This window comes from Opisthocomus hoazin, chromosome 21 (assembly GCF_030867145.1).
Source record: "Opisthocomus hoazin isolate bOpiHoa1 chromosome 21, bOpiHoa1.hap1, whole genome shotgun sequence".
Classification (NCBI taxonomy): Eukaryota; Metazoa; Chordata; class Aves; order Opisthocomiformes; family Opisthocomidae; genus Opisthocomus; species Opisthocomus hoazin.
In genome coordinates, this window is record NC_134434.1 from 2,196,727 (window position 1) to 2,414,369 (window position 217,643).

Sequence of the window (217,643 nt, forward strand, 5' to 3'; positions counted from 1 at the left end):
TCGCCTCACAGAGGCACGATAATGCCAGCTGCCTGGAGGAGCTCTGGCTGAGCAGGCCTTCACCTTGGCTTCGCCCCCTGCGCAGAAGCAGGCAGCTGGTCCGTCGCCTTCGGTAACGGCACCTTTGCCAGAGAAGAGCCAGCACCATCCCTGGTTGCTCCGCTCAGCAGGCAATTCCTGGCCGTGGCTCCCTGGCTGTGCGGGTGCCGCGGGAGGGAGGGACGTCTCCACCAGCTGGGTCGGACTCGCCTGTGTCTCGGCTGGTCGCCAGTCTGTGTGGAGGTCTGAGGTTTGGCCGCTCCCTGCGGACGAGAACGATCTCACAGGCACTTCTGTCGCTGGCAGCACGGGAAGAAGCAGTAGGCAGAGGCCGAGGCCTTACACGGCTGTGTTTCGCTGAGTTTGGCAGCTGAGAGGGGCCTGGAAAGGGTCTGGCACACCGCGTCTGTCCGAGGTCTCCGAGCTTATTCCTGCTCCTGGGAAAGCTGGAGGATGCCGCAGAGCATGCTCGTAGGGAGGCGGCATCTGTTGAGGAGAGAGGAAGAGCATTACAGCTGGTCAGAAATCAGCAGGGGATTGTCCCACCTCTGCTCACAGAGCGGGTGACAAGGCGTACGACCACCACCAGCCCGAAATTACACTCCTGCAGCCCTCGGAGCAGCGAGCTGCTGGCTGGATGAACACCGGGAAGATCGGCGCTCAGCACCAGTTTGCAACAGGGCAGGGCAGAAATCCACTGGAGAAGCACATCCCCTGCTCCCCCCTCACACTGTGCCAGGTTCCTGCTCCTCCCTGTCCCCCCTTCACGGACTTGTCACTACCTGTTACAGGGCCAGAAAAGACTTTTGTTGAAACAGGATTGTTGTTTGCTTTCCTCTGACCAAGGATCAGTTCTGGGATTTACACAAGCACCTTCAAACCAGGCCTTCTACCCAGGTTTTGGTAGCCAGCCTCACTGCACAGCAGCAGAGAGGAACCTCTGGCTGTTGTTCTGTTTATTTTGGCAGAGCTGGGCTAGCTTTGTCCCCGTAACGAGTGACAGGAGTGGCACAGGGATGTCGTGGAAGAGCTCCCATTGCAGTTCCTCAACCACTCGTCGCTGGGTGGCCTTGCCCTCCTGTGCCCTCAGTGCTCTGGTTTCCAAACACCGAGAGACTATGCCAAACTTAATGGTGCAGCTTTAAGATCCCCAAATCCAGGTAAATTGGTGAACCTTTAGTGCTTTCCTCAGGGTTTCAAATGTTTCTGTTCTGCGTTAGTGAGGTCTCTTCGTTCAACAGGAGTCTCTCGGGCCACTGCCACAGGACCTGCTCGGCAGAGGCACTCACTTTTCCCTGTTCTGTTGCAGGAGTACAAACCTTAGATGTCATTACAGGCAAAGCCTCCTGCTCATAAATAAGCCATAAACACTTCAAGGTAATAGCGAGGGGCCTCCCAGAGCTGTCCTGCAGGGAGAAGGGAGCAAGGAACTGCGGAAGCCTGACAGGTCTAAAAATAATGCTCCCAGCTTGGGCTCGTGCCAAGCAGACGACGCGAAGGGCCTGCCCTTTCAGCAGCGGCTCTGCCCTGCCTCCTGGCACGGGCGTTTGTGCCAACACACCGGGAGGGATCGGTCATTAACCAGCCCAGAGGAACACCAAAGGAGCCTCCTGGTACGCTTTGTGCCCCTCCGAGAGAGAAAGGCTATCGGAGCGAGGCAGTCGCAGAGAACGGAGTCCTAAGCTACCGCAGGCTGCTGAAGCAAGACCCAGACCCGAACCGGAGGGGGGACTGCCCCCGTGCCTCTGCCAGCACCCCCGTGCAGGGGGGGGGAGAGAGCTCACCTCCTGGGAGGGCTCTGCCCACAGCCCAAACCTCTCGGCAATCATCTGATGGATCTCCCGCTGGCGATCCTTCTTCCGCACGCTCTCGTAGCTTGGCAGGCGGGGCTGCTCCCAGGAGGGGAGCTGGTAGCTGCTGGGGGGCCCGACGCAGAACAGCTCGTCTCCCTAGAAATGCCCAGCCCAGAAGAGAAGGGGTCAGCGTGGTGGCAGCTCTCTTCGCTGGAAGCTCACGGCCTGGTGCCACCGCAAGTTACTTCAGGGTTCAAAGGTGTGGGTGCCTTTCCTTGAACCCTGAGAAAGGAAATCCTCCCTCCCAGGAGGTCATTAGACCCTGACCCGCGTTGCAAGACCCCGGGCCCCGAGGGATCTGTCTGGCGCTTCGTGCCCGCACACCCCAGGGCACCGTGGTGTCCTCTGCAGCACCCCTGGCCCTCCCCTGCAGGGTTTCACATACAGGCAGCACCTCCCAAGGTCGCTCCTGCTGTCCAGCACCTTCTCCCCACGCCCAGGAGCTCCCCAGGTCCCCATAACCACAGTCTTTCCCCCGAATCATCAGGGTCTTGGCTCCCGTTTCCCCCCCTGCTCCCGTCAGGGACCCAGCCGTCACCTGCACGCCGGGGTTCTCGGCAGCGCTCTCCAGCCGCGATGCTCCGCTCTGGGGACCCACCAGCCGCTGGCTGCTGCTGAAGTAGGGCGGGGGGCACTCCTGTAACGGGGGGGCGAGGGAGGAGGACATGAGCAAAGCTGAAATCCCTTGCATCCCGCCCGGCAGCGAGCCGGGCTCAGCCAGCTGGCACGGGACAGCCTGGGAAGCGGGAGGCTGGGCAGGGGGGGGGAGCCGCTACCTCTGCCCGTTCGGGTCAGGCGGCTCTGACAGCCTCTGCCTGCCTCTCCACCGACAGCTCGGGCAGATCTGCAGCGGGCAGGGCCCGAGCCAGCCGGCACCGCGACGCAGCGCAGCCAGAGGGACGGGCAGCCCGGGCCCAGGGCAGGGTTTCATTCAGACTCAGCAGAATCACATCTCTCTGGGACCCAGCTACCCCGCTGGTGCAGATAAGAGCTCCGTCACATGCTCGGGGTCACAGAATTTGTAACGCTTATCTACCAAGAAGGTCACATCAGAATAACCTCGCAAGCAAATCTGCAGAGCAACAGCCGTTGGGCTCCAGTCAAACTCCATCCCCTGTCGGGGCATTGAGCAACAACAGAGATCCCTCTCGCGGGGAGCAGCCCCTCGAGCAAAAGCCAGGACTGGAGCCGTGGGCCGTTCCTCGCTCGCAGAAAAGCCCCATCTCTGCCAGCAGAAAGCAGGCCAGGGACTCCCAGAGCAACCAGGAATCCGCAGGGAGAACTACGAGTGACAGATTTACTTTTGCTCTTAACAACCGAGGAACCGTTTGTCTCGGCCCCACGCGCAGTTGCAGAAGCTGCAGGAGACCAGGCTGGCTGGGGGTGCAGCTGTTTGCTTTAATAACCGACCAGCAAAGCCAGCACAGCTACACCTGCTCGAAAGCTGCCTCACACTGCTACAACCGGTGGAAGTACATCGTGTATACGTTCCCTTTCCATATATAGTTCCTCGCATCCACATCCATCTGTCCGCGCAGCCCTTTGCTAAAGGCAAGATGCCTTCTCCTTCACCCACCCACCCGAGAGCCAGGCCCCAGCGCAGCGAAGCCTCTGCAGCTCGCGGCGCACCCCGCACTGCCTGGGGGAGCGGCTCTGCAGGGCGAGGAGCGCGGCGTCGGGACCCTCTGCCCCACGCGTGCCAGGGGCAGGGAGGAAGAGGGGGAAAGGAGCAGACGCGGCGAAGCGGGCCGGGGACACCAGCAGCGCAGCCCGTTCCCACTGTGATTTCTGCTGGGAACTTCCCAGCCCGTGCTGGACCATTAGGTTGGCCTTTCACAGCACAAGTCTCTCCGTCCCCTGCTAGCCGACGCTGGGTGGCCCCTCTTCTCGTGAGGACCCCGCAGCAGTCCCCGGAGCAGCCGTCCCCATCCCCGCAGCCATTGGAAGCCGAGCCTTCCCCGGGCAGCCTCCACCACAAAGGCAGCGCTGGCGGAACACGCTGCTCTTTCTCCATCGCCGGTTTCCCCACTTGAAAGCCAAGCCCCAGGAAATCACAGACGCGAGGGAAAAGGGCTTTGTCTCTCTCCGCTCCTCCGGGAGCTGGGCACGAGAGAGCCACTTGCTGGGGACGCGAGCGGCTTTTGTCTGCCTTCGCCCTCGGCTTCCAGCCCCCTTCCCTGTAAAGCGGAGCCTGACCCCCACCATGACTGCGCTGAGGGAGGAGGAGGAGGAGGAGGAGGAGGAGGAGGAGGAGAAGACCCCTCCTGAGCTGTGTGGGGAGCCTGCCAGCGCCCGGCATTACCCCCACCGGCCCAGCCAGGTGGGGTTGGGTGGATGGATCTCTCGGGCAGAGCAGGAGGTGTCGGGGCCCCGCTTGGCTCGGAGATCCTACGTCCATCAGCGAGCGCGGCGACGTGGCCTGGCAGAGCCCAGCAAAGGGAAGGAGAGCTCGGGGGGCTGCCGGGAGGAGGGGGAGAGGGAGGACACTCACATACTGGCCGGGGGTCTGGAATAAGCGGCAGGAGCAGAGGAACTGGCAGCACATGGGGTCCCGGTGGTAGAGGAGCAGCAGGAGGATGAGGATGGCCACGATGAAGACGGAGGTGGACACCGCTGGCGGGGGAAGGGAGGCGAGGCGAGGTGAGCCGGCGGCCCGGTGGGCCTCCCTGCCCGCCTCCCCCCTCCCGGTGCCTCGGCAAAGAGCGGCTTGGAAAAACCCCGCGGGAGCCGGTTTTGCCCGCTGCCCGGCCCCGAGGAAGCCGAAAACCCCATTGCCCCCAACATCTCCCTCCCCTACGACACCAGGGACAACACCAGGGAGCGGCTCAGCCCCGGACCCCCCCCCGGGACCGAGCCCCCCCTTCAACACCCTCCCGGTTCCCGTTCGGCACCTCGGCACGGTGCCGGTTCTCCGGCTTCCCACCCAGCCTGGCAGCCCGGGGCCCTTCCCCGCCACTCACTCGCGGCGATGACGATGGCCAGGACGTTGCCGTCCATGGCCGCGCTGGGGTTCGCCATCCCCCCGGTCACCGGGAGCCCCCGCCCCGGGCGGCCGGGAGGGGCGGGGACGGGCGCACGGCGCGGCCGCGCCGTGCGCCCGTCCCCGCCCCTCCCGGCCGCCTATTGGCTGCCACGCTGCCCCCGCCTGCCCCCATTGGCCACCGGCGGGACTGGCTACGTTCGCGGGACGGAACGCGAAGCCGGCGGTTGCCGTGGCGACGCGGCGGGGCGGGGCCGACCGCGGGCCCGATCCTGGGCGGGATGCCCGGGATGCTCCCAGCCCCGCAGACACCCGGGAGGTGCCCGGTCATTAGCTAATTAACGTGTAAAGGCTGAGTTAATGGGATCACGCAGTACCCGCGGGGCACCTGCTGTCGGGGCCGGCGCCGGGCGCGCCCCCGAGCCCTCACCCCGCAGCCGCGGGCCGAGAAAACCCAACCACCCGGGTCCAACCACCCCCACCCCACGCACCCGCACCCTCACCAGGGTGGCAGCTGCAGGCAAAGTCCCCCCCGGAAGCCGTTCGGACACCCAGCAGCTCCCCTGGCCCCCTCCACAACAAAAACCCCGACAGGCCGCACAGTAGAGATATAGATATGTATATTTTATGGCGATGTTGCATATTTAAGACAATTTTACATTAAATTAAACTCCGACACATCGAGTTTTGGCATCTTCCCCCGCGTCCCTCCCCAGCCCCGGAGCACCCTGCGAGGGAGCGGGCGCAGGAGCGGGGCTGCTGGGGTCCCAGCAGGTACCTTGCCCTCGCACGCCAAGGTCTCTGTCCCCTTTCAGCGCGAGGAGGAGCCTGTCCCACAACCCTACCTCTGGCAGCACCAGCATCCTTCAACTGGGGAGACTGGGAACGTGAGCGTGCCTGGCGGGGAAGCCAGAGGAAGGTGAAGGATGGCACAGATCTTTGGAGAGAGCAAAACCCGACAGGCCAAGCCGTGAGCCACCAGGTCCCGCTGGGCTGCGCGGTCTCCAGGTGGTCTCCAGGTGGTCCCCAGCAGCTCCTCGGCCCCAGGCTGGGGGGCAACGCGGCTCCCCAGGCTGCAGGCGAGACGTGACGGGACTTCCCGGGGTGAAAACCAAACCCAGACTTCTCCACACGGCGCCGGTGTTCGTGACAGGACGGTGGCGGGTGGTCCCCAAGCCCGGGAGGACGGCGGGGAAGGAGCTGCTCTGCTGCACCCCTTCCCTGGGGGCATCAGCGTCTCTTCCCTCGGGAGGAGGAGGAAGCAGACTCAGCGGAGAGCGGATGGACCCGGCCAGTCCTCATTTCGCCTCTTTGCTTTTTGGCCAGGGGAGCACAGCAGATCCCAAGAGCTTCTGCTGACCCAGGAGAAAAGGCTGGGCCTGGGGCGGCGGCACGGGGCAGCTCTCCGGCCCGGCGAGCTGCGGTCTCACCGGCAGCACGCCGCCAGCGCCGCGGGTGGCATTTCGGCAGGGGACGAAGCGGAGACGGAGGCGACGGCGTCTGCAGCAGCTTGTTGGCCTTGAACCACGAAGCCAGCTCCCCCCGCCTGCCATCGCGCGGCGCGGAGCGGCAGCTCCAAACGTTTGGCACAGGCGGGCGGCTGCCTCGGAGCGCGGGCAGCACCCCGCAACCGAGCCTGCCCGACGGGCGGCGGGGTGCAGCTCCCCAGCAGGAAATGGGGAAACAGCGATAAAACAATAATAACAATACTAATAACAAAAAAAAACCACGTAAACAACCCAGCACCCTGTCCTGTAGCGCCAGGACACCCCACAGAACAAGGTATGTTACAGTCTGAGGGGAGATGGAGACGCAAGGACTTCCCGGCCAACGCGGGGTCTCGTCTCTATTGCACTTTGCATCATATATATTTCTCTCTATATATGTTTATAAAAAATACAAACTAAAGGGCTGGGGTGGAGGGGATGAGATGCAAGCCCTGGGCCAGCCGCAGCTCGGTGCGCACGACAGGCTTCGACCCTTCCTGCTCCCGGCTGTCCCCAGGGTCCCTCGCCAGCCCTTGTGGGGGCAGCCAGCAGCACAGGGCCTGACCCTGCAGAGCTCCAGCCCGGGCCAGGCAGGGAGGGCAGGGTGCTGAGCTGGTCCAGAGCCTGCCCACCCGCCGGCCTCCCTCTCCCATCGCCCCTCCCCAAGCTTCCAGTAACAAACCCACCGCTGTTCCCAGCCGCCAGCGCCGGCCGTGACCCCGCAGCGCCGGCCGCCCCGGCACGCTCTCCCCGGCCAGCAAGCGCCCGTTCCTGGGGGAGGTGGGGAAGCTGGACCTCACACCCCCCCACCCCCCAGCCAAAACACCCCACAGGAGGTTTTCCCCCACCGAGGGGGTGGAACCCACTCTTCCTCGAGTGACTACGGTGCAGACCGCACGGGGTGACGCAGTCCGGAGACCCCCCCGCCAGTGACGGGGGATGCTCCTCGCTCCCAAGGCCGTCCCCGGCTGCTCCTGCTACCTCAGCCGCCCGTCGGGTTTGACGGGCCCCAGTTCCGATTTGGGGTCCGGGGAGAGGGAGCTCCAGGAGGTCTTGCTGCAGGTCTCCAGCGAGGCGCAGGCGGAGGGGCTGCCCACGCAGACGTCTGCCACGGACCAGAAGGCGCCGATGGCCGCGTCCGCCCAGTCCTCCAGCGCCTTGCCCGTCAGCTGCGCCTTCCGCCCCGCGTCCTCCTCCGCCGCCTCGGGGTGCGGCAGGCTGAGGATCCCCCCCAGGCCCTGGAAGCTCTGCTCCATGTACTCGTTGCGGGGGGGGCCACCGTGCAGCCAGTTGCTGTCATCTGGGCAGGACAGGGAGAGAGAAGGGAGATCAGCAGCGTGGCCACGTCCCGGCACCCTGCCCTTCCCACTGCCACCCTCCCAGCGGGGCGCAGCACCCCAGCCCTTCGCAACCCCCGCCCGAGGAGAAAGGTGCTGCTGCAGGACTCGGGGATGGATCTGACCTACAAAGAGGTTGCCACAGCTGCCCACGGGGCTGGTTTGAGGACTCACGTAGGAAAGGGGACACCAGTGGGAAGGATGGCTCCTGCCTTGTCCTCAGCAACAGCCCAGAGAGGCCATCAGGCAGCAGACGCCTCGGACCGCCCGCAGGGAGACCACCCCCACCATGCAGCCCCAGCCTCCAGAGCATCCTCCTCACCTTTCCTGAGAGGCTGCTTGCGGTTGAAGGTCTGGGGCACCACCAGGAACTGGTTCTCCCCGAGGGGCTCCCAAAACTGGAGGAGGCGGATGGTCCAGACACCGGGGCGCAGGGGCCGATTGAGGGGGGGCTTGTACTGGGTGAACTCTGCCTCGGCATCCACCGTGATGTCGTAGGAGGCGGCGATGACGTAGGTGGGGTCGATCCACACCACCGTGGCCGTCAGGTTGGGGCCCCGTGACCACTTCTGCATGGCCACAGGCTCGTCGAAAGGCCCCATCAAGCCTCCAAAATTGCGGAAGAGCCTTTCCTTGGGGTCCCACTCTGTGCCCACCTGCAGGGATGGGAGGCATGAGCTGGGCACGGAGACGCTATCAGCTCAGGTTCTGTGTTCCACCTCCCCAGTCCAGAGAAGGCACAAGCTCTGGAGCCCAAAGCAATGCATATCCCACCCTCCATGGCTCTCCTGCCTGCCTGCACCATTCCACTGCCAATCCAGCTGTGCGTGATGGCCCCTGCAGCTGCGAGGCACCACAGCCTCAGCTTTCCCCTGAAAGATCCGCTTCAGGCCTTCTCCCCACCCCGCACAGAAGCCAAGCTCCTGGACAGAGGTGTGTCCTCCGTCCCCGCAGCGTGCAGGTGGAGCAGAGGAGGAAGGGCAGCGCGGCGTGGGGAAGCCGGGGAGGGAAGCAGGCGCTGTGAGGGAAACTTTCCGCGTTTACCTCAAGGTTTTGTAAGCGGTTTGCCTGCCCTCCATGACCCGCCAGCTTCAGAGCTCCTTGGGGCATCATCCACACCTCCAGGGATTCTGCCTGCCCAGTTGCCAAATTCTGCACTTCCTGCATCACCAGGTAACCTTGGAAACGGTCATCATAGAAATATAAGTGCACACTCGACGGGAAGCCCCGGGGCTCAAACCTGGAGAGAGAGACAGACGGAGATTCCACGCCTGAGCGTCAGCGTCCTCCCAGCACGAGCTGCAGGCCACCACTCGGCGCCCGGCTCGAGCCTGCAGCGAATACCCCACCTGCAGAGCTTGTCGGCCTTCGCTGCCGGCGCGGACGCGGCTTTGCGGAGCCCCAGCCTGGAGAAGGCCGTGTAGAAGGTGAGGGTGATGTCGCTGAGGCCGCTGAGCCCGTCGACGCGGTCGTAGACGTTCTCCCAGTACGCCTTCAGGGCTGGCGTGTTGGGGGGGTAGCTGCCGTAGAGGTGCGTGTCCAAGATCTCCAGCACCTCCTGATTCACTGTCGACTCAAACTTGCGGGCGAAGAAGGTGGGTCTGGAGAGTTGCTGGAAAAGCACAAGGTTCGGCAGGGGGGTTGGACTAGATGACCCACAGAGGTCCCTTCCAACCCCTACTATTCTGTGATTCTGTGATTCTGTATTTCTGTCGGCGTTGGCTGCACCCGCTCTGCCCTCCCACCTCAGCGGGGCAGCTGGGAGAGAGACAGACTGGGAAGAAACGTTCTGGGATCCATCCTGCCCCCTTTGATGGCACAGGCTAAGGAGCAGCGAAGCAGAGCCAGTCTCTGGGGTAGGATCAGTGGGAGCATACTGTGCGGTTACTGGTAATGCAGATGGGTTCCCATCTCTCCCACTGCCTCCGCCTTCCCGCGCTCCCAAGCAGCCACGTGTCATCCAGCTCCTTCGCTGCAATCTCTGCACTCAGCCGGGCCCCCACCCTGCAGAGCCCTGCACGAGGCCTGGCCGCACGGCACAGCTTGCAGGATCAGGGCCCCGCGCTACGTGAGCCCAGGACTTCTCAAAAATCCTGCTAACGTCTCTTTTCAGGGTGGGTGTACCTCCCCCAAACCTCCCTTGTTCAATCTACGTCCCTAGGCACTGAGAGCATGGAGGACAGGTCACCAGAAGGCGTTTTGTCCTGCCAAAGAGGACAGCACTCTGGAGCGGCGTTACCGAAAAGGTGTTTGCCCAAGGAAAGGAACAGATCTGCAGGGAAACAGCAGGAAAATGGGAGAGGTCTGGGAAGAGGAGCAGCACTGCGAGGAAAAGCCCGGCTGCCGGGAGGAACAGCCCGTGTAATCCCGCTGCCCCAGCGCCTGCAGACGCCGGAACTGGGAGCCAGCCCCGCTGCCGTCCCTCGCGGGGAGGCTCACGCGGGCGCGCACGGCGGCTGGCACCGCACCCAGGGCAGAGAGACGGGGAGCAGGGGAGAGAGCAGGATGAGAAAGGAGGAGCTTTTTCACCTGTAGCCGGAGGAAGTCCTGGGGTTTGAAGTCATTTGGGGAGCACCCGCACCAGTCGACTATGTGTTTGTATTGGCACTTACAGCCCAGCTTCCGGTTCCAGTTGGTCACTCGGAGGTTGTTATCGACCAGCGTCTCGCAGGCGTGACTGTTCTCCAGGACCGTGTGGAAGAAGGACTGCGTGGCAGAGAAGGGACAGGAGACCCAGTGGGGATGGAGGACGGCCGGTTAAAGGAGACCCCCCCACCCCTCACTCACAGAGGGAAGAGGACAGGCCTCGACAGTGCTGAGCAGAAACCCATCCCCGTTCCCAGTGCGGGGACCAGGCTGTGTGTCCATATCTGCTCCTGCCCAGCCCAGAGGGGCATCTGGACCTAAAGCAGGGCTGGATATAAACACGACCCTTGGCCTCTCTGCTCCCCTCTCCTCTCTTTCACACTGGATGAAGGGGAGGCACAAAGCTGCCCCAGCAGAACCATCCACACCCTTCGCCGCTACTCGGGGCAGGGATGGAGGGGGACAGCGATGTTAAGCACAGTGGGAAGAAAACACAGCCCGTGCCCTGCCGCCAGCACCCACCTCGGCTGGCAGGAGCGTGTAGGTGTAGAACTGGCGCAGCTGGGACACCAGCTGGTCCTCGGCGTAGACCACGTACTCCACGAAGCTGCGCGTCAGCGAGAACCAGTCGGAGCCCCCGTCCACCACGATGCCCTCGGGGATGCGGCGCTCGCCCAGCCGCCACATGTGGGAGTCACACTCGTGGAACAGGCGGTCCAGGCCCTGCTTCTTGATAAACCTGGGCACGGGGACGAGGAGGAGGGGTTAGGGGTGTCACCCACTTTGCTGGGTGCGGCTGCAGCCAGAGCATCCCCCTACCCCAGCTGTTTCAGTTCTTTTCTGAAATCCCTCCTTTTTCTGTTCCTCCAGCTGGGATTACCTGGCGTTGTCTCGGCCGTGAGACTTCAGGAAGTTCTTATCTCGGTATTTGGAGAGGAACATCACCAGCTCCTCGTTGGTCCTGCGGTGCAAATTAGAAAGCATTAATGGCCCCTGGGGTAAAGCAGCCCAGTAAACATTCATGCTGTCCCAGCCATCAGACACAAGGAGCCTAAAGCTGCCTGGGGAGCGCTGACTCAAACCCTGGCCCCATCGCTGGGGAGACACAGAGGTGGTGGCCTCTCTGCCATCTGGCGCCTCACACTCATGTTTGCCTGCAACACCCAGACCGCAGGAAAAAACAGCCTCTGAGGTACCAGCTGGGCTCCTCTGCAGAGATGGGACCAGCCTGGCCCTGGAGCATCATCACCAGCACGTGGGTGCAATCTCCAACCCCATCTTCCCTCAGGTCCCTGCTCCTCCCAAGGCTGCTGCAGCATCACACAGCCCGAATGCCTCCGTCCTCCTCCCCTGCCCCAGCAAGGTCCTCACCTCGTGGGGTAGTCAGTGGCGCTCAGGTTGATGAAAAAGTCCCACGGCCACTCGGCCAGTTCCAGCAGGTCCTTCATGCTACGCAGGTACATCTTCAGCAGGCTGGCCCCTCCCCAGATGGTCACCATGCGCCAGGGCGTCACGCGGATGTTGGGGTAGTGCCGGGCCAGCTCCACCGCCTCGCGATGGAGGTAGTTGGAGCGCTGCCGGGGAACACAGCTCACGGTCAGCGGGGAGCTCGTCCTCCCGGGGCCCTGCCCTCCTTGCTGCCAGCCTGGGCTCAGCCCTTACGGCAGCCTCCGCAGCGAGGAGAGCAGCAAAGATAAGATTGCTCTGGGCAGGGGGGACAGATCCCGCTTCTCTGGGGTTGCACAAACAGGAGTGGGATGGTCACAGCTCCACTGGCCACAAGGACAAACCCTACCCCGCCACCTCCTCCACCCACCGCCCACCCGCACCCCAGCTCGCTGCCCCACCCCGGTGACGGATCCAGGCACTGTCAGCATCCCCCTTCCCCTCGTCCCCCCCGCACACCTTGTCGACGTGGATGTAGAAGAAGTGCTGCTGGTGGTACACGGCCTTGACGAGCCGTTTCAGCTGGCGAACGGCCCTGCCGTGCACAACCAGCATGTAGGCGATGCGCACAGGCTTGCTGGGGGGTGCCTGCTGCAGCCGGCTCTCGTCCCACTGGATGACGGGGCTCACCTTGCCTGCGCAGGGAGGGAGAGGGCTGTCAGCCGCCCCCGGCCTTGGCACCCACCGCCCCAACACCCGCAGCTCTGATAAACCAGGGAGACCCGAAAAAAGCAGGGGACAGCAGCAAAGAGCTCAGCCTCAGCAAATCCCGTCACGCTGAAGCGCCAGGGCACGGCAGCACATGGAGCCCCTCGTGTTAAATTGACTGGGCCACGTTGGAGAAGGGGGGGGGTCGCTCTCTGGCCCCTCAAAGCAGAGGATGCAGCTTGGTCTGGCCCTGACCTCTGCAGGCACCGCGAGTCGGGACGAACAGCCCAGTTTAAGGAGGCTGGCACAGCTTTGATTGGATTACAGAGACAGCGGTAATCTGGGAATCAGTGACGGATCAAGGCTGCTTTTCGCCAGGCGGGACGGTTTGGTGACATCAGGAAGGTGGCCACGCGCCTGGCTGGGATATTCCCGATGCCCAGCAGGACTCACCCGAGAGCTGGCAGTGGCGAGGCACAGACTGGGGCATGAGGCTGCCGGCCCGGTGCAGACACACCGCGTTGGCGATCTCCTGTTGGCACTGCTTGCTGCTGGCCCGAGCCAGCGCCGAGAGGGCGTCCTTGCCCGTGATTTCACACTTGGGGGTGAAGCTGTTCTCGGTGGGCTGGGGAGCCCCCTCCACGCTGCCCGTGTCGCCCTGCTGGAAGACGGCCAGCTGGGCCTCCCCATGCGGCTCCGTCAGGTTCCTCCGGCTGGAAGAGTCCGGTGCCGCCGGCAGCCTCCTCCCGGGTTTGTGTCTGGCCGTGACGGCTCTCACGACCTTGGACGCCATCGCCCCGGGGCTGTCCGGCCGTCCCCGCCATCGCCCGTGCTTCCGGCTGGCGCTGCCCCGGCGCCCGGCAGAGCTGTCCGAGTCCTTGGAGCCGTCGCTGCTCTCGGGCAACCTGGCTTTTTTCTGCCGCTCCTGCAGAAGTTCCAGGTGGAGGCAGCACAGAGGACAGACAGCGTTACCTTGGGCCTGCTTCCCCCCCAGTTCTGCCAACACGCTGCTCGGAGCATCCCTGCTCCCAGAGCTCCATGCTCCCAGTCCCCGTGTCGCTCAGTGCTACACAACAGCAGGCTCTCCAGGAGCAGCCACTGTGCAGCACAGGACATTTCACTGCCCCGCTGCCACTTGAGACCCCACAGCAACTCCCTGTATGGTCCCATGCCCCCCTCGTAGGGAGAGCCCCCCACATGCCAGCAAGGGAGACCTCGATTTGCAGATCCCATCATCACAGCACCCCAGATGCACAGGGAAGGTCACAGAATCACAGCATGGTTTGGGTCGGAAGGGACCTTAAAGCTCATCTGGTTCCAACCCCCTGCCATGAGCAGGGACATCTTCCACCAGACCAGGTTGCTCAGAGCTCCATCCAACCTGGCCTTGAGCACTGCCAGGGAGGGGGCAGCCACAGCTTCTCTGGGCAGCCTGGGCCAGGGCCTCACCACCCTCATGGGGAAGAATTTCTTCCTAATATCTAAGCTAAATCTGCCCTCTTTTAGTTTAAAGCCGTTGTCCCTTGTCCTGTCACTCCACACCCTTGTAAAATGCCCCTCTCCATGCTTCCTGTAGGCCCCTTCAGGTACTGGCAGTTGCTCTAAGGTCATCCCACAGCCTTCTCTTCTCCAGGCTGAGCAGCCCCAACTCCCTCAGCCTGTCCTCGTAGGAGAGTACTCCAGCCCTCTGATCATCTCCGTGTCCCTCCCTCTGGACCCACTCCAACACATCCATGTCCTTCTGATGTTGGGGGCTCCAGAGCCGGACGCAGGACTCCAGGTGGGGTCTCAGGAGAGTGGAGTAAAGGGGCAGAATCACCCCCCTCAGAGGTCCTGCTCTCTTGCCACAAGACTAACTGGCCAAGGGTGGTTGCGTCTGTGCCAGCCACCCTCCGGGGTCCTGCGTGGGCAGGGGCACCCTGGGACAGCGGGGCCGAGCACAGGGCTGCTCTGCTGGCGGTGGTTATTTCACCGGGAGGCAAACGCACCAGCTCCTCCCTGCCACGACCACGCCGTGAGCCCAAGCCCAGCACACCCGTCCGGGTGCCGGGGTCCCAGGCGGCCGCAGCTGCGCTCCCTGGGGCTAAAAGCACTGGAGAGGCACTGAACTGGGTCCTGCCTGCACTTCCTTCCTGGGCTGCAGCAGTCGCTGCGATCGCCAGCTTCTCTAGAAATCCCTTTAACGAACCCTCCCGCCGAGCCAAGCGGATGTGTGAAGGGAGCAGTTAATTACGCTTCGTTACCTCTGCCAGCCTGGCCGACGAGCAGAACCGAGTCAGCCTTGGGGAGAGCAGAGCTGAAGTCTGGATGCCTGCGACAGCCACGCTCGGAGGAAAGCCCTTTCCCGGCGCGTGGTGCCCGCGGGGCCGTATGCCCCCAGCCCACCGCAGGTGCTCCCAGCGGGCAGCGCAGCAGCTGCCCGCTCCAGCCAGGCCTCCCGGGGCTATCCCACACCGCCCTCAAAACCCTGCCCGCCCGGGCACCGGGCACCGCGGGAGGCAGCGAGCGCATCGGGGGCGATTCCTGGGCAGCGGCGTCTTCTGAGGACGGGCAGACGCCTCGCAAGGACAGCGGGACCGAATCACAGAATCACAGAAATCACAGAATCACAGAATAGTAGGGGTCAGAAGGGACCTCTGTGGGTCACCCAGTCCAACCCCCCTGCCAAAGCAGGGTCACCCAGAGCAGGCTGCACAGGACCTTGTCCAGGTGGGGCTGGAATATCTCCAGAGAAGGAGACTCCACCACCTCCCTGGGCAGCCTGGGCCAGGGCTCCGTCACCCTCAGAGGGAAGAAGTTCTTCCTCCTGTTCAGACGGAACTTCCTGTGCCTCAGTTTGTGCCCATTGCCCCTTGTCCTGTCACTGGGCACCACTGAAAAGAGCTTGGCCCCATCCTCCTGACACCCACCCTGCAGATATTTATAAGCACTTATTAGGTCCCCTCTCAGCCTTCTCTTCTCCAGGCTGAACAAGCCCAGCTCCCTCAGCCTCTCCTCGTAGGGGAGATGCTCCAGTCCCCTCACCATCCTCGTAGCCCTCCGCTGGACTCTCTCCAGTAGCTCCTCATCTTTCTTGAACTGGGGAACCCAGAACTGGACACAGTACTCCAGATGAGGCCTCACCAGGGCAGTGTAGAGGGGAAGGAGAACCTCCCTCGTCCTGCTGGCCACACTCTTCTTGATGCACCCCAGGATCCCATTGGCTTTCTTGGCAGCCAGGGCACACTGCTGGCTCATGGTCACCCTGTCGTCCACCAGGACACCCAGGTCCCTCTCCGCAGAAATCAGAATCAGCCCCCTGCACAAGCCCCACTGCTGGGAAGGTCACGGCCAGGAGACACCACACCGTACAAAGGCTGGAAAGCATCTGGCAAGATCTACCCTCTCCGGTGCCCCCAAACCACCCACGCAGCGGTGGCACAGCCTGCAAGCCATGGCTACCCAGGAAGGGGCCAAGCCAGCGCTTAGCTTGCCAGGGGCTGGCGTCGGCGCGGGTCGGCCGAGCCCCGCTGCGCCCAGACAGGCGGGGGGGCCGTTCATTAGTCACCACGCAGGACCCTCTGCTCGAGAGCTATAAACCTGTCCTCTCCTCCGAGCATCACAGCAGAGGGGAGTCAGGGGGTGACAAGCGAGGAGCCAGTCCCTTCCGCGGGCTCGGCCCCGCTCCCCAGCACGCCTGGCTCCGGGGACGGCCCCCGCACGATGCCCACCCTCGGTCACATTCCCGCTCGTACTCCTGGAAGGAGCCCAGTTCCCAGCTCGCAGGCGCACCCGGCTGCCTTCCCCAGGAGGGAAGTCGTTAGAAGCATCGCCAGCCTTTCCGGAGCTGCCAGCTAACGAACTCGATGGCTTCTAATTACTGCAGCACAGCAGAGCGATGCCTCCACCCCAGCCTGGCAGGGAACCACCCGGCCACGTTGCTCTGCTGTATTTAAGACCTGTGCGTGGGACTTCTGGCGAGGCTCCCCATCCCTCTCCCGACACGGACAGATGACAACAGCCAGAGATCGGTTCTCCTGCCCCCTGATGTGACACCACTGTCCCCAGAGCTGCGGGGCACCCCATCCCCAGCACAGATCTGGCTGCGACGACGTCTCCAAGCTGCCTGCTATTGCGAGGAGCAGGGCTAACAGCATCTGGTGTCCTGCAGGATTCCCCCTCCAGTCCGTTGACGCTGGTGTCTGCCACATATGAGCGCTCACCAGGCACAACCAGCACCGAGATGTTCCCAAGTCCCCAGAGGAATCCAGATGCTTGATTGCCAGTTGCAGCAGCCTCACAATTAAAATGGCTGGAGACAGCCCCCTAAAAACAAGCTCTTTAGGGGGAAAAATAATAATCGAGGAATCTCAGCAAAGCAGGAAGAAAAGATGTCTCGTAGGAAGCTCCTCTAGAGGCCGCAGCACGTCGAGGACAGCCACACCGAGGCCCCAGAGAGGTGCCACCTCCTGCCTGGAAGGAGGAAGATAGGAGACACAGTGGGAGAAGAGACGTGGCTGGGCTGAAACACTTCTGCCAAGTGACAGGTCTTCTTCGCCCACGAGGACACTGCGGTTTGCGTTCTCCTGGCGCCAGCTCCACTGCAGACCAAGCGCTCCAGGAAGCTCCTGCGCTCGCTCGGGAGCCGTCGGTGTCACCAGGACGGAGGCGGGATCGCTCTGGTCCCTCGGGCTCCCACCTCTGCGTGCAGACAGGCTTGCAGCGTCGCAGGGGTGTTGTCAGCAAAGGGCTAGGAACTGCTGGGAATTTCCTGTCCTGTCTGTCAGTCCGGACAGGGGTTGTGGTGTTTGATCCCGGTGGAACAAGACAACCTGGCTTCCTGGAGGGAGGAAGCTCGGTGCTGACCTGGGTGGATGGAGACTGACCCAACCTCTGCTGGTCCACACGCCACAAAGCATCTGTTTGGTGAGTAAAGGGAGCCAGCAGGACCCTGACCTGGGCCTTGCAGAGGGAAGTGGAATAGAATCATAGAATCATTAAGGTTGGAGAAGACCTCCAAGATCATCAAGTCCCACTGTGACACTCTCCAAGCAGCACGGCCTTCTCCAGGAGGGCTGGGCTGGTGGCTCTGGTGTGGCTGAAGCCCATTACAGGGCAGCGAGCGGTCGGTGCTGCTGGTGCGAGATGGGCTTAGAACCTGCTCCGGCGAAGGGCAAAGATCCTCCCTCAGCCTCTGCTCAGCTCACAGCAGGGAACTGCCAGGGATGGAGCCTGCCAAGCAGGGGAAGCCCTGCCCTCCCCTATGAAGGGAAGAAAAGGAAACCAGCAGGCTCTGAAGAACCGAGCAGGACAGAGCAGGGGGCTGCCAGCAGCAGAGATCAGAGCAGCCCTTTTGGGAACACGCAGGCAGCCGTCAGCCCGAGCGCTGCAGGTGCCCCGGCTGCAGGGGCTGGTCTGGCAGGGAAGGGGACCTCAGAATCACAGAATAGTAGGGGTTGGAACGGACCTCTGTGGGTCATCTAGTCCAACCCTCCTGCTGAAGCAGGGTCACCTACAGCAGGCTGCACAGGACCTTGTCCAGGCGGGTCTGGAATATCTCCAGAGAAGGAGACTCCGCAGCCTCCCTGGGCAGCCTGGGCCAGGGCTCCGGCACCCTCAGAGGGAAGAAGTTCTTCCTCGGGTTCAGCTGGAGCTTCCTCTGCTTCAGTTTGTGCCCGTTGCCCCTTGTCCTGTCACTGGGCACCACTGAAAAGAGCTTGGCCCCATCCTCCTGACCCCCACCCTTCAGATATTTGTAGGCATTTATAAGGTCCCCTCGCAGCCTTCTCTTCTTCAGGCTGAACAAGCCCAGCTCCTCAGCCTCTCCTCGTAGGGGAGATGCTCCAGTCCCCTCCTCATCCTCGTAGCCCTCCGCTGGACTCTCTCCAGTAGCTCCTCATCTTTCTTGAACTGGGGAGCCCAGAACTGGACACAGTACTAACACCTCGCCCGACTCCAGATGCTCCACGGCGTTTGCAGGACTCGAGTCTCATTTCTGCTCCACACAGCAAGTCACAGCCCGTGCGTGGTGGGGATGAGCCGGGTTAGAGCTATGTCCATTAGTGGGAAGGAGCCATTTACGCTGGCAATTAAGAGATCTCAAGGTTCCCCAAATCCCTCCATGCCTGCAAGGCCAGGCTCTCCGGGGACGGTTCCTCCGGCTTTACCAGAAGTGCCCCTGGGGAACAGCGGCTCCTCCAGGTCTGGCCAAAATCAGAAGCTGCAGGAGGGCACAGAAATCAAAAGCTTTGCCATTTTATAAGAAATGAAGGTTAATTGGACTTTTCCAAGCTTGCTGATGGGTTTGGGCTGTCCGTAAAGTTCAGGATGGTTCTTGTCTCTTCCAAAGAGGCTTGTCCAATCCCAAGCCTTGGAGTCAAGGCTGCTGGTGATGAACCATCCCCTCTCCAGGCAAAGGGGACTCATGGTCAAACCTGTCAGCTTCCCAGCTCAGTTTTGGGAAGAGACCTGGGGAAAACAGGCGAGGACTGAGGCCACGCAGGGCAAGAGAAGAGAAAAGCTGACGAGCGGTGAGGGATGGTGCAGAGAGCAAAGGAGAAGCTGGGACAGGTGAAGTGGTTTGACCAAGGTCACGCGAAAGGGGCAGTTGGGCACCCCTGCCTGCCAGATCCGCCTGCTCTCACGCTCCCAGTGCCTCTGGATCACAGGCAGCTCCCGGTCCCCGCTCCTTGCCGCATCTCTTCCCTGGTTCTGTTTTGGTGGTGGACATACGGCAGCACACGAGGGTGCTCACGACTGTTCTCAGCGTCCCGAGAGGAGGCCTGGGGCTGGGAACTCATCTGCTGAGTGAGTGGTTGCCTTAGAGGCATTCGCTCCTGCAAGGGGCTGCGCACTTCACCTTCTCACCTCTTTGCTCTCACTCTCTAGCCCTGTGAAAAGACCTGCTGACCAGGGGGTCCACCCTCCACACCAGGGAGGCACCCCAAGACGCGGAGGAGAAGCTCTCACCCCTCCAGAGCTCCCCACCTCTCACCTCACGGCCACCGGCTTTGTTCCGGCACAGCTACGCTGCTCACCCCGCGCCTGTCCCCACGCAGCTCTGCCACACGCTGTCCCTTCCCCACCATACGCAGCTTCACCCTCACCCTGGGGCTTGTCAGCAGCCGGTGGAGCGTCTCTAGGGCCCCTGAGCACGAGGGTCCTGCCTGAGGGGCTCCAGTGCCACCCGGACATTTGCCCAGGAAGCCCACACAGGGACTCTCAGGTCTCCCCCAACTCTCTCGGAGAAACCGGTCGACCCCAGCGCAGCGGGCCTGGCCACGGCCCAGGCAGCTCACAGCAAATAAATACACTCAAACAGGCAACCCAGAGGTGAAGAGCCCGGTTTGCAGGTGGCAGCAGGGTTCTCCAGAAGCCTGGGTCCTCCTCGACACCAGCTCCGTGCCTGACCTTGGGCAAACCCCGTGCCTCAGCTTCCCCACTGGAGACACCTCGGCCTTTCTCCTCGGCGGAGCGTGGTGGTACAGAGACAGCGGGCGGCCGCAAAGGGCCCCGTACCCCGCACTTCACAGGGACAGCCCTGCCCCCCGAACCCCCCCGCGCTGCTGGGCGCGCTCTCCCCAGCCCCCCCAGTTCCCCCCCCGGGGCTGGGGCCTTCCCACGACACCCCCAAGCCACGGCCCCCCGGTGAGCCCCCACCTCCCCACCCGACGCCAGACCCGGGCACACAGCCCCGGGGCGGAGACCCCGCGGTGCTGCAGCAGGACCCCCCCTCACAGGCGGCCCGGGGCCTGCGGGACCCCCGCCCCCCCCAGGGACCCCGCCCGGGGACGGGGCCTCGCCAGCCCCACAGAGCCCCCCCCGGTGTGTGTGTGGGGGGGGGGGGGTGCACAGCCCCCAGCCCCAGAGCACGGGGACACGCCACCCCCAGGCGCTGTCCCCCCCACCCCAGGAGCCCCCCCCAGCACGCACCGCCCCCCCGCAGCCCCCTCAGCGCCCGCGTCCCCCCCCCCGCAGGCCCCGCGCCGGCGGCCGGGCCTCCCCGCGGCGCACCTCGGCCGGGCCCTCCTCTTCGAGGCCGGCGGAGCTCCAGAGGACGAGGCCCTGCAGCAGGAGGATGGCGAGGGCCGTGGCCAGCGCCAGCCGGTACCGCCGCGCCAGCGTCCGCGCCCGCCCGCCGGCCACCATCGTCACGGGCCCGCCGCGCGCCGCCCGCGCGCACGCGCCGCCGGGGGCGGGGCCGCGGGCGGGGCCGCGGGGGAAGGGGCGGGGCCGCGGGGGGCACCGGCGGGGGCGGGGGAGGGCGTTCGTGCGCGGCGAGGAGCGAGGGCGGGTGCGTGAGTGTGAGCGCGAGTGTGTGCGCGAGTGTGAGTGCGAGTGTGCGTGTGTCTGTGTGTGAGTGCGAGTGTGAGCGTGAGTGCGTGTGCGTGAGTGTGTGCGTGTGCACATTTGTGTGCGTGTGCACTGAGGTGTGCGTGAGTGAGTGCATGTGAGTGTGCATGTGTGTGTGCAATGAGGGGGGTGTGCACGCGTGTGCACCGAGGTGTGTGTGCGGGAGTGTGTGTGAGTGTGCGTGTGAGTGTGCACCGAGGCGTGCGTGTGCACATGTGCGTGCATGTACACATCCGAGTGTGCTTGTGTGCGTGTGCACATGTGCGTGTGCGAGCATGCGTGTTCGTGTGCACCGCGCCGTATTTGGTCACCCTTTCGGGGCACGCGCAGCGAGCAGACCTCCGGGTACCCCCCCGGAAAGGACTCCGGGGTCCAGGGCAGAGCCCCCCCAGCACCCCCACCTGCACCCCTGCCTTCCCCCCGCTGTAAAAGCTACGGGGGGGGAGGGTATTTCAGCAGGGGGGGGTAAGAAGCGGTGCCCGGGGGGGGGGTATTTCAGCGGGGGGGGTAAGAAGCGGTGCCCGGGGGGGGGTATTTCAGCAGGGGGGGGGTAAGCAGCGGTGCCTGGGGGGGGTATTTCAGCAGGGTGGGGTAAGAAGCGGTGCCCGGGGGGGTATTTCAGCGGGGGGGGTAAAAAGCGGTGCCCGGGGGGGGGTATTTCAGCGGGGGGGGGGTAAAAAGCGGTGCCTGGGGGGGGTATTTCAGCAGGGGGGGTAAGAAGCGGTGCCCGGGGGGCGATGGCAGCCCCGGGAGCTCCGTGACCCCTGAGCTTCCCGGGCAGGTTCTGCAGAGCCGGGGAGTGGAGCGAGCGCCGCGGCCTCAGGAGGGTTGGAAGGGGAAGGGGCTCGAGGAAGAGGGGCTCCCTGGGCTGCGGGGGGGCTTCGAGCAGCCTGCGGAGCTCCGAGGGGGCTTCTCCAGGACGTGGATGTGTTGGAGCGGGTCCAGAGGAGGGACACGGAGATGATCCGAGGGCTGGAGCACCTCTCCTACGAGGACAGGCTGAGGGAGTTGGGGCTGCTCAGCCTGAAGAGAAGGCTCTGGGGTGACCTTAGAGCAACTGCCAGTGCCTGAAGGGGCCAACAGGAAGGATGGAGAGGGGCATTTTACAAGGGTGTGGAGTGACAGGACAAGGGACAACGGCTTTAAACTAAAAGAGGGCAGATTTAGATTGGATATTAGGAAGAAATTCTTCACCATGAGGGTGGTGAGGCCCTGGCCCAGGTTGCCCAGAGAAGCTGTGGCTGCCCCCTCCCTGGCAGTGCTCAAGGCCAGGTTGGATGGAGCTCTGAGCACCCTGGGCTGGTGGGAGATGTCCCTGCTCATGGCAGGGGGTTGGAACCAGATGATCTTTAAGGTCCCTTCCAACCCAAACCATTCTATGATTCTCTGATTCTCCTTGGATGGGAGCGATTTGGTCCATGCCCGTAAAGACCAAGAGCTTTAGGGCTGCCTCAGCGTCTCCACGCCGGTGGGGAAAGGCTCACCGCACGCACACGTGGGACCTCCCTGCGGATGACAGATGGTCAGCCTGCTTCGGAGGTGGCCTCGGGTACCCCGTCCCTGGGCAGGCTGCGGTGCTGGGGCCCGGAGCCTCCACAGCCACCGCTCTGCCCCAGCACCGCTCCCTCACAGAGCTCTGACCAACGCACGCTGAGGCTTAAGCCAGAAAATGCACGGCCTGTCAGGAAAAAGGGAAAAAAAAAACCCCTCATCTTCAAAATCGAGAGCCGTGCTCCCTCGCAGCCCTGCTTAGCCAGGGTACCTGCCCGGCACACGTCCCTGGGGAAGGGGGAGCCTCCGGCAGTGGGCTTGCTGATGGAGAGGAGGGAAGAGCTCCAAGGAAAGATGGAGGTGCCCCCCAAATCCCGCACTCCTCCCCGGACAGGCGGGAGCAGGAAGCTGGGTGCACCCCTAGTTCGTGGTGGAGGGGGGTAAAGCATGTGACCCCACCCAGCACCCCCCAGATAACCCCCCTCCCCTGCATTAGACCTGCCACTCACAGAACACTCAGCTTCCTACCAGATCATGGCCTAAACTGAATATTACATGAATTATTTAAACTCTGTTATTGCACAGCTTCCTTAGAAAACCCCCAGGCAGCAACAAGCACACCCCAGCCCCAGCACGGGCTCTGCTACCTGCACAGCCCTCTGCTCCTTTCACCCCATGTTCAAACTTAAACCAGAGCCCAAGGAGAGCCCAAGGAGAGCCCAAGGAGAGCCACTCACCACCCGCTCAGGGAGCCAAGGCTTCCCCACTGCCCCAGCCCGGCTGCCCAGGGATTTGTAGCCCTGGGGCTCTGCCTCGTTTGCTCTCCTGCTGCTGAGGGGGGGCATAAAATCAGGCTTGGCAGCAGCACCCCATCTTCTCAGTGAGGATTCCGTGCTTCGCTGCTCTGATGGTCTCCCCTTCCTTAAAATCTTGCTGCGGCAGGAGTGGAAAAGCTCCTTCTCTCCTGGGATCATCCTATCCACTCATCTCTCACTATGTGCTAATTGGGGGCTGCAGTAATTCATTAACAAGCCAGGCAGCAGGAGCTCTCCTAGCTCTGTCCTGCTGGGGTTTGTCTCTCCCCCAGCTTCACACGGGCTCCCCATTTGCCCAGGAACCAGTTTTCTCCCCAGCAAGGCTTGGTTGTTGCTTCCGACTCTCTGCCTTCCCTCCCTGGCCGGGGGAAGGCTCTGCTGCTGAGCACCCCTGGGTACCGGCGAGTTTTCTTATCGAGTGCAAATGTGTTCCAGAAGTCGTGCCCTTCACACCGAACGGGTCGCAGGGGCTCCCTACGTGAGGTGCAGGTGCGATGGAGGGAAGGTGCAGAAGGGAGCTGGGCTGTGTGGGACAAGGTGGACATCAGGGAGCATCCCTGCCTGGCTGTGCCCAACTCCCCGGTTTCCTTCACGGCTGGGTGCACGCAGTGGCACTAGAAACTGAGCCTGGCTCTGAAAATTAATTTCTAAAATACATCTGTCCTGCTGTGGACCTTCCTGCATCCAGTCCCCCTCCTGCTGTCCCTCCTCGCCCAGGCTCTGCCTTGCAGATCCCCAGAAGCAGCCGCCCAGGGCTGGCATCTCTCTGGAGCAGGTGGTGGAGAAGTAGTTCTGGGTGCTTCCAGGAAAATCCACGTTGCCATTCAGGAAGGGGCGAGTTACAGGAAGGCTTCTGCACCGGGATAGGACACCCCCACTTTCGGCCGACTCCCGCAGCCGAGGCTTGGACATCGTGATGGTAGGGCAGAGCTGGCTGCACGGTGTAAATCGGCATCCCTGCCCCTGAAACCGGCCCGGCCGCGCGCAGCTACAGCACCCAGCTTCCCAGGGCAAGGGAAAACCCGGCTCTCCAGGCAAAAAAACTGCTTGTGTGGGACCACGTGCGTGGAAGAGCTCAGGATTTCTGCTCCCAGCCTTGTTTCCGTCGGGAGTCAGCACTTCCAGCGCCGAAAGCGTGGAGGTTTCACCTGCCAGGCGTTATTTCTGTCTTCCAGGCAGCTGCTCGAAACCACCACTAACGCTGGAGAAAAGGCAAATTTCTTATGCTGTTAAAATTACCCGAGAAAGCTTCAAAGTCTTCAGATATGAAAGCTTTGGTGCCCAAAACGGCTGTTGCAGAAGATACTGCTGAACGCCCCAGCTTTGCACACCACGAGAATCCCACCCCCTCCGCCCCCCCGCACAGCCCCATCACGCAGCCGGTGGCTATTTCTGCCTTCGCGCTGCGGCGAGGGCTTTAATTTAAGAAAATGATTTAGTTCCTTTTTTAAAGCGTGAAAACTACCTCCAGATATGGCACAGTGGGACTCGGTTACCTAAAAAAATCCAACTGATTCCTCCTCCTGACTCCTTCAGAGAGGACTGTTATTATCTCCAGTACTAAGAGTTGGAGCAGGAGGAGCAATATGGGATTTTTCTGGTTTTTTTCCCCTGTTCCACGTGAAATTTGCGGCAGAAGTTTGTCTGTGTGGGTGCGGAGGGGTTTGCTTTCCCTTTTTTCCCAGCAATGGCTGGAATCTGGCTGGATGCAGGTTTTCGTCACACATCGCAGCGATGCTTGGTCTGTGCCGTCGCTGTTTGCTCCCCGTCTGCGTTCAGCTCCTGACCGAACCGGAGGGATTTCGCTTACACAGAAATGCAACCCGCTACGGGGACAACCTGCAGCAGTCACCGCAGCTGGCGTACCACAGACATTTATTTGCAGCTGCCTTTGGTTTTGGCAGAGCAGGGATGCTCCAGGTGGCTTCTCGAATAAAATAATCACAAAAATACCGAAACAAAGCTTTGCAGCAGTGAACAAAATTAACGAATTCTCTCCGAATGAGCCCCTGAAACACACTCGACTCAGCCCCACAAGTAGATGCCCACCCCCTGATCTGGTTTTCGGGGGAGAGCGTTGTCACGACGGATGAATTGCCCGGTGCCGGGCAGGAGCAGAGCCAACGTGCACGGAGGACGGCTCTGGGGGGGCACGAGCGTGCCCAAAGCGCGGCCCCGTGGGACGTCCCGGGGGGAGCGGTGCCGCGGCAGCCGGCGGCGAGGCTGGGGAAGAGGAAGGACAAGATGGGGGTTTGCGCTGGAGCAGCAGAGTCCTTGCCCTTGAAGATCTGAGTTCCCACGCTGCTGGAGTCCGGCTGGGCACCAGCGAGGGGCCAGACCCGCTTGTGGGGTGACACTGCAATAAACCCTGCAGTGAGGTGCAAAACCGCCACGCAAATACAGCCAAACACGGCGCCAGATTCTACCCGATTCTCAGGTGCTGTCCCTGGATTTGCTGACATCTGGACGCTGTCACAGACATAACAAATGCGTTTGGGTATGACATTTCTCGCTGTCCTGCTTCCCGGGAGCTGCCAGCTCTGCCTGGCATCGGCATTAAAACAGTCAGTCCGAGGTGACCAGCGGGCTGGGGAGCTCCAGCCCACGCGAATAACGCAGCCAAACGGGGCAAGCGGGGTGGGCGCTGGGTGCAGGGAGCCAGGCAGCCACCCGCAACCCCCAGCCCACCCTCGCCTCCCACTGCCCGGCCCTTCCACACCCGGCCTGGACGCTCTCTGGCCTGGGCTACCCCAACGCAAGGAGCAGGTTTTTACTCCCAGCACCATGGCTGTAGTGGGTGTAGGTCGTAGTGGTAGTAATTAGACAAGGTCTTCAAACGCAGAGGGATGATTTCATCCTCGTCCCACTCCGCTCCTCCTGCTCAGCCTCGTCCTTTTCCAGGTTGCTCTGAGGAGATGTCTGAGCCTACCAGAGCAGCAGCTCCGTGCCAAGCCAGCTCCCTCCCGAGCAGAAAGCCATCCCGACCTTCCGTGCACGTCCCGCTGGCGCGGCCGGCAGCAGGAGCAGCCCGCGGGGCCGGGGGCCGGCTCACACCCCCTGCACTGTGCTGCTGTGGGGCTCTTCTGTGGGCCGGGGGGCTGACGGCACGTTGGCATAGATCTCCTGCTGCTCCGGCACGGACTTCTGCACGCCAGCACGTGTGGCCTCTTTTTCCCCTTCCAAATGCTAGGAAAGGACAGGGATAAACAAAAAACACCCTTTGTGGGGTTGCTCCAGGCCAGCACCGTCTACTGGCTGGAAAAGCTGGGCAGAGAGGAACCTGATGAGGTTCAACAAGGGCAAGTGCAGGGTCCTGCACCTGGGGAGGAACAACCTCATGCACCAGTACAGGCTTGGGGTGGACCTGCTGGAGAGCAGCTCTGCGGAGAGGGACCTGGGTGTCCTGGTGGACGACAGGTTAACCATGAGCCAGCAGTGTGCCCTGGCTGCCAAGAAAGCCAATGGGATCCTGGGGTGCATCAAGAAGAGTGTGGCCAGCAGGACGAGGGAGGTTCTCCTTCCCCTCTACACTGCCCTGGTGAGGCCTCATCTGGAGTACTGTGTCCAGTTCTGGGCTCCCCAGTTCAAGAAAGATGAAGAGCTACTGGAGAGAGTCCAGCGGAGGGCTACGAGGATGAGGAGGGGACTGGAGCATCTCTCCTACGAGGAGAGGTTGAGGGAACTGGGCTTGTTCAGCCTGAAGAAGAGAAGGCTGCGAGGGGACCTTATAAATGCCTACAAATATCTGAAGGGTGGGTGTCAGGAGGATGGGGCCAAGCTCTTTTCAGTGGTGCCCAGTGACAGGACAAGGGGCAATGGGCACAAACTGAGGCACAGGAAGTTCCAGCTGAAGATGAGGAAGAACTTCTTCCCTCTGAGGGTGACGGAGCCCTGGCCCAGGCTGCCCAGGGAGGCTGTGGAGTCTCCTTCTCTGGAGATATTCAAGACCCGCCTGGACAAGATCCTGTGCAGCCTGCTCTGGGTGACCCTGCTTCGGCAGGGGGGTTGGACTGGGTGACCCACAGAGGTCCCTTCCAACCCCTACTATTCTGTGATTCTGTGATTCTGTGATTCTGTGATACTGGAACGTCTCTCGGCTGCTTTACGCACCCAGGAGCAGCCCTAGAGAGGGCACCCGCATTACCCAGGGTCATTTGCAGCCCCCCCGCGCCCACCAACCCACCCCGCTGCCCACGCCGTCACCCACCCAGCCCAGCTTTCCACCCACCGCCTCGAGCTCGGCGCTGCTTTGCCCTCTCCTACCTTATCTCTCCACTTCACCTCCATGTATTCGGCCGCGGTGTTGGCCACGCAGCGGGAAGCCTCGGCTCTGCGCCCGGGGTGCCTGATGTCCGCGTAGACCAAGGCGTCCGATCCCTGACGGGCAAAGGAGAGGGATGGGCTCGGAACCTGCTGCTGCTCCCCTGCCTGCAGCCCCTGCCTGCACTCCCTGCCCGCAGCCCGCCGGGATGGGAACATCTCCCAGCCCTCTCCTGATGAGAGCCGAGACGGCTGCGGGAGAATTTAACCTGCAGCAAGGGCTGGCTCAACATTTCCCAGGGAGAATATCGTTAGTGACACTGGCCCTTCCCTGAAAGCTGGCAGAAAACATTAGAAAATACTTTCCAAGCAGTGACCAAAGCTCAGCTGCCCCACAGCCTCCCCAGGTGTGCTCTGCTGCCGGGTCCCAAGGCTGTTTCACCCAAAAAGCAGCTCCCCTGCTTGGAGGGGCTTGGGGAGAAACCTCTCAGCTCAATCCTAAATTCGCTTCCCAGGAATATTCTGCAGTAATCGCAGGAAACCCCTGATCGGGTCTCTCTGTCGGTGAACAGAGCCCGAAGGATCCCTCCCAGCCTCAAAGGCCAGGAACCCAGCTGAAAGCCAGCGGGTCTGGCAGCTCCTTCGCTCAGGGGGGAAGGTTCCCCCTCCTCGGAGCGCGTCATCCCGAGACCTCGCGCGGTTTGCCTTACTGCGTGCGACGTGCTGCGGGTCCTGGCCATCTCCACAGCTGCTTCGGGGAGGGCTGGAGGAAGCACAGATATGGTTAGACATGAGTGAAACCAGAGGAAAAAAACATGTATTAAAAACCTGCCCTGCTACTGTGAATCTCATGGTAAAGCGGAAGGGAACCCACTGCCCCATCAACCACCTGAACTGGAGCAGTTCTTCAAATAAACCCAGACCCCACCTACCAGCTGGTGACTTCCCCTCCCGTCCCTTAAGTTTAAGTGGCCTTAAACTTTGCATCAAGCCTAGCGCAAGCCTGGCCTGTGCAGCTGAGCGCGTCTGGAGCAGCCGATGGTGCCCAGACAAACTCGAGCGGGTGCCGTGCCGGGCAGCACCCATCCCGAGGGCTGCCATTCCCCGCTCCCGAGGCGAACAGACCTGTGGGACGGTCCCACCACACCCTCGAGGGAAGGAGACCTCCTTGGTGGAGGTCCCAGTGACGGATCCAGGAATTGGATGGGTCAGGGAGGGAATGGGGGAGAAAGAAGAAATATAGAGGAAAAAACCAAATACAGCAGCAGACTGGCTCCGGTGCAGAGACGGCGTGTGTGGGGCAGCGACAGCTTCGCTTACCCTTCTTCCTTTTCCTGGACAGCGCCATCAAGATGCCAGCAGCAACTGCCAGCAAAAGAAGAACCACGACGATGCCTGGAGTGAGGATGTGCTCAACCGTGTCCAAGCTGCAAGGAAAAAAAAGAGTCTCTGCTCCCGCGCTTCTCCTGGGAAGCAGACTCGGGGGAGCCAGCACGGAGCAGGCGGGGAGCGGGCGCGGGGCTTGGCCTCGGGAGGAAGGGCAGCCGGCACGGGGGTGGCCAGGAGCAGGCTGGGCACGGAGCAAAGCAAAGGGAAAACGGCGGCAGCAAACGGGCGCTCGGGTCGGGGAGCTGCTGCGTCTTCGCTGTTTTACGGATCCGTTCCTGCAGCTCATTTTGCTCTGGTTTAGCTCCGTTATTTGTTGACGTTGTTGTAATGGGTGACTGGGCAAGCTCGGTGTGCCAGCTACCCCTTGTGTAGAGCCTGAGCTCTGCCCGCTTCCTCCAGCACCTCCACGAGGCAGAAGAGCAGGGAGGAAGCTCTGCCGCTCTAGCCTCACGCTTTCTCAATTACCTCCACGTGACTACAACGCAGAACGGGGCCCGGCTCGGCACTTGGTTTCCGACAAGCAAACGGCCCCTCTCAGCTTTGGGGAAGGAAACGGCGTCAGCGCCGCAGCCAGAAACCGTTTATCGCTCGGTGAGCGTCTGTGCGGTGCTGAAGCTGCAAGGCGGACGGGGCCTTGGGACAGGGCGACCAGGGCTGCTGGGATAATTTTCCACGCGCAGCGGCTGGCTGGGAGGATGGAACGCTGGCCTCTAAAGGCAAAAGCAGGAGGTCTGCATCCTGAAGGGAGGTGTGAAGAGCCCGGAGGGTTGCAGGGCTCCAGCTGCACCAGAGAGGCCTCATGGAGGGAGGTGGCCGCTGCGGGCAGGAGCTGGTATTCATGGTGGGGGGCTGGAGCCTTCGTGGTGGGAGAGAGGTGATGGCGGTCACAGAGCTTACCGCTGGGGAGCTGTCTGTGTGAGCACTGGTACAGAGCTAGTGAGACTGGGGTGCTGGGTGGTCGGGTGCTGGGTGGTCGGGTGCCGAGTGGTCGGGGAGTAGGATGGTGCCGGGGGGGAGGAAGAAGGAGCTGAAACAGAAAGAGGAGAGGCTCAGTCAGTCTTCCTGCCTCCGCAGGGGGAAATGCTGAGGGTTTTGAAGTAGAAGTGACCCACTTACTGTCGCACCAGGAGACCCTGGGTCCCCCCTGCCACATCCAGAGCACGCTCCTCGAGGTGGGAGGGCTGTAATCCCCTGCCCAGGAGGCTTTTCGCAGTCCCGGTCCCCCCAAGATGCGCACACAGCAGAGTTCACCCGGCAGCAAGGGGCTCTGGGCACCCTGTGCCCAGCCCAGCACCAACACAACAGCCCCAGACAAGCGTCCCGCCGCAGGGGCTGGTCCCTGGCGAGGGGACGGAGAGGGACATTCCCTAAGCCCAGCGCCTGGTGCCCACAGGCACTGGCTGCTCCACCGTGGGAAATGGGGTGGCACAGGGAGGGGGTGAGGAACTCCCTGGAGTTATAAAATAAGGCAAGGGGAGCACGGGCAGGGCCAGCAGGATCTGATGAGGGGGGGAAATGGGGCACGGAGAGCAAGGTGGTGCACCCCAGTGATGGGACTGGTTGACCCTGGGGCACCAAGAAGGGGCTGTGGTGAGGCCTGGGCATGAGGAATGGGTGAAGGTGGCATCTGCCACAGCAGCCGCCCTGGTGACACGTCCAGGGCTGCCCCACGGCGCCTGGGCACCCACCTCCTCCAGGCCACCCCTCCCTGCAGCCCCAGCTCCCAGACCTTGGAGGGGGGGACACACCACCACTGCACCCGGGGGACCCACAGGTACTGACCTGGGAACACGAGCACCTCCACTTCAGCACTGTCGTCAAAACTGAGTTTGCCCGTTCGCACCCCGCAGCGGTAGACGCCTTCGTCTGTCTCGGCCAGGTCCTTGATGGTCACCGTGAACATCCGCCGTGTGCGATTGTCCCGGATGGAGAACCGGCCCTGCTGCACCTCGGGGTGCAGCTCCGAGGTGATGACGATGTCATCAGCACAGGTGACAAGTATTCCCAGAGAGCACCAGAATTTCGGCTTTGTCTCATGGCCGGCCCGGTACGTGCAGCTCACCGAGAGGGACCCCCCCACGAATCCCCGCACGTTGCCGGGCCCCGTCACCGCCCCGCAGCCTGCGGAGACACACGGAGCCGTGGGCACGGGGCTGCCGCCGCGATCGTCCCGCCCGTCGGGTCCCGTCCCCCCCGCCCGGATCCTCTCCGGGGCGCGGGGGCTCCGTCCCGGCCTTACCTGGCAGCAGCAGCCAGGCGAGCAGCGGCAGGAGCTGCATGGCCGCTCCGGGACGGCGGGGCTCCGCTTCCTGCCGCGCCCGCTCCCTCCCCGCGGGGCCCGGCCCGGCCCCGCACAACCGCCCGCCCCGTCGGGGCGGAGCGCGGGAGCCCCGGGGCTGCCCGCCCGCGGGGCCGAGGGAGGGGCCCGGCGGGGCCGGGGGCTGACACCCCCCCTCCTCCCCGTCGGGGACCTGGGGCTGACACCCCCCCCATCATCCTCGCCGGCGGGGACCCGGGGCTGACACCCCCCCCCTCCCCGTCGGGGTCCCGGGGCTGACACCAACCCCCCCCTCCCCGGCGGGGCCCCGGGGCTGACACCCCCCCCCCCCCTCCCCGTCGGGGACCCGGGGCTCACCCCCCCCCCATCATCCTCGCCGGCGGGGACCCGGGGCTGACACCCCCCTCCCCTCCCCGTCGGGGTCCCGGGGCTGACACCAACCCCCCCCTCCCCGGCGGGGACCCGGGGCTGATACCCCCCCCCTCCTCCCCGGCGGGGCCGGGGGTCCCGGGGCGGAGCGGCGGCGGGGGCGGCCGGGGGTCCCTGCGGGGGCTCAGCCGCCCCGCAGCCCGCCCGACAGCGCGGCTGCGGTCACGGCCAGCAGATCCAGCACCGGCAGCCCCGCCGGCAGCGGGAAGCAGCCGAAGGGACCGGGGGTCTCCCGCGGGCGGGCGGGGGGGGCCAGGCTGGGGGACGGGGCTGCGAATGCGGAGCGGGGAGAGGTGCAGGGGGGCCCGCCGGCCGCTGACCCCCACCTCGTCCCTCTCCCCCAGGTGTCAGCTCCTCCCGCAGCCCTGCCCCGGCCCCCCGACGTGGGGGTCGCTGATGCTGTGGGAGGGGGGGGACGTGCAGGGACTGACCTGGGGACACCAGCCCCCCCACACCGGCACTGTCATCAAGGTCTCGAGACCTGCTGTCCTGCTCCTGCCCCCGCTGCTGCCCCTGCCCCGGGGGCTCCCCTTCTGCCCCCGGCACAGCCCCCCCGGCGGGGTGCCGTCCTGCCTCTCCCTGCCTGGCTGCCACACTGCCCAGGCTCTGCAGCCGGGCAGGGCACCTGGGCGGGGGGATCTGCCTGTCGAGGGGGGGCTCAACCCTGCACAGGGACCCCCGTAGAGCGGGGTGCAGGGCCCGTGGCCACGTTCCCCTGCCCGTGACCTCTCGGGCAGCCAAACTGCTGCGTCTGCGGCGGAGGGCTTGCCACGTGGGGCTGGAGTGGGCTGTGGGTTCCTGGTTCGACCCTGCTCCCAGCATCTCATGCATCTTGGTTCCTCAAACAGAGCTGAAGACAAACAAGTCTGCTCCAACGCTTTCTAGCGGGACGCCGGTGAAGCTGCTGTGCCGTGAGATGCGGGACGTGGCACAGCCCCGAGGAGGAGGATGGCGGTGGCCACGCTGCTCTCCCAGAGGTGGCTGCTGATGCCAGCCACCCCGTGGGACACAGGCACGCGTAACAAGCAGGGTTTCTGCAGGGTTTCAGCAGCATGCAAGTGCTTTTCGGAGATGCAGAGCTTGGAAAAGAGTAGGAGCAGTGGGAAAAGGAGCCCGGGGTGCAGCCGGGTGCGAGGTGAGCTCTGCTGTCGGGCTGAGGGTGGGAGAGGCAGCTGTGGAAGGACACTGTTCCCTGGCTCCGGCTCAGCTGGAGACGGGGGTTTGGTTGCGTCGGGCAGGGCTGAGGGCTCCTCTCCCCGCACCAGGGCTTGGCCGGGCCGTGGCGGAGCAGGCGCCCGCGTGGCACCCTGTGACCCCATGTCCCCCCCAGCCACGCTGCAGCGTGTCCCCGCACGGCCCCACACAGCAGCGTGGCAGCCACCAGCGCCCCGGGCAGCGCTGGCAGCTGAAGGAGGGAGCAGGTGGACAGACAGACAGACAGACAGACAGACAGACAGGCAGACAGGCACCTGCAGGGTACCCAGGCTTTATTGCCATCTCGTCTTCAGCTGGCAGCTCCGGTTCAGCAGCTCCGGCGCTCCATGCCCCGAACCCTCCGTGCCCCAGCGCGGGGGCTGCCAGGAGGGGCCGAGGCTCCGCAGCAGGAGAAGCCCCCGGAGCCGAGCAGCTCCCGGCGTGGGGCGGCCATGTCGGCTAGCACAGCCCCGGCTGGGTGGGGGGCTCGGGGGCAGGAGGGTGTCCCTCTGGCCCTGGGGTGGGTGGGCAGCCCGGTGCCCCCCCGGTGCTGCCGGCCACCTCCCAGAGCTGCAGGTTTCCCCGGTCGCAGCTCCTGCGCCGGCTCCTCACCCAGGCAGCCCCGCACGCCAGGGCCACCGCCACGGGCACCTTCACGCCGAGCAAGAGCAGCAGGGGGGTGACGCCGAACTGGGACCTGGGTAGGAGAAAGGAGATGATGCCAGGGCTTGAGTGGGGTGTGGGTGATGAGGATGGGGACGGGGGCACTGTGTGTCTGCCAGACGCCCTGCTTGCCCCCGGGGTGCTCCCTGGGGCTGCTGCAACCTGGAGGGACCCGGGGCTGGGGGATCCATGCGAGGGAAAGGGTATTTTAGGCTGGAGGATGCTGTTGGGGGCTTGCCTGGACCCCACGCCCTGACTCACAGCACTGGAGGCTCTCCACAACCCGTGGGGCACAGGGGGTTGCTGGCCAACAGGTTGACGTTGCTGCCCTCGGTTGTGGTTGAAACAGCTGTGAAGAAAGCACAGAGTCAGAGCAAAGGTGTAGGTGTGCTGTAGGTGACCCTGCTTTAGCAGGGGGGTTGGACTAGATGACCCACAGAGGTCCCTTCCAACCCCTACTATTCTGTGATTCTGTGATTCTGTGATTCTGTGAAAGTGGAGACCCCTCTTCCCTGTCCTGCCCCCTGTGTTGGGGGTGTCTGCCCCAAGACTCTGGCTGTGAAGGTGCAGGAGGTGGAGATGGGGGTCCCCGGGCAGTGCACCGGGCACTGGGGAGGAGGAAGAATGAAAAGGGGGTTTAACTGGCAGGGAACCCCAAAAAATGGTCTCGTGGAAGCAGGGACCCTAAATGAGAGCGAGGGAGAAGCTCCACTCTGCACGAAGTTCTGGGCAACCTCCTCCATCCCTCATCCAAATTTGCCCTGGGGCAGCCTCCAGCAGGTCTCGGTGCCTGCAAGGAGCTGGCTCCTGCTTTGACAACCCCGGCGTTCCCCCGTCTGGGGAAGCCCTGTCCCCAGCGCTGTGACCCTGTGACGGGCTCCATCCCACGCCTCTGCTTTGCTCCCAGCCCAGCTTTACCTGTGGAGACCATCACCTTGGTGTTGTGCCAGAGGCTGAACCACAGGCTTGTCCTCACCCCGCAGGAGTACCAGCCCGCGTCCCCCGGTGTGACACTGCCCAGCGTCACCATGAACGAGCACGCCACGTGGTTGTCCCTGATGGACACCCTGCCCTGCGTCACCGTCACCTCCGAGCCGTTGGTTTGGGCGACGTGGCTGAAGCAAAGCCAGAGGAAGCCCGAGCGGCACCAGTACTTGGGGTAGAGCTTGTAGCCCGGCTCGTAGCTGCAGGACACCATCAGCGAGCCACCCTGCTCGGCTGTCACCTGCTCAGGGCCCGTCACTGCCCAGCCGCCTGCGGGAGACAGGGAGAGCAGCACGTACCGGCATTGCCTCGGGGAACCGGGAGGGATCCGAGCCCGGGATGCTCCGGGGCACCCTGTCCCGAGGGAGGCCGTGTCCCTGCACCCGCCGCACTGGGGAGCAGTGCTGAGGTGAGAAGTCCCCAGTCATTAAAAGAGCCCCCGTCCAACGAACGTGTTATTAAACAGCCAAAAAGCTTACTGCCAGGGGTTCCTATAACAGCAATACAGGCGTATCGCAGAGATCAGCCCCTGCAGCCGTCCACTGGCCGCAAGAAAAAGACAGCATCGGCTGTGACTGTCATGGGTTTCCTGGGCTGGCTCGGTCCCAGCCGCTCCGCAGCTCTGCCGGAGCCCATGGGGTGGGAGCTGCCTGAGCTGTGTGCCCCGGGTCTCACCTGGGAAAAGGGTCCAAACCAGGAAAATCCTCATTTTCCAGCTGCTTGCTCCCCATGCAGATTTTTCCCCGTGGTTACTCATGAAGCACCTGGAGGGATGGAGCCAGGTTCACATGCATCTGGGCATCCCAGGAGTTTTGGAAGCCTCCTTCTCCTGTCACTTCCTCGGGCAGTGTTTATGTGCAGACCCTGGATGTCTTTTTTAAAGGCAGCCGCTTCCTCCCCTTCACCCGGGGACCGTGACTCACCCTGGGGGTGTTTCATAGAGAGACTCTCTGCTTTTTCTCTGAAACAGCCTCTGGTTCCGAGCGAAACACCAAAATGCAGTGGGTTCTTCTGCCACGATGCCCGTCCCAGCGGGGGGCACAGCCCCTTCCCTGTGCACAGAGCCCAAAGCTCTCCGGGGGGCTCTGCAGGGGGCCGGGCCAGAGCCGGGCTCCAGGGACGGGGGTAGAGTGAATGCGGATCAGCCCCTGCGGATGGACCGGTTGGGACCACCGGGATGCTCTCCCGGTCATGATGGACTGGGGTGATGGACTGGGATGAGGAACAGCCATCCCTGCTGCACTGCTGCTCCCCAGCTCCCGAGCCGGCTGCCAGGGCGAGCTGGGCTGCTTTTGGTTGTTTTCTCAAGCAGAAGCGTCTCATTTCCCCCAAAACGCCTTTTTTGGCACGACCATGGGTTTTGAGTGACAACGCTGGTTTTCTCCTGAAATAAATGTTTCCACTCAAAGTTTCAGAAACCCAAACACAAAAACAAAGCTGTTTCCCTGGCAGCTGCCTTGCTGACAGCTTCCTTCCTCGATGCCCCTTGGAACGAGAAGAAAACATCAACTCCTGGTCCTGCTGGAGGCTGAAGCGGCTGCTCCCACCCATCCCATCCCCTCCTTGTCCCCCCACCCTGGCCAGAGGCAGCTCTGGGTTTTCCTTCCCAACACCAGGTGACCCCGTTCATCCCCAGTGACCCTGCTGACGGGCTGCGGGCTGGGTCACCGCAAACAGCAGCAAGCTCTGGATTGGAGAAGTGGCTGGAGATTGCAAACCTGCTTTCTCCTGATAAGCCTTCCTGGAAAGGCTGGGCAGCCAGGCCTCCAGCCACCTCCCCAGCTGCCCTCGTCTTCTTTGCTTCGAGTGTTGGTTCCCATTGCCCGCTCCTCATGCGGCCCCGGCAGTACTGGGGTGCCCCGGGGACACCCAAAGGGGATGGCAGCAGCAGAGCGGCTCAGTGGGCGCACTGGGTTGTCCCCTCTCCCCTCCAGACTGAGCTGACACAGGAGAATTTCTTTATTGGATTTATCTGAACCCAAAGTGATCTGTTTGCTGCGGAGCTGGGATGATGAGGGGACTGGAGCATCTCCCCTACGAGGAGAGGCTGAGGGAACTGGGCTTGTTCAGCCTGGAGAAGAGAAGGCTGCGAGGGGACCTTATAAATGCCTACAAATATCTGCAGGGTGGGGGTCAGGAGGATGGGGCCAAGCTCTTTTCAGTGATGCCCAGTGACAGGACAAGGGGCAATGGGCACAAACTGAGGCACAGGAAGTTCCGTCTGAAGATGAGGAAGAACTTCTTCCCTCTGAGGGTGACGGAGCCCTGGCCCAGGCTGCCCAGGGAGGCTGTGGAGTCTCCTTCTCTGGAGATATTCAAGACCCGCCTGGACGGGGTCCTGTGCAGCCTGCTCTGGGTGACCCTGCTTCGGCAGGGGGGTTGGACTAGATGACCCACAGAGGTCCCTGCCAACCCCTACCATGCTGTGATTCTGTGATTCTGTGATTCTGTGATTCTGTGATTCTGTGAAAACGTCCTGCTCCTCAGCCTGCGCGGGGATGGGGGATCCGGTCTCTTGCCAGCCGGGAGGTGCTGCTCAGTCCGCCAAAGCAGCGCAGGGGCAAGGGGCTCTCGGGGTCCCGCGGGCCGGGGGACGGTGCCAGCGGGGCCTTGGGCTCCAGCGTCGCAGGCAGAGGCTGTCACACCGCCGAGATGTCGCAGAGATGGGACAGCAGCAGCCACCTCCTGCAATGCTCCTTCGCCTCCGCTGCCGCAACAAGGACGCCCCTGGACGTGACCACGAGGACATCCCCGGGGCTGCCCACGAGAGATGCTCTGCTAGGACAAGCAGGAAACCTCTTCTCCCAGGAGCTGTTGGCATGGCGTCCCTGTCACCTCCTCCTGGCACAGGGTGTTTGTGTAGACACTGTCATCCTCCGGCTCGGCGTCCTGCTCCGTGTCACCGCAGCCACCCTGGCGAGGGGTCAGCGTGTCCCCGCAGCCCTGGGGCACAGCGGGGCAGGGCAGGGGCTGCTCAGTGCCCCTGCCCGCGCTGCCCGCGCTGCCCGCACTGGAGGCCCTCACCTCTGCCAGCTGCAGCTCGTTGCTGTAGATGGGGCTGGGGTCCGGCAGCGTGGCAGAAGGAAGAGACTCGGGGTGAGGTTTCCTCTGTCGCTGGGAGGGGGGGGCTCCCCGCAGCCCCGTGCCCAGGGTGGGTTTGTCCCCCAGGTCCTGGGACGGGCAGCGGGATGTGCCGGGGACAGGGCACGCGCGGGCACCGTTACCTCCCCTCCTCCGGTCCAGGGTGCAGAGGAGCCCGGCGGAGCCGGTGGCAGCCAGGAGGGAGAGCAGGACCGCGCTGGGCACCAGGGCACTCAGTGATGGCCCCCCCGGGGCTGGAGGCGAGGGCAGAGGAGCGGGGTTTGTTCTCTCCCTCCTAAGGCTGGGGCTTTGCTTTTGCAGCACCCTGCGTGCTGGTGCCCCGCTGCATCCCCTCTGCAGTCAGTCATGGGGTGGGATGCAAAGCGGGGACAACGGCCTGGGACCCCGCTGCGTCACCCCAAAAGCCCAGGCTGGCACGAGAAGACCCTGCGTGTCCCTGCGAGCCCCCTCACACAGACGCACCCACTTCTGCCCGCGGTGGTGAGAACCATCCCCTTCCCCGTGCCCACCCTGCACCCCAGGGCCCCGGGCTCACCCCGCGGTGGTGCTGGGGGGATGCTCTGTCACGGTGGTGGAGATCCAGGGGGTGGGGGTAGCTGGGGTAGCTGGTAAGGCTGGGTAAAAGCAGGTCTTGGTGGGAACTGGGGGCTGGAGGTGACCGTGGGCCCCCCACAGCTCCTCCAGCAGCAGGCGAATCCTTGCCCGTGTCCCCTCCAGCACGTGCTCCTGCCCCACCAGCATCCCTGTGGGACGTGTCCTGCCTGCGCCTGCCTGCCCAGCTGCCCCCCCCATCACCTCTCTGCGCTCTGTGTCCCCAAGGCGAGACCCCTGCCCACCAGCTGGGAACCAGAGGTTTCCCCGAGGGCAGGGAGGGGTCAGATCTGCCCCTTTTCCTGGTCCAGAAACTGAACCTTCAGCCGCTGGGCTGTCAGAGGCCGGGTTTGGCAGGCGCTCCCTGGCCTCAGCACTGGGGCTCAGCTCTCGCTGCCGCGTGTAACCGGCCACTCTGCCATCCTGCCCGCGTGGTGAGGGGTGCTGGGAGCCCCAAAACCAGCCTGGGGCTGGACCCTGCTTTGGGCTCCAGCACACTCTGCCTGCATCTGCGAGCATCCCCAAAAGAAAGCAACCTTTCATGCCTCCCAACCTCTGCCACTGGTTTATACTGGGTCCCAGGGGTGTTTTCCAGTGTCGCTGCCTCCTCCCAGGCCACTGCTGGCCCACGAGCCAGCGGCCTTTCCCAAAAGATTCCTGGCCAGCAAAACCTCCAGCCAGCTGGGCACCAGGGCTCACCTGGCATCACCTTCACTGTCACCGTCTCCATCAGGTCCCTGCCCGTCTTCTCGACCCCACACCAGTAACTCCCAGCATCCGCCTCAGAGAGGTTCTTCACGGTGAGCAGGACCACGCAGAAGAAGTGGTTGTCCTGGATGGAGACCCAGCCGTGCTGCTGGGGCACTTCCCTGCCCGCCGTCTCCACCAGCTTGCGGCAGGAGTCCCGGCTGGCCCCCCGGCACCAGTACTTGTTGTAGCCCTCGTAGCCCCGGGGGTACCAGCAGCGGAGGGAAAGCTTCTCCTCCGCCCGGCCGCTGACCTCCCTGGGGATGACCAGCGCCTGGCAAACTGCAGAGAAAACCACCGGGATGCTGGAGAGAAGCAGTGCCTTCCCCCAAGCCTGGCCTTCTCAGCTCCCTTGGGAAAGCTTTGGGGGAGACCCAATCTGCTGGCTTTTAGCCCCAGAAGTGAGGCCGTGGTGATGGGAAGCCTTGACTCTCCGCTCCTGCCGTGGCTTTTTCGCTCGTGCAAGAGGCGGTGGCGAAGCGCACGGCTCCGCTGCCGGGTTATTTTTATCTGGCCGGCCTTCGCCTCAGGGCTGGGGGTTTTCTGCTACCAGCAACAAGTTGCTGAGATGCTTTTTGCAGATTGGCACCTCTGAAGGACACCGGGGAGGGTGGGCAGCCACAGAAATGGGACATGGGACCCCGTGCACCCTACTTGGCAAGAGGGTTTAAGGTGGGAGGGGTCTTCACCCAAAAGAGCCAAGCTGAGCAGAGCTTGCAACGCCAAAATGGGGCAAAACCAGCACGGGAGCTGTGGTCTTTGCTTGATCTTTGCAGAGCCCACCTTGCGTTCCTTGGGGGGCTGTGTGTCCTAGTGCTCCCCCTCAGCCAGGGTAAGAAGTGATGCCCAGCTGGGTGCAGCCTCTCGGGCACTCGGAGGGCGTCAGCTCAGCCCCGGGGCTGTGTTTTGGCTGAGGGGGGTACGCTGGGGCTCTGCCAGCACTTGGTCAAGCCCCTGGCTCTGCTGGGGTCTGCAGCTGGTCTGGGGGGAAGTGGGAGAGGTGGGACATACGGAAAGGAGGGAGCAGGAGTGATCCCGACATCGCCCGGAGCTGCCACGGGGCACTGAGGGCTGCGGCTGGGTGGCTGGAGGGCAGCTCTGCCAATGGTGCTTACTGGGACAAAGTGGTTTGGAGGATGTGGGGCTTCCTCCTCCTCCTCTGGCTTTTTTGTCTCAGGTATGACCATGCTGGGGCTCAGGGGAAAATTGGGAGCAGAGCTGCATGGCTGGAGCTGGTCCAGGCAGCAGGTCCCCCCCGTGCTTCTGCTCCCCATTTGGCACCAGAGCTTCTTGCAGACAGTGGGGCTGGGGTTGCCCTTGGGAGCAAGCGGAGCCCAGAGGAGCTCTCCTGGACTATGGCAGGGCAGGGATGGAGCTGAGCTTCCCCCCGGCTTGAGCTCCAGCTTGGGCACCCACTGCCTGGGCTGGTCCCGCAGGGCTGTCCGCAGGCCCTCTGTGCAGCGTCTCCCCACTGCTTTTTCTTTCTGCCCTTGTGGTTTTTCTTCCTCTTTCTACAACTGCTGCGTAGGTTTTCATTTCGCAGCAGCGTGATTATATTTGGGTAGATGACGAGATCGACCTAAAAGGGCTTTTTTTTCCGCAGCTGCCCTGCATGGGATAGCTGGCTGAAATCCTGACATCTGCACAGGAGAAGGGGCTGGGGGGAGCAGGATGGGACCCCCTGAAGCCAGGGTCTCCCAGGACCCTCTCTCCTCCCCACCCTGCCCTTCAGCTCCTTCGCTCTGTGCATTGACCGGGAGGGAAGGGAATGAGGCGCCAGGAAAAAATAAAGAAGCAGAAGTCCGAGGGCTGTGTGGGAACAGGGCTGACCGCAGCGGCCATGGCGGCACCTCCTTCCTGGGGCACCTCAGAGTCACCCGGGGAGGAGATGGAGGTCATATCTCCCCATGTTCTCCTTAAGAGCCATGGAAGATAAGAAGGGGCTGCCAAGATGTCACATCCCCTGGTCCTCTGGACTGGGGCTGCTGGGCTTTTAACCCCTGGTTGGGGAGTATTTTAAACACATCCCAAGTCTTCAGCTTTCATCTTGTTTAATAACCTCAAGGCAGGGTGGGGATGAACAGCGCTGCTGGCCTGCTGGCAAACGCATCCCACTGCGGGACCCCATGGCACGCTGGGGTCCCTGGTCTTGTGCGGTACGGCGGGGACAGGGATTGATTCTGTGGGGTACAGGGAATCACAGCTGGAGTGGCCGAGAGAGCTTGGGCAGCAGTGGGGAAACACGTCCCAGACGGTGGGAGAGCTGCAGGAGGTGCCTGGCCCCAGGCACGGGGCTGTCTGGCAGCAAATGGCCAAAATGTGGACCCGCTCAGCGCGTGTTCATGTAGATCAGCTGGGCTTCTGGAGCTCTGGAAATGGGAGCTTCATCTCCCTTTTCATAGTCCTGAAATGGGGGAGAAATTTGAAGATTTGGGGCGCTTTGCAGGTCTGCCTATGCTAGAGCCATAGAAGTGGTGAATATGTAATGCCTGTTCCTACAGGGTGTGATAGCTGCTGCCTGGGACAGGCAGTTAAAGGGAAGGCAAAGGCTGATGGGGGGATGGAGTGTGACCCCAAAGCAGGGCAGCTCCTCCTCGCTGCACCCCAGAGCAAGGTGCTGCTCCTCCTTGCTACACCCCAGAGCAAGGTGCTGCTCCTCCTTGCTGCAGGGCTGGGAGCGAGGAGCACCCGTGGGGTAAGTTGCTGCATGCCCCAGGAGATGCCCCAGCCCCTTTACCTGCCACTTGGCCGGGCTGTTCTCATAGTCATCCTCGGGCGAGCTGAGCTCCCACTCCCTGTTCATGTAGATGTTGTTGGAAGCAGCTGCTCGCTCCCAGCTTGCAGTGACCTGGAGGGGCCAAGGTGGGTTGAGGACGAGGGGCTCCGAGCAGTGGCTCCCTCATGGTGGAGCCATCACAAGACCCCCCGTCCCACTGCCCTCCCACCCATGGTACCTGGAGGTCCTTGGTCCTCTTCCTCTCTGTGGCCCAGGCTGCTGGGGGAAGAGGAAAAGAAATAGGTCAGACCAACGTGGAGCTCCCTTTGCTGAGGGGAGCGTTTTGGGGGGGTCCCGAGCCCTTCCCCCTGGGTGCCTACATCACCTCCTGTGCAACCTCAAGCCTGGCCTGACTTTGCCAAGAGCCCCTGGACTGTGGGGCTCGGTGGGTTGGGGTCCTGGGGAGGGCTTCAGCACCTGTCACCCCAAGCCCTGCTCACCCCTGGAAGGGGAGCGGGAGGGCAGCCAGCGGTGTGCTGGGGTGGGGACATGGGTTCTGAGGAGCAGCACAAGGACTCCCACAGCCACCCCACAGAGGAAGGCCACAGCTTGGGCCCCCAGATCACTTGTACCTCTGCTCTTCTCCAGCGATGCTCTTCTCCTCCTGTGGCAGATGACGACGACCAAAACCAGCACCAGTGCAGCGGAGGGTGTCAGGACCAGGACAAGCAGGTTTGGGGTGCTAAAAGGAGAGAAAAGGGTGTTACTGCCCTTCTCTGCTTCCCCTTCTGCAGCCCTGTGCCCTGGAGAGGGCTTTCATGCCTGTATTTAGCACAACCCCGGGGGACCATGAGACTCTACGGGCTAGCAAAGATGTTCCAAGGACTTCTCCCAGATTTCCTGGCCAGGGATCCATGCACGCGTGCACGCAAAGTCTGGCCAACTTGGCATCAGCCAGCTGCACACGTGTATCCCCCACGTCCAAGGACAAGTGCCCAGATGTGACACGCACTTGCCTTGGGTGTCGGGGACCCCAACAGCCCTGCAGGAGCTCGGCAAAGACTCTGGAAGCCCCCACCAGTGCAGCCCTAGGGCATGCAGGGGTACAGCAGCCCCCTTAGCATCACATTTTGCTTTCTCCAGAGACGCTCCGTTGGCCCCAAAGCCCTGTGGGCAGGTTGGAACTGGAGGCTGCATCCTTGGGCTGCCTGGCCCTTGTCCTGGGGACGGTCCCTCTCCTCTCCGGAGGCTCTGGCACTCACCCAGCCTCCAGGCTTCTGACTTTTGGCGTGGACGTGGTGCTTTCCAGCTCCAGGGGAGTCCATGGGAAGGTGGGAGGAGATGTGGCCTCTTCCCCCTGTGTCGTGTGGAGGTCATAGTGTGTTGTCTTGGGCACTGTGGTGGAAACAGATGGGAAGCAAAGCGCCATGGTGTGCGTTACCTGGTCCTAGGCTGTAGCTGAGGATGGTGATGGTGCTCTGGGGCTGCTGGCGGGGAGGTGATGGAGGGTGGCCAGGAAATGCCAAGCATGGCCCCAGGGAGGCTGCGTGCACGATGGGAGCAAGAGGGGGGCTGTGCTGGGAAATCACCAGAGGCAGCAGGGAGAGGGATTTCTTCCATCCTCAGCTCTCCCTGGCCCTCTCAAGCCTCCCCTGTCTCCATTCCCTCTGCCCCTCCAGCCTCCACCACAGCAGAACAGCCACGCCAGGCACTTACCTGGGAGAACAGACACCATGACAGGGAACATGGGGTCATACCAGGCCTGCTGGATCCCACACCAGTACTGATCCCCGTCCTCCACTGTCAGGTTCTCCATGGTCACCACGAACAGGTGCTGAGTGGGGTCATCTTGCAGGGAGACCCTGTCCCCCCATGCCCTGTCCCCGGGGGCCGTGGTCTGAATGAGGATGGAGCAGAAAAGCCAGCTGCTGCCCCTGCACCAGTACTTATTGGCATCCACCAGCTCCGGCGTGTACTCGCAGGGTACCTCCACGGACCCCCCCGGGAAGCCGCTCACCTCTGCTGGGCCCTGCAGAGCCCAGCATCCTGCAGGGACAGAGACCATGGCAGCCTTGGGGAAGCACAAGCCCACGCACAAGCCCTCCTGCCAGTCCCCAGCCCCCCGCCCGGCCCCCCGCCTGGCCCCCCGCCCGGCCCCCTGCCACGCGAGCTGCTTCGTGCTGCCCCCAGAAAACCTCTCCCACAGCGAGCGGGGCTGCAGCCTGGGGGTCCGGGTTTGGGGTGGGGGGATGCTGTGTGGGGCCAGGGGCTGAGGAGGGAGGGAGGGCTTGGGGGGAACCGGTTGGTCTCTCTTTGCCTCCCCATGAAACCCCAGTGCCTGGAAACCCACTTCTGCTTCTGGCAGAGGGCTCTCCCGAGGAGAGCTGTCCCTCCAGTCCTGGGCAGAGCAGGTCCCCCCCAGGGGATGCCAGGTTTAAAAGAAAGGAAGAAATGCGAAATGTCCCCCCTCTCTGCTCTGCAACCCACTGTGGAGCTTCACCTCTGCCCTCCCCCAAAGCCAACCCCCCCTGGGACGCTGCTGCCCACCCCAAAGCGTTTAAGTTTCTGTTAAAGCCATCTCTGCTGGCTAGCACAAGGTACAAAGCCCACCCTGCCTGCCCTGCCCACTGCTCACACAGCACTGGGGGGTCGTAGGATTCACAGGCTCCCCACAGCCTCCCATGGGGTGTTTTTAGGGATCTGTGAGTTGGAAAAGGTGGCCAGCCTCTGAGTGGGATTGAAATAATTAATCAGTCCTTGGCAGAGGGGAAAGCAGGGAAGAAATGTATCTGTCGGGCATTTCCACCCCTACTGGGTGAGGAAGCAGATGTTGGAAGGCTGGCACAGCCCCGGTGAGCCCTTACCCTCTCCCATCAACACGAGAAGATCCCACTCTCACCTGGGAGGAGAATCCAGGTCCAGACCAGGAGCCTTTCCCCCATGCTGCTCAGAGGGCGGCTGCAGGCTCAGCCCTCGCTCCCCGGAGCTACGCGTCCCCGGCAGTGGCCATGTCCTCACTGGCCACCCTCGAAGGAGCCTTTCACTGCCGCCTTGCCGCTCCTCGGCTTCCTGCCCCGGCTCCACTTCCCCCAGGGCGCGGGTGCTGCCTCGCTGCTCTAGCACAGGGCATCACGTATGGCTGCTCCTCTGGGCCAGGGAGACCCCCCCAGCCTCTTCCTTCTGAAGTTGCTCAGCCTGAGCCATAACTTTGGCATCTGGGGTGCTGAGAAGGGGGTCAGAAGCGAGGGGATGGCTTAGGCAAAGACCTCAAGAGGCTAAACTCAGCCTTCACTTTCTGTTTAAGAGTTTCACATCTGATGGGAAATTAAGTTCTGCTTTTCAAAGGGGAAAATCTGATGCTGAAGAGAAGAAATATGCTGAGAATGGCCAAACCACGACAGCACTGTGTCTCGTGCTCTGCTCCTGCTGGTGCCCGTGTGTTGGGCTGCTCTGGGCTGCACGCATGAGGAGCAGCAGCTGGAGGAGCTGGGGTTTAGTTTCCATCTGCCCTGGAGCCTGTGCTGCCTGGAGCCAGCCCTGGAGTGACTGGGAGCACGGACTTGTTCCCCAGCAAGATGTCACGCACCAGCTCTCCTGGTGATGACACACAGAGCTGCGGGATATGGCAGAGGACCGAGCTCTTCAAAGCACAAACAAGAAGGTGTTAACCCATCTGGGAACCCATCAGGCAGGAGAGGCAGACACCAAGTTACCCTGCAAGGGTTTTTTGCGGCTGCACCAGAGAGATGAGGGAGATGCATCCCTGCCACTGCCCAGCGAAGCGCAGTGAGCCCTTCCCAGTTCCCTTGGGGTCGGAGGAGGACTGGGAGAAGCAACTCAGAGGTGGAGGCACCGGCTCGAACATGCGCAGGGAAGGTGCCTGCAAAGGAATTTGGTGGCCTGGGACTTTGAGGGCAGCTCGGTTACCCAAAAGCAACCAGAGTCACTTCTTCAAAGAGCCACTTTGGTAGAGAGCCTGGTGGAATCTTCCAGGCCACATCCGTGCTGTCGCCATCAGATGAGAGGTATCGTTTCCCCTTCCCTTTCTCTGTTTCAAGTTTGGTTTCTGGGCAGGACGAGCAGCTGCCTAGCCCAGCGCAGGGGCTGAGACCCCTGGCACAGACCGGGGCTGGTTCTTCCCCATCGTCGCAGCTCTCAGGACCATGTTACCGTCCAGAGAGTTCCCGACTCCGTTGCAGGGGCTGAAGGCAGGTGTCCTTCCATCCCCTGAGGACACAGCTGTGATTTACTGCTGCCCTGCACCAACACTGCAACTTCCATGTGGGGTTTTACCCTGAGATTTCTCCTTCCAGCTGTTGGGTGAAGGGGCCCTGGCTGCAGCGGGGTTGCTGGCTGCGGGGTGTCGATGAGGGCTTTGCTCTGGCTCGGTGCCTTGGCCCCAAACCACCTCGGCAGCCTGTGAACATGCTCCTGGAGGGGGAGAGCAAGATGGGAGTAGGCAGGAGTGAGGAACCCCGGGGCGCTGTCGCAAGAGGTTCTGTTACACAAGGGGTTGTGATATTTATCCCAATTAAAGCGAGTGTCAGATTGAAAGTGATGAAACCGGAAAGGGAGTGGAGCAATTCAGACAGAAACCAAAGCAGCAGAGCGTGGTGTGGAGCCTCACTGCCTGCTCCCCTGCAGAAACGGGGTGATCCCTACGCAGATCCGCCCCAACACCCTCCAGCTGGGGCACAGGCATGGGTGCTGGGGTGCTGCAGAACCCCCCCGGGGGGCAAAGAATGAATAAAGGCAGCTGCCTGCACAAGAGGCTGCAGCGAAGAGCAGGGGAAGGCACCAGCATCTCTGTGGGGTGGCTGTGGCTGGGCAAAGGGGCTCTGATGGGGAGAACTGGGTCTGCCTGCCTGGAGCTGGGTCCTGCCCTGCTCCTGATCTGATAACCCCTCTCTTTCCGCAGCAAGTGGCTTGGGAAACACAAGGCGAGGCTGTTCTGTAAGAGAAGAATCGTTGCTGAAACACTTCTCAGGAATCCCGGTGATGCATCCCGACAGGAACAAATCAGTTCATCTTTCATCTCAGCCACACTCAGGGCTGGAGCAAGCACTTGCTTGGGGCTCAGTAGCTGTGTCGGCGAGCAAAGCGGCCCCGGCAGCGGCAGAGCGATCGCTGGCGATGGGAACACGGCGGTGGGAGATGAGCTGATGCCTGCTCTCCTGCAGCCCAGCGCCTGCCTGGGGGTAGCCGTCCCCAACCCCTGCCCAGCACGGAGTGACACGATCGGACGCTGCTTTAGCCCCAGCTCTTGCAAGATTCTGGGTCCGGGTTCAGTCTCTGGCGGTGGCCTTAACAAAAAGGCTCTCAGCCCTGCTGGGACAGGCTGTAATTGAATCAATCAGTGCGTGCTCCCCCTTGGTGCACGGCCCCGCACCCCGCCTTACTACCCACCGTCCTCCCTTGCTCTGGGCTTCAATCACATTTCCAACCTCCGATTCTCTTCTTTAATCTAGGACCCTTGAAAAATAGTCTGGGTGTTTCAGACCGTGCTTTCGTGGGCCGATGTGGCAACTTTCGTGAAATTGTCCTTAGGCGATAAGGCTGAATATAATAATCGCTAATGCAGCTCCTTTAGTGCTGGCTGATTGAGCACGTACTGTCTGATCTCTCCGTTCCGCTGTCGCCTCAGATAACCAAGACAAACACAGATCATTCTCAGACCTGCTGGCTTAGCAAGGCTAGTAAGAGGGAAAAATCCTTGCAGAGTTTGTGGTGGTGGAGGGTTTGCTTTGGGCTGTACCTTAGGCTGGACTCCTCAGCCAGAAAGGGCAAAGGCAGGGGTTAGCCAGTATGGTGAAATTAAGAACACAAAATTCAACAGACTCAGGGGATGAAATTCTGGCTCCTTCCTAGTTCACAGGAAGAAATTAGTTTGGCAGGCCTCAGCTCTCCCCCAAAAGTGTTGTAAGGGCAGGTCAGGGAGATGTTACAGTAGGTTAGCGGGACTGGGCTGAGAATGAGCAGAACCAGGCAAAGGGGACAGTGAAGAAGCAGCTCCCGAGCCGCTATAAATCGTCCACTGTTGTGGCTGTACTTCCCACAGCAAACAGACAAGCAATTAAGCTATCAGAGCTACAGTCTAGAGCAAACCAGATCTAACAATGGGGCTAAACTGCAGGTTCATTTGAAATCATGCCTGTCATTTGTAGGTCATTTCCTCTGATTTCATTGCTCTGCACTGATTTCAGCTGCGCAGCACTTGCTTGGGGCTATAAACTGCTGGTTGGCTCCCGGGAACCTCTGCTGGGGTCTGGGGGAGGCTGGGAGAGCAAGTGGTTTGTTTTGGCTGGTGGGGAAAGGCATTCACTGGTGTGTGTGAGGGGAGGAGGGTGATGCTGGTGTCAGGCTGCTGGGCTCCAATAAAGCTTCTGATACCACTTATCTGTAATGGGTCAGGTGCCCCAGAGCCATAAAGCAATATAAAGCCCTTGGAGCAGTGCCAGCCTGTGCCTGTCTTTTGCCAGCAATCTGTGTTGTCTGATTAGGCTGCATTACACTTGGTGATATCATGATAGACAGGAAAACTCTCTTCCTCTTGAGTGCTGTTAAACCCATGGGGCCAAATGTGTCTCTGGTGTAATGCCAGTGCCTGCAATAGGAAAGGAGAATTTGGCTTTACAAGGTTTTTCTTCCTTTTCTTCTGGCTGGGCCCTCGCTCAGCAGTAGCTCCTCGCTGCTCTCCTTCACGGCTCAGAAAAGGGAGATGAATGTTTCTGGAGCTGAGATGCGTCAGAGGACACCCTCGGAGCCCCACCTGCAGCAGGGATGTGCCAGGAATCCCCCTCCAGAGGTAGGCAGGGCTGGAGCCTCAGACCCATTGGTGCATTGGGGGCTTCCTCTCCTCTTCACTGTGGGTTAAGTTCATCCCATTGCGGGGGGAGAGATTTGTCTGAGCACCAGCACAGCTTGGGTGCCCACAGCAGAGCCACACATTGCTTGCAGCAGATATGGGTCTGCAAGATCTGACTCAGCAGGCAGCTCAGGGCAGGGCAATACCCCAATTCTCTGTGAGTACTGTGGCAGGAGAAGGCTCAGCAGGCACTTGGGTCACAATAGCATGAGGTCTCCATCCTCAAGGGACCATTATAGCACCAGGACACCCATGAAAAGACTTGTGCTGGTGCCCAAATGCCTTTTGCCAAGTGCTTGGTGTATTTCAGAGAACAGAGAGTTGCCTTGGCTTCGTTGAAGTCCCCTTGAGGTTTGCTGCTTTCATCTTCCTGGCCCTACCTGGTCTGGAGTGTGTGCACTATGTTGAACCGTGATGCTGGCATCACCACTGATAAACCGTCTGATCCGGACACCGTGGCTCATGATACTGCTGATTTTTGCCCTGTGGGTTGTCTTCCAGTGCTTGGGACCAACGGGTGGTCTGGTTGCAGGATGGTCTGTGTCAGGCCTGGGTTTGGCTACTTGGTCTCTGGCAAGCCTGAAGACCCGCTGTTCCTCTGGGTTGTTTTTCATCTTTTCTGGCTGTTGTTGTCAAGACTGATCATCTGACCCAGCAGAACCGCCTCTGCAGGGTCAGATATAATTAGCAACATCAGGCCCAGGCAGTCAAACGGCAATTGGACGGGTGCAGATGGCTCTCAGAAACGTGGTCTGTTCCTCTGGCTTGGGGCCATCGTCTGATTTGGAAGGAGGGAGCTGGAGATTGAGTCGAGTGTCTCTTAAACAAACTTCTCAGTAAAGACTGATTTCTTTCCACTCTAATCAACAACACCAGATTGCTCTGAAGGGAGTTGTAAATAAAAGGATCTCAGTGAGATATTGACTGTCACCTCCACATTTAGGCATAGATTCCTGCTATTTCTAAATTCAATTTATTTTTCACTCCAAGCAGGCTCCTAACCGGGCTCTGTGAATGCAGCGGGTTTCCGAAGCGGAGCTGCTGGGGTAGCCAGGCTCAGGTTAGTGCCAGTTTCATAAAGAAGCTGCGATGGCCTGGCTGGCACAAGCTGCTGTCCCTCCCTGGGGTGACACACCTCTAGCCCTGGAGACCACCCAGGTCTGTGCTTCGCCACTGCCTGTGCTCACCCAACGGCTGTACGGGCTGGAGGGGTGTCAGCCCAGCAGCCCTGGTGCAGGCGTGGGGGTCCCCAACACGAGTGCCCCGGGGCCGGGTGTGAAGCACAGCTCGAGCAGCACAGCGGACCTGGCGTCGTGCTCTCAGCTCAGCAACTGATGGGAGCTGGCAGCGAGAACCCTCCCTGCCCAGGGCTGCCTTCCAGCCCCGCCTGGCCGTGCCCATGGAGGGGAGAAGGGCAGCGTTTCCCGGTGGCGAGGGCAGGGAGCGCCGGGTTCTTGGCAGAGCGGCGGGGGCCTCTGTCACGTCTCTGGGAGATGGGGTGGGGGGGCTGGAGAGGGACCAGCGGCTGTGTGGAAGCTGCCACGGTCCTGCCTGCGTGGAAGGGAGCTCCCACGGCCTCCCCGCCCCCAGGCGGGACCTCCTCCCTGCCCACCCACCCCCCCTCCTCTAACGGGCGGGGGAACCCTGCGAGCGCGGCGGGCACGGCAGCGGCTAGGAGCCGAGCACCGCTCCGCTGTCCTGCGGGGCACCGGGCCGGGCCGAACAGAACCCAACCGGGCCGAGCCCAGCCGTGCTGCGCTGCCCCCGGGCCGGGCCGAACCGCGGCCCCGGCGGCCCCGGGCCGGGACTGGCGGCGCCGGGCCGGGCCGAACCGGGGCCGGGCGCTGTCCGCGGTGCTGAAGGCGGGCGGGCGGGCGCTGTCCGCGGTGCTGCAGCTGCCGGCCCATGCACCCCGGCCATGGAGGCCCGCGCCGCCGGCTCGGGGGCCGCTGGCTACGACGAGGCCCTGCTGCACAAGGTAGGGAGATCGGGGGGGGGGGGGGGGGGGGGAAGGGGGCTGCAGCGGGTACGGGGTGAGAGCAACCGCACGGCGCCTGCCTGAACTTCCCCGGCGAGCTCGCTCCCTCTCCCCTCCTCGCTCCTCTCGTCCCGGCGGGGTCCATCCGCCGCCCCTCATCGTGGGCGGGGGGCGCGGCTGCAGCTCGTCCCCCACCTCACCTCGCCGCAGCCGGCGCTGGGCAACCCGCGGGGCTCCGTCCCGGTCCCCGCCACCTCCCGCGTGACGGTGGGGAGGGGGGTGGCGGGATCGGGGGTGTTTGCAAAGCAAAGCGGGCGGGAGCGCTGGAAAGGGGCCAGCCCCGCGGCACAGCCCGCAGCCGGCGTTCGGCCGCTCCCGCTGTCCGGTGCGTGCTCCGGGGGGTCGGGCGGAGCTGCACCCGGGGGGCTCTGTTTGCCAGAGCCAGCCTAAGGAGCCAAGGCTTCCCTGCCATGAAACAGCGGTGTCCCAAGAGACGTCCATCCCTGCCTTCCTCGCTTTAAAATCCTTCTCGTCTGCGGGGTCCCTGGGACCGCGTTTTGTAACTTCACATGGCACTGAGGGTGGCCGGGGCTGATGCCGTCCCCGCAAGAACTGGGTGGCTCAGGCTCTGCTGCAGGCTCTGCTGGAGCAGGGCTTTTGGTCCCTGCAGTCAGACGCTGCCCAAGCAGCTCCAGGAGACACGGAGGAGACGCTGATCTCTGCCAGATCCACCCGTCACTCCTTGCTGTACTCCTGCTGCTTTGCTGCAGTCCCCGGTGACGGTGCAGGGACCGACACCCCTGGGGAGCAGGAGAAAAGCAGGGGCAGAGCCGGGCAGGGAAAAGGGCTGGGGCTGTGTGGATGCCTGTTCACAAATCCCAGACTATTTTACATCCTGCTCTGCTCAGGGCAATGTGCCCAGCACTTGATTAGAAGGAAAATATCAATTACTAGCAACTCTCATTTCTATTGTACACCGAGTACGTAGGACATGCCTCCAGGGATGACTCGAGAAACTTTAATTCTTTGCAAAGCCTTAACTCTGTCTTCTCCAGCAATGAGCTGCTACAGTTAAGGAAAGACATTGGTGGAAATGAATTTCTGGGCAGAAGAGCTGCCCGGGCAAATAATCATCTGAGTCCCATGATCTCTGCCATTTCCCTTGGTATTTTGCTGCCGCTTCTGGCTGGGATGCTTGTTGTGCAGAAGCAAGCCTGATTTTGCTCCAGGGATGTGAGGCAGCAAATACCTCAGTAGATCTTGTTTCTGAGTGAGGAATCACATTTCAGATGTGCTGAGAAACACTGAGAGAGGTTTGCACTCCAGAGCCAAAGGTTAAGTGATTTCTGGTTGGTGGCTAAACTCAGGCCTGGGGAGGAAATAGGCTAGGAGAAAATCAAAGTGGGAACAGCAGAGGTTTATTCTGGGCTGTTTCAGTAAAGTTCCACTTGGCACAAAATGACAGATTCTGCTTTCAGGTGTTTTGACCCATTGCCAGATTGCTGTTCATCTCGTTGAATGCTTGGAGCCATTTGGCTGGAGCGAGCCCCAGGGGCAGAGGGCCGTGGCCGATCCGAGGTGCTAGCAGGAGGGTTGCAAACAGGGATCCCCTGCGTGTTCTGAGCCACAGCCTTTGTTTGATGCACAGCCCTAGATCTCATGTCTACTGGGCTGGACCACAGCCTCTGCCAGGGCCCAGCAGGGCTGGCAGCGGACCCTGGGCTCCGTCTCGAGGCAGCGTAAGGGGCTTGGCTGTGGCAAAACAGCAGCTGGGCAGGGTGGGGACAGCCCTGAGGTGTCCCTGTGTCACAGGACAGCTCAAGGCAGCATCCAGCAGCATCCAAGTCGCCCTGGAGCAGGCAAGAGGCAGTGCAATTTTGTACATAGAGCAGGCAAAAATAATTCTCAGTAATGCATCCCTGAGAGACCACGAGAGCAGGGAGGTGAGGGGCTGAAAGCAGCCACAGCTTCACTCTCAGACCTCTCCCAGTGCCGCGTCTCGGCTGAGCTCTGCAGGCAGCTGTGCTGGGGTGTACGTACACAATTGCCACAATTTGTGACAAATCCTGCTGACCTGGGAGCAAACCTTTGGGTTTGGGGCTTCAGCAGCTCTCTGAGAGCAGCAAGAGCCTGTGTATGGCACCTCTCTCCTCCCTGCATCCCCCAGGACTGGGGTTTTACCCTGTCAGGCTCCTGCTAGCTATATTTAGCTCAGGTCCAGCTACCACATGCTAAAGCTCAAAAATCAACTGGGAAGATAACCTCAACACATATGTGCTATCCCAGACCTCCTCCCACCTGGCTGGCACTGGAAATGCAGCAATGGCCTCTCCATGCTGCCTTGACAGCCCTGCAAAGCTTCTCTTCCCCAGGCACGTTAGATCAAAATATCCCCTCTACTCGCTGGCTGCCGGCGCGGGTAGGGGAGCTCAGAGTGGGTTTGCCCTCGCTGCCCCATCGCTCTGCTTTGACTCTACAACCTACTCTCAGCCAGCAGCAATTCTGAAGAGAAGCACTTTGTCTAGGTCTGAATTAGCTCAAAGCCCCTAATCTGAGGTGTGGGGAGGGATATTTGCTCTTTCCCTAAGGCAGAGCTGGCAGACAGGTCAGCTGGGGGTGCAGTAAAAGCTGTGCCCGCTTCTCTGCTGGGGCTGTGGAGCAGGCGAGCTGTGGGGTGGGGGGTAGTGAAGTTACCTCCGCTCATGCAGTGGAAATAATTTGCTTTAGCAGGAAACAAGAATTGCTCTCATTGTGCTGGGGCTCAGGAGCGGTGCTTTGGGACTGCCACGGAGCAGCTCTCCCTGTCTTGGCCGGGTTTCCCTCTGCGCCTTGGCCAGCCCGTCTGTGCACGCACCCCAGCAAAGCACCGCTCCATCCCCACATCACCGTGTGGAGAAGAACTGCAGCACCAAAAGGAATCTTGCAACTTTTGACCAAAGTTTTCCTGGGGAAAAAAAAAACCCTGGGAAGACCCAGGGGGCTGAGGAGGTGCTGGCAAGGGGCAGGGCAGGTACAGAGCTTTGTCACTGGGAGGTTTCTTGCTAGCATGACTCGGGCATGTCCAGCCTGAGGTTTCGACAGCTGGCTAGCCACATCCACTCCACAGTGGGATTTTTATTCTGCTTTTATGTTTATTTCATAGCCAGGAAGGCCACAGTGGTTTCCACTGTGCTGTACCTCCACAGAGGTACTACCACTAAAGTCAGTAGGAAATTCTCTTGCCTGATTCAGGCCAACTTTTACTGTTGTTATTATTAAGTCATGAAGCAATTCATGAGTTGTCTCTGTTACAAATCCCAATGAAATTATTGATAAGGGAGTCTGCCTTTTATGCATGTTCTCTGTAAATACTGGGCTCTGGAGGCTTTCTGGTGCTTGTTCCAGCCAGCTCTTCTCCCTCCATGATTAATGCTGTTCTCTGCATTAACTGCTCCCAGAGACAGTGCTGCAGGGGTGGCTGGTCTTGTTGCACCTCTCAGTACCAGTATTTTACCTGGGAATAGTGTGCAGCACCAAAAAATGTAGCACTGTGTTGTGGGACCCCCGTGATAATGAGCTCTTGGGGTGTTTTCCTAGGCGGCTGCTCCGGGGCAGATCCTGTCCTCTGCATGGGGGATGCACCTGGGCTCCAGGGCAAAGCCAAGGGGGCCTGGAAAAGGAAATTTCCCACAAGGAAAGGGGTGATCCAGCTCCTCTGACCCATGTGCAAGGGCTTTACCCAGACATTTCTGCCTCCCAACGTCCTCCCAGCTCCCGTGCAGGCTGCCAGCCAGCGAGGCCACTCTGAATACACAAGTGACCTGCAAACAGCCCGATATCTAGGCAGGGAGGAGGGAGAGAGCTCCGGCTGCAGGTCTGTGCGCAGGTTGCTGCCTCTCAGCACACAGGTCTGTGCAGCAGCATGCATCTGGTGGAGGGGCAGGGCACCCTCCTGCCAACAGCTCCGCTCGGCAGGTCAGGCTTTTCCCAGGAGATGTTTGGGGTTTGGGATGTTTTTTCCGAGGCAAAACGCTGATTCACTGAAGCGAGCGATTCACTGAAGCGAAGCAGCGTAAGCAGGCTCCAGGTTGTGGTGCGGTGATTTATGCCAGGATGTTGGTCTCCTGCCAGTCCACTTTCCTGCTTTGTTTGTAGTCCTCAAGCTCCCTGGCTTTTGGTTTCAGCCCATTCCTTCGGGGTCCGTGGGGTGGCAGGAACCACGGTGCCGGTTGCTGTGGCATGTGCCTGGTGGCTGGACCCCCCCCATGGCCTCCCAGGTCAGGTCTTGATCTTCCAGATCAGGTCTTGATCTTCCAGGGCTCTTCAGGCACTTGGTTAACCATGTTTGTCCATGGTCATCCACCCTGCACTTCACTAGGGGGTAAGTACCGAGCCCAGAGTGGTGCCAGGCTGGGTTTCACCCCGGGGCCCCTCGGTGCAGGGGAGGTGATGGTGGAACAGGACCAGCCATGTGTGGAGGCTTCCCTGGCCATTGGGAAGTTGCTGAAGCAGCAGCTCACTCCCGGCAGGTGAAGGGTGACCTCGATGTCACCAGGGGTGGGGACGAAGGGCTGAGGTGCCCTGGGATGGAGCAGGGCTGCTGAAGCTGCGTCGGTCTAAACACAGATCTAGAGGGGGAAACAACAGATGGAGACTGTGACACAGGTGGAGGCAGAGAGGGGGGAGGTCCAGTCCCAGCACCTCGCTGGCGCGGGGGTGGCAGGGCGACCGGGGACAGGGGGGACACTGCCCCAGGGCTGGCGCAGGGCTTACCAGGGCTGCAGCTGCAGGAACACCCACGTCCTGCAAGGCAGGGCCAAGACCTCTTCTGAGCAAGTCGCCCGTTAGCAGAGTGTTTATTATTTTAATTTCTGTCCCTGTGAAAGGGCTGAAAGCGCATTGGTTTCCTGAAAGGATGGGAAAGTTTGCACCGGCAGCTCTGCCAACAAAACCCAGACACTGGCAGGGGGGTGGAGGGGTTTGTGTTTGCACCGTTGGTCTTCCCAGGGATTTGGAGGAACGAGGGCAGGAAGGGAGGATGGGCCCAGGGACACGGAGTGGGTACCACGGGCATGGGCTGGCAGCTTGCGAGCTGCTCAGGAGGTGATGGCAATGCCCCAGCTCTGACCCCCGCACAGCTCCCTCGTCCCTTCTGCCGGGGGGACAAGCAAGCTTGGCTCCCTGCAGGAGAGCCCCGGGGCTTCCCGCGAAGGGGTGGAGAGGCAGAGAGGCTCTGTGACTTCAAACCCAGTGCTCTGCTGGGGGGGAGCACTGGGGGTCCGCAGCATCAATGCAGCCTGAAGACAGCCCGGTGGCCCGGAGAGGCTGCGTGGCTGTGGCAGTGGCCGTGTGCTGCAGCTGCAGGAGACACTTTCTTTATTAAACAGTTTTGGACCTAATCCAGTGCCTCCAGAGTCCTCCCAAAGAGGTTTTCTGCCAGGGCTGTGTGAGCTAAGGCTGTCTCTGCCCAGCAGCTTCCCAAGCCAGGGCAGGAGCATCTCTCCGTGACGGGTTGCTCTTCGCTTTCTCTCCCACCTCTCTTTTCAGAGAGGGCACAGCGGGGCTCGGGCCCAGAGCTCAGCCTGGGACGTGTTTCATTTACTACAGAGATGGTCAGAGGGGTGGAAATTCCTCCCCGAGCAGGTGGCAGGACCAAAGATGACAGCGAAGGGCAGGGCGCAGCGGGACGAGCCATCTGCCCACGGCGCTGGCCCCCAGCAGCCCATGGGGACAATCTGCTGCGCTTCTGGTCTTGCCACGGGCTGGGGCTGGGCTGGTCCCTCCCGGTCCTGCAGTGGTCACTGCTGCAAGCCCTGGCACCTGCTCCCCAGACGCCCGGCCCCTGGCTGCATGCTGTGCCCGCCGGCTTGGGCATCGCCAGCTCCCATGCGCTGATGCCTCTTTACCCGGTCATTGCAGACAATCCTGGTCGGAGACAGCGGTGTGGGGAAGACGTCTCTGCTGGTCCAGTTTGACCAGGGCAAGTTCATTCCTGGCTCCTTCTCTGCCACCGTGGGCATTGGGTTTACGGTAAGAGCCCTGTCCCGTGTACCCTCGCTCACCCTTGCAGGAGCAGTTTTATCTGGTTAACCATAATTTATGATTATATCATTCTAAGTGGTGCTAAACATAAAGAATTGGGAGAATTTGGTTTTGTGCTGCTGGATGAGGGGGACAGTTTGGCTGCGTGCTTGCTGGCAAGCTGGGGGCAGGCGTGCTTCAGGCTGCTTGGGGGGGGATGGAGGACGGATGAGGCTTCGTGATGCAAAACAGGTGGTGGGGCCGTGCCCAAGCAAAGCCCTTTGCATCACACATGGAAAGCTGCCTTCAGAGCAGCCCCCTCTTGCAGGGAGAAGGCAGCCTGTGTCCTGCTTGTACGGCCCGGGGCCCTCGCGAAAAGTCAGGCAGATGGCAGCAGCGCCTGGGAAAAGCGCTGGGCCACCACCCAGCGCTATTTGCAGAGCTGCCGCGGGGCCGGCGAGCGGCTCCGACACGTGTGTGTCCTCTCTCGGGGGACCCCAGGACAGAGACAGCGCTTGGGACCTCACCACACAGCGAGACCAGCATCCCTCCAGCATCCGTGGCAAGGCCGGGGCTCAGCGAGAGGCTGCTGCCCGCGGGGACTTTCTCCCTAGTCCAGGCCAAGGAAGCAGGGAAACACACGGTACCGGCACGAGGAGTCTGGGGCCAAGCAGCCCAGAGCCGCCGCTGCGGGACTGCCGAGCCCCGGGCAGGCAGCGGAGGCTCGGCCGTGCTCCCGACCTTTGCCAGCTCCCGGCTGCCTCGTTTCTCCTGCAGCAAAGGACAGCGTGCGGAGGGGATGCTGAGCAGTGACAGCACGCGGAGGGGATGCTCAGCAGTGGCAGCGCGCGGAGGGGATGCTCAGCGCGCGGAGAGGATGCTCAGCAGTGGCAGCGTGTGCAGGTGATGCTCAGCAGTGGCAGCGTGCAGAGGGGATGCTCAGCGCGCGGAGGGGATGCTCAGCAGGCGGAGGAGATGCTCAGCAGTGGCAGCGTGTGCAGGTGATGCTCAGCAGTGGCAGCGCGCGGAGGTGATGCTCAGCACGCGGAGGGGATGCTCAGCAGTGGCAGCGCGCGGAGGGGATGCTCAGCCAGGCGTTTTTCCTGCCTTGGCAACTGCGTGAGCGCCGGCGCGGTTTGCCGTATCCTTCGAGCCCCCCTCCCCAGCAAGCCGCAGGGGAGCTCAGCCGCTTCCAGGAGCTTCGAGCACCTGCAGCTCCGGGCACTTTCCTGGCCAAAGAGCGTGTATAAACTATAAATCCCCCAGCTGGGTCTGACTGCAGTTATGGGACTGGAAATACAGGTTCCCTGTCCTGAGGGGCAGCGAAGGCTTGGCTGGAGCAGGAGCTGCAGCCGGGGAAGGCGCGGAGGCGGGTGCCATGGCTGAGGGCATCGCCGCCATCGGACCTCCCGCAGCCACACGTGGTCTTGGCCCAGAGAGCAGCGAGGGGCACGGCTCTGAACTGCAGCCCCCCGCGCCTGAATCCCCGTGGTGCGAGCGGGGCTGGGGGCTTCGCGCTGAGATCAGCCCTGGCACAGGGGAGAGGGGCTGGGTGTCCCGGGGGAAACAGATCAGAGGGGGCTGAAGGTTCCCGTCCGTGGAGCGGAGCTCGTAAGCCTGAAGACCCCGAGCAGCCGTAGCACACGGACCTGGATGGGGTTTTGAGGACCGAGTTTATCGGTAACACGACGTCCACGGCTCTCCCACGGGACTTCTCCCACATTCCCACGCTTGGGCTTTTCCCGAATGCGGTGTGGAGTGAGCCGTGTCCCCGCGGCTGGTGCAGGATGGCGGGAGCTGGGAGCAGCCGGGGGAGCGGGAGCCCCGGGGGGAGCGGGAGCCCCGGCAGCCATCCCGGCCGAGACGAAGCGGCTCACCGCAGCGCGCAGCTTCCGGCTAACGGCCGCTGCTTCGGGTTTCCTCCCGGCCTCTCTGCACCTCGGTGCTGGCCCTGGGGCCAAGCTCGGCAGCCGTCGGGGCTGCAGCGGACTGGGCAAACCCCCCACCCTCGGGTGGGCTGGTGGGGTGGGAGCGGGAGCTGCCATTCCCACCACCAACCCCACCACCATCCCCACCGACCCGGGGTGGCGGGGGGGTTGGTTCGGCAGCATCGGGGTCTCCATCCCCACACCCCATGGGGGTCGGGGGGCTGTGAATTTGCGGGGTGAGCGGTTCCTGCTCTCCCCATCCATGTGCCTGGAGGGTCGTGGCAGGGCTCTGCCCACCCTCCGGTGCCGCCGAGCCACTGGGGAACTCAAGCACCCCAGGGTCCACGGTGGGGGGGGTGGGGGGGAAGGTTTCCAGCCTTGATCCTCCTCTTCCTCATCCCGTGGCCAGGCCGGGCAGGGAGACGGCCGGGGCACAGCCTTGGGGGTGGCATCGGCGGGGCAGGAGGAGGAGGAGGAGGAAGAAGAGGAGGAAGGCGGGCCGTGCCGGGCTGGGTGTGGCCGCGGATGAACCATGAGCGGCCCCGGCGGGGCGGCGGGGAGCGGGGACCCCCCGGCGGGGTGCGGGGACCCCCCGGCGCTGCCCCGGGACTACGAGCTGGCCGGCAAGGTGGGACGCGGCGCGGGGTGCGGAGGGGAGCGCAGGGATGGACCCCCCCAGCCCCGACGGGGGTGGAGGTTGGGGCAGGCCCCCGGCCCGGGGGAGACCGGGAGGGGTCCGGGGGGTTCCCGGGGGCCGCCCGCTTCCTCCGCTGCCGCGATCGGGCCGGGGAAGGGGAATAAGGCGGTGGCCCCAGCAGAGCCCCCCCAGCCCGGTCCGCCCGTGTTCTGGGGATGGGGGGTCCCTGCCCCGGGGATGGGGGGTGGTCTTTGCCCCAGGTGTGTCCCTGCCCCGGGGGAGGTGGGGTGGGGGGTCCCAGGCTCGGTGGCCCAGCTGCAGGAATGGGGCTTTTAAGGGTCTCGGCTCGGTGGGCGGCGGGACTCCCGGGGGGGCAGGGGGGGGCACCGCCGAGCTCTGCCCTCTGAAAGCCCGTCCTGCCCTTCCCCGGGCAAGGGGGTCTCCTGGCAGCCAGGGAAGCGGTGCCCCCCATGATAACAGGGCAGGGGGAGCAGGACCCCATCCAGCCCATCGCAGCATCCCGAGGGCACTGCTGGCACCCCGCAGCCCCCCGCACTGCCAAAGCCCCCATGCCCCTGCCAGATACTGGGGTGGGAACCCTTCTCCCCGAGTGCCCCCCTCTTCCCCAGCCCAGCTCGGGCGAGGGTCGCCCCGGGGAAGCACCCTTCTCTTCCCAGCAGCACAGGGCAGGCACAGGGCCGAGGAAATATTTACCCGAAAAATTTAATACGCAGCCCCTGGCTGAGCCCAGAGCTGATGGTGCCAGCCCGGAGACCTCCCGCTGCCTCGCTGAACTGGCTCCCAAAGAGGTCCCACTCGCTGCCATCGTCCCTCAGCCGCTCTTATTCCTTTGCCTTTATCCTCTGAACCCTGGCTCCTTTCAGCAGAGGGCAATTTTTGTGTTTGAGGGAGGAAATCAGTTGGTAGCTCGATCTGGAGCGACGTGGAGGCAGAACCGCGCGGTGTTCCCAGCTGCTCTGCAGCGTGGGCTGGGTCAGGGTGCCCCGGCGAAGGGTTTGAGCAGCGGAGTGACTTGGCAGGAGGCAGAGCATTTCCAGCCCCCAGCTCCGGCTCTGCTGGCCGGCGGGGTGTTTGCTGTGCCATCATCCCTGCGAGGGTGGCCACGGCTCGCTGCGCTCCCCTGCCGCGGGGCAGCAGGGCTGTGTGGGCGTGCTTGGTGGGCTCCGGCGTCCCCGCAGGGTGGGCTTGCAGGGATGGACCTGCTGGCTGGCTGGCATTTTTAGGCAGGGGATAGATGCGGTCAGCGTCAGGTTAATTATTGGTGGGTGGCAAAGGGCTGCTGCCGGTGAGCATGGCGTCGGGGCAGCAGGTAAGGCTGTGCCTACGGAGAGCAGCGTCGGTCCTGGCTGCTGCCTGCCTGGGTCTGGAGGTGCTGGAGTGGCTGAGGAGCCCGGGCTGAGCCTGTTTGCTTAGGAGGAGGGGAAAAGGCACCATGTTTGCTTTGGTGTCTGTGGCAGGCAGAGCCCTGGGCACCAGCAGGGCGAGAGTCCGGGACACGGCAGGGTTTGCCCAAGCCACGCATCAGCCCTTCGGCCGGGCACGCCTGAGCCAGGGGCGAAGCGTGGGCGAAGGCGACTCCGCGTGTCCAGGAGCTGCGGCCGGGTCTCCAGGAGCCTCCTGGGCTGGGAGATGGGCAGGGGGCAGCCGGGAGACATCTCTGCTTGCTCCAGCACCTGCCTTCCCACCAGCTCTCCTCTTCTGCTCTGCTCCTCTCCAGTGGCTGGGGGCTGCTCCGCTGCCCTGGGGCACCGCTTGGCTTCACCCTCGGGGGTCCCATCCCACTCCCAGCACTCAAGGGGCTCCCCAGACCCAGCAGGACCAGCCCTGGGGAAGCAAACAGAGGGACACAAGGGACTGTGAGGGGCTCAGCACCACCCAGGGGTGCTGCCCGCTCCCCGTCCCGCTGACACCCCTCCCTGCGCCCATCTTGCAGGTGATGTTACTTGGAGACTCGGGCGTGGGGAAAACCTGCTTCCTGCTCCAGTTCAAAGACGGGGCCTTTCTCTCCGGGACGTTCATAGCCACCGTGGGCATAGATTTCCGGGTGAGACCACTACGGCTGCCGACCCCTCGCCTTCCCCAACCCACACCTCGGCCAAGACGGGATGCTGGGAAGGGGGGCCGGGGGGTTTCCAGCCTCTGCACCCCAAATAATCTCCCAACCAGCAGCAGGCACTCGCTGAAACCCTTCCACCTCTCCCTGGGAGAGCGGTAATGGACAGAAGAGCCCACTGGGAGCATTGCCTCTTGCCTTTAAATCAGCAAACAGCCTCGGGTTAGCCCGTCCCGGCCGGGTGCGTGAGCTGGGGGTGTGCGGTGGGCAGCCGGCACGCGCCACTGCCGGGGCTGGAGCCAACGGCTCGGTGGGGCAAACGCTGCTTGCTGTAATTTTGTGCCTTGAAAGGGCTGAAATTGGCTGTCAAGGATGCCTTATAAATGCCTACAAATATCTGAAGGGTGGGTGTCAGGAGGATGGGGCCAAGCTCTTTTCAGTGGTGCCCAGTGACAGGACAAGGGGCAATGGGCACAAACTGAGGCAGAGGAAGCTCCGTCTGAACCCGAGGAAGAACTTCTTCCCTCTGAGGGTGACGGAGCCCTGGCCCAGGCTGCCCAGGGAGGTTGTGGAGTCTCCTTCTCTGGAGATATTCCAGCCCCGCCTGGACAAGGTCCTGTGCAGCCTGCTGTGGGTGACCCTGCTTCGGCAGGGGGGTTGGACTGGGTGACCCACAGAGGTCCCTTCCAACCCCTACTATTCTGTGATTCTGTGATTCTGTTAAGGTTACCGGATCCCATGTAAACTCTCCCGCTGCTCTCTGTTCGCCAAATTTCAGCCGCGGGCTCTCTCTGGGGACGCTGGGGCAGGCAGAGCTGTTTGCGGCACAGGGCAGAGCGGTGTCTCGGCGGGCTGGAAGTCACGGGGTGTCCCCGGTCTGGGCTCTGCCCGTGGCTGCCCACACGTGTCGAGTGCGGTCGGCGCTTCCTCTGCCTTCGCAGCTGCAGCTGCGCTGGTTTTCTGCTGCCTGCGCTGCCCGGGCTGCTCTCGGCTGGCAGGGGGAAATTTGGGGGTTGGTGAATGGGGGACGGGGGGAGAGGGCTGGGGGTTCACTTTGGAGGGGTCTCGTAGCCTGTTCTTCCAGTAAAGTCACAAAAGAAGGAAAATCTGCTGCATCCCAGTGCTGGGCTCAGTGCTGGTGGCCCTGGGGGTGTTGCCAGCTCGTAGGTACCTGCTCTGCCTCGTGCAAGCGTCCCCTCCAGCAGCTCACGGCTTGCTGCTGGTACCTAATTTCCAGTGTCTCCCAAGGCACATTTTTTGTTTTATTCCATTTTCTCAACTTTTATCATCTCCACATGGGCTGAATTTCCACTTCAAACAATTCCAGGCAACCAAATTATTTATAGGGGTCTTCTCTTTCCAGAATCATCCCTCCAAGTACAATTCTTGAAGAGTCTTAAAATAGCCCTTCAGTAACTCCTGTTTTTCTTTTCTCAAGCCTCTGGAGAGAAGTCCCTGCGCTTCCGAGCTGGGTACAGCGATTGCTTAAGCCCTCTCTGATAACTGCCTTCCCTCTTCCCTCCCCTGGTCCCAGCCCAGCTGCCCGGCTGCAAACCACCCTCACCCACGAGGTTTCCTCCCCCCGTGCTGGATAAAGCTACGTGCTGCCTGCAAGCCCCTGCTCAGTGTTTGCAACCGCCTTTAAGGGCCGAGCAAGGCTCCTACCAGCAAGGAAACCCGAGCAGGACACCCAGCATCGCCCACTGAGCGTCCCCAGGCAGCTCGTAGCATCTGGAGGCCTTCAATTTCTGAATTTAGCCCGAGTTTTTAGTGGAGCGGTGGTTCCTTTGGCACGTGGAGCAGAGGAATCCTGGCAGAAAGGTCAGGGCTTTATGCTGGGCAAACATTATAAGAGCAGGCCAAGATGTTGTTAATAAATGCACATTTGCATTATGTTCATGCAAGACCTCCCACACTCCCCAGCTCTGCCAGACTTCCCCTGGCCACAGAGTGGGTTGGCCTGCATCGTTAGCCGGCTCGTTAGAGGGGTCGGGAGCCACAGGACAGGGGCGCTGGCTGGCGATGAGCAAGGCTGTGCAGATGTGAAGAAGGCTGGGGTCTTGCTGGTCTGTCTCCATCAGGGCCTGATTCTGCCCTTTTCCACCCCAGTACGAGGGGATGCTGCTCCGGGGCATCGCTGTAGCCACCACCCGGCATCGCAGCCCCCCAGCAGGACCAGGGTTTGTAGCAATGAGGCTTCGACGTCCAGCCCACGGGCAGCCTGGCTTCATCTCCCCGGCCGGGGGAGAGCAGCCGAGGGGCTGGGGCACGGCCGGCTCCATCGCCGGGGCTGGCCGGCACCCGTGCCAAGGTGCCTTTTGGCTGAGAAATCTCCTCTCTTTCTCCTCTGCAGAACAAAGTGGTGGCTGTGGACGGTGTGAAGGTGAAGTTGCAGGTGAGCTTTGGGAGGGGGTGAGCAATTCCCAGCCAGATTGCTGGAGAACCCCCTCGGGGCTGAGCGCGGTGGTCCGGCAGGGCCGGGAGCCGCAGGGACATCCCCAAATGGGGGGTTTCCCCTCCCTGCTCTCACCGGGGCGGCTTCTCGGCAGATCTGGGACACGGCAGGACAGGAGCGTTTCCGCAGCGTCACCCACGCCTACTACAGGGATGCCCAAGGTGGGTTGGGGGTCCGGCGGGGACGGGGGAGACCATCCGGAGGGCATCCCTGCAGCGGGGCAACGCCTCTGCCTCTTCCCTTCCAGCCCTGCTCCTGCTCTACGATATCACCAGCAAGATGTCCTTCGACAACATCCGAGTGAGTGCCCTCCGTGGGCTGGGGACGTGTTTCTCCCCAGGGGTCGGGGGGTGGGTGCCCCACATGGCTTGCTGGGTGTTTGGGCAGTTTGAAGCCTGTGTTTCATGCGAGCGCCAGCTGTTTTGGCCAGACCCAGCCGGCTGGGAGCTGATCCCTGGGGCGCCTGGCTGGGTGCTGCGTGGCTGGGTGAGTCTTGTTTAGGGACACAGTAAATTGGCTGGAGGGAGAAAATGTGCTTTGGGATGGACGTGAACTACGTGTAGGCTTGGGGCACAGCCAGGAGACGGGGCGTTTTCAGAGCTGTGATGCTGGAATGGTTCCCGTGCCAAAAAAAAAACCTCATTTTTGCCATCCTGGTTGGGGGGTGTGAGGGCTGAGAGGGGAGGGCTGGGGGTACGGCTCACCCCGACACAGCCCTGCTGCCCCGCAGGCCTGGCTGACGGAGATCCACGAGTACGCCCAGAAGGACGTGGTCATCATGCTGCTGGGCAATAAGGTGGGTGCAGGGTCCTCCTTCACCTCGCGGTGTGCCGTGCCGTGCCGTGCCGTGCCAGCCCTGCCCTTGCTGTCCCCGTGGCTGTCTGGAGGGATGGGGCTCGGTGGGCACCTGCCTGCCAACTGGGTGCACCCTGCCCGCACCCACGCCGGGCTCTGCTGCTTTCTGGGCTCAGACAGGCCCAGAGGTGACCGCAGAGGTTTGGGGGGGTCGGGAGGGAATGGTGTTCCTGGGAGCCAGTGAGGGGTAGCACGAGGCTGAGGCTCCTGGTACAGGATGCTGCTGGGTACGGGATGCTGCTGGGTACAGCATGCAGCTGCGTACGGGATGCCCACCCAGGATGTGGGTGCACCCCCAGATCCCAGGTAGCCCCATGTCCCAGTGCCCAGCTGGGTCCCAGGTTCTCTCCTGGGGTCCCAGATGCTCCCAGGTGCTCGATGCCCAGCTGGGTACCGGATTTCCCCTGGGACTGGATGCCGCCTGGATCCTGGGTGATGCTGGGTACTCAGTGCACAGCAGGGTGCCAGAAGCCACCCAGGGTTCTGGATGCCCCCAGCTACTGGATGCTGCTGCAGCTCCCCAGTGTCCCCAGGTCCTGGATGCCCCCCTCACATCCTCGATGCCACCAGGTCCCAGATGCTCAACAGGTCTCGGATTCTCCTCTGGGTGCTGGATGTTCCCAGGTCCCTGACACCCCCAGCTCCTGGCAGCCCCCTGCGCACCCCACACTGCCTGCCTGCCAGATGTCCCCAGCGTGCCAGCTGGCCCTGGTACACAGTGACGCTTTGCTTTATTCGGCAGGCCGACGTGAGCAGCGAGAGGGCTGTGAGGACGGAGGACGGAGCATCGCTGGCCAGGGTGAGCCATGCTGGGGTCTAAAGCAGCTGCAGCCACCCCCCCCCGACAATTGTACGTCACTCAGGGTCCCCATGCAGCCATGCCATCCCCTCTGATGGGTGCTGAGATCCGCCTGGCTCTAGCACAGGCCGTGTGGCAGGTGCTTGCACATGAAACCTGGGGCAAGGCAGGGAGGGGATGGCACCTTGTCCCCAAGCCTTGGCCAGGCATTAATTTGGAGGGACAGGAGGGTGTTTTGGGGCTGGCTGCTGACAGGGCCGTGCTGGTCTTGCAGGAGTATGGGGTGCCTTTCATGGAGACGAGCGCCAAGACGGGCATGAACGTGGAGCTGGCCTTCCTGGCCATTGCCAAGTGAGTACCTGGGGACCAGGGGACTGGTCAAGGGAGGTGTCCCCTGCAGCCCCACCGCCTCCCACACCAGCACTGGAGCAGGTGGGGGGGCATAACACGGCCCCACCACCTCAGGGAGCTGAAGCAGCGCGCGGTGCGACTGCCGGACGAGCCCCGCTTCCAGATCCAGGACTACATCGAGTCACAGAAGAAGAAATCCAGCTGCTGTGCCTTCGCCTGAGAGCGGCCGGCAGGAGCCAGCAGCCCCGGGGACGTGGGCAGGCGGGAGGCAGAGCCGGGGCCCGATCCTGCCCTCGAGCGCTCGAGGGAGCCAGGCTCTGACAAGCCAAGCGTGGATGGGACAATACGGTGGAGCAGACGGTGCACGAGGAGACATCTCCCCAGCGCCAGGATCCATGGGCCGGATCCTGCTGCCCTGCAGGGCACTGCCTGGAGCTCACCGTGTGCCACTGGAGGAATAACCGTGGTGTGATGACTGCCAGCCTGGCCGGCGAGCCACGGTGATGCCTCCATCACCCCAGCAGGATGCAGGACACGGCCCCGCACCCAGCTGAGGGCCCCTTGGAGCAGCTGGAGGGGCCACGTGTGTGCCACGGCCAAACCCCCCTGCAGCCCCCAGCCCTCTCCTCCCCTGCAGCCATCCCGCTCTCGGTGCTGCTCTCATCCAGCTGGAAGGGCCTGATCCAGCACCCTACATCCCTGGGGCTGCTGGGCTATGGCTTCCCTCCAGGGAGCCTCAGCTCTGCCCCCCGAGCTGCCCCGTGCCCGGGTGCAGCCGGTGCCCACGCTCAGCCGTGGCTCCTTGCTGCTGCCAGCTTTTATGCTCCTGCCGCCACGAGGGCAGTGACATCCCCATCGCGTCCCGGTTCTGCCAGAGGGAAGGGCCGGGACGGGGAAGCGTCCGGCCAAGCCTGCTCCCTGCCCCTGCAGCTGGGGTGAGGGATAGATCCCCCCTGGGAGCACCCAGGCAATGCTTGGGGCACTTCTAGGGCACACAGCAATTTGGAAAAACCTTGATTTCCCCCTCTTGTAGCCACAGGAATTAGAGATTTTTTTTTTTTAAATGACAAAAGCCTTTTTCTTTTCGGTTCCTCCAGACAAAACTGTCTCCGGCCTCACGCAGGCTGGAGCTGGTGGGGTGGAGGTGCCCGCGGTGGCCTGGGGCTGCTGTGCCCGCCGGGTGCCGGGGCGAGCTGGGCTTCTGTCCCATCGCTGCACGTGTAACGCAACTGTTCCCTCCTGCCGCTGGCAAACAGCAGCTGAAACCCACTCTCTGGCGAGCAGATGCTTGAGACGCTTCAGCCAGCGAACGCTGCTACGCTGGGCACCGGCGGGGAGCGGGGTGCGAGGCTCGGGTCCCACGCTGCTGCGTGTCGGGGTGCTCAGCCTGGCCCTGCCGAGCCCTGCAGCACGCTGCCGGCTCCCCCGAGCGCTGCCTGGGGCGGTGGGACCGGGAATATTTGGCTGTGCAGCTGAAGGGCAGGTGCAGAGGGCACGGCACCGGCACTCGTCCGTCCCCACCGGCACCTTTGCTGGCCCCGCGCCCGAGCTGCCCGTCCCTCACCGACCCCGGGGCCTCCTTCGCCTCCGCTTTGCTCCCGGGTCTCTCTTTGCAAGTTTACAGATTAAAGCTGGGTATTTTCGAGGCTTTGCATCTGCCTGGGTTTTTTTATTGCGTGAGAAATCCCTGCCCCGGGTCTGCAACGTGGGAGGCTGCTGCACCCGGGCAGGGGCGGGGGGGTCCCTGGGAGCAGCCGTGGGGAGGGGGAAGCACCCACGGCCCCTTCCTCCCCACCGGGGCTTTCGTTGCACATTTCAGACAGTCCAAAGGTGAGAGGGGAAGAGTAAACAGGGCCTGTTAAATTAAAACCAACCTCCTCCCCTGCTGTTCTCATGGTGCGGAGTTCAGCATTCCCCAAATAACTCCGTCTTCCCACCAATGGCATTGCTGCTGCCGCTTGGCTGATGTCTGCAAAAAATGCTGGATGGCTTCAACACAAACAGACGTCGGCTCTTCTCTGCTCCCCCCCCACCTCCAGCCTGAGCTCCCCGAACGTCACGCCGAGCCACAAAGGGCCCTGGCAGAGGAGGCAGCTGGGGTGCAAGGGTGCTGCCCGCACCCTGCCGTCCCGCCGGCGCTGCCGGACCCAAAACCAGCTCCGGCTGCTTCCTCTGCCGCTGCCTTGCTTCCTTATCGCGGCTCCGTGCTCCAACCAGCCCTCCTGGAGCTGGGTTCTGTTTCCTGACTTGGGGCAGCGTTCCTAAAAAGTGTCCTCCCCGTTTCCCCCCGCCGAGCACGCTCGGCCGCGCTGCTGACAAAGCCCTGCCGAGGGGAGGGCTGTGCCGCGCTGGTGCCGCAGGCGATGGACCCCCCCCATACTGGGGCCGTACCATGGCACGCTTGCCCCGGTTTTCCCATCTTGCCCCGGTTTTCCCATCCGTAGGCACCCGCCGCCGTGGGATTCCTCTCTGCCGCCTTTCTCAGGACCGAGCGGCCACGGGCCAACGCTCAGCCGAGTGGAGGAAACAAATGAGCCCACGCTCCGCTCCCGGCTCGGCTCCACGGAGCCGGAGTGCGGCCACCCCCCAGCTCACGGGGGGGTTTCTCGGCTGCTGGGGTCCCGCTCAGGGGGAGGGTTCGGCGCAGAGCTGCCCGGGAGGGCCCTGTCCTGCGGCGTGCGGCTGCCGTCACCTCCTTGCTCGCCTGCTGCAGCGTGGTTAAACGTGGTGCCAGCTGCCCTGGGGACCTTTGGCCAGCCTGAACTTGGCCAGGCCCCGAAGCCCAGCGGTAAGAGACAATGACGGGACGTCCATGCCACCCTCCCCGGGACGACCCTGACAGCCGGGGGCCAGCTCTGCCCGGCCCCAGCAGCCCCGCCATGGCCACCTCGCCCTGCCCTGGCCAACCCGGCGCTCCAGGACCTCGCCCTCTTGTAACCCCCGTCCGCCACTTTGGCTTCCCCAGACGGTGAACGGGGCCGGGGCAGAGCAAACCCCCTCGGGGGTCTCCCCTTCTTGGGCCCCCCAGCTCCAGCGTTCCGAGCAGGGGCTGGGGGCTGCTCCCCCCGCCGCCGCGCAGCGGGTCACCGGCGAGCGCAGCCTCCCGCTGCTGCTTTCCCACGCGGTTTCGGTTTGCGTTTCTGTTTCGCTTTTGACGCTCCGAGCGTCCCTCCAGCCCCGGGGGACCGGGAAGGAAGGGCCCCGAAACGCCGAGGTGTGCCCGCGGGGAGAGCCCCGCCGGTCCCCAGCCACCCTCGGGGCGGCCTGCGGTGACCCCGGGGGGGGGTGGGGGGCAGAGCCGGCCCGCGGCGGGGGCGCGGCGGGGACAGGCGGAGGTGGCCGCGGGGGAAGGCAGTGATGCGGCCCCACGCGGCGCGCGGGACCCCGGCGCCACCGCGCCCGCCAGGCCCCGACAGCGCGACGCAACATTTGCATAACCCCACCCCCTCCAGATTTGCATAACAGAGCCCGTAAAATTTGCATGGCCTCGCCCCTTGGATCGCCTTGTGTGGCGGGTGTCGCCCCGCCCCGCTCCCCGATTGGCGGGCGGCGGGCAGGCGGCCCCGCCCCTGGGTTTAAGAGCGGCGGGCGGCGGGGCCGCGCGTGCGGAGGCGCTCGGCGCGGTGGCGGGGACGGGCGGCGGAGCCGCGGCCGCCATGAGCAGCAGCGGGGGCCCCGCGGCTCGGCTGTGCCGCCTGGAGCGGGGGCCGGACGGCTACGGCTTCCACCTGCACGGCGAGAAGGGCAAGCCGGGCCAGTTCATCCGGCTGGTGGAGGCGGGCTCGCCGGCCGAGCGCTCGGGGCTGCGGGCCGGGGACCGGCTGCTGGAGGTGGACGGCGAGAACGTGGAGCGGGAGAGCCATCAGCAGGTGGTGGAGCGCATCCGCGCCGCCGCCGGGACCGTCAGCCTCCTCGTCGTGGATCCGGTGGCCGACGAGCAGCTGCAGAAGCGGGGCGGGGAGGGCACCGAGCCCCCCGGGCAGGCGGCACCGGAGCCGGTGGAGCCCGCGGCGAGGGAGCCCGGCGGCGGCGGCCAGCGGGTAAGCGGGCGGGGAGAGCGGGTTGGGACCTCCCGGTACCGGCCGTCGCCTTCCAGCCGAGCGAGCGGGAGCAGCCGCCGCCTCTGCCCCGGCCTCCCCCGGGCGCCCGGTGCGGTTTTTACTCTCGATTCTTTCTTCTTTTCTTTGCTTTGAACGTAGCTCCCGCCGCGCCCTGCTGCTTTTCTTTCTCTTTTATTTTTTTTATTTCAAATGTTGAGGGTTTTTTTTTTTGCTTAACGTTTTTCTCCACCAGCCGCGTTGGGTGCGCGGGGCTGTTGGGACCCCCTGTCGTGTCCCGGACCCCTTCGGCCTCTCCTGGTGCTCCAGGGCTGGTAAAACGGGGTGAGAAAAGCAACAGGGAGCAAGGGCGAGCTCCGACGAGCTGGGCTGGGGGCGGAGGGCATTAACCCGCTCCAAAATACAACCCAAAAAAGCTGCGGGAGAGGGTGTTTTTGGGGGGCTGTGGCTGCAGGTGGCCACTCGTGCCCTGAGCGGGTCCGGTCTCCGCTGCGGAGCGGAGGTGGTGAAGCCCTTCCCGGGTCGGGGGGGACTGATCCCATGGCTGGGTCCCCATCTACAGACACTCACTAATTCAGGAATGTCGGGCGTAAGCGGCGCGGGGGAGGTAGCGGTTGCACAAACAAAACCACGTAGAAAGGTGAGGAATTGGGAAATAGCTGACCTTTCCTGGCCGGAGCAGTTCCGAAGAGCCGCTCTGGGCTGCCGGAGAGAATACTGCTTTTTGTTTACTCAGCAAAAACATGTGTGTGGTCACGCCGGAGGTGAGGATGGTCTTCCTGGGAAGCAGGCTCCTGGTGTCCCTGGGGTGAGGGACCTGCTCAGGAGCTCCGATGACCCTGCTCCCATGGACCAGCCGTGGTGGTGACCGGTGGGATGGGCTGAGCCCCAGCTTCTGGCACTGGTGAAGGGCTGGTGCCACGGGGCCTTCCCAGTGCGGGTGCTGAGCCCCGGGTGGACTTTGGTGCTTTGCTGAGCTGTTGTCACGCAGGGTTTTGCTGAGGATCAGCTGTTTTTATTAGCTGTGTCTCCTGTTGGACTTTAGCCCGGTGCCGGCCGCTCGTTGCCCCCGTTCGGGCTGATCCGCTGCCTGGCCAAAGCGCTGCTCCGGCACCTCCCTGCCGGGCTTGTTCGTGTGGGAGCGACCGGGCTGTGCCCCCATCGCTGTCCCCCGTGGCATCCCTGGTCCCTTGGGTCTGGCCCTGTGCCTGGTTACGGTGCTGTGGGGGGAGCGTCCCTGCCCTCCCCTGTGTCACGGGGCCAGCGAGACCGTCTGTGCTGCGCTTGCTGCTCCCAGATCTCTCCGTGGGCTGGGGAAAATAAAAGGGATGTAGTCCGTGTCGCTTGGGCAGGTCCCCTGCCGTGCCTGGGGGGCTGAGGACGTGCAGTCCCCAGGGGGGACAGGGCAGCCACCTGCGTGCAGAGGCTGTGCTGGCCGGGGCGATGCAAAGGGCCTGGGAAGCTGGAGATGCCCTGTGGGTTTTGGGGGGCAGCCCCGGCGGGAGACACCCCGCAGTTGTGGGGGGCAGGCTCGGGGTGCAGACCATGCAGAGCTACCGCGGGCGGTTTCTCTCTGCGCGGGAGCAGGAAGTGGGTGACACAGGGTGACATTGCTGCATGGCCCGGGACGGTTTCTCAACAGGTAGCAGGAAATCTGGTGGCTGGGGGGCAGGGCTCAAGGCAGCAGAGCAAAGCCGAGCAGGTTTGGAGACGTCGCCCTAGCCGAGCACCCACTGCCCAGGGTGGGAAGATGCCGGGCGAGATGCTGAGCCAAGCCGGAGCGGGCAGACAGGGATTCCTCTACGGCGAGCCAGGAATGTGCTGGCGTGCCAGTTCTCCCGCTGCCCCGTCCCCCTGCAGCCCCCACGGCCCGGTCCCAGTCCCACGGGTTGGTGGGCTTCCCCCAGGCTGGCTGCGGTGGGGAGCGGGAGGTTTGCATGTGTCAGAGTCCTGTTTGCTTTGTCGGGCTGGACGTGCCTTTATTTGCTTAATGAGCCTGGAGACACTGCTGCCCGGGAGAGCCAGCCAGCAGCACCCGCACCCTGCATGGGGCGAGCGAGGGTTTAACATCTCCCACCCTTGAGCAGGATCCAGCCCCTCCGCAACCCTTCTGGGTCCTGCATGGTCAGGACCCTCCCTGTGCCATGGGGGTCGACACCCCTGCGGCTCCCAGTGCTGGGCATGGGCTGAGGAGGTTTTGGGGGGGGCGGGGGGTGTCTTCATGGGCTCCCTTCTCATTTCTATAAAACCCCGGGCATGCAAATCCCCGTGATGCTGGGGTGGAGATTTCGAGCCTCTCCGGAGGCACCCGGGGAGCTGATCCGTGCACCCCGCTTCTGCAGCGCTGAGCCAGCGAGGGGGCCGTTGTACACCCCCGGCGTCGGTGCTGGGTGGCTGAACGTGGGGACCAGCCCCGCTTCGGGGCCCCTGCGCCGCGGGGACCGTCCCCGGCGCTCGGCTGGGAGCCCTGACACCTTGTCCTCCCCCCGCCTGCGTTTCCGGAGGCTTCGGCCGCTCGGGAGCGTCTTGAGAAAGTTTCGTGCAAACCGCACGGCGTGAGCAGAGCGGCACCGGCTGCTTTCGCCAGGGCGAGGATTTTGCTACCGGCCCCGGGCTCCCCTCTTGCAAATTTAGTGCTAAATTAGAGCTCTCCCTGCCAGCAATGCTTGCCCCTCCTGGTAAAACCCGGGTGAGCCCCCCAGGCCTGGGTTTTGGGGTGTAACAGGGAGGAGATTTCCCCCCCCCCCCCATTTGGGAGCGTTGCGCTGGGGGTAGCTGGCGTCTAATTAGGAAATGAATTAAATTTCCTCTCAAGGCAGCTGCATGAAAAGCAGCTCCAGTCAAACGGGACGTGACGGGGATGCTGTGAGGAGGCTGCTTTGCATCCCCTTTGTATGAAGCCCGAATGCGTGCGCCAGGCTTCGGCACCCGTGTGAATTCGCTGGCCCGGGCGTCCTCGGAGCCGTTGTGTTTCTCTCTGAGTAACCCGGAGTGCTGCTGCCGACGGGCTTGTTGCTTCTTGTAGGGCTCCGGGGAGTTTCCTGGGACTTGGGGCTGCAAAAGCTGTCCTGAAATTGCTGGGAGCTGGGGAGCGGGTCCTGGCACACTGTTCAGTCGGGGTCCCCGTGTCCCTGCGGTGACTGGTCCTGCCGGGCGGCCAGAGGTGCTGGGGAGGGATGGTCCGGCACGCTTCTGGAGGGAGAAGTGTTTGGAGGTGCCCCAAGTCCTGTTCCAGGGCAGGACTAGGGATGTGACGCCGCTGAGCTCCCCATCCTCATCCTGCAGGCAGAGGGTCCCTCTGCCACCCCTGGGTGCAGAGGAGAGGGGTGGCACGGGGAGCCCGTGCTGGGGGCTCAGTCCGGCTCCCCTCACCGCCCTCCCCACCTGAAGCTGTAATTTTCTCCTAATGAAGCTCTGCCAGCTCATCCATGCCCCAGCTCGGCGGGAGAGCTGCTGGCGTTGGAGGAGAGGATGCAAAAGCTTATAGAAATCAGGGGCATTTCCGTTCTCCTGCTGCCCAGCTCCCGGCTCCACAGCCGTGGGCCAGCTCTGCGTCCCGGGTGTTGACCCCAAACTCTCTCATTTTGAGTCCCTTCTGGCCAGGGGCACTTTGGGGCTGGAGGGGTGCCCAACTGCGGGGTGCTCACCCGTGGACGGGCAGGATACAGCTTTGGGGGGGATCCTGCAGGGTTGGGTACGGCCGCCGGCGGATCGGATGCGTTTATGTTTTTCTCTCGGGGAGGCAGAACGGTGGCTGCCCGCAGGGTTTCTGCCGGCACGAGGGATCTGGGGAGGCTGAAGGTGGCCTGGCACGCTGGGCTGGAGGAGCTGCCAGCCGCTGGCCGGGGGTTCCTGGGGGGCCGGGTCGCGGCTCGGCTGGGCTGCCATCGCACCGGGGGCTCCTGCCTTGCTTGGTGCCTCCCTCGCTGCCATGACCTGTCCCCCTGCCCCGAGGCATCTGTCTGCCCTGCAGGGCCAGCCCCCCACCCCAACTCATGGCCCCAGTGTCTCGGGGAGCCCGGGCTGCCAGGGCTTTGTTGGAATGGGTGGGAGCGAAGTCCTCCCTCCTCCTTCTCCTCCTCGCCCGGGAACGCTGCCAGCGCCGCTTGCCGGGTGCTCCCTCCGGCTTTGTCCCGAGCTATCGGTGTGGAGCAACCCCGTGGTGCTGCCAAGGGCACCGGGAGCGTGGGTGCTCGCAGAGCCCAGACCCCCTTCCCGGGGCCAGGCTGGGGAACCCGGGGAGGTGCTGCCTTCCTCCAGGCTCCACCAGCTCCTGCTGCTTGGCCTTGCTTCGGGGCTCCCCATCCCTACGCTCGCTAGGGGTTGCTGCCTGGGTGGAGGGGGCAGCACCTTGGGTGCTCCATGAACCCGCTGCCACCCGGGAACGGGGACTGAAGAAGAGAAAGCTGCGAGGGGACCTAATAAATGCTTATAAATATCTGAAGGGTGGGTGTCAGGAGGATGGGGCCAAGCTCTTTTCAGTGGTGCTGACAGGACAAGGGGCAATGGGCACAAACTGAAGCAGAGGAAGCTCCGTCTGAACATGAGGAAGAACTTCTTCCCTCTGAGGGTGACGGAGCCCTGGCCCAGGCTGCCCAGGGAGGCTGTGGAGTCTCCTTCTCTGGAGATATTCCAGCCCCACCTGGACGCGGTGCTGTGCAGCCTGCTCTGGGTGACCCTGCTTCAGCAGGAGGGTTGGACTGGGTGACCCACAGAGGGCCCTGCCAACCCCTGCCATGCTGTGATTCTGTGATTCTGTGACTGGGGCAGAGCCCGCAGCCGAGCCCCCCCAGCACGGGGGAGCCAGGGGTGGCTGGAGCAGAGTCGAGGTGTTGCCGTACCCACCCAGGCAGGGAACCTGCGGAGGAGACACCACCAGTTCCTCGGGGTGCAGCCGGGCTGTTGCCCCGGGCATTGCCCAGCCGAGCCGTGGGTGCAGCGGGCCCTGTGTGACTGCCAGCGCCGCGACATCCCGCGCTCACCTTCGCTCCCCGGCAGGGTGCTTGGGTGCACCTCCCTCCCCGGGGCGTTGGCGAGCGGCGCCGGGGCGGCAGCCGGCCTTGACCCCGCAGGAAAGCGTTGTGCAAGAGGACGGGGTTTTATCTCAGCGTTGGGCTTGGAGGTTGCCAGTGCGTCACCCCGGCCCGCGCGGGACCCTGTGCCACCGCGGTGCTGCCAGGCATGGGGTGCCAGCACCCCGGGGACCAGGCTTTCCTGGCACGGGGCAAAGGGGGTTTCATAGCAAGAAGCGAGCGTGCTGTACAGGGGGTAAAGAGCAGCACGGTGCAGGTATGGTAGGGGAAATTCCTGCCGTGCACCTCCCTAGTGATGCTCTGGATACCAAAGGAGAACAAACAATCTCAGAAGAAAGAATAAATATTAACTCCCCCCCTGGTGAGGAACATTTCAGGAGCTCGAGCGTGGCTTGGCTGCTGGGAGAGCCCTACCAAAGCCCAGGAGCTGACGGTCAAGGCAGGATCAAACCATTTCCATATTGTTGTTATCTGGAAGTGGTGTTTGAGTGCTGGGGTCGGAGCAGTTCCGACAGCGCTGTGTGCAGGCAGCTCGTTCGTGTTGCCTGTTCCTCTGATGCTTCCCAGGCATCCCGCTGGGCGAGCGAAGGCAGCTCCTGTTTGCCAGGCTCCTGGGGATGCTCCTGCTTCCCCCGCTGCTGCAGTGTGGGGAATTGCGCTGTTAGAGGGCTCGTGGGGGGCCCTGGCTGCCCCAGTCGGGTTCCCTGGCTCTGGGTACTGGTCGATCCACGGGTCAGGGTGAAACTGGGCGCAGATGAGCTGGGTGTTGGCTCCTGGAGAGGTGAATGTCCCTTGTCACGCCGCCCCGGTCAAGCTGGTTTCTCATTTTGCAATCATGTAGGGTCGTGCTGGGGCATTGGGTTGTGCTTCGGTATCGGGGCTGCTCCATCTGGCTCCCTGCTTGAGCTCCTTGTGCCCCTTCCCTGCCAGCAACGGCTGCAGGGTGCTCTGGGGTGGGGGTCCCACAGGTCCCACTGCTGGATTTGCCGTGAAGGGAGGCTGGAGCTTGAGGGGGTGATGGAGGGGGTCTGCTCTGGCAGCTGAGGCTCCCCTGTCAGCAGAGGCTTCCCGGGTGGGGTGGGGGAGCTTCCCAGGCTGTGTTTCCTCCTCCGCCTTCACGTGGCTGTTACAACCCTGATCCCAAAAGGAAGAGTGTGGTCTGGGGACACACATAATAACGTGTTTCTCTAACGTTTCGCTGCAATTAGTGTGCCCTGCACGTAATTAATTAAGTAGAGCCTGGGTTCGTAGGGTGTTTTGGCACGCTGTGTCCCAACTCGAGGTGTCTGTGGGTGCAGGTGGCCACCCGAGGATGATGTCCCTGCCACCCGAGCAGATGTCTGGTGGTCCCAGTGCTGCCCCTGGGTGTTGGGGGGGGGGTCCGGGAGCGGCTTTCCCACGGGCTGTCCCGTTGCAGGAGGAGCTCCGGCCTCGGCTGTGCTGCATGAAGAAGGGCCCCAACGGCTACGGCTTCAACCTGCACAGCGACAAGAGCCGCCCGGGGCAGTACGTGCGTGCCGTCGACCCCGACTCGCCGGCCGAGGCGTCGGGCTTGGCCCCCCAGGACCGCATCGTCGAGGTACGCCGGGGCAGGAGGAGTCTCCCCAAAAAGCTCGGTGCTCCTCACGTCTCGGTGCCCCGGAGGGAGGTGTCCTTCGCTGGAACGGTGTCCCCGGCGTCGGCGGTGACTCACGGCACAGCCACCCGACCTGTGCCAGCCTGCCGGTCCCCACCCAGGGCGCAGCCGGCGGGAGCAGCACCGCGGAGGGCTGGGGCTGGGCACTGATGAGCTGGCTGTGGGATAAGCAGTGGTAGCACTGTCCCTTCCCTGGTGCAGGAGTTGTCCCTGGGCTGTCCCTGGGGTGGGGCAGGCTGAGGACAAGGTGCATGGTGGCACCAAGCCTTGCTGCCGGCCGTGACCGGGGTGGGAACGGGGACAGGGTTTGTGGTGGGTGGGGTGGTGACCCACGAGGGCAAGGACTGGCTGAGCCCCAACCCCACTGCTCACCAGGGTGTGGGGCTGCTGCCTCTTCTGGGGTGAAACTCTGGGGTCTCTGGGGACCGTGCCATGGCACAAGGGCTTTATGCCTTGCCCGTGCTGCCCACCTCCTGCGCCAGCCCCGGTTCCGTGCCCTGCTGGGTGCTCCCTGCCAGCTTTGCCTGTTCGATCCCGTGCTAATCACTCGCAGGAAAATCTGCTTTTAATGAGGTTTTGCTGGCTTCACCGCTAATCCCTGCGAGGCTGCAGATACCTGCAGGGGCTGTGGGGTGGCTGTGCCGGGGTAGTGACTGGTACCAGGGCTGATACCCGGCCCCTCGGTGGAGCTCCTGAGGGTCGGATGTCCCCCGGCCCCAGCGGTGACGTGGTGCCGTGCCTGCAGGTGAACGGGGTGTGCATGGAGGGCAAGCAGCACGCCGACGTGGTGGCAGCCATCAAGGCGGGCGGCGACGAGACCAGGCTGCTGGTGGTGGACGTCCTCACGGATGAGTTCTTCAAGAAGTGCAAGGTGGTGCCGTCGGAGGAGCACCTGGCAGGTGGGCTGGGGGCTGTTTGTGCCACCTCTGCCAGCTCTGTGTCACCTTGTCACCAAACATGGGGGGTGCTAAGGGGATCCCTGAGCTCTGGGAGGTGGAAGTCTCATCACCCTGGGGCCAAGCTGAGTCACCCAGCTTTGGTGTCTCCCTGTACTGGGGCGGTGGGGCCAACGTGGGCTCTGCGGGGTTGCACTTTGGCAGGGTTTATGGCTTGGGGAGCAAACAGGCAGCATCCCCCCTTTGCTTTCCTCCACAACCTCAACTGAGCTGTGGCCCCCTTCCTGTTATATGGTGGTCCCCGGGACGATGGGGGGGTCTCGCTGGACTCCAGATCATGGCTGTCACCATGGGGATGTGCCTGGCAGCATCCCCCCGTGCTGCAGGCTGTTGCGAGGGGTGGGTTAACAAATTCGGGACCTGGGCGGTGTTGGGTGAGTGTTGGCCACGTGCAACCTTTGCTGGGCACCGCTGTGCCCCCCGATGAGGGGACACGGGGAGGAGGGGACAGAGCACATGCATCCTCACCCAGCACCTGTGTCCTCACCCTGCAGGTCCCTTGCCAGAACCAGTTGCCAATGGTGACATAGGGAAGGTAAGAGAGCCTCGTCTTGCTGCTAATCCCATCTAGGCCAGTCTCAGGTGTCCCCTCTGCCCATGAGTGGGTGATGCCACCAGGGACCACAGTGCTCCTGGGCTGCCACACAAGAGCTGGTGCCACCGGGAAGGGGGTTGCCTGTGGGGTGGGGTGTCATGGAGGTGGCTGCAATGCCTGCCTTCCTCCTCATCCTCATGATGCTGCAGGGCTGGGAGCCCCAATGCTGCAGGGAAGTAGCATCCAGCCCTGCAGCCGCCTTCCTCCTCCTCCTCCCGCTAAAGCCAGGGCAGTCAGGCTGGGCTTTAATCCTTCCCCGCCCCGGACGGGCCGCACGGAAGGTATTTATGAGCCTGGAGCTCGCAGGGGATTATGTGTGGGGAGGACGGATTTTGCTTTTGCGGCTCCAGGGGCCGTTCCCAAACCCCAGGGCTGGAGCTGCCCTGCTCACGCTCCCTCCCTGCCCCCTCCCAGGAAAACGGTGGAGAAGCACGGTCCAACTCGGTGTCTGAGAGCCCGCCCAGCCCCAGGCCGCTGTCTGTGTCCCCCGACTCCGGCGAGACCCACAGCAAGGTAGGGCTGGGGATGCCAGGGGTAGGTGGTAGCTGGAGAGTGGGGTCTGGGCTGTCCTGGGGGGGGGGCATGGCGGGGCTGACGCAGCCTCTCACCCCCCAGCCTGATGCACAGGAGAGTGACAAGCGCCATTCGGCACCCGGCTCCCTCCTGGACCTCGACATCCCGCTGGCGGTGGCCAAGGAGCGGGCGCACCAGAAGCGCACCAGCAAGCGGGCACCCCAGATGGACTGGAGCAAGAAAAACGAACTGTTCAGCAACCTGTGAAGGCCCTGGGGGGGGTGGTGAGGAGGGCGAGGGTCCACCGACCCCCACCCGGCTTCGCACCAACCTCTCCTGCATCCCTCTCCTCCCTGCTGCGGGCTCCTGGCGGGGCTGCAGGGCTGCTCCCCACCACCCTGACCTGAGGGATGGGGCTCGGTGGCCAGTGAGCATCCCTGCAGCGGGGTCCTGGGCGGTGGTTTTAGGCTGGAGAGAGCTGGGGGGTGCTGGGGGGGTGCCCTCTCCTGTGAGCCCATCCCCAGGGTGCTCCTCCAGCCCTGCCTTGAAGCCCTGCACACCCCCATAGGCACCAGCCAGGCGTTTGGGGGGGGTCGGGGGTTTGGGGTGGCCCCATGCCCAACACTTTTGATCCCTGCTGCTCCCTGGTCTTCCCTCACCCCAATGCCCATCTCCATTTGAGTGTCCTGCACCCCCCTGCCCCACAAATTGCCCTTTAACTGCAAAACCTGAGGCTTTTAGTGACTTTTAGCAAACCCCACCTGCCCGGCCACTGACCACAGCGATTCCTCCCCGGGGTGTTTGACCCCGGCCTGGCAAGCTCCGTCCATGATGACCCTGTCCCTTCACCCCTGGGTCCCAGGGGGTTCAAGGAGGGACACGGGCACCCAGCACAGCAGGGAGCTCCCAGTACCCTGCCCCGGGGCTCTTCTGGGAGAGGAGAGGGTGTCTGGAGCCAGCACAGCAAGCAATAATTATCTCCTTTGTTCCTGCTCACTCCTGGAGACAGAGCTGATCAGGGTTTGAATCCAACACTGTTTAATTTAAAGGCTTCTCAATAGACTCTGTTTTTTTCCAAAATAAGAGTTCTCCAATCACACTGTTATTTTTTTTTTAAATGTATTTTGTGGAAATTCTTCCTGTGGATGTTTTGTTTCTGTGTTTCGCGATCGGGTGTTGTTGTACTGTCCAGCTCAAGAGAAATTCTGTTTACTGGAATAAACCTTCCTGACTTCACGTGTCCGGTCTAAGGTTAATCCTTCCGAAGCCCACCGATATGTGGGGCCTTACTGGGGGCTCCCTATCCCACCGGTGCTGGGGCAAGAGGTAGGTAGTGCTCCCAGTGGTGGGTGACACTGGGGCTGGTTTGGGTGCCCTCAGCACCCAGTGGGGCCAGGCAGAGGGGTTGGGGAAGGACCGGCTGGTCCCAGTGCGGGTTAATGCCTCGGGGTGATTAAAGGGCTCTAATCCCCTGGGCAGTGCAGGAGGGGTGGTGTGAGGCTCTAATCTGTGTCTGCTGGCCTGGCTGGAGGGTGGCAGCTCTGCTGGGGTAGCCCAAACCTGCCCCAGCCCCTCTCGAGGAGGGGGGGGGGGGGGGTTGGGGTGAGCCTGAGCCCCCGGGTGGCATCCAGGGCTGGGGGAAGGCAGGGGGGGGACCTGTGGGGAGAGGGTTGCGTGTCAGATTGGATATCAGGAAAAATTTCTTTACTGAAAGAGCGGTCAGGCATTGGACCAGGCTGCCCAGGGAAGCGGTGGAGTCCCCATCCCTGGAGGGGTTCAAAAAACGTGTGGATGTGGCACTTCAGAACATGGTTTAGCAGGCGTGGTGGTGACGGTTGGACCTGATGATCTTAGAGGTCTTTTCCAACCTTAACGATTCTGTGGATCTTAGCCCTGTCTGGGGAGTGACGCAGGGGAAGGTGGGGCAGAGAGGTGTTTCAGCGTGCGGTTGGTGATGGTGCTGGGGGCTGGGATGCCCCCGGGGCTCCGTCACCCTCCCTGCTTCCCTGGGTGATGTTTAAGCCCCTGTGGGGCAGTTTATATGCGGCCAAGCTAAGCCATGCTACCGTGGTGGGTGAGCGTGGGGCCATGCTGCGGTTGGGTAGCTTGGCAGGGCTGGTGACACCACGGCTGCACTGGGGAGGGTGGGACAGTGGCCTCTGGGGGACAAGGCAGCGCTCTTGGCAGTGGCCATGGCATGCCGTGGACCCCTGGCTTCTGCCTGGCATCCTCGCTTCCTCCCCTTCTGCGCACTCCAAGCCTCCAGACAAGCCCCTCCACCTGCGCAGATGAGTTGTCACAGAGGTCTGCAGCTCAAGGGATGCCCAAGTGACGAAGGCCACCACATCTGCAGGGGACATGTAGGCTGTTACTTCCCCCTGGGACCTGGGGGAGCCCATTTCAACCTGCCGTGTCCTCTGCAGCAATGCTGCCAAATGGAGGTGAGCTTCTGTCCCCCCCTGCACCCCACTGGGGCACGCAGGGTGCCCCTGTCCCCTGCTGTCCCCCCACACCTCCTTGGGCCATGCAGGGTGTCCCTGCCTGGGACGGGGTGCCATGCTGCGGGCTGGGGCTGCCTGTGCAGGGCAGGGGTGGGGGCACCCGGTGTGTCCTGGTCACATATTTTGCACCTTTACCCAGTCGGAGAAGCCTGGGGACTGGTCCCTGTGGGAACCCCGGTTGAGCCGGGCCGGGTCCCCCTACCCGGGGGAGGGCCGTAGCTCCGGGACAGACCCAACTTTGTTTCAGGTTTCCAGGGCAAAGGCTTTTCCCAGGCGCCTGTGGAGGTGGGGGAGCGTGCCGGCGTTGCCGGGGGACCGGGGATGCCAAGCGGGGTGCTCGCCGGCTCCGGAGCAACCGGTCGGGCACGGGGAGCCGCACTGGGGCCAGGGAAGAGAGCACGGTTTCACTGTGCCCCCCTCGGCCCTGGCAGCAGAGGTTAAAAGAAATTATTTTTCCCACCTTTGTTGCCTTTTAGCGGAGCAAATCCTGCCCCAGCTACCCCTCTCCTGCCAGTCCGACCTTGCTGCTCTGGCAGAGGGATGAAATACGGCACGGACGGAGCGCAGAGCGGGCAGCTCACCCGGCAGGTTCGGCAAATCTCATTCTGGGGGACAGAATCCACTCCTGCCTGCAGCAGGTGACGAAGAACACGAGGATTAGTAGCCTTCATCACGGTAATCCCAGCTGGAAGTAGAGCCGCTCTTCACTTTAATACAGCACAAAGCTTTTGCTGCAACTAAATCCACGCTAAGTACTTGTTTATACCATGATACGCTGTCGCCATGCTCGGTTTTAATATTAGTCACAGGAATGATGTATTTAATTAAACTAAAATCGGAAAACTAAAACCCCCAGGCCCTAAAAATACAGGCATAGCAACACTAAAAATTCCACAGTTTACCAATCTTGGATAAATGCATCCTCGGGCAAATCTGAAAGCTATTACCTGATACTCTGCAATTGGAGCAAATAATTTCTGGTCTGGAATTAGCCATTGCGGCTGCTATTGCAGGGGGAAAACAGGCAGGAGTGTCAGTCACCCTCCTTACCTTCTGGCCTCTCTGAGCAAGCTTCCCCGCGGTGCAGGGCAGGAAAGGTCAGGCTCAGTGACTGCATTAAAGAGTCTCTCCAGTGGGAGTCAGGCAAGAGCCTCTCCTCCAGCAACAGATCTTTTGTATCCCACAGCGGAGGCTGGCAGCTAACTCCTGCCCTAAATATATCCGCCCTCAGTAAGAGATATATTCCTCCCCCCCCCATCTTACTACAGAGCAGTGAACAGAGCCTCCTGACTCGGCAGAGCAAGTCCTGCGCTCCTGGAAGAAGGGGATCGCTGTTCTGTCTCCTTTCAGCTGTGTTCTCCTCCTTGCTTTCATAAAAGCAGCCTGGTAAAATGCAGTGCGATATCCCTTCACTCACGGCCTGAGGTTTCCAGGTCCAAAGCACGCCCTGAACCTCAGCAAGGGGTTTTGTGGCAGCAGCCTCCTGCAGCTGCCAGTGCCCCTCCTGACGCAGCCATCGCGGCGAGGCTCCGCTCCCGTCTCGGTCAGCCAATACCAATAATTTTCATCACATTAACAGCACTTGCCCTTTGGTTGTGCTCCCTCCACAGCTGGGCCTCTCGCTGCCAGGACCCGGCAGTGCCCCCCAGAAATCAGGGTTCAGAGAGTCTCTGCTCTGCTGTCCTTCACAACTCCTAACCACCCTTTCACCAGTCAAAGGGAGCAGCTCCCACTGCTCCCACATAGCTCTGGGGAAACACCAGATTTTTGTCAGGTTTTTTTATTCAAAACAGACTGAGCTACCAGCGCACGGAGACTGCCTCTGTTAAGCTGCTGAATCCTCCTCTAAGGGCAGCGGAAGAAGGGTCAGCGGGTGCTGCTTGTCCAGAAACTGGTCACACCAGGAATCCATTAACTGCTGGTGACTTTAGGCTCTGCTGCAACAGCGTGTTAAGGTTACAGTCATTCCTAGGCAAGCCTGTGAATTAGTGGCTGTTCTCCAGGTCCAAATTTCAGGCAGTAATCCTGGCTGGTGCATCAAGGTGCGAAGTTGACAGGATGGCAAAGAACCGAAAGGCGGCAGATCAAAACGGTCAAGAGCAGCGTTGGCTCACTGCTGTCCTCCACACCCAGACCACACAACAGCGTCCAACTCCCCCCTGGGAACCAGGCCTGGGTCTGGATGTGTCTGTCGGGTCTCCAGCAGCCCAGCTGGCAGCTTCAGCTCAGCGTAGCTCTTCTCCTCCACGTGGTTCGTCTGCTCCAGGAGCCATCGTCTCTCCTGGTCTCTGACATCCAGCCGCAGTGTCACCTCTCGGAAAACGTTGTTCGCAGCAACCTGTATCGTGCAGAAGAAAAGCATCTCAGTCCCAGTCACAGGGCAAACGCTGCTCGCGTTCTCTGGGTAGAAGACAGGCTGCTACCGCACCTCCTTAAAATGAAGCTTTTTGAACATGCAGATACTGGCTTCATTTTCCTGACCGATCTTAGCCTCAAATTTAGTGATCCCCAGGTTTCTCACTCCTGCAAAACAAGTTGGAAAGAGAAGCATTTCTATTACCTGCTCAACTGCCACATCTACGAAAGCACAGGACTCCAATTCTGGGGCAGATGCACCCCTTGCTACCCTGTCTGTATCACTGGGAATACGTGCTGCCAGATCACATCCTGACTGCACTCCCATTCCCATGCACTGAGCCACCCTTACCATAGGACATCATCATCAGAGTTGCCTCCTTGCCAAACCCTCTGCCTCGGTAGCTGGGCTCTGAAAGAGACAGCCACAGAAGTCAGCATCCAGTTACGCGAGACAAATCAGCCGTGCCGGGCACTTTTCAGAAGTGACTGTGACCTGGACTGGCAAAGGATGCTGATGAGAACTGAACAGCCATGGTAAAGCAATGAGAGTAAAAAGCTGCTGTTTGTAACATCTGTCTGCAGCTGCCTTTAGCCACGGACACAAAGGTCCAAGCGAGGAAGCAGAACTTGACCTGCAATCATAATTTCAATCTCGCCCAAAGTCGGATCCTCAGCGTCGGTGAGGAAGAGATTCACGTCCCCCACCATGCAGTCCTCATCCGCACGCGCCTGCCCGGACCACCGCTCCGCGTCCAGCACGATGAAGGTGCACTCTGGGGAAAACAAAAACATAGCAGCATTTTCAGGGCGTGCTGAGAATTGTTCACAAATTACTGAAAGATGAGATTAAAGGCATGCAATGGGCAGAGGAACAACAGTTTCCACGTTAACAGTGACAGAGCTACTAACTGGGCTTCCCACACCAAGTGTGCCTGCTCCCGTCCATAGAAATGTAAGAAATATTTTGAAATACCCACTGTGAGGGTGACACAGATACCAAGACTAGAAACAGCTTATTTCAGGAGCACGAGAACTTTCATTCCATGTCTGACATCTCCCTTCCTTGTCTCACTCAGCAGCAAGTTTGGGCAAAGAATTGTTTGGTGCACAAAAGACTGAGACCTAGTGATTCACCTAGTGCATGTTATTTTTGCTTTTAGTAAGGCTTTTAATGCCAGCTAAGACAAATGTTCCAGACTGAGGTCTTTGCCAGCTTCAGTATTTTGCAGCTCACTATATTTCTACCAGGCTTTTATGGGCAGTGATTCATTACCTGCAGGAGAGCCAGGGAACCAATTCAGTCAACACACCTCAACCAGGTAATTATAAAGTCATTCGATTTCTCAGGGAAAAAAACAACCCCTTTCCACATTTTTACGACAATCAGACCTGGGGAGTGTTGACTGTGCAGCAGCAGCTCAGCAGATAATGCTGTGGGAAGTAAATCACCATAATCTTTGAAAAACTGCATAAAATGGACATCAAAAGCCCTGGACATTTTCTACTTCCCTGAGCGTACACCAGCTCTAAACAGAAAGCCAGTTCAAAGCTGCTGTCGCAGCAGGTCTCACAACCCCTCTGCTTCAGCAAGCAGAGCCCACTCATCGGGTGCTCTCAGCCCACGGTGGGCCCTTGGCAGGACAGAAGGGACCTGTTCACCACTCCCACCCACCCTTAGGAAACGTTTAAGATCCTCACTGTCTGCGTCGTCCCGCCAGCTGCGCTGCATCTCATACTCCTGCTCCAGGCTGAGGGGTTCAGAGGCGGTCAGGCGCTGCAGCTCCTCTGACTGCATCCACTCATGGTACCTGACAACAGGACCCGGAGCCAGGTCACTGCCTGAGCTGCAGCATCGCAGTCTGATTTCCACAAGTGCTCTAAGGGTCAGGCTGCTATTAATGAGTTCTGGAAACACCAGCCTGGCATTCATGGCAACTTAAAATTATCTGCAAGCCTCTCTCCCTTACCTAACACAGGAATCAGTGTTCTCTGTGGAAATCTAGCAAGTTTGTCTGTCCTGTAGCTTTGTCTGAAGAGTGCTCAATGCAAACCTGATGTTTCTAAAAGTACTGAACACTTGAGTTCTGGCGCATTTCATCCCAACTGAGATCGACACCGCATCTCCTGCACACTGACAACATGACTAATACTGGCATCTTTGTGCTGAGGCTGCAGCTGCCCAGGCCAACACTTTACAAACTGCCGGCACGCCTGCTTCTAATTTATCAAACATCCACCTGGCTTTACACACTGAAGTTTTGCTCTTCCACTGTCATTAGAGAAAGACATCAATGAACAAGAGAACTGCTGGCGGTTCACTCACAGCCAGGTATTTCCCTTTCTGTGGGTACACGGTGGCACTGACGAAGTTCTCTTTGTCAGCAGACCTGGCAAACAGCACAGACCTGCCAGGGATGTCTGCTGCGGAGCACAGAGGGCAAAACTGATTGCCTTTCTATAAGTGCTCTTTCTGCTGTGCAGCTCCCAGGGGGAAGAGGGCCCTGCAGCTGTCAAGCCAGTGTCCTTTCTGAACACCGTGCTCCTTTAAAAAGAGAACTGAAATCAGACAGTGCAAGAGTATCAGAGCAGGACACAAGCCACGTACCGGGACACGTGTGCAGAAGTGTATGGCACCAGGGTCACCCTCTGCCCTTGCAGCACAGTATTCTGGTTAATCTTCATGGCCTCTGCACTGAGGGAGAGACACAACACCCTGCTGTGTCTCCAGCGAGGCTGAGGGCTGGGACAGCACCCCTGGAGCCCTTCAGCTGCTCTCACTGTGCAGACAGGCCCCAGCTCTCGCCAATCCCCCCGCCAGTGACCTTCCCGCGCCCCCAAGCTCCTCCGGACCTGGGGCAGGGCCGCATGGGTGCCGAGTGCCCCCAGAGGCCCAACATCGGCTGGGGGTCTGCTCTGACAGGGGCCACTCAACACTTCAAGACCCAGGCGGTGGTGGAGGTGCCCTGCTCCACCACACTGCGGGCCTTGGGGCTGAGGGGAGAGCCGGGCTGGGGGGTGAATGGGGCCTGAGGGGGGATTCGCAGCTGAGGGGAGTCCCGGGGCCTGACGGGGGGATCCAGGGCTGAAGGGAGCGCCGGGGCCTGAGGGGATATTGGGGCCTGAGGGGGGATCTGGGGCCTGAGGGGGCATCCGGGGCTGAGGGGAGTCCCGGGGCCTGAGGGGGATTGGCGCTTGAGGGGGGGATCCGGGGCTGAGGGGAGTCCCGGGGCCTGAGGGGGGATCCAGGGCTGAGGGGAGCCCCGGGGCCCGAGGGGATATTGGGGCCTGAGGGGAGTCCCGGGGCCTGAGGGAGGATCTGGAGCCTGAGGGGGGATCCGCTGCTGAGGGGAGTCCCGGGGCCTGAGAGGGGACCCGGGGCTGAGGGGATCCCGGGGCTGAGGGGAGCCCCGGGTCCGGAGGGGCGGCAGGGCCCAGGGCCGAGCGGAGCCCCGGCACCGGGAGGAAACGCCTACCTGCCGCGTCGCCCTTCCGCGCATGCGCAAAGGCCCCACCTACCTCCCCGCTCCGAAACGGGTTACGTCATCTCCCCGCCCATTTCCCGCCCCCCGCCCCTTCCCCCGCGGGCGCTGACGTCACTCCAATCGCGGTGGGCGAGCTTTTCCCGCCCCCGCCCCCGCCCCGCCGGGCCGGTCACGTGCGCGGAAGATTCCGCGTGGCCGGCGCGTGCGCCCTGAGGGCCCCGCGATGAGGGAGGTGGCGCCGCCGGCACGAGCCGCCGCCGGTGAGGTCCCGGGCTGTGGGGGGGGGGGGTGTCCCGGTGTGAGGGGGCCGTAGGTGTCCCGGTGTGAGGGGGCCGTAGGTGGGGTGTGAGGGGGGGTCCCTGTGAGGGAGAGTGCGCGGTGAGGCTCGGGGACAGCTCCCGCAGGCGGGGGCGCGGGGAAGGGGGTCCCGGCGCGGGGCGGCGGCGAGCTGGAGCGACGAGGCCCCGGCGGGCCGTCGGGGGCTTCTGCGGGGCGGAGAGGGTCGGCCCCGGGGGCTGCAGGCCCGGGGGGCTCCGGAGGCCTTGGCGGGCTGCGGGCCCTGCGGTAGCGCCCTCCCGGGCTGGTGGGTGCCCTGCGCAAGCCCGCTTTGCTGGGCCGTGTCCCGGCGGGGGCTGGCTGGCGGGCCCGCGGCCTTGCTGCCTTCTCCTGGTTTGTTGAGGTTGGCTCCGTGGCTTGGGTCGAGGAGATGCTTGGCCTCTGCTCCCAAGGGCCGGCCCAGCTGCGCCCACAGCGAGCTGCACTGCCTGGCGCGCGCGTGTGTAAGCTGAGAAACCGCTTGGGTTTCTGGTTAGTGCTCTTGGCTTGTGCAGTTTGTGCCGGTGGATTGTCCCGGTTGGTATGGCGCAGTCGGGGCATGTGTAGAGGTAGGAGAAACTTGATAAAGCTCATAACCAATTCAACTGTGCCTAATTATTTATTAACTCTGAAACCTTTCGGAAGGCTTGGGTTCTCCCTGTAGTTTTTCTAAGATAATGTGAAGTTCCCCAAATACTTCTGCTTTGGAAACCTTGGTACATGCAACAAAACTTCTTGGGTTTTTTTTTTTTCACAGGTCCAGTATTTTCATTTGTCTGCTTGTTTCTTTACTTGAGATTACGAGGAGAGACTGTAGGCTGGTTTTTTTACTGCTTTGATTTGCAGGCGGCGTGTGCTCTCTAGCAGTAGTAGCTGCGTAAGAAGCAGCGATATGAGATCATCCTCAAGGCAGGCGTTCTTCCTCATGAGGTTTTAGTGTCTGAAACGGCCCCTCTGGCTGTTTGGGGATGGTGAAATTTGGTCATCCCGTGCTGAGAAAGGGCAGGGCCTTTTGGTTACTTTTAAACTCATTTAATGGGTATAAGAACTTTTCAGTAGAGTATTGAACCAAGTGTTGCTGCTGGGTGGGGTATATCTGTCCGAAGTGCAAGATCCTGCTGGAATCCTCTTTTGTCCAAATATTAGAAGACCGATGTCCAAAAGCTGACTCAGCAGTTCCTCCTCTTTCCGACAGAGCTAACACAACTTTACGATGTTTCCCTAGGTTAAAGGCAATAGAAGTTGAAAACACCCTCCTCGCTTTGCTCGCAGCCTCCCCACCGTCCTCGCCATGGCTGGTGGCATTACCGACACAGGAGAGCTGTACTCTCCCTATGTAAGTGCTGCTCTTTGTGGGTTTGCTCACAAGTCTCTTCAAAATCCTCTTCTCTTAACGTTGTGTTTTCATTTCCTACTTCCCCATGGGCATAACCTCAGTGTTTCAAGAGGTGACAGCGGTCAAAGGGTACTTAAAAATGCTTAATACTTGTAGTTGTTGGGGTTTTTTTTACGTTGCAGATCACTTTATATATTGTAAAGGGACAGTGTCTGCTTAAGGCATAGTTCTGAAAGTGTTAAAAATTTGAGCTTCATGTCCCATACCAGCTCTTGCATCCTTCTGCCCACTTTCCTTACATTTTGTTAATGTTTTCATCGACCCAAATTGTCACATGAAGCTAGCAGAAGGAAGGGGGATTGTGATGTGGAAATTATCCCACTTCTTTTACTTTATATAATGCTTCTCTCTGCATTTCTCCAAGTTTACTTATTTGTAGCTGTTGCAGTAATTGTTTTAAACCGCTGCACTTATAACCAGTAACCAAGACATTTCTTCCTTGTAATGTGGTGTCCTGTGAAACTACAGAGCTAATGACTGTTTTACCTCGTTACCGGAAATACTGGCTTTCATAGCCACAAGCGTTTATATAGTGCCAGCTCTTCAAAACAACGCTTTGCATACACTTTTTTTTCCTGGAGTGAACTCACAGATCACTAGCTATAGAACCGGTCCTGAAATTTGTGTATTGGCTTTCAAATGCTCTAAGATTTTCATCCCCGTGTTAATGACTAAATTTAGAAGAACTGGATATTAGGCTGCAGAAATAGGTCACAACTGAGAAAACAGAGAACGAGATGGGAACTGGGATGTCTGGACCCTAAAGCATTAGTGTCACCTGCTCGTATGTTATGCTAGTGTTGCATGAATTTCCTGCAGTCTAATCTCAAAGGCTGTAGCTCTCTCCTCTTTCCCTGGAGGTGTCTAGCCAGACTGAATACACAGGCACTGTTCTCATCTCTGTCTGCTTGACCAAAGTCAAGGAAAATCACCTGAGGTGTTTTTTCAAGAGTCCTTCACTGAAGAGTGAGTCATGGCCCTGGGCACTTCAGCTGTGTGGTCGGGGAATGACAGCTCTGCCAGCTGAATGAACAGAACTTTCCTGCAAGCTGCAGTGGCTGATTTTTTTCATCCTCCTGGGAGACCCATCAAAAGATGATTTTGCTGTGCTTATGTCAGTGAATGTAGGGCGTAAGCGCTTGCAGGGTCTTTTGGGAATAGTTCTGATATTAATTGCTCCACACCCAGAGAAGTGTACTCAGACACAGTTCTTTACTGGCTTTCCTCTGGAGAGACTCTGACCTATATAAAAAAAAACAAACAAAACTTTAGGGTGATTTTTGATCTTGAGTTCAGCTAAATTCATACTGTGGGGGGTCCTGCCCAGGTGCACTACTATTTTTTTGCTACTGGACAGAAAAAAAACTCATTGCCAGAGAGGATAAAATCCTTTCCCTTCCACAAGTAAAAATTCCTGCTTCAGAGTGTGCTCAGCTGCTTGCTGGTAAAATGGCAAGCAGGCTTTGAATTAGAATTCTCTTCTCTAGAAGAGCAAGAGACTCTAAAAGGTAACTTAGGTATGTGTCATCACAGCTTAGGTTCAGGTCAGAAAACAAGGAGACACCCCAACCCACAGTGTAGACCCTTCAGGTAGAAGGTGGTGGATTTGAAAACAAACAGCTCACGTACATTCTAACTTTATAAGTTGGAAAGACAAAAAAAAATACGTAAAACTAATTAGAAAAATGGAGAGGAATATCAGTTTCTCCAGAAATGTGCTGACGCTCACTTTGTTCTCTTTGGTTATCGATCCCCTCCTATATTTATTTCTAGCATGGACCTGCTCCCACCCTGCTTGCTTGCAAAGATTGCTCTCTGCTTTTAGCTTAGTATGTGTGTGAGCTGTCTTGGATGATCTCTGGCCAGCTGCAAACTTTCACATTGGATTATGTGGATAATTGCAGGTTGGTCTGGTTTACATGTTCAACCTCATCGTTGGGACAGGAGCCCTAACCATGCCAAAGGCCTTTGCGACAGCAGGGTGGCTCGTCAGCCTTGTTCTCCTGATGTTCCTGGGATTTATGAGGTGGGACGTGGGTATGTGTCTTCAGCGGATTGGGGAGTTTGGTTGGGTGAGGCTGGAAGGACAGCGCTAGCATTTTTGCCACTTCTCTGAGTGATCCTGTCCCTCTGCTCCTTGAGCACTGGTCTCTGCAGTAGTGTTGCCTGTGGACCTTGTTTGGAGGGATGCATTTTCTGAATGCCAGCAATGTGGTGCTACATCCCATCTGACTGATGGGAAAGACTTTTTCCAGTCCAGAGTCTCTTGGGACCTTTCTCCCAGCTTCCTTTTTTGACACTGGATACATCCCATGCTTGCCTCTGTCATGGATCGGTTCCCCAAACACTGACCAGGTCACAGGTGACAGCATCACTTCTTTGCTCTGTGATCTGCAGATGTGATGCAGATGTGTTGAGTTAGTTTGCTCTTGGTTTCTGGCAATGCTCTGGGCAGCTGCAAGAGTGTCAGGAAAACAAATTACTGTATAGCTGGGCCCGTCTTATGCCCCTGCACCTTTGCTGCTCGAGACCTAGGAGCTGGTCTCATGATTTTCACCCTGGCTCGCCATGAGCTGCTGCCCAGATGTCTGCCTGCTGGAGCAGCAGGTGGAGCTGAAGGCTGTTGATACAGCACTGATGTCTGAGTAGTTATTAATAGAATTGCCATCTTCTGACAGGCTGTGAATCCCTGCTTGCTTGGTTTTAAAATAAAACAAACCAAAATCCCCTCCTGCTGTTTGTAAGAATGGAATTTAGAAGTCTTGTGTCATCGGTAACCAGCTCTGTCAGCCTGAATGTGCCTTTGATTTGGAGGCAGTGCTTTTCAGAACTGCTAGCTGCTGCTGTATAGAGCTACTGTTCGGTCAGTGCTGACTGTAGTAATGCTTCCAAGTTCCCCACCTTGATGCTGTATGCTGCAAAGGCTTGATAAAATGTAAACTGTGGCAGCACTAGTAACTGGGAGCTTTGGAAGCAATTCCTTTTAGATACGTAAGTTTAAAAATGTAAATTCGTTATATGAAACTCTGCACCAGCAGACAATCCTTCAAGGTCAGCAGAAGAGCACAAGCCTCCAAACCTACATGCCAAAACTGCACCAGATTAGACTGAGAAAACGCAGCTCAGAGCACTACGTGTCTTGGGAGCTGCCTTGCCCTGTTGCTTTTGTTCTGGTGCTTGTGACTTCCTCATGTCTGCTGGGGACCCTTCAGTGCGGAAGGAGTCTGTGCGGAAATTGCTACGTGGGCCTCGGGACAGGGCTGCCTCCTTTTGTTCTCACAAAACTGATCCCTCGTTTGAGCTTGATAAGGGAGTCCAGTTCCTGAAGCAGCGAGAAACCAATTTAAAGCCTTAAATAAGATTGAAGTGTGGGGGTTTGTGTTTGTGGTTTTTTTTTTTTCTATTATGGTACTGGTTTTAGCTGAGATAAGAATATTCCTTCCGTCTGTGGCTCTTGCTGTCTCCCTGGACAGCTTTTCCTCTGGCCTCCAGCCAAGTGTATTTGCATGCACCTGTCATCTGCACCTTGGTCTTGCTTTGTTTCTGATGCCATTTGTAAGATTCTTTAAGGGACCGTAGCACCTTTGCCACAGGCTCTAGTAGATAAGCTTCACAATAGTAGTGTGTTGGTCCTAGGCCCTAAAAAGAGGAAGGCAGCTTGCTTTCTCACAAAGGGGTATGTCCTCTGGCTTTTTTCAGCCCACACTAGGAAGGTGCCTTCCAGATACCTGAAGTGTCTTCTTGTATCAGAAGACATGTTATGTTTTACTGCATTTTGTGGTCTGCTTGAGCACCTCGGTCTCAAGGACAAAGGGGAGCAGCAACCTAACATGAAGCACTATCAAGAAGGTGCTGTGTGTGGGGAGTTGGTGAAAGGATTATTTTGGTTTGTTCGCTCCTACAAACAGATCAGAATAATTCTCCATGTCTCTGCAGTGACAATTCTTGACTATTATTGATATCAGTTGAATTTGTCTCTAGCTATATGACTACGACCTTTGTGGTGGAAGCCATGGCTGCTGCAAATGCCCAGCTGCGATGGAAGAGAATGGAAAAACGCAAGGTTTGTGCGGTGTTAATTTTCCATTTTCTCTTGTTCTTTTATCCTGTAGGGCTTGCCTGAGATTCCTCTGCATCTTTGCCTTGCCTCATTAGTAACTCTAAAGGAATAAATTTCTACTGTACTTAACTTTGCCATGTAAAATGTCTGTTAGTTCCCTGTGGGGTTTGCTCATTAAAGACAGGATTTTCTGCTCATACTTTGAAAATCAATCTCCCTTGTGGCTCATATTTCTTACTGATTGTGCTCTCCTTGCCCAGAAGTGCTGCTCAGTGAATGTGGAGAGGTGGCAGCCAATATATTGGTGCCACTTGGAGTGTGCTGAGGTCTATAAATCCTTACTGATCTCGGGTCATTTAACTGGGACAGGCTGGAATGTGCTTGCTGCCACTCAGGCTGTATCCCAGGGAGTAGACAGTCCTGAAGTATGTCCTTCCTGTAAAATTTACTTGTGACTTTTTGGATCCTGGCTTTAGTGGCTTCTCTGGATCAGTGTGAGGCATAATTGTTTGCACTGATTTAGAACCCTGCCTGTATGTTGGTGGGTTGGAGTTAGGAGTTAGACATGTCTGCTCTGACTAGCTAAGACTGTATATGTTTGGATTTTTTTTTTACCAGTTCTGCAACCCTGCAGATCTGCCAGAAGTTTCTAACTTCTTTGTATCATGTACCACTATATGAATTGGACACTGTTGCTGTGTGCATGACCTGCTAGGTCAGCGGAGCCTGTCACTCACTTCAGCCTGCTCTGCTAGTGCCCTCTTCTGCTCTCCACGGCATCCCAGGCCAAGGGCTCCCTGGTACTGCCTTTGCTTGAGTGTCCTGCCCATCCCTGTTTGTGACCTTCCTTGGAGGAAATGAGGTCATGACGCTGGTGGTGCTACAGCCTGTACTGTGGGTAGCAGACATCTCGGCAGTGGTCTGGTCTTTTCTTCCAGGAGGATGATGAGGATGAGGATTCTTCCTCTGGAGTATCTGACAGTGACGTTCTCCTGCAAGATGGCTACGAGCGAGCAGAGACACGACCTATCCTGTCAGTTCGTAAGTACCCAGTTCATGCTTTCACTGGATCCCAGGACTCTTTTCTGTAGACAGTGTCCCCAGTGGGCTCCAGCAAGGGGAGCAGGACTCTTCTGTTCACTTCACCCTTAATTCTGTGTGTTTGCATTCCAAAGTCCTTAGCACTTGCAAGATAAGACTCATTGAGAATTCATTTCACCTCCTACAGTCTGATAAAGATCTTTCCCTTCTAGGTCACTAAGATGAGAATATCTTACTTTGAAAATGCTTTAAATTAGCTTCAGCAGAGTAATTGGACCAGTGACTCTGCAGCTGTGGAGTCGAATAGACTGTCCTTCAGGCTGTTGCTAGAGCTCCTTAAGTGTCTTCAGATAGCCTGGCCCCTGGGTTTACTGGGGGGACTTGTTGAAACTCTTCTTGTTTTCAACTTGCAGAGAGACGTGGCTCAGCCAATATCTTTGAAATCACTGAGAGGGTGGAAATGGGCCAGATGGCTTCCATGTTCTTCAATAAAGGTAAGTGATTCATGTTTTCATAAGTCCCTTCGGATCCTCCTGCAGGCTGTGCGTATGGCTTTCCTGAAGTCTGCGTGCTTCTCAGTGTGGGTTTACATCCTGAGTTTGTGGTGATTCCACCCAAAAGTGTCGTTCCTTCTCTCTGTGGACTGTATGCATCCCTCCGTGTGGTGTTTCTGCAAAGCAGAGTATTTATGGGTCAGGTGGGCCACAACCTGCATGAAGGGGAGGGTGCTGTGGTGGGAGAAGAACTAGCCAAAATACTGCAGGTTATGGGCCCAGTTTCTTGAGATGGGTAAGTGTCAGTCATGCCTCTTCTGACTGCCTTTGACCTAACTCTGAACTGCATCTATCCTCTGTGATCTCCACTGTCTAAGGCAGTAGAGCCCAACGGTAGTGTTTGCTGGTTTCATCTTGGTTGTGGCATTTGAGAATAAGATGTTTGGGCTTCCCTGACCCCTGTAAGTATCATCTGAAGGAGAGAGACTTCAGGGGACAGCTTCTGAGAATTGCGTGTGTCTGGGGGGTCACCATGAGAGCTGCTGGGATGTGAACTGCTGAAAGGCTCCCTGGTGTGCGTGTGATAGGCAGATGTTTTTTAAATGTCTCGTGTGAGCCAGGGAACAAACTTGTAACCATACTGCAATAAAGCCATGTCCATTGCTGCGTGCAACAGAAATGCAAGCTACAATGGTAGGTATTCTTAAGCTTGTAAAATAGTACACTTTAAATGCGGTGCATAGCCAGAAAATCATCAGACACCATGACTTGTGCAGTTTTGAGTCTGTTGGGCCCCATTTCTTGAGGAAAGTGACGTTTTCTCTTGTTCACTGGCCACCTTACAAAGATGTGTGACGGGCTGGTTTTTTGCACTGCATTACATCAGCTTTATGCCAGTGTAAGACTGTTGCCTCTGAAGGACAGCTGGGCTTAAGGAGTGAAGATTCTTTGAACTATATTATTGCTGATTTTAAAGACCAATTGCAAAAAACTTCATTTCTCTGCATGCCTCTTCTGGGCCTTTGAAGATTTGAATCATTGGGGTTGTCAAAATAATCCACCTTGGGTCAGACTGCCACTTGTCTAGTCAGAGGAGAGGTGACTTCATTGTGGGTTGGAGACTCAGAGATGTCTTGTTCCTAGTCTTGCCTGTAGCACTGGGTTGCTCTGACTTTAGGCAAGTTTTCTTGTTGTAAAGAAGCACTGAACACTTCCCTGTCTCTCAGTCATCCTTTGGGGAGTGACATTTGGGAAGCTCTTTGAGAGCAAGCACCGTAGAACAGGGCTCAGCAGTATTGCTGAGGATTCAGCTGTCGAGGCCTGTTCGGCTGCAGGAGGGCTGGGGGATCGCAGGAGGCCGAGTGCTCCCATAACGAGTTCCAGAAGGCCCCTGCTTTGCATGTGCTTTGCAGGGGAAGGTGGTAACGACCCCTCAAGCCAGCCAGACGTTGGGCAGTTGCCTTCCAGACCTCTCTGCCTCGCTGCTGGCTGCTGCTCAGTCAGTAGAGGGTGCTGGAAATACACGTCCTTGCTCCCATCAGGCGCTGAGGTACTCTTCATAGCAAAGTGATATAAACTGCTTAGTACTCCAAATCTTAATCTCCCTTCTTCATGTTGCTTTAGCCAGAGTTATCGGATTTCTGTGTTGGGGATCCTCCCCAGGACCTACTCAGCCCAATGCAAAGGGGTGAATCTCTGCAGGAAGGCAGCTGGAGCAGCTGCACACCATAACTTGAAACAACTCGTGACTTCCAGATGAGATGAGGTACACACAGCAAAGGGTCTGGGGCAGCTGTGCCTCTCTTGCTGCTTCCGCCTCCTCGGTGCTCAGCAGAGAGGCTCCATCCCTGTACTGTTTCTGAGTTCTAGTTCAGAGACACCATCTGGTCTGCTGAGTGGCTGCAGAGAAGAGAAGAGCACTTCCCTCTGCAGATCCTCGCTGAAGTACCTCCTTCGGAGGGTCGCACAGAAAGACCTTCAGTAAGGGCAGCTGCTCAGTGGCTGGTCGTTAGTGCCTAGGGCTGAGAAACTGGGCTGCAGTTGGGAATTCCCAGTTTCGAGCACCAACCTCTGCAGTTTCACAGCTAGCAAACGTCTGGGTGGGTTTTTGCTCACAATATATGAAGTATGGTTCCAAACCCAAGGTGTCTGAGGGCTACAGAGCCTGCAGAGGGAAGGCTGCTGAAAGCTTTGCTGTAGACCTCAAAGCTTCTGATTTCTAGCGAGTTCCCTGCTCCTTTCTCTTGACTGATTTTTATTTTCAACAATCTGACAGGAGTTGAATCTGCAGTCCTGGGAGGTAAGCTGGGGATAAATCTCAATTTCAGACTGTCTGCTTTCTTAAAGGGAGCTGCCTTAGGTTTAGGCTGTGAAGGGTCTGTATGGTCTTTCAAAAGAGCTGGCTCCGAAGAACTGCTGGTTTGGATTTTTTTTTAAATTTGCAATGTTGGGTGCTTTCTTCTGGGACCGAGCAGTCGTTTATTGCGATAATGGATTCTAGGCCCATCTATCATACTGTTTGCCCACAGGAAGTCATTGATTTTTTTTTTTTCCCGTTTTGTGTCCAGTAATGAAAGTATTGATTAAGGAGGGTCAGTAGCAGTTTATAAAAGAACTGATGCTAAAGTCTTTCTGCCTTCGAGAGGATGAGTTTGGCAGAGGACTGCTGCATGGACTTCCCACAGACAGAGATGCTGGCACTGGCACGGGGAGGTGGTGTGTGCTGGTGGGTACCTGGTGGTGCTGTGTGGTTTAACTGGTTGTGTTAGCCTTATTTTTTTTTGGAGGGGGGGAATTAGTGGGGGGTGGTGGTGCAGCTTAGGCCTGACATCAGTATCAGATCCCCAAAACAAAATCTATATCTGAATTGGTGTAGTCCTGTGCCTGATATGACTTGCAGCTTCTGTCCTCTGTCAGATATTTGGTATAATCTTTAACCTTTTTTAGTAGGAAATTTGAGAAAACTGGTAGGTAGCTTGTCGCCATCTTCAGAACAACGCAGAGAGTCCTTAGCTGTGAAGCCGTCATTAATCTTTCAGAGGAAGAAAACAAGGGGGGAACTATATGAAATGATCTGACAGCTTCTGCAGGATCTCCATTTGTCTGTTTAGACAGCCCAGGAACAACTGTAGCGTGCTGGCCTAGTGTGCCGCTTCACAGAAGCGGGGAAGTTTCCTTGCTGCTTTCCCAATACAGCCCTTTTTTTAGGAATGTTATATGCTAAGTATGCTCAGTTTATTGAATAATTTATTTAAAAGAAGGGAGAATGTTTCTTAATATTTCCTGACATCCAGAGATCTAGGGGCAGCACGGTAAAGCTTCAGGGCATGCAAGCACTGTAGAAGTGTTAGTCCACATTCCTGCAGTAGTGCTGTCCTTGTTTGATAGTTGTCGTGTGTGAGGCTTGGAGAGGGGAACTGATTTGCCCGAGCTGCATTAGGATTAGGCATCAGGTGGCATCGCAACTTGAAAGTATGTGCAGGTTCCTTGAGCTGTTTTCCTTCAATGTCAACTTCCTAAATGAAAAAAATCTGAGGCTTGGGGTTTTTTTGTAGCTCACCTGTCTCTGAACTAAAATATGCTCCAGTTTGTTTTTTCTTGGTGAGATTTATACCAACTTGATTGGAAGAAAAGAATCCTGGTGTCTGATCAAGCATTTCTTTATCCCTGCAGATTTTAGCCCTCCACAGTGGTGTCTTGTAGTGCCCCAGTAAGCCTGTTCTGTGCACCCAATAAACTTGTGCAAGACTCTTTTTTTTTTTCATCTCACAGGTGAAGGCAGGGCAAGCTTGGAAAAAAAAAAAAGCACTCAAGAAAACAGTATAGGGCAGGAACCACATACAGTGTGGCAGTAGGGTGTTAAGAGGGCTGCAGAAACAGAGTTTTAAAGCTTTGGAGGTTTGAACCTTGGTTCAAGTTGCTGATGGTAAGGAATCTCCCAAAGTAGCTCCAATTCAACTGTTTGGAACCTGAGCTCTGCGGGGCCAGATCCCTAATGTGAATGTCCTGCAGGTTTGCAAGCAGAGGGTTTGGAATTGGCATCTTCTCTTCATATTGCCTTTTGTCAAGCCATGCTCACGCCAAGTCTGTGAGCATCAGCTAGATGTTTGCCTGTGGCTCTTCAAAGCTGACAGCTTCATCTGGCAGGTGACTTAGGAGAGACCTGTTGGTCCTGACCAGCGGCTGGAGGATGGGCATGGACTACAGCCCCTGGTGTCAGGGCCAGGCGGTGAAGGAGGCAGAGTTGAGCTCTGAGGCACCTCATGTCACCTCAGTTCCTGTGCTGTGGCCAAGTTCCCTAAGCTGCTGATGGGATCCTCGGGTGGAGTTTGCTGCAGAAAGAAGTAAAATATGGAGGCAAATGGTGATGTATTTTTAAGGCCTTGGAAAATGTTTGTGTATTTGAAGTGCAGTGTTCAAGAGTCGCTGTGTACTCCGCTGTCTGTACAAAATTTCCTTTTCCTGCAGTGGGTGTCAACCTCTTCTATTTCTGCATAATCATCTACCTCTATGGGGACCTGGCAATCTACGCAGCAGCTGTACCAGTCTCTCTCATGCAGGTGACCTGGTAAGTGTGCTTACTGCTGTGGGGTTGCGAGCTAGCAGAGAAGAGAGCAGGCTCTTGGATTTGATGGGGTGAGAAATCTGACTGGGATCAGCTCTTCTTTCTAAAGAGCAGAGTGGAGAAATGACTCGAGGACAGCCCAATACTCGTGGGTGGGAAGGTGAAGTTGTCTTATATTCCGCACCCAAGTGCCTGCTGCCTGCCTGAAAAGTGGCTGGCCTGATTTCAGATGAGTCCTCAGGTGTGAAGTGCTTTCAGCTTCAGCACCTTGCAGACATGGGACTTGTTGCTCAATAGTTTGACTGCCATATTATGCAGTATTTTAGCTTCTCTGTCTCTTTGGAGAAGAGCCGAGAGTTGTGATGCTTACTAAGCCCGTGACTAGCGAGTGGTGACGTTATATGGACTTAGCTCTGGACTGAGACCAGTTCCTTTCTCAAGTAAACAGGTAATGAAAGAGGTTGGTTTGATCAAAGCTGTGCTGGGCTGGGTCTGGACTCATGTCTTGGAGATGGAAAACCACAGTGATCCGTATATGACCCAGACTTGCTAGCTTGATGACCAAATGACCAAACTTATAAATAACTGTGGGCAATCCAAGAATTAGCCTTTAAATGTATGGTACTCAGTGACTTGCTGTGTTACACAGTCCAGAAAAAATAAGGGAGGAGGGTGTTCAGGGAGGCGGGGGAGGAACGGACACTTCAGGTCTCTGATCATTCCTCTTTCTTGAAGGCAGGAAAGGAAAGGACATCTGCTAGGAGTTAATTACTCTCTTTTGTTTCTCCCTCCTTTCCCAGCAGTGCCACTGGCAACCATTCTTGCAGTGTTGGAGATGGCACAAAGTATAACGACACGGATAAGTGCTGGGGGCCTATTCGACGGATTGATGCTTACAGACTGTATCTGGTGAGTTTCTGAGACTGTGATGACCGTTATTTCCATTTCAACTTTACCTCTAGTGCATAGGGATGTTTTCCTGTAGAGGTGATGTGGTTCAAGTGAATAACAGAGGTGTGAAGCTTTTGATTCGTTCTGGCCTTGTGGGCCAGTTACCTCTTCTCTGATCTTGGTGTCATGGCTGTGTTTGGTGGCCATCAGAATCCTTGTGATTTTGAGTGGAAGTAGAGTTCTGTCCTCATTGTGTAGTTTTATATTGCTTAAGCAGGTGGTACCTCTGTGCCAAAGGGAGGGTTTTTTTTCAATGGCTGACAAAGTAATTGTGGCTCTGAGGTAATTGTTGTCAGTACACTCGAGCGTATTAAGATCTCCTGAGTGCGTTCTTTATGTGAATAAAATTGTTTATGCTGCAGGAGAATCTGCTTTTTGAGAGATGATGGAAACAGTCTGCTTAAACAACATCCAGTGCTATACGCTGCTTTAGTAATGGCTTTCTGTCTAGTTTAGGATTGTCTATTGTGTCTATTACTGTGGTGTGGTTCTGCTGTGAAACCAAGGTTTTTCCCAAAGGATGATAAACGCTGCTTCTCTTGAGCTTGGGGAGAGCTGAGCCTGGTACCTGGAGACAGATGTCAGTAGGGCAAAATGAGAAGAGGGAGGTATGGAAGTGCTGCTTAGCATGGCTTCTGTTAAGGATCTTGGTGAGATTTTAAGAAACAAAATAGTGAAGGTGGCTGTGTTTGTGTGCAGAGAAATCCAGGGGTGAAGACTATCTGAAGCAGTCTTGCGGTTCGTACATTTGGACCTTCAGTGGATCACATGCCTAAGTGCATTTGTTCCAGCGTTATCGCGAAGTAAGAGCTGGGCCTCAGAAATATTAGTGAATGTCAAAGCCTAGTTAATTATTTAAGAGAAATGTTATTGCTTTATTAAATTGTGTCTTGGTCTGTTTCTTTAAAACTTCCAGAAGATTGAAGATTTAATTCCTGAATTTCAGTAACTCTCCCTGACCCAGCAGAAGGAGCTAGTCAGGAAAGGCAGACATGCATTAATTACTGCCTGCATTCTCGGATATTATGTCTATAATTCATGAAGATAATTGTTGTTAGGACTTGAAAAATTAAAAAATTAAGACTGTGTAAGCATTAGACTTTCTGCCTGTGTACATAACTCTCAGAGGAGCTTTTCCTTCTGCTTGTCTTCTCTTGTGGATTTGGAGAATAAATATCTGCAAAGTCTTTGGTGGTGCTTAATCCTTCCCTGCTCAGTAGCTGAGATGAGGGTTTCAGAGCTTTTTTCCGCTCTCCCTTAGAAGCAGGGAGGGATTGTTCATGGCAGAATGTCCCAGTCTGTAGTGGGTTACTGGAGGGGCGGGTGTCCAACAGTCACTGTGTTCAGGAGGTTGCTGGGTGTCAGCATTATCTCAGAGTCGCGGGGTTCTGTTGAGGTCTCTTAATGCTGCTTACTGAACGAGTATGGGAGTAAACTGGGACTTGTTCTGCTGGTCCCACTCCCTGCTCGACCTGTGTGGTCTTATTTTCTAGAAAACAAATACGATGACGACTTCCCTGGAGAGGGAGAAGAGGTGTAGTTATCTATAAAACATTCAGACCCACAGCCCTGACACTGTCTTCAAGTGTGGGCTGCCTCCGATAGGCTAAGCTGTCCTGTTTGCAATGTGGGCAATTAGTGACCGGTAGCTAGAGCTCTTAAACTTCCCGAGAGGAACCTGGGGGTGGAAAGGCAGGGGTAGCAAGTCGCTTGACTTCAAGCAAAAGGATTTAATAGCAGAGCACTGTAACTATCTCTACAAATTTTGTGCAAGCTTGTGGTGTATAGAAGCGGGGTCTGGAACATGCAAGAAAAGCTGAAACCTGCTTGTCTGAAGGGGAAAAGGCGATGTGAAAGTGAGGAGGGGTGAGATGCATCAAGAGCATAGCTATTCATATCATACCCATAGAGAACTTCTCTGTTTTCTTCACTTTTTCATGTTTTGATTTCTTGCTTGTTGGAATAATTCAGGTTCCACGTTTCAGTGGACAAACAAGGTCTCTTTTTGCAGGCTAAGTTCCCCTGTGGCAAGGAGACAGATGGACACTGTGATCCCAAAAGAAAGCAGCTGAGTTTTTGGATCAGCACTTTTGTCCTAGATGCCTGCCTCTAGTTTTCTCACCTCATCTTAGTATTGTATTTAGGTTTAAGTGACTTTTAGGAGCAAGATGGGCGGATGTAACTGGACCCTCTTACCTGTTCCAGTGAAACCGGTCTCTGGATGTAGTCCTGTATACTCTGTGCGTGACCCCACAGAAAGCCTTTTTTGGACTACCAGGAGAAATAATCTGTTGGAGGTTTTCTGGGAAAATCGTGCCAATGGGAGCTCCCTTGTGCCAAGTACCACCAGTCTGCCAAAGGTCTGTTGCTGCCTTCCTCCTGTCGACTCTTTCTCTCCCAACGTTATGTCGTCTTTTCAACAAAAACCATTTCAAACATTGACTCTTGAAGCTGTGGGTGGAGAGGGGAATAATGACTGATGTAAAAATCCTATTTCACGGTTTATTGTCCAAAAAGGCCTTTGGAAGCTGTCTCTGCTCTGATCGCTGTGAATGGAAGCTGGAAACTATGTACATAATGAGAGTATTTAGACAGATTAAATCCTTCTCTTGAGACTTGCTTGTCTGTGCAGCATCTTTATTGCTACTCCAAAATTTCACACCTAAGTGTGACTGCAGAGTCTTCAGAGACCACTAGGCCCCCATTAACCTTTGTCTGAACAAATGGTTATCTTGCTTCTTGTTTGTAAATTGCCTTGGAAAATAAAGGCCTGCAAAACAAACAAGTGAAGGCAAGTGCAGGAAATACCAAAACAGACTTTTGCTCCTGTCCCATCGCTTGCTGCTAATATTTGCCACCTCTTTGGGGCCGTAGGAGTGCTGGGAGGTTTAAAAGGCAAGCCTTGCTGTGCTGTTCTGTGCTGGTGAGGGCGAGACCATGCAGGTGAAGTCGGCTGGAAGAAAGGCCTGTGTTTGATGGCCCGGCGACCTTGTTGAAGGCAAGCACTGATTATGGTTAAAGCAGATCGATGGCTTTCTGTCTTCGCTTCAGATCCATCACCATGCTGTCGTGTCCTTGACAGTTGAAGTGACTTCTGAGTCCCTTGGCTGTCTCGGTGGCAATGCTAAGGACAGGGTCAAGTTCTCTGCTCTGAATTCACACTTCAATGCAGATGCTTTATCATGGTTTCTGTAAGGTCAGCTGGACGTCTTCTGTGTAGGCTGTGGGGAAGGGGCGGTGGATTAAAGTTTCAGATCTCTCGTCGTAACACTTTCTTGTGTTTCTGTTCCAGTGATGAAGGAATGCAACATGATAGTCCCTGTTTCTAGAAAGCAGATACCGAGATAAATAAGAGATTAAATCCTGGGGACCAGCAGCCATTCAGAGCATCTGATCCAAAATGTGTTCATGACCTGGCAAATGGTGCTTCGCTTCTGCACCAGGGCAGCCGTTGTAGCTAAAACCTCTACTCTCTTCTCAGCCCTGCTCGTCTGGCAGTTTGGGGCGTGGTGTCTTCCCATGATGGAAAGGAAATAGCTTCAATTCTCAGGGGAAGCCGTACGCCTTTCAGAAGAGGCACTGGCACGGGTACTCCTGGTAGCCTGGCTCGGTAGCACGTCAGAGCTACCAGGTGCATCTGTTCTGTCTGAGTCTCTGCTGGTTTTTTTTAGCTGATTGGGAAAGGGACGAGGCATCCGCTTTTGCCGGTTCACAGATGCTGCAGTATCACAGGCAGCCCAGCGGGTGCGGGCCCAGCGAAGATGGGAGCGCAGATGGTTTAATGGAGATTATCCCAGTTGGAAACGTGCTTGTGCAGTGAACAAAATGAGCGGGCTTGCAGGCGCTTACCATCCCTCTTCAGGAGGGGACAATGTCACCCCAGCCTGATGCTCTGATCAGAATACCCAGTGACCAGAGTGGGGCCGGGCTGCAGCCGCGGGAGGCTGTGCAGGGGGGCGAGGAGGTGGGCTGAGGACACGTACAATTGCTCAGTGCCAGCAGAACTTAATCGGCAAATGCAAAGGCTGAACTGATAAGTGTTGATGTAGATCTTGCCTGCCTTCCCCGCCTTCTTCTTCCGCTCCAGGCTGGAGCGCCGTGCTTTGTGCTGCTAATGTACGTCCTCTGCTTCCCTCCTCTGCTTCCCTCCTCTGCTTCCCTCCTCTGCTTCCCTCCTCTGCTTCCCTCCTCTGCTTCCCTCCTCTGCTTCCCTCCTCTGCTTCCCTCCTTGGCATTTCAGGCTGTGCTGCGTGTGTGTGTGTACCCCCTGCTCTGGGTAAAGGTGCCGGTGAGTTTTGTTGTCTCAAAGGATCTTTCCAGATACTTTTGCCTACACTAGGGCAGTTTTATTGGCTTGTTCAGTACATGAGACTTTTGTGGCTTCTCTGTCCACGTTGCCAGCTCAGGGTTGCTTTCTGGCCTCTGTGGGTTTGCTTTCTGGTTTTTTTTGTTTTATTTTTTCCATTCTGGCGGTGATAGGAGGGGAGTCCTCATGGTAGTACTTGAACACCTGTGCTTGATCGAAGCTGTCCCTTGCCAACTGGGAGCTGGAGCAGTGCAGCGAGCAGGGTGCTTCTTCCAAGGACACCTGGGTTTGCTCCGCTTGTTCCCTTTGCAGCAAGTGCTTTTCCTCTGCCCTGCCTTCTTCAGCTGTGCCCTGCAGCAGCATCCAGTAATAAATGGGTCACAGCTGCTGTCTCCTGGATGTTTATTCTTACAGGTCTCGGTGTCTAGAGACCTTGAGAGACAGCGGTGGGGAAGGTAGCTGCTTCACTGGCGGGTGTCTGGAGCAGGGAGGGCTGATTTCATGGCACATCAATCAAAAAGGTTTGGGGTCCTTGCCCTGGACTCCTGGGGTGAGCCGGGGGCAAAGAAGGAAAGCTGATGGAAGTTTACCCTGCTGGTGTGAAGCCATCATCTTTTTAAATAAATTGCTTAAACTGTAGCATTGTTATGTTCCAGGTTACCCCAGCTTACAGTAAGGATGCAGCACGACTGGGGCACTATTAGCATGTCACCCTGCGTATCCTATAAGAAGTTATTCATGGTAAGACCTTCTTGCCAAAGATATTGCATTATATTTCCTACCACAAATGCTCTGATGTGTTTTATTATGATACTGATACAGAAATAGAAACAAATGAACAAAAAAGGCAGCTGCTACTTCTGTGTCTAGATGCAGTTCTGAAAGCCTTCAAAATAGGGAAAAGCCTCTCCAGGGTCCAGAATACTACACCATTTCTGTATGTACAGGCACCTGAGTTTTGAGCCATAGCTGTGGGAGGAGAGGAACTGGTACTGCATTAAGCATAAATATCAATAGCCCTAACTGTTTGTTACAGGTGCCTCTGAAATACAGCTTTGCTTGGCTAAAAGCCCAGTCTCAGAGGCTGATTGGAGTCTTGTCATGCCTCTCATCTAGTCAGCTTCCAAAAAGTAAGGTCAGTTAAGTTGCTGCTTTGCTCTGAAGTGGTTGAAGGAGGACAGGAGCCAAGTTCCTTTAAAATAAATGGTGTCTGGATGTGGGACAGGAAGGCAATTTTCAGCTTTTTTTATTGTGAACTAATAAGGTTGAAATTGGCACACAGTCTCGTTAATACAGCATAAATACTTCCTCCTTCATCCTGGTCCATTCTTCTGTGGGCTTGTCAATAAATTCTTTCAGTTGCTCACTCGTCATATGCCTGTCACAGATAAACTCGCTCTCTTGGAGTTTCCCCACACCCTTCATGTTCCCTAGCGCAGAGGGAACTTCAGATAACAACTGTCCTTGTGAATAAGAGGTTTTTACTGACCTGGCAGGAGGAGTGTGGAGTTGTGAAAGTGGAATATAAACTTGTTATACTGGTGACCTAAGAGCTGGAGTTCAGCTTCTGGTGTGTTATTTTTCTCTTGCTTACCTTGTAACTGATTGCTTTGTGAGTAAAAGAAACATCAGCCAGAAGGGAAGCCTCCCTGCTGCTAGGGCTGGGTGGGAGAGTGAGCCTTTGGTGCAATAGTGAAGCAACTGCAAGACCACGGATTGAAGCAACTGAGTTTAAAGGATTAGCTTGTCTCTTTTCACTGGAAAATCAATAGTGCAGGGGACTGCAATGTGTTTTCTGCACAGAGCTGTCGGTTCACTTCACAATGAGAAGTGGTTTTTTCCTTAAGTGGTGCTTGAGTTGCGCTGTCGCCTGGACACTGAGCTTTACCACAGGGCCAGTCCTTCCCCCCTGCCACTTTCAGCTGTCTGGCAAGGGCTGTCTGGAAGGGAAGGGTGCTGTGCTGCTGATTGTGTGCCTGGCCAGATGTGCTGCGGGTGCTACCAGCCCTTAAGAGAAGCAAGGTGGCTGCTGTGATGGGCAGAGGCCATTGATGAGCTCAGATGTGCTTGACTTCCCTGTAGAAGCCTGTCCTGCACACTTTAGTGCTTGGTTTGACTGATGAGCTGATGGATGGTGGGCATGAACCTTGAAAGCAAGCCAGCTAAACAAATTGGGCAAAGAAGTGGCTCTAGATATATCTCTGTTTTCTTTGGTGTGCTTCCTGCAGTTATCAGCTCGCCAATGGTGTTTACTGGGCTCCAACTACAGCCCCTGCTGCCCAGCAGAGCCACCCTGGTGAGGCTGAGAGGCCATGCTGCTGCTTTTCCTACATAAAACTGTCCTTTGGAGTAAGCTCACTTGGGCAGCAAGGTAGCAAAGCTGACACTGTTCTCTCTTGGTATTGGAGACCAATCTCTACCAAAAGGGGCAGGTGTTGGAACCGATATGTGTTTGTGGTCACCCAGGCGCTACACAAATTGTAAAGGTTTAAAAATGGCCTCTTAAAATTCCTTTCTTGGACTAGACTGTTCCAGCAGACTCTCAGATCTTTCATTTTTGGAACACTCTTGTAGAAATTAAGTAATAAATGCATCTCCCCTGTGCAGTGTTATTTTGTGCAGTGGTAGTGACAGCATCCTAGAAACCAGAGTTGGAGAAGACCCTTTAAGTCAGCTAAGCACTCCATTGGGAGATGCAATACAAATCTTTTTCTCAAAGGCATGTTTTCCAGTATCTTGTTCTGTGTTTTAACACCAGTTTTGTTTTTAAACAGAGGTCTGACCTTGCTGCCTGCCTGATTTGCATCAGTGATTTCATCGAGTTAGACAGCAGCCTTGATCTCTCCTCCCCTGAAATTATCATTAGTTCCTTAATATACAGGTAGAAAGCACCAGGGCTGCAGAACTGTGCCATTGTGCCACTCTGAACATTACCAGAGGCTGTGGAGGAAAGAGCTCTGGACAGGCTGGTATCTCTTTATATTCCTAAATAAGTCTGCAACTTCTTAATATCCTCCTAAATTGCACTTTATGTCTGGGTGAGATCACTGACACTCTTGTCCTGAAATGTGGATTTTTGAACTACATCAGCAAATCCCACACATGGCTCATGCTTCTGTAAGCAGGACTATAAATACAAATAATGCAGCTGGGATTTATCTTGTAAGTTGAAGTCGGTATAATGCTCTCGGGCAGAGCTGAGCTCTGAAGCCTGTTGCACCAGTTTGGTGTGCGCTGTACAGGGAAGGCGAAGGAGGAGGCCGGGAGCAAGCAGGCTCCCTGCTAGCCCCAGGCTTTATCTCTTGCTTTTGTGCTGCTGCAAAGTGGTTAAGTGTGGGACGCTTCCTTTCCCTTCAGGCATCTCCTGGCTGGCACAGTGAACAGGATTATGCTGTCCCTGAAACTACATCCTCCAGGCAGCTGAAGAATCGATGGAGGAATTTGTAGGGGGGAAAAAGTAAAGAGGAAGAATGGTGGCTTAGTGGTGGAAGCACTGTCTGTGGTGTGGCGGGCGAGGGGTCAGTAGCCTTCAGGAACAGTCATCCTTGCTGAACCCAGGAACCTCCTGGCCCTGTTTGTAGCTTGATACGTTTGCAGGGCCCTCGGTGCATCCGTGTCACGCTGGTCCACGTCTCCCTCGCTTTATGCTGTCTAACCTGGGGGCTTTTGTGGTCAATATAAACATTGCTGTAGTTACCAATACCCTGCCAGGAGAGGCTGTGCATATGCAGGGTTTTGGGCAGTGTCTGTGTGTAATGATTATGGCTTCACACTTCGTTGGAAGGAACTCATTAATCTCTGCTAATCATGCTAATAAATTGGGGAGGCGGGGTGCAACTCCTCAAGGTTACCCAGTGTTGGAAGGAGGAAGGCTCCTGTTCCACAGCCTGTGGGAGGTCAGAGCAAGCTGGGGGGGGGGGGGGGGTACAGCCAGACCTGGATCTGCAACTCCTCTGCTGTCCTTCCAAGTATCACAAACCAACCGGTCGGCTCTCCTGCATCTATCCACTTTGCTGCTTCCCTCCTGCTTGTTCAGATGCAATTAGGAGATGCAGAATAAGGGGGAGCCAGGGGTCAAGAAGGCAGTAAAGTGATTACAAGATGCTGCAAATGGCTGTGCCATAAATACTCCAGTGATGAAAAATTACATGCCAGTCATCTCAGGGTTATTGCAGGCCTCCATCTTTCTCTTGTTGTGAAAAATGGTAATGAAAGTGTATTTACCCCAGAGAGTGCAAGCTTGCCGCTGGCTGTCATCCTGCACACCCCAGGTATGCCAGGGACTGCAATCCCTGCACTGAATGACTTTCTGAAAATACTTTGTGCCTGGATTTCTTCACTTTAAGAGGAGGAGGAACTGGTTTTGCAGGGTGTTCTTTCCAAAGTGGGAAGTCCATGGTGCTCAGATCTGGGCCAGCTCCAGAACCAGACTGCGGCCCTGAGTCAGGGTGGGGAGAGGAGAGCAGCACCCTCTGGTACTGCCTCGCTGTCCATGTGCTGCTTCTGCCTTGCCCTCCTAGAGCTGCGTGTAGAGGCTGCTCAGCTGTTGGCTGCGCCGTGGTATGTTGGATGCCCAGCAAGATCATAGCTTGCAATGACATCAGCTGGGACAAGTACGCTTGTTTGCTGGATGGGCAGCCAAAAGCAAGCTGCCATCAGCTGGTGCTGGACTAGAACCTTGGAAAATTCCTAGATTGTATTCAGATTCACTGAACTGAGTAGCTTTGGGGATACAGGCGCTTCTTTCCATCCCTTGCAGAACATCTTCCATTTGGAAGAAGCACTGGGATTGCTGTGGCACAGGACCCATGAGAAGCAGCATCCAGCTAAATGGGTACCATGGGTGCAGGTGGGCAAAGCGCCTCTTGCTTCGCCGGCAAAAACTGGCCTGGCAGCAGCAGAGGTCTTGGTTCTTGGGGGATACCTCCTCTCTGCCTTAAGATACTGCAGAGAAGGGTGGGTGAGGGCTCCTTAGTGCCAGCAAGGTGCTTCCTGTGAGTTATGAGTGTAAACCTCTGCCAGGTGTCCTGAGAGCGGCACGTTAATTACCGGAGCTGCTGCGGCAGCAGATGCCTGCTGTACTCCAAGCACAACTGCCCTTGTTTCTTTATCTATAAATATTCCTTGTGGGATGTCTGGCGGTTGCATCCTCCCTCTGTTGTGACTTCCTGACTCTAGGGGGGATGTGGAGGTTGAAATCCCTCTTGCCTCTCAACTTCTTTGACCAGTCTTTGGTCTGTTGCTGGTTTATCTCTTTCAGGCAACTTTAAAAGCTTCATAATTGCTTGTCTGCTGATAACTTGCTGCCTATCAGCACAGCCCCTGCTGCAGCCCTGCCTCCAGCCTTAAGAGGCTGTGGATCTTCAGCTTTTTCTTTTTTTTTAGCTCTCTAAAAAGCTCCTTCCTGAACAATCAGACTCCTTTCATATATTTATATTTGTACTGTCCACTGCAAGGGGTAAAGCTTTACCAACGGAAGCTTGGATTGGCGCCCTCACTAATGTGCCATCTGGCTCTCTAGCTTGAGATATGAGCTCATGCAGGACAGAAACATGGCCTTGTCACCCTCGTGAAGGGGAGGAGAGATGGCAGACAGGGCACCGCGTAGCACTCGAGACCCTTTTTCCTTGACGTATTTTAGCTGAAAAGCACTGAAGCCCTGGCACGAGCAACTGGAGCTCGCTGCAGGGTAGCGTGGCAGTTTCCACAATTTGAAGTAGGTGCAGAGGAGTCACCAGAGGCTGCAGGTAGGTCTTTGTGTAGCTGCAGGTAGGTCTTTGTGTAGCTGCAGGTAGGTCTTTGTGTAGCTGCAGGTAGGTCTTTGTGTAGCTGCAGGTAGCTCTGAAATATTGTAAAGCTCTGCTTTCTTTATCTAGGAGTCCCAAATGGGAGTGGGGAAGCACCTTGCATTTAATATTTCTCTCCAAAGTCAGCCCTGAAAATTCCCTGAGGATGTGAATGGAACATCAGTTCATAAGAAACTGCTTTACTGAAGACGATAGGTCTGGTTCAAGCTTCCAACCCAGGATAAAACCTCTGACCTGTCTCAATGCTGGTAAATCAAGTTTTGCTTTCTGGTGTTTTGTTGTTTGTTTTTTTTTTCCCCCCCAGATGTCTCTTTAGACACACTCTAGAGGAGAGTAGCTGAGGTGGGAACAGAGCAGCCAGACCCTGGCTCTCCGAACATCTTGTTTGATCTCTGTACTTGTGCAGTCTGGTTTGGTTGTATTGTGAGTTTTATTTTTTTCTTGTTCCTTCTAGCGCTCATCTGGGTTGTGAAATAGCTCTGAGCTCAGGGACATCTTGCAGAAGCAGAACGGGTGTCGGAATTGCCACTCCTGACAGCATGTATGAAATGTCTGCCTTTTCCTCCCGTGCTCAAGGAGACTTTCCTTGTGTCTGAGCACTGAATCAAACAAAGTTTCCTCTGGGAGGTGCTCGTTCAGTAGAGCTTGTGTCTTCCTGTTGGTGTCTTGCCTTGCTGCCTGAATGCTGCGTACCCGTAGTCCTGTGTGAAGCACTCAACTCTCAGCTTTCCAGCCAAGGTGTCAGAGTCTACCAAGGACAGTGATCCATTTTGTTAAACCAGTAACTTTATTTTTAAATGTCAGCTTGCCCAGCATTAGAGTAGGGTTATTTGCTGTACTGGCTTGTGGGGGGAAGAGGTACTATAGCTCAACAGTTGTGACATGTAAACACCAATATCTGCAGAGGTGGAGCTGATACTATCCTGAAATAAAGTTTGTGACAGATGTTGGCCCTTCTTCTATCAGGGGGAAGCAAGAGCCTTCAAGGGAGGATTTGGCTTGGGGTGAGTTCTGGTTCTGAATGACTGTGAAGAAGGCTGGGAGGAGAAGGAAAGTGTGATTGGGGTCTCAGCCTGAAGGGAGATATTTAAGGAGAGAGCACTACAAGATCTCTCTACCATCTTCATATTATAACTTGGGGTTCCTTGCCCTAATATCTGAAACTCATTAACTTTGCATTGGTATGATAGCCCTGTAGTACCCAAATGCATTTATTCAAAAACTCTCGAACTCTTTTTGCTCTGCTCCTGGACTGGCTGCTGCATTTAACAGGGTTAGTCTTCATGGTCTCAGTTTGCTCGGGTAAATACCCTGCTTCTGCTCAACCTGTTTGAAAGTTTCCAGGCTCTGAATCAACAAGAAGCAGTGGCTACTGTTTTTAGTTCACTACTCAGCAAACACCAAAGACAGATGCAATTCTTACAGATGAGTTTGTGGAGCACGAAAACAAGCAAGTTCTGATGACAGTTATAAATGAAGCTGGTTTTCAGATGGTTCTCTTGCAAATGTATGCAGGCAGTAGCCATAATGCTGTAACTACTGCATCTAATACATGAATCAGCTATGTTTGGGATGCTAATTGTGCTTCCTGAGCTGCACTGGCTTCTCCTGTAGAAGCTGCACGCTGGGAAGCAGGTGAAAGCTATTGAACTGTACTGGTTCAGAGTGATAGATGGACCCTTCAGGTCAATAAAGAACCCGGTCAGTCAATACAGCCCTCTGACTGACTGATCTAAAGCCTGTTTGTGTGGTCTGAAAGACTCTTGGTGTTCGCTGGCCATTGCTTAGTGGTTGAGAGCTCTCTCGGTGGTCCTCTTGGCTGAAACTAAGCTGATAAAACCAGCCAGATGTCCTATTAACGCTTGATCTTACTTTTGCTTTTGTAAGATAAGCCAATAAACAAGGTTATGTAACCAAGTTTTAACATAAGAGCTTTATAAAATATACTTTTAGCAATACCAAAATATATATAAAAATATATTCCAGGCAATGGTAAGCCCCAGCTAGTTTCCCCTGTGGCAAGAAGACTCGAGTTGACCAGCCTACTTTTCACTTTGAGATACTAAGAGCTGACAGGCACAGAGGCTGGGAAAGTGGTGTCAGCTGAGTAGCTGGCTCAGAGAAGCTCCTAAACCTTGGTGCCTGTACTATTGTGGCTTGGCTTGATGGGAGGAAGGGGTTTGAAGATCTTTCTAGGGGCTGAGCAAGCTGCTGTGCTGCTTGTGGCTCCTACTAGCCCGCAGAGTGTAATTCAGGGTGACAAGCTACTGTTCTTTCATCTGCACTCACTGGCTTCTAACTTTCTGGCTGGAAACATCAGTAAAAGCAAGAAATCCACTGTTTGTTCGGACACTAATGTGCTGGATGTTCATGCTGTTTTTCAGTGTGAGAAAGAAAGGAGAAATAAAGAATTTTGTGTCTACATTTATTTGCTGTGCGTGGGTTCCGTGTACCCTCCGCAGCAAGCCTGGTGACTTGTCTGGCCTTTCCCGTTTCATGGAGAAGCTTGGAGAGAAATTAGGGAACCACTCTTAATAGCCAGTCTTGCACACAGTAAGGGTTTCTCTCTCCCATCCTGTGAATATAAACAGCATTTAACAGATCTGATCCTCCTTAGCCGAAGGGAGGATTGCTTTACCTTGTTTAAGTTTAGCAATGAATCAGCCACATATGCCTGCTTGTTTCTAATAGGAAAACACTTCACTAGAAGAAAAATCTTTAATCAAAGCAGATTATGCTCATTCTGCCTTGAGTTAATTTGCTGAAGCTTAGGAAGAGAATGGTAAACTCCTGGAAAACATGTCAGCTAGCTCAAGAGGTGAAGTGGAAAACCTGGGAGTGCTTTTTGATGCGCTGGAGCTCTGCCTGTTTGCCTTCTGACAGGGCTGACTGCAGTTTTCTGTGTAGGTTTTGGATTGTTTGAATTGCACATGTAATGAAGCACTTTGTAAATTATATCCCTCTGGGGGGGGACTTGAGCTTGGAAAACATCAGGTGGAAAGTTTAGGTATATGTCTGAGGTGCTTATTTGGGCTTATTTTTTCCTTAGGGAGAATTTGTGAAACTAATTAAGTTAATGGGTCGGAAGATCATTTAGGTGTCTGGCACAGTGAGGTAGAGAAGGTAGACATCCTCCTTCTAAACACCGCTGTCTCTTCTCATCCTTTTGGGGATGTGTTTTAAAATAGGCTTCCTGGCCTTGGGACTCTTCTGGGGGTTGATGATTAGCTGTAATCCAGGGACTGAGTCCTTGCCCCTCGTGTCCTGGTTACTCGTGAGGAATTGACCCCCCTGTCCTGCCCTGTGATGAATCCTGTGGAGCTGTACACAGTTTCACTTTGAAGTGATGTTAATCTGGCTGTGTAATGTCCTCTTCTGCCCTGCCTTTCTCCTCTCAAGCAGCGCAGTGTGCGCTGTGGCTTCGCTTCCTAAAAGTGCTTGGCACAAGTCTTTGCAAAGCGGGGCAACCTCAGCTCATTCCAGGCCTTCGCATCGTTTGTATTGATCCGTGGATATCCATCTTGGTTTGCTAGTGGGCGTCAAGTGGAAAAGGTAATACATTTCTGTTGCATTGGAATTCATCTCTCACTTGGTTCCTTTGGACCAGCTCCAGGATCTTGTTAAGAACAGAAGACACGGATCATCTTAAAGGATGGGGGAGGAATCCGACTATTGAGGCGGAGGCGCTTGTATCTCTTCCCCAGGAGTTGAGCAGTGAAGCCCACAGAGGAGGGGGAGAGTCAAGGGAGTCGCTCAGTGGATTAAGTAGTTTAAGATGCAGCAGAAAGTGGAGTGTAACATCCAGAAGAATGCCTTCTTGCTTCCTGAGCAGGTGCTGGGGAGCGCATAGGAGACCCACGTTCTTCCAGCACCCCATGATGCTTTTGACACTTTCCAGCAACTGAGCCCCAAATCCACCTTAACGCAGCTCTTTCCTCGGTGTTCAAGACAAATCTAGGTTTCAGACCCAGCTGCTTCGGTGCTCAGCAATCTTGTATCAATCCTTGCCATGGTTTGAGGTGCTGTTTTGCCAATTGGTTCGGGTGCATTCTAATTTGCAGAAGGCACCTGTTCCATAATTATCACCATCCTTTGTCTGTCTCTGTTTCTGCTCCTCCTGATGCATGAGCAATTAATGTGACTTGAAGGGAGGCTGTGTTGAGCAGTGTGTGCGTTGGTAGGGGAGGCTGAAAGAGATTAGTCACTAACGGGAGAATAATTTCCAGTAAGAGTGTTGGTGTCTACTTGGTGTGCTCTGGGTCCTTGACCTACATTCCACTTCAGCCTAAAGTTTTAGTCTTCTGGGGTTTGTGCACTGTCCTAGGACAGAGTGGCAGTCTGTAGAGGGCAGGAGAGGATGGCAGGAGAGTGGAGTTTAAGCTCCTGCTTAGAAGAAAGGAACAAGAAGGAGAAGAGTAAAAAAAGACTTGTAACTGGCTGGTTTGCTTCTGTGTTAAAACTGGAAGTGTCTTAATAGTTAAGGCTGTTTTAGCTCTTAGCCTTGCCAGTCACGCCTTTGTTGTATTCAGTGTGATTTCAGAGTTTCCTCCAAGGATCCTCAATTGCTTCACAGATCCGAATTCTGTGCATGCTTTCTGTCTTGTTTTTTCTACTTGCAAAAAAAAACCCCAAAAAACCAAACGGTGTAAATGGTGGCCTCAGGTCAGAATACATCTTGACCGAGCGACGTGTGAAACCAATGGTTCTCTCCTCTCGTCCCCTTCTGGGTTTACTTTGGTCGTCTGAGAATACTTGTGATGTGAGGCATTTCCAATTTGCCTTGCAGATATTCTGAAACTGTCTGAAAAGAGGTTTCTTGGGGTTGTACCAGTCTTAAAATAGCTTGGATTCTGTTCTGTCACTGACTCTGTTGGGGTTGACAGAGACCTTGAGGCCCCGCAGCCTGCCCTTTTGAGTCCCAGTTCTTCCCTTCTGATGACACCTTTTTTTGGAACTGCTTTAAGAGGTTATGGAAAAGAGCAATGTGTAAATATTAATGTTGAGTTTTTGTCTTTAAAAATCCCTTTGGGATGCTCAACAAATCTGTACTGTGTGTGCTGTGGCTTTCTAGATACTGCTTGCTTACAGCTTTTGGACCTGTTAGAGTGTCGCTAGCCCGTGCCATCTCATGGATCGTGGGCAGGGCTGTCTTCTGTAATGCCCATTTTGCCTCCCTGTCACAAGTAGCTTCTCTCCGTTCACCATCAGACCTCAGTCAGGGTCTGTTGTCTTCCTGCCTTTCCTTTTCTCTGCCTGGACTGGGTAGAGCCCTGAGTGCCACTGGGTGCAGAGGCAATGGTGCTGCACAGGACGCTGCTCCTCTGGACATGGGCTGAGAGCATGGATGCCTTGCGTGCTGTAGGAGAGTGCCAGAGGAAACTCACGTGGGAAACGGCATAGTCCTGATTTTCAGCTTTGTTGGATATATTTTGCAAACCAGCTGAAATAAATGCAACGGACTGGTACTGCAGCGTGCCCCAGTTTAGTTTAAGAAACACTGGTCTCAATATATATCTAAGAGGGCAGTGAAGAAAGATCTATCTTCATTGACAGTACCTTTAATTTCCACACTGGATGAAGTTCTTTCTTACGAATATCTCTTTGGTTCCTCTCCCCGCCTCACTTTGCACAGATTTTCAGCATCCAAGTCAACAGATTAACTGTTACGCTACAGGTTCCCACTGTAAAACAAGCAACTTAAAACGTGGGAAAAAATGTTCCAGGCAGACCTGGCTCTGTTGCTGTTGAGCCTGGGACCCCCCTGAGCTACCCCCTCAATGTTAATGCAAGCAGACTGGTCATGGCTATTGCTATCCAGACCTCAGCTGAGCATGTACCCGGACAAAGAGGCTACAGTTTAATATTTAATGTTCCATAAGGCTGCACGGTGAGCTTTTACTGAAATGTGTCAGTAAAGGCGTGCTGCAGCAGCGATAGCAAGCGGCTGAGAGCCAAGAGGATCCTGGACTTTCCTTCCGCCCGAGGCATGTTCTCTGATACCAAGCAGCCTGCTTGACCCCCTGTGGCTCAGCCAACTTAGCTGTAAAATCAAGCAACAAAGAAAGCTTCATGACAGACAGTCGTGTCTGGAGGTGAACTTTCAAGGCGAGCTTTGCTTTACTGGTAATATTGTCTTACTATTGGAATTTCTGGTTTTTAACCTAATGTATGTTTTTGTTGTCCTTCCAGGCAGCATTCACTCTTCTCCTGGGTCCTTTCACCTTCTTCAATGTGCAGAAAACCAAGTATCTTCAAATCATGACATCCCTCATGAGATGGATAGGTGAGTCTTGGCCACCTCTTTACAACAGATGAAACCTGAGTCACACTACCGATGCATCTTTTTGGCAAGATGTTCTTGTTTGGAAGCAAGTGCTTGTGAAAATAACCTCTTTAAGGAGGACTGTCCAGGCCTGATAAATCTTTGAGGAAAAGGATTTTTGTTCTAGGATGAAATTTCTGATTAAAATAAAACAAATTGTTCTCAATCAGATATGAGCTGGTAGATGAAGTTGTAATCTGGTTTGTGTGAGAGGCAGAAGGGATTTGGCAGTCTCCTGTGTGGGGGCTAACCATGACACCCCCCAGTTGCTGTTCAGCAGTAAGTTTCTCATTCTGTCAGCATGTGTACAACAGACTTTGAAAAATCTTTGTTTTGATCTAAGAACAAAGGGCACTTCATCAGACTTCCTGCCCTTAGTTTTATCATCTGTTTGCATTTTTTTTTTTTCTGGATCTTGCTTTAGCATAGGCTGCGCTGCATTGGAAACCCCCAAACCAATGTGTGTTGTCCTTGGGAAGCCCTGTTCCCGTGAGGTCTCTCCAAAATCTTACTGCCAAGAACTCCTGGGAAGACAGATAATTCTCTTAAGGGAAATAAGGCATGGCTGGTTTGTTTGTTTTTTTTTTTTTTTTTTTCTTTTGCAGTGCCTTTGTCATCCAAAGATGCAGCTGCCTTGCATCTGGCTTGTATGTGTGCATGCCCTTAAAGGCTGGGAGGGGGATGGGTGTCATGGAGGCTTATGTTGAGGTTTGTCTTGTTTTATGTAACCTAGACAGAGTAACTGATATTCAGGGCTAACAGAGAGGGTGTTACAGTACCAGCAGCATTTCTGCAGGCTAACAGTCTCCTGGTTTGTGGGTCCAGACCATTCAAGCACAGAATCAGCTGTGTTTATACCTGTCACTGACCTGGAATAGGAAGAGAAGCCGATTCTGGGACTACTTCCCGCCACACACACACTCGACCTGACTTCAGCTGGGTATGGTCCCTCTTCTGTGAGTTCAAAGGCCTGTGATCCCATTTGGAAGTGGCTGGCAGCCACTGCAGAGGAATAGAGATCCTCTGTTCTAGAGAACATCTGAGATGGGGTTAAGCAGTTGTCACTCAGGAAAATGAGGTTGGATTTTAAGCCCTCGAGTCTCAGATGCTGAACAGCTTGAGTTAACGAATCCTGACCTCAGATGGTGTGAAAATCCTGAATGTCTGTTTTTCCCTTTTCTTGTCTGAGCACATGAAAGGTTTGAAAGTCCCCATGTTCTTCAGAGAAAGAGGTTATCTCATTGAGGGGTATTAAAGGAAGCAGTTTTCTTTTTTTTTTAAAAAAAAAAAAGGGAAGAGTAATCTCTGCTCAGCTCACTAGTTTGTTTCCAATCACCTTGCCTCCTCTTTCCTGGTAAAGACATCAGTTAGACCTCACCCTGTCTCTGTGACAAGCTGCCGCCCGCCTGATCTGCCATTGGTTTCTCTTTAGCTGGCTCCCTTCAGTATGAGGATTGCTAAACCTTGGCATAAAGGCAGAACTGCCTCTTTTTCATCGCTTGATGGGGAGGGACAAAGGCAGTGTTTGGAGAAGTGTAGGGAAAATTCATGCTTTAGCCTGATTGATTCTTGCATCAGCACGCTGGGGAACAGCTGCCCCAGATAATGATATTTAATGACCCTGATAGCACCTCGGTGGCTGCTTAGAGCAATGGATTCCGTATGTGTACAATGAGGGATAGATTTATTAGGAAAGACGATTTATCAAATGGCCATGTGATGCAGGGAACAGAGAAAAGCTCTTGCTGCAGATTCTGGGATAAGGATGGATCCCATACTGCTGAGACTTATGAAGCTGGCTTCTCCCATGTCCTCACATCACTGCTGTCCCCTCCTCCGAAAGCAGGGCTGGGAGCTAAATGTGGTTTGGTCTTCTGTTGGTGCGTAGAGAGCTTAGGTCCTAAACAGCGGTCTTGGCTGGTGTTTTGTAGTCTCCTGAACTTGTCCTGCCTGAATGCCAGTGTCCAGACGTGGGCTCTCTGTCCTGCTATAATCCATGCCTTTTCTTCCATCTTCCTGTAGCTGAGTTTACCTGTGTGGTGCTGAAGGTGGTTCTCCTTCTGCAAAGCACTGAGCCACAGAGCTGAATGCTGGAGCTGCCAGCCTACCTGTTTGTTGTGCTGGGTAAAGACTTCCCACGCGGGCAGTGGCTTATTCAGCTTACCTGTGCCTGCTGGCCTGATGCAGATGGGAAGCTGACCCATGCTTTGCGTCGTGATTTGAAAAAGATCCATCCCGTTTGAGCTGGGAGGCCAGTACAGGCTTTGCAGCGTGCCTGCTGCAGGATCCACCATACACCCTTTTCCCCAGCCTGGTGAAAAGCCCTTGGATTTCGGAGCAGCAGTGGCTGATGTAAAGCTGCACTGCCCCAGGTGTACTGGCAATTCAGATGACAGTGGCTGAGAGGATGGTTCTTGGCAGCAGGGAGAGCTAGCTGTGTGTGAAGGTCATTTCTGCTGGTGTTTGTAACGGTGTCAGCCTTGCCTTTGAAAGTTGCTTTCCCTCTTTCTCCTGATCTAAGTGATAATCAAATGTCACTAGCCTCTTTCCAGAGCCTCACGCTCATTGCAAGCAGCACATCAGCTAACACAGCCTACAGCGATCTCTTTCCACACCTCAGGGACAAGAAAAATGTAATTCTGTCTCTGAAAAACACAGTCTTAAACAGCGGGACCTGAACTGGAAATTAAAAATGGGCCAGTTCAAAGAATGTGGAGATGGTGCAAGGATCAGCCTTTCATCTGCAGTGTTGTTCCTCCCGGGCTGAGGGGCTAGCCAGGACAGGCACCTCTAAAGTCTCCAAAAGGAGAAAGTTGAAGGAGGAGCTTGAGAGCCAAAGTGCCATCCTGCTAGGGTGCCCAGACAGATGGGCTCCCGTTGTCTGGGCCCGCTGAACTCACCTGGAAACTAGGCTGGCAAGGCGAGACGTTTCCCTGTCAGGACCAATAGGAGCACAGAGGGTGGATCTGCATCTCCAGGTGGAGTGGGGCTGATGGCAGAGAGAGGGCTTCCAGACACATCAAGCTGTTGACAGTCTTCTGAAGAGTAACAGCTTACGCAGTTGGCTGCAAAACTGATTGCCACCTTGTGTGTGTGAGTGCCAATGGTTAAATTCAGTGCAGCAGCTGGTGCTTGAACTGCTGGCCTCATGTGTGCTTAGAGATCCCTGTTCTCTTGGAGCTGGGGGGTGTGTAAGGGTTTGCCTACACGCAGTTCTCATCCCTTTCCCAATTGTAAAAGCTCTTCAGGCTGCTTATCAGCCCTCTCCTGCCCAAACTGCCTTGGGAGACAGTATTGCACCCTAAGGGGAGAAACCTTGGAGAAAGGGCTTGTTGGGAAAAATCACTTGTTCTGAATCCTGGTAATGGTGCGTAAGGTGAAGCCTTGATTTGAGTTAGGGATAAAACCTTGCTGGCTCACCCAGCTCTCGAGCAAGGATACTGAGAGCAGACACAGGGCCCAGACTGGGTGTCCAAATAAGTAGTCAGCAAGGTGAATCATCCCCTTGGGACAGGGAGCGTTCCGTCCCCAAACTGCAACTCCCTCCTTCCTTTCAGCTCCCTTCCACCTCAGCCTTGCAAACGTGGAGCTGTTAGCCCAAGTCCTTTCCCAGTTTTGGAACCTGCTTCCAGGTCTCTTACAAGGCTCTCTGAAGAGGGCGTCTCCCACAGAAGACCAAACCAACTAAGCCATCAAGAAATTAGAGCTGTTGGTATTCTCAATTCTGCTGTTTGGACTTCAGGCTCTTTTTTTCTTGGAGGGTTTAAATCTGTGGTGGCAATGGATTGTTCCCTAAAGGGACTTTAATATCTAGCTGGTTTTTTCCCCTCCTTTCTCCACTTCTGATGCAGTGGGTGGTGTTAGGGGTGAGCTGCTGGAGGGCACGGCACAGCAAAAGGGACGGGAGCCAGGCAAGCCTGATGTGCCTCTCAAAGCAGAGGGGACACAGCTCGCTGGGGCACAGCCCTACCTCTTTATTATTGGATAATATTGGATAATAACTGTCTAACAGCGTCATGGGAAAGGACATGGATTAGGAAAGATAACAAAAGGACAGGGCTTGGTGGAGCTCAGCAGCAAACATTGGACTATTGTGTATTAAGCAGCTAACCCGATTAATTGCAGCCTGTTACAGCCCGAGATGCCCAGCTCTATAGGTGAGGACTGTTGGTTTTAAAGACATTGGTAGCATGATTATTGCTGCTGTTATTGAATAGTCTCTGGCAAATGTTCCCAGACAACTCCCATGTGGGACATTTGCTCTATGTGCTGCTCTTGATGCTGTATTGTAGTTATTAGAAAGTATTGTATTTTAATAAAGAGACATTTTATAGAGGAATAAACTTCTAGGTTTGGTTGCTGCGGGCTCAGTTCTCTCTCCCTGTAGCACAGTCAGGTCATACTGCAGCCCTCGAGACAGATAACTCCCAACCCTGCCCAAACTATGATCTCGCAATTGTATGCCTGGATATAAAATCTCTCCCCTACCTCTTTCCCTTGGCCAGTAAGGTGGAAGGGCAAAGGACAAGAATAGCCAGGGAGTGTGTGTTCAGCTCTTCTTTTCTTCTTTTCTCCCCTCATGTCGCATCCCCTTCCAGGGTACTTGGCAAAAGGCTTCTAGACAAAAAAACTAGGAAAGAGCTCTCCAAAGCGTGCTGGTGAGGCTGACTTTCCTTATCTGGTCACTTCTCTGATCCCTCTGCTTTCTCCCACCAGAGCCCTACTCTTTATCGGACCCCCCAGCACTTCTCTGCAGAGGGCTGGTCTCGGACCATCTCGCTTTGTGAGCAGGTTTCAGCTGCTGTAGTGACAGTTGCTGCCATCCTTAGCAGGCTTATGGAACCGTTATGGAACGGTTATGGAACCGTGCTGGAGTTGATTCAGCGCAGAAACCCAGAGTCACTCGGCTATGTCCCTTCAGCTGCAGAGGCTGTTACAGGAGAGGGTGACAATTATCTGAAGTCCTGCGTTTCCAGTCTCCTGCAGTGAGATTAGTCTGCCAGTGTCCACCATCCTCAAGGTGGCCTCTTTTCTGCATCAAAACCAGAAATTTCAGCAAAAAGCTTGAGGAGGGACCAGTTTGATCTTTGCCCCTTTCCTTTCAAGGAACAGGGCATACAGGAGTGGCAAGGAAGAGGGAACTGGACTTTAAATCAGGACACTGTTGCATGTTCATTCTGACAAGCTTCTTCAACAAAGTTACTTCATGTTTTTGCATCCCTTTTGGAGCAGAGAAAGCTGCTGCCAGAGCCCAGGGTAAATAATTCACTAAGAGAAGTGAATATATTTATGAAGAGTTAGTTAAAAGGCTGTGCTTCTGTCATGCCTACTTTCAGAGTTGTCAGCTGAGAAGCTCATTTCAGTGCTGTTTGTGGGGGGCAGTGGGGTGAAGCAGTGCCTGTGTGAGTGAAAGAGCCTTGCTAGCTTCAGATGCAGATGGAAAGTGATGTGCAGTGCTGGACGGGACCGCTGAGATCCTGCCTGAGGAGCTGACGTTCCTGAAAAGAGCACTTTATCCAGGCAGCAGGAGAGAAATTGATGGGTCTGTGAGTTGGAGAAGGGGAGATGAAAATGTAAGGCTAGATTCAGCCCGGAAAAAGGTGGTGCCCACACAGGTTTTCAGAGCGGCTGTGTGGCGTGCAACTGCCCTGCTCACAGAAGAGTAAATTCTCACATGGAGAGAGAAGTGACTGTCAAAGCTAATAGACCAAGTCAACAGCAGAGCTCAGACCTGAGTCCTGATTGCAGAGGCTTTATGGTGCTTCTGCCAAAGGTGACCAGAGGAGAGAGGACAATAAACTACATGGGTAATTTTCCACTAGAAGCAAACAAGCCTCGCTGGCTGCTCTTTCCTTCCCATATGTTGAGATAAAGCATCCGTGGTAAACACCAGAGTGCAGAGCCGTTTTTCTCCCTGCGAACTGTTGCTGGTGTGCAGATGTCTGTGGAGGCCAGCTGATGTGGGCTGAGAGGAGGCAGCTCCACCGCTTTCACAGCAGGAGTTGTTACCATGGTAGGGAAGGCTTCTTGTAAATCTTGGTTATCGCGTGGCAAACCCTGCCCCAGACGATGAAGAAAAGCAGGGAAATGATGCCTTTACAGCAGAGAAGCCCTGCTGAACTGCTTTTGACAGCCAAAAAGTCCCGGTGGTACTTTCTAATGAAGTCTCCCTTTGTGAACTCAACAGGCTCTGCCTGGCTGGAGGCCAGGGCAGCAGTAGTGTCTGAGATGGTTGCAGCAGGAGCAAGCCAAACCTGGCAGAGCAGGTGGGGTGGCAGGGGGAGTGGAGGTGCCCGAGGGGCTTTTTCTGGCCTTGCTGGTAAGCACATTTCTGTGATTGTAACATGCCCAGCATGCAGCTGTGCTTCCCCTGCTGTGTGAGCAACAGTCCCCTGCCATGTAGACCCTGCCTTAGGCTTTGGGGCAGGGAGGGTAACGCTGTCCCTGCTCTCCATTAGAGGAAGGAGCCACACTGATGTCCCACAACTCTTGCTCATACTTTTCTTCTGGGAAGTCATTTCCCCCTCTTCTTCTGACATCTCTCTCCAGAGGACTGCTGTCTTCTGTGAACATATCCATCTTGCTTCTCCACAGTCTCTGCACTCATAAATCCTTCATCTTCCTTGAGATGGTGTTTTAGGTTCTGTCATTGCCAAGTCTGATCCTTAACTACTCCAGCTCCCACATCCGATGGAGCAAACCTGGTTTTCTTGTTAACCTCTTTATTGTCATTTCATATAGCACCCTCCTCTGAAGGTTGGAGAAGTTGCTGCTTTGGAGTGTATAGGGAGCTGGAGGTTGTGAACAAATGACAAGATACAGCTTCTGCAGGAGAAGCTGGGTAAATGAGTTCTAAATGTAAGAAACAATGTCTTAATTTCAAATGCTTTGTTCTGCCAGCGTGGTGAATTTCGGTTCTGCTTTAATACTTCAAATGCCACAGCCTCTGCAAGGCCTGGCAGTTCTACAGTCTCTTAAACTTGCCCAAAAACACTGATGGAGGGCAGCTGGCTCTGAGGGGGGCACCAGCATCCTAGGAAGATGTCGGTAGTGAACGCAACACAAGTGTTGGGTAGGGATGCAGAAGGTAGGACTGTCTCAACGTGATGCTGTGCTGTTCAGTATGTACAGAGCAGCTGCTCTTGCTTTTATGCCTTCTCTCCTGAAAAAGCTTCCTAATGTTAAACTAAATGAGATCTGTTCCTCTGTTTAGGAGTGGTCTGCTCTTTTGGCTTTATGGAGGATCGAGGTTCGGGTGGGGAGAGATCTTCCTCCTTCCAGAGACAACGGGCTCAGGAAGCTCGTGAAAACATCTTCCTCTTGGAATCCATCATGCCACCTAATGTATGAAAAGGGAAGCAAGTGGCATGCGTTGTGGAGGGTGATTCATTATCATTATTTCCTGGCATATTGATTCTCCGCTTCGACAAGAAAGCTCTGTCACACCGGCAGCGCAACGCGGCGCCTGCCGAAACCAATGGCTGTGGGTGGGGGAGCAGCCGGCCGTGGGCTGCTCTGCTGGTAGCAGGGTGGGGTGGCTGCAGGCCGCTGCCTCCCTGGACCCCTGAAGGGGTGGCAGGCAGGTACAGCCATGTCCTCGCCAAGCTTTCCTTGGAGGAGGAGGAATGAGAGTAGGGACAGAGTTGGGGAAGATGTGACTGGAGCTGTGGTGAAGGTGTGCAACATTCTTCATCTGTCTTTACCTTTCTGACTCTTTACATACAGGTGGTTGTCATGTAACCTTCATTCTGTTTTGTTGTTGCTTTGCCTCAGTAAGTCTTACTCATCCCTAACCTGTGGCTGTCTGCCCTCATGCTTTCCAGAGCCACTAAAACCATCCTTGTCTTAACTGGGACCAACACTTTGAAGGTTGAAGTTCACTGTTCAACCTAGGAGGCAACATCTGCCTCTGGCCCTCCTTCCTGCGATCACGGAGAGATTGTCCCATGCCATGGTTCTCCAGAACCTCCCTTCTGAGCTTGCTTCCCCCTCGTCAAGCCAGCTCTTCCTGAATTACATGACAGAGCATCCCTGTTTCCCAGCGTGGCTGAGTTCACGATCTTCTCCGTTATTTTCCACGTGCCAACAGAGACAGACGTGGGGCACAAAGGTGAAATGTCTTGAAAGCACAGTGTCTTGCCAGGCATGCAAGGGAGGGTTAAGCCAGAAACTCATTCTGAGCATCAGTAGTTCTTCCAGAAACCTACTGAGATGGGGGGAAAAATGTGTTTCAGCCTTGGACTTTTTTTTTTTTCTTTTTCTGCAGTATTCTTTCTGCAGAGAGATGAAGCTCATGTACAAGGCAGCATTTTTCATTTGCAAAGGTGTTTGCTCTGACAAAACAACCCTTTAAACTTAGAATGGCTAAATTATTTTCACTGCTTCTCTGCAGCTCTGCTATGTTTCTATCAAAGCTCACAAAAATGTATTTTTTAATATCCCCAGACTCCTATATTTTCCCAAAGTGCTCTTACTTGGATGTATGCTCATCCATATTCATCTTTCTTCCACCTGCAAGAGCCAGAGCAGAACTGCCCTATCTCTGAATCAACATCTCCTGGGTCGAGCAGGACAGGCAGCAGTAGCTGTCTGCAAGGTCTGATTTGTCTGAGAAGAGCCAGTGTTTGCCCCTCAAAGAGTGAGAGGAGGGGTCTGTAGGGGAGGCAGTTGAGCAGCAGTGATGAGATTCATACCCCCTTTTTTTATTTCCCCCACAGCTTCACTGACATCCTTCCGTAAACAGGATGCTCAGACCTCTAGAGGAGAGGAGGTGAGACAGAGTTAGAAGTGTCCTCTGTGCCTTGTTGACTGCACAGCCTCCGTGGGGTGTGTGTTTGGAGTGGGTCTGACACTGTTGAAAAATCAGGACAAGCAAAACCCGCAATTGCTTTTTAAGCACTTGTATAAAACAAGGTTTAAAACAAAGTTTTCGTGTAACCTGGTAACAACCCGTGGCCGCATTGCTGTCCACCCTGCTTTGTGGCTCTGGGTGCTGTTGGTCATGGTATCCAAAGGTGTTTCACCCCTGGAGCCTGTTGCTTATATCCTCTGTCCTGCGTGTAGAGGAACAGATTGAGGCTTTTTTGATGAATCCATGTCTGTCTTCACCAGGGTCCTTGTGGTGAAGGAACGCTGTTGGACGGTTCTTGTGGCAACTGCAGGTAACTTGAAATAGTGTAGTGTGAGTCTGCCTTCAGCCCGCTGTCCGAGGGAGAGGAGGGTGCGAGCAGGAGCTTTGTGTGTACCTGCAGGATCCTGAGCTGCCTCTTGTCTGCTCTAAGCTGCCTGTCAGTCAGAGCCTGTCAGCTTCTTTTCATCTTGATTTATCATCCAAACCAACGAGGTTTCAGAGTTTCACTTTTGGGCTTGCCTCCTGCCAGGGACGGGCAGATAAATCGAGCATGCAAATGTTTTAGCTCTCTGGTTCCAGGAGTGAGAAACTCTTCTGCCTCAGGGGGTGAGAGAAAACACAGCCATTGGGGCAGGGCTGCTGTTGTCTTCTGTGGGGCTGGGATTGTGCAGGGGAGGTTTCCAGTTTACCCAGCACCTCTCCTCTCAAGGATTGTGCATCTGCAGAGCACCAGTGCTAGGGCAGGAGGAGCACGGCTCGCCTTGTTGGAAACAGTACCAGTTTAGATCTCAGTACTGGATCATCACTACTGGTAACTTTAATACATTTTATTTCTGAAAGAAATATTTAAGGAAAAACAAAGGTTATGAGTTCTTGCTGCTTATGCCAAAGACTTCTATCTGTCATTTAGGGAATCCACAGGAATTCTGTTCCTTCAGTGCTCCCTGCCAGAAGAGCGTGTGTTGGGGCAGAGGAGGGCGTGTGGGTCTCTAACTGAAGAGATGCTCTGAGGGCAGGGTGCCATCTTGGAAGTTCCCCTGAACTGGTCCTGTTAGTGTGGAAAGCAGGGCTCTGAGCCCATGGCGAGGATGAGTTGGGGGGTGGAAACAGGTCACTTCACTCTGCAGAGCAGAGCGGGTGGAGATTTACTGTCTCGTGTGCAGGGGAAGAGATGCGAGACTTCTGCGGTTACACCTAGTGCAGGTACAGGAACTGCTCAGGACTGGGCTTCGGAGTCTGACCGCTTCTCCCAAGCGAGAGGGAAAAGAATGATGTCGGGGTATTTCAAGAGCTGCCTCACCTGTTTTGTCTTGTTGCTCTGGTCACCTTCTCTTCCTTGTAGCCTGTGCAGCCCCGGGGAGCGCAGCCAATGTCACATCCCCTGGAACACAGCGCTCTCAGGCTACCTTGCCCTCGCAGATGTGGCTGGCAAGCATCTCCCCTCCGGGGAGCAAAGGAGGAGGCACGACAACTGTACCTGTGTTCAGTGCACCTCGCTCGCTGGCTTGAGTGAAGGCGAGGGGAATTTCCCCCCCCAGAGCAATGAGCCGTTGCTTTCCGTAGCTCTCCGTGACTGCTCTTGGGGAAGCAAACAGAGCCCAGCACTCCCGAAGTGGCCTGGCCCTGACGGTGCCGTGGAGGTGCTGTCATCTCTCCAGTTCGGTGTTCATGGACTTGCCCTGTCGCTGGGAAACAGTTGGAAGCGAGAGGTTTCCTGAGTCAGCACGAGATCAAACGCGGTGTGTGGTGCAGTAAGGGCTCAGCGCGAAGCTGCTGTTTGCCACAGGAAGAAAAGGAGCAAGTTTGCTGACAACACCAAACTGGGAGGTGTGGTAGACACACCAGCAGGCTGTGCTGCCATTCAGCGTGACCTGGATAGGCTGGAAAGCTGGGCAGAGAGGAACCTGATGAGGTTCAACAAAGCCAAATGCAGGGTCCTGCACCTGGGGAGGAACAACCTCATGCACCAGTACAGGCTTGGGGTGGACCTGCTGGAGAGCAGCTCTGCGGAGAGGGACCTGGGTGTCCTGGTGGACGACAGGTTAACCATGAGCCAGCAGTGTGTCCTGGCTGCCAAGAAAGCCAATGGGATCCTGGGGTGCATCAAGAAGAGTGTGGCCAGCAGGACGAGGGAGGTTCTCCTTCCCCTCTACACTGCCCTGGTGAGGCCTCATCTGGAGTACTCTGTCCAGTTCTGGGCTCCCCAGTTCAAGAAGGATGAAGAGCTACTGGAGAGAGTCCAGCGGAGGGCTACGAGGATGGTGAGGGGACTGGAACATCTCCCCTACGAGGAGAGGCTGGGGGAGCTGGGCTTGTTCAGCCTGGAGAAGAGAAGGCTGAGAGGGGACCTTATAAATGCCTACAAATATCTGAAGGGTGGGTGTCAGGAGGATGGGGCCAAGCTCTTTTCAGTGGTGCCCAGTGACAGGACAAGGGTCAATGGGCACAAACTGAGGCAGAGGAAGTTCTGTCTGAACCCGAGGAAGAACTTCTTCCCTCTGAGGGTGCCGGAGCCCTGGCCCAGGCTGCCCAGGGAGGCTGTGGAGTCTCCTTCTCTGGAGATATTCCAGCCCCGCCTGGCCGCGGTGCTGTGCAGCCTGCTCTGGGTGACCCTGCTTGGGCAGGGGGGTTGGACTGGGTGACCCACAGAGGTCCCTGCCAACCCCTACCATTCTGTGATTCTGTGATTGCTGAGAGAGGAGAAGCTGGGTTCTGGAGAGTGCATGGGAGACCATGTTCAGTTAAGGTTAATCTGATCTCGCTGGGGACAGAAGAGGCAGCGTTCGGCTAACTGGTCTGTAACCATCTTTTCTAGTCCTGTCCCTGGCAGGGTGTCCCATCCTCAGCTGCCCGGTCAGGCAGAGCCGTTGTGGGCACAGAGCAAGCCGTGTCCTTGTCACCTCTCCGTGAGACTGCCTGGCTCACGGCGCCGGTGGCCAGCCTCCTACGGGCTTGGCCGCAGGACTGTGCTCTGCACTGTTTATTTCCTCTGTGTTTATATTTATGACATTCAAAGTTGTCCATAGCAGTAGTGTCAGCACTTGGTTATTATTTTCATTACCTGATAATTCACGCCTCTGTTGCGATGCCTCAGACCAGTGCAGGAGACAGCTCTGTGCAAGCCACAGCGGCCCGTCCATTGCCAGCACCAGACTGTAAATCTTGCTTTTTGCTGCCCTGCCAGGCAGGTTTTTTTTCCCCTGCTCCTTGTTAACTCCAGCAGCTGATGATCATCTTTCCCAGGTTGATGTGATTTCTGTGACACCAGAATTAGTTTTCTGCTGGTTTTATGTGCCATGCTAGGAATAACAGTCTAGCAGTAACTGCTTCTGGCTCAAATTTCCACCAGTGGAGTAAATAAGGGCATTAGCCCAATCTCATCAATTCATTTTTGTCCGTAGCACGTCGCTTTTTGTGATAAGCTTTGTAAAATGTTGTTAGGCTGTTCTCTGATATAAATGAAGGGTGGATGAGCAGACTTTGTGCCTAGAAGTGATGAATTTTAATAGCAGTCTTTCAGTGCCGCTTTAGTCCCTTCCAGACTGGCTTCTGCACCCTGGGATTAGCTACAGACAGCCTGTTCCTCCTGCCCAGGAAATGGCTGGCTAGTTCTTGCTCTATCGTGCTTGACAGATCACGGGGACAGGAAAGCTTGGTAGGAGCTGCTGCTCCTGTGCATCTGCTCGTGTATGTATCTGGGGTCTTAGAAATGTTAGTCCAGTTGCAAACGTGCAGGAGCATTACTGGGGGTGACTCTGCAGCCAGCTTTAATCTTTTCTTCCTTTAGAGGTCAAAGCTGGAGTGTCTCTAAGCCGTTTCTGAACAGTGATGTTTAGTCAAGGTGTGTGGCAGAAGCATCCGGGGACTGAGGCCCTTGGGGCAGTGGGCTCAGACAGCCGTGTTGGCGTGTGATTTCTGAAGCACCCAGAGCAACTGCTGGCTGTTGGGGTGGGAGGGTGAGTCCCTGCAGGCCGGAGGCTGGAGGGAGATGCCTGCCAAAGGCAGTCCCGAGCCCGTTCCCTGCTCTGCTGACTAGCACTGACAGCAATTCCTGATTAATTCCCGTGCATCTTGCCCTTGATGTACCACCTTCTCCAGAGATAAGGAGATGCTCTTGTGGAGCTGGTGCCAATGGGAGGAGGGTCGGGGGGAGCACAGACCTGGGCTTGACCTGAAACCTTCTCTCTCTCCAGCTTTCATCCTCATGATTATTCTGGCGCTGATCCGCATCAGCAGAGGCCAAGCTGAAGGTCACCCGTCCATGGCCCAGCTGTCGGGCATCCGCAATCTCTTTGGGGTGTGCGTCTACTCCTTCATGTGCCAGCACTCCCTGCCATCCCTCATCACACCCATCTCCAAGAAGAAGCATGTCAACAAGCTCGTGCTCCTCGATTACATCCTGATCCTGGCTTTCTACAGCCTCCTGTCCTTCACTGCCATTTACTGCTTCCGCAATGACACCCTCATGGACATGTACACGCTCAACTTCACCAACTGCGAGATCATCAGCGTTGTCTTCATTCGCTACTTCCTGGGCCTCTTCCCCGTCTTCACCATCAGCACCAACTTCCCCATCATCGCAGTCACCCTGCGCAACAACTGGAAGACCCTTTTCCACAGAGAAGGGGGGACCTACCCGTGGGTGGTGGATAGGATTGTCTTTCCTGCCATCACGCTGATTCCTCCAGTGCTGGTGGCTTTCTGCACCCATGACCTGGAGTCGTTGGTGGGGATCACGGGAGCCTATGCTGGGAACGGGATCCAGTATCTCATTCCGGCTTTCCTGGCGTACCGCAGTCGGAAGGACACTCAGCTGGTCTTTGGCAGCGGGACAGTTAACAAGCACCTCTCCCCTTTCCGGCACACCTTCTGGATTGTGTTTGTGCTCATATGGGGCTTCTCTTGCTTTGTGTTTGTGACTGCAAACATTGTCCTGAGCGATTCGAAGCTCTGAGGTGGGGGTAGCAGCGCGCTCCGCCCTGGGCTCCAGAGACCTCAGCATTTCAGCTTCCCCTCTGGGACGGTGGAGAGGGGGAGAGGCAGTGTGAAGGGAAGTTTCCAGGCCGTTGGCTTGTTGGCACAAGCTAGACCTGGACACAGACGTTCTTCCCTCCATTTTGGGTGTGGATGGAGCGGACTCAGCCTTGTAATCCTGGTTCCCAGACCCGCTATACAAAGTTGTGGGGCTGAGCCCTTGGCAGCCTGCACAATTAACCAGTGTCCAGCCGTCTCTGCCTTCAGCTCTGTTGGGGCATCGCTCTCTCCGTCCCTACAGCGGCTCTCTGTGTGCTGCAGGTCTCAGCACACACAGAGCAGACAGCCTTGGCTGCTCGCTACGCTAATGGGCTAAATGTCCCTTCTCCCAAAGGCAGGGACGTGCTGTGCAGAATCCAGCAGGACTTTCAGGGAGCTGAGTCTCTTCTGTCTGCTGAGACCCCTCCAAAACAACCTCCTGTGCCAGCTGAGGGAGGAAATTAGGGTGGGAGTAGCCCTAATTCAGACAAAAATAATTTTGTGTTCTGTTACATTTTCTTTTTCTAGAGACATGAGCCGTGGATTGCCTGGGATCTGGGATCTCTTGCTTAGAGCTGGATTTCTTCAGCCCGGGAGTTTACATTCACACTTCTCATCCTCTTCCCTGGGCTGTGGCAGCCCCAGCCGGACAGAGCAATGCCCCTACACCTGCAGGGCTCTTCGCCCCTGGAAAGGAAACTGCAGCCTTGCTTCCCTCGGCTCCTGCATGCAGCTGGCAGAGCCCTGCCCCCTTTCTCACCTTTGCAAAGGGCTGGTGCAGTGGGCCAGACCCTTACTCCAGTGTTCAGGATTTGTGGGTGCTGGGGAGCTGCTAATTACCCAGTCCTGACATGTGTCGGGCCTGCAGGAGCTCTGCCTGCGCACAGTGCTGCGTTTCCAGCCTCCTGTGCTGGGTAATTAGCCTTGAAACAAGGTGGGGGTGAACTCGAGGGACTGGGCTGGTGCCAGGAGGAAGCGGAGCAGAGCTCCCCAGTGCTATGGGAGAGCGAAAACTGAAACCCCGCTGGAACTGGGCTTGAATCCCTCCCCTCTTCTGTCTCTGCACAGCGTTAAGGTGGGCTTTGGGCTGCTCCTGCTCAGCTTATCAGAGAATGGGAATACCTGAGGTAGACAGGGCTCTAGGTGGGTCTCGTCTTTTGAGGCTACCGGTGGTCACAGTAATACCTCATGGTGACACAGCACCGTGTCCCATGCTCTGAGGCCCTTGGGCAAAGGTTGTATGGGTTTTCTCAGCAGCAGGAAGGACTTTAATAAGGCAGGGGGTAAAATATTTCAGGTGAAAACTTTTAAAGCAGGTTCAAAGCCAGGTGCATGTCACTTATGTTAGATCCTCTTGCCCTCTGCACTTGCTGCAGTTTTAAGTGTCACCGCTCACTAAAGCAGGCTTTGAACTGCAGCTCTTTTTAATCAAGCTCTGTTTTCAAGTAGGCCTTTCTGGTTTCCATATGACCTGAAGTGCTCCTCCTGGGGGAATATGCAAGTACCTGGAGCTGTATAAAAACACTTCATGGCTTTTAAAGCAGAACCCTGCACCTCTCGAGCCTGAGCGCTGTCACTGTGTCCTTGCTGCGCTGCTCGGAGAGGATCCGGGGGGCCTGTTTAGGATCAAGCTGGAGATGAGACAAACAAGCATTGGCAGCTCTCGCTAGTGAGTTCAAACATCCCCAAGTGCTCCAGGGAAGCTGATGTGGCATCTCCAGTGCCAAATTAGCAAGTTGTTTTACAGGTAGCTGGTGCTGGCGTCTCGTTTAGGAGGAGGGACAGCAGCAAATGGAGGTTGGAGGGCACATTCATGGGGCAGCTGAGCTGGGAGGCAGCTCGAGGGAGGGATGGGACGCTGAGCAATGAGCCTTGGGAAAGCTGGAGAGGCTGCGGGCGCTGTTCTCTGCACAAGCGTGCAGGTGTGGGTTTATGGAGGGGCTGGGGCCTTTCCTCCTGCGCTGCTGGCCCCGGGCTGCCCGTGCTTCGCTCCATCACTTCAAGTGCCCATTTCAGTCTCTTGCCCTTGCGTTTCGTTGTCAGCCAGAGAATGGGGCTGCTCTCCGTTATTTCATCTCCTCATCCTCCCTTCCCATCTTGGGGCTGCCCGTGGTCTCCCCACCTCCCTGCCCCTCTTTCATACGGGGTAGCCTCCCACCTGCCTTGCCTGGGGTGGGGGGAGGCTGCCCAGCCTGGCCCGCTCCCTCCTGCTATCTGGGATGTTTGAGATGTGCCTTCTCGTCCCTGGCCTGGGTGCCCACCTCTCCTTGGCATGGTGCCTGGGAGTGGCTTCCACGGGGCCTTAGCTCCAGGAGCTGCTTGGATCCCAGTTGTGGAGGCAGTGGCACGGTGAGGTCTCGCATCCTGGCCCCAGCCGTGCTGTGATACCTTCCTGAGAGGGATCCTGGTCCCCAAGGAGCACGAGTGCTTTCTTAAATAAATAACCACAAATTCCCAGACACCCGCTGTCCTTGCAGCAAAACAAATCTGTCCAAGGAATGGGGGTGATTAAGGGAAAGAAGCTCGACGGTGGAGAGAACATTTTTCATATAAAACATGACATAGCAATGCCTTAAAAATTACTGGAGAGGGCGGGAAGGGGATGGCTCAGCGGAGCCAGCACTGCCTGGGGGTGGGCTGGGGGACGCTGGGTGACCCCGGTGCGGGGTGGGAGCTCCCTCCTCTCACCCATCACGAATGAGTCTGGTTTTATTCGGCCGTTATCAACACTAACAGTTCATTATTACAGATTCACACGTGATGCTTGTCCTGACTGTAATTAGTCTTCAAAAAATGGGATTAAAAACAATAAAATGCACATCACATGTCTGGTTTAGTCTGGCTTCTATTCCCACCCCCTTCCTCCTCTCGCAGCGTCCTGGAGGGGACGGCCGTGACTGATGGGGCTGCGGGCCAAGGAGAAATGGCAAGCGGAGAGGCTAATGGAGACCCTCACCTCTTCTTTATTAGCCTCCTGCAACTCTGGGTGGTAGCTGCAAACTCAATTAAAACATCTGTACTTTCCCCTTCTCAATTACGGCTCCTTACACTTAAAACCAAACAAATTGAATTGCTCCACTGCCTCAGGCTGCAAAGGCAGTTTCTGCCAAGAAATTTATTATCACCATAAAGCGCAGCTTGATTTATGTTAAAATATTAAAACAGATCTTTATGATGGAAATAAACACTTTCTGCTGTGATTCTCTCGAAGGACCGCACAAGCAGTGAAGGATTTTGGGGCTTGGGCTGTAAATCTGAGATCAAACTGGCATCGGGGCTGGATTCCTCTTTCGCAGCACTTCGAAGAGCAGTGGCCAGAGAAGGAAAAATAAAAACCTGGAGCCCGAGAGGCAGGTTCAGACAGGGCTCGAACATGGCCGAGGAGCTGCGTGTCGCCTGGGGGAGGTTCAGCTGTTTATGGGTTTATGGGAAGATGCTCACCGGCCTTCCCTGCGTGGGTGTGGGCAGCTGGGCCCTGACCCACGGAGCTGTTGGCAGCGGGGCGAAGGGCACCCGGCCACGGGGGCTGCAGCACCCCAAGGCGATGCCCGCGCCGCTTCGTGCTGAGGCCAGGGGCTTCTTCCCCCAGCCAGCACCCAGCTGGCTCCGGCCGCACTCCCCAAGGTGCTGCAGCCCCTGGGGCTCGCCCCAACCTGGGGACGGTGACACGTGGCCACGCAGCGGGGCAGGGGGCTGGATGGGACCCCGGGGAAGGTTTTGGGGAGGCGGGAACCGGGAGGCAGCTGCGCCTGCTGCTCCCTCCAGCATCCTCGGGCGCAGGCATGGCAGCACCCTGCTCTCCTCGCACGGGGACCCCGCTCTCCCGGCCCCGTAGCTCTTCTGGTTGTACCGTTCGTGATTTAACCAGCTGTCCCCACCGTCTCCCCACAGCAGCCCCGGCCTTGTCCTTGCCATTGGGAACCTCTTCGCGGTGGCTGCCCTGCCTTGTGCCCCCTTGCCTCAGCAGGCTGGGTCTCGTGATGCCAAGCGACGGGGGCAGTGAAGATAACGCGTGCCATGGCGATGCTGGAGCTGGCAGAGGAGGGGGTGGGTGCCGGGGGGGGCTGTCGGCCGGGGGGCACTGCCTGGTCCCCAGCGGGGCCGAGTGGCCAGCAGCGAGCCGGCCGTATTTCTCTTTGCACATAAACGGCAGCCCACAGGGCAGCACGGGTGCCAGAGCCGGCTGAATTAGAAAATGATTGATTAGACAATTTCACCAAAAAGAAATAATATCCCTCCGCGGCACAAAACCCCCCCGCTTTGGAAAACCCGGTCAGAGGGCGCTTCCAGGCTGCTGCTTCCCCGCAGCTCTGTCCCTGCTGCACCCGGGGTGAGGGGGGGGTCCGGGGGGGGGTCACACAGCTCCCACCCGCTCCGGGCTGCTTGTGCCCCCCCCCCAGCCCCATTCGGCTCCTCTCCCACCAGTGCCCAGGATAGTGCCCGGCACCAGGAATGGGGAAAAATGGTGCTCTTCCAGCCCAATTAGTATATAAAGATATGCAAATGCCACCATGGTGGCAGGGGACCCTGGTGCAGGTGCCCAGGAGAGCCCCAGCCTTACCCTGGGGTGGTGACACCCATCCCTGGGGCCACCCCCCCCCAGAGCACCGCTGTCCCCCACTGCCCTCAGCCTCCTGCAGCAAAGCCCTTCAATAAAACATGGAGCAAATCCATTTGGCCTCTGCTGAGTCACCAGGGACATCACTAATTAATTTAAAACATCGTTGGGATTTTTTTTTTTTATTTTTTTTTTTCCCTTTTCCAGTCCTTTTTTTTCTTACAGCCGCCATCTCCAGCTCAGGCTTGGCCCCAGCCCCGAAGGTGCACTGGTGTGCGCTGGCTTTCTCGGGCCAGAAAGCCACAATTTGGGTGAAAACTCCCCAGGGCAAATGGGAGCCTCCTGGGAACCAGCCTGTCACCCCCGGGGACTCCTGGGGCACCTGGCTGGGGGAGCTGCCCCCGGCAAATGGGTGCCATCGCCTGGGGCAGCAAAGATCCCTGAGCCTTCAACCGGGTTTGTGTATTTATGATCTTTATTTATATACCCACACCTCCCTCCCTCGCCAGGAGGCTTCAGAGGGGCTGCCAAAGCAATTAAGAGACAATTGCGATGATAAATAAATAACGGGAATTAAAGCGACATGTGATGGCAGCCAGGCTGGGGGATGGGTGGGGACTGGCTGGATTTAACCCCAGACGGATGGGTGGATGGATTGACAGACAGATGGACGCACAGACAGACATTGCCAATGGTCTCAACCCTGGGCCACGCGTGGCTGGGGCCTTCCTGACCTCCCCGTGGCTCTGCAGCCATCCACAGAGCTGGGTGTCAGGATGGGACCAGACTCTTTCCAGTGGTGCCCAGCGACAGGACAAGGGGCAATGGGCACAAACTGGAGCAGAGGAAGCTCCAGCTGAACCCGAGGAAGAACTTCTTCCCTCTGAGGGTGCCGGAGCCCTGGCCCAGGCTGCCCAGGGAGGCTGTGGAGTCTCCTTCTCTGGAGATATTCCAGCCCCGCCTGGCCGCGGTGCTGTGCCCCCTGCTCTGGGTGACCCTGCTTGGGCAGGGGGCTGGGCTGGGTGACCCCCAGAGGGCCCTGCCAGCCCCGACCACTCTGTGATTCTGTGTGTGATGCTCAGGGCACAGCTGGGTGCAGGAACACATCACAGGAACACATCACCCCCCCTTGCCATCGTCCCCTCGCTATTACCGGCCCCAGCTGCTCGGTGGCTGCCAGCAACCCCAACGGCTGCTTTTAAATAAAATTTTTTAAAAAAAAAGGAGCTTTAAAGCAGCTTCTTGCAGGGGGGGGCAAACATTCATCCAGGCAGGTGATGCTGAACCGTCCAGGAAGAGGCGCTGAGGGTTGGCATCTCCCTGGCACAGCCTGCCAGCCCCTGCCGAGCAGCTTTGTGCAGCCCCGGTGCTGCCCTGGGACGGGGCTGGTACCACCCCGGCAGCCTCGGCTCCCCCTTCCCCAAACCCCTCTGCCCTGCCCGGTGCTGCCTGTGAATCACGGCCGGGAGGGAAGAATTAAACCCGGCTCATCTATCGCACCTGATTTGTGGCTCCATCAGCCCTGGGAAGGTGGGAGGATTTTTTTTTGCCTTTCTCGTTCCCCCACGGCACACCTTCCCGTGGCTGCTGGTTCGCAGCCCTGGGAGCATCACCCGCTGACCTGAGCTCACGCCATCCATGCCCAGCACCCCAAAACCCCAGCGGGATGCAGTAACTCCAGCTCTGGTGCTCTGCTCCAGCCTTGGCACAGGCTGATGGCTCCTAATTATCCCTGGTTTAATGAGTCGCCGTTTTCCGCTGCCTGGCTGCTGCCGGTGGGACGAGGCTGTGCCAGGGCTCAGCAGTGAGGGGGCAGAGGGTGCGCAGGACCACGAGCATCCCCGTGACGCAGGGGTAAAGCCAAGGGCAGTCCAGGCTCATCGCCAGAGGGTGGAAGAAGGGTCCTCAGCCAGCTGAAAATGTCTCTTTAATGAGCTGCACACGGCGTTCCGAGTCTCTTGAAACCAAAACTTGACGGCATCACGGCAGCAATGAGTTTTGCATCCTCGAGTCCCCGGCCAGCCCTGCCTGCGGGCAGAGCCCAAGCCAGCACACCCCGGCCCCTGCCTCGCTGCTCTGACCCCCCCAAAGCGCACGGGACCCGCAGAGCCTCTTGGAGCATCCCGCTGCCGGTGGCATGGGACCCTGGGAGGCTGGAGCCCGGCCGGGAGCCGCTGGCTGCCCTGTGGGGACACCCGGGCAAAGGGCAGGCAGAGGGGTGCCAAGACCCCCCCCGTCCCCCCAGTCACACCTCCGACTCCAGGCTGGAGACCCGTCGCCAGGACCCGCCGGCACATGGACTCGTCACCCCGCGGGCCACCACCGGGTCCCTCCTCTCCGTCCCCGCCGCCCGCAGCAATGCCGGCTCCCCGTGCCTCCCGCAGTCTCTGCAGCCGCTGTCCCAGCGCCCGAACCCCCGCCTGCAGCCCGCCGGCACCCCGGGGTGCTCCCGGGGCGGCCGGGACCCCCGCGAGAGGTGCCCCAGGTAGAGGGGCGGGTTGGCGTAGGAGTTCACGCAGGCGTAGGGCGCGCACGCCGGCGCGGTGCCGGTGGCACGAGGGTTTTGCCGGCAAGCCTCGCGGTAGGACGGCAGCCTGGCCACGGGCGAGCGCGGTGCCAGCCGGCCGGGGGCCCGGGGACAGCGGGGGCCGCAGCTGTAGCCGCCCTCAGCTTCGGGGAAGAGGTCCGGGAGGTCAGCGCGGGCGGGTGGGTGCTCAGCACCGCAGTGCCGCAGCCCCCCGGGACGCCGCTTCTCGCCCCGCTCCCCGGGCGCCCTGGCTGAGCTCGCCCACCCGCTCGGCTTCTCCCGCTCCATCACCGCAGCCTCCGGCCGGGCCAGGTCGCCCCCCGCTCTGCAAGTCCTGGTGGCCTTCGGGAAGGCTCCGCGAGGGCAGGATGGAGCCAGGAAGGGGCTGCCCACCTCCCGCCTCTTCTCCGCCACCGAGAGCGGCTGGGGCAGCGTCCCCGAGCCCCCGTGTCCCCCGTCCCCCTGGAGCAGGGGGGGGTTTGGCAGCCGGTCCCCCCACCCCGCCGGCCGCTTGTGCTCCCTGTAGATGTCCGGGGGTGGGAGGTCCCTGGGGGACGTGGGCGGTGGAAGGGGAGCCCCAATGTGGTTCCCCACCAGCGCCTGCTCCCCAAAATCCACCCCTGGGGAGGTCTTCACCGAGAGGTGGGGGAAACCCGGGAGGGCTTCATCCCCCCCACAGCCACCCCGAAACTTCAGGGGGTGGAGGAGGCGGGGGACGTGCTCCTTCACCCCTCTCCACTTCTCCTCCCCGGGCAGCCGGGAGTCCACGGGGATGGGCTGGGGCAGCGGCAGCCCTAGGGGAGCCCCCTTGGCAGCGTGGGCTCTCCCCATCCTCTCCGAGGGGCCCGGGCCGGAGGAGGGGGCCCGGTGGGCGCCGGTGCTGTTCTGCACCACGAGCTGGGGTGTCCTCAGGGAGAAGGTGGTGTGGAGGCGCTCGCTGCGGCTGCTCCAGTCCTCGATGGTACGGGTGGCCTGCTCCAGCGAGCCGCCCACGCTGGCCGTCGACACCATCTCCTTGGCTGCCTGCAGCATCTTCAGCACGTTGGCCTGGGCCGAGCTGGCGGTGACATCGGGCGTGGGCGCCCGCGCAGGGCTCGCCAGGGTCTGCACTCCGCTGAAGCAGCTGTAGATGCCCTGCGGAGAGAAGGGGTGGCCCCACCATCAGGGGTTCTGCATCCACAGACCCGCCCCATCAAGCCGAGATGCTGCTGAGATGTCTTGACAGCACCAATGTCCCCTCCCGAGTGCTGACACCGTGCTCGACCGCCCCTTTCCCCGGGGATGCCAACACGGGCGCTGGGCCATTCCCAGGGCTGAGCCCTTTTCCAAAATAACCGGCTTTGCTCCCCAACCAAGAGCTCACATCAGCGTGAGCATCTCCAGCCCCTCCTACGCGGGTCGGAGGGCTGATGCCCACCAAGCCGTGCCCATCCCCATGACACCGTGCGAGGACATCTGGGCCCCTCGAGAACCCCCGGCAGCAACACTCACCCTGCTGATGGCCAGGAGGAAGTCAAGCTTGTGGGACTTGGGGACAGAGTGACGCAGCTTCCAGTAGACGAGGTGCTCCCAGGCGAAGACCAGCAGGCTCAGCCCCATGGCCACCAGCAGCATGTAGAAAACCCCGGCCATGTTGTCGATGTCCAACTTGCTGCTCATCACTTCGTTCTTCTCGTTCTGGCAGATCCCTGACAGCCAAACTGTCTCCAGCTTCTGGGTCTCACCTGGGGCCAAACACAGACAGCAGTGAGGGGAGGAAAATGTCTCCCCTGGGCATCATCTCCCTAAGCACAGCCCCTGCCCATCCCCATCCCACCATGCCTGGAGGAGGAGAAAGCCACCCCCAAGCTCCTGGAGCTGTTATGACCTAGTCCTTGCTGCTGCCCTTGGCCTCAGCATCTCACCAGTCACTTGTCCTTCTCCAGGGCCCTCTCCTATCTCTGTCCCCCGACCCATGTGTCAGCCAGCCATGCTCACTGTCCCCTTCCCAGGCTTCTCCTCCTGACCCTCAGCTATTGTGTATGGCCATCTCCAGGATTTTACAGGCTGCAAGAAGAAGAGGGACCCCAGAGGGAACGACCCCCCAGCGCCCAGCTGGAGAGATGCTGCTGGATTTAATGTCACCTGAGAAGAGCTGGTGGAGAAGACCATCTGACCCATCCCCTCGGAGGCATCCTCCAATGAGCCGTGGAGGCTGTGCAGGGCCTGGGGGCCAAAGCCACCCACACCATGGAAGGGACAGACAGTGATTGCTGGTCCCTGGGTCAATTTGCAGGGCAGGGGCGAGGTGAGGACGGGAACAGGGCTAACGAGAAGCTTGCCCGGGCACCCACCATCTCCCAGAAACTGGAGCAGGGCCAGGTCGATGGACCGCTTCCAGCGCGAGTCCTTCTGCAGGGCGATGCCGTAGCCCGTGGTGGCAAACACCTTCCCACTGCCGATGGTCACCAGCTTGCAGCCCTCGTCCTTGCCCGCCATGTAGTTGAGCACCGCCGCATCGTAGATGAAGGCGTCCAGCTTCCTGCCCCGCCGTTGGAAAGGAGGGTGAGGGGGGGACCCAGCAGCCCTTTTCTGGGGGGCTGTACCCCTTTTTGGGGAATCTGTACCCCTTTCAGATAGTTGTAGCCCATCTGGAGAGTGTTGTGTCCTCTTTGGGGGTGTCTGCTCCATCTTGGAGAGCCATAACCCCTCTTGGGGAGGGGGAAGTACCCATTCTGTGGGGGGTCTATCCCATTTGGGGGAGCCATACTCCATCTAGGGGGGCTGCATCCCTTTTCGGGGAGCTGTATGAAGCTCTACCCCATCTTCAGGGGGTTGTACCCTGTTTGGGGGGCCCATACCCCATGCAGAGAAGCCACACAGAGCAATATCCCATGTGGGTGAGTCACACCCAGCCTGGGGAGCCCATATCTCACTTGTGGGGGGCTGTACCCCAGCTGAGGAAGCCCCACCCCACCTTGGAGGCACCATACCCCATCTCAAGGAGACTCAGTTCATTTGGGGGAGTCCTGTATCCCGCTTGGAGGATCCGTATCCCGGATCTGGGAGCTGTACCCCATTTAGGGGAGCCGTACCCCATTTTGAGGCTGGTGAGGGCATCCTCCACGGAGCGTTGGTTGTACTTCACCATGTGGGTGTGCATGTCGGGGTAGTTGCTGCGGATGTTCCTCTCGGTGCTGCCGTTGGGGACGGTGCCGAAGCGGAAGGGGGGGTACTGCTCCTGCGGCTTCTGAAACTGTGACGGGGACCCCCGGGAAGAGGTGTCACACAGAGTCCACGTCCCTGCTGTGTCCCCAGCATGTCCCCCCGACTGGCAGTGACGTGCAGCCCCCCACAAGTTCTCCCCACCCAAAAAAACTTATTATTTTTTTAGGGATCCCAGCCCAATCGTCAGCCCCACCTTCCTGTCGCTCAGCCCCGACACGGTGTCGATGTACTGCTCCTGGATCATGAAGGCAGCCAGGTTGGCGGTGTAGCTGGCGAGGAAGATGACAGCGAAGAAGGCCCAGATGAGCACCATGATCTTGCTGGTGGTGCCCTTGGGGTTCTCAATGGGCACCGAGTTGTTGAAGACCAGAGCCCACAGCAGCCACACCGACTTGCCGATGGTGAAGGAGGGACCTCCTGGCCCTGTGGGGACAGGGGACGGAGGGGACAGCCATCAGCCTGGCTGGGGATGTGTGTCCCCCTCCAGCTCCCGCCTCTTCCACTCACTTTTGCCGCTGGTGAGGTTCTGGTTGTAGCCGACGGGGCTGAAATACTCGAACACGAAGACGGTGACAGCCACCACGGTGAGGCACATCACGAACATCATGACCCACACGGCCGGGCTGTAGGGCTCTGCAAAGTGAGTGGGGCACTGTCAGCCCTGGGCAGCCCCTCGGGACACCCCACGACACCCTGAGAACCCCAGGAGCCCTCCCTGATGGACGGGGCTCATCCTCCTGAACATGCCCCTCCTTGGAGAGGAGATAGGAACTGGTGGCACCACAGCTGGGCAGATCCACAGGGAATCAGGAGGGAAAAGGGATGCTGCAAGATGGGGGGATGCAGCCATGCCTGAGGAAAATCAGGCTTTCATCGACGGGGAGATGTTAACGAGACACCGCCCATCTCCAGGGTCATCTGAACATGAGGAAGAACTTCTTCCCTCTGAGGGTGACGGAGCCCTGGCCCAGGCTGCCCAGGGAGGCTGTGGAGTCTCCTTCTCTGGAGATATTCCAGCCCCGCCTGGACAAGGTCCTGTGCAGCCTGCTCTGGGTGACCCTGCTTCAGCAGGGGGGTTGGACTGGGTGACCCACAGAGGTCCCTTCCAACCCCTACTATTCTGTGATTCTGTGATCGGCAGGTGGGTTTCCCACGGGCTCACGGGTTGTCCCCTGCGATGGCTCTGGCCACGGCGTGACGCCTGCACCGGGCACGGGACCAGCCCTGCTCAGCCCCTGGGAGAGCCCCCCCGGGAGCCGGGGGTGGGCGGTGAGCCCCCGCCTGCCCGCGATGAGCCGGGCCGGGGCGGCGGGAGCGGTGGGGATGCTTCCAAGCCCTCCACACGCGGCCGCCGAGGTCCATTTGTCAGCGCGTCCTTCGCTGTCAGGGAGGAGAGGCCTCCCCTGATGGGGACGCGGCTCATTAGCAGGGAAGATGGCGGCGCGGGGACCGCAGACCCCGGCCCTCCAGAACCGGGGTGGGATGCTCCGTCTGTCCCCGGGGCCGGTGAAGGTGACCCCGGCTTCGGGGAGGGGATTGGGCCCCGTAGGGTCAGGGGGACAGGAGGGAAAAGACGTGGCAATGTCCCGCACCCCACGGCATCCCTGACACCTGCACCCCCCCGCACCCTCCCCGCGTGGGAGCCCGACGCCGGCCGAGCTGGGACGACACCGCCGTGCCCTCGCCGAGAGCCTCCAGCCCTGCCCGAGCGCTCAGGCTGAATTTCGCGACGACCTTGGCCAGTGTCCTCCCCTCCCGAGGCCGCAGCTTTGCTTTTTTAAAAACTCATTAAATAAAACTTTTAGCACTGGTGGTTCCCTGCACCCGGCTTAGCGACGGGCTCTGGTGATGGTGGCAGAGAAGGGGTCCCCGGAGCAGAGCTCAGAGCTGGCAAACCCCCTCCTCATCTCCCCCCACTTTCCCATCCTCCCTCCTCCACACAAGTGGTGAAGAAGAGGAATCCACCGATCCCAGGCTCCGTCTCCGTAATAAAAGGATTATTCAGGCAAGAGGAGCAGGAAAGCCCAAAGCCGGCAGGAAAACCTCCTTCTTCTTCTTAAAAGTTATTAAAACTGAACAATATTTCTAATTTGAATTTGTCGGAAGCACGGGATGAACCCGCGGTCAGACAAGACAGGCGGATGGCGGGACACGCGGCTCACCCAGGAAGGCGGAGGGGGAGACGGTGCCATTGCTCCTGGCCACCATGACGCTGATGCCCGTCTCCACGAAGGGCACGGAGAAGTCCACGATCTCGGAGCGCTCCTCGTTGATGGTGAGGGAGCCGATGGCCATGTCCGCGCGCTTGTAGTATACCTGGGGAAGGGGCAGATGGTCTTGGGACGGGCAGGTGGACAGGCAGAGGGACCCAGACCACCTTCCCCTGGCATTTCCTCATCTCCAGAATTTCCAGCCTTAACTTTTGTCTGGTTTTTTTTTTTAATATTCATTTCTTAAATGACCAATGCCACAAACACAACCAGCTGTGGGGTCACAAATGTTCAGCTGGCTCCCCTGCTCGTTCTCCCCCACCAAGCCTTGTCCCATAAGCTCATGCCAAGCTGGCCCCTGCCTGGAATCCCACCACAAACACCCTGAACCCATCTCCAGCAGGAAAGCCCCAGGCCAGGGCATGCTCTGAGCAGGCAGTGCCCCTCAGGGAGGGCCAAAGGTGAGGTCCGAGCCATGCCCACCCCTACCTCACCAATCATGCCGTTCCAGACCCCGCGGACAATCTTGCCGTGTTTGCCGTTGGTCACCAGGTAGAGGTCGTACGAGAACTTCACCACCTTGGCCAGCTTCTTCAGGATGTCGATGCAGAAGCCCTTGCAGCACAGCTTGGTGTAGGGATCCACGAGACCATTGCCACTGAAACCACACCAGGAAAAAAGGAGTGGACCAACCAAAGATACTCTGAGCTACCCCAGTGCCTCCAGGACACCATGAGCCCAGGGACTGGTGGCCAAAATTGCTGAGCTCCATCCTCGCTGCTCACCTATGGGAGGAGTTGGTTTGCTTGCGGCAGGGCACGGTGTTACGCACGCAGACCCCGGTGCTGGGGTCCGTGTTCTCCACGATGACAAAGGGTCTCTCCTCCAGCGTGGCCACCGTCAGGTGGCGGTTATCGACCACGGGCTGCAGGAACGAGCCATAGCGGGGCCACACCGGGTACTTCATGTGGATGATGCCTTTCTCCCACTTGCCCACCTGCCCCCAAGGGAGAGCACACTGTCACACCGGCGAGGGGCTCTGCGGGTCACACGGAGTCCCGTGTTCATCCTCCCCATGTCTTTGGGGATGGTTTCTCCTGGAGCGTTGTTAGGCTGGAGCTCAGTCGTGGTGAGCCCCATCTCAGCATCCCCTTCCCCATGCACCCACTGACAGTGGGGCAAGGTGTTTCCACCAGGACTCCAAGCACTGCGCTTGGGTGAGCACAAACCTGGCCAAACTTCATCCAAAACACTTTTAAACTGGAAATAAAACACCTCTGCACAGCTCGTTTCAGGTCTGGGCATTTGGCTGCTGTTCCCCAGAGGTGGGCAGCTGCACTTTTGATTCTTTTGGAACTTTTGGAACTTTTCAGCCAAATTGCAGGTGAAAAAAACAGTCCTTGGCAGAGCTTTGGTGCCCACCATTGCCATGAAGCCCCCACCATGGGTACCTTTGCTACCAGCCATGGGTTTTGCATGGGACAACCTGCCCCAAGGTGGGACCCCAGCCCGTGCACGGCCCCAGGCTCACCCCACCCAGCCACCCCCATCAGTGTGCTGATCCCGGTGTCCTACCATCTCCCAGAGCCGGTGCTGGTTGAGGGAGATCACCACCATGGTGGGCCTGACCAGGTAGCCACCTTCATTGAAGGAGAAGTCCCTGTGCTCCCACGTCACATTGAGGAGGTGCCTGGTGGGACACAAAGCCCGTGAGCCCCTGGCCATGCAGCCCGACCCCACACAGCCTTTCTTCTCCTCCTCCTCCTCCAGCTCCAGCCAGGCTGCCACAGGTCCCACAGAGACACATGCAGCTGAGAACTGGTTTACCCCTGTGCAAGGTGCAGTGGGGAGCTGGAGAACACCCTGCCAGCAAGGAGGCACTGAGGATGGACCACTGCAGGGACGGGGGACGCACAGACTGCCACAGCAGCCCCATGGTGCCACATCCACTCTGCAAAGCACAGCTGTGACCCCCCCCCAAGGCCCCCCTGGATCACAGAGAAGTTTGGAGAAAGGCAAGGGCTGCTCTGGGTAGATGCTCCACGAGAAACCCAGCTGAGAGGCATGGACTACCAGCTGCAGCCCACAGTGAGCATCGTCCCCTTGCCCACCAGCTCCATCCTCCTCCTCCCCTGCCCCGTCTCTCTCCGCTCCCCCATTTCCCATCCATCCCAGCAGGTCCCTGGCCCTCACCGGTAGAAGCTGGTGTTGGTGACAGTGGCCCCAGCGGGAGCCCAGCAGTCCCGTCCCACCTCCGGGAGGTAGCCGTGGGCCCGGAAGAAGCTGGCTGCCCCCATGGCGATGATGGCCACCCCATCTCGCACCTTGTGCCGCAGGCTCAGCTTCCAGCTCTCCGTCACCACGCTGATCAGGCCGACAGGGAACGACGCAGGTGGCACCTCCATGTTGCCCACTGTCAGGCTTGGCACAATCCAGATGTAGCCTGGCCCCACGAGGCCGGCTTGTTCCGCCATGTCGAAGAGGTACTCGGCCTCATCACGCGAGCAGTAGACGATGAGGACCTGGGCATCAATCTGCCGCAGGAGCCGCTGCGTCCTGGAGCTACTCCGCTCCTGGCTCATCTCAAAGGTGAGCACCTCCTGCAGCTCCCAGCCGAAGTAGCTGGCGTCCGTGAAGGAGCGGATGACGTCCAGGAAGATGTTGTAGCCCGGGTAGAGGCTGGTGATGACAGCAAAGGAGCCCCAGTCATATTCCTCCAGCACCTTGAAGATCACCTGGATTTGCTGCTCAATGGAGACACCCAACTGCAGAAAAGCTGAGTCGGGCTCCTGCGGGAGGAGAAGGGGTCAAGGGCTGCTTCGGCACCATGGTCCGGGTCTCCTCTGCAAGCCACCTTGCATTCACCACCACAAGGGTTCAAGGGAGCCATGAACTGGTGTGGCCCATGGGCTGGAGACACCCAGAATGGGACTGATCAACTGGTGGTCTCCAAGGAACCTCATTCCCTGCAAAAGGTCAGGCCCTGCAGCCTCTCCTCCACTTCCCAGCTTGTTGACCAAAATTTCATCCAGTGCTTTCCAAAGGAGACCAACAATTTCTCCTTAAACCAGGAGAGGGAGAGGTGCAAGGGCTCTGCCGGGCGCGTAACTCCCACCCCAGCTCCAACTCACTGCCTGCTGCCAGAGCCCACACAGGTCCTTCCCTCCCACACCACCTCCCCAGCCATCTGGCCTCTCATTAGCAAACCTTAATTGATCTGATTCTGTCTTAAATGAGTCAGCACATGGCACTTGCAGAAGGTCGCGCGCAGGCAGCAGTGTTTTGCCACTCAGACCCCCTCCTACCAGAGAAGCTGTTTTTCCCGTGGGCCAATGGTCTGGCCAGAGGAGCGAGACCCAGGGAGTCCCAGCTAGGGAATGGGGGCTGCTGGGGACCTCTGACCCATGGGACGAGGAGGAGGAGAAGCCTTCACACGAGTTCCTCCAGCACCCCCGAAATACCCAACCCCTGGAGAAAGCTGCAGAAAATCACCTGGACCACAGCAAAGCCATGACTGATTTTTAGCTGCTTGGAGCTCCACCTGAACCCTCTGCCCCCACCCGAGCCCACAGCACCCACTGCCACCCACTCACAGCGGGCAGCAGCTTGGGCTGGTCCAGGAGCACCGGTCAGTGCGGGCAGGGCTGCCAAGGTGCCATCCAGGAGGTTTAGACCCCAAAACCTCTGAGCAGCCAGAAGATGAAAGCAGAGCCCCAGGGAGCAGCAGGGTCTGCACCCCAGGGAAGGAGCCAGCGCCGGGACCCTCCGGTGCCCAGGCTGGGCAGGGCGAGAGGAGCAGCCAGGAGGAGATAACCCAAATCTCCTCCCCAGGAGGGACAGGAGCCTCGCCACAGCCCCTTGCTGCCCGCCCAGCACCCTCCAGCCTGGCTCTAGCTCTCCCTGCCGCCAGCGCATCCCTGCAGGCAGGTGACAGTGACAGTGACAGTGTCTGACGCCGGCGAGGAGCAGAGAAGCCAAAAATCCCGTTTGAGCCCGTGGTGCACCTGAGACGACTGCTGCAGCAGAGAGAGGCTTCTCCATGCTGCCTGCCCGGCCATTTCACGGCTGGATCTGGCCCCGATGGGGCACAGAGGGGGTGGACAGGGACGTGCCAACCCTACTGCTGCCCTGGCACCACGACCCCAGCACCCCATGGTGGGCACAGTCTGGATGGGATGGGGAGCAGGACACCAGAGAAGGTCCCTCCATGGGGAACTGAAGTCCTCTCCCACGTTCCACCAACAGGGACACCTCCCTGAAGTCCTCTCCCACGTCCCACCGCCCCAGTCAGCCACACCGTCGCAGCCACTGCCTGTTCCTGCCCACGAGCTGCAGCCCACGGCCCACCAGCATTTCACATCTCTTCTCTATGTCTCTCTAAAAACCCCCCATTTCTCCCACCCTCCTCTGGAAATTACCCCCAGCAAACACCTCACCTTTGGGGTCAGGACCACAGCAGACCCCCCGCTGATGCTGATGACAGGGACCTGGGTCTGGGAAGAGATGAAGTCAAGGATCTGGGCCACGGCCTCCGTGCCGACGTTGTCCTCAAAGACGATGCCGTGGATCTTGTGGCTGGCGAGGATGTTGCAGATCTGGGTGAGGAGGGTGCTGGGGTTGGTGTTGTTGACGATGACCGTGATGGGGTGGATCTCCAGGGGCATGTCCAGGAAGCTCTGGGGACTCAGGCGGGAGCGGATGTGCAGGGGGTAGGACGTGCCCCCAAACACCACGGCCACGTTGACCACTGGCTCCTCGGGGCCCGGCAGCAGGAGGTCTGTGAAGGCAGCCGAGCAGCCCAGCACCATCGACAGTAGCAGAGCGTGCGCCGGCGCTCTGCCCATGTCCACCGCCGCGTCCCTGCCAGGACAGGACACAGCCCCTCACATCCAGCCATGCACCAGGGCCCCTGGCCCCGCTTGCCCCAGCCCTCCCCACCACCCCGGGGCAGCACCAGGGTGGGTCGACCCCAGGGAGCGAGGGGGACCCTTGTCCTTTGGAGGCTGGACGTGGTGGAGGGATGACCACACACCGTACAGCCCGGTGCCATGCCCCTTGTCCCCAGTCCCACCAACACCTACCCCTTTCCAACTGGTCCCCGCTTCCCACCACCACCACCCCATCCCCATCCCACCACCACCATCCCCCTCCCAGCCCCACTGCCCTCCCACCCCTATCCCCTCTCCAAAAGCCATCGCCGCTGCCCGGCTCCTTATCGTCCCTTCGGCCAGGGACAGGGACAGCAGTGAGAGATGACAGGAGGAGCTGGCAGCTCCGTGGTGCCTCTCTCCAGAGCTGACAGCCACCGTCAATATTTAGAGGCTTTGCCCTTGAGGGAGGGTTCAGCTCTGCAACCCCCTCATGTCACCAGAGCAGCCGGTCCCCTGCCCAGCACCCTGCCCCAGCCCCCTCGCTGCCGCTTCCCAGACCCCAACCGAAGAGCCCGCCTGGCCCCTTATCTCCAAGTTTCTCCCCCAGACACCATCCTTCAGCTTTGCCCCCCCCTTCTTGCCTTTATGCCCCGGTGCGTGTCCCCTGCCAGCATCACCCACCCAGCTGGGACGCCCACCGCACTGCATCTCTGCCGGCTGCACCCCAAAGCCAGGCTCTGTGCAGGGTGTTTGAGCACGGCCCCCCAGCAGGTCCCCAGCTCCCCACCGACTGTGGGTGCCCACCCCACAGCAGGCTGGGTGACAGGCACCAGGCAGGGCACACGTCCCTGCCCACGGCGATGCACCCCCGTGATGGAGCTCACCCCCTCCTTGGAGCCCACCGGCAAAGCCAACCCGCAGCAAGACTTGCGGCCGGGGGCACCGGAGCCCCTCCGAGCCCCGCTGCCCCCAGGGCCGTCTCCCTGGTGCCATGTGGGCAGCGGGGAGGGGGACAAGCAGCCCTCCGCGGTGGCACCGGCCACGCGCCGGTGTCGCTCCATGCAGCAAGATGCCAGCTGGTGCTCAGAAACGTCACTTGCAATTAAAAGCTGCTGTTGCTTAACGTGTCCTCGGCATGGCCAGAGGAGCCCCACGCCGAGTCCTGGATGGTTTTGGGGTCTGGGCCACCCCGGGGACCCGCACCCCGACACCCCTCTGTGCCGCAGTGACGGACAGCCCCTCAGCAAGGCGCAAACACTGCCAGCAGACTGAAAATGCAGGAAATCAACCCAAGGACCGCCCAGCCAGGCACCCTGCAAGAGCTGCACGGTGCAGATCTGAGCGCCAGGGCTGTCCTCTCCGGAGAGCTGGGGACACGAGCCCCACGTCCCCCTCCGGCACCGGGTCAGGCACCGACGCTCACCAGGCAGCACCTGGCTTGGCCAGATGGGTTTCAGCAGGGGACCATCCACCCCCAGCACCCACCATCACCCAGGGGGGGTTTGCCCTGCCCGGCTGCATCCCCCACACCACCCCGCATCGCAGCCGGCCAGGCGGCGGGAGCCACGACGCCACGCCGATGGCCGCAGCCGGGGCCCCTTGGCCGGAGAGGGCGGTGGGTGACTCATGCCACGCTGGCAGCGTCCCACGCTCCGGCACGGCCAGCCCAGCGGCGGGGTGGCCCGTGCCGCCTGCTCATGGCTGCGAATTCCCAAGTATTTTTAGTCCTGTGATAAATAATTCATCGGGAATCCGGCATCGGCTACCCGAGCAGAGAGGAAGGGGAGCAACACGCCACCCAAAACAGAGCCACTCTCCCGGCAGCTCTGCCCGTCTGAGCCCTCCTCAAGGACGTTTAAATATACTCCAGGCCCTCGTGGTGACTGATCAGGTTTGCTCACACCAGCCGTGACACCTCACCCGTCCCGGGCCCTTATCCTCCTCTTCCTCAACCCAGCTCTTCCCCACACTCAGGAGCCTCTTCTAGCACCGAGCAATCCAAGCATGGACCAGCAAAACCCTCCCATAACACCAAGTGCTGCCTCCAAAGGGGCTGCTCCGCTCCAGACTGCAACTGGGAGCAGGTTTGGGCAAACTGGTTTCCCACTGGACCGAGCCACAGCTGAAAAGCATCCCCATCCCTCGCAGCCGGAGCGCGACGGCAACGGCAGAGCGAGGAGGTGGGCACGGGCACACCGTGTTGTTCAGCCATTGCTGGGACAACCAGGGGAATGAAGATCCATTCTTCCCAGGAATCCAGTGTCGCCGGCCGGAGCCGAGCCGCTCGCCGCAGCCCTTGGTGGCGGAGGAGGAGGATGGAGGGGGTCGGGGCCGTGCGCGGGTCGGAGCCAGGGCTGTTCCAGAATGCCCGGATTCGGGAGGCGAAGAGCAGCCAGCTTCTCCAGCCCAGCCGACTCTGTGCGCTTCCAGCCTGTTTTTTTTCTAGGAGCGAGCCAGAGGGATGCACGAAAATGTGGAGTTTTGGGGGGGGGATCGAGGGTGGGGAAGGCAAATTGCAGGGAACTGGTGGAGGCAGAGGAGGAACCGAGCCCTTCCCTGCGGTTCTGCCAGAGCTGGGGCTGCTCTTGGGCTCGGCACAACACAGCAAAGCCCCCACGGACTTTAAAAAAAATTCATTTTTCAACCACTTGTAGCAAGCACTGCGGAATTGCTCCTTTGGGAAAATGCCTTCCCAAAAAGCAGGATTTCGAGCCGGGCAAGGGGCCGGTGGCCAGGCTGGAGCAGGAGGAAGGTGGCCCCGGCTGGGAGCCTGGGCAGGGCAATGCCACCTCCCAGCAGCCTTCCCGGGGAGCAGAGGGCACCCGTGGAGCTGCTCGGTGGCTTTGGCACTTGATTTTTTGTTGCTTTGGGGTGATTTTGAACAGGTTAACCCCTTTCCTAGGCATAGCTTCATCTGATAAACCAAAGACTCGCAGAAACCTCCTGCTAAGGGCACGGCTGGAGCCCTTACCTCCCTCCGCCTCCTGAAATGTCGTTTTAATGCAACAGGGAAAGTTTGCTCCTAATTTTAAACCTCCTTTTTGCCCTCTCTCCTTCCCTCCCTCCCCTGCTCCGAGAGGAGAGCTCATGCAGATATTTTGACCTCAGGAAAGGGAGAAATAAAATCCCAAAATGCAAAGTATCTTTGGAGAAAGAGAAATCTTATCCCCCCCCCCCAAAAAAAAAAAAAGCCTTCAAGCCTGAAATCAGCGGGAAGGCGCAGCCTGCGCCAGGGGAAGGGGAACGGCTGTCGACAGACGGAAAGGACAGAACGAACCCAAACCCGGCGGGAGCCACGCAGGGAGGACGGGGGGCACTGGGGAGGGCACCGGGTTGTGCCAGGGCTTGTCATTGCCCGGGTGGGGGGGACACCCCTGTGGAGCAACGAGATCCAGACAGAGCCCCCCGAAAGGAGGGAAAGCGGCAAAAAACCCCCAAAGCCAACTCGTGGCCATCCACGCAGGGGGAACGACTCGGGAGGGAGAAACGCTGGCAGCCCCTGGCGGGTGCCGTCTCCTTTCAACCTTCATCTGCCACCACCCAGCATCACCCTCTTCCTCATCACCCTCCTCTTCCTCGCCCGCGCCTCCGACAGCAACAGTTGCGGGCCGGGGGCTCCGCACACGCACGCACCGAAACGCAGCTTAAAAAGGTCGAATATGGATTAACCAAAAATAAACGCCCAGTGTCCTGCCTGCCGCTGGGTTACGCAAGGTGGCAGCGGGGGGGACAGGGCTGGTGGCACCCCGGGAGGTCTCCTCTATTTTTCCTGCCTCCCACCGCCCCCCTAAAATAACCCCCCCCCAGCACAGCGCCCGGAATTCAGGGTCGTTCCCATCCCCTGCCCGGGATGGGGAGCGGGAGCGCTCGGGGATGGGGATGCGGGGGGATGCTGGAAACGACCAGGGCAAACCCCTCCAACCCCTTCCCCCCAAAAAAAAACCCCCACCCCACCTCCAAAAGTTACCGGCGGCGGTGCCGGGGCGGCGGCAGAGCCCGTCGGGGGGGTCCGGTTGCCCCCCCCAGCCCGCCCGGTACTTACGGGACCGCCGCTGCTCGGTGCCTACATCCCCCGCGGCTCCGGCCGGGCTGCGCGTCCCACCGGGGGCTCGGCTCTCCCCAGCCCCCTCCTCCTCCTCCTCCTCCTCCTGCGGGGCAGCCCCCGGGGGCAGGCTCGGTCCCCGCCGCGGCTGCCCGGCGCCCGCCGTCGGTCCCGGCTCGTCCTTGGCGGCGGCTCTGCGGCGGGAGGGGGGGGAGCGGGGGAAGGAGGGAGCGGAGCGGGTGTGTGCGGGGACGGGGGCGGGGGGGGGCCCGGTGGCAGCAGGTGTCTCGGCGGCCGCCGGGCCCCGGCAGCCATCCCACCCCCCCCCAACCCCGCACCGGGACCGGCGGGGCTGGCCGGGGCGGGACGGCCGGGAGGAGCCGTTGGCGCTGGAGGAGGCTGCGGGGATGGAGGTACTGGGGGGGGGGGATGAGGGGGGGCACGGGGGCGGTGGAAGGACAGGACGAGTGTCCTCCCGCCTCGCCGCAACTTCGGGGCTGGCCGCCAGCCTCCCGGGGGGGGGGGAGGGGGGGGAACCGGCCGCCTCCCCTTGCACCCCGGGCCGCCCCCAGCGCTGGGGAGGGCAGGGGGAAGGCCCCCCCTTCCCCTTCCTTCGTCCCCCTCCTCCTCCTTCCCCAGGAGGGAAAACCCACTGCAAAACAGCTCAGCCCCCCCCATCAGCCCCCCCCCCCCCCCCGGCACTGCCCACCCCCCAGCCCCAGGAAGAGCTGGAGGGGTGCAACAGCTGAGATTGGACTAACACCCCCCCCCCCCCCCCCAATATCTTCCAGCCTTTTGCTAACTGAACGGATGGGGACTGGCCAGCTGCCCACCCCTGGTGCCCCCCCAGCCCACGCAGGGCAGCCCCAGGGTCCCCATCGGGGAAAGGGGAGGGGGGGGGTGACACAGAGCAAAGCCCCTGCAGGCAGCAGCATCCTCCAGCTGTCGCCGGGGCCAGTATTAAAGCATCAGCTGATGCTGCAGCACTGGTTTAGAGCAAGCCAGACTGGGGGAGAGAGGGGGGGGGATCCAAAGGACAGGGGGAGACAGGCAGGGGCAGTGCTGGGGTCCCCTTGCTCCTAGCTGGGTGCTCATTCTGCCCCAAAACCAGCCCCGGGCTGCAGGACCACGGCTCCTGGCAGGGGCTAGAGACCAATTCAGGCCCTGCCAGGGGGTGGCAGCTGCTCCAAACCCTCCCCGTGCCCCAGCTCAGAGCCACCAAAACACCGAGCAACACCCCGAGAGCACCCGCCCGTCTCGGGTGCCAGCAGCGCCCGTGCCCAGGCGCTGCCCTCCTGCCTTCCCCGGGCGCACGTTCCCCGGCTCGGGGACACGGCCACCCAAAAACAAATCATTTCGGGCTGTCGGGCGGCTGCCACCCAGCCTGGCACCGCAGCCACCTGCAACAGCATCGCTGCCACTTCCCGGTGGCTGCTGGGGCCTGGAAAGGAGAGGTTTCCAGAGAGGTTTCCACCTGCCTAAAAACCCGCTGCCTGCGGTGAACGGCGAGCTGCCCGACGCAGGACCTCCCCGCGCTGTCCCTGTCCCCGAGCAGCCCAGCTGTGGATGCCCGCGGGGCGCCGGGAGGTTTCCAGAAACACCAAGAACGGAGGAAAGGGAAAACGCATTTTGGGCTTCGTTTTAACGGCTGTAAGATCAGCACCAGCTCTCTCTGCGGGAGAGCTCGGCCGAATCTCGGAGGTCACTGAGTTGCGGGAGCTCGGGGCCATGGGGGACATGGGCCCTGGACCCCCTCGCTCGGCTACCTGCAGGCCACGTCCTGGCCCCCCGGGCAGCCCTGGCTGCCCACCCCGGCCTGATTTGGGCAGCACTTGCCCGAGGAGAGGAGAGTTACGGGTTAGCAACAGGTCCTGATGCCTCCAAGCTTTTCCCCAGGACAAAAAGGGTGGCTCCTGGGTTTAACATCGAGAGCAGCAGTGGCTGTGTTTAACCCCTTCTGCTGCCTTCGTGGTCGGGTGTGAGCGGAGCTGGGGGACCGGGATCCAGGGGACCTGGTCCCTCGGGGCTGGCACAAGCCCCCGAGCTGCTCCCATGCCCTTAGGGTCCCCCAGAAGCTCAGAGGCCCCGTTTACCCCTCCCAGGACCGGCTCCACAGGCTGGATCCCCCGGAGGGTCTCGGCTCGCACCTCGTTCAGCCCTGGTGATGTCTCACGGGGACAAGGTTGCCCAGCACAGCTGGCTGCATCTGGGCGGGACTGGGGGGGCACCAACAACCCCCCCCAGGGCGATACCCAGCTCCCCCATCGCACTCATGACCCTCCAGCATCTCCATCCCACGGGACATCTACCCCCCGTCACAGCCCAAACCCCACACGTGGGACAGACAGACAGACCCAGGTCTGGCGCACAGCTGGGCACAGCTGGAGGGTGTCTGCAGTGGGGACAAGCAGTGGAGGGCAAGGAGGGGTAGTGACACACACCCTGGGGTGTCCCACCCCCCCCAGCCACGTCTCCTCTGCCCTGGAATCAAACCCAGCTGCCAGAAGAGCCAAACCATCCCCTTGAGCTGAGAGGAGCTGAAGCCCTGGCCGGCAGCTCGCAGGCAGGCTGCAGCGCGAGCGGCTGCGCCGAGGGCTTGCTTCCAGGTTCTCTGTTTTCCTAGCACAGTCCTTCAGTGCCTCTAAAAACAACCCCACAACACTTTTCTGGGGGAAAATGCAGAGATTCCCCGAATCAAACGCCACCACCCAGGACGCAGCTTATGGGAGCTGTTCTGCAATCATCAAAATACCTTATTTGTGCATTTCAAATAACAGAAGTCCTTTTTTACACTCAAAAAAAGTGCCCTGGTGACTATAAATGTTCTGGTGGGAACAGAAGCCCCGATGGCACCCCAAGAAGCAGACCACAACCCCGGGAGGCACAGCTGGACTTTTCCTCCTGGTTGGAAACCTCTGACTTCCTCAGCCCCTCCGTGTCAGCGTCTCGGGGCTGCCGTGCCCTCTGTGCCCGGCTTTCTGGGCTGGGGGGGATAACATGAGCACGAAGCTGCCTTCCTCCCTCCTTCATCCTCCTCCTTCACACTGCTGGGGCGTTAGCCCAGTATGGGGTCCTCGGCGTCCCAGCCAGTCCCTCACCCACGGCGTGGCCCCAGCGAGAGGGAGCTCAGCCGGCTCCTCCGTCGCCCCGTTACCTGTCCCCGGCGTCTCTCCTTGCAGGAGGCTCTGAAAGCAGGTTCATAAGCGCAAGGCACCGACAGCTCCCGGCGTGCAGCCACCTCCTGCAGGGCAGAGCCCGCTGGCAGCCGGGCCGGGGCAGCGAGGGGGATGCGGGAGGACCACGGCGAGCGGCCGATGCGAGTCCAGCTTTGCGCTAACCCACCCAGGCCAGCGCCGGGGTCGGAGAAGTGCCTCGGGCTCCACGCAGGCTCCTTGCACCCCATGGCAGCCCCACCAGCGGCTCGCATCCCAAGCACAGCGCAGCCGGCCCAGCCTCGTCTGCTCTGGTCCTCCCAGCCCTGCAGAGTCAATGGGAGCCCATCAATTCCCAGCATAAACCTGCACCCAAGCCCCTACCCACAGCACCCACAGCACCCACAGCACCGCACAGCTCAAGCCAGTGTCTTTAATATCTCCAGTTCAGCATGGCAAGGCCTTACTGTCAGCCTCCTACTTGTGGGAGAAACTCCACCAAAGGTTTTTAACCTGAGTGCATCCTAAACCAGGGCTTTGGGAAGGAGAGGACGCCAGCACAAAGCCAGGGCTGGCCCCAGAAGGGCAGGGTGGCAGCGGGGTGACACAGCCCACTTGGGCTGTCCCCATGGGCACCTGCACCCCACTAATGGCATCCAACATCAGAAGGGATGAACACAGCACCAGAGCTGAGTCTCACAGGTGACACTTGTGACAACGGGCCAGAGGTTTAGCCCTGGACCTGCCCCCATCCCGATCCCACGCTCATCCCAATCCCACCCATCAGCTGCCAACCCTCCTTCCACAGACATCTGGCCAAAAACGGAGCAGGTCTGAGCCCAGTCGCTCCTACGCTCAGGCACCCACCTTGCCCTGTCCCTCTGGGTCTCGTTTAAGAAGCAACCATGGGTGAAGATCACCTTTCTACCGCGCTGCTTTCCCACGGAGGCTCCCGGGGCCACCCCCAGGCCCCATCCCCACCTCCCCTGTCCGCACCGTCGCAGAAGGGTGTTCAGGGCTTTGGTGCTTAAATAACCACACAGAGCTGGCCAGCACCACAGATCCCCACAGCCAGAAAAGCAACGGAGGCAGAAAGCAGCGTGAGGAGAAAGGTGGGAGAGAGGCCATGGGGATGGCGCTGAGCACAGCACATGGCACGGCACGGATCCAGCCCAGCTCTGCTCCCGCTGCCACCACGTCCTACCCTCACAGTAATTAAGGGAGCTAAACTAAATAGGGATGGTTTCATCCCTGCAGGGATAATTCCTCCTCCCGGGGTGGTGTGTGCCTGCAGGGCTGCCCCGGAGGTTGGGGATGAAGCAGCCAAAGCCAGAGGGCTGGAAATGGAAATTTCCCAGGAAGGGAGGAAATCGCTTCTTCCTGGGGCGTAACCAGCCCTCACCCTCCAACAACTTTATTTGCTGCTGTCAAGTCCCTAAATAGCTCCTTGAAACAGCTGCTGGGAGTTTACATCTCCTTCACCTCTGCTCCCCTCCTGGCCTCAGGAAGGGGGCTCGTGCAGCCCCAATTTCTGAAGCAACTCGCCCCAAAACAGAGGGAAAACCTCCAGCCCTGTGCAGCCACCCTGCAGCCCCACTGCCTGCCCCGGCACAGCCCCCCGACCACGGGCAGGACTTCGGGGAGTGCAGAGCCCCAGGAAGGTTGGGTCTCCAAGGTCAGGAGTGGAAACCAGGAGCCTCCGGTGGGTCTGGAGCCAAGGATGTGCCTGGGGTCCTTTCGGAGAAGGGGTGAAGCTGTGCCAGGAGGGAAGCAGTTCCCTGGGTGTAGTGGGGCTGGCAACCCGCTCCTGTGACCCCAGAGGTTGGTACCCCAACCCCAAACCTGTTCTCCATCCCTGCCCCGGGCTGGGGATGGACGCGGAGAGAACACACGAGCTACGAGAAGATGCGCCCGGGAGAGCAAGCAGCGAGGGGAGGGTACAGGCAGGGGCCGACGCGTGTGCGCGGCCAAAGCGCTGAAGTCAGCACTCTCCGGAGCCATCTGTTCCCGGCGAAGCCCCGGCGCAGTCGGACTCACCCAGGCTCCCGGCAGCGGATGCCGCAGTTCGGTGATTCACGCGGCGAGGGGCTGGGGACGGCGGAAAGCTGGACACCGCTCCTGAGGCCACGCCGACTCCGGGGATGGGGCTGGAGAAATACATATTAGCTACTCTGGGGAAAAGGTTTTTCAACCGTTTTTCTGGTCGTGTGAGCTGAGTTTTAAACGGCAGCACGGCTCTTCACTGGTGGGCCAGAGACCTGACTCTAGCTGGTTTTTCCCCTCATTCCAGAGCACAGGTAACACCCCGCTTCACAGGCTCCAAATGCTCGTTTGGAAAGGCCAAGTTCAGCAAGCAGAATCACAGAATCACAGAATGTTCGGGGTTGGCAGGGACCTCTGTGGGTCACCCAGTCCAACCCCTGCCCAAGCAGGGTCACCCACAGCAGGCTGCACAGCACCGCGTCCAGGCGGGGCTGGAATATCTCCAGAGAAGGAGACTCCACAACCTCTCTGGGCAGCCTGGGCCAGGGCTCCGTCACCCTCAGAGGGAAGAAGTTCTTCCTCATGTTCAGACGGAACTTCCTGTGCCTCAGTTTGTGCCCGTTGCCCCTTGTCCTGTCACTGGGCACCACTGAAAAGAGCTTGGTCCCATCCTCCTGACACCCACCCTTCAGATATTTATAAGTATTTATTAGGTCCCCTCGCAGCCTTCTCTTCTCCAGGCTGAACAAGCCCAGCTCCCTCAGCCTCTCCTCGTAGGGCAGCCAGTCCCCTCCTCATCCTCGTAGCCCTCCGCTGGACTCAAGCAGCCTACTAGCAAAGCCAGCGAGAGGCTCTGCACTCACCTCCTGAGTGTAATTGTAAAATGCAGCATCAACAGGAGCTTCTGGGGTGTCTCAGACCTGTGTTTGATCCCTGCCTCAGCCCAAGCTGCCCAGCAGAGCTCTGCAGACCGGGGAAACTGAGGCAGAGCAGCACCGAGCAGCAGCAGCAGATTGCAAAGCCCCAGCCGAACAGCACTTAGTGTGCAGCCGTCCCGCAGCGTGACAGGCGCTCTCTGCTCCCTACGCAGCCTGGTGCCTTTGGGAGCGGCACGTCAGACGCCGAGGAACGCGTGGCACAGGGAGCCCTGCCCGGCTGGTCTCCAGGCCACCCCTCACCAGATGCTGATCTCCACCAGCTTTGTGCAGTCTCGTTAAAGCCAAGCGGAGCCGTAACTCATGGGAGCAGGGAAGTCCACGTGAAGAGCTGGCAGCGACGACTTTCAGCTTTTCAGGCCTCCTTCCAACAGGGGACGGGTGTCACTCACGGCATCGCCTTCCCGGCTCCTTACCCGCTGCAGAACACGGCTTGGGAGCTGCTCCTCCGGAGAGCGGAGGGCGAGGGGGCGGCTGCCCAGCGAGGCTGCCCCTTCGCCCCTCGGACCACCATGGTGGGGACATACCTGGAGCAGACACCCACAAAGTTAGCGGTGCCTAAAAGCAGCACCCACATGCGAACAGGAGCCTGCGAGGTGTGTGTGTCCCCCCCCCCTGCTCAGAGCCCAGGCAGGCGGCTGGGGCTTCGCGAGCAGCAGCAGAGCCGGGTGACCCCCCAGCACCCCTCCGTCCCCGCTCAGCCCCTCTCCGCTCCCCGTCGCCGGGCTCCCAGCGCCATCTAACGACACGGCGACCGGGGACAAGGACCTTCGCGGGGAAGCTGGACGCGTCCCAGTCCCGGGAGAGAGGGATGGGGAGCACCGGACGGAGCTGGGGTGGCAAGAGGCAGCAGGACAGGGGCTGGGGCACGCAGGCAGCAGAGGAAGGGGCAGCTGGAGGTATTGAATAAGGATTTACACAATCGTAGCGATCCTTCCTCCGCCCGCGAGGCTCAACCCTCCATCCCTGCCCTTCGCTGCCCTTGATCGTCCCACGGCTTTCCCGCAGCCCAGCATTAACCCCAGGGCCCTGGCCAAGTTCTGGGTTGAGCAAGGATGCTAGGCTCCGCAAAGAAAGGTGCTCCCCTTCACCTGTTGTCACGGCCCAAAAACTACCCCGAGCACTGCCAGTGTGGGAAGAGCCCTTTGCCGTGCTCAGTGCAAGCACAGTGGCCTCTACCACGGCCACACGAGCACCCCGACATCCACATTCCAGGCGACGTGGAAGCAAAGCCCGGGTAAGAGCCGGCTCATCTCTTCCCGCTACCTGCAGATTTGAAGCAGCCACCACAACCCCTCCACCGTCACGTTTCTGGCTGGGCTGTCTCCCGAAACGGCTGCTCCCCGCGCGCAGCGCAACCCCCTCGCCTCCACACCCCCCTCTCCAAAGCGTTTATTCGCCTCCGAACCCAGGGCTGATGTAATCTCCCGCTCAGGAGTTCAGCATGAGGACTGCATCAGCCGCCAGACCTAACGAGAGCCACATCACACGAGCAGCTGCTCGACAAAAGCTTTATTGCTCGTTTGCGTACGAGTTCCCAGTATCACATTTCCTGAGTTTCTTAATGAGCTTGCAAATGAGATTTAAATAGAACAGGAAGGGGGAAAGAAAACAAAAAAAAGAGATAAGCCAGAGATCTTCGTTCCCTAAGGCTGGACCTCAGACGGGGTGGGAGCACAGTGCCCGGTGGGCAAGCCCTTGACCCCAGGAGAGGGCTCGGCGGTTGAGCCCTGGCTCGATTTACCCTCTGCCTCCATCACGGTGCCCGAGTTGTTTCTAACACCCAGCCACCAGCAAATGCCACCGCCAGCGTTTACACAGGTCAGCACTCCCATGGGGAGCGCAGCGGGTCGGGGACAGCGTGGGTGGCAGGACAGCCAGGGGACGGGGCCACGCTGACGCGCGCCCTGCGCCACGGATAAAGAGGAGATCACGGCTCACGGCTTGTAATCTGCTTAAAACCTGACACCGTCACCACAGTCAATTTGGGCTAAGAGAAGCATTTAATAAGCTTCAAAACACACAGGCCAAATAAAAAAAACCCAACCAAACCAAACCCACCCCACCAGTGAACGAAGTGAAAGGGCTGAAGGCATTGCCTGCGCCAGTCAGAGCTGGCAGGTACCAAGGAACACAGGACCCCGCGTCACCCAGAACAAGGCAGTTACACGGTGGCTGTCCCGATCCTCCCCACGAGCTAGGAGCTGGGGTCTCACAGCGGGAGGCAGAAGGCAGATCACAGAATCACAGAATCACAGAATAGTAGGGGTTGGAAGGGACCTCTGTGGGTCACCCAGTCCAACCCCCCTGCCGAAGCAGGGTCACCTACAGCAGGCTGCACAGGACCTTGTCCAGGTGGGTCTTGGATCATCTCCAGAGAAGGAGACTCCACAACCTCCCTGGGCAGCCTGTTCCAGGGCTCCGTCACCCTCAGAGGAAAGAAGTTCTTCCTCATGTTCAGACGGAACTTCCTGTGCCTCAGTTTGTGCCCGTTGACCCTTGTCCTGTCACTGGGCACCATTGAAAAGAGCTTGGCCCCATCCTCCTGACACCCACCCTTCAGATATTTAGAGGCATTTATAAGGTCCCCTCGCAGCCTTCTCTTCTCCAGGCTGAACAAGCCCAGTTCCCTCAACCTCTCCTCGTAGGGGAGATGCTCCAGTCCCCTCATCATCCTCGTAGCCCTGCGCTGGACTCTCTCCAGTAGCTCCTCATCTTTCTTGAACTGGGGAGCCCAGCACTGGACACAGTACTCCAGATGGGGCCTCACCAGGGCAGTGTAGAGGGGAAGGAGAACCTCCCTCGTCCTGCTGGCCACACTCTTCTTGATGCACCCCAGCATCCCATTGGCTTTCTTGGCAGCCAGGGCACACTGCTGGCTCATGGTTAACCGCCCTGGTCTGTTCAGAGCTCACAACAAGCGGAGAGTGAGCGGTCCCTCCCTGTGCGAGAGGAGCTGCCTTGCCTTGGGACGTGGCTCAGGAGACGCGGCGCTCGGCTGCCCGCTCCGAGATTCAGGCAGTCACGGAAAAAGCAGCCAGACTCAAGCAGAAGGTCCAATTTGGCTTTCCTGGAAGGGTTTATTTAAAAAACAACTATTATTAAAAGAAGCCTGCTCGGGCACAAATGACAAGGCAACGAAGCCATTTGGCTTGAGGCTTAAAGGGGAAGCAGCAAGACACCAGCAAGTTTCTCTGTGCCACTTGCCATGGGGACAGTGCCCGGCCAGGACTCCTGCCAGGTGAGCATCTCCCCTCGCCGGCGCCTGCCAGCGTGTTACTGCTTGAAGGACACGAGGGACATGAATCACCCCCAGGAGTGGCAGCCAGCTGCAAAGATGTGGGGCCAGCCATCAGCCTCAGGTGTTTTAAGACATTCACTTTGGGAACCCAGAGTTCACAGAATCACAGAATGGTCGGGGTTGGCAGGGACCTCTGTGGGTCCCCCAGCCCAACCCCCTGCCCAAGCAGGGTCACCCAGAGCAGGCTGCACAGCACCGCGGCCAGGCGGGGCTGGAATATCTCCAGAAGTTCATCGTTACTAGAGGGGCCCAAGTGTCACACGCTCTTCAGAGCAGCCACCAGCCCCAGGCACAAGCCCTGTGCCCCCGGGCCCTGCCCGTAACCCGCTGGCGTTGCCCCAGTACAGTACCACGTGGACCAGAGCCACGTTCCCATCGCTGCTGCTTCAGTGACCGATCAGCCGCAGCATCTCCTGAGGATCCACTATCTTCTCTCGGGGTTTGCCGGCAGCTTTGCCTCTCGCCACCTCAGCGGCATCTATCTTCTCCCAGTCCGAGAAGGAAACGGGACGGACCCCTGGGGTGAGGGCGAGAGACGGGAGGGAGAAGTTAACCAAGGAAAAACGAGTTCAGTCCCACCTCCCTGCTAGCAGGGACCTGATGTGCGAGCAAACCCTGCCCTTTCCCAACACCTCAGACTTCAGCCTCACAAAGGAATAATAATTTCTAACACCACGAGGAGAGGGAGGGCAGCTCCACTCAGCTCGGATCAGCCAGACCTTCGCGAGCCGTGAACGGCGAGCACGGCACCACCGCGGGGGACAAAACCCTTCCAGTTCACTGTGAAACCTCAGCCAGTTTGGAGGCAAACACACACACTTTAATTGAATGCCTTTAAATACAGCAACAGCAGATGATTCTTTTGGGCATTTTCATCTCTCCCCCAACTTGCCTGGACGGATTGCTAGGAAAACCACTCCAGAGCAACAGCGACGTCGCACCCAAGGGCTGTGCTGCTTTTAACGGCCATTCCCAGAAAGTGGTCATTAACCTTAGCAACGACACCAAGTTTGAGGAAATTCAAGCCCTGCTCTCCCTGTGCTTTGGAGCAACAAACTGGCAGCACAACACATTTCCTTGGTTCAGCCTCCGCTCCCAAGAGTGGCTCCCGGGACTCGCTGCCCCGGGATACCCCGCTCCAGGAGTTGTTTGGCTGCACCATACCTTCACGCTGGCTGCTACAGCGGCTCACGCGCTCCCCTACTGACCTCGGCTGTGCAGGATGCTCTCCACGGCCCCAAAGCCTTCTCTGGAGGCGGACAGGTCCAGCACGCCCGCCTGGAGATCCTCCAGCACAGACTGGGCAGTGTCAAAGCTGTCGTTCATGGTGGTGATGATCACGCCCGTGGGTCCTCTCTTCACCCACCCGCTGCAGTACAGACCTGTATGGGCACAGGGAGCAGCCAGGCTGGGTCCAGCACGTGGCCATAGACCCTGCTGAATGCAAGTCCTTGCCCCATCCCTGGGTGTCACATCAAGCTGCAGGCAGTGGAAGACTCCACCCCTGTCGTGGGTACAGTGTGGTCCTTCAGCGGTGCTGTGACAGGAATTTTGTACCTCCAGACCAGCACTGTGAGCTGTACCGCTTTAGTAACAGACTCCAAGACCCCACAAAACCACCCTGTGCAAAAGCAGACCCCCCCCCCAACGCAAGCTGGGGACGGGCCAGATCTTAACGCCCAACAACAGCAGCTCGTGTCCCCAGTTTCCACTCCAACTGAGGCGCGTGACCGCCTTGTACCCGCGCCCTTGGAGAACGGAGCTTCCCACCCCAAAGCCCCCAACCCACCCGCCGCGCTCGACGCGTCCCAGGCGCATCCCTGCGGTACAGACCTGGGACACCCTCCACTCTGCCCGAGCTGTTGGGGACCACGCCGCGCTGGGTGTCGAAGGGCACTGCCGGGTCCAGGGGCAGGCTCCGGTAGCCAATGCTGCTGAGCACCAGCCCGCACTCCAGCTCCTCCACGTCTCCGGTGGGGATGGCTTTGGCAGAGTCACCCGAGCCCTGAGAGAGGGAGGAAGAGGCTGCTGACCACCAGACAGTCACCAGGGGCAGAGCAGCAGCCTCCTCTGGTCCCCTTTGGTGTCCTTGATCCCTGGGTATCTGCTGAAGGCCTTTCTGCAGCAGCAGCAGCGCGGAAGGAGCTCCCTTTAGAAGGGGAAAGGCTCTTGTTGGTGGTACCAGCTTCCCCGAGAGCCCACCGGCAGCCACTCCAGCCAGGGAACACAAAGCTGGCTTTGGAGAGATCCCCAAGGGCCGCAGCAGTGTCCTGCTCCATCCCTGCAGCCCTGCCAAGGCCACAGCAGCCCCGCCACGAGCCCGTACCTCCAGGCGGGTCAGGGCCATGCGGACGCCCCTCGCCCGCCTCCCGTCAGCGGTGGGCAGCACCTCCTGGGGACTGCGCTGGAACTTCAGCCCCCACTCCCGGGGGGCTGCTGCCTGCGCCTCCGTCGTCTTCTCCCCAGGCTTCTCCAGGGCTGTTTTGATCATCAGTTCAGTCAATCGCTTCCTGGGCCTAGGGGCATCTACAAAGAAAGAGAGAACTTCAGCTCCAGGACAGGAACCACAGCAAAAGCCCCTCGGGACACGGCACAGAGCTGAGGCCACGCCAAGGCAGTTTCAGTGGTGCGCGAGTGTCCATTCTGTCACGCCGATGGGAGTCCGAAGCCTCTGAGATGACAAACAAGTCAAAGCAACCAGGAGAGCTCCTGAGGCTTGCGGCCAGTGGGACACACAAATCAAAGCCTGCAATTTTGCTGGTGCTCCAAGGCAGCAGCCTGTGGAGAAGAGCAAGTCTCTGGACACCCTTGATCTCAGCGTTTTCTTTTTAGCTCTGCAGGAAGCTCTTAAATCAACAGCCTTAGGATCTCTCCTGCAAGGTTCCCCCAGCCCTTCCCAATCTTCTGCCCTCATCACTCAGAGAGAAAGCAGCGAAGCGGCTGCACAGAGGCACAGGCTGCTCCCTTGCCTTCGCAGCCTCCTTGCACTCTGAGGACGAGCCACGTCATGGTCACTTGGCTTTCACATGCCATGCATTAAGCACAGAGGTTTTTCTGATGCACAGTCTGAGTAGTCTTGAGTCCAGATCACTCCTGGACGCTCGCCAGTCGAGGTGAGTCCCTGTCCGGAGGAGCACAGCACATTTCCCTCACCTTTAATAGCATTTTCAAGGCCTGTGAAGTCAGCAGGGTTCAGGACAGGTCTGGCACCAGGCAGGTTTATCATCTCCCGCAGCTCCTGGGAATTGCGGGCAGGAAGATGTTACCTCCAGCACGGGGAGGCTGCCCCACAGCCCCAGGCCCTTTTCCCCCACCAGTCCAGGCTAGAAGCCAGCAAATGGGTGCAGGAAGGAGGGCACCTGGGTTCCCCACCCATCCCTAGACCACCTCTCCCTGCCAGGGATGGGCAGCCTGGGGCTGAACGCTGGGAAACACGGCTGCCCTCCAGCACGCCCGGCCTTACCTTGATAGTGAAGGCCACTTGGAGAGGTCCCCTCCTCCCAACCAGCCAGACACGCTTCACCTTGCTGCAGGCGAGAGCTGCCAGGGAGCCGTCAGTGATGTCTGTCTTCTGCAAGGCAGAGGGGGGAGAGTGGGACGAGGGCAGATCTGGGGGGAAGGCACAGCCTCCGAAGGTGAAAAAGCAGCAGAAAAGCAGGCTGTGCATGCAGAGCTCCTGGGCAAGGCTGGAAAACAGGCCACCTCCCTTTGCAGACAGCTGTTTGCACAGCTGGTCGCTCATCACTGACTGTACTTTCCGAGGCCACAACGAGCCAGCACCCTGTGAGGCTGCCTCCGGGGATCCACCCAGGCAGGCTGACCTTGGGGCTAACGGAGCAAAGCCTTCCAGCGATCTCGATGTCGGGGTGCCTGCAGATGCTGCTGGGGGACTTCCCAGCTCAGGCTATACAGGCATTTGGGTGAAACCCACTGCAAACCACAGCTGAAATCACTGCTCGCCTGCCCTAGGCAGCTCCAAGCACAAACACAAACATCACCAGAGCTTGACTGATGGTTGGCATCTTGCAGCAACCCCATGCTCTGTTTCAATCGCTGCCGTGTATCTAGACAGCAGGAAGATCTTCCCCAGAGAAGACACGACGGGAAGGACACCAGGTTACCAAGATAAACCACTCCAGCTCAATATTCTTAACAAGAAACTGCCTGCACACCCTGGCAGTCATTTCCAGTGCCACATCCTTCACAGCACTGCTTCCCAGCTGGTGTTAGCCACTGGCTGGCAGCGCCTCTAAGCTGTTCTGTTGTGTTTTTTTTTTAAATTTAGATATTAATATGAGGAAGTTGTTGCACAGCTGTAACAAACCTTGTGGCCTTTCTCCAGGAGGGAGAGCCTTCGCTGCCAACATCTGGAGCAGCAGCTGTATAGAGCAGCTGGTGCACACCGGCTCCCAGCTGTCTACAGGGGAGCGTGACAGCGGGAGGAGAGGTCCCCCAGCTTGAACCAGTCACCAGTAAGCCCAGTGCTACCAGCAGGAACCAGGCTGCTGCCCTCAGCCACAGCAGAAAAAAAAAAAAATAATCCCAACAAGAGAAGCCTGTAGTTTGGTGGTGGAAAAGGATGAGCAGCTCCTCCTTTTAGGAAATGAAAGGTCAAAGCTCAACTGCCAACCTTTTGGGGACCAGCAGCCCGGGAGGCAGCAGCAGTCAGAGCTCTGCAGCGTCACCCGAGGCACGGCCGCAGCCTCGGATCACACCCCACGGACTGTGAATCCACAGGGCGCACCCAAGGGGCAACAGCCTTCCCTGGGGAAAGATCCCAAAGATGGGAGAGCCTGAGGTTTCGCCGAGATGGATGGGAACCAGCACCCACCCAGCAAGAAGACAATTTGGGCCCCAGGCTGCCTTTGTGGCATGGAGCACCCCCAAGACTCACCCTGAGGAGACCCAGCGGGGACAGGAGGATCCGGGCGATATCCAGCGCCACGTTGCCGTGACCCAGAACCAGCGCCGTCTCGCAGCTCAGGTCGGGCTTCAGCTGCAGGGAAAGACCCAGCCGTGAGCGAATCCACGCGGCCTCCACGATGTCCACCCTCCTGGACTCGCTCCCACCAGGAAAATTCCCTTCCACCCCTCTTTTCCCCCAAACAGAGGTGGTGCAGATGGGAAAACTCCACAACGGCCTCCTCCCCAAGCAGACACAGCAACACAGCTGCTCCGGACACCCGAGCCGATCCCTCTCCCTCTCTTTCTTAGGGGGAGGTTCTCCTTCCCCTCTACACTGCCCTGGTGAGGCCTCATCTGGAGTACTGTGTCCAGTTCTGGGCTCCCCAGTTCAAGAAAGATGAAGAGCTACTGGAGAGAGTCCAGCGGAGGGCTACGAGGATGATGAGGGGACTGGAACATCTCTCCTACGAGGAGAGGTTGAGGGAGCTGGGCTTGTTCAGCCTGGAGAAGAGAAGGCTGCGAGGGGACCTAATAAATGCTTATAAATATCTGCAGGGTGGGTGTCAGGAGGACGGGGCCAAGCTCTTTTCAGTGGTGCCCAGCGACAGGACAAGGGGCAATGGGCACAAACTGAGGCACAGGAAGTTCCGTCTGAAGATGAGGAAGAACTTCTTCCCTCTGAGGGTGACGGAGCCCTGGCCCAGGCTGCCCAGGGAGGCTGTGGAGTCTCCTTCTCTGGAGATATTCCAGCCCCAGCTGGACAAGGTCCTGTGCAGCCTGCTCTGGGTGACCCTCCTTCAGCAGGAGGGTTGGACTGGGTGACCCACAGAGGTCCCTGCCAACCCCAACCATTCTGTGATTCTGTGATTCCTCCGATGGCATCTTCGGGATCAGGAGCTGTTTTCGGCCATAAAACCCCTCCAGGTCCCCATCTGGCCCAGCCAACACAAGCTGCCTACAGAGCCAGCTAATCCGCTCTCACTGATGTGCAAATTGCTCACATTTCTACCATCTAAGAAGGATTTAAGACAGTGTCCGCTAATCTTTTCCAATTGCAGGCCTTTCAGGACTTCATCTGGAGCTGGATGCCCGCACTGGGAGGCAGGCCGGGGAGGAAGGGCAGGGGAACACACCGCTCTACTCACATCCCGGTTCTCGGGCAGCCCGTTGTACCAGCCCACGAACTCTCGGGCCGAATAAACGCCGGAGAGGTTCTCCCCTGGGATCCCCAGCACCCGGTTGTCTTCAGCACCGTAACTCTGAGGAGGGAGCAGACATGGTCACAGACGTCACCGTCCGCGAGGTTTCAGACCAAAACACAAATCTCCCCTTCCAGCTGCAGCCAGGGACCCTGCACGGCTGCCAACCCTTCCCAAGGGCCAGGATACTCAGCGGAGGGGCTAAACACAGCCTGAGCACCGGGGCTTCATCCACCCCCTCCTACCGGGCTCCAGAGCCAAGCGTGACCTCCTTGGGCCAAGGCAGAGCACGGCAAGCTGAGGACTGAACGGGGGGGACAAATCCATGCCAGGCTGAACCAGGTATTGGCCATCGCAGGGAAGAGGTTCCCCAACTGCTGCCCCTTGCAGCGGGGTTTCAGAGACCTGCACTTGATGCCATGCTCAAGCACATGCTCCCTGCGAGGCTTCGGACGAGCCTCGTAGCATCTGAGCTCACCCAAACCTTCCTCCCGGCTCCGAGGCGCGGTACCCACCAGCACCACGGCGTGGTACGCCTGCCGCAGCTCTGCCACCGTGACGTCCCTCCCCACGGTGACGTTTCCGTAGTAGGCACAGCGCTCCGAGCGCGCCGTCTGCGTGAAGGTGTTGATCACGTTCTGCCGAGATCAAACAAGCACCAGGGAGTTACGTCCAAGCCACAGCCCGGGCCAAGGCCTGCTGCTGACAGGAGGTCCCCGCTCCTGTCCCCCCCAGCCTTGAGATGCTTCTCCAGCCCTCCAGGTCAGCTATTCTGAGACTCTTATCTAACCACAGCCGCTGATAATTCACAGGGAGATAAGCACAGCTGTGACTTGGCACTCTTTCCACCACCCTTCATGGAAAGGAAAAATCTGTCTTCTGCGCTGGCTTGGGGAGGACGGGACAACTCCTTCCCAAAGGCGAGGCTTGCAAGGGAGTCCCACCAAACCCCTTCCATCGAGGGTGCTGCCTGCCAGGCCTCCTCTGCCAGCCTCTCATCTCAACCCTTCCCAAAACCCACTTCACCAAGAGAGAAGGCAGGGCAGAGCAGCGCCCAAAGCCTTTTCTTCTGAGCGATGGGGGCTACATAGCAAAACAACCAGTTCTTCCCCTGCAGCTCCGGCTGGACTCAGACCGGTAACAGGACAGACACCTCCACACTGCGGAAGCTGCCCCAAACCCACATGTGTTTGGGGTTTTGGGGTCCCCTCTCCTCTCTCAGCTCAAAAGGATCCAGCCACTTTGGTCTGATGATCTCCAGGGATTAGAGGAAACCATCAGAAGACACTGCTGCGTCTGGATCTCCTGTGTCCTGCCACTCCAAGCACCTCCACCCCAGCTCAGATACAGCAGATACCCCCGGGGACAACTCACGCCCACTGCAAGGCAAAGGAAAGCGGTTGATTTCAAAGAGCTCTTCGGTTTAACCGCTCCTTGCCCAGGTGTGCCCCTACAGCCCAGCTCCACCAACAGCAGATCTGCGTGTTTCCAGGCGCCTCAGCACGGCTGCGGCCGGAGCAGAGGCAAACAGCCACTGCAGCGAGCGGGCAGGACCCTGCTGGCGTAAAGTCTCCCGGTACAAAGAAACCCACCCGTGCTCCTCGGTCCTGGTCTAGGCCAGGCTGACCAGCACTGGGAGCAGCCCTTCTCGTCACTAGCCCCCGTTTTTGACCCACTGTCCAAAGCCCTAATGCCAGATGTCCCATATCACCCAGGCACAGCCTTGCTGAGTCTCAGCAGGGACAAGGAGGAGATATTTATAAATGCTTATAAATATCTGCAGGGTGGGTGTCAGGAGGATGGGGCCAAGCTCTTTTCAGTGGTGCCCAGTGACAGGACAAGGGGCAATGGGCACAAACTGAGGCACAGGAAGTTCCGTCTGAACATGAGGAAGAACTTCTTCCCTCTGAGGGTGACGGAGCCCTGGCCCAGGCTGCCCAGGGAGGCTGTGGAGTCTCCTTCTCTGGAGATATTCCAGCCCCGCCTGGACAAGGTCCTGTGCAGCCTGCTGCAGGTGACCCTGCTTCAGCAGGAGGGTTGGACTGGGTGACCCACAGAGGTCCCTTCCAACCCCTACTATTCTGTGATTCTGAGATGTGGACCTCGCCAGCGTGACAGCTCCACACCTCAGCCAGCCTCGAGGCACCGTGAAGGATGCCAACTGCCTGGCCTGCACCCACCACCACCACCGTGTTCAACCGCAAGCACCGACCTTCACTTCGGGGTGGTCTGGGGCCACCCCAAAACGGACGAGCCCGAAGGGAACAGGCAGCTTCTCGTAGATGTCCACTCGGGCCCCGCCGTGGTGCTGAGGAGAAGAAAGCCACAGTTAAGGGACGAGGACAGAAAGGCCACATGAGCTCAGGAGGGGCACACGCGAGGCTCGCCTGCTGCTGGGGAAACGCGGGGCGGGAGGGAGGGCTGCACCAAGACCCCACAGCCAGAAACAGCCTCTCCCAGACTGTTCCATGCACAGGATGGTGCTGTGCCAGTTACTGCCAGCTCAGATGGCAAGGCGTAGCGGAGAGTGTGACCCCAGCCATCACCAAGAACATCTCATGGGGGGCTCCATCCTCCCACCCGCCCCGCAGCCCCTCTTCCACACTGACCCGGTGGCCATCCAGTACCTGGGGCAGTGACAAAAAAGCCCCCACGCTGGCTGGGAAGCGCCCAGCGCAGCACCCTGGGTGCTGGTGGGCCCGGGGGCCGTCTGCCCGACCCGGCAGAGGTGCCCATGCCCCGAGATGCCCCCGAGCCGAGCCCCCTCAGGGTCAGAGCTTTAGACAGATGTTTTGCTGCAAGGCCTTCATTATCTTGTATTTTGAGCCAGCTTCTTCCCGGAGGTTGAGCAGCCCTGAGGTTTGTCCCTGAGGCTCCGTGGCAGCTGTTTTCCAGCGCCTGCCAGAGATAACGGTTAAGCTGCTGCGTCTCCGGCCGGTGCCAGCACCCAGCTCCGTGCCCGGGTCTCATCTCCCGCCCAGAGCACCAACGCTTGCAGACACCCGGTAACGGATCACCTGGGTGCCTTAACTCACCTGGGGGGGAAGAGAGAAGGTCCCCCACGTCCCCTCCAAGGCACGGTTAATGTCACCCCGGCGGGTGACACCAGCTCGGGGCCAGCCAGAGCTCCCCCCGTTATTTGCTTCTAGAAAAACCCCTCGGACGGAACTCGCTGCGGCCGAGGGTCCGGCCGGGGTGGCCCAGGGGCAGGGCAGGGACGGGACCACTGAGCCCACCCCGGCAAAGGGTGCTGGGAGGACCCTGCGGGCTCAGGGCCCCAAGCTCAGGGACCCTGCCCCAAGCAGCCCCCCCGACAGCCCGACACGGGGCCGGGAGCCCCCAGCAGCGCTCCCCGATCCCCGGGGGCCCGCAGCAGCGCGGAGATGCCTCCCTCGGCGGGCAGACCCCCGTGTGTCCGTCCCCCCCGCCCCGGGCCCGGTACCTTGAGGAGGTGCTGAGCCGTGTAGAAGCCCGCGGGCCCGCTGCCCACCACGCAGAGGCGAGGAGCCGGCCCGGCCGAGGACAGCCACCGCTGGAGACCTGCGGGGCCGGGGGGCGGAGAGGAGGCGATGCCGCGGGGGTCGCGGCCTCCCGGGCCGCCCGCAGCCCCCCCGCAGCCCGGCACAGCACCGGCCCAGCACCGGCCCAGCGGCGCCCGGACCCCCGCGCCGGCCATGACCCCAGCCCGGCGGCCCCCGGAGCGGCCGAGGCCAGCGAGAAGAGCACCGGAAAGCGCCGCGAACCGAGACCCCCACCCAGCCCCCGGTCCGGCCCGACGGGCTCGGGGGACCCCAGGACTCTGGCCGCAGGGCGCGGGGCTCGGTCCTCCCCCGGCCCTTCGCTCCCCCAGGGCCCGGTGCTCGCGGGCCCGGGTCCGCCCCCGGTGCCGGTTGCCCCCGTGACGCCACCAGGCCCCGCCCCTCACCGCCCGGGACGCCACCGCCCCTCCAGCACGCGCCTCCCGGTCCCATCCCGGCCGCCGCCGCCGCTTCTATCCCGCCCCTCCTCCCCGCCGACCAATCGCGAGGCGGGAGTGAGCCTTGCTTAGCATAACCCCGCCCCTCCACCGCGGCGCTTCGCCCCGCCCTCGCCCCGGCAGCCAATGGCGGCACGCCGTTACCACTACGGCTGTCCGGAAACGAGCGGTACCATAGAGAGTCAGGGAGGGAGAGGCCGCTCCGTGGCCTCCCGCGCCACCGCTCTCTGTGGCGAAGCCTCCGCGGTACCCTGCCTGCCTGGGGGTCCATCCCTGCGGCTGCTAATTGCGTGGGCCGCTTTATTGCCACGAGCCGTTAACTGCGGAGGTCTCCCGCGGGAATCCGGCGCTCAGACTTCTTTTAACCATCCCCCTGCACAGCCAGCCGCCCGTCGCCGGGAGAAACCCGCAGCATCCCCGCAGTAAAGGATAAAACATCAGTGCCGGAGGCAGGGGATAAACGCTGCTGCCAGGCTTCTGCCCAGCCCCCCCCACGGCCCCGGCTTTATTTCCTCCTTAATCCCCATCACTCGGCTCATTTCGAATGCGACTGCTCACGCCTCCCGCGCAGGAGCATCCCAACTTTCTTCAGCTCCTGCGCCACACGCCAGGCAGGGAAATCGTCTCAGCGGGCCCGGGAGATGCTTAAGGGTTGTACAGATGCCAAGGCGTGCAGGCGAGCGCTAACAGGGCTTTTTAAAAGCAAATAAGACCGAGAGGAGTTTACAGCTAGAAGCCGGTTTTAATAAGGGTCATAAAACCCACACGGTTTGGAAAATTGGATCATGGCTTTCCGCAAAGGCACAATGAGAACGGCAGCTGGCCGTACGCCTCCGCCTGCGCCCGCTCCTTCAGGGCGTTTGCAGCGAGGACCGGGATTTCCGACGGCTTTACAGCCTGTGCTCCGAGCCCCCAGCCTCAGCTCAACACGGCAATTACCACGCGTTGCCCGGAGAGGCGAGGCTGGAGGCGCAGTTCCAAATATCATCCACAAAAAGAGCTGAGTTTGAATTTGGGGCATTGCTCAAGGCAGAAACTTGGGGGGGTTCTGAGCACAGGTCCCCCAAAATCTCCCTTTTCCCCATTAACCTCCGCTGTATCTGCCACTTCTGACAGGGAATAATCCACACCTTTCCCAAATCACAAGTCATCTCTCGCTGGCTGAAGGACCTGTGAACACTGCCTTTAGACGGCACATAGCCATGAAATCCAGCTGTGGAAAGGGCTGCTGCTCCCACCAATGCTTAGAAACCTTTTGGGCCTGACCTTGGCCACAGGGGAGGAGAAAAAGCATTTTGTGCCCACCCCGCTCCCTCCGAACGGGACACGTGAGGCTGAGTTTCCCCCATCTGAACCAAAAGCACCACTAACGCCTGCCCACTGTGCCCTTCCCTCACTGAGGCCAGGAGCACCGGTAATCCAGCACATTTAGCATAATTTATCTGTGATGCTCAATTAAGAAACTAATCACTGGGGCAGGAGGGCAGCTCTGGGGAGGGTCTCTGCCACCCCAGAGCCCCGGGTCAATGCAGGAGCACTTGGACAGTTTGGACCAGGCAACCCCCCCTCAGCTCCTTCCCCACCTACAGACCCAGAGTAACCCACGCTCAAAGGACAGGAATTTGCCCTTTGGATGTTTCACAATGTCCTGGATCGATAAAGCCACGTGGGGCCAGCCAGAGGTGACATGGCAATGCCACAGCCCAGGGCATCAGCATCCCCTGGGGCCCCAGCCCAGCATAAACCAGTAATTCCCTATTTCTGATGCCGAAGGGGTCACACTGGATGGATCCAGGGCCAGCCCCCCTTCCCCACCAGGCTGGATCTGCTACACAGGGATGCGCCGTGGCCATCCCGACGCCGGCCCCACGGTGCAGCAGCCCCACAGGGACACTTCTCCAGTGGGTCTGAGGATGTCTCTGCACTTGGGGCAGGAGAGCAGGGTACCTGATGCCCACGGGAGGGCAAACACCACGGGCTGCCCGCTGCAAGCCTCACCCTGCCACAGCCCAGGACCAGGGCAGAGCATCCCTGTGCCTCAGGACACATTTGCAATGTGGAGCCTTACAAATCCCAGTTGTGGGGCTGGGGGGGTCCAGCCCTGGTGGGGGGACAGCACAAACCAGGGAGAGAAACCCTGGGCTCAGCGCAAAGCCGAGCAAAGCCCAGAGCCAGCACTGACTCCCACACTGGTCCCAGTTGCCTTTTCTGCTGCCAGCTCCCCACTGTGACGCTGGGCTGGACTTTGTCATCGATCTTGCAGGTCTGAGACAGGAGAGCACACCGGGAAAGCCAGGGACGTTGCCCCGGAGGGGGCTGGAACCAGCCACGTGAGCATCCCACCCACTGGCAGCGGCTCGGTGGGCTGAGTTCACCCTCCCTAGCCAGGGAAAGTCTCCCAAGCCCTGGAGAGCTGCCTGCCTCCGGGGAGCGAGTCTCCTGCTCAGCAATGCAATAGCAATGGCCAGGTCTGGGGGCACCTCCGGCACCCCGATGCCGTACCCCACAGGGGACGAGGGTCTTTCCCCCAGCCCTTCCTCGGGCACCGCGGGGTACTGGTATGACTTGCTCCAGCAACAAAACCCGGTAATAAAGAAGAGCCACTTCAAAGTGTTAAGGCTGAATTTGCCAAATCATTGTTTCTAGAAGGGACGGATTTACCCCAAAGTCAGCCAAAGCGCAGGCAGCAGTGACACAGCCCCCTCCCACGATCAACCCTCTCCCAGAGCCCCCGACCACACATTTGGGGCCCCCTCCTACGAAGCCCAGTGGCTCTCAGCTGGCAACCGGCTCCGGATGCCCCGGACACGGTGCCGCATCCCCCCGGTCCCGATGCAGGGAGGCCCCAACCAGCAGATGAGGGTTTCCTCTCACCAAGCATGAAAGCAGAGTGGATAAAACTAAGCCCTGGCTGGGAATAACTCGTGGGGGGACCCCCCTTTTCCATCCCTGGTGTTGCACTTCCCGGATCTCCTCCTGCCCTTACTCCGTGCATCATTATCTAGCCAAAAGCAAGACATCAGGGAGAGACGTTTCCTACGCGATGACTTTATGGAGGCGTGTGTCTGCGTAGCCCCGATCCTCCTAAAGCCATCCCTGCTGCAAGTCCCCTCGGGAAGCAGCCCCCCGAGTCCCGGGGCCCCGTCCTCACTGGATGCCCACCAGCTCCGTTATGGGAGGAGCGTGGACCATCAGCTCCTCGTATCTCTGCAGGAAGAGCCGGAGCCTGGAGGTGTAGGTGTCCTCGTTGTAAGGCAGCTTCTTCTGCTTCAGGTACTGGGAGACGACGGGTTTGATCTGCAAAGGGAAAGGCAGGGTCATGTCCTAGTGGGATGTCCCAGCATTTGTACAAGGATCCCAGCCTGAGGCGTTGTCAAGCTCCCTGCAAGGTGCCCAGAAGCCCCATCTCACACACCCAAAACGGGGCTGGCCACAGCAGCACCAACTACAACATCTGTACCATGAAAATTAAGAGGAAGGAGGTTTCCAGCTGCAGCAGCACAGGGAGTTCACCCCAGCAAAGCTCCCCTGCAGGGCTCCAGAACAGGGGAGATGCCCTAACGAGGCTTTTAACACGGGCCAGCCACACATGCTCATCCCTTGCACTCGAAGTTATCCCAGTGTGCCCACACAGCTGGCACGGTGGCAGGGCTGGGAGGCTGCCACCGGCTTAACTACCCCCTCCCTGCAACATGCCTTTGAGGGAGGCAGGTCCTACCAGCCCCATGAACTTGGGCAAAGTTGGACCCAAAACTCACTGGTGCTCCTGGCTCCCTCCGTTACCATTACTTCATTTTTCCACCAATTTCAGACTAAAAAGAAGTGCTTGGCATTAAATGAGCAGAGATCCCACATTGAAGGGCAGCGCACAGACCTGGCTTGGGATCCTCTCAAGCTAGAGCAGCGCTTGGAGCCCACGTGTTGAACACACCCCACACCTCAGAGAGACAAGTAAGGGCACGACCATAATTACAGGGAGATTTGCTTGGACGCCGTCTGAAACGAATGCCAGACTGCGCGGCGCTGGAGATGATTTTCCAGGGAAAGAGTCGAGAGGATCCCGGACTGCCGGGAGGCTGCTGCAGGCTGGAATTCGGATGGGGAAAGGAGTAGGGAGTGGAAACTGGAGGAGAAACAGGAGTGGGGATGGAGGGAGGTGGGTTAGGGGCTGTTGCAAGGCAGTGAGAGGTCTCTAGTGTGTAGGGAGCAGCACAGAGGTCTGGTGGCAGAGAGAAGAAGGGGCTTGCAGCAGAATGGTGGGGAGATGGATGGTCTCGTCCCTGTGTCACCTCCCAACACGCTTGTCCACCCCACGGGGCCGTCTCACCTTCAGGCACATGTTGTCGGAGAGGCTGGGGAAGAGGTGATGCTCCACGTGGCAGCTGATGAGCGAGTGGCCGAAGGACCAGTCGAGCAGGGCGTTGCGGGGCAGGTTGAGGACGCCCAGGCTCATGAGGTGGATCCGCTTGGGTTTCCGATCGGCCGCAAACATGGGGAGGCCGATGTGCTGCGGGACAGGGAGGTGGGGACCCCGTGGCACCCACTGCCCACCCGGTCCCTTCCCGGCAGACCACGCCATGACTCTGGCCACACGAGACCATACAGGCATTGGCCAGGCTGAGCTGCGTTTTGCAGTTTGGCTGCCAACCCCAGCACTGGTTTTGTCCCTAATGTCACTCCACCCTGCTCTCATCAGTCCATGGAGCCACCCAGGCTCTGTCCCCCCACCCCACCCACACTGTGCCACCAGCCTCTCGACGTCCCAGGACCTGCAACACCAACTCCACATGCATGCATAAACACACCAACCCCCCTGGTCCTGCAAGCCGCCACCAAGGACATCATCCTCCAGCCCTTCGCACCCATCTGCCCTAACGTTCTCCCAGGGCCACCACTGTCCACCCCAGCACCACCAGCCTGACCTCCCCATGACAACATCGGCACGAGGGAGGTGACAACTGAGGCCACTCGTCTGAAGATGCCTCAAGCTCCACCCAGCAGCATCAGGGCTATGTCACCAGGGTGCTGGATGGTGGCTGGCATGTCTCCAGCACCATCGTGACATCTCGGAGCTTCCGATCTCTACCTGGAATATGTTGACGTGGATGTAGGGATGGGCCAGGAGGGAGCGGGTGAGCAGCATGCAGAGCAGGGCGGACCACGGCGACTGGAAGCCCGAGACGTGGAGCAGCAGCCAGTAATGGCAGTAAAGACCCAGAAACATGCAGCAGAGGGTCCGGAGAGCTGCTTTCCACTCCACGTTCCTCAACAAATCTGTGCGAGGAAGAAGAGGCAGCACATGGGAAAGGTGCTGATGCTTCCCCACCACTGCTGCTTCAGCCGCCAGGCTACCTGGCACACTGATAAACCTACTGCCCATCCCAGTCCATCCCGTTCTTCACCTCCATTTCTCCGCTGTCCAGGTTGCCCAAACCCCCCCAGCCTTGCTGATCAGCTGGTTTTTGGGGCTGGGGCCCAGAGCCCCCCCAGGACAGCACCCTGCAGCCCCGGCAGCGGGTCCAGCTGTGCATCATCACAGGGGGATTCGGCTGCATCTGCCGTTCTCACAACTTGCCAAGTCATCGTCCGAGCTTTTGGCATTGCCCAGAGCTGTGAGGCTTCCTCAGCCTCTTACGATCTTCCAGGCTCTTCTCCCCGATCTTCTCCTGGCACCGTTATATTCCCTGAGCCACAGCCTTGTCTGCCCAAGCTCGCTGCGTCCCAGCCCCTGCGGACTCCCACGCCTCCACCTCGCACGCAGTCAGCAAAATCACCACGATGCTCTGACCAGCCAGGGACCTACACGCCACCCTGAACCCTTCCACGGCCAGGGGTCTGAATCAAAGGAGAGCAAATCTGGGGCACTTTGGGCTCACGATGGCTTTTGCCAGACCTTCCAACACTTGACCCAACACAGGAAAAACTGAAGCGTTTCTGAGCACCAGCAGAGAGGTGCTGCAGTAGATGCCTTCCCCAGAGCAGACGCAGCATCACCTGCCTTTGCTGCAGCCCTGTGTCACGCTGTGGGCTGGCATAGTTGATGTGATGCCTCCAGATGAAGCAGAACCCTTTGGGGGGCTGAGATCTGGACAGTAACAAGCTCACCGTACCCAACACCCCATCCCAAGGCAGCTGGGACACGTACCGAGAGCAACCAGCGGGGTTATGATGGGCACCGCGAGAGGTGCGATGAACATGTAGACGTAGCGGTTCAGGAAAGGAAGCTTCCAGGTGCTGGAGTCCCCCAGGCCGATGACATTGGTGTAGCCATGGTGGATCTTCACGTGGTTGTAGGTGGCCTGCTCAGCCGTGAATGCTGAGCAGAGCTGGGAGGGAAGAGAGAGGGAAGGCGATGCTAGTGGCCATGGCACCACGGTCCCAAGGGAGACGCTCTACACCCAGGGAGATGCTCTGCACCCCACAGGCTCCAAACCAGTCTGAAAATGGACAGTTTAGAGTTAAGCACTGGAAACCATTCCAACAGCCTTGTGGTCGTGGGGATCAACACAAAAACCCACAGTCCAGCACATCACAGGGGCAATCCCCAGCCCCTGCCCCGCTGCCCCCAGGCAAAGCCCCACAAGCAGGGATGTTCCTGGTGCTCCTTGCCGTAGCATCACTTTTCATTTAACTCTCCTGCATGTGGATCAGGAAGGGTTTGGGTCCATCTTGTTCTCTGGTGGCTGTTTCTAAAGGGTTTGTTGTGCTGGCAAGGTGCTGATGGGGCTTTTGGGGGGGTAGCCACCTGAATCCCCCAGCCCCACTCACCTCGATGAAGAAGATGGCCCACACTTTGCCCCAGGACTTGGACTCAGTCAAGGCGTTGTGGCTGGCCAAGTGGCTGCCCTTCACAGTCAGGGTGTGATGCACCACGCCGAGGGTGAGGACACCCACCAGGAAAGGGATGGCCTGGGCTGACCGCAGGCACAGGAACCCTGTGGAGAAACCAGCCAGGCAGGAGCTCGGCCACACACACGCGCTGCAGCCCTCCTTGCCTCCGAGCCGGGCTGGAGGTGTTGCTACACCCAAACAAGCCAGCCCCTGCCCTAAACCTGTTTTTCAGACGTAGTTACAGGTATTTAAACTGTCTGAGCTGGAAAGCTTCCCCCTGCACCGCCCTGCACAGCTGGACCAACCACCCTCGCCTTCACGGAGAAGGTTTGGCCACTTCCAGCCGCGATGGCACTGGGCACTGCTGGTGCCAGGTCCCATCCTGCCACTCTGGCTGGGATCCCACTGGTGACAAATAGGACTCTGCCAGGATTTCGGTGTTCCCAGAAGTTCAAAAGCAAGAGGAGGTACCAGCTGCAGCTTTTCAACCACGCTGCCGGAGCCCCATGCTCTCCTGTGTCCCCCTGCACCCACCACGGCCATCGTCACCAAAACCTTCAGGGTTTCCCTGTCCCGCCGTGGGGCACGGATGGGCCATGTCACTGCCTGCCCTGCCCTGTGCCCATCTACCCGGGCACCATCCCCTCACCCCAGGCTGTCCCCCAGGTACCACCATCACCCGCTGTGGGTTTCCAACAGGGTCCAGGTGCCCCACTGCACAAGGTGAAGGGGTCATGGTGGCTTTGTCACAGGCTTAATAGGCTGCTAATAGGCTTCCAGCGCAAATGAAGTTGTACCAGCAGTGCAAAAGCTGCAAGGAGGAGGTGAGACCCCCCCGGGCTCCCCTCGGCTGCGGTCTGGGGGGGCTGAGCAGAGTTACCTGCCGGGAGCAGGAGGAAGCTGCAGGCGAGGATGCTGATGTCCACGCCGTGCCGCTCCCACCAGCTGCTGCTCTTCACCACCTTCCGCACCAGCTCCGAGAGCTCGGCCATCAGGGCTTCCTCATGTTGCCCTGGCTCCTGCCGTCCTCGCTGCGGGGTCCCCCCAGGGGTCACGTCCCTGTCACCCAGCGCTGGCCCCGGCTCGCAGCCCTCCGCCATCGCCTCCGTCCTGCTGCCATCGAGCACTGGCATGCCCCAGGGTGGGGGATCCCCGGTCCCCCCAAGTCGGGGGGCACCGCTGACCTCGCCATTGACCCGCTGTCCCCTCCACCTCACCGGGTCCCCGTCCTCCAGCATCATCTTCGTGCCGAGCAGAGGTCACGCAGGGTAGGGGAGCACCCACGGCACCCCGATGTGCTGCAGACGGGCTTCCCAGCTCCCGCTGCCGCCAAAGGACATGGGAAGGGCAGGGATGGAAAAAAAATAAACAACCCGAGGAAGACACAGCCAGCGGAGACGGCAGCAGAGCCACGCAGCCTCCCACCCCAGGGACACCCAGGCCACCGCAGCCCCCTACTCACGCCAGCCCCAGCGCGGCGGCTCTCCCGGCGTCGGGCGTTTCGGGGCGGCCGGCCAGCCCTGCACACCGGTGCTGTGCAGCAACGATTTGGAGAAGGGAGGAGCAGGGGAGGACGGGGAGGAGGGCGAATGCAGATTAGCAATGGCAATAATCCGCCTTGGTGGCCCATTTCGGGGAGCAGCCATCGCGGCGGGGCCGTGGGGAGGACGCTCGGCTGAGGGCACAGGGAGGCGAGGGCAGGCGGAGGAGGGAAAGAGCGGAAAAAAGATGGAGAGAGGCAGAAACGCTGGAGGCGAAGGAGCCGAGTGCCAGAAACGGCCCTGAGAAACCCAAGCGGAGCACCAGAGACAGGGATAGGGTTTCGCTTCTGCCAAGGACCGGGAACAAATGCTGTCCATCCCGCGAGGGAGCCGTTTTGGGGAGAAAAATGGCTTTTCTCACAGCAAGAAGCAAGCTGTGGGAAGGAGGGGTCAGATCACGGCTGCGCAGCTGCCTGCCTGCTGCTGCCTGCCCAAACTGCTGCTGCGGAGCAGCTCAGCCCCCTCCTCTGTGCTGGGGGGACGCCGAGCCCAGGGGCACCCGCAGGGGACCTGGTCACCCCAGATCCGTGCCCAGCAGCCGTGACACCCAGCCCTGGTCCCTACAGGGTCCCTCTTCTCTTGTGGGCTGTTTTCAGGAATTTCATAAGAATTTTCTCCCTTTTCCATCGCTGCCTCCCAACTAATTGCCCAGCCACAGCACAGGCACCCTGAAAGCTTTGGGGATGCCCGTGCACAGACCGGCACCTCCGGAGCCCCATTTTTTTTACAGAGGAAGGCTAAAAACACAGCACTTCTCACTGGGGCACTGGATTCCTTCTTGCTTTTTTATTTCTTCTGACCAAAGACCGAATCAGCTCGACAGATCTACCAAAACCTTGACGAACACTGACCTCTAGCAAATCCATAGACAAGGCAGGTTTGCTATACCCGTTGCTGGGGTACCCCAGCCTCAAACTGGGACAGCCTCAGTGCCTCCAGTAACAGCACATCACTGCAGTGACCTGCAGGGAAGCAAACCTCACACCCAAGTTGCACCAAGCCCCAGGGAATTGTCATCGTACCTTGGGAAAAATTAATAAAAAATAAAAAATTAATAAAAAATAGAAAAATCACACCTACTGCAAAAGAGGCAGAGCTGAGGGCGCGTTAGAGACCTGCTGAGGTTTCATTTCTACTGCGAGAGCTTGTGTTAGGAAAGATCATTTCTAGAGCCAGGGGCACTAATGAACCAAAGCAGCGTCCGAAGCCCAGCGAGCTGCGGGGCTGGCAGCAGCCGGCCGGGTTGGTGATTCGTTCTGTAATGCAGCGCAGCTTTCATCACCCCCTCGTTAGCGAGGGAAGCCCGTGGCCGGGAGAGCACCCACGGGTGCTGATGGCCAGGGGGAGGTGGTGCCAGACCCAAAGGATGCATCAGGTGGGGCTGCTGGGGCTGCCCCTGAATGATGGCTTCGTTACCTTCATCACGCCTAGGATGTGACCGTGAGGGACAGCGGCAGGATGGTGACAGAGCCCTGCTCCGAGGGTGCCGGGCTGCCGTTCGGCGAGGCCAAAGGTGAGCGGTGGTGGAGCTGCCATTGCACAAGTGCAGCACGGTGCAGAACTGGTTATGTGGTGGCAGCCGAGGAGGAGGAGCAGGAGGAGGAGATGGGGATCAGCCCCATGTCCAGGACAAACACGAGCCATCAGGATCCCCCCGCAGCCGGCGGCAAGCTCGCTGGTGTGCGCGGGCAGAGGCAGGCACGTGGCATTGCTCGGTCCTGTGCCGCTGCGGCGACCAGAGGCCACCTGGGAGAGGAGGAGAAGGAAAGGGGTTGAAAACCACTCGGGAGAGGCTGAGTTTTGGCTGCTGGGAGAGAGTGGCCAACCCGAAAGAGCCTCTCGCTTCGAGCTGCAAAGGTGGGATTCGCGATGCCCGCGGGGGAGCAGCAGCCGTAAGGAGTCTGCAAAGCCGCAAGGAAAGCCAGCACATTTCGGGTTGCAGCCCTTAATCTGCTGCCGTGTTGCCTTGCAGAGCTCCGTTTTCAAAAGCAATCTTTAAACCCCAATTTACACCTGATTTTCCACCATGCACAGGCCAAGCCACCCAATCCCGCTGACCTAGCTGGGATTTTAGGGATGAAAGCAAATGCTGCCTTTGACCCTTGCACCGTGGGCACAGACACCTCCAATTTAGCAGGGAAAACACATTAAAGACTCAGAAATCCTTCGGCGCAGCAGGGCTGCTGGAGGGATCAGCATAATCCCCAGAGGAGCCAGCTCTTGCCGGCAGCTGCCGACCCCGCAGCCATCCCTCACCCCGGGCAGCACGGGGGTCCCACGAGCAGACCCCTGCCAGCCCTGAGAGAGCCCCGGGGTTCAGGTACCCACCGCTGCCCTCACCCAACCTCCAGCCCCTCTGTCCCCAAGCCTGAGCCCAGCACCATCTCACACCTGGAAAGGCGAAATCTGGCCCCCAGAGGGGTCCTCCTGGGTCACTGCTCCCAAATGGGGGGAAAATGGGTCATTTTAGCGTGGCACAAGGGCACACATGCCAGGCTGGCAGGACCCAGCTCCCCGCTGATCCCCTCGTGACTTCCCCAGCCCATGGGGCAGAGCTCTCTGTGGCCCCTAAAGAAGCATTTTCCAGACCCAAACCCAGGAGCTGTTTGTAAATGCTGGAGCATTTCTACCTCAGGGCTGTGGAAGAGGCCAGAGCCCCCTTGGCAGCCCCCCCATACCTACAGCCACCTGCCCTGCGCACCCTCCTCCTCATCGTCCCCTGGGGAGGAAGGAGAAAGCTACAAGGGCTGGCCATGGGTCACCATCAGCTCCCCAAAACCACCTTCCCCTGGCATCACTGGGGCTGCAGAGATTCACTTTTTTAATACCTGGGTTTGGGTGGGGTTTCCCCCTCCTCTCTCAGGCCAAGCACATTTGGGTAATTAACTGAATGAGGGATTAATTACCACCATCCCCTCCCCAGCAGGGAGAGCTCAAGCACAGTCCCCTTTCCCTTTTGGGGTCTGGCAGAGCCGCAGGGTCCTCCAGAAGGAGAAACTGGGGGGGTTTAGCACCTCACTCCCCCTACCCCACGCCCGACCGCTGAGCGAGGATCTCCATCTGCAGCCAAAGCCCCACCACCCCCAGCACACCCCTGTCCCCCCAGATTTGGGCACAAGGGTGCTTGGCACGTCCCAGGCTCCATGGCCAGGCAGCTGCCACGGCTGCTGCCAAGCCAGGAGCTCAGCACCGGCACCCACGCACCCACCCACAGCAGGGCACGGGCCGGGGCACCCCAAACCCTTCCTCCCTGGGGCCGTGGGGTGAGGAAGGAGAGCAGAACGGGGCAGGCACCAGAGGGAGCGGCTGCTCCGCGCAAGGGCTGCTCTCGCTGCCGCTTGGCCAGAAGCCCAAGCCAGAAGCCCCTGGTGAGGCCCCATCTGCAGTGCTGTGTCCAGTTCTGGGCTCCCCAGTTCAAGAAAGATGAGGAGCTACTGGAGAGAGTCCAGCGGAGGGCTACGAGGATGAGGAGGGTCTGGAGCATCTCTCCTCTGAGGAAAGGCTGAGGGAGCTGGGCTTGTTCAGCCTGGAGAAGAGAAGGCTGAGAGGGGACCTTATAAATGCTTATAAATATCTGCAGGGTGGGTGTCAGGATGGGGCCAGACTCTTTTCAGTGGTGCCCAGCGACAGGACAAGGGGCAATGGGCACAAACTGAAGCAGAGGAAGCTCCAGCTGAACATGAGGAAGAACTTCTTCCCTCTGAGGGTGACGGAGCCCTGGCCCAGGCTGCCCAGGGAGGCTGTGGAGTCTCCTTCTCTGGAGATATTCCAGCCCCGCCTGGACACGGTGCTGTGCAGCCTGCTCTGGGTGACCCTGCTTGGGCAGGGGGTTGGGCTGGGTGATCCCCAGAGGTCCCTTCCAACCCCTACCACTCTGTGATTCAGTGATGCTCAGCCCTGAGCTGGTGGGGTGCCAAAAAGCAAGACCCAGCCTGATCCGCACGCTGAGGCGAGGAGCTCGTGCTGGGGGTGCACAGCTGCTGAGCCCCCGTCCACGGGGTACAAAGTCCCCTCCTAAGGACCGAGACCCTGGGCACAGCTGCAGCCTCTCCCCGGGGTCTGTTTGCCACGAAGGGTGCCTGTGCCCCAGCGTGGTGGTGCTGGGCTGGAGCTGGTGGGGGCAGTGAGATGCCAGATCCAGCCGGTGCCTTTCGGTAGCCCACGTGCTCCCAGTCCTGCCAGGAAATGGCAAGGCCACACTTTTAACCTGAAATAAATACTCCCCCGGGACGTCTCGCTGTTTGCAGGGCACAAACGGCCACTTTGGGCAATGGAAAACTTCCTGCTTACGCTCAGCAGCTCCGGGAAGGAACTGGATCCCAGTGCCGGGTAATCTGGCCGATCTATTCGCGCCAGCCGGCCACGGGACCGGGCGGGCACAGCCGCGCTGCCCTGTGCTTGGCCATGCACGAGCTGCCGAGGCGGCACCGTGGGCAGAGGCCGATGGTCTCATCCAGGCTCTGTGTTGGTCCGGTGCTGCCTCGTGCTGTCCCGGCGCCGCGGGAGGAAAGCGGCTGAATGGCAGAGCCCCACTAAGGGCATTGCCCAGCCAGAGCAGGGGTGCAAGCCCAACACCCTCAGTGTCATTCACACCATCTTTGCGTTGCTGCCGTAGCTTCCTCATCCTTGTTTGACCCCTGGATGGGTGCTGGGGCGTTGCACGAGGGGAATTGCTCTGCTAAACCTCGATGACGTTCACCCCGGGGTTAGAAAAGCCAGAATTTACCTGCCAGCAGCAGCCAGGTATGGAGAGGTCAGCTTAGCTCCTCCGTGCTACAAGGTTTAAGAGCCACACGGCGTGGCAGGACCTGAGCCCTCCTGGCTCCAGGGTTGGGACGATGGTCCTCTGGGTCCTGGCCAGGCCGGTGCACCGCAGGGATGGGACTACAAGCATCTCCCACTTGCAGAGCAGAAGCGGACCCTGGCACAGCAGCTGCACCCGTGCAGAGCGGGAGGCTCTTCCTCGCATGGGATCAGACACACGCCTGGTGTCAGCCATGCCACGGAGGGGAACACAACCGCCTGCCTTCTCCTCTTTATGACAGCCATCTGCAAACACAGGAACCCAAAAGCTCAGGGACAAGCCCTGTGTGTAAGTCCGGGCTGCATCTGGTGCGGGAGGTTTATTCAAAGCCAACCGCACATGAAAACCGAACCCAGCACAAAGCCCGGCCCTGAGCCCTTGGGCATCCCTGACCAGGGCTCAAAGCCCCAGCACCAAAACCCACCCCGGCCCACAAGCACCCCAAATCCCCTGGGGTCTCACCGTGTATCCACCACCGGCCCTTGCAGCTGCCACCACCAGAATACCCTGATACCACAACCAGACCGTGTTTTCAGTTTTGTATATCAGCAGTGAATAAAGCAGTTGTCATCCACCCCCTGCTCCAGCCCGGCTTAATTTCCAAAGCCTGGTTGGAGGTGTCAACTAATCACAGACTTCCTCCACTTAGCAGCTCAGGGTGAAGGTAATCACTGGTTTGGGTGCCTCTGCTCTTGCCCCGACCGAAACTGCTTGCCCCCACCCCTCGGTCCCTGGCGTCACTGCCCGACCAGGTGTTACCCAACGCGGGCGCACGGCTGAGATGCCGCAGGCTCCGGCCGCTCCGCTTCCCAAACGCCGAGCCTGCCGCCGGCGATGCCATGACGGGATGGCCAAGCCCTCTCGCCCACCAGCCTGGCAGCTCTTTCGTGACCCTTGAGGGCGTGTGGTTCCCACCCTGGCAGTGATGGGTCCTGACGAGGCAACCGGCCATCGCTCTGGCTCTGCTCATCAGCCAGCAATCATAAAGATGCTCCTGGGCGCAACGCTGCACCTCCAGTGCTCGAAAATGAAATAATACAATTTTTCTTGGAAGCGTGGCACTGCCCATCCGCAGAGCCCCCAGCTCCCAGGTGCCCTCCTGGTCCCTAACCCAGTGCCAGCGGGGCTGGCCACACACGTGTCCCTGCGGGCAGGCACCCGACCTGGCGGCTCCCCGGCAGCCGCCCACACGAAACTTTTACCGCTCGGTGCAGGCAGGGTAACTCCAGGCTCCATCCTCCGCCCTCTCTAGGAAAGAGGGAAGTTTCCAGCCTCCTTGGCACGCGGCAGCGTAGGATGGACGGCGAGGACTCCGGCAAGGTTGTGCTGAGAACGGCACTACCTGGTGCTCACTGCTGAGCAAGGATGGTTTCCCAGGGTGGCTCAGCGCCGCTATCCATGGCTGCTTCTGGGGCCAGGTCTCCCTGCCAGCTCCCACCACCGGCTGCATGGGCCAGAAGAGAGAGGGGCTGGGAGGGAGGGTAGGGTTCGGGGCCAAGAACCCCTTGCCTTTCCCTCTGGGAGTATTTGGACACACTCTGCTGGGGCCACTGTGTTTGCCCAGTTTAAGAAACCAGAGCTAAGCTGGGAGCAGACCAGTACCTGTGGTTATATTCTGTTGCTGCTCTTTGTAGGATCATGAGATGTTGATTTCATGGAAGCCAGGAATGCCTGCAAGACAAGAAAAAGCTTGCAAGAAGAAGCCCATGCATGGCTTTAATAGCAAGAAGAGGGGTTGTACGATGCTGTCCCTGCACCCAGGATGGGCACTGCCCTCCACCGGCCACGGGACCTTGCTCTGCCCCAGCATCAGCTCTGTCCCGGCACGGCAGGTTGGTGCCACTCCAAGATCAAAGAGCAGCTGGGTGCTGCAGCCCCCGGCCAGGGCCCCGTTCCGGCTGGAGGGGAGGCGAGGGCAGCCGGGACCGTGACGCAGCCGGCCGTGCCCAGGAGGCAGTGCCTGGAAGGCAGCGAGCCGCCCGGCCGGCGTGGAAAGCCAACGCGCTGTGTCACTCCTTCGGGCTGGAAATTTGGTCGGGAGCCAAAGGGCTGCCCGAGTCCAGCCGGACTCCAGGAACGCAGCCCCATCTCCCCAGCTCTCGCACGGCCGTAACCCGGCTGCTGCGGGGAGGCCATGGTTGTGCCAGGGGGCCGGGGAGAGGGTCTGCTGTCCTGGCTCCGTCAGGCACAGACGGGCTCCGTCTCCCTGCCGGGCATGGGGCCGCATCCAGCCAACACCCCGCGCGCCCACCCTGCCCGTTACACGTGGGGCACCCCCCGGGCACGGGTGAATGGCTTTCTGGGGGTGGACCGCCCCGAGCCCACCTCCCCCAGGGAAGAGCCCACCCTTCCCCACGGGCACGGGCAGCCCACCGGAGCCCTGCCAGGCCTGCCTCCCACCGGTGCCACCGCACCGAGGGCAGCATTTGTTTCTTCTTCGAGGCGAGGGCCCGGGTGCACCCTGCCAGCCAAAGGGATAACTCACACGCTGCCTGGCAGCTATTTCATCAGCACGGCCGGACCCATAAAACCAGTTAGCTTGGAAAAACAGGGACTCTTCTAATGATACCTTTGTAGCAGTGGTGCTCCGGATCCCAGCCCACCGAGGGAATATCTGCAGGAGCCCAGAGGAGGTTGCGGGTCGGCTCTGGCTGGCACGTGGCTGCTTCCCCAGCCCTGCCAGCAGCACAGGGTGAACACGACATCCCCCATCCCCAGCGCCCCGACAGCCGGCATTTTGCAGCCTCCTAGGAAAACACGAACACGAGGAAAGCTGCTGATCCTACAGCTGGTTTTGCCACAAAAGCAAAGTCTCCCCAGCCCCGTTCCTCCAGCTTTCCACCTCCTGCCCAGAGCCGTTGCAGGTGCTGCTCCTTAATCCCAGCCCGGGGAAGCAGGAGCCACCCTGACCCAAGCAACCTCACCGGTGCATTTTATTACCGACTTTGGCAAGGCCCTGCTGGGATCGGGGTCAGCGGCACTCGGAACTCGCTGGCAGGAGGGCAAAGTGGGGCAAAGTGAAAGAGGGAGGAGGCCTGTGAAAAAAAAAATAGAGCTTATAATAGAAACCAGGTTAGGGCTAAACTGTGGGTGGTAGGAGCTGTCGCAGCAGGTAGAGCTGGCTGCCACTGCCAGCCCAGGGGATCTGGGGGCCTCTGAGCCATCCTCAGCATCCTCACTTCACCATCCTCACCAAATTTTGAGGGTTGTCACTCCTCCAATTTTGGGAGTCGCTGGGCTGGAGGGCACAGGGGGAGAGAGGCTGTAGGGACGAGTCTGGGTGCAAAATGAACACAAGCTCAGCCCTAAAACCATCCCTTCATCCTGCAAGGGCTCTTCTGGTCCATTGGCTGCCCGGGGTTCGGGACTCCCCCTCCGGAGGGTCCTTGCTGTCCCAGGAGAGCCACGTCTGGGGCAGCCAGACACTGACCCAGCTCAAACAGAGCCTTAGATAGCAGTTCTGCAGAAAAGGTAAGGTTGGGCTTTATTTTCCTTTTCTTCCTGAGTGGGAAAAGAACAATCAACAATGAGCCAAGCATGGCACAAGGCGAGATAAGGCTGACCTCCTGCAGTGCTCGTGGTTGCAGGACGAGCGTCACCGGGCACTTTGCACAACCTTGACTGTTGGCCCAAAATACGCGGAGGGCTCACGAGGTGCCGCTGGCACTGCCACGGCACCCACCAGGCCCAGCAGCCCATGGGCAGCCAGATCTGCCAGCAAACGCAGGAGCCATCCCAGAGCCACGTACCCAGCTGGGCTGCAGCCAGCTGGAGCCAGGCAGGGAGCTGATAGTGGGATTTACGGAGCGAAGCTGGAGGTGGTTCTGGGAATAGCCTCGCTGCCTGACACGAGCCTGCTTCCCGAGCAGGATGTCACCTTCCGGCATGTGGCATAGGCGATGCCCTGGAAAACCGGGTGATTTGCTGGTAGAGGGGTGACTAAGACTCATGCTTTGTTGGAAAAAGGGGTGAAACCAGCCTCCTTGGAGCTGACGTAAATTCTCCTTGGAGCTGACGTAAATTCTCCTTGGAGCACGCAGGATTCAGCCTATACACGGATCGATAGCTTTCACCAGCCCACAGACAATTTGTCACCCAGGATTCCACTCCATCTGCTCCAGACCAGGAGAAGACCCGCTGTTAACTATGCCAAAACATGCCCATGATCTCAGTTGCCTCCAAACAGCAGGTCTCCCTTTCCCGTAGTGAAAAGCCCTGTGGTCAACAAAATTACCTCTCCAGAAGACAAGTCCACAGTGATGTTGTGAGTGGGTTCCCATGCCCATCCCCTGCCCCACTGAAGCACCGGGCACGTTGCCCTCAGCCCTTTGGGAAGGCTCTGTTTGTGGGGAGCCGGGATGGGGAGGACATCTGAGGAGAGACGGTGACTGCTGCTGGCTCCCCTTCCTTCTTTACAGGCCCAATCATTCTGGGAAAGAAACGGTGTAAAAAGGTGATTTGGTTCAGCCTTCAGTCCCAACACAGCCTTATCCAGCTGTCAGGGCTGGGACAGCTCTTAGAACCAGCTGCCAAGATGGTGCCCTTTGGAGAGGATGGCACCCGTCCCGTGTCACCTCCTCCAGCCCCCGGTGTCCCGGGAGGGCCAGGAGCCTTCTCATCCCCCCGGCATGGAAAGCCACCCAGGAGGCACCCGCAATGCCTGGCCCCCTCCCCACCATCTCGCACTCGGTCAAACCCAGCTCCAGCTCTGGACATCGTGCCCGGCCGCAGCGCTGGTGCTCGCCGGGGGAAGTTGGAGCACGCGGCATTCCTGCCCGCCGGAGCCGAGCGAGCCCGGGCTGGGTGAGTAACCCCTTCGGTCAGCTGCCTCGGATACCGGGGGCTGAGCTATCACCCGGTGCTGGCAGGTGAGGAGGCACGATGCTCCACTGGCACCCTGGAGCCTCGCCCTGCTCCTGCGAACGGGGATAACAGAGCTCAGCACCACGTCCCAGCACCGTCCAGCTCCCAGCACTCTTCTGTGCCCTCTCCCACCCGCTTGCTCCAGGCGAGTGGTGTCCCTGCCCTCCTCCTCTTCCCTGAGCCACCAGCCAGGCACCCTGCTACCCTCCACCCCAGCACGGCTCTTGGGCATGTGGATACCACCAGACCATCTTCACCCCTCTCCAGGTTGGCTTTTGCCCCTCTGTGGGTGCTGCCCAGCCCTGCCGTGCTCCTCCAGGCAGCCTGTGCATCCATCGTGGGTACTGCTCCGGGGTGCCACGGCCACCCAGGGCTTTCATGAGGTGGGGGGCTGGGCTGTCCCCATTCCTGCAGGCGTTATCCCAGAGCAGGAGCAGGGCTGCAGTCACAGATATGCCGGTGCTGCTGCCAGCACCCTGCCCACGTGGGCTTGTATAACCTCTTACGTCAGGCAGCGCTGGGCCGTGGCTGAGCCGGCTCCTGCTTCCCTCCCTGCCTATGCTGACTCGGCACTGCAGCTGGTCCTGGGGCTCAGAGCTCTGAGGTCCCACTCCCTGGGGATCCCCGCACCTGCTGGGTGCCCCACGGGCCCCTCTGCCCAACACCCTTCCCACAGGGATGCTGGTGGGTGCTGTGACCTGGTCCCTGCTGCGACCCAAGGATGCTCATCCTCCCCTTTGGCACCCGTTGGGACGTGGTTCTGCTTCACACGGAGCAGCCTTTGCTGTTGTCTTTGAAAGCAACCAAAGCAATAAAGGGGATGTTTTTCACGCTTCTCCCAGGGGACAGGGGACGGGATGTGGCCAGGGCTGCTCCCTGGCCAGCAGTGGAGATGAGCCCAGCACAGCCCGACTGGCACCCAGAAAGCCTCCACCTCCCCAGCCATCCCTGACCAGCTTTCCAAACCTGACCGGCTGGGTTTCGGGGTGCTGGAGCTGTGACAAAGCACCAGGGCAGCAGGGCAAAGGCATTCCCTGGCACCGGAGCAGGCAGAACGCCGTGCCAAGAACTGCACATGCTGCTCACCTCCCCTTCCCAGCCCCTGGAACACAAGCAGAACCTCTGGGGAGCTGATGCCTGCGGGTGCAACCAGTGGCCGGCTCCTGGCTGCCTCTCAGTGCCCTCGGGGGCTGCGCAGCACCCACAAAACCTACAGCCGGGGTTCACACATCTTGGGCATGGGTAGCCGAGCCCACACGCGGCTGTCGAGCGCGCGCCGTTGCCCCCCGGGCATCACTCGTGGGTAGCAAAGCGCTGCGGGGTTTGCTTTGGCACCCGGTGCCCTTATGCAAGGACGCGGGAGAGCGGTGAGGATGAGCCCTGCTTTATGGGTCAGAAAATGGAGGTGCGGGGCAGTTCGGGGATTGGGCTAGGTCAGCCCGTGAGTCAGTGGCAAAGGAGGGACCGCGCGGCGGAGGCTTTATTAGCTGATGAGGGGTGGAGCAAGGCTCCGCTGGCAGGCGAGGAGCCACGCCGAGACGCGGCCTCGACCCAGCGGGTCTCGCTCTCCCGCCCGGCGGGTCCCCCAGCACCCTGACCTGCTGGTGATGCGGCCCTGGCCCCGCTCCTCCTCCTCCTCGCCGTGCCCCTGAGGGGTGGCCGGACCACTCGTCCCCCACCGCAGCCCCGGACTCGCCCACGGCGCAGCCACCAAGGCGGTGATGGAGCAAGGTCAGTGAAACAGGTTTCTCCTCCCGGGTCCCTCGAGCGAGGCGTCCTTCCCCGCGCGGGTTGGGGAGCTGCAGACGTGTTGACAGCGGCTCTCGTTAGCTCGGTTATTGAGCGGGGCTGAGGGCTGGGCTCTCACCTCGGGAGGCAGAGGCTCGGATGGGGCCACGGCTGCCTCGTGCATCTCCCCGTCCCTCCCCGGGTGGGCAGCCGTGCTGCTCAGCCTTCCCTGGCCTCGCAGGACCCCGCGGGAGCCCCCCATCTCCGAACCACCGAGGGGGACGGGGCAGCTGAAATAACGGGTGCTCACGTGGGAGCTCTGCCGTGCTGGGCACCCCGAGGGGCTGGGGGGCAGCAGCCTCAGCTGACCCCCGTGCCGTGGCCCGCAGCCGCCCCCGGGTGCTGGCACGCCAGCCGAGCCGCCGGTGCCAAGCTCGGGGGTTGTTTGTGTCTGTGGAGAAGGGCCAGGCTGGGGGTTTAGCACAGCAGAGGTAAAAGGCAGCCGCCGGCCCAGCTGCCGGGAGCTTTTCCATGCCCCGTCCAGGCCTTCCGCCGTCCCGCTGGAGCGGCCGCGGGCTCCTCTGTGCTTCTCGCCAGCAGTGCCCGCGGCCGGTGGCACCGGGGACGGGGAAGCGTGGTGGGCAGCCACCCTGACCGCGGGCGCGTTTCCAAAACACAGCGTGGGCGAGGGTCCCCGGCGCCAACGCCGGGTTTTGGTGCGAGGCGGCCGTGCCAGCCGAGCTCTGCCGCTTCCCGGCGCTGAGATAGCGGGTGGGGAACAAGGGGATGCTGTAGCAGCCGGACCCGTCCTCGGGTGAGAGCAGCATCGTGCTCAGCCCGCTGCCGGCACTGCCCTGCTGCAACCCGCACCTGGGCTGCAGCCTCACCAGAGCCGGGGAGGAGACCCCAAAGAAATCCACCCCCACCAGTGCTTAAAGGCTTGCATAGGGCTTACTGCCTGGGTTTAGGTGGTTTCTGGGCTGGATCACCCCTTGTAGCCCTGTGTTTGCTGCTCCCAGTGCAGTCCTGCGAGGGTTCGGGTGGTCCAGCCTCCACCTGGGTGTCTCCTCTGGTGACGGCAGCTCCTGGTCCTGCCAGGACCTTCAGGGCTTGGTGGCTCTGCTGGCTTTGGAGAGCGCTGGCGAGTTGGAGGTCAGTGTCCTGCAGCAGGAAAACATAATTGCTGTCAAAGTGCATCCGAAAAGGTTAAAGCTTAGATAAAGCTTGGGCAGGGGGTTGGGCTGGGTGACCCACAGAGGTCCCTTCCAACCCCTACCATGCTGTGATTCTGTGAAAGATCAGGGGCCCAGGCAGGGATCGCAGGGCTCTGCCACGAGCAGGGCCCCAGTGCCGCAGGGCAGCAACACTGTGACACGTGCCCTGATGGGCACTGGCTCAGTCCCACGCCAGCTGGGGGTCCCACAGCCCCCCCAGTGCCTTTGCCCCTGGGCTTTCTCCCACCGAAGTGTCCGGGGGAGGATGTACCGGCTGTCGGGGGCACTAGTCCTGCAGTGCTGGTGTTGACCCCAGCCAACCGCGTGGTCTTGGCTAGCGGTGCTACCGAGGAGCCAGTGCTGGTATTGTCCCAGCTACACAGCCTTTCCCAGCCCCTACCCACCCACCACCACCTCCGGGACCCACGTGCCCCCCAGTTCAGGCAGGAGATGCCCACTGGCTGGGGGCTGTGCAGGGATGCTCGGTGCCCTCACCTCGGCACGTGGAGTGGCTCCATCGCTGGGGTTGGAGTCCAGTCCTCCTAAAACACAGTTCCCCACAGCTTTGGCATCCCCACCAGCAATGCTGGACACAACCCTGTCCTCAGTGCTGGTTTCAGGGCCCTGCCAGAGCGAGCCAGGAGCCCCGGTGTGGTGGGGGACCAGGGATGTTCAGCAGCTGGGGACAAAGATCAGGCAGTGCCTGGGCTCGAAGCACACCTATCCCCAGAAGCACTGCCAGAGCTCAGGGGGATGAATCCAGACCAATGCCACATCCCTGACCACAGCCACTTCTTGCCCCAGCCAAAGGTCCCCCCAGCCTGAAGTCCCCAACTACGAGCCCTTAAATCCCTCCCTCTCTCCATGCTGTTGGGGCAGGAGCCTAGTCGAAGACATCTGGCTTTTCCAGCTCCAGGCTACCCCACAGCTCGCCCTTCGCCCCCAGCCCACCCAGCCTGAGTGCTGAGGGGCTCTGGGGGGGTCTTGCAGAAGGTGCAGTTCCTTGCATGCTTCTGCAAAAACAGCTCCATACCCTTGCTGAGGCTGGAAAAAATTATTGCAGCTGCAACCCCACAGTTACAGAGCAAACCTGAGCTCTGGCCCTGCACCAAGCCCTGTGGGAGGTGCTGCCCTGCTCCTGACCCTCATTCAGTGGCAGGCAGAGATTTTAGCTTAACGCCCAGGAGGGAGCATCTCCCTGCCTTGCACCTCAAGCAAACCGCCTGCCTGCGCCAGGCGCTGCGGGCAGACCCCAAAGGCAGACGGGCCCAGGGCACCAGTGATGCCCCACACCTCGCTCTGCCCCAGCTGCCCCCAGCAATGCTTTGGGGTGAACCCCCGCTCCTCCAGCCACCCCGGCAGAAAGCAAGACCTGGATGATGAGTACCGGGGAACTCACTCCAGCCCTGAGACACTTGGTGGCAGAATCCACAGCAATGCCTGATATTTTGCTAAAATTTATGATTTGCATGAAGCAGACATAGAAAATAATTTGCCCTGTTAATACCTAAAGCTAGCATTAAAAGAAAATGCTGCTCCATTTCTCCCGCTTCCCTGGCCCGCTCGGCAGCTCTCTCTCAGGGAGGACACACTGAGCCACGTCCAAGCCGCTGCCTTTTAGAGCCCTTGGGTTTTGGGAACAAGCGGTGGAGGGTCCAAAAGCCAACGTGAGGCCCCTGCAAGGTGCCCTCTGCAACCCAGGCTGCACCAATGCTGCCCCCAGCTCTGCGCTTGGCTGCTGGGGAGCAGCACCGGGGGCACCGTGCAAGGCATGGCAAAGCCAGGGCGTGCCGTGGGTGCTCTGCACGGAGCCCCTTCGCGCTCACCGCCGTTCCTGCCACTGCACCTTACTCAGCCGCTCGGCCAGGAAGTGAATCCCCGGTGGGATGGGCAGGAAATAATTTAGCAAGTGGTGCACAACGGCCCGCGCTGGCCTGGCAGGTCCCGGACCCCAGCAGCACCCTCCGGTGTGGGCGCCGTCACCGGCTCCGGGTGAGGATGGAGGAGAGGAGCATCGGGCAGCGCTGAGGACTAAGTGCTCCCACCCAAGGGAGATGCCTCCCCATGGTCCCATCTGCCCGTAGGACTTACCTGGTGTCCTATGGGTGATGTCCTTTCTTGGTTCCCGTGCCAGCCCCGCGTGGCGTGGCTGAGCACTCGTGCTGTCAGAGGGGAGCAGCCAGTAACCCCAGTGCTGCTGGCAGCCTGGGGGAAGGAGCCGTGTGTCCTCCCAGTCCAGCTGTGGTACCCAGCAGCCGAGCAGGGATGCTGCAATGCTCACTCAGCACCTGCATCTCCTACACCACCACTGCACACCCTCCAGCATCCTCAAAAACCTCCCCTGCCTTCTCCCCCCTCCAGACTGCGCTCGGGGCGGGGGGCTCAGCTAGCACCCAGGGACAGGGAGACAAAAGCACCTGAGTGACAGCAAGTGCCAACACATCTCCTTGGGGACAAGGGCAGAGCCTACGAATCGGCATCACTTTTGTCAACAATGTTCCTGCAGTTGAGGAGCCGTGGCTGTCCAGCGCAAGGCTGGGGTGTCTGTGCCATGGCCAGGCCACTGGCATGGACCCTTGGCCTCGCTCTGCTCCCTGCATGCCACATCCTGCACCATCGGGGACAGGGAAATACATATCCAAGCTAAACCCAGGGGACTGGTTTTGCTGGGAAGGCCAATTTAACAGAGGCAGCAGCACAGAGCGGTTTTGTGCTCATGGCTTGGGGCGTTAAGGGACCACTGTCCCCAGGATCACAGGCTGCCTGCCGAGGAGATGCTCCCATCCACCACCGTAGTGCCCGCAGGTCCCGCGCCGTGTCCGACCGCCCAGGTGCCATGGGCACACTCGGCCTTGGGCAGAGATGAAGGCTGCTCTTTGCTGGCTGGCAGCCCCGGGACGGGGAAACCTGCCGCCTGGCTCGGTTTCTGTTTTGGAGGGCATTTAAGGGTGTTCTCCAGGGTGTGCCAGCCCTGGCCTCCACCCTGCTTTCACAAGCTCTCTCTCCAAAAGGAGTTTGTTGTTCTCGGCCATGGAATAGATGCAATTAGCACCAGCGAGGCTCCCCGGCGGAGGCCAGGCTGCCGACGGGCAGGGGAGCGATGGGGCCCGGCTCTGCTGAGGACACGGGGACAGCCATGTCCCCTCCCCATGCCCACAGCCTGGCTCCATCACAAGCCCAGTGGGATGCAGCAACTCAGCCGGACAGAGAAAGCTGGAAACCAGAGGCTGGGGGGTTTGAACACCCTGTCCTGCAAGAGCTGCATCCCCATGCTTTGTGGGAGACAACCTGGTTGGAAACGGAGGACCAAAGCCAAGCAACACACACACAACCCCAAAGAGCGGGGACTTGCTCTGGGGCTGCCATCATCTCTGACAGCCAGTCCATGCCCGCAGCCCATCCTCAGCGCACCCGGAGCAGCTGTGGGCCTGAGCCCGTCTCTTGGGCTCTGCAACGTTGCACTGGTGCCATGGCTCAGTTTTGGTCTCTCCCTGCAGTCATGGAGGTGACCACGTTGGTCTCGGAGCTTGGCAATCCTAAGCAGCATTTCTGGGCTTGCTCTTGGCTGCGTGGGCACATGTCCCATGGCACTTGGGTACTGTCGTATCACCAAACCCTTTCACCAGCTCTTTGGAGGAAAGACAAGTTGGGAGAAGGGATCTCTGTCTGCACCAGCCCAACTTCAACTGCTTTGGTGCTCCTAAGCAAAATGGCAAAGTTAGGGAGTGCGCAGACCCCAGCTGCTCAGCAGCCCCCAAACATCCACCGCACCCCCACGCCCAGCCCTTGAAAGGCTCTGGTGGGCACCAGGCCAATAGATCCGTTTCTTCCTGTCATCTGCTGGTATAAACTGGTCCCCATTGCACTGGAGCGACAGCAATGCGAGCCAGGGGAAATTGCTCCCCTCCCTTGTCTGGCACAAACCTGATGGCACGATTCTTCACTGGGGAAACTGGAGCTGGGAGCTGGTTCGTGGTGGGCAGCCAGTGCTCTGCCGATTACCCAGAGCGAGGGCAGAGGGCTTGGATGAAGCCACACATGTGCACAACGAAGGGGATGAATTTTGCCACTGTAACCTCACCTGAAAGCCAGCCTTGGGTTACAGGTCCTGCTCGCAGCAGGACTGGGTGGCCATCCCTCTGCCACGCCGCATCCCTGCTGCCTCGTGTGCTGGCTGGCAGTGGGTCCCATCCTGCTCTCCCAGACCCGGTCCCGGCAGAGGGAGCTGTGACATTAGCGAGCCCAGCCACCACTCTCCCTGCTGGGATGGCAGCCCAGGGCTTTGGAGAGGGACCAAAGAAAACGGTGCTGGGGCCCAGGCACCACGCAGCCTGCACGGAGAACTTGCAGACTCAGCACGTGGGATCGCTTGCCCTTTTGCCTGGAAATCAAACCAAGAGTTAGGCAGAACTTGTAACATCAAATCTAAAGCACTTTTAGCTCTAAAAAAAGAAATTTTAAAAAGCTCCTTCTCAGTTTGCATCCATGCAGGAAGATCTTGGACCTTTGGTGCAGCGGTGGTGTTTAGCTGATGCCATGGCATCTCTGTGCGCAGTGGCACGAGGCTGGGACCAGAGACCCCACTCCACGCCCGGTGGGGCTTCAGCCACGTAGCGGGCAGCAGGACAGAGATCCAGCTTGCAAAGGGTATTTCTCCTCCCCTACACACACACACACAGAGGGCATGCACAGGCAGGGAGCAGCACAACTCCACACCAAACAAATCCCCACCCTTCAAGCAGCAAAACCACGGCCTCCACCGCTCCGAAGGGACAAGCGTGGTCCAGACCCCAGCCAGACCCGGGCTGAGCACATCCAGACTGCCAGGAGTTACTGTGCCCAGGTCATTCCTTATCATTTGCATCCTTGAGATAAGGCTGGATAAGCAGTACCAGTAACAACGTGCGGCATTTCTCTGATCTGGGAGTTCGCATCACAGCCTGAACAGGCACGTTGCCAGCTCCCCATGGCAAGGGGCTGTTGACTCTGTCCCATGAGGCTATGTGGGGAGGGCAGAGGACCCCATCCCGCTGCTGCACCCCAGAAACACTCCTTCCACCCAGGAGCTGCCCGTAAATCATGCATGTCAGCTGGTGCAGTGGAGCTGGGAGCTGAGGTCTTGGAAAGCAAGTGCAGCGGTGAGCAAGAGATGCGATGGGTCTGTGGAAAACAGCTAATGCCACGATTCGGAGCTGGGCTGTGTTTTGAGCACTGATGCATCAGGGATGCTTGGAATAGGCTCTGGGCTGCAGCCTGGTGCTGCGCTTGGTCCTGGGAAGCTCCTGGAGGCGAATGTCAAGGTCCTGTGCACAGAAACTGCTTATGCAGCTCGGTGCCCTGGAGAGATAGGGCAGAAGCTCTGCTTCCCTGGGACAGCCTTTGGACCAGCAACCAACAGGTTCAAAACCCCAGCTTCCTTTCAGATTGTCACGCTCAAGACAGCACAGACTGGACTCACAGACATGCTGGGCACCTGCTGGCAAAAGTCAGGGCTGGCACGTCTCAAGCTGAACAGCCCCAAACCAAAGTAATCAAAACTCCCTTCCAAAAACATAGCATCAAGCTACTGTACCAAAGCAGCCAAGAACCAGGAGAGGGGCCAGGACTCCCCATCCCCCTGCTCCTCCAGCCCAAACCCCAATTAACCGCTTGCTCAAGAAAGAATGGGTGTAATTATTTATTTTGGGTCCCTTCGAAAATACCTTCACATACTTCTTTCTGTTCATGGCTTCGCGTGGTCCCTCAGCCCACGACGGCACAGAGTCCTAGCCAGCTGGGCAGCACGCTTGTTCCTCCAGCAAGCAGGAGATCATCGTCCCTTCAAGGTTGGCAGGTTGGAGCTGCCTGGTCCGACCTCATCAGTTGTCCCGCCATGCCAGGAACCACCTGGGAGCATCGCACAGACAGGGAGCAGAGCGAGGGAGCAGGAGGGCTGTCTGGAGGGACTGGTGGGGATGGCTGTAGCTTTCAGCTGCCCCAGGAAGACAGTCTCTGGCATGTGTTTTCTGGCAACTTAGAACTGGGTTTGTTTCTCGATCATTTAAAAAAAAAAAAAAAAGACACAGCTGCTATCTGCAAAGGGAAAGAGGAAAACCTGTCAGCACCCTGAGGACCCAAGACGGAGCTGTACTGAAAGCCTGTAAAACCAGCAAGAAGCACACAGATGTTTGAGGGCTGGGAAGCCCACAGTGGATTGGGGCGTCAGCAGATGTGACAGTGGGGAGACCCACACTAATGCCTTCCCTTCACCACCACGGCAGGCTCATGGTCCTTCGAACCAAGCCAACCATACCCTGGAAACACCATAAGACAGCAACAACTCCAACCCAGATACACAATCTTCAAAGGTTTGAGTAAGATCTCAAGCATTTGGGGAAGGATTCCCAATGCCACTGGGCATTGCCGTCAGCCTGCTCCCACCGGGAATTGCGGTTGATTTCCTAACGCCTTCAAAAGGTGAAGAGTCAAGACAAGCCTGAGCGTGGCTGAAAATCCCAGCTACAAGGTCTCAGAAGAATCAGACCACACAGCAGTCTGCATTCATATAGGTTATGAAACAAAACAAGGGCTTCATGTCCTGCCCAGCCACATTAGGGCTGTTGAGTAACGAACTACCACTATTACCACCTCTCCAAACTCTCATTGTTTCCACACAAGCAGGTATTTGCCCACACACAGAAGCACTGAGGTTACATGGGCTCCTACTCTTCCAAGTGGGTTGAAAACAAGACCTTACATTTGCCACATCTCCACCTGCTGAAGGGTTTAATTGCTCAGAGGTCCCATATCCTACTTACAGTTCAGTGTCTACAATGACACCTGGCTTCTCCAGAGTTTGTCGTCTCCTCTGGATGGCATCCACAATCTTCTTCCTGGGGCCCAGTGGGATATTGATGCTCTTCAGATCGTTGTCTGAGCATAGCATGAGGGCCTCCAAGTCGATTTTTTCCTTTTTCAAGATGGAAATGAACTCAAACATGTGCAGGGAAGCCAGAAAAGTCTCCAAGGGGCTGGTGTCTGGTTCGTCATCATCATCTAAGCCCAGCTCCACCTCGTCCCAGGGTAGCTCCTCCGCGTTCCTCTCCTGCAGGCTGTTGGCACTGCCAATGCTATCATTGAGACTTGGCGAGCGCTGCAGGTGGCTCCGCAGTTTGACACCTACCCCATCTGTGTCGTCTTCACCCAGTGTGCCAGCATCCTCCCGGCCAATCCCAAAAAGCCCGCTGCTGACGTAGTTGCGCCGGAACACCATTGTGCCCAGCCCAGGGCGGTTGAACAGGGAGTCGTGGCCAGAGTCAGTGCTGACTTCTGAGTGGGCCGAGTCCATGTGCAAGCCTGGGTCACTTATGGCACGGGAGACAGTGTCTTCTTCTGTGAGGAACATGTCTCTGATATTACGCCGAGTCCACTCCTTGGGGCTGGCATATGTGCCTTGCTTCACAAACATGACATCGTTCCCCAGCTGCACACCAGACAGAGACCGCACGCTTTTCCTCCCATCCTCATAGATCTTGAATGTCCCATCCACCTGCTTCTTCTTCTCCAGCTTCTTTTGTATTTTCGTCTTTCCCTTGGCTGTGCCATGGATGGTGGCTTGTGAGTATGGCAGGGAAGTCACCATAGACATGTGTTGGAACTTCTTGCTTAAGGTGCTACTTGAATAGCTGGAGAAGCTCATGGTGTCCGAATTATCTGACATCTCCTTTCTGTACCGTTTCTCCATCCTTTCGTGGTGCTTCTTCTGCAGCTTCACGCAATCCTTAATCCTCCGCTCCGCGTCCCGAAAGGCCTTGTCCTTCAGTTTGCTCACCAGCTTGGGGTTGAGGCTGCTTTGCTTGGCAGCAATAGAGTCCAGGTATCGCACACACTCCATGTGCCCCTTCATGGCTGCCATGTCCAGCGGGGTGTGGTAGTCATTGTCCAGGCACCAGATGTTGGCCCCAAAAGAGATGAGGAAGGAAAGGCAGTTCAGGTGGCCATTGGCTGCTGCCAGGTGGAGAGGGGTGTTCCCCCAGATGTCACATTTGTCTGGATCACCCCTAGACAGCAAGAAAAACAATGGGTTAGCACGCAGGCATGCTGGCAGGCTCTACTGAGATATTCCCGATTATACAGGGGCAAATCAGCACCACGAACTGTTGCCTCCTCAAAATACGAAGCTACATGCCTCCAGCTCCAACAGCTTAATTTTAAGGGGGTCTTCTAGAGGGGTGTACAGCTGACATGGAATCACATGCCTGACGCACAAGTCTGTGATTATTCCCATGACTGGAATTTAGCTCTCAGGAGATGATGTTCCTGCATCAAACCAAGTTTCGGAGGGACTCAAGCCAGATTCTGAACAGCCCAGAACTGAAATATGGAGCTGATTCTAGCTCAGCTTGTTATAAAGTTTCAATTCTCAAGCATCCTATTAAATGCAAGTAAGATGTGATCTTCAGATCTTGGCTTCAGTCAAATTCCATGGAGGGACATCCCACAATACCTCTCCATACACCACATTCTGTGTGGGACACCATGTGTTCCCACCATGATGGTAGCACCACCATGAAACGGCCATCCTCAGCATTGGTTCTGAAACCCACCAGCTGCTGCACCTTCCCACCCTCCTGTTCATTGGTGCCTGGGGGAATTCAGGGCACAAGAGGGCACATCATCAGCAGAGAATAAGAGCAAAGTTGCTGGCATTGGCCTTGGGGTTGGGGTTCTGCGGGGGTTTTTGCTGTACCACGCTTGGTTTCAATTGCATGGCTTGAAGCACATTGGTATTAGCACATCCTGAGAATCCAGTTTCAGAGAAAGTGGAGATTAGGTTTCTGCACTCCTCAAGAGCTGGACACTCGACTAATGCCATTAGCATCTCTTCTCACACCGTGCTGGCCCCTACCCCAGCAAGCTGCTGACGGGGCACAACCACTTGTCCACATCTCCTGCCTCCTGTGACGGGATGGACACAAACCTAGGACTGAAGGGAAGTCCGTCCTCCTGGCAGTCCTCTGTATTTATGATCTGCTGAAACAAGAGCTAGTTCACACCCCTGCTGGCACCAGCCTTCGCCCAAGTGTGTGTGCTAATGATATGCAGCCAGCAGCAGTATCTGTCAACAAGGCGCCCTCCCTTCACGCACGTGGATAAGGCAAAGCCTTTTATTAAGGTTGTGCTGCTCCATCACTCTCAAGAGCAACTCCCCATGGGCAGCAGGGCTCTGGCAGAGCTCTGGCTCGATGCAGCTCCTGCTCGTTTCCTCACCATCATTTCAATGAGCTGTAGAGGAGCCAAGCACTGTCCCTCCGCCACGAGGACCTCAGCTCCCAGTCCTGGTGACACCAGGACTCTAGAAGGCAAATGGACACTTGGGACCTTCAGTCTGTGTTACTTTATTTCTTGCTGCTTTAGGACCTGTGTTGACAAGAGCTGGGAGCAGCAGAGCCCAGAACCCTCTCCCAGACCCCACGTACTCTGTGCTACGGCTCGTCTCACATGAAAGAGTCTGAAAACTACCTCATGGAAAGAGCATGGAGATCACAGGAGCTGAGGGACTTCTTTCTGCTGCTGCTTCGCATCTGCATCGCTAGCGCTCATGCACAAGACCCAGTAACAGCCTCGTCCGGCACACTCACCCTCCCGTGCCGCAGGCGGGCTCCCGCCTGCCCACTCTGGACACTGCTGTTCAGGGAACAGCGGAGCCGGAGCAGAGCCACCCGGCTGGTGGAATGGCTAGTTAGCAATCCTCAGGCTTTGCCAACATCTCAGCTACGTAATACCGAAGGGAAATGATCCTGCAAAAGGCAAAAGCAATGAAGACAGTGCCCAGAGGTTAAGCTGGAGATTATTTGGACCCAAAGCACGAGCTTCCTGGATGTATTCCCTGAGAGCTGCTATGAGGTGCGCTCAGCTTTCTCCTTGTGGGAGCACCAGTAGTAGCTCCACCACGCACTTATTTTCACAAAATCTGTAGACACTTAGTAAGCACAACCTTGAGCATGCTGGCAAATTCAGCAAGTTAGTCAAAAGGTTCAAAACTGTGTAAGGGCCAAGAAGTCCCACAAACCCTGCAGGACCTCTGTATCCAGAGCCTTCAACACCTCTCACAGAAGCACAGAAAGGCTTCAAAGATGGGTGCTAGGGAGAAGGGCAGGAGGTCACAGGGTTAAGGAGCCGTGAAGCCAGCAGAAGGAGAGGAGGGAGCTGCCAGTACTGCAGCAATGCTGAGTTTCCAGGAGAGGTAACTCCCCAGCCCTCGCCTCTACCCTCGTAGTGACATGTCCAGACTGGGAAATTCATGGGGAGGATAAATATTTGATGAATTGCAAGAGAGGTGTAAATTATTGATGGAGCTGGATTAAAGAGCCAGTGACACTGGCGGTGGGACTCCAGCGCGTGAACGGTTGTTCTTCTGTTTATGTGTGCTCTGGACAGGCACATGTGTGCCTGAGACATGCGAGCAGATGAGCCAGGGCACCGTGAGGGTCCCAACATGTACGTGGACTCAGGATGCGGACAGTGGCTTAGCAGCAGACTCACTAGAAACAATCTTGCTCCCTAAGCCAAGCGTATGGATGCTCGATCCATAAAGTAGATCTCGGAGCCCATTCTCATGTCTGTCTGATTCAGGTGGCAAAGGGCAAAGCCAGGGAGGTCTTGGGGGATTCGTATTTGAAGGTCTGCTTTGCTCATGCTTTTACCACCTCAGAGAGTGAGGGGAAAGAGCATCAAAACCAGCTTTCCCTGGACATTTCCACTGTCTAGAAACAAGAGCATTAGAGCAAAATTAGATCTCTAGGTCCCTTTGCCCTACAAATGTCTGCCGCAGGCGGTAAAAATGCATCAGAAGGAAAGAAGAATGGCCACTTGCAAAGTAGAGGTGTTTGATCCAGCACAGATAATAAACATGAGGCCCTCCCTCTGGCTGGTGCCTGTCCCAGCAAAACCTCACCTCCAGGGCGCTGCACACGAGGAGATGCTGACTGCAGGGTCCACTAAGTGGGAATATATTTTAATAACAGGTGTGAAGTGCAGCACTTCTCAACTTCAAAGAGTTTTTCACTGCTGAGTCAAGTCCTGTAATAATCATTATTAAAAACGCTGTTAATTGAGCCCCTTAGGTGGACATGTGCATCTCCTGAGTCACTGCATTTGCACCGTGACACGCACACTCACTCCCTTCCTGCCGGTTTTTCCCCCTCCGCTTCTCCCATAGGATCCCAATTAGCCAGGGAGTCCACGTCCATCCTCGGCTGCACGTGTGAAGTTCCTCTGATAGCAATGGGCTGGCTCACCCCCTGGCTCACGGGTGTGCGTGAAGGATCGGGCCCTCAGACCAGGAGCCAGCTGGGCGCAGAGTGTCTCTGGCTCCCGTAAAATGTTTTTCGGGTATAGGAAGAGGGAAAAAAATCGTTTATGGCTTGAAGGAAAAACCTTACCAGCTTCAGCATATCCAGTCAGGGCAATGATCTAAGCAAAGCCTAGAAATGAGCAGAAAAAATGAGGTTTTAGACTCAGAGCAGAGCCTTGGGTCCTGTATCCCAAGCTTTGTCCAGGTAGTGGTAGGTCAAGGATTCAGCTTTTCTCCAAGTTCAGATCCCCAAAAATCCAGCACAGAGGCTGCAGCTGAGGTTCATCTCAGGGCTCTCTGCCTCTTGCCCCAGCAAAAAGCTAGGCTGGGAGTCATGGCCGCTGGGATCATTAATGCCGGCTGCACTGCGGCAGTGCCTAGGGGCACGTCTGCCGCCTCGGCCCTTCTCCGTGCCCAGATCTCACGCCGGCTCCGGGAAGCCAGCTCAGGTGCCGGAAGCGACGAAGCCACGGCAGCGCTCCACCCTGCTCCTCCACCGTCCCTGCAGGTCATCACGAGGGGAAGGTCCCCACCAACACGGCCGCGCTGCTCCCGGCACCCACGTGGCCGTCAGCCCTGCGGCGTGCAGGATGCGCGTCACCTCCACGTGCCTTGCTGCAACCTCCGCTGCATCCCTGCCCCAGCCGGGGCCATGGGACTCTCTCGAGCAGCCTGGCTGATGTCAGGAGCTACCTCATCCCCTCCAACCCACTGCTGAGCCACTCGCACCCCTCTGCCGTTAACATCCAAAGCATCTGTCACCCCCATTTTTGTAAGAAGGGAAACTGAGGCACGCCTCTGCAAAGAACAGCTGGGTGACAAAGCCGGCTGCGGACCCATCTAGCAGAAAGACACATCCTCACCTATCCTGCGGTCTAACCCAAGGCAAGAAAGCCCTGGCCATTCCCAGCCAAGGCCCCCAGACCTGTGGTTGACTGGAGCTGGACGGATGCCCACCACTGCCACAGCAGTTCATAACGAACCACGCTGAAGAATTACTGCCTCTGAAAAGCTGCGATGCTAAATGCCAGTCAGCCTGCCTTTTCCCAGCCATCACATTAATTGAGTTTGCTTCCCTTGCTGGAGACCAGCCAGGAGCAAGAAAAAGGCTTTTTGTGTTGCAGACAAGAAGGATGAGCCACTGCTGATCACTCCGTCCCAAACTCTCTCTCCATCCCCATGCAAAGGTGGCACAGAGGCACAGACACGTCACTGGCTGTTATGGACAATAAGCCTGCTTCGTTACCCCTTCTGTGTGAGCTGAGATGACGAATCTCCCTCAAGGATCTCCAAGGGATTTATTATACTTTCTTGCCCTCTCCCCATTCCAGCCCTATACCACAATCTGCTGAACACACAGTTGTGAAAGAGGCTCCTTCACTGATGACAGAGCCTAGATAATCCTAAGTGTCCACCAGCCTGGCCTGCACAGCGATCAGAGCCGTGGTTTTTGCCCCCAGCAGCCCCCCTCCCACAGCCCTGCTTTCTCAGGGTGCCTCTGGCCGGCCTCGCTAGGACATTTCATAAAAGCCTGGCCCCAGCGCTCCATCTCCCAGCTCGTCTGGGCAGCAGTAGCACCGCCTGGCACTGGCAAGGAGGATTCAGTGTTTCCCGCTGCCCCATCACCCCCTGTGCCTTGGCACCCCCCTGCAACCCAGTCAGAGGCTAAGCAGCCCCTCAGACCCTGCAGCTGCCTCCCACCCCACCCCAGCCCTGCCCCAGCCCCGCAGCCTCCGTGGCAGGCATTGCTCCGTGCATGGTCCCACGCGCTCCTGCCCCGCAGTGCAGGGCTCTCCATGTCGAAGGAGGAATATTCTGACAGCAGAAGCCAGAGAGAAATGCCCTGACACTCTGGGACACTTGGGGGTACTCCCTCTTGCTTCCCAATTATTATAGCACAGTAATAGTAACACATCCAACACAGAATTAAGCTTTGTCTTTGAACAAGACCTTTGCACATCTCATCTTAAGCACTAGCAGAAAATTACAGTGTCTGCCCATGGGCTCTCCGGGTCCTGCAGGATTTCCCCTCTCTGGGACCCCTGTCCCCAGGCTGGGGCTCTGCTGCCTCTCGCAGAGCCAAAGCCGCTCCAGCGAGCAGAGGCGTTCCTGCCTCCGCACCGAGCTGAGCTGCAGGCCAGGAGGCTTTGCTGATCTCTGTGTGGTCCTGGACGAGGGTCTGACACACGGAGATGAATGCACAGATGCAAACGCATCCCGCAGCCCCACAGACACACGCTTTGCTCTGCCATCCATCACGTAAAGGGCACTGGGCTTTCGCCAGGCTATTTTCCCTGTCAGGAACAAATGTATATTAGGCTGTTAATTAAACAGCAGCCAAGCTGCATTTGGACATGACTGAGCCCACGAGGACCTTTAAATCCAATATGAATTTGTAAAAGTGGCCCCTCCATGGAAAAGCAGCCCTTGGGCTTTGTGAAGAGGCAGAAACTGCTGGCTTGGATGCGTGGGTTGGCAGGGCAGGCAGTGGTGCTGCAGGGTGTCCTGAGATGGAGGCAGGCAATGCAAAGAGATATAATGACCTAAAGAGATATAAAGTTCATCCACGGCATGGACCTTTCAGATTGACTTTTTGGCCATCAAAGAGTCTTCGGAACCATTTCTTATTTCGGGGTCTCATCCCCAGAGCTCCTGCCCTTGGCCCTCTGGCCCTGGGTGGTGATTCCCCTCCCGACAAGAGCTCAGAGCAGGTTTCTGCTGGGCACAGTCTCTCCTGGGAGGTACACAGTAAGCCCCACAGCCCACATCCAGGGAAGCACCATGGGGGTCTCAGCCCAGGAGCATCTTGCAATGCACCACTCAGAGCTGTGTCTTGCTCACTTTCTCCTCCTGACTCTGAAATCCTCTTTTCCTGAGCACATTCCTATTGCACCAGGCACTCAAGGACTTCTCAAAGTGACTCTGTACACAGCCTTTCTGACCCCAGGATCTGAAAAGAAAATGCTTTACAACGGAAGGACAGCAATGTGTGGGGAAGGTCTGCCCGTAAGCACAGCTGGCCAGGGGAGCCGGCTGAAGGTTGTGCACAAGCAGACCAGAGCAGCAGGAGATGCTGAGAGCCCAGGAACAGGCGCAGTGGAGATGTGGCTGACCGGGCACAAGTGCTGCAAACACAGCACAGGGCGGACGCAGAAAATCCCTGTTTGGGAGCTGATGGCCCCACCAAGCCCTGACCCAACGTGGAGCAACAAAGCCCTTCCAAGGGGGCATGATGTGCATCCAGGCTGCCGACTTCAGCACGATTCCTCAGTATTAGAAAGAAATTAATCAAAATCAGCACCGCCACCAATCTCTCATCACACAAGGCAGAGGCCACCCCACCTTGGACGCCTTTAGATGAAAAGCAGAAAAGCTACCAGAGCGAAAGGAAGCACTGGCACGTGCTCCCCTGGGAGGTCGGTAAGAACAGGGGAGCCATGTACTCCTCAAGAAGGAACCAGGTATGGCAGATCTTGCCTTAGCCCAGACCTTCTTGTGTGGTTTCCCCAACACCAAGATACAAAGTCCTCCAGTCTGACAAGTCCCCTGAGTCCCACTCCCTTCTCTCCACCACATCCACGCTTACGGAGCCAGAGACCCTCAGATGTGGCAGCCCAGGGTGAGGAAGAACTTCTTCCCTCTGAGGGTGACGGAGCCCTGGCCCAGGCTGCCCAGGGAGGCTATGGAGTCTCCTTCTCTGGAGATATTCCAGCCCCGCCTGGACAAGGTCCTGTGCAGCCTGCTCTGGGTGACCCTGCTTGGGCAGGGGGTTGGGCTGGGTGACCCACAGAGGTCCCTTCCAACCCCTACTATTCTGTGATTCTGTGATTCTGTGAGGTACCGAGAGACACAGCAGCATCGAGCAGCCCCCGCAGGGAAGACTTGGCTTAAAGAAATCTGCTCTTGGGAAACCTTCTCCTGAATTCCCTGGGCTCCGGGGGCACGACAGGCTGCCCGGGGGTCACACATTGAGACCAGCGTCACCGACTGCCAGCTGGCACTGCACACATCTGAGAGCATTTCTTGGGACACAAGGAGCAGTTATTCTCTCTGCTCCCTCATTTAAAAGGGCTTTTTTCGTGGCAGTCGCCCGATATGCTACACTTTATCTCTGCTTGTCTTCACAGGACCTGACTGCAAAAGCACTTGCAGGGGTGCAGGTGGGGACCCTGCCCCACCTGGGGAGCTGCAGGTGGGGTTTGGGGCAGGAGCAGAGCCACGGGGTGGTTATAGGGTCAGAGGAGCTGGAAAAACCCAGAGCGGTTATCAGGAGTGCTGGATTAGGCTCAAAGCACCACAAGGAGAGAAAAATAACAGAGGGGAGGATGGGGGGGGTGGTGTTATAGACAGAAGTCATCGTCCTGTGGGGCACCTGCACCCATGCTGACCTGTGAGCGGGGAAGGGGGAAAGATGGGCTCCCAGCTACTCTGTCCCCCGAGACCAGCACCGTGCCCTCGCCGTCACTCACCCTCTGCTGACGATGAGGCGCAGGGCATCCAGGTTGCCGTGGTAGGCGGCCCATAGGGTCGGGGTCATGCCATCCTCGTCCGGCGAGTTCAGGTCCTTCTTGGTGGCTTCCTTCAGGAGGTCCAGGTAGCCGTCCCGGGCTGCTCGGTGGTACTGGTCATTCATGGTGCGAAGTGGTCCCCAGGCGAGCGCATGGGTGCTGAGTGGGCTCAGAGGATGGGCATGGACGTGGGGAAGGGGAGCTGCCAGGAGGGCCCAGCTCTCCTCGCACAGCACTGCTGTACCAGGACACCTGAGAAGTCCTGGCCGGGGAGGCAGGAGCTCGTCCAAGCCCAGCCAGCCACGCTCTTCAGCGCTTCCCCCGGGTCCTAAGCATCCTCGCAACAAACCTGTCACGCCCCAGCACCACGGCACATTAAAAGCTCCAATTAAGCAGCATCGCTGCGTCGGGCTCGGCCAAGCGCTGTGGGCACAGGGTCACGCAGCAGCGATAGCTCCTCAGGTCCAAATGTCCCCTAAGCAGAGCAGGCTGCCAGAAAGGCTCACGGGCCGCATCCTGCCCGATAGCCCTGCATGCCCCTCGCATAGCTACCCCATCGCGAGGGAGGGTCAGCAGCAGCCACAGAGGGAAGCCTGGGCTGGTGGGGAGAGGCCCCACTGCCACCATTCGCGGCCCCATCAGAGCAGGGCAGCAGCTGGGACCTGGAGGGATGATCCTGCTCCGTGCAGAGCTGACTGAGAGCAGTTTGGTGACCGCCCCTGATTTCAAAGCAACCCCAAAGGTGTTCACAGCTCAGCTTTTCCTGGTAAAAAAAATATATATATATATATATATATATATATTTATATATCCCTAGCATGACTAGGAAGACAACAGTAGACCCAGTCACAATCCCTGTCCCCCCCACTACCCTGCCTGTGCCCGCAGGACTCTGCTTTCTAGGGAACTGCACAACAAACTGCACAACAGGAATCTCTGGTAACCCAAAGTCACTCATGCAGGCTAGAAAAATTCCCTTCCTCAACTCCTCTCCCTCTCTGGAGACCAAAAAAACCCCAAAATCAGACCTGCTCCTGTCTGTAGCTCAGTACTTCTGCCACGATGCATGCGAGGGGCAGCGTCTGGCCTCCAGTGTCTTTTATGCTGACACAGAATCTCTGGCTGTGCTGAGCCCTGTGGGGATCAGGATGGCCCCAGGCAATGCCTCCAGCATTCTCGGGTCCGGGCACCCTCTGCTGTCGGGAGAGACCAAGCCGAGCCTGGACACTGACCAAAGCACGTGGCTGTCGCAGCACATTGTGCCCAAGGGTGAACCACATCCCCTGGGACACGCTGCCACCGAGGAGGAATTCCCTGCTCCTCTCTTGTGTGTTGTTGCATCCTGGCTCTGGGGATGGAGATCTCCAGGGCTGGACCCTGCGTCCGCCACCACCGCCCTGGCACAGCGCACGGGGTTTGGAGAGGGGGAAGGCAGACCCAGCAGATGGGCGAGAAAGGGCGAAAAGAGCAGAAAAACGGGGCAAGATTGCAAGACAGCAGCAGAGAGGGCTGGAAGGTAATGAGCAGAGAGGAGGAAAAACCAGAGAGAAACACAGCTTATTTTTGCAAGCAAGAAAATGCCCCAAGACAGCAGGGAGGCCCGAAAGCAGTCCCGGGCGCACCCACGCAAGGTGCAGTGATTAACCCTTGGGTGACCGGCACGGAGTCACCATCCGGGCTGCCTGGGAGCACCTCCACGTGCACCAGCGGCAGGGCCCGCTCCCCGCAGCGTTGCTCACACCGGCAGGTTCGTACTCACCCGCTCAGCCTCCCTGGGGCACTCCTGACGGGATGCACCAAACGTCGGGGTATTTGGCAACTGGGATCCTTCAAGGTGAAAAGCAGCACAGTAACGTCTGCAATTCATTACCGAGGTTATTTAATGATTTTTGTATTATTACTAATTAAGCTTGTTATGCTCTGTGGTGGCTCCCAGGGGGGACTGGGAGCATTGCCCAAGGCAGTAAATGCTCTCTCCTCCATTGCTGGATGTTAAGGACTAAACAGGGAGGATAAATCAGCACATTTAGCCCGGGGGCACTCTGAACCCCTGGCTTCTGCAAAACATCGCTGTTACCAGCTCAGATTCACAGCAGGGAAGTCAGGGCTTCCCCTTGGAAAGACTACAGAGAAAAGATCAACCACTCACCCCGCAAAGGAGCCGCTGAGGCCAGGCAGGGCAGACCCGGTGCTGCTGGTGGCAGCCGGCTGGTGGCAGCACGGGAAAGGGACATGAAGGTGTCCCCAGGCTGTACGGCAGGTCCTGGGCTCTGTCCCTCACCATCCCACGCAGTCCAGTTTGATGCTGTCCCTGTAGTGCTGCAAGGAGGAGCGCGGTGGTGAGCGGGCAGGAATGGGACTGAAAATGCACGGCAAACAGCCCCATCCCTGTGCTGGCCCCAGAGGAGGCAAGTGGCAGGGACTTCTCCAAAAAAGGTGTCCTCATGATGGAAAAAACCTTGTCCCCATCCACCCAGAACTGCCCTGGGTCCTCCTATCTCCTCTACCAAAATATAACAGCTGGGGTAAAAGAGAGCTTGAGCAAAACCTCTTCCCTCACCTGGCAAACGCTTGAATCCCATCTGCGCTGTGGTTTGTGACACAACTTCTTTCTTGATGAAAGGAGAGAAGTTTAGCTCCTGAGAAGGCTGATCCCACCCTGAAAAGTCAAAGCCAGCACATCAGCAAAGGGGAACACGCATTCCAGTCCCGAAATCCTGCCCTGCTCTAGTGCTAAACCTTCCTCATTGCTGCCACCATGGGTGGGAAAAGATTGAGCTGCCCTTGGCACCGAACAGATACAAATGCAAATTTCTTCCTTTTCCTCAAAAACCTTCCAGGCATAGGGCGTACTGATGGGAATAGTACAGGGTGAGGCACAATATTTATTGTGCTCATTTAAGCAGAAAGCCAAGTCCAAAATTATCATTAAAGAGAAGTTCTTCACCTAAACCATCTTCTCTCAAGGGAAGAGATCTCATGCGTATAGGGAGACGGGTTTGATGGAGTGGCTTTGCTCTGTGGTGACCATGACCCTGCGACTGAGCGGTCCGTGCCATGCTTAGCAGTGTTATCACCTCATGCCTTCCCCTGGTAAATAACGCTTATCTCTTCATCTCTCTCCTGCTTCCCCAAAACCAGCTATTGCACAAAATGGATCACATGAGTTTCTCTGAGAAGCCCATGAAGCACGGTTGTCAGTTCCAGACATGGTATAAATCACAGAGACATCCCAAAGGGTATAAATTCTCTGGCTGACCAAGCTGCAGCAACGGGGAAACTTCTCCGACAGCCTGGTAAGAGCAGAGACTTGGATTCCAGGCAGCAAACCAGGTTGGTGAAATGGCTTTGTTTGAATAGCTAATTTGCTTTGTTTCATGCTTTTCATTGAGAATCAATGAAGTCCAAAGCTTGGCACAGGCAACAGGCTTTAGGTGGAGTGACAGCGGAAATAGCTCACATCCTTCTTGCAGGGACTGGTATAAATCACGACGTGATGTTCCAAAGACTCCCAGGGCTTTCTTACCTTTCGGTGGCCTTTCCTCAGCCAGGAAGTATGACATTTTCTCAGAATGTTTAGTGGTTGACATTTAGAAATCAAACCACATTGTCCATTTGCCCCAGGATATTTGATCCTGTGAGTGCTTTACTGGTGCTTTGCCAATATCTTGCATCAATAAACACCTAAAGATTTTGTGAGAAATTACGCATGTTTTGTTAAACTCGCGTGGGATCTCCCCAAGCAAAAGTATCCTAAGGAAGAACACAGCCTTCAGGGAACCGGGAAGGGAAAGGCTCAAAATGAGCTCATCCCTCTTTTTGCGCTCCTTGTCTCAGCCTTCCCCATTCCTCTGATATGTCCTCTCCTCCTCATCACATGTTCTGCTTTGGTCCAGCCCTGGACTATTCAAAATGAAGTGACGCCTCTCATTCATGGGGCTCTCCTCCCAACAGCAATAACCCTCAGCTAAGGCACCACCTGAACCATGACCGAAGAGCTCACGCGAAAGGACAGCGAGATCAGACACCCCAACTCCAGCATGGGCTGCGGACACAAGGATGACAAAGCCAGCCTGGCTTCGAGCCAGATAGCATCTTTCAGCCACCAGCCTCACCAGCCCCCCTCCACTCCTGCCTCCAAGGAAGTGTGGAAAAAGGGCGGACGCATGTTCTCCATCCTTCTGGCTGTGCACTTAGCCCTGCTGGCCTGCACGCTGGTGAGCAGCGGGGCTTTTGAGAAGATTGCCGTGCATGATTACGATGTCTTCTTCCTGCTGACTGTCATGATGCTGATAGTCATCGTATGGATCATCTTCTACCTCGTTGGTACCAGGCGGTGCCCAGATGCCATCCTCTGCAAAGACTCCCACGCTGGGCCCATCTGGCTGAGAGGTAGGAGCTCTCGGGGGGCTAGGGCTGGAGGAGGCGAGATGCAGGGTGAATTGTTCATGGGGGCATCAGTTATTACAAGGAAAACAGCAACCACCTGGGGCACAGTCTCTTCCTCCCACGCTGGGGCATGGCACCATGCCCTGCTTCAGAAGGTTACCTCCTAGTCCCTCCACTGGTTTCACTGCCAGGTCTCCCTTTATCTGCAAAAGCTCTTGGTACTTCACACCACGTTCCTTTCCAGCCTTGCCATTGCCCTTGCAAGAGCTGTTAGCCCTAGAGTGCACGGTTGATTGAAAATCCCTTCCAGCCAAAAGTCTTGTATGATCCTGTTGGGGCCTAGATAATTTGGGTGCTGGGAGAGGAAAAACAGAGTTAGAAGCAAAGCCTCTCCATGGCAATAGTTCTTCGTCTCCCTCTCATCTATCTGCATTAGCCCACACGTGCATACATCTGTCCAACCACAGATATTTTGGTTCTTCAACAGGGGGCCTGATCCTCTTTGCCATTTTCAGCCTTGTCATGGATGTGTTCAAAATAGGATATTACTCGAGCTTCTACAGCTGCCTGTCTGCAATCAAAATCATCTACCCCATTGTGCAAGCAATATTTGTGGCCGTCCAGGTGAGATGGTTGTGCTCTGTCTCAGGGAGTGGTAGAGGGACAGAGCCACCAGTGCAAGGAGCTTTGATCTCATAGACATAGTTCAACTCCCCCTGCAGCAAGTGCAAGTGGCTTAACTCAGCCCACACTCAGCCCACATCTTCTCCCTCCAACTACAACAACTTCCAGCTGTGGCAGCTCACTTTAAGGCATTGATTTAAACTTGTGCCCATCCTGTGACATTTCGGCTTATGCCAGCATGGCTTGTCACAAGCTTTAAGCAGCCCCCATCCAGCCAGGCCTTCTTTCCAATGAAGAACAGAGAGGGAGGAGGACAGTCAGGGCAGGAACTACCTCATGGTTTGAAGTCCCTACACAGAGGACCATCTGCTCTGGGACAATACCAAGGAGAGCAGAGGTCAGATAGGGACAGGTTAGACAGGAACAGGGGTTGGCCATGGGCAGAGCAATGGCAGTGGGACAGGGCAGGAAGATCAAAGAAAGAACAGAGCATATCCAGTAAATGGCCAGGATGATTAGTTATCTAGTTGAAGATGTCCCTGCTCACTGCAGGAGGGCCAGACTAGATGACCTTTAAAGGTCTCTTCCAACCCAAACTATTCTATGATTCTACAGTTATGGGCTAGTAGGCTGGGCCCAGACAGACCCAAGAGAAAGAGGCTCCAGCTTGCTCTCTGCTCAGCAGGGAGATACCTACTTCAGAATGATGTGATTTGCTTTCTTGCTTTGTTGGAAATAGCAATTTCTTCTCTTGCCCCTGCCAGACATACTTCCTCTGGATCTCTGCCAAAGACTGCGTCCACGTACACCTGAACGTTACCAGGTGAGCACTGCTGTTCTTTGAATTCCACTGGTTCAGAAGACCTGGGCCATCACAAACCCACTGCACTCTCTCACACAGCTAAGATGCAACAAGGGGATAATCCCATATCCCTTAGCGCTGGCCAAAACTAAACCTTCTGAGTCTCTAGCTAGCCTTAGATCCCAGCTCAAGCAGGTAAGGTTTAGGAGGTATCTAGCAGAGTTGGGAATCAATTTAAGAACACAAGCATTACTCAAAGCAGATTAGTATTAAATAAATAAATAATGAGCATTAAACAAAATTATTCGTAGCTGACTTTTGCTTCCCTGGGGAAGACAACGATGCAGTGGGCAAGCCTCAGCCTAAAACAAGACCTTGTCCACTTTTGCAAGACTGGATCTACCTGAAGCCAATCCAGATCTATTAATATATTCACCATTGAGAAGCTCTTCCAGAACCAACAAGATGAATCAAGCCTTGCTAATTCTCATGAGCACGGACATAAAGTAGAAAGAGAGCGAGAGCAGCAAAGCAAAGGTCAGGATTTCTAGCCTTGCCCACTAGAGTCCCTGCACTACTTCAGACAGCTCCCACAATCCCTTTGAGCACATGCACAGCTAAAACGTGGATGGAAGCAATTTGGCCTAGAGCCATTGCTTTAATCTCATGAACCTTCTCCTTCCTCTGCAGGTGCGGCTTGATGCTAACACTGACTACAAACTTAGCGGTGTGGATGTCAGCAGTGACAGATGAGTCCGTTCACAAAGCTCACTCAAAGTTGAAGAAGAATGTGACAGAGGAAATCTTCAGATGGCTCCTGAAAGGTAATCTGCCCATTTGTGAAACCATCTGGTCCAGGGATGGACCCCATGAGGAGAAATTGTTATGTAAGTCAGGTTTTGTCCCTTTTCAGAGGCCTATCTAGAGCTGAAGGTTCTTTGACAGAGCTGGTAATGTCAAAAACCGGGTCTTCATGTTCATTTCTTAACCTGTATCACAGAGGAGTCAGAAAGGCGGAAGGACCTGTTCAGATGGGATGGGAATGAAGAAGTGAAGGAAAAAAAATAAAGAGAGAATTAACCTGCCACCTTACTTCTTCAGGAAGAACACAAGCACCAGAAAGCTGAGGTTGAAGTGTCCTTATTTTCAAAGTGGTCACTTATTCTTCTGTCTTTGGTCTTGTTGGTCACTGACCCTAAGCATCCAGTTCTTCAGGGCTGCTAGCAAGTGCTGGCTCCTTGTTTTAATACCACTGCAACTGTGTGTTTTTATCTTGTTTCAGTGGGAATGAGAAGTAGCTCATCTGAAGAATGCAACTGCAACAGCCAAATCTGCCAGATCTTCAAGAACGGCTACTATTGGCTGTACCCTTTTAACATTGAGTACAGTCTCTTTGCCTCTGCCATGGTCTATGTCATGTGGAAGAATGTTGGACGCCTCATAGACCACCACTCCCACCACATTCACCGCCTGAAGTTCAGGCTCTTCCGAAGGACCTTCTTTGTAGGCATCGTGTTGGGCCTCATCATTCTGGTGAGTGGTTTGGGAGTCCTTATTCTTTATGAGGTGCAGGTAAATTCCAGCACTGAATCCAGCAAGAAGAGCCAAGCACTCACCATGTACTACACCTTCAACATTGTTTGTCTGGGCCTGATGTCTCTGGTCTGCATTGGTGGTTCTGTCATCTACCGGTTTGACAAAAGAGACATGGATCGGCACAAGAACCCAACCAGGACCCTGGACGTGGCCCTGCTGATGGGTGCTGCCTTGGGGCAGTACGCTATTTCTTACTATTCCATTGTGGCCATTGTAGCCAGCACACCAAGGGATGCTATCAGCGCACTCAACCTCACCTATGCCCTCCTAATGATTGCCCAGCACACCTTCCAGAACATCTTCATTATCGAAGGCCTTCATCGGCAACCCCCCAAAGAAGACCATAAGCACAATTCTCATCAGAAGGATCTCTATGGCCTCACCTTTGTCAACATCAATGCAGTGTCCCTCCGTGTGCCGGACAGTGGCAGCACCTTGGCCCCTAGCACTGCGTCTGGCACAGAAGCCATCCATCCTTCTGACCTCGTGCGGTCCCTCACCGCCCCCAAGAAGATGAACTGGAGAAGGAAGTTCTTAAGGGAGATCTCCATGTTCCTCCTGCTGAGCAATATCATAGTGAGTATATGCAGAGAGAAGAGTTTGTCAGGGTGGGGCAGAGGGAAGCAAGCACAAGGGATAAGTGTCTGTGAAGGAAAAGCTGCAGCCCATGCAGAAACAGTCCTTTCTGTGCCTCCGCTACGCGGAGAGCACCCTTACTTCTATTTGTATGTGCAGAGAGCTGTGGTTCCCTTGTAGCTTAAAAGCAAGAGCAAATGCCCTGCAGTTAAAACATTTTAGGCTACACCGATAGACCTGTCACTTATCACCAGAACATCAGACAATACAATCTGTGGATACAAGAGAAGAATCATTTTCAGCATTTTTACTGACTATTAATGGATATATAGAATAGCTTAATAAAAGCAATAAAACACATTAAACCCTTCTCTCTCTCACACACACACACACACCCCCCGCAAAGAAAGGATGTAAAGTGACAAATACCTGGGGTGAATTCTGGGTTTTCTTGAGAAATGGCAGCATGACTTCTCAAAACCCGTGGCCAAGGAGCCCAAAGCCTGATCCCAGTTGCTGTGAGGAGAAACTGGTCACTGACAACTTCAGCTGGGGATTCCACTTTCATGAGCAGCCGGGGGACTGCAGTTTCCTGCAAAAGAAATGTAGGATTACAGCTGCATAACCAAAGCAGCCAAGCACGCTACATCTCTGGAGAGTCTCCAGATCTCCTACTAGCCAGTCACATCATGTCCTCAAACAGATTTTACACACAGGCTCACAAAGAATGGGCTGACAATGTCCATGCAACCAGATACGCGTGCTGGCTGGGCTTCTGAGCTCAATGTACACAACTGAGCCTAGGGAGACCAGGCTGCTGCCAGCTCAGCCCTACCCATGCTTGCTCCATCCAAAGAGTTTGAACAGGCCAGGTTCATGCAAATACACAACGTGCTCAAGTTCTTCTCTGAGTGTTTCAGCCCTTGGTTCAAGCCTGTCTTTGAGCTTGGATTGAAATTAGCCTTAGGGTACAACACTAGATCATACTTAATCTTAACGCAAACACAGGCTCCTGGCATAGGTTCCATGCTCAGAAGGCTCCTCTTTTCCCATCTCTCAGTAGCTGTGATTGCAGGTGCTTGCTGTACCACACGTCTTTCTCACTGCGATGTTGTTCTCCCATTTCCTCACACAGCTCTGGATCATGCCAGCGTTTGGTGCCCGGCCCCAGTTTGACAATGACACGGAACTGAACTTCTATGGTGATTCCATGTGGCCGGCCATCGTGGACATTTGCCTGCCCTTTGGGATCTTCTACCGAATGCACGCAGTGGCCAGTTTGCTGGAGGTCTACATCATGTCCTAAAGAACTCCTTCGCAATGAAGATGTGACCCTCCTCAACCAACCCACCTTCTTCCTACCCAGGGCTGGGAGACTGCTCAGATGCCCTGAGGGGTCCCCAGCGCTGCCTGAATTGTGTCCCCTTGCAGCGTTGGGGCATTTATGAACCGCCAGTGAAGATCATCCAAACATAGTCCAGATTTTATTTTTGCTACTTGTGTGTGGATGTGCATGTGTGTGTCTGAAGTTCTTATAGCTTAAATGAAAAAAAGATAAAAGAAAAAGGAAGGTGTCCAGTAGGATGAAGTAGGATCATGGTAGTTACCCTTGGTTCATGCAGAGACTCACCTTCCTTCTTAAAAGCCTGTTCACGCCACTGATGCGCTCTCCAGCGGGTGCTCAGCACCCTTGGACAGTCAGCGCCCGCCTGCGCACAGGGACCCGGTGGGTACGAGGGGCTAACGCAGGCGTGGAAGGCAAAGCAAGGGAAACCACTCCAGCTTCTGGTATGGCCAGTCAGAAACCACTCCCCTGCAGAGATGTGAAAAACGAACCCGTGACCACCGAAGGCTTTGGGAAACATGTTAATCTTTCCTCTCTGTATTGCCCGTCTGTATTGACCCTCTCGACCCTTCCCTGTGCCAGCCCCTGCTGTTTTCCTTTCTCTCCAGGGAGGAATCACCGCTGCCGCCTGGGTTTGCTCACTGCGGCCTCCTCTGCCCGAGGGACAGGTTGTCCCCACAGGAGAGCTGGGCATGTTCTCAGGGGCTGGCCCTGGTACGGGATTGCTCTAAGCACACTTTTTTGCCCCAGTTCTCCTGATTCAGGGAACCAGAACCATAAAGATTGTATGGGCAGTACAGTCTGGGGAATGATAGAGAGATGTGGGGGATTTTTTTCTTTTTTTTTTTAATATATAATGATTTTTTTTAATATATGAACATTTTTGTATGCAAAGTTATTTATTGATTTTCACAATAACGCTGAATTTCTGAAGGGAACTTCTAAGCCCTACAGCACAGAAATCCATCCAATGCTACGGCCAATCTGACGTCCCGTGCCCTGAAGGCACACTTGGGCTGCACCCTCGAGCCTGTGCGGGCTTCGAGGCTGCGAGCACAGCC

General features: G+C 58.3%; 13 protein-coding genes across 22 annotated transcripts; 4 read left to right on the forward strand and 9 right to left on the reverse strand.

Annotated features, from left to right (window-relative positions):
- Positions 1–5,475: 5,475 nt before the first annotated feature.
- On the reverse strand, positions 5,476–20,506 carry XYLT2 (xylosyltransferase 2). The gene is made up of 11 exons (XM_075441044.1): positions 20,369–20,506; positions 12,830–13,301; positions 12,188–12,363; positions 11,654–11,856; positions 11,163–11,243; positions 10,805–11,021; positions 10,226–10,402; positions 9,046–9,308; positions 8,741–8,936; positions 8,019–8,352; positions 5,476–7,659 (listed from the first exon to the last, which is right to left on the reverse strand). Exons 1-11 carry the CDS (start codon positions 20,501–20,503, stop codon positions 7,337–7,339), a joined length of 2,577 nt encoding a protein of 858 aa, XP_075297159.1. The 5' UTR covers positions 20,504–20,506; the 3' UTR covers positions 5,476–7,336.
- A 5,546-nt stretch (positions 20,507–26,052) lies between these two features.
- On the reverse strand, positions 26,053–30,982 carry LOC104337037 (uncharacterized). The gene is made up of 7 exons (XM_075440854.1): positions 30,902–30,982; positions 30,445–30,783; positions 29,560–29,689; positions 28,594–28,700; positions 27,984–28,036; positions 27,277–27,390; positions 26,053–26,199 (listed from the first exon to the last, which is right to left on the reverse strand). The coding sequence occupies exons 1-7, from the start codon at positions 30,939–30,941 to the stop codon at positions 26,062–26,064; spliced, it is 921 nt and encodes a 306-aa protein (XP_075296969.1). The 5' UTR covers positions 30,942–30,982; the 3' UTR covers positions 26,053–26,061.
- A 2,040-nt stretch (positions 30,983–33,022) lies between these two features.
- LOC142363902 (uncharacterized) lies at positions 33,023–34,919 on the reverse strand. The gene is made up of 5 exons (XM_075441270.1): positions 34,886–34,919; positions 34,017–34,480; positions 33,730–33,910; positions 33,488–33,575; positions 33,023–33,260 (listed from the first exon to the last, which is right to left on the reverse strand). The coding sequence occupies exons 1-5, from the start codon at positions 34,917–34,919 to the stop codon at positions 33,023–33,025; spliced, it is 1,005 nt and encodes a 334-aa protein (XP_075297385.1).
- Positions 34,920–40,691: 5,772 nt separating this feature from the next.
- On the reverse strand, positions 40,692–44,608 carry LOC104337039 (CMRF35-like molecule 5). Of its 2 annotated transcripts, none has more exons than XM_075440890.1 (7): positions 44,266–44,608; positions 43,083–43,412; positions 42,629–42,761; positions 41,999–42,108; positions 41,605–41,645; positions 41,388–41,498; positions 40,692–41,054 (listed from the first exon to the last, which is right to left on the reverse strand). In XM_075440890.1, exons 1-7 carry the CDS (start codon positions 44,306–44,308, stop codon positions 40,980–40,982), a joined length of 843 nt encoding a protein of 280 aa, XP_075297005.1. In that variant the 5' UTR covers positions 44,309–44,608; the 3' UTR covers positions 40,692–40,979. The 2 variants fall into 2 exon arrangements, with proteins under 2 accessions (XP_075297005.1, XP_075297006.1); XM_075440891.1 differs by having other exon boundaries at positions 41,605–41,642; positions 44,266–44,607.
- A 5,492-nt stretch (positions 44,609–50,100) lies between these two features.
- Positions 50,101–65,621, forward strand: RAB37 (RAB37, member RAS oncogene family). 3 transcript variants are annotated; one of them, XM_075440730.1, is made up of 10 exons: positions 50,101–50,209; positions 56,108–56,218; positions 60,729–60,839; positions 63,202–63,243; positions 63,398–63,464; positions 63,551–63,603; positions 64,034–64,099; positions 64,901–64,957; positions 65,232–65,308; positions 65,423–65,621. In XM_075440730.1, the coding sequence occupies exons 1-10, from the start codon at positions 50,150–50,152 to the stop codon at positions 65,526–65,528; spliced, it is 750 nt and encodes a 249-aa protein (XP_075296845.1). In that variant the 5' UTR covers positions 50,101–50,149; the 3' UTR covers positions 65,529–65,621. The 3 variants fall into 3 exon arrangements, with proteins under 3 accessions (XP_075296845.1, XP_075296844.1, XP_075296843.1); XM_075440729.1 differs by lacking the exon at positions 60,729–60,839; XM_075440728.1 differs by lacking the exons at positions 50,101–50,209; positions 56,108–56,218 and adding an exon at positions 58,670–58,765.
- Positions 65,622–68,921: 3,300 nt separating this feature from the next.
- NHERF1 (NHERF family PDZ scaffold protein 1) lies at positions 68,922–79,335 on the forward strand. Of its 2 annotated transcripts, none has more exons than XM_075441114.1 (6): positions 68,922–69,348; positions 75,817–75,978; positions 76,781–76,934; positions 77,486–77,526; positions 78,001–78,099; positions 78,187–79,335. In XM_075441114.1, the coding sequence occupies exons 1-6, from the start codon at positions 68,965–68,967 to the stop codon at positions 78,364–78,366; spliced, it is 1,020 nt and encodes a 339-aa protein (XP_075297229.1). In that variant the 5' UTR covers positions 68,922–68,964; the 3' UTR covers positions 78,367–79,335. The 2 variants fall into 2 exon arrangements, with proteins under 2 accessions (XP_075297229.1, XP_075297230.1); XM_075441115.1 differs by having other exon boundaries at positions 78,202–79,335.
- A 2,045-nt stretch (positions 79,336–81,380) lies between these two features.
- NAT9 (N-acetyltransferase 9) lies at positions 81,381–86,495 on the reverse strand. 3 transcript variants are annotated; one of them, XM_075440740.1, is made up of 7 exons: positions 86,475–86,495; positions 85,564–85,650; positions 84,657–84,766; positions 83,591–83,731; positions 83,308–83,367; positions 83,029–83,123; positions 81,381–82,938 (listed from the first exon to the last, which is right to left on the reverse strand). In XM_075440740.1, exons 2-7 carry the CDS (start codon positions 85,638–85,640, stop codon positions 82,711–82,713), a joined length of 711 nt encoding a protein of 236 aa, XP_075296855.1. In that variant the 5' UTR covers positions 85,641–85,650; positions 86,475–86,495; the 3' UTR covers positions 81,381–82,710. The 3 variants fall into 3 exon arrangements, with proteins under 3 accessions (XP_075296855.1, XP_075296854.1, XP_075296853.1); XM_075440739.1 differs by lacking the exon at positions 86,475–86,495 and adding an exon at positions 86,432–86,465; XM_075440738.1 differs by lacking the exon at positions 86,475–86,495 and adding an exon at positions 85,809–86,411.
- A 109-nt stretch (positions 86,496–86,604) lies between these two features.
- Positions 86,605–132,719, forward strand: SLC38A12 (solute carrier family 38 member 12). 2 transcript variants are annotated; one of them, XM_075440859.1, is made up of 10 exons: positions 86,605–86,700; positions 87,981–88,091; positions 90,056–90,177; positions 92,133–92,214; positions 93,150–93,252; positions 93,666–93,746; positions 98,214–98,313; positions 99,111–99,219; positions 115,564–115,657; positions 128,741–132,719. In XM_075440859.1, the coding sequence occupies exons 2-10, from the start codon at positions 88,047–88,049 to the stop codon at positions 129,499–129,501; spliced, it is 1,497 nt and encodes a 498-aa protein (XP_075296974.1). In that variant the 5' UTR covers positions 86,605–86,700; positions 87,981–88,046; the 3' UTR covers positions 129,502–132,719. The 2 variants fall into 2 exon arrangements, with proteins under 2 accessions (XP_075296974.1, XP_075296975.1); XM_075440860.1 differs by having other exon boundaries at positions 99,114–99,219.
- Positions 132,720–136,177: 3,458 nt separating this feature from the next.
- Positions 136,178–151,668, reverse strand: GRIN2C (glutamate ionotropic receptor NMDA type subunit 2C). The gene is given in 18 exon segments (XM_075440732.1): positions 136,178–137,779; positions 138,137–138,369; positions 138,979–139,166; positions 139,720–139,880; positions 140,046–140,275; positions 140,360–140,485; positions 142,015–142,168; positions 142,552–142,720; positions 142,848–143,059; positions 143,638–143,752; positions 144,256–144,851; positions 146,499–146,922; positions 150,976–151,180; positions 151,183–151,366; positions 151,369–151,404; positions 151,407–151,519; positions 151,522–151,576; positions 151,579–151,668. Coding segments are annotated over 18 exon segments (4,692 nt in total). The 5' UTR covers positions 151,654–151,668; the 3' UTR covers positions 136,178–136,363.
- Positions 151,669–160,105: 8,437 nt separating this feature from the next.
- Positions 160,106–170,426, reverse strand: FDXR (ferredoxin reductase). 2 transcript variants are annotated; one of them, XM_075441076.1, is made up of 12 exons: positions 170,376–170,426; positions 169,893–169,990; positions 168,663–168,758; positions 166,966–167,088; positions 166,397–166,510; positions 165,241–165,342; positions 163,810–163,917; positions 163,500–163,584; positions 162,673–162,872; positions 162,180–162,351; positions 161,555–161,728; positions 160,106–160,863 (listed from the first exon to the last, which is right to left on the reverse strand). In XM_075441076.1, exons 1-12 carry the CDS (start codon positions 170,419–170,421, stop codon positions 160,733–160,735), a joined length of 1,449 nt encoding a protein of 482 aa, XP_075297191.1. In that variant the 5' UTR covers positions 170,422–170,426; the 3' UTR covers positions 160,106–160,732. The 2 variants fall into 2 exon arrangements, with proteins under 2 accessions (XP_075297191.1, XP_075297190.1); XM_075441075.1 differs by lacking the exon at positions 170,376–170,426 and having other exon boundaries at positions 169,893–170,320.
- A 2,613-nt stretch (positions 170,427–173,039) lies between these two features.
- Positions 173,040–179,133, reverse strand: FADS6 (fatty acid desaturase 6). The gene is made up of 7 exons (XM_075441141.1): positions 178,720–179,133; positions 178,138–178,580; positions 177,195–177,361; positions 176,572–176,752; positions 175,513–175,700; positions 174,754–174,933; positions 173,040–173,723 (listed from the first exon to the last, which is right to left on the reverse strand). The coding sequence occupies exons 2-7, from the start codon at positions 178,496–178,498 to the stop codon at positions 173,574–173,576; spliced, it is 1,227 nt and encodes a 408-aa protein (XP_075297256.1). The 5' UTR covers positions 178,499–178,580; positions 178,720–179,133; the 3' UTR covers positions 173,040–173,573.
- A 17,966-nt stretch (positions 179,134–197,099) lies between these two features.
- USH1G (USH1 protein network component sans) lies at positions 197,100–207,375 on the reverse strand. Of its 2 annotated transcripts, XM_075440951.1 has the most exons (3): positions 207,212–207,375; positions 198,205–199,446; positions 197,100–197,479 (listed from the first exon to the last, which is right to left on the reverse strand). In XM_075440951.1, exons 1-3 carry the CDS (start codon positions 207,373–207,375, stop codon positions 197,476–197,478), a joined length of 1,410 nt encoding a protein of 469 aa, XP_075297066.1. In that variant the 3' UTR covers positions 197,100–197,475. The 2 variants fall into 2 exon arrangements, with proteins under 2 accessions (XP_075297066.1, XP_009941210.1); XM_009942908.2 differs by lacking the exon at positions 197,100–197,479 and having other exon boundaries at positions 198,201–199,446.
- A 3,861-nt stretch (positions 207,376–211,236) lies between these two features.
- On the forward strand, positions 211,237–216,543 carry OTOP2 (otopetrin 2). Its single transcript, XM_009942926.2, has 6 exons — positions 211,237–211,642; positions 212,127–212,263; positions 213,028–213,086; positions 213,756–213,889; positions 214,348–215,237; positions 216,373–216,543. Exons 1-6 carry the CDS (start codon positions 211,237–211,239, stop codon positions 216,541–216,543), a joined length of 1,797 nt encoding a protein of 598 aa, XP_009941228.2.
- Positions 216,544–217,643: the final 1,100 nt, after the last annotated feature.

Excerpts from the sequence above, each read along its gene's own strand:
- NHERF1 (XM_075441114.1), top strand. The coding sequence starts at position 68,965 with ATGAGCAGCAGCGGGGGCCCCGCGGCTCGGCTGTGCCGCCTGGAGCGG. Across the intron at positions 69,349-75,816 it reads CCGGCGGCGGCGGCCAGCGG|GAGGAGCTCCGGCCTCGGCT; the intron begins GTAAGCGGGCGG and ends GTCCCGTTGCAG. Across the intron at positions 75,979-76,780 it reads CCCAGGACCGCATCGTCGAG|GTGAACGGGGTGTGCATGGA; the intron begins GTACGCCGGGGC and ends CCGTGCCTGCAG.
- SLC38A12 (XM_075440859.1), top strand. The coding sequence starts at position 88,047 with ATGGCTGGTGGCATTACCGACACAGGAGAGCTGTACTCTCCCTAT. Across the intron at positions 90,178-92,132 it reads ATGTTCCTGGGATTTATGAG|CTATATGACTACGACCTTTG; the intron begins GTGGGACGTGGG and ends ATTTGTCTCTAG. Across the intron at positions 92,215-93,149 it reads AGAGAATGGAAAAACGCAAG|GAGGATGATGAGGATGAGGA; the intron begins GTTTGTGCGGTG and ends CTTTTCTTCCAG.
- LOC104337037 (XM_075440854.1), bottom strand. The coding sequence starts at position 30,941 with ATGCAGCTCCTGCCGCTGCTCGCCTGGCTGCTGCTGCCAG. Across the intron at positions 29,690-30,444 it reads GGAGGTGCTCGTGTTCCCAG|CTCCTTCTTCCTCCCCCCCG; the intron begins GTCAGTACCTGT and ends TTTCTGTTTCAG. Across the intron at positions 28,037-28,593 it reads GTCCAGGAAAAGGAAGAAGG|CCCTCCCCGAAGCAGCTGTG; the intron begins GTAAGCGAAGCT and ends TGCTTCCTCCAG.
- OTOP2 (XM_009942926.2), top strand. The coding sequence starts at position 211,237 with ATGACCGAAGAGCTCACGCGAAAGGACAGCGAGATCAGACACCCCAAC. Across the intron at positions 211,643-212,126 it reads TGGGCCCATCTGGCTGAGAG|GGGGCCTGATCCTCTTTGCC; the intron begins GTAGGAGCTCTC and ends GTTCTTCAACAG. Across the intron at positions 213,087-213,755 it reads GTACACCTGAACGTTACCAG|GTGCGGCTTGATGCTAACAC; the intron begins GTGAGCACTGCT and ends CTTCCTCTGCAG.
- XYLT2 (XM_075441044.1), bottom strand. The coding sequence starts at position 20,503 with ATGGTGGCCGGCGGGCGGGCGCGGACGCTGGCGCGGCGGTACCGGCTG. Across the intron at positions 13,302-20,368 it reads AAGAGGAGGGCCCGGCCGAG|GAGCGGCAGAAAAAAGCCAG; the intron begins GTGCGCCGCGGG and ends GAACTTCTGCAG. Across the intron at positions 7,660-8,018 it reads CAAGCAGCCTCTCAGGAAAG|ATGACAGCAACTGGCTGCAC; the intron begins GTGAGGAGGATG and ends TGTCCTGCCCAG.
- NAT9 (XM_075440738.1), bottom strand. The coding sequence starts at position 85,855 with ATGTTGGGCCTCTGGGGGCACTCGGCACCCATGCGGCCCTGCCCCAG. Across the intron at positions 83,368-83,590 it reads GATTGAAATTATGATTGCAG|AGCCCAGCTACCGAGGCAGA; the intron begins GTCAAGTTCTGC and ends TGTCTCTTTCAG. Across the intron at positions 83,124-83,307 it reads TCTGATGATGATGTCCTATG|GAGTGAGAAACCTGGGGATC; the intron begins GTAAGGGTGGCT and ends CTTGTTTTGCAG.
- FDXR (XM_075441075.1), bottom strand. The coding sequence starts at position 170,126 with ATGGCCGGCGCGGGGGTCCGGGCGCCGCTGGGCCGGTGCTGGGCCGGT. Across the intron at positions 163,918-165,240 it reads CCCCGCTGGGTCTCCTCAGG|AAGACAGACATCACTGACGG; the intron begins GTGAGTCTTGGG and ends TCTGCCTTGCAG. Across the intron at positions 162,352-162,672 it reads TGGCCCTGACCCGCCTGGAG|GGCTCGGGTGACTCTGCCAA; the intron begins GTACGGGCTCGT and ends TCCCTCTCTCAG.
- LOC104337039 (XM_075440890.1), bottom strand. The coding sequence starts at position 44,308 with ATGGGGGAAAGGCTCCTGGTCTGGACCTGGATTCTCCTCCCAG. Across the intron at positions 43,413-44,265 it reads GACCTGGATTCTCCTCCCAG|GATGCTGGGCTCTGCAGGGC; the intron begins GTGAGAGTGGGA and ends CTGTCCCTGCAG. Across the intron at positions 41,055-41,387 it reads ACAGCCCGGCCAAGTGGCAG|GACTATGAAAAGGGAGATGA; the intron begins GTAAAGGGGCTG and ends CCCCCATTTCAG.
- USH1G (XM_075440951.1), bottom strand. The coding sequence starts at position 207,375 with ATGAATGACCAGTACCACCGAGCAGCCCGGGACGGCTACCTGGACCTC. Across the intron at positions 199,447-207,211 it reads CGCCTCATCGTCAGCAGAGG|GGGTGATCCAGACAAATGTG; the intron begins GTGAGTGACGGC and ends CTTGCTGTCTAG.
- LOC142363902 (XM_075441270.1), bottom strand. The coding sequence starts at position 34,919 with ATGAGGATTTTCCTGGTTTGGACCCTTTTCCCAG. Across the intron at positions 34,481-34,885 it reads GGTTTGGACCCTTTTCCCAG|GCGGCTGGGCAGTGACGGGC; the intron begins GTGAGACCCGGG and ends TGTCTCCCGCAG. Across the intron at positions 33,261-33,487 it reads TGTGGAGAGCCTCCAGTGCT|GTCCCAGTTCGGCGTCACCC; the intron begins GTGAGTCAGGGC and ends TCTCCTACCCAG.
- RAB37 (XM_075440730.1), top strand. The coding sequence starts at position 50,150 with ATGGAGGCCCGCGCCGCCGGCTCGGGGGCCGCTGGCTACGACGAGGCC. Across the intron at positions 56,219-60,728 it reads CCGTGGGCATTGGGTTTACG|GTGATGTTACTTGGAGACTC; the intron begins GTAAGAGCCCTG and ends CCCATCTTGCAG. Across the intron at positions 64,100-64,900 it reads TCATGCTGCTGGGCAATAAG|GCCGACGTGAGCAGCGAGAG; the intron begins GTGGGTGCAGGG and ends TTTATTCGGCAG.
- FADS6 (XM_075441141.1), bottom strand. The coding sequence starts at position 178,498 with ATGATGCTGGAGGACGGGGACCCGGTGAGGTGGAGGGGACAGCGGGTC. Across the intron at positions 176,753-177,194 it reads GGGCCATCTTCTTCATCGAG|CTCTGCTCAGCATTCACGGC; the intron begins GTGAGTGGGGCT and ends CTTCCCTCCCAG. Across the intron at positions 175,701-176,571 it reads AACCCCGCTGGTTGCTCTCG|ATTTGTTGAGGAACGTGGAG; the intron begins GTACGTGTCCCA and ends TTCCTCGCACAG.